This window comes from Oncorhynchus masou, chromosome 27, assembly GCF_036934945.1.
Source record: "Oncorhynchus masou masou isolate Uvic2021 chromosome 27, UVic_Omas_1.1, whole genome shotgun sequence".
Classification (NCBI taxonomy): domain Eukaryota; kingdom Metazoa; phylum Chordata; class Actinopteri; order Salmoniformes; family Salmonidae; genus Oncorhynchus; species Oncorhynchus masou.
In genome coordinates, this window is record NC_088238.1 from 35,899,987 (window position 1) to 36,137,946 (window position 237,960).

General features: G+C 42.2%; 1 protein-coding gene across 1 annotated transcript; it reads left to right on the top strand.

The window, feature by feature from the left end:
* The first annotated feature begins 29,956 nt into the window (after nt 1–29,956).
* On the top strand, nt 29,957–196,692 carry LOC135516071 (ankyrin repeat and BTB/POZ domain-containing protein 3-A-like). Its single transcript, XM_064940076.1, has 16 exons — nt 29,957–31,049; nt 115,241–115,390; nt 120,602–120,806; nt 140,163–140,315; nt 147,513–147,678; nt 149,668–149,757; nt 153,920–154,013; nt 159,879–160,014; nt 178,208–178,434; nt 178,516–178,694; nt 180,645–180,747; nt 181,736–181,838; nt 182,247–182,328; nt 182,570–182,638; nt 183,795–183,908; nt 195,135–196,692. The coding sequence occupies exons 1-16, from the start codon at nt 30,185–30,187 to the stop codon at nt 195,363–195,365; spliced, it is 2,967 nt and encodes a 988-aa protein (XP_064796148.1). The 5' UTR covers nt 29,957–30,184; the 3' UTR covers nt 195,366–196,692.
* Nucleotides 196,693–237,960: the final 41,268 nt, after the last annotated feature.

Consider the following 237,960-nt stretch of genomic DNA (forward strand, 5'->3'; position numbering starts at 1 on the left):
TTCAATGAAATCGTTAAAACGACAACTTTCCAAAATACAGCTGCACGTAAAAAGCCTTACAGCAACTGCTCTGATCGTCAAGGCGAAAATGGAGTTCCCTGCGCGTGCGATTACAACCAAGGAATTGTGGTCCTACCCCAAACCATTACATACTGGCGTTTACCTCAGCTCATTGGCTATCTACCCAGCTAGATTTCAAGATGATCAGTGGTAATTGGGCAGAACTATAGTCAATCAATGAAGCTTCGCTAAAATTATTGGTGTGTCAGGTAGTCATTTATCGTTGTCTTCAAATCAGCTCACTTCGGTCAATTCTCCCCGCAAAAAAAACGTTGTTTGACTGTGTTGCAAACATCCATAGAAATGCACTGACACCCACCATGACTATGTAAACGATTGTTTACAGGGGCGAATCACGCCAAATGCTCCGTAAAAAAGTGATAGCGATGGAATTCACTGCACAAATAGTTTACAAAATGTTTAGATTTTGGCATTAAAAATGGATTTTATCAAAGAAAACGGCACTTTAATTGATCAATGGGATACTCAGGAAGAGAAATAAAAGCAAGATATCAGAATGTAAGTCATAATTTTACCTTCAGATGTAAATGTGTAAAAACTGTCATGGCAGAAAATGTTTCTGTTCTTGATTACTCTTCTCAAACAAAAAGCATGGGATTTGTTCTCTGTAATAGCTATTTTAAATTGGAAAACGTAGTTTGATTACCAAGATTCTAATCTTTTGAAGGGTGTAAGACACTTGCATTTTCAAGAATGTTTAATGTTACTAAATTGTATTTTTAGTTGTCACTCTGAAATTTCCCCTGATGTTGATCCCTGTACAGGGACAGCAGCCATAACAGGTTTTAACAATATGTTTATCTTTCATTTGCTGTATTGGACTTGTTAATGTGTGAAAGTTACATATTTCTAAAAAATATTTTTGAATTTCGCGCGCTGCCTTTTCAGCGGAATGTTGTTGAGGTGTTCCACATCAGATGGAGTGTAACCGATGTGAAATGGATAGCTAGTTAGCGGTGGTGCGCGCTAACAGCGTTTCAATCGGTGACTTCACTTGCTCTGAGACTTTGAAGTTGTTGTTCCCCCTGCTCTGCAAGGGCTGCGGCTTTTGTGGCACGATGGGTATCGATGCTTCGAGGGTGGCTGTTGTTGTTGTGTGCAAGCGGGTCCCTGGTTTGGGGCGATGAGAGGGACGGAAGCTATAATGTTGCAAACCTCACCTTTGTGTGTGTGAGAGAGAAAAGGAAACACCTACATCTAACAGAACATAACTGTCTCATTTCAACCACAAGACAAATGTCACAATCAGCAGCACACTCTAAAAGTTTAAATTGAAAAATAAGTTAAAACAAGGAGAAAACCAACCATTGACTTTGCATAACATTTGAAATAAAAACCTCTATCTATTGTATAAATAGGGATTATAGAATAACATATCTTTCTGATACCTTTGAAATGTTTTGTTGAGATGATAAATTGCATAAAGAAATGGCAACCCCACCCCCAACCCATGTCCAAAAACCATAACCATTGCAGTGCAATCAGTAGCTAGGGAAAACACTCTTACTACAGCTCGGTCAACATGGCTATCTCCTGTGAGCATTAACCATCCATTCCCTGGACAACCACACATTCAGCTCAATTATCAGTCAGCTCTAGACACCACGGCCTTTGGTCTACATTCAAACCTATGTCTGCGTCCCAAATGACACCCTCTTTCCTATTTACAGTAGTGCACTACTTTGACCAGGGCCCATAGAGCACTATATAAGGAATAGGGTGCCGTTTGGGATGCACACCATGGGTCAGTTTTATGACCCATCATAAGGCATGCCACATACGATAAGAGGTTGTAGTTGATGATTAAACGCAATGTTATGATGTGATAACAGAATGATGTGATAACAGAATGACAAAGAGGACCCTAAGCGCTACACACAAAACAAGTTGATTTATGGAAAGGAGATATAGCTAGAGGTTGTTTTCAGAACTGAGTAGCAATAAATAGACAGATTCCAGAGGATTCAATTAGTTCTAGACTGCAGAGTCATCTTTTCTTTTGAAGATCGGCATACCAAGTCAGTCAAATCCGAAGCAAGACTTTTTCAATTAAGCTAGTAAGGTTTTAGGGAGAGTAAGATGATCCTACGTCTGTGCGTACAGTATGTGAGCAACTTTAAACTGAAAATCAGAACTCTAGTTTGCAAGCCTTGTGCCTCTCTCTGTTGCTGATCCTTTCATTCACATTGCCCTCTATTGGAGCCCAAAGGAGAGTGTGGTATAACATAATACCACAATTATCCAAATACCACACAACACATGAATGATATATCATTATTACATAAATGAGTTATGAGGGCTTTCTTTGGTATAAATACCTTATCAGTGGACTGGGCTCCTGATGGGGCATAATTATGATAGGTTTGAGATTGTATACTCATATCATCATCCCATTCATATGGCTTCACTGTTGAATTCACTGTGCGAACAAGGGTGGTGGTTTCGGCTGTACTGGGATAGGGAGATGACTGGCTAAATAGAAAGGAGAAGATACAGTGCATTCAGAAAGTATTCAGACCCCTTCCCTTTATCTACATTTTGTTACATTACAGCCGTATTCTAAAATGGATTAAATAAAAACATTTCATTATCAATCTTCATGCAATACCCCAAACATTTTTTAAACATTTTTGCAAATGTATATATATATGTATATATAAAAACAGAAATACCTTATTTACATAAGTATTTGCCTTTGCTATGAGACTTGGAATTGAGATCAGGTGCATCCTGTTTCCATTGTCATCCTTGAGATGTTTCTACAGCTTGACTGGAGTACACCTGTGGTAAATTAATTTGATTGAATATGATTTGGTAAGGCACACACCTGTCTATATAAGGTCCCACAGTTGACAGTGAATGTCAGACCAAAAACCAAGCCATTAGGTCGAAAGAATTGTCCGTAGAGCCCCGAGAAAGGATTTTGTCAAGTCACAGATCTGGGGAATGGTACCCCTAAATTTCTGCAGCATTGAAGGTCCCCAAGAACACAGTGGCCTCCATTATTCTTAAATGGAAGAAGGATGGAACCACCAAGACTCTTCCTAGAGCTGGCCACCCATCCAAACTGAGCAATCAGGGGAGAAGGGCCTTGGTCAGCGAGGTGACCAAGAACCCGATGGTCACTCTGACAGAGCTCCAGAGTTCCTCTGTGGAGATGGGAGAACCTTTCAGAAGGACAACCATCCCTGCAGCACTCCACCAATCAAGCCTTTTGGCCAGATGGAAGACACTCCTCAGTAAGACCATGAGAAACTAGATTATCTGGTCTGATGAAACCAAGATTGAACTCTTTGGCCTGAATGCCAAGTGTCACGTCGGGAGGAAACCTGGCACCATCCCTACAGTGAAGCATGGTGGTGGCAGCATCATACTGTGGGGATGTTTTTCAGTGGCAGGTCAGAGACTAGTCAGAATTGAGGGAAAGATGAATGGAGAACAGAGAGAACAGAGAGAACCTTGATGAAAACCTGCTCCATAGCGCTCAGTACCTCAAACTGGGGTGAAGGTTTAAGGTTTAACTTCCATCAGGACAACAACCCTAAGCACACAGCCACAACGCAGGTGTGGCTTCTGAATGTCCTTGAGTGGCCCAGCTAGAGCCCAGACTTGAACCTGATCGAACATCTCTGGAGAGACCTGAAAATAGCTGTGGAGTGACACTCCGCATCCAACCTAACAGAGCTTGAGAGGATCTGCGTAAAAGAAGGGGAGAAAGTCCCCAAATACAGGTGTGCCAAGCATGTAGCATCATACCCAAGAAGACTCAAGGCTGCAAATGCTGCCAATGGTGCTTCAACAAAGTACTGAGTAAAGGGTCTGAATGCTTATGTAAATGTGATATTTAAGTTTTTTATTTTTAACACATTTGCAAAAATGTCTGTTTTTTCTTCGTCATTATTCATTGTAGATAGATTAGGGGGGAAAATAACATTTATTCCATTTTAGAATAAGGCTGTAACGTAACAAAATGTGGAAACAGTCAAGGGGTCTGAATACTTCTCTGAATGCTCTGTATGTGTCTGTTTTTCTCTCTGTCTTTCTCTCTCTCTCCACTCCCCCCATCGCGCAAAGATGAATGGTTTTGACCACGCTCCACTGCTTTGATTGGTGCAGATAGAAATCACAAGTGTCTATCCTATAATGAAAAGGCACCCACAAAAGAAAATTCCACAAACTCGTTTATCAATTTTGTGCTGCTGTTTCATTTGTATTGGAGTTTAGTTTCGTGTTTGATACGCTCAGGGTGTTGTTACATATCATTTGCAGTGTGCATCATGAACAAAGTCATTGTAGCCTATAATTTCACATTCCCTTGCTGTGAGAACCATGGTATAAGCATGGGTTGACTTGGCATTGTTGTAGCACAGCTAAATATGGCCTGCCAGCAGCCTACCAAAAGTTGCACTCTGTCCATTATACAATGCAGAAAAATTTGTCGTTAGACAAAACCATTAAAAAGTTAGGCTATCCATATTACCGGAGCTTCATCTTACTCTTTCTATTTCAATGGCGGAATTCTAGGGCTGTGATGATACCAGTATTGCGATATTCTTTCCATGGCAAAACTGAAAACACAAAGCAGTCCAAAACTCTTTGGTCCTTTAAAAATCTGGTGTATGTAAAATATTGTGTGCTATAGCTAGGAAAATGTATAAATGTGACTCTGGATGACAACATAATCATAACACTCGTGTCCCTTGTATATATCCTTTTTTACATATTCTTCGTCGCATATCTTTCAAAATATTTTGCTAAACCTCAACATCTAAATAATCTCCCGCCTCACCCAATGTAGCGTGGATCTGCTTTTTTTCTAAAGTATTTATATTTACTTCTGATCTGGAACCCCTCAACTGAAGCTAGCCAGCTAACTACCAGCTATCAGTCAGCAAACCATTGCTAGCGGTCATCAGCTAACCTTTAGCTCGGAAAGCTCTCGCTAGTTCGAACAACGAGAGTCTAACCAGAGCATAACGGACCTATTATTTTTATCCCCGGATTCCCACCGCAAACGGAACATTTTCATCTGGATCTTCACAACTAGCTAACCGCAACCCCGGATGACTACTCCTGGCTAGAGTTTCCATCCACTTAGCTTGAAGCTAGCCCGGCCAGGGCTCCTGTGCTACCAGCGATGCATACTCCTGGGCTACAATATCCGGACCCACGACCGGTCTATCGATGTCACCGCATGAAGAGGCATAAGCAGACTTAACCCCATCACGACGTCCCCCAAAGGCTAACTTTCTAGCCCTTGCTATCTGCTTGCTTGCTAATTCGGCCTGCTAACTACTAACTGCTAGCTTGTTTAGCCCCGGTCTGCTAACTGCTAGCTTGTTTAGCCCCGGCGTACTAACTGTTAGCTTGTTAGCACAGGCCTGCTAACTGTCTGAATCGCCGTGTCCCTAGCCAGCCCAACCACTCACTGGACCCATATTTATATTCAATCTCTTTTAGATTTTTAATTAGATTATACCTTCCGGTAACCTGCCTAACCCAATGTGATACGGAATTGATATTATTTTTAATTTTTAGAACACATTCAAGAACCTCCAGAAGCTAACCAGCTAACTAGCTACAAGCTATTTAGTCATTGTAAGCCACTGCTAGCGGCTTTTACCTTCTGCATAGCCAGCCAGTTTTTATAGCCTGGATAATACTCGCCAGTCTACCAGTGTCGAAATGTCTCTCCACAACAACGCTGGATTCCTGCCGTAATCCCTGGACCACTACTTCTGATCTTCACAGCTAGCTTGATCGCACTACCGAAGCTATCCCTGAGTCCCACTTCCCGGCCTACTCAGCTGCTCACCCGAACCACACTCATACACAGCGAGAGCCCAATACTCCACCGGATCCTTGCTGTAGACTCTGGACCTTGGCTAACGCCAAGCCACGAAGCTAGCACCAGTTAACCGTGAGCTAGGCACATCTCCCTGCTAGCAGGCACATCTCCCTGCCAACCCCCCTACCATCCCGGGCTATTAACTTTAAACGCTGTGTCACTAGCGTAGTGGCGGCTTCCCTGTCCCATCTACCGCTGCCCCTGGACACTGTGATCACTTGGCTACATAGCTAATGCCTGCTGGACACTGATCACTTGGCTACAAAGCTGATGCCTGCTGGACTGTCCATTAATCACCGTACTCCATTCTGTTTGTTTATGTTTTTATCTGTCGGCCCCAGCCGCACTCAGGCTCTGTGTGTAGTTAATCCGACCCTCTCTGCCTAGTCAACGCCATTTTACCTGCTGTTGTTGTCTCACCTACTGTTTTAGCTAGCTCTCCCAATCAACACCTGCGTTTACTATATGCCTCGCTGTATGTCTCTCTCAAATGTCAATATGCCTTGTATACTGTTGTTCAGGTTAGTTATCATTGTTTTAGTTTACAATGGAGCCAGAAATAAGTCTCTCACTGTTGCCGCCTGCTACCGACCCCCCTCAGCTCCCAGCTGTGCCCTGGACACCATTTGTGAATTGATCGCCCCCCCATCTAGCTTCAGAGTTTGTTCTGTTAGGTGACCTAAACTGGGATATGCTTAACACCCCGGCATTCCTACAATCTAAGCTAGATTCCCTCAATCTCACACAAATCATCAAGGAACCCACCAGGTACAACCCTAAATCTGTAAACAAGGGCACCCTCATAGACGTCATCCTGACCAACTGGCCCTTCAAATACACCTCTGCTGTCTTCAACCAGGATCTGAGCGATCACTGCCTCATTGCCTGTATCCGCTATGGATCCGAAGTCAAACGACCACCCCTCATCACTGTCAAACGCTCCCTAAATTCTGCAAGCAGGCCTTTCTCATCGACCTGGCCCGGGTATCCTGGAAGGATATTGACCTCATCCCGTCAGTTGAGGATGCCTGGTCATTCTTTAAAAGTAACTTCCTCACCATAAGCATGCTCCGTTCAGAAAATGCAGAACTAAGAACAGATATAGCCCTTGGTTTACTGCAGACCTGACAGCTCTCGACCAGCACAAAAACATCCTGTGGCGGACTGCAATAGCATCGAATAGTCCCCGCGATATGCAACTGTTCAGGGAAGTCAGGAACCAATACACGCAGTCAGTCAGGAAAGCAAAGGCCAGCTTCTTCAGGCAGAAATTTGCATCCTGTTATTCTTACTCCAAAAGTTCTGGGACACTGTAAAGTCCATGGAGAACAAGAGCACCTCCTCCCATCTGCCCGCTGCACTGAGGCTAGGTAACACGGTCACCACAGATAAATCCATGATTATCGAAAACTTCAACAAGCATTTCTCAATGGCTGGCCATGCCTTTCTCCTGGCTACTCCAACCTCGGCCAACAGCTCCGCCCCCCCGCAGCTACTCGCCCAAGCCTCTCCAGGTTCTCCTTTTCCCAAATCCAGATAGCAGATGTTCTGAAAGAGCTGCAAAACCTGGACCCGTACAAATCAGCTGGGCTTGACAATCTGGACTCTCTATTTCTGAAACTATCCGCCGCCATTGTCGCAACCCCTATTACCAGCCTGTTCAACCTCTCTTTCATATCGTCTGAGATCCCCAATGATTGGAAAGCTGCCGCAGTCATCCCCCTCTTCAAAGGGGGAGACACCCTGAACCCAAACTGTTACAGACCTATATCCATCCTGCCCTGCCTATCTAAGGTCTTCGAAAGCCAAGTCAACAAACAGGTCACTGACCATCTCGAATCCCACTGTACCTTCTCCACTGTGCAATCTGGTTTCCGAGCCAGTCACGGGTGCACGTCAGCTATGCTCAAGGTACTAAACGATATCATAACCGCCATCGATAAAAGACAGTACCGTGCAGTTGTCTTCATCGACCTGTCCAAGGCTTTCGACTCTGTCAAACACCATATTCTTATTGGCAGACTCAGTAGCCTCGGTTTTTCAAATGACTGCCTTGCCTGGTTCACCAACTACTTTGCAGACAGAGTTCAGTGTGTCAAATCGGAGGGCATGCTGTCCGGGCCTCTGGCAGTCTCTATGGGGGTGCCACAGGGTTCAATTCTCGGGCCGACTCTTTTCTCTGTATATGTCAATGATGTTGCTCTTGCTGCGGGCAATTCCCTGATCCACCTCTACGCAGACGACACCATTCTGTATACATCCGGCCCGTCTGGCCTCCAACTGCTCTTAAACGCTAGTAAAGCCAAATGCATGCTTTTCAACCGTTCGCTGCCTGCACCCGCACGCCCGACTAGCATCACCACCCTGGATGGTTCCGACCTAGAAAATGTGGACATCTATAAGTACCTAGGTGTCTGGCTAGACTGTAAACTCTCCTTCCAGACTCATATCAAACATCTCCAATCGAAAATCAAATCAAATTTAGAGTCGGCTTTCTATTCCGCAACAAAGCCTCCTTCACTCACGCCGCCAAACTTACCCTAGTAAAACTGACTATTCTACCGATCCTCGACTTTGGCGATGTCATCTACAAAATACCTTCCAATACTCTACTCAGCAAACTGGATGCAATTTATCACAGTGCCATCCGTTTTGTTACTAAAGCACCTTATACCACCCACCACTGCGACCTGTATACTCTAGTCGGCTGGCCCTCGCTACATATTTGTCGCCAGACCCACTGGCTCCAGGTCATCTACAAGCCATGCTAGGTAAAGCTCCACCTTATCTCAGTTCACTGGTCACGATGGCAACACCCACCCATAGCACGCGCTCCAGCAGGTGTATCTCACTGATCATCCCTAACACCTCATTTGGCCACCTTTCGTTCCAGTTCTCTGCTGCCTGTGACTGGAACGAATTGCAAAAATCGCTGAAGTTGGAGACTTTTATCTCCCTCACCAACTTCAAACATCTGCTATCTGAGCAGCTATCCGATCGCTGCAGCTGTACATAGTCTATCGGTAAATAGCCCACCCAATTTGACCTACCTCATCCCCATACTGTTTATTACTGCAAAATTGTAATTATTCGCTTACCTCCTCATGCCTTTTGCATACGATGTATATTGACTCTCTTTTTTTTCTACTGTGTTATTGACTTGTTAATTGTTTATTGTGTAACTCTGTGTTGTCTGTTCACACTGCTATGCTTTATCTTGGCCAGTTCGCAGTTGCAAATGAGAACTTGTTCTCAACTGACCTCCCTCGTTAAATAAAGGTGAAATTAAAATAAAATAAAAAATAATAATGTTTGTTTCCAACATTAAGGTGGTTGATGAAATAATTTAAATGTGCTGCGTATTTTGTTTCCTTGCCATGGCACGAACGAGTATTGCGATACTGGTATCGTCCAGAACCTAGTGGATTCACAGCCACAATTTATGGAACATAACAAAACTTTAGATGGCAAAGTCAAAGATACGTGTTCCCCCTACCATCTGTGTCGAGGTTTCCCTGAATGCATATGACAAATCCAGCTCCAAAACAAGCCATAGCCTAGCTAGATAAGGTTAGCATGCTAGATAGCTACACTGACAGTGCCCTACTTACATTTACATTTAAGTCATTAAGCAGACGCTCTTATCCAGAGCGACTTACAAATTGGTGAATTCACCTTCTGACATCCAGTGGAGCAGCCACTTTACAATAGTGCATCTAAATCATTTAAGGGGGGGGGGTGAGAAGGATTACTTTATCCTATCCTAGGTATTCCTTGAAGAGGTGGGGTTTCAGGTGTCTCCGGAAGGTGGTGATTGACTCCGCTGTCCTGGCGTTGTGAGGGAGTTTGTTCCACCATTGGGGGGCCAGAGCAGCGAACAGTTTTGACTGGGCTGAGTGGGAACTGTACTTCCTCAGTGGTAGGGAGGCGAGCAGGCCAGAGGTGGATGAACGCAGTGCCCTTGTTTGGGTGTAGGGCCTGATCAGAGCCTGGAGGTACTGGGGTGCCGTTCCCCTCACAGCTCCGTAGGCAAGAACCATGGTCTTGTAGCGGATGCGAGCTTCAACTGGAAGCCAGTGGAGAGAGCGGAGGAGCGGGGTGACGTGAGAGAACTTGGGAAGGTTGAACACCAGATGGGCTGCGGCGTTCTGGATGAGTTGTAGGGGTTTAATGGCACAGGCAGGGATCCCAGCCAACAGCGAGTTGCAGTAATCCAGACGGGAGATGACAAGTGCCTGGATTGGGACCTGCGCCACTTCCTGTGTGAGGCAGGGTTGTACTCTGCGGATGTTGTAGAGCATGAACCTACAGGAACGGGCCACCGCCTTGATGTTAGTTGAGAACGACAGGGTGTTGTCCAGGATCACGCCAAGGTTCTTAGCGCTCTGGGAGGAGGACACAATGGAGTTGTCAACCGTGATGGCGAGATCATGGAACGGGCAGTCCTTCCCCGGGAGGAGGAGCAGCTCCGTCTTGTCGAGGTTCAGCTTGAGGTGGTGATCCGTCATCCACACTGATATGTCTGCCAGACATGCAGAGATGCGATTCGCCACCTGGTCATCAGAAGGGGGAAAGGAGAAGATTAATTGTGTGTCGTCTGCATAGCAATGATAGGAGAGACCATGTGAGGTGATGACAGAGCCAAGTGACTTGGTGTATAGCGAGAATAGGAGAGGGCCTAGAACAGAGCCCTGGGGGACCCCAGTGGTGAGCGCGTGGCGAGGAGACAGATTCTCGCCACGCCACCTGGTAGGAGCGACCTGTCAGGTAGGATGCAATCCAAGCGTGGGCCGCGCCGGAGATGCCCAACTCGGAGAGGGTGGAGAGGAGGATCTGATGGTTCACAGTATCGAAGGCAGCCGATAGGTCTAGAAGGATGAGAGCAGAGGAGAGAGAGTTAGCTTTAGCAGTGCGGAGCGCCTCCGTGATACAGAGAAGAGCAGTCTCAGTTGAATGACTAGTCTTGAAACCTGACTGATTTGGATCAAGAAGGTCATTCTGAGAGAGATAGCGGGAGAGCTGGCCAAGGACGGCACGTTCAAGAGTTTTGGAGAGAAAAGAAAGAAGGGATACTGGTCTGTAGTTGTTGACATCGGAGGGATCGAGTGTAGGTTTTTTCAGAAGGGGTGCAACTCTCGCTCTCTTGAAGACGGAAGGGACGTAGCCAGCGGTCAGGGATGAGTTGATGAGCGAGGTGAGGTAAGGGAGAAGGTCTCCGGAAATGGTCTGGAGAAGAGAGGAGGGGATAGGGTCAAGCGGTAGAAAGTGGCTTTAGCAGCAGAGACAGAGGAGGAAAATGTAGAGAGGAGGGAGTGAAAGGATGCCAGGTCCGCAGGGAGGCGAGTTTTCCTCCATTTCCGCTCGGCTGCCCGGAGCACTGTTCTGTGAGCTCGCAATGAGTCGTCGAGCCACGGAGCGGGAGGGGAGGACCGAGCCGGCCTGGAGGATAGGGGACATAGAGAGTCAAAGGATGCAGAAAGGGAAGAGAGGAGGGTTGAGGAGGCAGAATCAGGAGATAGGTTGGAGAAGGTATGAGCAGAGGGAAGAGATGATAGGATGGAAGAGGAGAGAGTAGCGGGGGAAAGAGAGCGAAGGTTGGGACGGCGCGATACCATCCGAGTAGGGGCAGTGTGGGAAGTGTTGGATGAGAGCGAGAGGGAAAAGGATACAAGGTAGTGGTCGGAGACTTGGAGGGGAGTTGCAATGAGGTTAGTGGAAGAACAGCATCTAGTAAAGATGAGGTCGAGCGTATTGCCTGCCTTGTGAGTAGGGGGGGAAGGTGAGAGGGTGAGGTCAAAAGAGGAGAGGAGTGGAAAGAAGGAGGCAGAGAGGAATGAGTCAAAGATAGACGAGGGGAGGTTAAAGTCGCCCAGGACTGTGAGAGGTGAGCCGTCCTCAGGAAAGGAGCTTATCAAGGCATCAAGCTCATTGATGAACTCTCCGAGGGAACCTGGAGGGCGATAAATAATAAGGATGTTAAGCTTGAAAGGGCTGGTAACTGTGACAGCATGGAATTCAAAGGAGGCGATAGACAGATGGGTAAGGGGAGAAAGAGAGAATGACCACTTGGGAGAGATGAGGATCCCGGTGCCACCACCCCGCTGACCAGAAGCTCTCGGGGTGTGCGAGAACACGTGGGCGGACGAAGAGAGAGCAGTAGGAGTAGCAGTGTTATCTGTGGTGATCCATGTTTCCGTCAGTGCCAAGAAGTCGAGGGACTGGAGGGAGGCATAGGCTGAGATGAAGTCTGCCTTTTTGGCCGCAGATCGGCAGTTCCAGAGGCTACCGGAGACCTGGAACTCCACGTGGGTCGTGCGCGCTGGGACCACCAGATTAGGGTGGCCGCGGCCACGCGGTGTGGAGCGTTTGTATGGTCTGTGCAGAGAGGAGAGAACAGGGATAGATAGACACATAGTTGACAGGCTACAGAAGAGGCTACGCTAATGCAAAGGAGATTGGAATGACAAGTGGACTACACGTCTCGAATGTTCAGAAAGTTAAGCTTACGTAGCAAGAATCTATTGACTAAAATGATTGAAATGATACAGTACTGCTGGAGTAGGCTAGCTGGCAGTGGCTGCGTTGTTGACTTTGTAGGCTAGCTGGCAGTGGCTGCGTTGTTGACACTACACTAATCAAGTCGTTCCGTCGAGTGTAATAGTTTCTACAGTGCTGCTATTCGGGGGCTAGCTGGCTAGCTGGCTAGCTGGCTAGCTAGCAGTGTTGATTACGTTACGTTACGTTAACTTGTTGTTATTTCGCCACTCCATGTGGAAATCACCACAATGTTCCCACCCCCAATTTGTGAATATGTATTAGCAGCCTGTGTCACTCTTCGGAGGTGGAACCTAAATGATAATATTCGCTGTGCAGAACAGGAATTACATCAAAATTGGAGCGACATTGCCCTCTGGTCTCTTGCATCAAACACAACATTTTCAGTCACCTCCTTGCCTTTAAAGCTAAATTCCAACAATTCTACGCATTTTGCCATGTGAATATGATGTCTGATTGAGAATGACTAATATCATTAATGGGGGGGGGGGGGGGCTGTTTAGATAACTGGCTAGACTAACTATCAATCTAAACATTGACATGGCTATTTGTCAACTAATTGAGTGACTTACATAAGAGAAAAACTGCTGATGCACAACCAAATTTTGAAATTGCACCTGTTGTACTTTACTATTCTTACTCTCAAAAGTAAGTCAAGACCCTGACTGAGTTCCAAAAAATAAAATGTTGGGGCCAGGGGCCCTAACCAAAAGCTTCTGTCACTTACGTCTAGAGCTGGCCCTTCTTAAAGGGGGTAGAAACACTTGTCACTGTAGCGATAACCAATAAGGTACATCCTTTGAACATTCAGTTATAGGTACGTAAATGGACTGTAGTTAATACCTCATATAATGATTTTACCACAGATACAAAAATATGCCTTCAAAAAAAGGTATATTTTATGTTTTTGGGTATCACCACTGTGACAGAGTCATAAGGGTACCTCTACTATAGGCCACTTAAACTGGTAAAACAAGCTGTTGCTTGTTTTCCCCAGTGAATTTATTCCTGTGTTTCCTGTCTCTCTGTGCCAGTTTGTCTTGTATGTTTCCAAGTCAACCAGAGTTTTTCCCGTTCTCCTACTTTTTGCATTCTCCTTTTTCTAGTCCTCCCAGTTTTGACCCTTGCTGGACTTTGTACCCGCCTGCCTGACCATTATACCTGCCTTGACCACGAGCCTGTCTGCCACTCTGTACCTCCTGGACTTGATCTGGTTTTGACCTTTTTGCCTGTCCATAACCATTCTCTTGCCTACCCCTTTGGATTAATACACATTGTGAAACTCCAACCATCTGCCTCCTGTGTCTGCATTTGGGTCTCACATTGTACTTTGTTAGTATGGTTGTTGAATTTGTTAATTTTCTGTTCTTCATCAAATGAGTTCTTATCATTAGTTTATGACAATACATTACATATCTCCTAAGGCCTAGTTTACACGAATACAGTGACCTTAAACTCATGGTTTTATGGGCCACATTAGGCCTGAAAGCAGGGTTGCAAAATTCCAGCAAATGTTCAGATTTCCTGCTAATTCCATCCCATTTCCAGGAATCTTCCATCCAGGATTTCTGGAAAACCTGGGAATTTTGGGAAAGTTACCAGAATTTTGCAACCCTACCTAAAAGTCACATTATGCTGGCTTGCAATGTGATGTGTAGTTCCTATTTGAATTCATTCAGAGTTAGGATATCCAACAGGAATTTTCATTCACCTACAACCAATGTTCCGTCAAAAGGTCTGCTTAGCGAAAACTAGGTTGTGACAATTCTGTGCAACTTCCGGCGCTCATTTACTGCCTACCATCAAAAACCATGGAGAAAAACGCATCCCATAAATACCTGTTCTATCATTAAGCCTACAGTTGCTGGCAATGTGCGGTGTTCAATGTACGCCAACATTTCGTGAGACTTGCTGGGCTTGACATTTTTTTTAAACATGCAGGGCTTGACATTAACCTATTCATCCACTTGTCCTTCAGACAAGGAGGTGACTGAAGATGTGCAAGAAACCACTTTATAAAATAAATGTCATTATTATTCCCATACAATTATTACAGAGAATCAGACAAATTATGGTACGCTCTGACTATTGGCTACTGAGCTTATTCAAGACCATCTCAAAATCTTTACCTGACTCGCTTTTCAAAGATGGCTTGAAATGCACACATTTTGTGCTCTTGTTGTAGGAAGCAACCACTCCCCCAACTGGGATAATAACTCACTAAAATAAAATAAAATAGGTCACATACACATGGTCAGCAGATGTTATTGTGGGTGTAGCGAAATGCTTGTGCTTCTAGTTCTGACAGTGCAGCAATATCTAACATGAAATCTAAAAATTCCACAACAACACACAAATCTAAGTAAAGGAATTGAAATAAGAATATAGACATACACATATATGGATGAGCAATGACAGAGCTGCAAGATAAAATAGATGGTATAAAATACAGTATTTACAGTGGGGGAAAAAAGTATTTAGTCAGCCACCAATTGTGCAAGTTCTCCCACTTAAAAAGATGAGAGGCCTGTTATTTTCATCATAGGTACACTTCAACTATGACAGACAAAATGAGAAAGAAAAATCCAGAAAATCACATTGCAGGATTTTTAATGATTTTATTTGCAAATTATGGATTATGGATTATTTGAACCGAAAAGGATTGAACCCCTATGATAAGGACCAAAAATACACAAACCTCTTTCAAAGGTATTTGGCCTTGATAAGGTACAAAATCTGTCGTTCTGCCCCTGAACCGGCAGTTAACCCACTGTTCCTAGGCCGTCATTGAAAATAAGAATTTGTTCTTAACGGACTTGCCTAGTAAAATAAAGGTAAAAAAAAATAATAATAAAAAAAAATAATAATAATAATAATAATAAAACAAGGTGAGAGAGAGACCAACCATTTAACGCTTTCCCTACCGGACTCTTTAAAAGGTTACGCGCCTAGCGATCTTTCCGGCACGTAACAGGAAAAATGTTGGATACATTATGAACGAGATAAAAGACTCAAAGGGTACTGCTACTTGGAATGACAAAGGAGAGTTTATCCGTCAGGGCGCTGTTGTTAAGGGTTCACATATGCTTGACCTGTTTAAAAGTACCACTGCAGCCCACATGGTTGCTAATGACAGAAGACCTCCCGGGTGGCGTCAGTTTCTTAAGGCCCTGGCAATCCTCAACATTCCCCTCTCGGGGGTACCCAACTATAAGCTTCGTCAACAGATTCAAGCTTTAAGACAAAAACCTTCAACAAGCTACAGCACCCCTAAAGATGCACCAACAACCCCTCCCCCCTATGGAAGGGATGATGATCACTCATTTACTCTCTGGACTTTTTCCTAATCCCGATCTCTCAGGGTGGTTCGACTTTTGAATGACTATGATTAAATTCAATACATTTTATTTGAAAAATTAAGCAATTTAACATTTGTGGCATTCTTGAAACATTTGACGTGAGCTTACGCCTTGATTACAGGGTCTTAAAGGACACATATTTGAACACTTTTGATATTTTCTAACAAAAGCTACAACGTCATCATTACTTCTTAAATCATCATTATAAAGAGACATAACATCTTCAAAAGAAACTCCCCGGGCTCTTTGGCATAGGTAGATTACACAGTGTTGACCATATGTAGTGGAAAGGTTAACTTGCACTTGTTTGATGCTGTTGTATATCTTTGATCTGTTTTTGGTCAAAAATGATTTAATAGATTGGGGAAATGTGAAAACCGGGGGGGATAGCCCTAGGAATCAAAAAACGTTGAGATTTTTCTTCCTCCTTCGTCTTCTAATGTCACAGCTAGCCAATGTTCACCCGGCATGTGTTTAGGATGGGTATTGACAAACATGGCTCGCCGCTCCGGCCATTTCTCAATAGGTAATTCATCACAAGCCCAACCTCCACAAAATTGTTTTCCAATCAAGCTGGTCATGAGCCCTTCCAACTCTTGTGGATTCACGCCTTTGCTCAACGATCCTTAATAATAATCCACTAAGACCTGTCTTCAGGCATTCACTTCCAAGATTGAATCAGAGCATGCATAAACAATATTGCTAACTGTACAGGCTAAAGGTGTACGGAAACGCATTTCCAGTCTGAGGTTACCTTGGGACACCACCGACAGATTTCCTGAGGTGTCATCATCAGGTGTTAAATTGAAAGCATACAAAAATAATTTATGTCAATAGGTAAAGAGAGATCTTTTAGATGCCTCCCTGTAGCCAGGAATAGATTGTAAAATTCTCGCACAGATATGTTGTTATTAAATTGCGGTTAGATAGCCTTAGCAGGGACCTGGGGCGGCAGGGTAGCCTAGTGGTTAGAGCATTGGACTAGTAACCGAAAGGTTGCAAGTTCAAATCCCCGAGCTGACAAGGTACAAAATCTGCCATTCTGCCCTTGAACTGGCAGGTAACCCACTGTTCCTAGGCTGTCTGAGGTTACCTTGGGACACCACCGACAGATTTCCTGAGGTGTCATCATCAGGTGATAAATTGAAAGCATGCAAAATAATTTATGTCAATAGGTAAAGAGAGATCTTTTAGATGCCTCCCTGTAGCCAGGAATAGATTGTAAAATTCTCGCACAGATATGTTGTTATTAAATTGCGGTTAGATAGCCTTAGCAGGGACCTGGGGCGGCAGGGTAGCCTAGTGGTTAGAGCATTGGACTAGTAACCGAAAGGTTGCAAGTTCAAATCCCCGAGCTGACAAGGTACAAAATCTGCCATTCTGCCCTTGAACTGGCAGGTAACCCACTGTTCCTAGGCTGTCATTGAAAATAAGAATTTGTTCTTAACTGTCTTGCCTAGTAAAATTAAATAAAAACTGACATCAGTCCTGACAGAGAGCTACATACTCTGTGTTGTAAATTAAATGGGTTTTTATCTAAGCTGCCCGTATTAGAGGCGTGATCAACCAAACCTATAACCATGTAGCATGGGTAAAGGGTCTAGAAAAAGGTTTTCTTGACTGCAGATTCTACTGCCCACAGGTATGCTAAAGCTTTTCATGGTAATTCTTTGGAGAGGGTAAAGTGCATTTCCTTTCATCAAAGCCAGTGACCCAGACGAACTGCCGGAGATACAGACACTTTTTTAATAAAAAGCGTTGCCCCCAACACTTTTAAACTAAAGTCACCGTCCTGGGCAGACATCAGACAAAACTCATCCTTGGCCCTGGTTAATTTTTGTCTTAAATCAACCGAATATAATAGTAAACGTTCTTGAAAAAAATGTCAGTGTGTATAGGCCCTAGCAGATGAAACTCTCAAGATTCGACACAGTAGCGAGCGTGTGCCTCCAGTCCTTTGTTTGCACTGGTGGAAGGGTCTATCGATTCCATAGAGGTATCCTTGCTAAACAGCCAGGTGCTGAATTGTGTCTTCGGAGTAGTTGAGTAAACACTCCATGATGGCCCTATAAGGGTATGTGGCACTGCTTTGACAGATTAGGCATTCACCCAAAGTCACATCCACTTCGGAGAAGATGGTGGCCACTGGGTAATTAATGAGACTCACTTTGGCATCGTGACTCACTTTGGCATCTCTTTTGGTCACTTTCAGATGTAAATGCAGCAAGGTGTTGTTGAGGTCCAGATAGTTGTCACCGTGGCCTGGTATGAAAAATTCTATAGGACCGTTGTCTGTAATGGCAGAGAGTGGGGCTATCTCCACATAACTGGACCTCTCTATTGAATGTTGGGTTAAGGGGGCAGTGAAAAGATCGAGCTCTGTCTTTATAGCTTCAGAGGACACACGGTGTAAAAGAACCATGTTGCTTGTTCTTCTAGAAAATACTTCCGAGTATTATTTTTGTCGTTTTTGGTCCAGACCTCCTCACTTTACCACGTTTTTGACTCACTGAGTTTCTTTTAACAGGTTAGGGGTGAGATAGAAATCTGGGTTGTTTTCCTGGTAAGCTACAACTGGGGGCGTGGCAAACTTTATGTGGGTACTGTCACTGAAAAATCCTACATTGAAAACATTTCTCAATCTATAGATATTCTCCAGTTCAGCAACCAGCAGTGTCAGTAGAAATCCCACTTCATTACGATCAACCTCAATGTGTACTGGGATGGCCGACCCCAATACACAATATACACATTTCTGACAAACGGTTTTCAAGGACAGAGGTAGTGGGCATCTTTGGTTAGAGAACACATTAACTGCTTAAGGTATAGGGGGCAGCATGTTCACTTTTGGATAAATAGCGTGCCCAATTTCAACCTCCTTCTACTCCTGCCAAGAATATAAGATATGCATATTATTAGTAGATTTGGATAGAAAACACTGAAGTTTCTAAAACTGTTTGAATAATGTCTGTGAGTATAACAGAACTTATGTAGCAGGCAAAACCCCGAGGACTAACCGTTCAGAATTCTTTTTTTTTTAGATCTCTGTCTGTTCATTGAGGTCTCATTGGGAAATGATATTTCTTAGGAACTTGTTTTCAGTTCCTACTGCTTCTACTGGATGTCACCAGTCTTTGGAATTTGGTTAAGGTTATTCATTTGTGCAATGAAGAGGAACGGCCATCTAGGAACTGCGTAAAAGTGTTGAGAGTTGCGCAAGACTTGAAAAGTAGCTTGGTTTGTTGTCTTCCTGCATTGAACACAGATAGACCAGTCTTCAATTTGATCGATTATTAACCTTTAAAAATACCTATATTTGTATTACAAAAGTCATTTGAAATGTTTTGGCAACTTTTTAAATATTTTGTAGTGACGTAACGCAATTTGGAAGCTGCTTTTTTTCTTGATCAAACGCGCCAAATAAATGGACATTTTGGATATATATGGACGGAATTAATCGAACAAAAGGACCAATTGTGATGTTTACGGGACATATTGGAGTGCCATCAAAAGAAGCTCGTCAAAGGTAAGGCATGTTTTATATTTTATTTCTGTGTTTTGTGTAGCGCCTGCCGGGTTGAAATATGCTACCCACTTTGTTTACTGTTGTGTTATCATCAGATAATACCTTCTTATGCTTTCGCCGAAAAGCCTTTTTAAAATCTGACATGTTGGCTGGATTCACTTTTTCAGCTTTAATTTAGTATCTTACATGATTTAATGAAAGTTTGATTTTTATGCCATTTTATTTGAATTTGCTGCGCTGCATTTTCCCTGGCTTTTGGCCAAGTGGGATGCAAGTGTCCCCTATACCATAAAGGGGTTAAAGGTTAGGGGTGAGAGAAATCTGGGTTGTTTTCCTGGTAAGCTACAACTGGGGGGCGTGGCAATCTTTACATGGGTACTGTCACGCAAAAATCCTAATTTTTTTTGTTTGTTCAGGAGAGTAGCGTGTGTTGACCACCAGAATAGTGTCCTGGAGAGAAGGCCTGTGCCTTCATCTGCTGCTGGATAAGTGGCATCTCTTCAGTAATCTCCATAACATTCCTCTTGACTGTGGCTAGACTGACTGCTTTGACGGCAGTAGTACCTAGGGAAAATAGTGACCCTACAGCTGACCCTATCGATAGTAGCGCCCCGACGAATCGTTTCTCTCGCCTGGGCTCGGCTAGTTCTGACTGGGTTACTGTGAACTTTTGGAGTTGAGCCAACATATGGGCAGTGTCTAGCTGGGCGTGCTTAATTGCATGGCTGGTCCAGTCACCCCCGGCCCAACTCAAATTCACCAGAGGTGGAATGTGTTGGCGCTACACATTCTCTGCATCTAGGCGGACATACACCCTCTGCGTGTGTACTCTACAGTTAGAAATGAGGAGTCCTGGATCGTTGCAGAGAATGATTCCCTTAGGGGGTCCGTTCGTGATTACTGCTGTCTGCTGTGTTGGTTTTGACCAGGGCGCAGAGTGTCAGGATCAGTCAAAGGAACTCCATCCTACAGCAATGCATAATCAGAGACTGTTGGAATATTTAAGTTATTTGTTTTTGTAAGCAAAAATGTTTCGACAATTATTTTTCTGATTTCTTATTTTGTAGCAGTACAGCGCAGGACGATATCAATAGTGACCACAGATGTATATCTGGATGTTAGGTGCAATGTACTTATCTCCTGTAAGGGATCAGCTGAGGGTACTTAAGAATTTCCTTAGTACCTCTGACTTTGCTAGGTTTTTATCTATTCGGTGCTGGTTAGCACCCCTTGGGCAGCAGGGTAGTCTAGTGGTTAGAGCTTACAAGGTACAAATCTGTCGTTCTGCCCCTGAACAGGCAGTTAACCCACTGTTCTTAGGCCGTCATTGAAAATAAGAATTTGTTCTGAACTGACTTGCCTAGTTAAATAAAGGTAAATACATGTTATTCCCATGGGGGGAGTGTACAACTTGATTTGGTTCTGGTGGACCCTCTTTAATGTGGCGTTTTGTCGACCTTTGCTGATTCTGATCTGGTAAGCTACAGGTGATAGCTTCACCACAATCTCGTGTGGCCCCGTTTAGTGGGGCAGGAACTTTGTTGCAACCCCCGCGGGTATGGTGTATATGTAGTACCACACCTTATCCTCGACCTCGAACACCTGGTGTGAGGCCTTTTTGTCATAATAGGTCTTGTCATCTTCTGCACTTCTTTCCAACTGTCCTTGAGCATAAGCAAAGGTAGTCTGGAGATGGTTCTGCAGGTCTGTCACGTATTGAGCCGTGTAGGCGGTGGCTGAGGCGACATCTCCCGGTTGGTGCAGGAGATGCAGTGGAAGCATAATTTGCCGGCCCGTCATCATCTCAAAGGGTGTTATTCCTGTAGACCTGTTGCGTGTGGCTCTAATCGCCATCAGTACCAATGGGAGTTTGGGGTCCCATTCATTGTGGTTGGCTTACACATATTTCCTCAAGATTCTGACGATTGTTTGGTTGCCCCTTTCTACCCTGTCCGAGCTCCTAGGGTGGTATGCGATGTGGAGTTTAGCTTTGACTCCCAGAAGCCTCCACAATTCGGTCATTACATTACAGCTGCTGAAAAGTGGGTTCCTCTGTCGCTGTCCACGGTTTTTCCTGGCAGGCCGAAACGACTGAAAACGTGGTTTAGCAAAAGAACGACAGTGGTTTCCGCTTTGTCATTGGTCGCAGGCAGGCACTCCACCCACTTTGTGAATGCGCAAGTCACTGTGAGGAGCTACTTGTTGCCTCAGGCTGACCTGGCAACCAGTCGATCTGGATCGAGCTCCGGGGGTAAGACACACCCTTGCGTTGCAGGGTGCTCTTTGAAGTGGCTTGGAGGGTTGAAACTGGCAGCAAACTAGACACCCCCTCACGTATTGTGCCACGTCTTGTTCCATGTGAGGCCAGTATTCCACCTGTCGCAATGTTTCACATGTAGCCTTGACCCCCCTATGGCCTCCACATGGCTCGTCGTGGGCCTGGGTTATCATTATCCCCCTCTGTGTATTAGGAACCACCCACCTTCGAGCGGTGTCGGTTTCTGAAACATACATCAGTAGGTCATCTACAAGTGTGAGGTGCTATTTAGTTGTGTACAGCGAATGCATGTTGTGTGAACCTGCCAAAGCCAGTTCGGACACTGGGTGTTTGACAGGATCCGACAGGAACGCCATCAAAGTGGTGAGGGACTCATCTTCGTGTTGCATTGCTACCAGGTCGCCATTCAGGAATTAATGCGTTAGCAACACATTATGTTCGTGTGAAGACGTTTTCTGTGGTGCTACAATGGCTATGCGTTACCGCAGACACCATAGCTTCCTCAGTGTTTTTTTAATATCGAACATCAAACATCCAAGGGGTGCCGTGAATCACACCGGATTTCGCCATGCTGTCGGCATGGTCGTTGCCAAGGTCGTTGCCAAGTTTGTCTCGACCAGGTGATTTTGAGTGTCCTTTGACTTTCTTCCAATACACCTGATTGTCGTGTTTGGTGATGAGGTCATCACAAGCTAGGATGAACTATTTGTTTTTCACCTCTTTACCGCTTTTTTTCCAAAATGGCAAGTAGCATAAGAAGGTGAATCTTGCGTAGTTTGAGTCGGTGCAGATCGCCAGTTCTGACAATTCGTGTTTCACCGCCGTTTGCACGGTTATCAGCACGCCATCCACTTCTGTAAACTGGCTGGTCTTGTTGCCAAGCTGAAATTGAAGTGGTTTGCACGAAATGTCATTGTGCCATACCAATCCCACCCCAGTTTGCAAGTGGTCTAGATGGAGGTAAGAACAGCCATCTACAAATGCCATCGGCATTTCAAGACACACGTTCTCTTCGAAGTAGTGATAGTTTGAAGGCATTGGCGGAGAGATGTCATGCGGGGGTGGCGTGGAGTCGGTTTCATCGTCACCACAGAGTTGACACACCGCCAAAGCACTGCCCAAAGGCAGGTTTTTCACTTTTGCGTAGTTGATTACTACAGCATGGCTCTGCAGCGTCATAAGCCATGCCGCTATCCTGCTGTTGTGTACAGCACCCTCACGGATTCGTTGGCTTTTCAGAAAAGTCACAGGCTGGTGACATGTTTCCAAGATCACCTTTTGTCTGCTGACATAACTGGTGAAGTGTTTGATTGCCCAGACTGTCGACAGCATCGCTTCTTCGCAGTCTGAGTATTTGTGTTCAGCACGGTTGAGTGTTTTGCTCGCGTAAGCAACCACACGTTTGTCTTGGTCGTATTTTTGGTACAACCCAGCAGGTACAAGGCAGTGCTCAGAGAAACCGACTTCCAAGAAGAATGCCATTATTGGGGTATACCAGGCAAAGCTGGTTTTTCAAGGAAGCCACAGCTTCGTTGTGAGTGACATCCCAAACGAATGGGGTGTCTTTCTGAAGAAGACGAGTCAACGGTTTTGAAAAATTGGCGTAGTTTTCGATGAATTGACAGGAGTAATTACATACTCCCAAGAAGCTGCGCACCTCGTGAAGGTTCGTAGGTGTTCTGATGTTGCGGACTGTTTGGATTCTGTTAGACTGTGGCAGGATGCCCTTGGCACCCACCATGAGCCCAACGTAGTTTACCTTTGTCCTGCACCATTGTCATCTCATGAAGGCCAACTTAACCACTGCAGTCCCGAGTTGGGTGAGAATGTGGTCCATTTCATTGAGGTGATGTGACCAAGTCTCACTTCTCATGAGAACATCATCCACATAGATTATCTTCCCCCTAGAGGCTTCATCTGGCATTGCCTTGTGCAGGAAAATGTTGAACTCTGAAGGGGAGTTCGCATACCCGAATGGGCAACGATTGAACGTGAAGAGCTTGTTAGAGAAAGAGAAAGCCAACTTGTGTTGGTCACGAGGGTTGACCCAATTAGCCACGTCGACGGTGGAGAAGTACTTGGCGTTTGCCACCTTTGGCAACTCTTGGTCTCGCTGTGTCATTGGCCAACGAGACAACGGAACCAGTTTGTTGAGTTCTCTATAGTCAATGGTAAGACACCATTTACGCATTGGTTTTTGAACAGGCCACACGGGAGCGCTGTACATACTGTTACATTCCCTGATTATCCGTTTAGCTAATAAGGAATCGATAATCTCTTGTACCTCTGCATATGCTGCGAGCGGGATTTTGTATTGTCTAACAAACGTAGGAGTTGCTCCGGGTGGAGTAGGAATACGCACCACATGGATACCCGTAACCCCACAATCCAGTGAGTCTGTTGACCAGATCTCACTGTGTTTGTTAAAAAATTCTCTCAACAGTGAGGTCCATTACCTTTAGTCAATGTATTTCTGTTAATGCTTGTCTATTCATCTATCCTGCTCCATACTCAACTTTTTGATAGTAAGTGATAGTAAACACTAAGGATTGGTTTCACATACACTGATTAAAACTAGTCCTGGACAAAAAGCACTTTAAATGGAGATTGCACTAAAAAGCATTTTTGATTGATTGATTTTATTTGCCAGTTTAAAAAAAATCATATCCACACACAGCACATACATTTTAAAAACTTTACAAGGATAACACAAAGTCAGTGACTTATTTCCATTGTGTTCCCTAATCTGCATTGAATGTGCTTTTTAGTCCAGGACTGTGCCTAATCTGTGTGTCTAGGGTTATAACAGCATTGGAAGCCCTTTCTATGAACAACCTGTATTTACATTAAGTGTATTTTAAATGAATGATTAATGAATTTTAGGCTTTTTAAAAGTGTCATGACCGCGTTATGAATGTTTCTAACAAATGTTAGAAACGGCGCCGACAGAGATGGCCGCCTCGCTTCACATTCCTAGGAAACTATGCAATATTTTGTTTTTTTACGTGTTATTTCTTATATTAGTACCCCAGGTCATCTTAGGTTTCATTACATACAGTCGAGAAGAACTACTGTATATAAGATAAGCGTCAACTCACCATCAGTACAACCAAGAATATGTTTTTCGCGACGCGGATCCTGTGTTCTGCCTTACAAACAGGACATCGGAATGGATCGCATGCAGCGACCCAAAAAAACTACTCCGAAAAAGAGAAAAACGTGGCGGTCTTCTGGTCAGACTACGGAGACGGGCACATCGTGCCCCACTTCCTAGCATTCTTCTTGCCAATGTCCAGTCTCTTGACAACAAGGTTGATGAAATCCGAGCAAGGGTAGCATTCCAGAGGGACATCAGAGACTGTAACGTTCTGTGCTTCACAGAAACATGGCTCACTGGAGAGACGCTATCCGAAGCGGTGCAGCCAACGGGTTTCTCCACGCATCGCGCCGACAGAAACAAACACCTTTCTGGTAAGAAGAGGGGTGGGGGTGTATGCCTTATGGCTAACGAGGCATGGTGCGATGAAAGAAACATACAGGAACTCAAATCCTTCTGTTCACCTGATTTAGAATTCCTCACAATCAAATGTAGACCGCATTATCTACCAAGAGAATTCTCTTCGATTATAATCACAGCCGTATATATCCCCCCCCCCAAGCAGACACATCGATGGCTCTGAACGAACTTTATTTAACTCTTTGCAAACTGGAAACCATTTATCCGGAGGCTGCATTCATTGTTGTTGGGGATTTTAACAAGGCTAATCTGAAAACAAGACTCCCTAAATTTTATCAGCATATCGATTGCGCAACCAGGGGCGGAAAACCTTGGATCACTGTTACTCTAACTTCCGCGACGCATATAAGGCCCTGCCCCGCCCCCCTTTCAGAAAAGCTGACCACGACTCCATTTTGCTGATACCTGCCTACAGACAAAAGCTAAAAAAAGAAGTTACCACGCTGAGGTCTGTCCAACGCTGGTCCGACCAAGCTGACTCCACACTCCAAGACTGCTTCCATCACGTGGACTGGGACATGTTTCGTATTGCGTCAGATAACAACATTGACGAATACACTGATTCGGTGTGCGAGTTCATTAGAACGTGCGTTGAAGATGTCGTTCCCATAGCAACGATTAAAACATTCCCTAACCAGAAACCTTGGATTGATGGCAGCATTCGCGTGAAACTGAAAGCGCGAACCACTGCTTTCAATCAGGGCAAGGTGTCTGTTAACATGACTGAATACAAACAATGCAGCTATTCCCTCCGTAAGGCTATCAAATAAGCTAAGCGTCAGTACAGAGACAAAGTAGAATCCCAATTCAACGGCTCAGACACAAGAGGCATGTGGCAGGGTCTACAGTCAATCACGGACTACAGGAAGAAATCCAGCCCAGTCACGGACCAGGATGTCTTGCTCCCAGGCAGACTAAATAACTTTTTTGCCCGCTTTGAGGACAATACAGTGCCACTGACACTGCCTGCAACGGAAAAATGCGGTCTCTCCTTCACTGCAGCCGAGGTGAGTAAAACATTTAAACGTGTTAACCCTCGCAAGGCTGCAGGCCCAGACGGCATCCCCAGCCGCGCCCTCAGAGCATGCGCAGACCAGCTGGCTGGTGTGTTTACGGACATATTCAATCAATCCCTATACCAGTCTGCTGTTCCCACATGCTTCAAGAGGGCCACCATTGTTCCTGTTCCCAAGAAAGCTAAGGTAACTGAGCTAAACGACTACCGCCCCGTAGCACTCACTTCCGTCATCATGAAGTGCTTTGAGAGACTAGTCAAGGACCATATCACCTCCACCCTACCTGACACCCTAGACCCACTCTAATTTGCTTACCGCTCAAATAGGTCCACAGACGATGCAATCTCAACCACACTGCACACTGCCCTAACCCATCTGGACCAGAGGAATACCTATGTTAGAATGCTGTTCATCGACTACAGCTCGGCATTCAACACCATAGTACCCTCCAAGCTCGTCATCAAGCTCGAGACCCTGGGTCTCGACCCCGCCCTGTGCGACTGGGTACTGGACTTTCTGACGGGCCGCCCCCAGGTGGTGAGGGTAGGTAACAACATCTCCTCCCCGCTGATCCTCCACGCTGGGGCCCCACAAGGGTGCGTTCTGAGCCCTCTCCTGTACTCCCTGTTCACCCACGACTGCGTGGCCACGCACGCCTCCAACTCAATCATCAAGTTCGCGGACGACACAAAAGTGGTAGGCTTGATTACCAACAACGACGAGACGGCCTACAGGGAGGAGGTGATGGCCCTCGGAGTGTGGTGTCAGGAAAATAACCTCACACTCAACGTCAACAAAACTAAGGAGATGATTGTGGACTTCAGGAAACAGCAGAGGGAACACCCCCCTATCCACATCGATGGAACAGTAGTGGAGAGAGTAGCAAGTTTTAAGTTCCTCGGCATACACATCACAGACAAACTGAATTGGTCCACTCACACAGACAGCATCGTGAAGAAGGCGCAGCAGCGCCTCTTCAACCTCAGGAGGCTGAAAAAATTCGGCTTGTCACCAAAAGCACTCACAAACTTCTACAGATGCACAATCGAGAGCATCCTGGCGGGCTGTATCACCGCCTGGTACGGCAACTGCTCCGCCCTCAACCGTAAGGCTCTCCAGAGGGTAGTGAGGTCTGCACAACGCATCACCGGGGGCAAACTACCTGCCCTCCAGGACACCTACACCACCCGATGTTACAGGAAGGCCATAAAGATCATCAAGGACATCAACCATCCGAGCCACTACCTGTTCACCCCGCTATCATCCAGAAGGCGAGGTCAGTACAGGTGCATCAAACTGTGACCGAGAGACTGAAAAACAGCTTCTATCTCAAGGCCATCAGACTGTTAAACAGCCACCACTAACATTGAGTGGCTGCTGCCAACACACTGACACTGACTCAACTCCAGCCACTTTAATAATGGGAATTGATGGGAAATTATGTAAATATATCACTAGCCACTTTAAACAATGCTACCTTATATAATGTTACTTACCCTACATTATTCATCTCATATGCATACGTATATACTGTACTCTATATCATCGACTGCATCCTTATGTAATACATGTATCACTAGCCACTTTAACTATGCCACTTTGTTTACATACTCATCTCATATGTATATACTGTACTCGATACCATCTACTGTATCTTGCCTATGCTGCTCTGTACCATCACTCATTCATATATCCTTATGTACATATTCTTTATCCCCTTACACTGTGTATAAGACAGTAGTTTAGGAATTGTTAGTTAGATTACTTGTTGGTTATTACTGCATTGTCGGAACTAGAAGCACAAGCATTTCGCTACACTCGCATTAACATCTGCTAACCATGTGTATGTGACAAATAAAATTTGATTTGATTTGATTTAATAGACATATGAACATTTACAAGCCTCATATGCATTACATTGCATTTATAACAAATTAATTTAGCATAAAAATGCTAAAAGCATTTATGAGCTCTTCATGAGGCAAATTTTGCTGGGTGAGTTGTTATGAATGTTGATAGCATATTGTGCAATATGCAATGGATGTGATAAAGGGCACTACGCATATGAGTAAAACTAATGTAGAATAATGTGTGTAATGCTATAAATCAAAATCCTGAATGAAAAGCAAGGGAACTAATAAGTACCAGGACCGTGTGTTTTATGGCACTCAAATGAGGAAATATAAAAAATCAATTAATCAATCAGGATTGTGCAAACTACATAGATAGTTAAAATGTTCATATAGCCTTTAGCCCACTGCCATTTCTTGATTGTTCCTTTATATCCTTTTGGCATTTGATGATGTTTCCATAAGATTATCTGCAGTAGGACTGCAAGGGTATGTTCAGTGATGTGAGCCATTCAGAAGGTTGCAGGAAGAAATGTAGCATTGAGCTGAGCGGACATAATTAATTATTTTCAGCCTACCTACCTGACCGAAAACCATATCTGTATATAGTCCCAACATTCAGTAACGTTGCACCTCTGTGAAGATAGGACCTTCACCCCAAAGACACTAATGTTTTTTATCCTTTCCATCAATATTGTGACTGTTTATCTATGTGTATTTCAGGATCCTGTATTCATTCCATTTTCATATCATTGCCATAGTCAAATTCTTTTTAATAATTTTTCCCAAGCAGTCTATTGGGGTGGCAGTGTAGCCTAGTGGTTAGAGCGTTGGACTAGTAACCGAAAGGATGCAAGTTCGAATCCTGAGCTGACAAGGTACAAATCTGTCGTTCTGCCCCTGAACAGGCAGTTAACCCACTGTTCCTAGGCCATCATTGAAAATAAGAATTTGTTCTTAACTGACTTGCCTAGTAAAATAAAGGTAAAAAAAAAATTGATTTGTAGCTTATATCAGTGAGTATGTTTACATGCATCACTATTAAACTGGTTATAGCAGTAGGCAGATCATGCAATAGTCATGTAAACACCTTTGTGCAATCAAAAGATTGCTTTGCCTATCTTAAATCAGTGTAAGGCCAAATTCGAAGTAAGCATACTCTGGTTTAACACAAGGTTTTCTGAGCAATCTTTCGAATTATTAGGATATTTAAACACCCCAATCGGCATCTCAGCTGTATATTTGATCTGCACATGTGCAAGCACCAGCCGAGCAAGTTTTTAACATGAACTAAGTGAGTTTGAAACAACTGAATGTATGCGTCTTAGAAGTAATTTTCACATAAACTTCATATGTTCAAAAAATAGCATGGTCGCAGTGGTTGAATGTTTATTTAGATTGCCGATTTTATGCATTCATCAGAGTGCCATCAGGTAGCCTGATTTCAGATGTGTCCATGTAAACAAGATAATCATTCTTCTTCCAAAGCATGTAAACATTTTAATCAACTATCATATTAATCTGACAATCCACAACAATCACATTATAATGTGCATGTAATGTACGGAGTGTGTTTTCATATGTGTAGACAGACATTGTTAATGTGCTAAATGCAACACCCTCCCAGCCATTCGGCCTGATCAATAGCTGGTGGATAAATGTGTGGGAGAGTGTCATTCTTAATCTGCCTGTTTTAAGTCTGTTGTATTTATTATGATATAAGACTCAGATTTTTGAGTAAATCCTTTTCCAGTCATATTTGAAACATGTTTAATGTGCTCATCAACAGCTCATATCATAATACATCCCAGTTGACAAATTGAATATGTCAGTCAAGAGTAATAAAGGCATCAGATTGGCCTTTAGCAGCCAACCATGTGCCTAGCCCCTCCTCTCCACGCACGAGTCCGTGCTGCGCCTGATGCAGTGGCTTGTGGATTCGATCTCTCTCAGGTTACGCAGGAGTTAGAGAAAAACCAGTTTAATGGAATATTTTCAGTAAACGCAAGAAAGCGAAAACTAGGTAAAACATTCACTTCATTTACAGAGATTGCATGTAGCCGAATATAACTCTTGGAGCCGTGGAATAGCTGCGACAGAGACAGGTTTTGTGGCATTTATTGAAAAAGCAGACCTTTAGTATGCAATGCAGCCATGACAGGCAAGAGTAAGACAGCTGTGAGGACGCTGGAGGATTTAACGCTCGATTCCGGTTATGGTGGAGCCGCTGACTCCTTCAGGTCTTCCAGTGTGTCGCTGTGTTGCTCGGACACGAATCTGTCATATGCGCATGGGGGAAACTGCTGGCATCTGACCGAATCTATGCACAGCCGACACAACAGCTTGGACACGGTCAACACCGTCCTGGCGGAGGACACGGATATATTGGAGTTCTCCAGCCAATGCGCCAAGCTTCCCGAGCTGGAGGACGTGCCATGGAGCCTCAGCGAGGTGGAGTGTGCACTCAGGAAGAAAGAGGAGCTATGTGTTGGGAGCCTGTCACAAGAGGTCCTGGCCAAGCTCTCAGCACTGGTCAGTCGGGCGTTGGTGAGGGTCGCCCGGGAGGCTCAGCGCCTCAGTCTGCGCTATGCCAAGTGCACCAAGCACGAGATCCAAAGCGCCATCAAGATGGTTCTCTCCTGGACCATTTCTGTCAACTGCATCACCGCAGCACTCGGTGCACTTTCGCTCTATAATATGAGCACTAGGGATAAATTCTACCGGGGCAAGTCAGCGCGGTGCGGGCTCGTCTTTTCTGTAGGACATTTTTTCAAGTGGATGGTTGAGAATCGAGTGGCACTCCGGGTCCATGAGCACGCGGCTATATACTTCACTGCCTGTGTGGAAAGCCTGTTCCTTGAGGTATTCAGCCGGGTGCAGAGGAGCGCGCTCATCGAGAATGACAACGGTACCTCCACATTTATGCTCGAGTCCCTAGAGCAGGCCATCAACAATGACTCAGAGATCTGGGGTCTGCTGCAGCCCAACCAGCACCTCATATGTGGGAAGAATGCAACTGGTAAGAAAAACAAAATGCATGTTGCTCGTTTTCTGTTGACAGAAATATGTCCTGAGTGTAATCGGATGTAATATATGTTGTGGGTTTTTCATTGGAAACTCAGGTCGTTTCAAGCAGAATGTACTTTGTTGACCACATCGTTGGCACAGATCCTTTGTTTTTGCTTCTATTATTTGGCTGGCAGATCTGCCAGTGCATTAGGGGATACAGGGATGTGTTAATAGGCGTATGTTTGTATCATTGGCCCTCGCCAATGTTGTGAATGACGGTCACCTCACGTTGAGTTGAGGGACTGTTTATAGAGGTGGCTACTTAATTCAAGCTTATTTTAATGGGTCTTTCATAATTGAGTTATTTTGATAGAGGAACAAAATTTACATAATCACCCACATATTATTGGTTCATAATCTGCATTTTTAAGCAACATTTTGTCATAGGTTAAGATTATTATAAACATTTTTTTTACCTATTTGCCAAAGTTAGGGTAATAGGGGGTAACTAGCTTCCTCGGGCAACTTCCCCCCTCCCTTTAATTTGCATTAAGACCCAAAAATGTTACAATTAACACTCTCCGTGTTGTAGATATATTCCAATGAAGTTAGATCTAGAATTGTTTTCTTAAATATACAAGAAGGAAAGCCTTAAGATAAATAATCCACGTGTTTAGAGAGAAAAATGTAGATAATTTGAGTAAAGTAGTAATATGTTGGATGAGTGTGTTGGGGCTACACCCCCTCCCCCTCTTACTAGGGGGTAATTGGCCCCTAGTATGTGTTTCCACCTGAAATTTAGACAATGACTACCCCAGTTAGCGCTAGTTTATGCTAATTTGCTCTCTAGTTACTTCACCAGCAGTAAATACTAGCCAGCGAGCTAGTTAGAATAAGCTGCTAGGAGTGCAAGCTAGCAACCTTACTAGTTGTAAATGTTTCCACTAGTGACTGATAGTTTTACAGTTATTGTTACTTTTTAGCCTTTTAGGTTTTTCACCAAGCATTTTATGTAGATACTATAACTAGCTCCATTTTTAAGAGAGCTTTTCAATTGGCATCTTTCCCCCTGTTTTCAGTCACAGGTGGGGTCTGGATTAGGTGTGAGCGGTGCAGGAGGTGGGCTCATGAGTTGTGCTCCAATTTTACTGGGGATAGCTTTATTTGTGACCTACAGTGCCTTGCGAAAGTATTCGGCCCCCTTGAACTTTGCAACCTTTTGCCACATTTCAGGCTTCAAACATAAAGATATAAAACTGTATTTTTTTGTGAAGAATCAACAACAAGTGGGACACAATCATGAAGTGGAACGACATTTATTGGATATTTCAAACTTTTTTAACAAATCAAAAACTGAAAAATTGTGCGTGCAAAATTATTCAGCCCCCTTAAGTTAATACTTTGTAGCGCCACCTTTTGCTGCGATTACAGCTGTAAGTCGCTTGGGGTATGTCTCTATCAGTTTTGCACATCGAGAGACTGAAATTTTTTCCCATTCCTCCTTGCAAAACAGCTTGAGCTCAGTGAGGTTGGATGGAGAGCATTTGTGAACAGCAGTTTTCAGTTCTTTCCACAGATTCTCGATTGGATGGACTTTGACTTGGCCATTCTAACACCTGGATATGTTTATTTCTGAACCATTCCATTGTAGATTTTGCTTTATGTTTTGGATCATTGTCTTGTTGGAAGACAAATCTCCGTCCCAGTCTTAGGTCTTTTGCAGACTCCATCAGGTTTTCTTCCAGAATGGTCCTGTATTTGGCTCCATTCATCTTCCCATCAATTTTAACCATCTTCCCTGTCCCTGCTGAAGAAAAGTAGGCCCAAACCATGATGCTGCCACCACCATGTTTGACTGTGGGGATGGTGTGGTCAGGGTGATATGCTGTGTTGCTTTTACGCCAAACATAACATTTTACATTGTTGCCAAAAAGTTCAATTTTGGTTTCATCTGACCAGAGCACCTTCTTCCACATGTTTGGTGTGTCTCCCAGGTGGCTTGTGGCAAACTTTAAACAACACTTTTTATGGATATCTTTAAGAAATGGCTTTCTTCTTGCCACTCTTCCTTAAAGGCCAGATTTGTGCAATATACGACTGATTGTTGTCCTATGGACAGAGTCTCCCACCTCAGCTGTAGATCTCTGCAGTTCATCCAGAGTGATCATGGGCCTCTTGGCTGCATCTCTGATCAGTCTTCTCCTTGTATGAGCTGAAAGTTTAGAAGGACGGCCAGGTCTTGGTAGATTTGCAGTGGTCTGATACTCCTTCCATTTCAATATTATCGCTTGCACAGTGCTCCTTGGGATGTTTAAAGCTTGGGAAATCTTTTTGTATCCAAATCCGGCTTTAAACTTCTTCACAACAGTATCTCGGACCTGCCTGGTGTGGTCCTTGTTCTTCATGATGCTCTCTGCGCTTTTAACGGACCTCTGAGACTATCACAGTGCAGGTGCATTTATACAGAGACTTGATTACACACAGGTGGATTGTATTTATCATCATTAGTCATTTAGGTCAACATTGGATCATTCAGAGATCCTCACTGAACTTCTGGAGAGAGTTTGCTGCACTGAAAGCTGAAAGCAAAGGGGCTGAATAATTTTGCACGCCCAATTTTTTAGTTTTTGATTTGTTAAAAAAGTTTGAAATATCCAATAAATGTCGTTCCACTTCATGATTGTGTCCCACTTGTTGTTGATTCTTCACAAAAAAATACAGATTTATATCTTTATGTTTGAAGCCTGAAATGTGGCAAAAGGTCGCAAAGTTCAAGGGGGCCGAATACTTTCGCAAGGCACTGTATCTACATATTAGAATTGTGCAATAGCAAAGCATAACAGTTGCCATGTCAATGTTACACTGAATTAGTTAGTTAAGTTATTGTTATTAAATATTATTAGTTATATTCCAATTAATATATATATTTATTTAATTAAAAACAACTGTTAAACCTTTTGCTCTGGAATGTATTAAAGACTGCTGGGATTTAAAATCGGGCATTATTCAAATCATATTTAGTGCAATTGTACATAATGGATTGTATGGATAAGGAATAACAAAGAAGGAACAAATAAAATGGATCTGAAGGTGACCTCTTATGGCTGCGATCCCCGTACAGGGATCAACATCAGGGGAAATTTCAGAGTGACAGCTAAAAATATAATGTCGTAACAAACATTCTTGAAAATGCAAGTGTCTTACATCCTTCAAAAGATTAGAATCTTGGTAACAAACTACGTTTTCCAATTTAAAATAGCTATTACAGAAAACAAATACCATGCTTTTGTTTGTGAAGAGCGATCAACAACAAAAAACATTTTCCGCCATGAAGGTTTTGACACATTCACATCTGAAGGTAAAATTATGACTTACATTCTGATATCTTGCTCTTATTTATCTTCCTGAGGGTCCCAGTGATCAAATGAAATGCCATTTTCTTTGATAAAATCAATTTTAATAGCCTAAAACGAAACATTTTGTAAACTGTTTTTGTCGTGAATTCCATCTCTATCAACTTTTTACGGAGAATTAGATGTAATTACACTTACTAAACAATCGTTTATCTAGTCGTAGTTGGTTTCAGTGCAATCCTCTGGATGTTTGCAACACAGCCAAACTTGATTTGTTTTTTTTTGCGGGATGTATTGACCGAAGTGAACTGATTTGAAGACGATGAGCAATGACTTCATTGCGCACCAATAATATCTGCGAAGCTTCGTTGATTGACTGTATTTCTGCCCAATGACCGCTGATCTTCTTGAAATCTAGCTGGGTAGATAGCCAATGAGCTGAGGTAAATGCCAGTATGTGATGTTTATGAAATGGACCACCACCCCTTGTTTGTAAATGCATGCGTAACGAACTTCATTCTCGCCTTGACCATCAGAGTAGTTGCAGTCACGCTTGTTACGCACAGCAGTGTTTTGGAAAGTAGTATTTTGGAAAGTGTTTTTCCAACGATTTCATTGAAGACATCATGGCAAATAAATCAGGAAAGGCAAAGTCCAAGTCTAAGTATACAGATTTGCACCAGATTATAGAAGAGATTGATCGGGAAAGTGAGACAGATTTTTTGTTTGAGGAATCTTTGAGTGTTATGATTCAAACATTGAGTAGCTGTTTCTGCAAGGACAGGGCGTACTTCTGGACGGGTAAGTGCTGATGCCGTAGTGCAGCTCATCCAGGATGGCACATCAATACGAGCTGTGGCAAGAAGGTTTGCTGTGTCTGTCAGCGTAGTGTCCAGAGCATGGAGGCACTACCAGAAGACAGGCCAGTACATCAGGAGACGTGGAGGAGGCCGTAGGAGGGAAACAACCCAGCAGCAGGACTGCTACCTCCGCCTTTGTGCAAGCAGGAGCAGGAGGAGCACTGCCAGAGCCCTGCAAAATGATCTCCAGCAGGCCACAAATGTGCATGTGTCTGCTCAAACGGTCAGAAACAGACTCCATGAGGGTGGTATGAGTGCCCGACGTCCACAGGTGGGGGTTGTGCTTACAGCCCAACACCGTGCAGGACGTTTGGCATTTGCCAGAGAACACCAAGATTGGCAAATTCGCCACTGGCGCCCTGTGCTCTTCACAGATGAAAGCAGGTTCACACTAAGCACGTGACAGAGTCTGGAGACGCCGTGGAGAACGTTCTGCTGCCTGCAACATCCTCCAGCATGACCGGTGGTTTGGAGGTAGGTCAGTCATGGTGTGGGGTGGCATTTCTTTGGGGGGCCGCACAGTCCTCCATGTGCTCGCCAGAGGTAGCCTGACTGCCATTAGGTACCGAGATGAGATCCTCAGACCCCTTGTGAGACCATATGCTGGTGTGATTGGCCCTGGGTTCCTCCTAATGCAAGACAATTCTAGACCTCAATGTGGCTGTAGTGTGTCAGCAGTTCCTGCAAGAGGAAGTCATTGATGCTATGGACTGGCCCGCCCGTTCCCCAGACCTGAATCCAATTGAGCACATCTGGGATATCATGTCTCGCTCCATCCACCAATGCCACGTTGCACCACAGACTGTCCAGGTGTTGGCGGATGCTTTAGTCCAGGTCTGGCAGGAGATCCCTCAGGAGACCATCGGCCACCTCATTAGGAGCGTGCCCAGGCATTGTAGGGAGGTCATACAGGCACGTGGAGGCCACACACACTACTGAGCCTCATTTTGACTTTAAGGACATTACATCAAAGTTGGATCAGCCTGTAGTGTGGTTTTCCACTTTAATTTTGAGTATGACTCCAAATCCAGACGTCCATGGGCTGATAAATTTGATTTCCATTGATAATTTTTGTGTGACTTTGTTGTCAGCACATTCAACTATGTAAAGAAAAAAGTATTTAATAAGAATATTTAATTCATTCAGATCTAGTGTGTGTTACTGATTGTAGGCTTTGTTACTTTGGTCCCAGCTCTCTGCAGGTCATTCACTAGGTCCCACCGTGTGGTTCTGTAATTTTTTCTCACCGTTCTTGTGATAATTTTGACCCCACAGGGTGAGTTCTTGCGTGGAGCCCCAGATCGAGGGAGATTATCAGTGGTCTTGTATGTCTTCCATTTCCTAATAATTGCTCCCACAGTTGATTTCTTCAAACCAAGCTGCTTACCTATTGCAGAATTAGTCTTCCCAGCCTGGTGCAGGTCTACCATTTTGTTTCTGGTGACCTTTGACAGCTCTTTGGTCTTGGCCATAGTGGAGTTTGGAGTGTGACTGTTTGAGGTTGTGGACAGGTGTATTTTATACTGATAACAAGTTCAAACAGGTGCCATTAAGACATGTAACGAGTGGAGGACAGAGGAGCCTCTTAAAATAAGTTACAGGCCAGTGAGAGCCAGAAATCTTGCTTGTTTGTAGGTGACCAAATAATTATTTTCCACCATAATTTGCAAATAAAGTAATTAAAAATCCTACAATGTGATTTTCTGGATTTTTTCTCTCTCTCATTTTGTCTGTCATAGCTGAAGTGTACCTATGATGAAAATAACAGGCCTCTCATCTTTTTAAGTGAGAGAACTTGCACAATTGGTGGCTGACTAAATACGTTTTTCCCCCACTGTATTTTAACACCAATAAATCCATCTGTTTAACGTCTAGCTTCGAGCAATCCCGTATCCGCGAGCGTAATCATGGCCTCAAGCTCATTAGCTTAACTATTCATGAAAATCGCAAATGAAATGAAATATATATATTGGCTCACAAGCTTAGCCTTTTGTTAACAACACTGTCATCTCAGATTTTCAAAATATGCTTTTCAACCATAGCTACACAAGCATTTGTGTAAGAGTATTGATAGCTAGCATAGCATTAAGCTTAGCATTCAGCAGGCAACATTTTCACAAAAACAAGAAAAGCATTTAAGTAAAATCATTTACCTTTGAAGAACTTCGGATGTTTTCAATGAGGAGACTCTCAGTTAGATAGCAAATGTTCAGTTTTTCCAAAAATATTATTTGTGTAGGAGAAATTGCTCCGAAATGGTTACTTGCATAGTTGAGTCTTTGTTTAGACATCTAGCTAGCTAGCTAAACAATAAACCATAATCCCAACTCATAACGTTAGCAGCCTGTATGAATCTATAGCTAAAGCTAACCAACTAGGTTCAATGTTAGCTAGCTAACATTGGGTTATAACTAGCAATGCAAATGGCTAGGAGATATGAATAAAATTACTATACAGATAATACACGTAACATTTGCTAGCTAGCCAACAAGATAACATTAGCTAGCTAGCTAACAGAACAGATTAACTTGTAATTAAAATTACATTGACACTATTAGAAACGTAAAATATCATAAAATGTAACTAGCTAGACTCTCTTACTCATATTTATGGATGAACGCTTCTCCCTCTCTGTCACGGATGCCATTGTTGCCCTCAGTTAGAAGATGTTATCTTGAGACAGGTGTTTTATAAACAGCCTTTTGTGTGCTATCTTTATGACTCCCTTTGCATATTTGCAATCAAACACCAGAATTTTCATCATCACCTTAGCTATCACAAAGTTTCAGTGATCATTCAACTGATTTCAAAACTCGGTCCTCCAGAAAGTGGAGAGCATTTAGCAACACTTTTGCAGTTCTTCGTTATATCTTTCAAAAAAGCTGCTTTACACAGGATTACCTACATATTCTGAGCAGTTCATGTTATAGGCAGAAGCGCGCTACATGGCAGACCAATCTGATCTCATCTCTCGGCATGTCCAACCCAACCATTATCTCAGCCAATCATGGCTAGCAGGAAGGTTCCTCCCTTTTTCCGTGGCTAAACCATTTTTAAAATTATTATTCATATGTACAGATGGCATACGCATTTGTTATTAAGGCACATGTTCCAGGAGGCTTTTTTGGGGGCAAAAAACGCATTTTGATAAAAATAAATATTTACATTCAAATGCCGCTGAAAGGTGAATTTTTCTTCTGGTGTCTGTTGGATAGCAGGCAGAACCATGTTTTCCTCTAGGTCTTGCCTGTTTTTAGCTCTATTCCATTTATTTGTATGAAAAAACTTTCATATTCCTTGCCGAAAAGCATACCCATAACATGATGCAGCCACCACCTGTAACGGGTTTCTTCTACCTCCTCCTCTGACGAAGAGGTGGAACAAGGATCGGACCAAAATGCAGCGTGGTTCGTTAGATACATCTTTAATGATGAAGAAAACACGAACAATACAAACAACAAACGTCGAAAACCGAAACAGCCCTGACTGGTGCAACAAACACAGAGACAGGAACAATCACCCACAAACACACAGTGAAACCCAGGCTACCTAAATATGGTTCCCAATCAGAGACAACGATAATCACCTGACTGATTGAGAACCGCCTCAGGCAGCCATAGACTAATCTATACACCCCACACAACCCCAAGACGAAACACACTACAAATAAACCCATGTCACACCCTGGCCTGACCCAATAAATGAAGATAACATAATAAATATAGACCAGGGCGTGACACCACCATGCTTAGAAATACTGTATGAAGTGGTTCTCAGCAATGAATCTGCTCCAAACATACAATTTTGTATTCAGGGAATAAAGTTAAATTCTTTACCACATTATTATCTGTTTTACTTTAGTACCTAATTGCAAACAGGATGCATGTTTTTGAATGTTTGTATTATGTACAAGCTTCCTTCTTTTCACTCTGTCATTTAGGTTATTATAGTGGAGTAACTATAATGTTGTTGATCCATCCTCAGGTTTCTCTATCACAGCCATTAAACTGTAACTGTTTTAAAGTCGCTATTGGCATCACTGAGTTAGGAAGTGCGCTGAATGGGTATATTGATGATACACCATGCTAAAAGGGATATTCAATGTCAGATGTTTTTTAATATCAATCTACCAATAAGTTACCTTCTTTGCGAACTATTGGAAAACCTCCCTGGTCATTGCGGTTGAATCTCTGTTTGAAAATCACTGCTCAACTGAGAGACTGTACAGATAATTGTATGTGTGGGGTACAGAAGAAAATAATGTTAAACACTATTATTGCACACTGAGTGCTCCTGAACTTATTTAGGCTCGCCATAACAAAGGATTTTAATACTTATTGACTCAAGATATTCAGCTTTTCATTTTTTATTAATTTGTTCAAAATTATTAAAACATAATTTCACTTTGACATTATGAGGTATTGTTTGTAGGCTAGTGACACAAAATCTCAATTTAATCAATTTTAAATTCTGGCTGTAACAAAACAAAAGTCAAGGGGGGTGTTTACCTTCTGAAGGCACTGTATATACCATGAGCCAGAGCTGTTTAGCCAGCGAGGCAAGCAGTAGTTGGCATAGTAGAAGGGTGACAGTGCCGAGAGCATAACCACTGCGCTGAGGGCAGAACCTAACAGGCCATATCCTTAATTGTGTGTTGTTACATAACTGTAGTGTTGACAAATTTGCACTTTTTGAGGTCTGTTAGGTTCCGCCCTCAAATAAAACAATGAATAAAAGTCCCATGATGGTAGTGGCTGCCCATTACTGCTTATCACCTAAATGTTTTATTTTTTTATTTTTTGGGGGGGTGGATCAGCTTTAATGTTGCGGATAGATTATCGCTTCCATCAATGTAATTGTCTGAATCATTTCCAATCCCCCATATATTTTTTGGGTAAATGTTTATATACACTGCTCAAAAAAATGAAGGGAACAATAAAATAACACATCCTAGATCTGAATGAATGAAATATTCTTATTAAATACTTTTTCTTTACATAGTTGAATGTCGCACAAAAATTGTCAATGGAAATAAAATTTAACAACCCATGGAGGTCTGGATTTGGAGTCACACTCAAAATTAAAGTGGAAAACCACACTACAGGCTGATCCAACTTTGATGCAATGTCCTTAAAACAAGTCAAAATGAGGCTCAGTAGTGTGTGTGGCCTCCACGTGCCTGTATGACCTCCCTACAACGCCCGGGCATGCTCCTGATGAGGTGGCGGATGGTCTCCTGAGGGATCTCCTTCCAGTCCTGGACTAAAGCATCCACCAACTCCTGGACAGTCTGTGGTGAGACAGTCTGTTGTTGGATGGAGCGAGACATGATGTCCCAGATGTGCTCAACTGGATTCAGGTCTGGGGAACGGGCGGGCCAGTTCATAGTATCAATGCCTTCCTCTTGCAGGAACTTCTGACACACTCCAGCCACATGAGGTCTAGTATTGTCTTGCATTAGAAGGAACCCAGGGCCAACCGCAACAGCATATGGTCTCACAAGGGGTCTGAGGATCTCATCTCGGTACCTAATGGCAGTCAGGCTACCTCTGTCGAGCACATGGAGGGCTGTGCGGCCCCCCAATGAAATGCCACCCCACACCATGACTGACCCACCGCCAAACCGGTCATGCTGGAGGATGTTGCAGGCAGCAGACTCTGTCATGACTGTCACGTACTCAGTGTGAACCTGCTTTCATTTGTGAAGAGCACAGGGCGCCTCTTCCATTTTCTAATAATTGTGCCAACAGTTGTTGCCTTCTCACCAAGCTGCTTGCCTATTGTCCTGTAGCCCATCCCAGCCTTGTGCAGGTCTACAATTTTATCTCTGATGTCCTTACACAGCTCTCTGGTCTTGGCCATTGTGGAGAGGTTTGATTGAGTGTGTGGACAGGTGTCTTTTATACAGGTAACGAGTTCAAACATGTGCAGTTAATACAGGTAAATGAGTGGAGAACAGGAGGGATTCTTAAAGAAAAACTAAGAGCTCGGTGAGAGCCGGAATTCTTACTGGTTGGTAGGTGATCAAATACTTATGTCATGCAATAAAATGCAAATTAATAACTTAAAAATCATACAATGTGATTTTCTGGATTTTTGTTTTTGATAGTAAAACCTGCAAAATCGGCAGTGTATCAAATACTTGTTCTCCCCACTGTGTGTGCATATATATATATATATATATATATATATATATATATATATATATATATATATATATATATATATATATATATATATATATTTTCCTTTTTTGGGGGGTGAAGGTAGCCAAGTGGGTCGAGCTTGCTGGATCTAATCCCTGTTCTGCCCTTGAGCAAGGCAATTAACCCACTGTTCACCCGTAGACCGTCATTGTATATAAGAATTTGTTCTTAACTAACTTGCCTAGTTAAATAAATATATATTATTCCCCTCAAACCCTACCACACCTCCCCTAATTGGAGTAAAACAACAACACATAGGTTTCTACTTCCAGCTTATACATACTATATCTATTTTACAATAGTTATATTTTAGTTTTCTATTTGCCATACATTTGTAACTGTGCTATTTCACAAAAGTTCTGAACATACCCTGTATGTTTTATGTCAGCGATTGGGTGCAGAGTGAAAGCGGAGTCAGGCGCAGAACACAGGTATGGAGTAATCCAACTGAGTTTACTCAGAGAATAAAGCAAAATTCCAAAAATGGAACACACAACAAAACTATAAAACATACACAACCACTAACGACATAAACAATCACGGACAGAACAGAAATGTATGTTAGATGGTTAAATAGTGAATGTAATGAGGGAATGTAAAATGTCATCAGACAAAACAAAAAGAAACAGAAAAATGGATCGGTAGTGACTAGAAAGCCGGTGACGTCGACCGCCGAACACCACCCGAACAAGGAGAAGGGTCGACTTCGGCGGAAGTCGTGACAGTACCCCCCTTGACGCTCGGCTCCAGCAGTGCGCCGACACCGGCCTCAGGGACGACCAGGAGGACGGGACGCAGGGTGATCCGGGTGTGGAGACGGTGAAACTCCTGTAGTAATGAGGGATCTAGGATGTCCTCCACCGGTACCCGGCATCTCTCCTCCGGGCGTACCCCTCCCACTCCACCAGGTACTGAAGGCCCCTCGTCCGACGCCTTGAGTTAATGATGGCTCGTACGGTATACGCCGGGACCCCCTCGATGTCCAGAGGGGGTGGAGGAACCTCCCACCCCTCAGACTGCTGGAGTGGACCAGCCACCACCGGCCTGAGGAGAGACACATGGAACAAGGGGTTAATGTGATAATCAGGGGGGAGTTGTAACCTATAACAAACCTTGTTCAATCTCCTCAGGACTTTAAATGGCCCCACAAACCGCGGCCCCAGCTTCCGGCAGGGCAGGTGAAGGGGCAGGTTTCGAATCGAGAGCCGGTGCCTCACTGCAGTAGCGGTCAGCACTCGCCTTTTGCCTCCTTTACGGCCCATTGTAGCCGCACATAGGCAGCTTTCCATGTCTCCTCTGAGTGCCAAAACCATTCATCCACCACAGGAGCCTCGATCTGGCTCTGATGCCATGGTGCCAGGACCGGCTGATAACCCAGCACACATTGAAATGGTGATAGGTTGGTAGAGGAGTAAACGTACCATTAAACAGTACCATCATGATTGAGTGTCTATATAGCTGTCAATATAGTCTATATTGTAGTCTATATGATATTTGCATTGCTACTAAGTAAACCTCCAATTGGCCCCCACTATTCCACCTGCTAAAACCCCTCCTCATCCCGAGTTGGGATGTCATCTCAGTGACCAGCAGATCACCCCCGACCCCCCCCCCCCCCGGATCCCATGGCCTCTCAGAGACTGGGACCCAATCCTTTGAAAAGTTGTGTATGTTAAAACAAATGTTACCTGATGACTTTATTATTTCATTCCAAGTCATCATCTCTATAGGGCTGCTGCATTTGCTGTCACTATTTTGTTGTTCTTCAAAGTAAATAAGCCGTACTTTTATGACTGCCGAATACCAACTATCAATCAATTAGATCATGTATTTACAGGTACAGTAGAGATACTTTGCAAAGCAACAGCTGCTCCCTATATCCCCTCACGATCGAGCATGCTTCTGACACTTCCGTAGCGGGCCTAAAACAACGCAGACCGGACAAGTAGATGCACAATGGATTATGGTCATTGTTTTCGGCACTCAATTAGGTAGAATATTGGCCTATTGGAAACTACAACTCCCTACTACATTGCACAGTTCAGGCTGGAATTGATTTAACTCTAGAGAAACATTTCAATGTGTGAATTGATCTCAAAGAAAGAAAACTGACAAAATTCAAAACGAAAAATAACCAATGTTGGTTATCCGCTCAGCAATACATAACTGACAGCCTTCTGTCCATAGCCAGAGAGAGACAGAGAGAGGTGGGAAACATTTTTAAAAAGAGAGTAAGCAAAAGTAAATTAAGTGGGAGGTGAGGTGTGCATGATGGTAAAAGTCAATCTACTTTTTGGTAGAGATTCTCAAAAGCAAAGTGGATTTCTGGAAAAAGTCAGGTCATCTGGTGTATAATGCAGTGTTTAATATGCTTTTTTTTTGCACGTTGAGTGTGTAAAACGTATCTGACATACATAAATCTCCTATTTGTTGGGAAATTGATCTAAAAAGCCTACTACCCATGGGCAGTAGTGCCGAGCAACATGTATGGATTATATAACACTCACTCATAAGTTCACTGTTAACTGCATGAGATATGTTTTATCAGTTAGAACAGCCTCTACTGTGAGTGTCTGCTTCCCCAGCATTTGGCATAATGTAGGTAAATTGAATAGCCACATTTTCTGCAACCTGGAAAGACAATACACAGTCTTTGAAAAATAAGGTTTAGATTTGTTCCTAAAGGGGTACAATTGCTTGTTACTGGGGTGGAATCCTGTAAGGTACATCCCTTATACCTTTAGTTACATCTACTTAATTGTACCCCAGTTCATATCTCTAGTTCATACCTCAGTTAGCACAATTCAAATATATACAGTACCAGTACAAAGTTTTGTCACACCTAATCAAGGTTTTTCTTTATTTTACTATTTTCTACATTGTAGAATAATAGTGAAGACATCAAAACTATGAAATAACACATATGGAATCATGTATTAACGGAAAAAAAGTGTCAAACAAATCTGAAATATATATTTTATATTTGAGATTCTAAAAAGTTGACATCCGTCGAAGTCGGCTCCTCTCCTTGTTCGGTTGGCATTCGGCAGTTGACATCACCGGGGTTTCTAGCCATCGCCGCTTCATTAATCCAGTTGTTTTGTTTTGTTGCCTGCACATCTGGTTCTCCAATCGCACTGCATGCATTTATTCCTCTGTTCCCACTCACGTCTTTGTGTGGAATTGTTTGTCTTACGTGTTAATTGTTGACGCCCCACACTAGTTTGCTTATACCGTGTTGTTCACGACGATGTTTATTGTTAAACATATATTATTGTGACTGTTTTGCGCGTTTTGCACTTTTGCCTATTGACTGGAGATTTTGACGCAATTGCGTCCATCTGTTGGTTTCTCCTGCATCAAGAAAGTGTGCGCCTGTTCACAACTCTCTGCTCTCCTGCACCTTACTTCGCTACCAGTAACGCACACACCTGACAAAAGTAGCCACCTTGATGACAGCTTTGCACACGCTTGACATTTTCTCAACCAGCTTCACCTGGAATGCTTTTCAAACAGTCCTGAAAGAATGCCAAGAGTGTGCGAAGATGTCATCAAGGCAAAGTGTGGCTACTTTGAAGAATCCAAAATATATTTTGATTTGTTTAAAACTGTTTTGGTTACTACATGATTCCATATGTTTTATTTCATAGTTTTGAGATCTTCACTATTATTCTACAATGTAGAAAATAGTAAAAAATAATGAAAAACCCTTGAATGAGTGAATGTGTCCAAACGTTTGACTGTTACTATATATTATTACTCCACAGGTACAAAAGTGGGCTCTTAGAAAAGGTAGATTTTGTCTTCATAGGAAACAACCACAGTGACAAGTCAATGTACTCCTCATAAATGGCATAAATGTACCTGTACCATAGACCATTTAAACTGGTACACTTCCACTAATGGGTAGCCAATAATAACAATCTCAACCCCAAGGTACAACTAAGCCATGCCTCAAATATAATTTACCAGTGTGCCTTACCTTTTCAAGTGAATTGTATTTAACACCCATGAGTGTATTTATAAGTGACAGAGATAGCATGTAAAATTACTTTGGAAAACACTTTAAAAATGTAAATACAATACATTACATATCTTATAAGTTCTTTATTTTGAGACGTCATTTTACCTGAATATAGGGGCTTGAATATCATGGTTTACAGGGCACATCAGGCTTGCAGGTAGTGTTACAGATCTCCAGTAATTTTCCCAGAAAACTTTTTGAAGGATTTTGCATTTCCTGCTTATTCCCTCTAACTTCCAGAAATCTTCCAATTGGCATTTCTGGAAAACCTGTGAATGTTATCAGCATTTTGTAACCTTACCTGCTGGTTTGCATTGTGCTGTGTAATTCCTATCAGAATCCATCCAGAGTTAGAATTGTTTTATTTACCTGCAACCTGCATTCAGAATGACAGCCAGGGTTCAGATTTTTTTTTAGGAGACTGCCTCAGCCATTTGAACTGGAACAACCATTTATGTAACAGGTGCAAAATAAATGTACTTGTTGATTTGGATTCGTTTTAGAATGTTTTTATTTATTTTTGTGCAGCATTAAATGAATCAATCAATGAATATACTGAAGAAAAATAGAAATGCAACATGCAACATTATCAATGATTTTAATGTGTAACAGCTCATATAAGGAAATCATTCAATTGAAATAAATTAATTAGGCCCTAATCTATGGATTTCACATGACTGGACAGGAGCGCAGCCAATCAGAATTAGTTTTTGCCCACACAATTCTGTACCCTTATTTCTACAAGTGTAAAGACTGGAAGTTTGACATTCAGTGCTGTTCTGAAAGGTTGCTATAGCTCTAGACTAGCTTCAGGATCAATTTAAGCTATAGATTTCCCACCGCAAAGGGATCTCACTCTTAAACCCAAGTGAGCCACTAACAGTTTTGTACTGGCATCAATACGGCTTTTAAATACATTTAATTTTTGTGATTTGTGTATAGTATCTCATGTTGCTGGTATGTGTTTACTATACAGTATGTCTATCTTATCTGACTTGCCACAATTGAAGTTCTCACTGGGATATTTTTCTTCTATTCTATTCAATGCAGACAGCATGGAGCTCCTGCGTCTGATGGACTGTGACGATTGTCCTTATGTCCTCTGTCAGCTAATCTAAAGACAAGCCTTACTATGAATAACCAGACAATGAGAACATAAACCATTTATGACAATCACATTTATTTATTGTAATGTGTGGTCCTGATATGTGGATTGTTGAACATCTGTAAAAAAAAAGAAGTGAAACTTGAATGAGATGTGCTACGTTTGGAGCATCTACAATTGGTTTGGGACCGAGACCTGTTGTTGTGCGTCTCCTAATTATTGTATTCTTTCTGTCATGTATGTAGCAATGAAACTTTTAGATAAAGCTGTAGAAATGTTAAGGCTTACCTTGTATTTCCTTATTTATTGAATGTTTCCTGATCGGATTTTGACAGGCAAACAGTGGCTGCTTTTGAGCGCCTGGTTTATGAAGGTTACGAGGTATAGCTGAAGCACCTTTTTCGCAGGGGACGTACATGCAGAGATGGGCAGTATTTCTGTTACATCTATTTGAAATATGTATTTAAATTATTTCTGATTCTTTTGTAATTTTAATTACATAACTTATATGTTTAAAATACAAAATACTTTTTTTATAACTTGCAATTCACATTTTGTGGCTCCCTTCCACCCTGCATTGGTATTAGAAGTCTGATGTCACTATGGGTGTGTTAAGTGTTTCTGCTAAATTAACTGAATAAAAAAGTATGTATAAAAATGACAAATTGCAAAATGTGTTATTCGAATGAGCTCCATCCTGAAACAAGGACAGCAGTAAAAAAACACATTTAATAAAATGTAGTAAAAAAAATCACAAAGCACATTTCAGTGTGCTTTGCAGTTCATTCAGGTAAGTTAATTTTCACATCTACATTTACTGTACATTATGGTTATATAGCAGACACTATTTTCCAGAATGACATAGTCAGTGCATTCAACTAAGATGGATAAATAGCAGCATATCACATAGTGATAGCAAGTAAAAGGTTTATGTAAACTGTTATTGAGAATTTTGTTGCGGTTTGGCCGGCTACCTGCAAATGTATTTTTGTATTTTAAAATACATGTAATAAATATTTTCTAGTTTATGTTGATACATTGATCTTTATGGTATTTTATCATTTTGATTTGTTCGATAATGTGTGTGGCTTGTGATGTTAGGTTTGATACCGGAGCTCTGAGGCAAGCGTAGACATCGCTAAGTAGCTAACTGATCATTTGATCACGTGCATTTTCAAACCATGTGCTGCAAAATGCAAGATGCCACTGATTTTGCCATGGTTCCAGTGCTTTCTTAGATTCCAAGCTGCTTTCAAACACCATTCAGACTGGAAACCGTACTTACAAATATATTTAGCATATTGTACAAAAAGTTTACCTGGCCGGTAGCTTAGCAAGGAACTATGGAACATTCAGGGACTCAGAGGCATGAGGTTGAATCCTGTTGAAGACACATTATTGAGAAATAATTTTACGTGAAACCACACTTTCTGCACTATTAGTACAGTATAAGCTTCTGCGTTAAGCATCCTAAATAATGCCGTAAATTTAGTTTTTGAAAAATAGTGAACTTGAAGCATAATGTAACATTTAAACCTGGTATTCCAAATGGAAAAAGAGCCAACAATTTAGTGCTGCACCACAGTTTTGATTATAACATTTTCTATTTGACAATCACATGCTGCTATTCATTGCCGACCAGCAGATGTCTCAGATAATGAAGCTCAAAGTAATGAACAGTTTTTTTTTGCACAATTTGGTAAAAGCGCCTTCAGAAAGCCTGCTTCCAATCAATAATTGTAACGCTTGCCTCGTGATGTTAATTGAACATGTGAAATTTAAGTTCCTACTTTGTCTGTCAACACCCCTAGGATAATGTACATTTGATGCAGCATTATGACGACTCATTGTCACAATGGTAGAGATTAACTGAGCTGGTCTTGGGTCATTGTGAATACTTATGTAAATTAGGTATCCTTGTTTCATTTTCAATAAATTAGCTAAAATTTCTAAACATGTTTTCACTTTGTCACTATGGGGTACTGTGTGTGAGTGAGAAAAATATTTCATGCATTTTGAATTCAAGCTGTAACACAACAAAATGTGGAATAGGTCAAGGGGTATGAATACTTTCTGAAGGCAATGTAGGATAAGCCTTGACTAGAATAGAGTATATACATATGAAGTTTGTAAAACATGATGTAAACATTAGAGTGACCAGTGTTCAATGACTATGTACATAGGGCAGCAGTCTCTAAGATGCAGGGTAGAGTACCGGGTGGTAGCCGGCTAGTAACAGTGACTAAGTTAAGAGCATTGTACTGGGTGGAGACCGGCTAGAGGTTAATATTTAAGTCTGTTTGTCAGCCCCTCGGTCCCAGCTTTGATGCACCTGTACTGTCTCCACCTTCTGGAAGCAGGGTGAACAGGTTGTGGCTGAGGTACTTGATGATTTTCTTGGCCTTCCTGTGACACTGAGGGCTTTAAATGTCCTGAATGGCAGGCAGTGTGGCCCGTGGATGAGTTGGGATAACCAAACCACCCTCTGTAGAGCCCTGCGGTTGCGGACGGTGCAGTTGCCATACCAGGCAGTGATTACAGCCCGACAGGATGAGCTCAATGGTGCGTCTGTAGAAGCTGATGAACAGCATTCTTTACATTGGTATTCCTCTTATCCAGATGGGATGGAGAATTGTGCATTGGATCTGACACTGTCGTAGTCCATGTGGGGTCAAACGACATCAGGATTGCTAGCTCGGAACATTTGTAAATTAATTTTAAACTGATTTTAGCTTTAAAAGACTCCAAAAAATGGCCAATAATTTCAGGTCCAGTGCCATCGTTGGGCCACTGGTGTGAAAGATTCAGCAGACTGCTGACATTACACATCTGACTAAAAGACTACTGTAGCTCTGCTGGAGTCACTTTTATTCTACAGAAATGACTGGGTCTCTCCAAATCATCTTGGCTCCTGGACTCTGTCCATGCATTTCAAGGCTGCATTGAAACAATGACTGGGAAATGATTCAGGACCAGTTCAGTTAATCCCTACCATTGTGACAATGAGTCGTCATAATGCTGCATTAAATGTACATGATCCTTAGGGGCATTGGAAAACACAATGTAAGTAATTTAATTTATGTACCCCTAATTGCACTGAATACATCTGTTTATCCTACGGCCACTGTAAGCTGTAATCATGTGCCTATAAACCAGAGTTACAGTGTTAGCACTGAGGCAGTGTGCAATTGGAAGACCACTTTATGCAACTCACCCTGCACCATCAGCTCCAATATCAATCACATGAATAAATCTACCTCTCTTTTTAATGCATTACTGGGAAGCTTATCAATCAAGCAACCAGAAAAGTGCTAAAAATATCCCATATTAACAAATGTAGCCTAAGAAACAAAGTCCATGAAGTCAATAACTTGCTTGAAACCGATGACATTTGTATTCTGACTTTCTCTGAAACTCACTTAGATAATACCTTTGATACAGTGGTAGCAAAACATGGTTATAACATCTACCGAAAAGACAAAATGCCAAGGGAGGCGGTGTTGCTGTCTATATTCAGAACTATATTCCAGTAAAGCTTAGAGACGATATAATGTTAAATACTGTTGAAGTAATATGGCTACAGGTTCATCTGCCTCACCTAAAGCCCATTTTTGTGGGAAGCTGCTATAGACCACCAAGTGTGGGTGTTTGAAGGATGTACATTGCATTGAGCACAGCCATTACATTTGTAATTTCCATCCAGTAGGGGCTCAAATAGACGTTGTTCAGAAATATCTTGGGGTGGTAAATCAGAGTGTACCAATTGGTCTCTGAGATTTCTGCCCCGCGAGAATACGACGAAGGGAAGGTCCGAAAACACATTACAGAGACGATCATCGATTCCCTTAATTTGTTCACAGCACTTTGAATAGCAGGTAGTTAGAACACAAGAATGCGTCTTTTTGCGAGACTGACCTTGAAAAAGGTCATGTCTCGTTTTGTTTTGAATTTTCTCAATGGCAATATTAATCTGATCATTCTTGTGGCCCCTCTCCTTGAACTTTCTTCGCGTCTCAGCCATATTTCTTTTGAAATCTGATTTTGTTTTTTGCAAATTCTTTTGATTTGACATAATTGCCTGAAGGGCAAACTATTTTTCAAGGGAAGTGGGTGACAACTATCAGCCCTCAACAAACTGTTACGATCAGTAGGTTTCCTGTAAAGATCAGTGTATACGATCTTCACACAAGATCAGAAGATCAAGAAAACTGATTTGACGTGTGCATAGTAAATCTCAGATATTCAGAACAGGAGTTAAGAAAAGCATGGAATGCCTGGAGTTGTTTTGCATCACCCCTCCATAGAACAAAAATATAATCAATATACCATTTCCAAATAATGATGTGAGGCAAGAAAACATTTTTCAGAGGATTGAAAATAGACTGTTTCTCCATGTAACCCACATACAAATTAGCAGGAGCCATGGGGAGCCATGGGGGATCCATGGGAGCCATGGGGGATCCCATAGCAGTACCTTTCATCTGAATAAAGAAATCATTTAGAAACATGAACTAGTTATGTGGGAGTACTATTTCAGCCAATGTTATAATGCAGGCACTGGAAGGTAGTTCATTAGGGTCACGTTGCAGAGGAAAATGTTCCATAGCTTCAATACTGCCCTTGTGTGGAATGTTTGTGTATAACGACTCAACATCAAAAGTAACTAACAAGGTATTCTCAGGGAGAGGATCAAGAGATTCAATGATAGAGATCATACTGCTGGTGTCCTTCACAAAGGAGGGGAGCTGTTCTGCGAATGGTCTAATAAAAAAGTCAACAAGAGTAGATAGAGGGGCCATTACTGCATCAATGCCCACTACAATAGGGCGCCCTGGAGGTTGTGTAACATTCTTGGGTAATTTCGGCAAAGTGTAGAAAATGGCAATTTTAGGGTGTTGAATAGCCAAAAAATCGTGTTCTTTTTTGGTTATCTGACCAGAACTTAAATACCCATCTAGGACAGTAAAGATAGTGTTCAAAAATTGGGAAGTGGGGTCACTTTGGAGTTTCTTGTAAAAGGTGTTGTCAAGCAGCTGTCTATGACACTCATATACATAAACTGTCCTATCCATGAGTACAACTGACCCACCCTTATCAGCAGGACGAATAAGGACTGACGTATCGGATTGTAAATCAAGCAAAGCTTGTTTTTCATCCTTAGGTAAATTATTGAAAGATTTGGACCCCTGTTTATTCTTAAGGAGATTTCCAACATAATTTTCCACAAGTCTGCAATATGTCTCGATAGAGTGACTGGCTGGAGGTATAAAATATGAGTATGTGCAGGAGAGCAACCTACTGGTTCAATAGAAGTGTCAGAATTAGTGGAGCTAAAGTATTCCCTTAAACGGATATTTCTAAAAAACTTAAACATGTCTACCTTAACATCAAAATCATTGCACTGGTTTGTAGGCACAAAAGATAACCCTTTATTAAGCAAAGAGATATGGGCATGGCTCAAAATCTTGCTTGATAAATTAAAGACACTCAGTCCCGTGAGTTCTGGTACCGTGTGAACGGACACCCGTGCATACCCCACAAGACATGCCAGCAGAGGTCTCTTCACAGTCCCCAAGTCCAGAACAGACTATGGGAAGCACACAGTGCTACATAGAGCCATGACTACATGGAACTCTATTCCACATCAAGTAACTGACGCAAGCAGTAACATTTGGTTTGAAAAAACAGATGAAAAAACACCTTAGCGGGGACTGAAGTAACATAAACATTGGCACAGACACATGCATATACACACACACTCACACAATATCATACGCACTATAAATACACATGGATTTAGTACTGTAGATACGTGTTAGTGGTGGAGTAGGGGCCTGAGGGCACACAGTGTGTTGTGAAATTTGGGTATATATTGTAATTTAAAAATGTTTGTGTTAACTGCCTTAAATTTGGTAGCTGTGCTAAGGAAATGTTTTACAATGGCAATGGCGCCAACTGTTCACTGAATCCCCCTAAATCAAGTAGGCACATTCCTTCATATGATGTGGGAGTGCCCTGCAGCTTCTGAGGCAAAGTTACTAAATTAATTTTGAAGTGTATGAATTTCAATATTCAATGCTTTGCATCTATTTTACTTAACAATGATAGCCCCTTGAATCTCTGTCAGAGAAGATTACTGCTGGCAGTCATGGAAAATGTAACATTTTTTAGCTCTAAGACGGCAACCACCTCTCTCCCATTGGATACAGTTACTATTAGAAGTTATAACATTAGAATTATCGACAGCAAAACTGATTGGTAGTAGATAACAGAGGTGGGACCAAGTCATTGTTTTACAAGTCACAAGTAAGTCTCAAGTCTCAGCACTCAAGTCACAAGTCAAGACCTACAAGTATCAAGTCAAGTTCTAAACTTTGAGTTTCGAGTCCTAAACAAGTCATAATGTGCTCTTCACCAAATGTAATACCATTTCATATTTTTAACAAGAGTAATAGTTAGTATATTACATTTACGCAAATCAGGAATGCTTTTAAAAATACATTTATTACTTTCCAAATTAACTTTATATTTCCATGGAAATACATAGGTAGCCATAAGACCCCCCCCCCCCAATAGCGATCGACTATCGAGGAACGCTATGGGGTGCAATCGGGCGATGTAGGATTGTACACAATCGCCCAACCTTAACACACACACAAACACATACACCGTACATATGTTGGGAGAAATGATTTTTTATAAAATAAGGCACAGCTCTCAGCCTTCAAGTAAAACAATACTTTATTTATAACTGTTTTCATAGCAAAATAATAGGTTCAAACATTAATTAACTTTACTTTACATTTCGGCTGCAACTCAACTACAGGTAGGCTTTGACCACTGTCTTTCCGTACGGATGAAGAAGTAACAGAAAAGGCGTCCCATTTTCTTTGGTTATCATACCAAGTACAGAGTATTTTATGGTCAGTTTGTATCCAGTCGGCAAGGTATGAAGTCTATGGACTAAATCACTGGTCCTTTTGCCCAGAGTATTCCGTAAAAGAAAGCATGAAGGTAACTCTGCCAACAGAGCCCAGAACTATACTGAACAAAAATATAAACGCAACATGTAAAGTGTTGGTCCCATGTTTCATGAGCTAAAATAAGACAAATCCCAGAAATGTTCCATGTGCTTATGAGTATTTATGTCAGTAATAAAGACTTTTGTGGGGAAAAACTAATTCTGATTGGCTGGGCCTGGCTGCCAAGTGGGTAGGCCTATGCCCTCTAAGGCTTGCCCAGTCATGTGAAATCCATATATTAGGGCCTAATGAATGTATTTCAATTAACTGATTTCCTTATATGAACTAACTCAGTAAAATATTTGAAATTGTTGCATTTCTATTACAAAATCTACCACTCTTTAAAAAAAAAAATGTTAACAGCCAAAATATTTTTTTTCCACATTAATTACAACAAAATGTACAAAACAGATGAGCATGGTTAGTAATGTTTCTTAAACAAGGAATGTATTACTCGTAATATGTTTCTTGTTAATAATGCAATATTTTGTGATCTGAGTCTTTTAACCAAAATATCACAAATGAGACTAAAGTTCAGCTGCCCATTTTAAGGTTACCGTGGTAACGGCCCACTCAGGTCCTCACATGTGCCTGGGATCTTTTAACTAGAGGCAGTTGATGCTTGAAAACCCACAAATGTTGCTGCGTTACAGCAGTTTCCTTTGAAAGAGTGGTTCAAAATGCCTCCACAACGACATGAGAGATCAATAACTACAAGAAGCATTTGGTTAGAGACATTGCAGCTAAATGTGGCACAACCAGTTATTGCATGTAAGGGAGCAATTACTTGTTCTTAACAGGGACATTGGGTGTTGCATAACTTTGTTTATGAAATAAATGAAATGGGTATAATTGTGTTATTTGTTCACTCAGGTTCCCTTTATCTAATATTAGGTTTTGGTTGAAGATCTGATTACATTCAATATAAAAAAATATGCAAAAGTTGAGAATTAGAAAGGGGGCAAATACTTTTTCACGGCACGATCTCTTCGTTAGTGGACTCAAACATAGTTTTGTTCACAAGTTAGGTTGTTTTTAATGTAAATATTCAAGAAACTGAAGGAAGTCTCACTATAGTAGATAGAAGCAATGAGCACAGGTATAGAAGTTGGTCTAAAACGGACTCTTTTCAGCTTCACTCAGTGCGCATAGTCCCCCAGGCAGGAGGTGTTGCTGTGCGAGGTGGGATATAACGCTAGGATTCGTATGTCTTTGTGCATTACCAGATATGAAACAAAATGGCAGAAATACTTAAACAGTTACTGCAGCAATTTTTTTGCTATAAATCACAACTTCCACATGGGCCTTGACTTGACTTTTGCTTACCCTGTAGAGCCCTGAGTGTGACCACCCACCAACGTGGCTGGTTAATTAGTCATTCTTACCCACCAATGCCAAAATCTACCGCATTTGGCGGGTGTTCATTTTTGGCACTGTCTGCCAAGATTAGTTCTTAGAGCTCTTCTCTTGGAAGAACTCTGCTTTGCAAAATAGGCCATTTGATTTCCATGCACAGTGAATTATTTTCAACTCAGGGCAGAGTTGACCATAATAAGGAAGTATGTTTTTATTAAAATAAGTTAACGTTGATGGATGGTGTAAAAGACAATTTGACAACAGATGAAAAGTAAGCAGTTCCTACAGCTTTGCTTGTACATTTCAGTATTCCAGTCTTTGTTCGGCAACAGCGACACACGTTGCGTCAGAAATCATGCGGCACCATTGATATCCAACACCCATTGATATGGTAGATGGCAGGAGATATTTCTTAATTGTCTACATGGCATGGCTATTGTTAAAACGTGTGACTCATCAGTGCATGGGAAGACGATATGAGGGAGTAATGGTGACAACACTGCAGCATTCTGGGTTTGCACCCCACGGAGTGCGCTGCATTATACATATGTCTAGGAGTTTAGCCATATGATGCGTCATCGGGGTTGTCATATAAGATGTAATCTAAGACAATATGATCCAGGAATGGAGATGTATTAGCATTCCAAACAGAAAGTCTAATTGAGTTGATGTCACATCATTTCAAATCCATGTCGCTGCACCATGCTTGGCAAGAGTGACTCCTTTTATGCATAGTAAGCTAGATTTGGTTCACTCCCCTGACTTTGACTTGAGGTTTCCTTGCTGTACACAGCACAATCACCTGCCGAGCTGAGTCACACTAAATAAAACGGTGCTTTTGAGAGCCACATCACCTGCCTCAGTGTGAAGGGGTGAGAACCTGTGTAAGCTGCCCACATCCTCTTTCCCTCATATCACTCTGTGGAGGTGGTGAAGTGGTCCCAACAATGCCGCATTTCTGCAGTAGCCAGGCAACAGCCCTGGTGTGTCATTGGAGGTGTGTTTACCAGAGTGCTGAGGACAAAGAAGGATCTCCTCAGAGGCTTCTGCTATACAGCCTTGGCTTCGCCAGCAGAATGAATTTCAGCTTGTGATTTCATTTCTAAAGCAATTTCAGCTATTTCACAGCTTGCTGTTTCTATGATGCCCTCCACTCCCACCTCTCCAGGATTTAGGCTGTCATGAAAATGACTGGGTTGGGAGTTGGACTCTTGCATTCTTCTGTATTCAGTCAGTATCTGTATCTTGTATTTCAGACTTAAAAATAATATAACATGTTTATCCCTACCCAAGTGGATAATGTGTACATGAATAAGAGTCAAGTCTTTACACAAGCTAAAGACCAGAGGATCTCTCCATGACAGCGCTTCACTCCATGCCTGTGGTTAAGGTGGTACCAACTGGATGTGTAAAAAGGCATATCAATGATCTGTGATGCTGTGTTCAGGAATAGGCAGACTCATGCTCTAAACGTGGAACAAATGACGACAAATTCAACAATTTAGCCGTGGTGCAACAATTTAAGTTTTTCTTTCCCAATTAGAGATCCCATGCCTGGCTGAGGACGCACCTGGTGTTAAGAAACATTCTCAAATTTCAAAGCTGTAATTGTCTAATTTTACAATGCACCCAATTTTCTTATCCACAGTAGTCAAATCATATCCAATTTTATTGGTCACATACACGTGTTTAACAGATGTTATTGCGGGTGTAGTGAAATGCTTGTGCTTCTAGTTCCGACAGTGCAGCAATATCTAACAAGTAATATCTAACATTTGCAACAAATACATAATACACACATTTAATTAAATTAATGGAATTAAGAATATATAAATATATGGATGAGCAATGTCAGAGTGGCATAGACTAAGATACAGTAGAATAGTACAGAATACAGTATATACATGTCACATTTTATTAGTCACATACACCAGGTGTAGACCTTACAGTGAAATGCTTACTTACGAGCCCCTAACCAACAATGCAGTTAAAAAAAAAAATATATATATATATATATATATATTGTATTTCTTATTCTTATCCGTAACAAGTAATTAAAGAGCAGCAGTACAATAACAATAGTGAAATAGTGAGACTATATACAGGGGGGGGGGGGGGTACCGGTACAGATTCAACGTGCAGGGGCACCGGTTAGTTGAAGTAATATGTACATGAAGGTAGAGTTATTAAAGTGACTATGCATAGATGTTAACAGAGAGTATCAGCGGCGTAAAAGAGGGGGCAATGCAAATAATCTTTGTAGCCATTTGATTAGGTGTTCAAGAGTCGTATGGCATGGGGGTAGAAGCTGTTTAGAAGTCTCTTGGACCTAAACTTGACGCTCCGGTACCACTTGCCGTGTGGTAGCAGAAAGCAGTCTATTACTAGGGTCTTTAACAATTTTTAGGGCCTTCCTCTGACACCACCTGGTATAGAGTTCCTGGATGGCAGGAAGCTTGGCCCCAGTGATATACTGGGCCGTTCGCACTACCCTCTGTAGTGCCTTGCGGTTGGAGGCCGAGCAGTTGCCATACCAGGCAGTGATGCAACCAGCTCTTGATGATGCAGCTACAGAAGCTTTTGAGGATCTGAGGTCCCATGCCAAATATTTTCAGTCTCCTGAGGGGGAATAGGTTTTGTCATGCCAGCTTCATGACTGTCTTGGTGTGCTTGGACTATGTTAGTTGCTGGTGATGTGGACACCAAGGAACTTGAAGCTCTCAACCAGCTCCACTACAGCCATGTCGATGAGGATGGGGGTGTACTCGATCCTCTTTTTCCTGTAGTCCACAATCATCTCCTTTGTCTTGATGAGTAAATGCAAGACATGTAAACATTATTAAAGTGGAAAATTATTTCAAATCTGCATACACAGTTGAAGTCGGAAGTTTACAAACACCTTTGCCAATTACATTTAAACTTAAATTCCCTTTCTTAGGTCAATTGGGATCACCACTTTATTTTAAGAATGTGAAATTTCAGAATAATAGTGGAGAATATTACTTATTTCTTTCATCACATTCCCAGTTGAGTCAGAAGTTTACACTCAATTGGGGTGGCAGGGTAGCCTAGTGGTTAGAGCGTTGGACTATAGTAACCAGAAGGTTGCAAGTTCAAACCCTGAGCTGACAAGCTGGCTGTTGTTCTGCCCCTGAAAAGGCAGTTAACCCACTGTTCCTAGGCCGCCATATTTTGTTCTTAACTGACTTGCCTAGTTGAATAAAGGTAAAAAAAAAAAAAAAAGTATTTGGTAGCTTGGTCATCAAAACAAAATGCCTTTATTAGTATGGCATGTTCAATAGAAACAAAGTTTTTTTTAAACCGATGCATTTCGGCTGCATGGCCTTCATCAGGGGGTACAAGAAAAAGGAATACAATGTCCTCTTTTGAACAGCTTTTCCAATTAGCCCTAATTGGAAGAGGGAGCGGTTACAAAATTGATTGGACACACCTAGTAAGCAATACTATTGTGACGGATCTCGTCCTCCTCTTCTGAGGAGGAGTAGGACCAATTTGCAGCGTGGTAAGTGTTCATGATGTAATATTTAATGAATCAAAACTGAACACTGAAATACAAAAAACAATAAAGTGAACGAACGAAAACCGAAACAGTCCTGTCTGCTGACATACACAAAGACAGAAAATAAATACCCACGAAACACAGGTGGAAAAAGGCTACCTAAGTATGATTCTCAATTAGAGACAACTAACGACACCTGCCTCTGATTGAGAACCATACTAGGCCGAACACAGAAACCAACATAGAAAAACAAACAGACTGCCCACCCCAACTCACGCCCTGACCATACTAAAATAAAGACAAAACAAAGGAACGAAGGTCAGAACGTGACAACTATACACATTAATAGGTGAAATACTGTAGCTATGTTATCATAAAAATACAACTCCAAGCTAGACATATCAGAACACTAAAAGGTAGTTCTAACCTTAAATATGACTGGGAGAAGTGTCAAGAATAAGAAAATTATATATTCCATAGTACACTAGAACACAGCAAAACATGAACAACAACAGTCTAAACTTAGCTGAGGGCAATTGAGCAAAAAAAATTAACCAGGTAGGCTAGTTGAGAACAAGTTCTCATTTGCAACTGCGACCTGGCCAAGATAAAGCATAGCAGTGTGAACAGACAACACGGAGTTACACATGGAGTAAACAATAAACAAGTCAATAACACAGTAGAAAAAAGAGAGTCTATATACATTGTGTGCAAAAGGGATGAGGAGGTAGGCAAATAATTACAATTTTGCAGATTAACACTGGAGTGATAAATGATCAGATGGTCATGTACAGGTAGAGATGTTGGTGTGCAAAAGAGCAGAAAAGTAAATAAATAAAAACAGTATGGGGATGAGGTAGGTAAAATTGGGTGGGCTATTTACCGATAGACTATGTACAGCTGCAACGATCGGTTCGCTGCTCAGATAGCAGATGTTTGAAGTTGGTGAGGGAGATAAGTCTCCAACTTCAGCGATTTTTGCAATTCGTTCCAGTCACAGGCAGCAGAGAACTGGAACGACAGGCGGCCAAATGAGGTGTTGGCTTTAGGTATGATAAGTGAGATACACCTGCTGGAGCGCGTGCTACAGGTGGGTGTTGCCATCGTGACCAGTGAACTGAGATAAGGCAGAGCTTTACCTGGCATGGACTTGTAGATGACCTGGAACCAATGGGTCTGGCGACGAATATGTAGCGAGGGCCAGCCGACTAGAGCATACAGGTCGCAGTGGTGGGTGAGTATAAGGTGCTTTAGTAACAAAACGGATGGCACTGTGATAAACTGCATCCAGTTTGCTGAGTAGAGTGTTGGAATTTTGTAGATGACGTCGCCGAAGTCGAGGATCGGTAGGATAGTCAGTTTTACTAGGGTAAGTTTGGCGGCGTGAGTGAAGGAGGCTTTGTTGCGGAATTGAAAGCAGACTCTAGATTTGATTTCGATTGGAGATGTTTGATATGAGTCTGGAAGGAGAGTTTACAGTCTAGCCAGACACCTAGGTACTCACATATTCAAGGTCGGAACCATCCAGCGTGGTGATACTAGTCAGGCGTGCGGGTGCAGGCAATGTCCACTAGATGGCAGAAAACGGATCCATCACGGAAGGGTGAGAATTCCATATCTTCATTTAAACCAGGGTATTTAGTGGCCTTTAGTTTGTAAATCCCAAAACCTTCCCTTTGGTTTAACTGTTTAAGACGGTCCCCTTTTCTAATAGAGGCCGGAATATGATCAATACCCGTAGCTTGTAGGGAGGCAGGGTTGCCATGTTGTAGGGACTTGTAGTGCCTTGCCATGGGGTAGTCTTCATTGCCTACCCATATGGGGTACTTGTGTTCCGCTAAGCGGTCTTGAAGGCATCTCTTTGTCCATCCAATGTAGAACACCTTGCACTGTGGACATTCCAATCTATAGATGACATGAGTGGTTTTACAGAACTTCTTATGGCTGGGGGGCAGTACTGAGTAGCTTGCATGAATAAGTTGCCCAAAGTAAACGGCCTGCTCCTCAGTCTCAGTTGCTAATATATGCATATTATTAGTATTGGATAGAAGACACTCTAAAGTTTCTAAAGCTGTTTGAATGATGTCTGTGAGTATAACATAACTCATGTGGCAGGCAAAATCCTGAGGAGAAATCGAAACAGGAAGTGAGATCTGAGCTTGGTATGTATTCACCACAGTTCCCAATGAAATCCTCTTGAGATATTAATGATGTTGCACTTCCTAGGGCTTCCACTAGATGTCAAACGTCTATAGAAATTTGAATGAGACTTCTACTGTGTTGTAGGACTGAATGAGAGCAGAATCTATCAGGTGACTGACAGTCAGCCATTTTCTGATCATGTGCATTCCTCATGGTATCCACTTGCGTTCCATTGCTCAAGACACAAAAGAATACTCAGTTTGGAGCTTTATTGCAGCTATACATTCAAAACATCCTAATGATTGATTCTGTACGTAGTTTGAAATGTTTCTTCGACCTGTAATATAACTTTTTGAAGTTTTTCTCCGACGTAACGCTGACCAGAATGAGCGTTTGGATATGTATAACAAACGCGCTAAGAAAAGGAGTTATTTGGTCATAAATAACGGACATTATCGAACAAAACATACATTTATTGTGGACCTGGGATTCCTGGAGTGCTTTCTGATGAAGATCATCAAAGGTAAGGAATAATTATCATGTAATTTATTGTTCATGTTCAAGCCAACATGGCGGGTTTTGTGACTATTTTTCTGAGCGCCGTCTCAGATTAATGCATGGTTTGCTTATTCCGTAAAGTTTTTTTGAAATCAGACACAGCGGTTGCATTAAGGAAAGGTATATCTATAATTCCATGTTTATAACTTATCATCTACATTTATGATGAGTATTTCTGTTGAATGATGTGGCTATGCAAAATCACTGGATGTTTTTGGAACTAGTGAATGTAACGTGCCAATGCAAACTCATATTTTGATAAATAAGAACTTTATCAAACAAAACATACGTGTATTTTGTAACATGTAGTCCAATGAGTGTCATCTGATGAAGATCATCAAAGGTTAGTGATTAATTTTATTTATTTGTGCTTTTTGTGACTGCTATCTTTGGCTGGGAAAAATGGCTGTGTTTATTGTCGTTTGGTGGTGACCTAACAATCGTTTGTGGTGCTTTTGCTGTAAAGCATATTTGAAATCGGACACTGTGGTGGGATTAACAACAAGATAACCTTTAAAGTGGTATAAAATACATGTATGTTTGAGGAATTTTAATTATGAAAGTTTGGATGTTTTGAATTTGGCGCCCTGCACTTTCACTGGCTGTTGTCATATCGTGTCACGTTCTCACCTTTATTTCCTTTGTTTTGTCTTTATTTAGTATGGTCAGGGCGTGAGTTGGGGTGGGCAGTCTGTGTGTGTTTTTCTATGTTGGGGTTTTGAGTTCAGCCTAGTATGGTTCTCAATCAAAGGCAGGTGTCGTTAGTTATCTCTGATTGAGAATCATACTTAGGTAGCCTGGGTTTCACTTTTGAGTTGTGGGTGTTTGTTTCCATATGAGTGTTTGTTGCCACACGGTACTGTTTCATTTACATTACATTTACGTCATTTAGCAGACGCTCTTATCCAGAGCGACTTACAAATTGGTGAATTCACCTTCTGACATCCAGTGGAACAGCCACTTTACATTTGTTTTTCAACAGGACAATGACCCAACACACCTCCAGGCTGTGTAAGGGCTATTTGACCAAGAAGGAGAGTGATGTGGAGTGCTGCATCAGATGACCTGGGGCCTCATTTATAAAACTGTGTGGAGGATTCACGTGGTGTACGGACGAAACACAGAAGTGGTAACACAAATATTCTGATAACAGTGTGCATGCACGTCCCACGCTGGTTTCCTTTTATAAATCATAATCAACTCAAAATATGGAGCACGTGAGCGAGCATCTTCTCCCACCCTTTTAATGCTCATAGTTGCCAGTAAATAGTCAGTAAAATGCCCCTAATTAATATTCAATCATACTGACTGCATGACGACAATGACGGCAAATCCCAACAAAGGCTAAACAAATACATTTCCCCCAGTATGAAATGGAAGGTTGCAGCAAGAAAAATTATTGTTTAGTTGACACAGTGTGGGCATTACAAATACCCAAAAGGTGTTAGTGGCAGCATGTGGCGGACTCTGTGAATGCTGCTGGCTCAGGTCGGACCCTCTCAGATATAAAAAAGACGTGGTCCGACATAAGTGAATGCCAAAACGCGTATAGCCTTACATAGTGTTTGTGCCACGGGCTGGGGAAAGGGGACACTGGAGCTCAACCCCCTTGATGAGCGACTTGCCGGTATTATAAGGGAATCCCTCCTGAGTGGAGTAGTGACGGAGGTGGAGTGGGACACGGACATGCAAGACACAGGATGATCCAGGTATGTAATTAGTATTCCCTCATTTGAAAAGTGTAAACCAAATGCATTGAACTCGGGTTTAAACATTTATTTGCACTAACAATTGTGACATTTTTCTATTTTTAGTCACTGCGTATTCCAGCGGGGTCGGTGCTGCAGCTGAGCAGGAGCTGATTGCACCCAGCCCCGGCATCTCCACTGTACCTCGTGCGTCACAACTCTCCAGCGGCCGTGTCCTCACAGGTGCAGTCCTGCAAACGCAAAGAGACGCCATTGATGCTATTAACGAGGTTGCCAAGGAGTTGAAGTGGGACAGGCACAGCTTGGTTTCTGCAAGTACATCTCTGTAAAGCTGGGCCCACTACAGTACAGAGATCCAAGGGAACAGCTATGGTAATCAAACCGGCTCATAAGCCACTTATCATTGGCCAGTAAATCTTGCTGGTCTGTGAAAATTTGCTCTCTCCGAATTCTTCCACTCGCAAAATCTTCCAACAGTGCCAAAACAGCCATTGTGCGTAATTACTCATTGCAATTGCATGCCTTTTTATACCCACCTATTTGATTGTCAAAGCTTCCCAATTGTGTAAAACCTCGAGGTGTGGTAATTACCCTGATTAGAACTAACAATGACAGGTACATTATCACATGAATAGTTCTGCGCAATGAACATGTGATAACAATATATGAAACTGTGTACTCGTATCTACTGTTCTCCTTGCTATTTATTATAATTCATGTCATAACATGCAAGTATTGTTTAATAATTACAGATCCAATTAAATATAATTCTCAATTAAACTGTACAACATTTTTGAGGGGTTCTTTTGCAAAACATATATTTCCATTTGCATTTATTATCCTGAATCGTGTTTTTTTTGTGCACTCCAGGGAAATCTTCATATATAATATGTGAGAGGTAATATTTCAATTTATTTTACACAGTGGTATCAATTTCAAAGTGTTTCTCGATTTTCATCCTTCTGCCATCTGCTTCGCAGTTTCTCATTTCTCCAGTTTATGTGCGTACGTATGGGTCAAAGTGTCCGTTCAGCCTGCCACTGAACCTGACATAATTTTCACTAAATAATCCCCCAGTTATATTTACCACTAGCGAGAACCTATTTCCCCTTACTATTGTAATATTGCTGGCGGCTGCATGTTCTGTCTGTTGTGAGCGCTGCTCGGCTGATTTAACAGGAGGCAGACCTGTCAAACGATGCCTCTCCTCTGGAATAATTTAACAGCCAGAGGTCGACCTCCATGGTGGTGGGCACTCTTTGTGGCGCAAGTTGTCGACCACTGAAGGCATTGCGATTCTACAACTAGAAACGGCAGGTTCGTTGGTACCAGGTCTGTACAAGAGAAGGAATGGCCTCCTACTGTGCTTAGTACGGCAGTCAGATTTCTTGGCGTGTCTGTACCATTACACACTCCAAGTGACTGAAGGTGCCTGCCTTTCTGTCAACTAACTTCCTCAAATATACTGTATCGTCTGTGAAATATATATATATATATTGTGCTTTATCTATTGAGGGATCTGTTGTACCCAGTGGCGGTGTAACGGGATTATTCTGTTGAAGGAGAGGCGGACCAAAACGCAGCGTGGTTATTGTGATACATCTTTAATAAAGATGAAAATAGAACAATATACAAAAAACAAGAAACCGTGAAAAAAACGAAAACAACCCTATCTGGTGTAACTAACACAAAGACAGGAACAATCACCCACAAACCCAACACCAAACAGGCTACCTAAATATGGTTTCCAATCAGAGACAATGACTAACACCTGCCTCTGATTGAGAACCATATCAGGCCAAACACAGAAACAGACAAACTGGACACACAACATAGAATGCCCACTCAGATCACACCCTGACCAAACAAAACATACAAACATGCAAAGCAAACTATGGTCAGGGTGTGACAGGCGGTCAGTGCCGTTTCAGATGAGTGAGGCTAATTCATTTTTTCATGAGCATGGCCTTCTATTGCAGCATATTGGACGACTCATTCATATTCAATTCACCCAGGTAAATATAACAGCGACAGGTTTAGGCTACTACATGATACTCAAATGTTCCCTATACCCATCATGAGGTTGCTACAACCTAGCTGATAGTGGGTGTAATCATTAGTCGAACAGTTGTAAACAAGAGTTTCTATTGGACAAATTCGGGTATGTTTATCCCCGTTTTTTGTTCTGTTTGATTTTGTTCATGTAAAGTTTTTCAACAGAATCGGCAGAATGAATACACCCCTGACCATGCGTAAACACAGTTCACAGTTTCATAGTAGCCACGTTGTATTCCTTCTCGCATCTACGTTATTCGCTCCTCCTTTCACCTCTTCCCTTCACTTGTGGACTTCAATGCACAACACATCAGCTGTATGTGACCAGGCGAAAAAAACATTCAAGCCAAACCGCTACACACAGCCTACATCATTGTCACCAGAGAACTAATGCGTTAGTAAACTTTGTACAATCATGTCGTAAGGTTAGTGTACAGTCAGTAAGCAGTTACAGCAGGCGGGCCCCGGTGGCAATAAATATATTGTGGATAAAGAGTTACCTGTCGAACAGAACAGAGGGTGTTCTTTAATGCAAGCCTCTCCAATATAATCCAGGAAGAATCAGGAATTCCACAGGGTAGCTGTTTATGCCCCTTTATTCAATCTTTACTAATGACATGCCACTGTGTATGTATGCGGATGACTCCACACTATACCTGTCAACTACTACAGTGACTGAAATGACTGCAACATTTAACAGTGAGTTGCAGTTTCAGAGTGGGTGGCAAGGAATACTTTGTCCTAAACATTTCTAAAACTAAAAGCATTGTATTTGGGAAAAAACATTCACTAAACTCTAAATTGTAATAAATAATGTGGAAATTGAGCAAGTTGAGGTCAAAACAGGCATGGTTGACACAACAGTAGCTAAGATGGAGAGAAGTCTGTCTATAAAAAGCAGTGCTCTGCCTTAATGCTATCAACAAGGCAGGTCCTACTGGCCCTAGTTTTGTCGCACTTGGACTGCTGTTCAGTTGTGTGGTCAGGTGCCACAAAGTAACTCAGGAAAATTGCAATTGGCTCAGAACAGGGTAGCATGTCCTGTGGTATTGGTGGAGTAGGGACCGGAGGGCAGTGTGTTGTGAAATCTGTGAATGTAATGTTTTTAAAATGGTATAAACTGACTTATTTTTGCTAGACCCCAGGATGGGGATCCATAACAATTACAAATGTCCCTTTCTTAGTTGTTACATATTAACAAGCCTCTGACCTTGAGGATTTTACTCAACTCAGAGATGATGCTCCATCTGAGTTGAGCTTACAGGATATATCAAACAACCAAACAACATTTTTCTCACATCCTCTGAAAAACATGCTTTAAGTTACTCTAGTAATTACTTTGTTCGTACTAGCGTACGGTTGAAATTAAGTTGAATACTCAACATGAATTGTGATTGCTGGACACTCCCACTAAAGGCATTGGGGGTGCATGAGTAAACAAATAATGGCACACCATCTTGTGCATTCTCCCCTGTCTCCAGTCGTGTGTTCCTGGCTCTCTGTCCATGTTTTGTCAACATATGGCGGCCATCTGGGCCAGCACAGGGATATAGGAACACTGATTGGCAATAGTCAGGGGGGCGCAGGTTGTGTTAACCCTTTTTAAAATCTTACAGACGCGGAGAGGGACACCAGACTGGACTGTTAATCTAGGCTAATGCCAGGCTTGGAAAGCCTGTTTGAAAATATCCCAGGCTGGGAACACACACACACACACACACATACACACACACACACACACACTTACTTTGTAATTGTCAACATTGGTCAAGGTCCAACGCATGGAGTCTTACGGTTCTGGAAAGCTTATTGTGCATGAAGACAAATGTTCATTTTTTGTTGGTGTTTTTGTTGAAAAACAGGTCTCCCTCGGGGGCTCCCAAGTGTACTAAATCTCAGCACTGGAGACCCTAGTTCGATTCCAGGCTGTATCACAACCGGACGTGATTGGGAGTTCCATAGGTTTGCTCACAATTGTCCCAGCGTCGTCCAGGTTAGGGTTTGGCCGAGGTAGGCCGTCACTGTAAATAAGAATTTGTTCTTAACTGACTTGCCTAGTTAAATAAATGTAATAAAAATACTAAGTAGAGACAAACATCCTATTCTCCTAACTAGGGCTACTCAACAGTTTTTATTTCTTTCTGGGAAAGAGGGCTGGACCCTGGAAGAGTATTCAAATATATAGCCAAGGGGAAAACAGGGAGGGAGGGAGGGGGAGGGAGACTCATACCCTCTCTCTCCTCATTTCTCTCTCACCTCCCCCTGTTTTTAGCTCACTTCATCATTCCTCTATCTCTAAAATAGACTGAGCACAGGTAGTGCTATGGGGAGGTTAGATATTCCGGACTTGCCCTGGGCAACAGTCAGAGCAGTGAACTCAGCCACTACCCAACTGCCCAATTACCCCTGAGTGTTAGAGACCTGTGACCGTGCTATGCATTGAAATCACCAAGCTCCCGATTCAACCGGTAACCACAATCACCACAGCTTTTGTCCAAGTCAAGCTTCTTCATTGTAGGAGTAGGTTGTTTGAGGACTTACCTCTGGAAGTTTTGGCTGTGCATGCTTCATTGAACACTTTTCCAGAAACAAACTTTGGAGTGAGTGGATTCTTGACAAGGCCATTGTAACTTCATATGAATATCATCCAAGGGCATCAGTTATTTTATTATAATTCCTAATACATTATACTGTAGTTGCACAAACTTGGACACCATCCATATGGACTTGATCAATCCTCTATGGACTTTATACGCTGCAAAATGTACTGCCTGCATAATGTATGGCTTGACCTTGCTCTCACCTTCTCTGTGAATATCTAGAAGTGTTTGTGCGTGTATCAGAACTGTAAACAGACAAAGCCCACGGCTGTGTATTCATGAGATCTGTGCCTGATGCAGCAAGTCAATATGTTTTTTTTGTATTTTTTTTTACAGTGTTAAGTGACTAAACAGTCACTGTAAAAAAAAATACAAAAAAACATGTCAATTCAATTGTAAGGCAACCAGGTGCAATAGCATTGAAGTTGATTCAACATACAATTGTAAAGCAACCAAATGTAATAGGATTGTGAGTTTCCTCAACTTTTAGATTGAGTGAACAGACAACTTGAGAATTTACTCAACCTTATTTTGTCAAGGTTTTCCTGTGGTGAAGTAGAGGACCAAAACGCAGCGTGGTTATATTGATTCATGTTTAATAAAAACAGATAAACATGAACACTACAAAACAATAAACGTGGCAAACCAAAAACAGCCCTATCTGGTGCAAACCACAGAGACAGGAACAATCACCCACAAACACACAGTGAAACCCAAGCTACCTAAGTATGATTCTCAATCAGAGACAACTAATGACACCTGCCTCTGATTGAGAACCATACTAGGCCGAAACATAGAAATACCCCAAAACATAGAAAAACAAACATAGACTGCCCACCCAACTCACGTCCTGACCATACTAAATAAATACAAAACAGGAAACATACTGGTTGTGTGCCTTGAATTCTAAATAAATCAGAGACAGTGTCACCAGCAAAGCACCTCCTCCATGCTTCACGGTGGGAACAACACATGTGGAGATCATCCGTTCACCTACCCTACGTCTCACAAGGACACGGCAGTTGGAAACAAAAATGTCAAATTTGGACTCATCAGACCAAAGGACAGATTTCCACCGGTCTAATGCCCATTGCTCATGTTTTTTGGCCCAAGCAAGTCTCTTCTTATAGGTGTCTTTTAGCAGTGGTTTCTTTGCAGCAATTTGACCAAGACGGTATGGTTCATGCAGTGTCCGCTGAACAGTTGATGTTGAGATGTGTCTTACTTGAACTCTGTAGCATTTATTTGGGCTGCAATCTCTGTGGCTGGAAACTCTAATGAACTTATCCTCTGCACAAGAGGTAACACTGGGTCTTCCTTTCCAGTGGCAGTCCTCATGAGAGCCAGTTTCATCATAACGCTTGATGGTTTTTGCGACTGCACTTGAAGAAACTTCAACGTTCTTAATTTTCCAAATTGACTCTTAAAGTAATGATGGACTGTCATTTCTATGCTTATTTGAGCTGTTCTTGCCATAATATGGACTTGGTCTTTTACCAAATAAGGCTTCTATGTACCAGCCTCACTCTACGGTCCAACTGGTCCTAAACCATCTCAATTGGACTGCCGTTTCTCTTTTCTTATATGAGATGTTCTTGTTATAATATGGACCTGGTCTTTTACCAAATAGGGCTATTTTCTGTATACCACCCTAACTTGTCACAACACAACTGATTGTGTTAAGAAGGTAAGACATTTCATAAATTAACATTTAACAAGGCACACCTGTTAATTGAAATGCATTCCAGATAACTACCTCATGAAGCTGGTTGAGAGAAAGCTTTGCACACTGTTGGCAGTCATCAAGGCAAAGGGTGGCTACTTTGAAGGATATAAAATATATTTTGATTTAACACATTTTTGGTTACTACATTATTCCAATGCCTTGCATCCGCAAGGCTCTTCAGAGGGCGGTGCATCACCGGGGGCAAACTACCTGCCCTCCAGGACATCTACAGCACCCGATGTCACAGGAAGGCCAAAAAGATTATCAAGGACAAAAGTTTGGACACCTACTCATTTCAGGGTTTTCTCTTCTTTTTAAAAAACTATTTTCTACATTGTATAATAATAGTGAAGACATCAACTATGAAATAACATATGGAATCATGTAGTAACGAAAAGTCTTAAACAAATGACAATCTATTTTGAGATTCTTCAAAGTAGCCACTCTTTACCTTGCTGACAGCTTTGCACACGCTTGGCATTCTCTCAACCAGCTTCGTGAGGTAGTCCCCTGGAAAGTATTTCAATTAACAGGTGTGTCTTGCTAAAACTTGATCTGCCTTGCAGACTTGTTTGCGTGTTGCTGTGTGTTTTGTTGCCAACCTATTTTGCTACCTGACAACTTTACGGTTTTTACTTTTTAATTACCGTTTATATTTTTGTTTTTTCCCCTCAACTTTTTCACTCCGGACGGTTTATCTAGACATGGTTCGTCAGGACCTCCAACAGCCGAAGCTAAGTAGTAACATTAACATGATCCCTTCTAATTGCAGTCGCTGTACTCATAATATACAGGAGAACGATCTATGCAGCCTACTCAATCACTTTTTATAGCTACTGTTACAGGCCTCCTGGGCCATATACAGCGTTCCTCATTGAGTTCCCTGAATTCCTATCGGACCTTGTAGTCATAGCAGATAATATTCTAATCTTTGGTGACTTTAATATTCACATGGAAAAGTCCACAGACCCATTCCAAAAGGCTTTCGGAGCCATCATCAACTCAGTGGGTTTTGTCCAACATGCCTCTGGACCCACTCACTGTCACAGTCATACTCTGGACCTAGTTTTGTCACATGGAATAAATGTTGTGGATCTTAATGCTTTTCCTCATAATCCTGGACTATCGGACCACCGTTTTATTACATTTGCAATTGCAACAAATAATCTGCTCAGACCCCAACCAAGGAACATCAAAAGTCGTGCTATAAATTCACAGACAACACTGGAAGTCTTCCGACTAGCTTGGAAAGACAGTACCGTGCATTACCGAAGAGCCCTTACTGCTGCTCGATCATCCTATTTTTCTACTTAATTGAGGAAAATAAGAACAATCCGAAATTCCTTTTTGAAACTGTAAAGCTAACTAAAAAGCAGCATTCACCAAGAGAGGATGGTTTTCACTTTAGCAGTGATACATTCATGAACTTCTTTGAGGAAAAGATCATGATTATTAGAAAGCAAATTACGGACTCCTCTTTAAATCTGTGTATTTCTTCAAAGCTCAGTTGTCCTGAGTCTGCACAACTCTGCCAGGACCTAGGATCAAGAGAGACGCTCAAGTGTTTTAGTACTATATCTCTTGACACAATGATGAAAATAATCATGGCCTCTAAACCTTCAAGCTGCATACTATTCCAACTAAACTACTGAAAGAGCTGCTTCCTATGCTTGGCCCTCCTATGTTGAACATAATAAACGGCTCTCTATCCACCGGATGTGTACCAAACTCACTAAAAGTGGCAGTAATAAAGCCTCTCTTGAAAAAGCCAAACCTTGACCCAGAAAATATAAAAAGCGGCCTATATCGAATCTTCCATTCCTCTCAAATTTTTTAGAAAAGGCTGTTGCGCAGCAATTCACTGCCTTCCTGAAGACAAACAAGGTATACGAAATGCTTCAGTCTGGTTTTAGACCCCATCATAGCACTGAGACTGCACTTGTGAAGGTGGTAAATGACCTTTTAATGACATCAGACCGAGGCTCTGCATCTGTCCTCGTGCTCCTAGACCTTAGTGCTGCTTTTGATACCATCGATCACCACATTCTTTTGGAGAGATTGGAAACCCAAATTGGTCTACACGGACAAGTTCTGGCCTGGTTTAGATCTTATCTGTTGGAAAGATATCAGTTTGTCTCTGTGAATGGTTTGTCCTCTGACAAATCAACTGTAAATGTCGGTGTTCCTCAAGGTTCCATTTTAGGACCACTATTGTTTTCACTATATATTTTACCTCTTGGGGATGTCATTTGAAAACATAATGTTAACTTTCACTGCTATGCGGATGACACACAGCTGTACATTTCAATGAAACATGGTGAAGCCCCAAAATTGCCCTCGCTAGAAGCATGTGTTTCAGACATAAGGAAGTGGATGGCTGCAAACTTTCTACTTTTAAACTCGGACAAAACAGAGATGCTTGTTCTAGGTCCAAAGAAACCGAAGATCTTCTGTTGAATCTGACAATTAATCTTAATGGTTGTACAGTCGTCTCAAATAAAACGGTGAAGAACCTCGGCGTTACTCTGGACCCTGATCTCTCTTTTGAAGAACATATCAAGACCATTTCAAGGGCAGCTTTTTTCCCATCTACGTAACATTGCAAAAATCAGAAACTTTATGTCCAAAAAATTATGCAGAAAAATTAATCCATGCTTTTGTCACTTCTAGGTTAGACTACTGCAATGCTCTACTTTCCGGCTACCCGGATAAAGCACTAAATAAACTTCAGTTAGTGCTAAATACGGCTGCTAGAATTCTGACTAGAAACAAAAAAAATTATCATATTACTCCAGTGCTAGCCTCCCTACACTGGCTTCCTGTCAAGGCAAGGGCTGATTTCAAGGTTTTACTGCTAACCTACAAAGCATTACATGGGCTTGCTCCTACCTATCTCTCTGATTTGGTCCTGCCGTGCATACCTACACGTACGCTACGGTCACAAGACGCAGTCCTCCTAATTGTCCCTATAATTTCTAAGCAAACAGCTGGAGGAAAGGCTTTCTCCTATAGAGCTCCATTTTTATGGAATGGTCTGCCTACCCATGTAAGAGACGCAAACTCGATCTCAACCTTTAAGTCTTTACTGAAGACTCATCTCTTCAGTGGGTCAGATGATTGAGTGTAGTCTGGCCCAGGAGTGGGAAGGTGTATGGAAAGGCTCTGGAGCAACGAATCGCCCTTGCTGTCTCTGCCTGGCCTGTTCCCCTCTTTCCACTGGGATTCTCTGCCTCTAACCCTATTACAGGGGCTGAATCACTGTATTACTGGGGCTCTTTCATACTGTCCCTGGGAGGGGTGCGTCACTTGAGTGGGCTGAGTCACTGATGTGATCTTCCTGTCTGGGTTGGTGCCCCCCCTTGGGTTGTGCCGTGGCGGAGATCTTTGTGGGCTATATTCAGCCTTGTCTCAGGATGGTAAGTTGGTGGTTGAAGATATCCCTCTAGTGGTGTGGGGGCTGTGCTTTTGCAAAGTGGGTGGGGTTATATCCTTCCTGTTTGGCCCTGTCAGGGGGTGTCCTCAGATGGGGCCACAGTGTCTCCTGACCCCTCCTGTCTCAGTCTCCAGTATTTATGCTGCAATAGTTTATGTGTCGGGGGGCTAGGGTCAGTTTGTTATATCTGGAGTACCTCTCCTGTCCTATTCGGTGTCCTGTGTGAATTTAAGTTTGCTCTCTCTAATTCTCTCTTTCTTTCTCTCTCTCTGAGGACCTGAGCCCTGGGACCATGCCCCAGGACTACCTGACATGATGACTCCTTGCTGTCCCCAGTCCACCTGGCCATGCTGCTGCTCCAGTTTCAACTGTTCTGCCTTATTATTATTTGACCATGCTGGTCATTTCTGAACATTTGAACATCTTGGCCATGTTCTGTTATAATCTCCATCCGGCACAGCCAGAAGAGGACTGGCCACCCCACATAGCCTGGTTCCTCTCTAGGTTTATTCCTAGGTTTTGGCCTTGCTAGGGAGTTTTTCCTAGCCACTGTGCTTCTACACCTGCATTGCTTGCTGTTTGGGGTTTTAGGCTGGGTTTCTGTACAGCACTTTGAGATATCAGCTGATGTACGAAGGGCTATATAAATACATTTGATTTGATTTGATTTAAAAGATAATTGTGGAATTTCTTGTTAAATTACGAGCCGAGTTGGTTTAGCCATGGAAAAAGCGGAACCTTCCCACTAGCCATGATTGGCTGAGATGAGTTTGGATTGGTCTGCCATGTATCAGACTTCTGTCTATAACGTGCTGCTCAGTATGTGTAGGTAATTATTTTCTAATGCTGCTTTTTTTAAACGTACCACGAAGAACTGCAAAAGTGTTGCTAATGCTCTCCACTTTCTGGATGACTCTGAAAATGAATGAATCAGACGATAAGGGAATTCCTTAGTTAGGTTATAAAAAATTATTGAACCAGATATGATAGTCTTCTGAAACGGTGACAAACAGTGTTGTCCCAAGAATTGGACCTCGTATTTAAATAAGTGGAATGCCCGGTGGAAGCACAGTATGATAGATAAGGAGATGGAGACAATTCGGGCATTTGATGCAAATTTGCAGAGGGAGTTAAAACGAGAACACACAAGGCAGTTGTATAAAACACCTGTCTCCGGATTACATCTTCAAACGAAGGTCAACCATGGCATCTGTGACAGAGGGAGAAGCATTCATCCATGTATGTAAGAGTAGCTTGCTACATTTTCAAATTTCGTGATCCGTTTTCATTACAAGTTAAAGCATACTGTTAGCTCGCTAATGTTAGCTGACTGGCTCGCTAGCTAACATTACGTGTATGATCTGTATAGTAATATTTTTTATATCTCAGAAGGCAATTTAAATTGCTAGTTATAGCCTAATGTTAGCTAGCTAACATTGAACCTAGTTGGTTAGCTTTAGCTTTGTGCAGATTTCTGAATAGTAGTAACATGAGTCTTGATGATGGTTAATTGTTCTTCTTGACGCTACGCATCCCTTAAGTGGGATAATTGTCATCAACTACCGCTGAATAGCATAGCGCCTCAGTCAAATAATATTACAAAAAATATTCATATTCATGAAATCACAAGTGCAACATTGCAAAACACAGTTTAGCCTTTTGTTAATCCACCTGTCGTCTCAGATGTTGAAATTATGCTTTACAGCGAAAGCAATCCAAGCGTGTATATTTATCGATCGCACGACAAAACATTAAGTACGCTTAGCATCAGGTAGCTTGGTCACGAAAATCAGAAAAGCAATCAAATTAATCGTTTAGCTTTGATGATCTTCGGATGTTTTCACTCACGAGACTCCCAGTTACACAGCAAATGTTCCTTTTGTTCCATAAAGATTATTTTTATATCCAAAATTCCTCCGTTTGTTTGTTGCGTTATGTTCAGAAATCTACAGGAAAGAGCGGTCATGACAACGCAGATGAAAATTCCAAATAGTTTCCATAATGTCCACAGAAACATGTCAAACGCTTTTTATAATCAATCTTCAGGTTGTTTTTGAAATATATAATCAATAATATATCAACCGCAAATGTCTTTCACAGTAGGAGAAGGAAAAACAATAGCTGTCCAAATTCTGTTGCGCTAGCAAAACTCATGTGACCACTTGACATGATGTTATTGTTCTGGCTCATTTTTCAAAATAAAAGCCTGAAACTATGTCTGAAGACTGTTGACACCTTGAGGAAGCGATGGGAAAATGAATCTGGTTGATATCCCTTTAAATGGAGCAATGGGAGGCTGTGGAACATGGAGTTTTCAAAATAGAGGCTCGGAAAGCTCTCACCAGTTTGTAGAAAGCGACTCAAACCAGAGCATACAGGACTTATTTTCTCTCCATATCCCCGGGTTCCTACCGCAAGCTCTGAACCTTTCACCGGATCATCAGCTAGCTGCAACTCGAGTGACTACTCCTGGCTAACGTCTTTCCCGCAGCAAGCACCAATTAGCCTGGAGCAAGCCCATGCTAGGCCAATTCTCCCGGCTAGCTGAAGAGGCCATCAGCCACTCCTAGGCTACAATACCCGGACCCCTTCTACTCCCGGTACAGGGCACGGAACCCTGCCGATCCTTCATGACTGGACTACTGATGTAACATGCTCGAGGGGGTATTCAACTGGCCCCTATGCCGTGACATCACCTGAATGCCCATCTGCTAGCCTACTAGCCGTGGAGTGTTAACTGCATATTGGACTGTCAGCTGAATAGATCCATCGGCCAATTTCTTGTGCCCCTATACCTATTTTGCCAATTGGATATGGACCCCTCTGCTACTCGGAACCCTACTAATCCATCACAACTGGTCTACCGACGTCAACGCACGCGGAGGCTAAAACAGTCTATCTGATGTTGCGACCTCCTTCTAAGGCCCTTCTGCTAGCTTGCTAGCCCCTGCCTGCTAGCTGTCTGAATCGCCATGTCTCCAGCCAGCCCAACCACTCTCAGATTTTGAACTTATGCTTTACAGTGAAAGCAATCCAAGCGTTTGTGTAAGTTTATCGATAGCCTAGCATAGCATTATGTACACTTAGCATCAGGAAGCTCGGTCACGAAAATCAGAAAAGCAATCATATTAGCTGTTTACCTTTGATGATCTTTGAATGTTTTCACGAGACTCCCAGTTACACAGCAAATGTTCCTTTTGTCCCTTAAAGATTATTTTTATACCCAAAATACCGACGTTTGTTTGTCACGTTCAGAAATCCACAGGAAATAGTGGTCATGACAACGCAGACAGAAATTCCAAATAGTCTTCATAATGTCCACAGAACCATGTCATACGTTTTTTATAATCATTCTTCAGGTAGTTTTTAAAATATATATTTGATAATATATCAACCGAGTTGTGTAGTTTTTCCATAACAGCGGGAGGAACAATGGCGGCTTTACTCAATTGCGCACAAACTCACTCTGAGAGCCCCCACCTCTCCACTTACGCAATGTGATCCTTCAAGCTCATTTTTCAAAATAAAAGCCTGAAACTATGTCTAAAGACTGTTGACAACTGTCACGCACTGGTCGAAGTATATTGTGTTTGTCTGCATTTATTTGGTCAGGCCAGGGTGTGACATGGGTTTTTTGTGGTGTGTTTTGTCTTGGGGGTGTATAGCATAGTCTATGGCTGCCTGAGGCGGTTCTCAATCAGAGTCAGGTGATTATCGTTGTCTCTGATTGGGAACCATATTTAGGCAGCCATATTCTTTGAGTATTTCGTGGGTGACTGTTCCTGTCTCTGTGTTTGTTGTCACCAGGTAGGCTGTATAGGTTTTCACGTTCCATTTGTTGTTTTTGTATTGTTCGTGTTTTTTCGTCGTCATTAAACATGTATCAAAAATAACAGGCAACAGCAACAGCAGGAGCAACAAAGAGAGGAATGGACATGGGAGGACGAATTGGACGGAGAAGGACCCTTGGCTCAGCCTGGAGAATATCGCCGCCCCAAAGAAGAACTGGAGGCGACGAAAGCGGAGAGGCGCCGGTATGAGGAGGCAGCACGGCGACACGGTTGGAAGCCCGAGAGTCAGCCTCCAAAAATTTCTTGGGGGGGGGGGGGTCAGGGAAAGTGTGGCAGAGTCAGCAGTCAGACCTGAGCCAACTCTACCTGTTTATCGTGAGGAGACCAGAACCAGAGCCGGTGTTGGAGGTGAGCGAAGCAGAGACTGTGAAGGAATTAATGGGAAAATTGGAGAGAGAAATGAGGGAGTTGCTGTGTTGGTGCTTTTTGCATGGAATTCGCCCGACGGAGCGTGTCGGGGATTTGATGGCACCTGGGTCAGCGCTCCATACTCGTCCTGAGGTGCGTGGTGGTCGGCTGGTGAAGTTTTTGCCAGCCTCACGCACCATGCCTCCTGTGCACATCCCTAGCCTTGCACGTCCTGTGCCAGCCCTGCTTTCAAGATCTCCAGTACGTCTTCACGGTCTAGCCCATCCTGTGCCACCTCCACACACCAGCCCTCCGGTGGCAGCTCACCGCAACAGGCTTCCTGTGCGTGTTCTCGGCCCAGTACCACCAGTGCCAGCACCACGCATCACGCCTACAGTGCGCCTCGCCTCTCCAGCGCTGCCTAAGCCTTCCTCCTCTCCTGCGCTGCTGGAGTCTCCCGCCTGTTCAGCGCTGCCCGAGCCTTCCTCCTCTCCTGCGCTGCCGGAGTCACCCGCATGTTCAGCGCTGCCGTTGCCTTTCTCTTCTCCTGCGCTGCCGGAGTCTCTCGCCTGTTCAGCGCAGCCAGAGCCTTCCTCCTCTCCTGCGCTGCTGGAGTCTCCCGCCTGTTTAGGGCTGCCAGAGCCTTCCGCCTCTACAGCGCTGCCGGAGTCTCCTGCCTGTTTAGCGCAGCCAGAACTGCCAGCCTGCATGGAGCAGCCAGAGCTGTCAGTCTGCCAGGATCCGCCAGTCAGCCAGACTCTTCCAGATCCGCCAGTCAGCCAGACTCTTCCAGATCCGCCAGTCAGCCAGACTCTTCCAGATCCGCCAGTCAGCCAGACTCTTCCAGATCCGCCAGTCAGCCAGACTCTTCCAGATCCGCCAGTCAGCCAGACTCTTCCAGATCCGCCAGTCAGCCAGACTCTTCCAGATCCGCCAGTCAGCCAGACTCTTCCAGATCCGCCAGTCAGCCAGACTCTTCCAGATCCGCCAGTCAGCCAGACTCTTCCAGATCTGCCAGTCAACCAGACTCTTCCAGATCTGCCAGTCAACCAGACTCTTCCAGATCCGCCAGTCAGCCAGGATCTGCCAGAACCGCCAGCCAGCCAGGATCTGCCGGATCCAACTACCTGCCTGATCTTCCTCTCAGTGCTGGGCTTCCTCTCAGTGCTGAGCTTCCCCTCAGTCCCGAGCTTCCCCTCAGTCCCGAGCCTCCCCTCAGTCCCGAGCCTCCCCTCAGTCCCGAACCTCCCCTCAGTCCCGAGCCACCCCTCAGTCCCGAGCCGCCCGTCAGTCCCGAGCTGCCCCTCAGTCCAGTGGGGTTCTGGGTGAGGACTACTAGGCCATGGTCGGCGGCGAGGGTGGACTATCTTAGGACGCGAGGAGGAGGGACTAAGACATTGATAGAGTGGGGTCCACGTCCCGCGCCGGAGCCGCCACCATGGACAGACGCCCACCCGGACCCTTCCCTATTGTTTTGATGTGCGTCCGGGAGTCCGCATGTTCCCGTCTCTTGTGTTTGTTGTCACCAGATAGGCTGTATTGGTTTTCACGTTCCGTTTGTTGTTTTTGTATTGTTCATGTTTTTTCGTCATCATTAAACATGTATCAAAAATACCACGCTGCATTTTGGTCCGCTTCTCCTTCACCAGACGAGAACCGTTACAACAACTTAGGGAAGCCACAGAAAAATGAATCTGGTTGATATCCCTTTAAAGGGAGCAATGGGAGGCTATGGAACGTGGAGTTTTCAAAATAGAAGCCACATCCTGGTTTGATTCTCCTCAGGGTTTTGCATGCAATAACAGTTCTGTTATACTCACAGACAATATTTTGAATGTTTGCCATCCTAATCCATCAATTATTTGCATATTCTAGAATCTGGTCCTGAGAAATAGGCTGTTTACTTTGGGAACGTTATTTTTCCAAACATAAAAATAGTGCCCCCAAGCTTCAAGAGGTTAACAAAAGGCTAAACTGTGTTTTGCAATATTGCACCTGTGATTTCATGAATATAAATATTTTTAGTAATATTATTTGAATGTGGCACTATGCAATTCAGCGGTTTTTGATGACAATTATCCCGCTACAGGAATGGGTAGCGTCAAGAAGTTAACTTGTTAATCCAGCCACTTTGTCAGATTTCAAAAAGGCTTTACGGCGAAAGCATATCATGCAATTTTCTGAGGACAGCGCCCCAGCCCAAAATACTATTTCAACCAGCACAGGTGTTACAAAATCAAAAATACCTTTGAAGATCTTCCTCTGGTTGCAATCACAAGTGTCCCAGCCACACAATGAATGGTTGTTTTGATCAATAAGGTCCTTCTTTATATCCCCAAAATGTCTGTTTATTTGTCGCCAATGAACTCAGTAATCAAGTCCTTCAAGATGCATACAAACAAATCCAAAAATGTACCAGAAAAGTTCGTCCAAACGAGTCAAACTATACGAGTCAAACAAAGAGACTATTTTTGCTGGACTGCTCCTCTTGGATAAACAACTATTACTTGTTGGTTTATCAAGAAACTAGCCTGAAACGATGTATAAAGACTGTTGACATCTAGTGGATGCCATAGGAGTAGCTTCACATTTGAAGTAGATGGTAGCTCAACAACAAAAAATGACGGATGTTTTCCTCGGGTTTTCGCCTGCCATATCAGTTCTGTTATACACACAGACGTTACTGTAACAGTCTATCTCTTCCTAAGTTGTATAGTCCAGATACTGCTCCAATAATCCTGACATCGCTGCTCCTCCTGCCGCTGCCTGTCACTACGCTGCTTGGTCCTGTTTTGGTGGGTGATTCTGTCAAGGTTTTCCTCCTCTTCGTCTGAAGAGGTGAAACAAGGATCGGACCAATATGCAGCGTAGTAGGTGTCCATGTTTTTTTAATAAGAAAAAACTCAACACGACCACAAATACAAAAAACAATAAACGTGAACTAACCGAAACAGTCCCGTGTGGCACAAACACTGACACAGGAAACAATCACCCACAAAATACCAGAATATAGCTGCCTAAATATGGTTCCCAATCAAAGACAACGATAGACAGCTGCAATAGATATACAATTACCTAGAAAGGTTACAGCCCCATAAACTTACAAAACCCCTAGACAAGACAAACACCCTAGATGAGACAAAACCATACATCACCCATGTCACACCGTGGCCTAACCAAAATAATGAAGAAAACAAAGATAACTAAGGCCAGGGCGTGACAGGATATAGATAATTTTGTACCTGTTTCCTCCAGCGTCTTCACAACATCCTATGCTGTTGCTCTGGGATTGATTTGCACTTTTCGTAACCAAAGTACATTCATCTCGAGGAGACAGAACACGACTCCTTCCTAAGCGGTATGGTGTTTATACTTGGGTACTATTGTTTGTACAGATGAACATGGTACCTTCAGGTGTTTGGAAATTGCTCCCAAGGATGAACCAGACTTGTGGAGGTCCCCAAAAAAAGGGGAGGTCTTGGCTGATTTCTTTTGATTTTCCCATGATGTCAAGCAAAGAGGCACTGAGTTTGAAGGTAGGCCTTGAAATACATCCACAGGTACACCTGAAATTGACTAAAATATTGTCAATTAGCCTATCAGAATCTTCTAAAATAAGGACATTATTTTCTGGACTTTTCCAAGCTGTTTAAAGGCACAGTCAACTTAGTGTATGTAAACTTCTAACCCACTGGAATTGTGATACAGTGACTTATAAGTTTAATTTTCTGTCTGTAAACAATTGTTGGAAAAATTACTTGTGTTATTCACAAAGTATATGTCCTAACTGACAAACTATAGTTTGTTATGAATTTGTAAGTCGCTCTGGATAAGAGCGTCTGCTAAATGACTTAAATGTAAATGTAAATGTAAGAAGTTGGAAAACAAGTTTTAATGACTCCAACCTGTGTATGTAAACTTCTGACTCAACTGTATGTGATAGTGGAGTTGTCGCCTGAGTGAGCACACTAAATGTATTGGGTAAAGTGTTATAAGTTATTTTAAATTATTTATAACCACCTTCAAGTTGCTGCATGCCAGGAATAAATGCCAATGCTTGGGGGTATAGTTAGAGCACGGAAAAGCAGTGGAAAGTACCAAAATTCTTTGATATTGTGGAAGTGCAAGCAAGCAGATGAGGACATTTTTTCTAGGATAGACAAAGTACATAGTAAAACCTGCAAAAGGGCAAATGTAAACCAGAGGTAATAAAACCCTACTTCCCATGTGCACCAAAAAAGCACACTACCTTACCCAAAGTTTGACACCCACCCCTTTTTTGGACAGGGCCTTACTAACCAGGGAGACATGCCTTTTTCAGTTGGCAGATGGCATTAAACTTGGCTGCAAACATTCCAACTTCTCCAAAAAAAGTTATCATCTAACTTGACAACACATGACCCAATTCACTTTGATGTAAACTGTCAGTCTCATTATTGAAAGTAGCTGTGTCAGAGTTGGTAGAGCAAGCTATTTCTCACACAGGAAGATAATAGCATAGCTTCTCTGTGTATTCAAATGTGGTATTCGAAGTAGAAAGGCTAAGAGGAATATTTTTTTCTGTATTTTCATGGAAGTGAAATGACTTGCTTGCATTTGCTTTACATTGACAGATACATGCATTGATGGTTTATTTATGAGGACTGTCTCTTGTTGGACATCATTGCAGGGTGATGGTTAGTTCTTGGAATGATGGTACAAGGATGTGCAAGAACATCAACTTTATTTAAGCTGTTGAATGGGTCACTTTTGAATGTCTTTCATATACTGTATAGTGAGATTTTTTTTAAAGTGAGGGTTTTTAGTAGGTGTCATTGTAATACTGTAGTTGTCCTGGTTTTGATCTTCAATTAACTAATCCTATATATGAAGTACTTAAGAAATTATTGTTTACCTAATGTGTAAAGTGATAGATCATGTGCATGTCTGTGATTTGGTTGGCCCACTTGGTACTAATGCTAATTTGAATAACTAAAGCAATGTCTGGAATATTGTCATCATTCTCATATTCAACCTTGTAATGATTCAGTTAATCAAAGAATTACAAACGAATTTTAAAAAATGCTGATCTTCCATGATCCTTTTATTAATTTTTTAGCAATTCTATTGCCGTAACTCTCCTTTGGTGTCATTACATTATGGAGGGGCAGCAGGGCCACCACCTAATAGTTCAACCGTCGCACAGTCTGGACCCTCTGTAGTGTCAGTGGCTAAGCTCTCTAATATTCTAATGTTCTAATGCTCTCTAAAGTCCTCCTTGTGCAGGCTTCCCGAGTTGCACAGTGGTCTAATGCACTGCATCGTAGTGTTGCGGCGTCACTACACCCTGGGGTTCAATCCTATGGGACCGGGAGTCCCATAGGGTGGCCCACAATTGGACCAGTGCTGTCCGGGTTAGGGAAGGGTTTGGCAGGGGGTGCTTTACTTGGCTCATAGCACTCTAGCGACTCCCTGTGGCAGGCTGGGTGTCTGCAGGCTGCCTCAGGTTCAGCTGGCTTCCGGGTTAAGCTGGCAGGTGGTAAGAAGCGTGGCTTGGCGGGTCATGTTTTGGAGGACGCATGACTCGACCTTCACCTTTCCCGAACCCATTGGTGTGTTGCAGCGATGAGACAAGAACGTAATCTCGAAATTGGGGAGAATTTTATTTTATTTATTTTATTTTTATTTCACCTTTATTTAACCAGGTAGGCTAGTTGAGAACAAGTTCTCATTTACAACTGCGACCTGGCCAAGATAAAGCATAGCAGTGTGAACAGACAACACAGAGTTACACATGGAGTAAACAATTAACAAGTCAATAACACAGTAGAAAAAAGGGGAGTCTATATACAATGTGTGCAAAAGGCATGAGGAGGTAGGTGAATAATTACAATATTGCAGATTAACACTGGAGTGATACATGATCAGATGATCATGTACAGGTAGAGATATTGGTGTGCAAAAGAGCAGAAAAGTAAATAAATAAAAACTGTGGGGATGAGGTAGGTGAAAATGGGTTGGCTATTTACCAATAGATTATGTACAGCTGCAGCGATCGGTTAGCTGCTCAGATAGCTGATGTTTGAAGTTGGTGAGGGAGATAAAGGTCTCCAACTTCAGTGATTTTTGCAATTCGTTCCAGTCACAGGCAACAGAGTACTGGAACGAAAGGCGGTTGAATGAGGTGTTGGCTTTAGGGATGATCAGTGAGATACACCTGCTGGAGCGCGTGCTACGGATGGGTGTTGCCATCGTGACCAGTGAACTGAGATAAGGCGGAGCTTTACCTAGCATGGCCTTGTAGATGACCTGGAGCCAGTGGGTCTTGCGACGAATATGTAGCGAGGGCCAGCCGACTAGAGCATACAAGTCGCAGTGGTGGGTAGTATAAGGTGCTTTAGTGACAAAACGGATGCCACTGTGATAAACTGCATCCAGTTTGCTGAGAAGAGTGTTGGAAGCAATTTTGTAGATGACATCGCCGAAGTCGAGGATCGGTAGGATAGTCAGTTTTATTAGGGTAAGCTTGGCAGCGTGAGTGAAGGAGGCTTTGTTACGGAATAGAAAGCCGACTCTTGATTTGATTTTCGATTGGAGATGTTTGATATGGGTCTGGAAGGAGAGTTTGCAGTCTAGCCAGACACCTAGGTACTTATAGGTGTCCACATATTCAAGGTCGGAACCATCCAGTGTGGTGATGCTAGTCGGGCATGCGGGTGCAGGCAGCGATCGGTTGAAAAGCATGCATTTGGTTTTACTAGCATTTAAGAGCAGTTGGAGGCCACGGAAGGAGTGTTGTATGGCATTGAAGCTCGTTTGGAGGTTAGATAGCACAGTGTCCAATGACGGGCCGAAAGTATATAGAATGGTGTCGTCTGCGTAGAGGTGGATCAGGGAATCGCCCGCAGCAAGAGCAACATCATTGATATATACAGAGAAAAGAGTCGGCCCGAGAATTGAACCCTGTGGCACCCCCATAGAGACTGCCAGAGGACCGGACAGCATGCCCTCCGATTTGACACACTGAACTCTGTCTGCAAAGTAATTGGTGAACCAGGCAAGGCAGTCATCCGAAAAACCGAGGCTACTGAGTCTGCCGATAAGAATATGGTGATTGACAGAGTCGAAAGCCTTGGCAAGGTCGATGAAGACGGCTGCACAGTCCTGTCATTTATCGATGGCGGTTATGATGTCGTTTAGTACCTTGAGTGTGGCTGAGGTGCACCCGTGACCGGCTCGGAAACCAGATTGCATAGCGGAGAAGGTACGGTGGGATTCGAGATGGTCAGTGACCTGTTTGTTGACTTGGCTTTCGAAGACCTTAGATAGGCAAGGCAGAATGGATATAGGTCTGTAACAGTTTGGGTCCAGGGTGTCTCCCCCTTTGAAGAGTGGGATGACTGCGGCAGCTTTCCAATCCTTGGGGATCTCAGACGATATGAAAGAGAGGTTGAACAGGCTGGTAATAGGGGTTGCGACAATGGCGGCGGATAGTTTCAGAAATAGAGGGTCCAGATTGTCAAGCCCAGCTGATTTATACGGGTCCAGGTTTTGCAGCTCTTTCAGAACATCTGCTATCTGGATTTGGGTAAAGGAGAACCCGGAGAGGCTTGGGCGAGGAGCTGCGGGGGGGCCGGAGCTGTTGGCCGAGGTTGGAGTAGCCAGGCGGAAGGCATGGCCAGCCGTTGAGAAATGCTTGTTGAAGTTTTCAATAATCATGGATTTGTCGGTGGTGACCGTGTTCCCTAGCCTCAGTGCAGTGGACAGCTGGGAGGAGGTGCTCTTGTTCTCCATGGACTTCACAGTGTCCCAGAACTTTTTGGAGTTGGAGCTACAGGATGCAAACGTCCGCCTGAATAAGCTGGCCTTAGCTTTCCTGACTGACTGCGTGTATTGGTTCCTGACTTCCCTGAACAGTTGCATATCGCTTGGACTGTTCGATGCTATTGCAGTCCGCGACAGGATGTTTTTGTGCTGGTCGAGGGCAGTCAGGTCTGGAGTGAACCAAGGGCTGTATCTGTTCTTAGTTCTGCATTTTTTGAAAGGAGCATGCTTATCTAAAATGGTGAGGAAGTTACTCTTAAAGAATGACCAGGCATCCTCAACTGACGGGATGAGGTCAATGTCCTTCCAGGGTACCCGGGCCAGGTCGATTAGAAAGGCCTGCTCACAGAAGTGTTTTAGGGAGCGTTTGATAGTGATGAGGGGTGGTCGTTTGACTGCGGCACCGTAGCGGATACAGGCAATGAGGCAGTGGTCGCTGAGATCCTGATTGAAGACAGCGGAGGTGTATTTGGAGGGCCAGTTGGTCAGGATGACGTCTATGAGGGTGCCCTTGCTTACAGAGTTAGGGTTGTACTTGGTGGGTTCCTTGATGATTTGTGTGAGATTGAGGGCATCTAGCTTAGATTGTAGGACTGCCGGGGTGTTAAGCATATCCCAGTTTAGGTCACCTAACAGAACAAACTCTGAAGCTAGATGGGGGCAATCAATTCACAAATGGTGTCCAGGGCACAGCTGGGAGCTGAGGGGGGTCGGTAGCAGGCGGCAACAGTGAGCGACTTATTTCTGGAGAGAGTAATTTTCAGAATTAGTAGTTCGAACTGTTTGGGTATGGACCTGGAAAGTATGACATTACTTTGCAGGCTATCTCTGCAGTAGACTGCAACTCCTCCCCCTTTGGCAGTTCTATCTTGACGGAAGATGCAATAGTTGGGTATGGAAATCTCTGAATTTTTGGTGGCCTTCCTGAGCCAGGATTCAGACACGGCAAGGACATCAGGGTTAGCAGAGTGTGCTAAAGCAGTGAGTAAAACAAACTTAGGGAGAAGGCTTCTGATGTTGACATGCATGAAACCAAGGCTTTTTCGATCACAGAAGTCAACAAATGAGGGTGCCTGGGGACATGCAGGGCCTGGGTTTACCTCCACATCACCCGCGGAACAGAGAAGGAGTAGTATGAGGGTGCGGCTAAAGGCTATCAAAACTGGTCGCCTAGAGAGTTGGGGACAGAGAATAAGAGGAGCAGGTATCTGGGCATGGTAGAATATATTCAGGGCATAATGCGCAGACAGGGGTATGGTGGGGTGCGGGTACGGCAGAGGTTCGCCCAGGCACTGGGTGATGATGAGAGAGGTTTTATCTCTGGACATGATGGTTGTAATGGGTGAGGTCACCGCATATGTGGGAGGTGGGACAAAGGTGGTATCAGGGGTATGAGGAGTGGGACAAGGGGCTCCATTGTGAACTAAAACAATGATAACTAACCTGAGCAACAGTATACAAGGCATATTGACAATTGAGAGAGACATACAGCGAGGCATACAGTAATCACAGGTGTTGAACTGGGAAAGCTAGCTAAATAGTGGGTGAGACAACAGCTAATCAGCTAGCATAACAACAGCAGGTAAAATGGCATTGACTAGGCAACGGGGCCGACAGATAAAACAAACAAGCAGAATGGAGTACCTTGATTAATGGACAGTCCAGCGTGCATCAGCTATGTAGCCAAGTGATCAGAGTCCAGGGGGCAGGGGGGCTGGACTGGCGAGTGTTATCCAGGTTAAAAAAACTAACAATGACTAAATAGCTTGTAGCTAGTTAGCTGGTTAGCTTCTGGAGGTTCTTGAGTGTGTTCTAAAAATGAAAAATAATAGCGATTCCGTATCACATTGGGTGAGACAGGTTTCCGGAAGGTATAAACAAATTTTAAAAAATCCGTGAAGAGATAGAAAGTACATATGGGCCACTGCGTGTTTGGGACGTGGCGATGCAGACGGTTAGCAGGCCTGTGCTAACAAGCTAACACATTAGCAGGCCTGTGCTAACAAGCTAACAGATTAGCAGGCCGGGGTAAACAAGATAGTAGTTAGCGGACCTGGGCTAAACAAGCTAGCAGTTAGCATGCCGAATTAGCAAGCAAGGAGATAGCGAGGGCTAGAGAGTTAGCCTTTGGAGGACATCGCGATGGGGTGAGTCTGTTTATTCCTCTTCATGCAGTGACATCGATAGACCGGTCATGGGTCTGGGTATTGTAGCCCAGACCCATTAGCATAACGCAAGGTTAACTATTCATGAAAATCGCAAATGAAATGAAATAAATATATTGGCTCACAAGCTTAGCCTTTTGTTAACAACACTGTCATCTCAGATTTTCAAAATATGCTTTTCAACCATAGCTACACAAGCATTTGTGTAAGAGTATTGATAGCTAGCATAGCATTAAGCCTAGCATTCAGCAGGCAACATTTTCACAAAAACAAGAAAAGCATTAAAAAATTTTTTTTTACCTTTGAAGAACTTCGGATGTTTTCAATGAGGAGACTCTCAGTTAGATAGCAAATGTTCAGTTTTTCCAAAAAGATGATTTGTGTAGGAGAAATCACTCCGTTTTGTTCATCAAGTTTGGCTAAGAAAAAAACTAACATTCAGTCATTACAACGCCAAACTTTTTTCAAAATTAACTCCATAATATCGACAGAAACATGGCAAACGTTGTTTAGAATCAATCCTCAAGGTCTTTTTCACATATCTATTCAATGATAAATCATTCGTGGCAGTTGCCTTTCTCCTCTGAACCTAATGGAAAAGTGGACTCAGCTGGAGATTGCGCAATAATTTCGACGGAGGACCCCAAGCGGACACCTGGTAAATGTAGTCTCTTATGGTCAATCTTCCAATGATATGCCTACAAATACGTCACAATGATGCAGACACCTTGGGGAAACGACAGAAAGTGTAGGCTCATTCCTGGCGCATTCACAGCCATATAAGGAGACATTGGAACACAGCGCATTCAAAATCTGGGGCATTTCCTGTATGAAATTTCATCTTGGTTTCGCCTGTAGCATTAGTTCTGGGGCACTCACAGACAATATCTTTGCAGTTTTGGAAACGTCAGAGTGTTTTCTTTCCAAAGCTGTCAATTATATGCATAGTTGTGACAAAATATCTTGTTTAAAACGGGAACGTTTTTTTATCCAAAAATTAAAAGAGCGCCTCCTATATCGAAGAAGTTAATCAAGATCTATTAATTCATTATTGATGAGCGAATGAATTACTTTGTCCATTCATTCTCACTGTTACCTGTTGAAACATGCTTCTGTAAAAGGCCCCTTCCATCAAAGGATAATTGTCTATCATAGGATATGAGGCCAATGCGAAATGCAATAAATACATGATTCCATGGTGTGGCTTCCACTATAACAGGTGGAAATCCTGTACACTCACCATCACTTGTGTGGTTACAGTAAAAGTGGTGCTTTTCCCTGCTCAACCAATCACACAGCTGCTGCGTAGCTCTCATTTATTGCCATGGTAACCACATGTTAATATTCTGGGAGCATTTCTCTCTGACAAGAGACTGCTACTCGCTACAGAAGAGAAATCCATTGGATGTTTACACCAACGAATAAGGAACTCTGCAGCAGAGCAGAAGTTAGAGAGTGGGACTTCCATGACCTTGGAAAATGGTAACCTTGACTGAAAGTTATGGAGCAGTATGTTTGGTAAAGCAATTAGTCCAATGTGTCTTCATGATACACTGCCATTGATCCTTTAGGCATCTGTGAAAGGATCATATAATTCCTCTGATAAGGAGGCAATGATTTTTCTCTCATACTTTGGACTGAGAGAAGCTCAGAAACAATAGGCATTTATCTGGCATTGAGGTGGGGGGACAATGATTACTGATTCCAGCCTGATCTTCGACTCACCACACAATCCAATCCAATTCCCCCTCTCCCGTCAATAGGCAATTTTGTGAATTTAAAAGGGGTCCACGGACAAAGACTGATAGACAGAAACATGATAGTTAATGAGGAGAATCCCTGAAACACATACCACACACTGTAACAAATTGCTAGAAAGTTACAGGAAATAATCTAGTTAGCTACTGTAATTGTATATTGCAGTACTGTAAAGGGCAATGCATTATTCGGTCTCAGTGGCATTCCGATACACTGCCGTAAAATTGCTGTAATTGTACAACACAATTTTAAAGTATTAGCTGTTTCTGCTGTATATTTACAGCAGCATACTGTGAATGATGGTGCATTGTGGAAAAATATGGGCATGGAAAGAATCTCTTGCTCTTTAACATATTTTGAGGCCTACCTTGTAAGAGGATATATTTGTTGCACCCTTTAGTGAGAATGGTGAACCCCACAGAATACAGTACCATACAGTGTTTTTGGAATCTAAAAGCATTTTCCTGTGCTGTCAGTAATTTACAGTAATTCAGTACCACCCCACAGTACAGTACCATTCTCAAAAACCTTTTGAACACTAGTGGGTGCATGGTATTGTTTCTAGCTTATTAACATATTTTGAGGCTATATTTGTTGCACCCTTTGGTGAGAGTGCTGTACCAATTTAACTGAAATGTGGTAGTAGTTCCCAAACAATTGAATATATGTAGAAGACGGATCAGTGGCAGCAAATCTCAAATCTTAATGATTTGAGTGTAGGCATCTGTGAAAGGATCATATAATTCCACTGATAAGGAGGCAATGATTTTTCTCTCATACTTTGGACTGAGAGAAGCTCAGAAACAATAGGCATTTATCTGGCATTGAGGTGGGGGGACAATGATGTTATTTTGATGCATTTTGTCTACAAGTGCAAGTGATATAAATCAAAAATATATGATTTGGTAAAATGTAATGTATAATTACATAATTGCTGTAATTTTATTACAATACAATTTCATAATAAATTACTATTTTGCTGTATATTTACTGCAGCGTTCTGCAAAGTATGATGCATTGTGCCGACTTTGTCAGGGGAAAGTGAGTCCATGCAATGTATTATGTGACTTATTAAGGATCGGACCCTTTTTTTCAATTTTCGCATAAAATGACATACCCAAATCTAACTGCCTCTAGCTCAGGACCTGAAGCAAGGACATGCATATTCTTCATACCATTTGAAAATAAACACTTTGAAGTTTGTGGAAATGTGAAATGAATGTAAGAGAATATAACACATTAGATCTGGTAAAAGATAATACTAACAAAAAACATGCGTTTTATTTTTGTATTTGTTTTCATCTTTGAAGGCCATAATATAAAACATTGCAGTTTAGGCGTGTGTGTGCAAACTTTCATATTGATCCAGTGAAGCATTGCAATACTGGACAATATGTTGTATCAAGTCTGCCCAAATGTGCAGAATCGGTAAATTGATACATTTTAAGTACATAACTATAGAGAATATACACAAATTATATGATAATACAACATTTAAGTTTACACACTTCCAGAAATGTCATACATGATGGATCATTAGCTTATACACTAACTTTCACACATCTACATGGCTGGGCGGTAGAACCCAGTTCCTATATTTAAATATAAAGATTGATTTTATTAAACAAAACTATGCTACAGTTTATCTCTGGGACCCTCAGGCTGACAAATCAGAGCAAGATTACTGAATGTAAATTCATTATTTACCTTCAGAGTTGAATGTATCAAACCAGTTACCGTAATAAGTGAGTGCACAACAACAAAACAAATAGCATGGCATTTTTTCACTGTAATAGCTACTGTAAATTGGACAGTGCAGTTAGCGTAACAAGAATTTAATATTTTTGACCTATGTTATTATTATTATTATACCTTTATTTCAACAAGGAAGACAGACTGATACCAAGGTTTATTTTACAGCTGGGCCCTGCATATACATGTTTACACATACAGTTTAGGTACAATGATTAAGAATACACAAGACAAACAAAACGATCATAGATAACACAAAAGAATACAGCAGCAGATTGTTACATTTACACATACAGTGCCTTTGCGTAAGTATTCAGCCCCCTTGAACTTTGCGACCTTTTGCCACATTTCAGGCTTCAAACATAAAGATATAAAACTGTATTTTTTTGTGAAGAATCAACAACAAGTGGGACACAATCATGAAGTGGAACGACATTTATTGGATATTTCAAACTTTTTTAACAAATCAAAAACTGAAAAATTGGGCGTGCAAAATTATTCAGCCCCCTTAAGTTAATACTTGGTAGCGCCACCTTTTGCTGCGATTACAGCTGTAAGTCGCTTGGGGTATGTCTCTATCAGTTTTGCACATCGAGATGGGAAGATGGATGGAGCCAAATACAGGACCATTCTGGAAGAAAACCTGATGGAGTCTGCAAAAGACCTAAGACTGGGACGGAGATTTGTCTTCCAACAAGACAATGATCCAAAACATAAAGCAAAATCTACAATGGAATGGTTCAAAAATAAACATATCCAGGTGTTAGAATGGCCAAGTCAAAGTCCAGACCTGAATCCAATCGAGAATCTGTGGAAAGAACTGAAAACTGCTGTTCACAAATGCTCTCCATCCAACCTCACTGAGCTCGAGCTGTTTTGCAAGGAGGAATGGGAAACAATTTCAGTCTCTCGATGTGCAAAACTGATAGAGACATACCCCAAGCGACTTACAGCTGTAATCGCAGTAAAAGGTGGCGCTACAAAGTATTAACTTAAGGGGGCTGAATAATTTTGCACGCCCAATTTTTAAGTTTTTGATTTGTTAAAAAAGTTTGAAATATCCAATGTCGTTCCACTTCATGATTGTGTCCCACTTGTTGTTGATTCTTCACAAAAAAATACAGTTTTATATCTTTATGTTTGAAGCCTGAAATGTGGCAAAAGGTCGCAAAGTTCAAGGGGGCCCAATACTTTCGCAAGGCACTGTATATTGGTGTAACGGCTTTCGTCTGTTGAAGGAGAAGCGGACCAAAATGCAGCGTGGTGGTTACTCATGTTCTTTAACTTCTTGCGTCGAGCAATTCCGGATCCGGGATCCTATTTATAGCCTCAAGCTATAACGCAACGTTAACTATTCATGAAAATCACAAATGAAATGAAATAAATATATTTGCTCTCAAGCTTAGTCTTTTGTTAACAACACTGTCATCTCAGATTTTCAAAATATGCTTTTCAACCATAGCTAAACAAGCATTTGTGTACGAGTATTGATAGCTAGCATAGCTATAAGCCTCGAAATCAGCCAGCAACATTTTCACAAAAACAAGAAAAGCATTCAAATAAAATCATTTACCTTTGAAGAACTTCGGATGTTTTCAATGAGGAGACTCTCAGTTACATAGCAAATGTTCAGTTTTTCCTGAAAGCTTCTTTGTGTAGGAGAAATCGCTCCGTTTTGTACATCACGTTTGGGTACATTTACATTTACATTTAAGTCATTTAGCAGACGCTCTTATCCAGAGCGACTTACAAATTGGTGAATTCACCTTCTGACATCCAGTGGAACAGCCACTTTACAATAGTGCATCTAAATCATTTAAGGGGGGTGAGAAGGATTACTTTATCTTATCCTAGGTATTCCTTGAAGAGGTGGGGTTTCAGGTGTCTCCGGAAGGTGGTGATTGACTCCGCTGTCCTGGCGTCGTGAGGGAGTTTGTTCCACCATTGGGGGGCCAGAGCAGCGAACAGTTTTGACTGGGCTGAGTGGGAACTGTACTTCCTCAGTGGTAGGGAGGCGAGCAGGCCAGAGGTGGATGAACGCAGTGCCCTTGTTTGGGTGTAGGGCCTGATCAGAGCCTGGAGGTACTGCGGTGCCGTTCCCCTCACAGCTCCGTAGGCAAGCACCATGGTCTTGTAGCGGATGCGAGCTTCAACTGGAAGCCAGTGGAGAGAGCGGAGGAGCGGGGTGACGTGAGAGAACTTGGGAAGGTTTAACACCAGACGGGCTGCGGCGTTCTGGATGAGTTGTAGGGGTTTAATGGCACAGGCAGGGAGCCCAGCCAACAGCGAGTTGCAGTAATCCAGACGTGAGATGACAAGTGCCTGGATTAGGACCTGCGCCGCTTCCTGTGTGAGGCAGGGTCGTACTCTGCGGATGTTGTAGAGCATGAACCTACAGGAACGGGCCACCGCCATGATGTTAGTTGAGAACGACAGGGTGTTGTCCAGGATCACGCCAAGGTTCTTAGCGCTCTGGGAGGAGGACACAATGGAGTTGTCAACCGTGATGGCGAGATCATGGAACGGGCAGTCCTTCCCCGGGAGGAACAGCAGCTCCGTCTTGCCGAGGTTCAGCTTGAGGTGGTGATCCGTCATCCACACTGATATGTCTGCCAGACATGCAGAGATGCGATTCGCCACCTGGTCATCAGAAGGGGGAAAGGAGAAGATTAATTGTGTGTCGTCTGCATAGCAATGATAGGAGAGACCATGTGAGGTTATGACAGAGCCAAGTGACTTGGTGTATAGCGAGAATATGAGAGGGCCTAGAACAGAGCCCTGGGGGACACCAGTGGTGAGAGCGCGTGGCGAGGAGACAGATTCTCGCCACGCCACCTGGTAGGAGCGACCTGTCAGGTAGGACGCAATCCAAGTGTGGGCCGCGCCGGAGATGCCCAACTCGGAGAGGGTGGAGAGGAGGATCTGATGGTTCACAGTATCGAAGGCAGCCGATAGGTCTAGAAGGATGAGAGCAGAGGAGAGAGAGTTAGCTTTAGCAGTGCGGAGCGCCTCCGTGATACAGAGAAGAGCAGTCTCAGTTGAATGACTAGTCTTGAAACCTGACTGATTTAGATCAAGAAGGTCATTCTGAGAGAGATAGCGTGAGAGCTGGCCAAGGACGGCACGTTCAAGAGTTTTGGAGAGAAAAGAAAGAAGGGATACTGGTCTGTAGTTGTTGACATCGGAGGGGTCGAGTGTAGGTTTTTTCAGAAGGGGTGCAACTCTCGCTCTCTTGAAGACGGAAGGGACGTAGCCAGCGGTCAGGGATGAGTTGATGAGCGAGGTGAGGTAAGGGAGAAGGTCTCCGGAAATGGTCTGGAGAAGAGAGGAGGGGATAGGGTCAAGCGGGCAGGTTGTTGGGCGGCCGGCCGTCACAAGAAGCGAGATTTCATCTGGAGAAAGAGGGGAGAAAGAGGTCAGAGCACAGGGTAGGGCAGTGTGAGCAGAACCAGCGGTGTCGTTGGACTTAGCAAACGAGGATCGGATGTCGTCGACCAAAAAAAAATGAAAATTCAGTCATCAAAACGGCAAACTTTTTTCCAAATTAACTCCATAATATCGACTGAAACACGGCAAACGAAGAATAGAATCAGAATTAGAATTAATAAGAATTAGAATCAATCCTCAAGGTGTTTTTCACATATCTCTTCATTGATATATCGTTCGTGGAAGTCTACTTTCTCCTCTGAATCCCATGGAAAAATACTTGCAGCTGAAGATGACGCACCAGACGGAGGACACCGGGCGGACACCTGGCAAATGTAGTCTCTTATGGTTAATCTTCCAATGATATGCCTACAAATACGTCACAATGCTGCAGACACCTTGGGGAAACAGCAGAAATTGTGGGCTCATTCCTGTCGCATTCACAGCCATATAAGGAGACATTGGAAAACAGAGCTTCAAAAATTTTGCTCATTTCCTGTTTGAAGTTTCATCTTGGTTTCGCCTGTAGCATCAGTTCTGGGGCACTCACAGATAATATCTTTGCAGTTTTGGAAACGTCAGAGTGTTTTCTTTCTAAAGCTGTCAATTATATGCATAGTCAAGCATCTTTTTGTGACAAAATATTGCGCTTAAAACGGGCACGTTTTTTTATCCAATAATGACATAGCGCCCCTATAGATTCAAGAGGTTTTAACCTGAAGGGGCTGCAGGTTCCCAACTGGGAACACCCCCCCCCCCTTCAGCCCAAACGGTGGCGCAGGGAAAGCAAAAATATTCTTACAAATATTTAACCTCCACACATTAACAAGTCCAATAGCTTAAATGAAAGATAAACAGCTTGTTCATCTACCCAGCATGTCAGAATTTTAAAGCGAAAACATAGCACATATTTATGTTAAACCACCACTAGGAAAGCATACAATATGTAGCCACATTGCTATGCAAAATAGCACAATCACAAACGCAGGATTAAAAGAAAAATAGTTCACTAACCTTTTGAAAATCTTCATCAGATGACAGTAATAGCACATGTTACACAGTACATTTATGTTTTTTTCAATAATATGCAATTTATATCCATAAATCTCCGTTTACATTGAGCCATGTTCAAAAAATGCAGCAGAAATGAGAAATTATAAATAGCTCCGGCAGCTAACGCCAGATAACAGCAATAAACATCATAAACTTTGACTAAATATACATGTTCTACATATATTTAGAAAGATACACTTCTTCTTAATGCAAACGCGGTGTTACATTTATTTTTAACGTTACAGAATTCGTTCACTATTCAATAATCTGAGACGGCGCTCAGGCATTAGCATTATTTCTCTACAATGTTGGATTCGACAAAAATACAATTTTATAACATAAATATTCCCTTACCTTTGATGGTCTTTGACAAGAATGTCGTGGAAGGAGTTATACTTACCTAATATAACGTTTGGTTGCTGTTGGTGTGTCTTTGTATTAGCAAACGCTAACATCTTCAGGTGAATTACCCCAAAAAGGACTTCTGATCACGAAAATTGCGTATCAAAACTTCAAATTTACATATTATATGTCGACTAAACTGGTCAGAATCAAGCTTTAGGATGTTTTTAACGTACAAAACAATTGGCGATTAAATCAAACATAACGAACTCTCCTCAAGCAAGCTGGAAAAAAAGACCCTTTTCACAGAGCGCGCACCTGAAAACTCGTGACACCTCAGTATTTTGCCCGCCAAGCAGTCAAAGCTTGTGCTATTTTCTCCGTTCCACGTCTCATTGAAAGACGAGAGCGCGCTGAAGAAATAGAAAATGTTCCCAGATCCGTAGCTGGTTGGGAAGGGTGGGGGCGATGACATCAAAGTTGGAGCAACTTTCTTAGGAGAGAGAGAGTTTGGGAGAATGGCTGCCCTGTGAGTTCTGCTTTACATACAGACATAATTTGAACGGTTTTAGAAGCTTTAGAGTGTTTTCTATTCAATAATAATGTTTATATGCATATATTAGCAATTTTTGAAAGATTTTTTTTCTGTTTAATATGGGCACGCAATTACTCCAAAGGGGGCAGCAGACAGCCCTATCTTTTTAACCTCTCTAGGGTATGTGGGACGCTGGCCAACATCCAGTGAGATTGCAGAGCGCCAAATTCAAATACATAAATACTCATTATAAAAATTCAGAAAAGATACAACTATTTTACATAGGTCTAAAGGTTAACTTCTTGTGAATCCAACCGCGGTGTCAGATTTTTAAAATGCTTTACGGAGAAAGCATACCTTATAATTATTTGAGAACATAGCCCAGCAGACAAATCATTACAAACAGTTACCAGCCAGGTAGAAGAGTTACACAAGTCAGAAATAAAGATGAAATTAATCACTTACCTTTGATGATCTTCATATGGTTGCACTCAGAAGACATTCATTTATTCAATAAATGTTCCTTTTGTTCGATAAAGTCTCTTTTTATATCCAAACACCTCCGTTTTGTTTGCGTTTTCTTCAGTAATCCATAGGCTCAAACGCAGTCACAACAGGCAGACAAAAAAATCTAAATTGTATCTGTAAAGTTCATAGAAAGATGTCAAACGTAGTTTATATTTAATCCTCAGGTTGTTTTTAGCCAAAATAATCGATATTATTTCACCCGGATAATAACGTTGTCAATATAAAAGGTAAACAAGAAAGGCACTCTCTCAGTCGTTCGCATGAAAAAGCTCTGTAACACAGGAGGGTCCACTCATTCAGACTGGTCTTTCTCCCTCATTTATCAGAATACCTGCCTGAAACTTCTTGAAATTTCTAATGACTGTTGACATCTAGTGGAAGGCATAAGAACTGCACTTTAAGACCTAAGTCAATGGATACTGTAATGGCATTAAATAGTAAAATTTAAAAAAACAAATCCTACTTCCTGAATGGATTTTTCTCAGGTTTTTGCCTGCCAAATCAGTTATGTTATACTCACAGACATTATTTTAACAGTTTTGGAAACTTTAGAGTGGTTTCTATCCAAATCTACTATATTATATGCATATCCTATCTTCTGGACCTGAGTAGAAGGCAGTTTAATTTGGGCACGCTTTTCATCCAAAATTCCAAATGCTGCCCCCCACCCTAGAGAAGTTAAAGTTAATGTTTCCATTATAACGTCTGTCTGATCATTTTAATGACATCACAAAATAGACATACAATTTCCATATTGCATTTCTCATCATTCCCAACATTCGGATGTTTATATACAGTGTGGAGAAAAAGTATTTGATACACTGACGATTTTGCAGGTTTTCCTACTTACAAAGCATGTAAAGGTCTATAATTTTTATCATAGGTATATTTCAACTGTGAGAGACGGAATCTAAAACAAAAATCCATAAAATCACATTGTATGATTTTTAAGTAATGAATTTGCATTTATTGCATGATGTATGTATTTGATACATCAGACAAGCAGAACTTAATATTTGGTTCAGAAACCTTTGTTTGCAATAGTTCTTGACCAGGTTTGCACACACTGCAGCAAAGATTTTGGCCTACTCCTCCATACAGACCTTCTCTAGATCCTTCAGGTTTCGGGGCTGTTGCTGGGCAATACAGACTTTCAGCGCCCTCCAAAGATTTTCTATTGGGTTCAGGTCTGGAGACTGGCTAGGCCGCTCCAGGACCTTGAGATGCTTTACGGAGCCTCTCCTTAATTGCCCTGGCTGTGTGTTTCGGGTCGTTGTCATGCTGGAAGACCCAGCCACGACCCATCTTCAATGGGGGAAGGAGGTTGTTGGCCAAGATCTCGCGATACATGGCCCCATCCATCCTCCCCTCAATACGGTGCAGTCGTCCTGTCCCCTTTGCAGAAAAGCATCCCCAAAGAATGATGTTTCCACCTCCATGTTTCACGGTTTGGATGGTGTTGTTGGGGTTGTACTCACGCGTCTTTTTTCTCCAAACACGGTCGAGTGGAGTTTAGACCAAAAAGCTCTATTTTTGTCTCATCAGACCACATGACCTTCTCCCATTCCTCATCTGGATCATCCAGATGGTCATTGGCAAACGTCAGACGGGCCTTGACATGCGCTGGCTTGAGCAGGGGGACCTTGCGTGCGCTGCAGGATTTGAATCCATGATGGCGTAATGTGTTACTAATGATTTACTTTGAGACTGTGGTCCCAGCTCTCTTCAGGTCATTGACCAGGTCCTGCCGTGTAGTTCTGGGCTGATCCCTCACCTTCCTCATGATCATTGATGCCCTACGAGGTGAGATCTTGCATGGAGCCTCAGACCGAGGGTGATTGACTGTCTGTTACAGGAATTTAATTCCGCTGTTCTAATACCCAATTAAAATTAAACACTGTCAATTCATAAGAATTTGGAAGACCCTTATTTTATAGAAATGGACAGAGCCCGGTCCTAAAGTCTTTATTCACGAGAGTACTGAACACGATACAGGTTACCACAGGTTATAAACTGAAAATGACGTCATTAGTTCCAGTACCAACCCGTGCCATCTCCGTTCCAGTACAAAGGATGTATCTCAAGCCTTCCCACATCCGTCTCCCTACCAATTTAATATAATTTACGAGACAAGGCCTTCTCGTGTAGATAAGCATTCTAGCCAGTCAGAAGATATCGTTCATTCATTCCTACCAAGGAACAGACAGTCATCTTGACAACATTCACAGACATTATAGTCAGTACTGGGATCAAGAAAGAAAACTCATACATATACAGAATAGTATTCTGATTAGTACATATACAGTAACATAATAGTATTCAGATTAGTATATATACAGTAACATAATACTATTCTGATTAGTCATTCCTGATTGAAATGTATACATAATTAGTCATCATTGAAAAAATTCCCTTAACCTCTCTGGGCCACCCAACACGCTAGCGTCCCACCTTGCCAACAATAAATGCAAATGCGCTACGCCAAATGCTAATAGCACTTGTTAGGGTAGCCTAGTGGTTAGAGCGTTGGGCTAGTAACGGAAAAGTTGCAAGTTTGAATCCCCAAGCTGACAAGGTACAAATCTGTCGTTCTGCCACTGAACAGGCAGTTAACCCACTGTTCCTAGGCCGTCATTGAAAATAAGAATTTGTTCTTAACTGACTTGCCTAGTAAAATAAAGGTAAAATAAAAAATTAAAATAAAAAAAAAACACAAACATTCATTAAAACACACATGCATGGTACTCAATTGAAGCTACACTCGTTGTGAATCTAGCCAACAAGTCAGATTTTTAAAATGCTTTTCAGTGAAACATGAGAAGCTATTATCTGATAGCATGCAACAACCCGAAATACCTGAAGGGGATGTAAAACAAAAGAATTAGCATAGCCGGCGCTACACAAAACGCAGAAATAAAATATAAAACATTCATTACCTTTGACTAGCTTCTTTGTTGGCACTCCTATATGTCCCATAAACATCACAATTGGGTCTTTTTTTCCCGATTAAATCGGTCCTTATATACCCAAAATGTCCATTTATGAAGACTGTGTGATCCAGGAAAAAACACTGTTTCTAAACGCAACGTTATTTTTTTAAATTAAAAAAGTTGCCTATAAACTTTGACAAAACACTTCAAACTACTTTTGTAATCCAACTTTAGGTATTAGTAAACGTTAATAAACGATCAAATTGATCACGGAGCGATCAGAATTCAATAGCAGCAAGAATGGAAATCTTCGTACATTTTCCCCCTTTCATAACTTCCTCTGGGAGACTCCACAACAGGATGTGCCTATTACTCATCTGACCAAGGATTTAACTCAATACAATTCACAACACTGGCGACATCGAACTGTAAGCCGGTCGCTATCTATTATACCTTGCAATAGACAATACAGAGACTGGCGGATTGATTTTTTCTTCGTCGATTTTGTGATCAGGTTTCCTTGGGATTGTGACTCCGACACACGTTCTGTTATAGTCACAGACATCATTTAACCAGTTTTAGAAAATCCAGAGTGTTTTCTATCCACACATACTAATCATATGCATATACTATATTCCTGGCATGAGGTTGAAATGTTGCGCGATTTTTAACAGAATGAGGTTCACCGTCATCTTGAACTTCTTCCATTTTCTAATATTTTTTTAATTTTGTATTTTTTTTTTTTTAAATTTTACCTTTATTTAACCTTTATTTTCAATGACGGCCAGTTAACAGTGGGTTAACTGCCTGTTCAGGGGCAGAACGACAGATTTGTACCTTGTCAGCTCGGGGGTTTGAACTCACAACCTTCCGGTTACTAGTCCAACGCTCTAACCACTAGGCTACCCTGCCGCCCCAATAATTGTGCCAACAGTTGTTGCCTTCTCACCAAGCTGCTTGCCTGTTGTACTGTAGCCCATCCCAGCCTTGGTCTTGGCCATTGTGGAGAGGTTTGATTGCGTGTGTGGACAGGTGTCTTTTATACAGGTAACGAGTTCAAACATGTGCAGTTAATACAGGTAATGTTTGGAGAACAGGAGGGATTCTTAAAGAAAAACTAAGAACTCGGTGAGAGCCGGAATTCTTAATGGTTGGTAGGTGATCAAATACTTATGTCATGCAATAAAATGCAAATTAATTACTTAAAAATCATACAATGTGATTATCTGGATTTTTGTTTTAGATTCCATCTCTCACAGTTGAAGTGTACCTAAAATTACAGACCTCTACATGCTTTCTAAGTAGGAAAACCTGCAAAATCAGCAGTGTTTCAAATACTTGTTCTCCCCACTGTATATTGTCCCAGTGTCCAATATTTGATTACGTTTTGGGCAGCACGAGTCTCTCGGTAACAAAGGAATTTTTACCTTCTCTAGTACTGCAGGGCAAGAGAGAGAAAGTTTACAACTGGCTGTCATCTAACCATGCCAACTCCCCCCTATCTCCTCTCTGGCACCTTTGATCCTCACCAAGGAGAGAGAGAGTCGTGACAGAGGCCACTGTGTTCTTAGGGATCTTCAATGCTGCAGAAATATTTTGGTACACTTCACCAGATCTGTGCCGACACAATCCTGTCTCGGAGCTCTATGGACAATTACTTTGACCTCATGGCTTGGTTTTTGCTCTGACATGCACTGTCAACTGTGGGACCTTTATGTAGACAGATATGCCTTTCCAAATCATGTCCAATCATTTGAATTTACGACAGGTTGAATCCATTCAAGTTTTATAAACATCTCAAGAATGATCAATGGAAACAAGATGCAGCCAAGTGTAACGGTTCTCGTCTGGTGAAGGAGAAGCGGAACAAAATGCAGCGTGGTATTTTTGAGACATGTTTAATGACGATGAAAAAAACACAAACAATACAAAAACAACAAACAGAACGTGAAAACCTATACAGCCTATCTGGTGACAACAAACACAGAGACAGGAACAATCACCCACGAAATACTCAAAGAATATGGCTGCCTAAATATGGTTCCCAATCAGAGACAACGATAATCACCTGACTCTGATTGAGAACCGCCTCAGGCAGCCATAGACTATGCTATACACCCCCAAGACAAAACACACCACAAAAAACCCATGTCACACCCTGGCCTGACCAAATAAATGCAGACAAACACAATATACTTCGACCAGGGTGTGACAGAACCCCCGCTAAGGTGCGGACTCCCGGACGCACATCAAAACAATAGGGAAGGGTCCGGGTGGGCGTCTGTCCATGGTGGCAGGCTCCGACGCGGGACGTGGACCCCACTCTATCAATGTCTTAGTCCCTCCTCCTCGTGTCCTAAGATAGTCCACCCTCGCCACCGACCGTGGCCTAGTAGTCCTCACCCAGAACCCCACTGGACTGAGGGGCAGCTCGGAACTGAGGGGCAGCTCGGGACTGAGGGGTAGCTCGGGACTGAGGGTAAGCTCAGCACTGTGGGGAAGCCCAGCACTGAGAGGAAGCTCAGGCAGGAAGTTGGATCCGGCAGATCCTGGCTGGCTGGCGGTTCTTGCAGATACTGGCTGACTGGCGGATCTGGAAGAGTCTGGTTGACTGGCAGATCTGGAAGAGTCTGGCTGACTGGCGGATCTGGAAGAGTCTGGCTGACTGGCAGATCTGGAAGAGTCTGGTTGACTGGCGGATCTGGAAGAGTCTGGTTGACTGGCGGATCTGGAAGAGTCTGGTTGACTGGCAGATCTGGAAGAGTCTGGCTGACTGGCAGATCTGGAAGAGTCTGGCTGACTGGCGGATCCTGGCAGACTGGCAGCTCCTTGCAGACTGGCAGCTCTTTGCAGACTGGCAGCTCCTTGCAGACTGGCAGCTCCTTGCAGACTGGCAGCTCCTTGCAGACTGGCAGCTCCTTGCAGACTGGCTGCGCCATGCAGACTGGCAGCTCCGGCTGCTCCATGCAGACTGACAGCTCTGGTTGCTCCATGCAGACTGACAGCTCTGGCTGCTCCATGCAGACTGACAGCTCTGGCTGCTCCATGCAGAATGACAGCTATGGCTGCTCCATGCAGGCTGGCAGCTCTGGCTGCGCTGAACAGGCAGGAGACTCCAGCTGCGCTGTAGAGGAGGAAGGCTCTGGCAGCGCTGAACAGGCGGGAGACTCCGGCAGCGCAGGAGAGGAGGAAGGCTCGGGCAGCGCTGAACAGGCGGGAGACTCCGACAGCGCAGGAGAGGAGAAAGGCTCCGGCAGCGCTGAACAGGCGGGAGACTCCAGCAGCGCAGGAGAAGAGGAAGGCTCCGGCAGTGCTGGAGAGGCGAGGCGCACTGTAGGTCTGATGCGTGGTGCTGGCACTGGTGGTACTGGGCCGAGGACACACACAGGAAGCCTGGTGCGGGGAGCTGCCACCGGAGGGCTGGTGTGTGGAGGTGGCACAGGATGGGCTAGACCGTGAAGGCGTACTGGAGATCTTGAGAGTAGTGCTGGCACAGGACGTGCAAGGCTCGGAAGGTGCACAGGAGGGTGCGTGAGGCTGGCACCATCTTCACCAGCCGACTAACACACACCTCAGGACGAGTATGGAGCACTGACACAGGTGCCATCAAATCCCCGACACGCTCCGTCGGGCGAATTCCATGCTTAAAGTACCAACACAGCAACTCCCTCATTACTCTCTCCTCCAATTTCCCCATTAACTCCTTCACAGTCTCTGCTTCGCTCACCTCCAACACCGGCTCTGGTTCTGGTCTCCTCCTTGGCTCCTCACGATAAACAGGGAGAGTTGGCTCAGGTCTTACTCCTGACTCTGCCACACTCTCCCTGAGCACCCCCCAAGAAATATTTGGGGCTGACTCTCGGGCTTCCATCCGCGACACCGTGCTCATACCGGCGCCTCTCCGCTTTCTTCGCCTCCAGTTCTTCTTTGGGGCGGCGATATTCTCCAGGCTGATCCCAAGGTCCATCTCCGTACAATTCGTCCTCCCATGTCCATTCCTCTCTTTGTTGCTCCTGCTGTTGCTGTTGCCTGTTACCACGCCGCTTGGTCCCGTTGTGGTGGGTGATTCTGTAACGGTTCTCGTCTGGTGAAGGAAAAGCGGACCAAAATGCAGCGTGGTATTTTTTAGACATGTTTAATGACGATGAAAAAACACGAACAATACAAAAACAACAAACGGAACGTGAAAACCAAACAGCCTATCTGGTGACAACAAACACAGAGACAGGAACAATCACCCACGAAATACTCAAAGAATATGGCTGCCTAAATATGGTTCCCAATCAGAGACAACGATAATCACCTGACTCTGATTGAGAACCGCCTCAGGCAGCCATAGAATATGCTAGACACCCCAAGACAAAACACACCACAAAAACCCATGTCACATCCTGGCCTGACCAAATAAATGCAGACAAACACAATATACTTCGACCAGGGCGTGACACCAAGCTCAATTTCGAGTCTCATAGCAAAGAATCGGAATACTTATCTAAATAAGGTATCTGATATATACAATTTTTAATACATTTGCAAACATTTCTAAAAACCTGTTTTTACTTTGTCATTATGCGATATTGTCTGAATAGTTTTTTTCCTCATCAATTTTAGAACAAGGCTCTAATGTAACAATGTGAATGAAGTCAACGGGTCTGAATATTTTCCGAATGCACTGTACATTCCCCCTGGGACATTCTGTATAGGTGGGGGTAATGTACAGGCGCCGCTCATAGGAATATTTTGGGGCATGGTCCAAAGTGTGTTGTATATGTGCCAACCACTAGTGGAAGTGAAGAACAGTCAAAGCGTTTTTATCATTATGTTGTTGAAGGTTGAGCATCTAATTAGTCCAATTTTTGTTGTACAATAATTTGTAATTACTTGTGACAATCAAAGCTGCACTGTTAAATCTTAGAGCTACCCCCCTACTTTTTTCAATTTCCGCCTGAAGACATACCCAAATCTAACTGCCTTGTAGCTCAGGCACAGAACCAAGGATATGCATATTCTTGGTACCATTTGAAAGAAAACACGCTGAAGTGTGTGTAAATGTGAATTGAATGTAGGAGAATATAACACAATAGATCTGGTTTAGATAATACAATGAAAAAAACATGTTTGTTTTTTATTGTTGGTTCATGATCTTTAAAATGAACAAGATAAAACAAACATTCAGATAGGATGATGGGGACTATTTCAGTGAAAGGCATGAGGGCAACAGTAGTTGTGCAAAGTTTCAGAATGATAACTTTCAAAATGAGTGTGCTTCATGACTTTGGGGTGGCAGGGTAGCCTAGTCGTTCGAGCGTTGAATTAGTAACGGAAGGTTGCAAGTTCAAACCCCCGGACGACAAGGTACAAGTCTCTTGTTCTGCCCCTGAACAGGCAGTTAACCCACTGTTCCTAGGCCGTTATTGAACATAAGAATTTGTTCTTAACTGACTTGCCTGGTCAAATAAAGGTAAAATAAAAATTAAAAAAAAGTCACCCAGGTGTCCCACACAAGTAGCTCAAATGTACCCAAGTGGGTACATTTGGGCTACTGAATGGAATAACTATATACAAAATACCAAAATGGTATTCTAACACACCCCCCCATAAAATGGAGAAAAAACATGAAAAAAAATATTTACAAAATAACACTTTCAATATTTGGAAGACACTCAGTCCTCTACACAATATTGTGCTGCTGATGCCAGGTGCCATAGCACTTCCATGCCTGCAGAAATACATTTGGGGAGATGAACACCACTTGTGGCAGGAGCTGGATGATCCAGCTTCAGTGGGGGATGGACACCTTGGCACTGGGGGCTCCCATTCGGAGTCAGTGTCACTGTGAAAGAAAATGTTCAGTTAGAATAGTTTCACACATGAGCCCTGTATCAACAGGTACAATAAATATATATATATATAGACAGGGAACATAAGGTTGAATATATTATTATAGACCTGCTAGATCTACTGTCTCATTTATATTATGACATTTCAGCTAGATCTACTCTCTCTATTATATTATGACAGACCATCTGTATCTACTGCCTCCATTTCACTTTGGCCATTGTTGTGGTCCTGCCCTCCCCCTTAACTGCCTCAAAAAGGCTATTTCATTTGTCAAATAATATTTTATATTATTAATTTCAAACAACGGCATTAGCATGAGAAGAACTTACCAGTCCAAAACGATGTCTTCTCCATTCAAAAAATATTCATCCATTTGGGAATCGCTAAATTAATCGTCCTCAATAAATTTCTTCTAAAATTGTGTGTACATCTGTATATCTAGACTTAGATTTAGCTTTCCCTGACTTAGTCGCCATACTGATTGATATATATATATATACAGCTGAATATGCGCTTTACCAAAACAATGCTGTGCACAACATGCGTGGCTCCTTCCAGCATGAATCGTCAATGGCTAATGAACCTCTTTACGCCGGAGTTTACTACATGGGTTGGTCTTCCAACACATAAACATTACATATTGCCGTTTACCTCAGCTTATTGGCTATCTACCCAGCTAGATTTCAAGACGATCAGTGGTCATTGGGTTAAAATACAGTCAATCAACGAAACAGCGGGCAAATCATTGGTGCACAATGATGTCATTATTTGTTGTCTTCAAAACGGTTTCTTTCAGTCAAAATGTCCCGCGAAATGACCCATCAGGTTTGGTTGTGTTACAAACAAACCACTGGATTGCAATGAAACCAAACATGGCTGGAAAGGTCACATTCTGTTTGTGTATTTACCTCGAATGTGTTGTCGAAAATGGAATGAGATGGAATTTACAACACAAGCGGTTCACAAAATGCTTCGTGTTAGGCTATAAAAATGGATTTTATCAAACAAAACAGCATTCATTGTGTAACAATGAGCATTGGGATTGCAAACAGAGGAAGATCGTCAAAGGTAAACAATTTATTTTATTGCAGTTTGTGATTTTGTTACGCCTGTGCTGGTTGAAATAGTTATTTTTTTATGGGGCTCTATCCTCAGATAATCGCATCGTATTCTTTCGCAGTAAATCCTTTTTTAAATCTGACAACGCAGTTGTATTAGCAAGATTCTAGGCTTTCAAAACATGTGAGACACTTGTATTTTCATGAATGTTTAATATGACTATTGATTCGGTGCGCAGAGTGGTTGAGGTTCCTTTGCATTTTCCAGTAGTTCAAATCAAACTTCATTTGTCACATGCGCCGAATGCAACAGGTTTAGATCTTACCGTGAAATGTTTACTTACAAGCCCTTGTTTTAAACCTTTATTTAACTAGGGAAGTCAGTTAAAGAACAAATTCTTATTTACAATGACGGCGTACCCCGGCCAAACCCAGACGACACTGGTCCAGTTCTGCACTGCCCTATGGGACTCCCAATCACGGTTGGATGTGATACAGCCTGGATTCGAACAGGGGACTGTAGTGACGCCTCCTTTTTATTTCACCTTTATTTAAGGTCTAATTTCAACTGCGACCTGGCCAAGATAAAGCAAAGCAGTGTGACAAAAACAGAGTTACACATGGGATAAACAAGCCTACAGTCAATAACACAATAGAAAAATATGTATACAGTGTGTGCAAATGAAGTAAGGAGGTAAGGCAATGAATAGGCCATAGTGGCAAAGTAATTGCAATTTCACAATTAACACTTGAGTGATAGATGCACTGAGATGCGGTGCTAGACCACTGTGCCACTCAGGAGCCCTTAACCTGTTGAAACTCTGGGGGCGCTATATCATTTTTGGATAAAAAGACGTGCCCGTTTTAAGCGCAATATTTTGTCACAAAAAGATGCTCGACTATGCATATAATTGATAGCTTTGGAAAGAAAACACTCTGACGTTTCCAGAACTGCAAAGATATTCTCTGTGCGTGCCCTAGAACGTGAGTTACAGGCAAAACCAAGATGAAACGGCATCCAGGAAATCAGCAGGATTTTTGAGGCTCCGTTTTCCATATATGGCTGTGAATGCGAGAGGAATGAGCCTGCCCTTTCTGCCGTTTCCCCAAGGTGTCTGCAGCAGTGTGACGTATTTGTAGGCACACTGCCTTCCCCTAAATATCTTTGCATGTGTGACTCCTTACAATGAGTATGGTAAATTACATTTACATTTACATTTAAGTCATTTGGCAGACGCTCTTATCCAGAGCGACTTACAAATTGGTGAATTCACCTTATGACATCCAGTGGAACAGCCACTTTACAATAGTGCATCTAAATCATTTAAGGGGGGGTGAGAAGGATTACTTTATCCTATCCTAGGTATTCCTTGAAGAGGTGGGGTTTCAGGTGTCTCCGGAAGGTGGTGATTGACTCCGCTGTCCTGGCGTCGTGAGGGAGTTTGTTCCACCATTGGGGGGCCAGAGCAGCGAACAGTTTTGACTGGGCTGAGCGGGAACTGTACTTCCTCAGTGGTAGGGAGGCGAGCAGGCCAGAGGTGGATGAACGCAGTGCCCTTGTTTGGGTGTAGGGCCTGATCAGAGCCTGGAGGTACTGCGGTGCCGTTCCCCTCACAGCTCCGTAGGCAAGCACCATGGTCTTGTAGCGGATGCGAGCTTCAACTGGAAGCCAGTGGAGAGAGCGGAGGAGCGGGGTGACGTGAGAGAACTTGGGAAGGTTGAACACCAGACGGGCTGCGGCGTTCTTGGGAAGGTTGAACACCAGACGGGTTCTGGATGAGTTGTAGGGGTTTAATGGCACAGGCAGGGAGCCCAGCCAACAGCGAGTTGCAGTAATCCAGACGGGAGATGACAAGTGCCTGGATTAGGACCTGTGCCGCTTCCTGTGTGAGGCAGGGTCGTACTCTGCGGATGTTGTAGAGCATGAACCTACAGGAACGGGCCACCGCCTTGATGTTAGTTGAGAACGACAGGGTGTTGTCCAGGATCACGCCAAGGTTCTTAGCGCTCTGGGAGGAGGACACAATGGAGTTGTCAACCGTGATGGCGAGATCATGGAACGGGCAGTCCTTCCCCGGGAGGAGGAGCAGCTCCGTCTTGTCGAGGTTCAGCTTGAGGTGGTGATCCGTCATCCACACTGATATGTCTGCCAGACACGCAGAGATGCGATTTGCCACCTGGTCATCAGAAGGGGGAAAGGAGAAGATTAATTGTGTGTCGTCTGCATAGCAATGATAGGAGAGACCATGTGAGGTTATGACAGAGCCAAGTGACTTGGTGTATAGCGAGAATAGGAGAGGTCCTAGAACAGAGCCCTGGGGGACCCCAGTGGTGAGAGCGCGTGGCGAGGAGACAGATTCTCGCCACGCCACCTGGTAGGAGCGACCTGTCAGGTAGGACGCAATCCAAGCGTGGGCCTCGCCGGAGATGCCCAACACGGAGAGGGTGGAGAGGAGGATCTGATGGTTCACAGTATCGAAGGCAGCCGATAGGTCTAGAAGGATGAGAGCAGAGGAGAGAGAGTTAGCTTTAGCAGTGCGGAGCGCCTCCGTGATACAGAGAAGAGCAGTCTCAGTTGAATGACTAGTCTTGAAACCTGACTGATTTGGATCAAGAAGGTCATTCTGAGAGAGATAGCGGGAGAGCTGGCCAAGGACGGCACGTTCAAGAGTTTTGGAGAGAAAAGAAAGAAGGGATACTGGTCTGTATTTGTTGACATCGGAGGGATCGAGTGTAGGTTTTTTCAGAAGGGGTGCAACTCTCGCTCTCTTGAAGACGGAAGGGACGTAGCCAGCGGTCAGGGATGAGTTGATGAGCGAGGTGAGGTAAGGGAGAAGGTCTCCGGAAATGGTCTGGAGAAGAGAGGAGGGGATAGGGTCAAGCGGGCAGGTTGTTGGGCGGCCGGCCGTCACAAGAAGCAAGATTTCATCTGGAGAGAGAGGGGAGAAAGAGGTCAGAGCACAGGGTAGGGCAGTGTGAGCAGAACCAGCGGTGTCGTTTGACTTAGCAAACGAGGATCGGATGTCGTCGACCTTCTTTTCAAAATGGTTGACGAAGTCATCTGCAGAGAGGGAGGAGGGGGGAGGGGAGGAGGATTCAGGAGGGAGGAGGGAGGAGAAGGTGGCAAAGAGCTTCCTAGGGTTAGAGGCAGATGCTTGGAATTTAGAGTGGAAGAAAGTGGCTTTAGCAGCAGATACAGAGGAGGAAAATGTAGAGAGGAGGGAGTGAAAGGATGCCAGGTCCGCAGGGAGGCGAGTTTTCCTCCATTTCCGCTCGGCTGCCCGGAGCACTGTTCTGTGAGCTCGCAATGAGTCGTCGATCCACGGAGCGGGAGGGGAGGACCGAGCCGGCCTGGAGGATAGGGGACATAGAGAGTCAAAGGATGCAGAAAGGGAAGAGAGGAGGGTTGAGGAGGCAGAATCAGGAGATAGGTTGGAGAAGGTATGAGCAGAGGGAAGAGATTATAGGATGGAAGAGGAGAGAGTAGCGGGGAGAGAGAGCGAAGGTTGGGACGGCGCGATACCATCCGAGTAGGGGCAGTGTGGGAAGTGTTGGATGAGAGCGAGAGGGAAAAGGATACAAGGTAGTGGTCGGAGACTTGGAGGGGAGTTGCAATGAGGTTAGTGGAAGAACAGCATCTAGTAAAGATGAGGTCGAGCGTATTGCCTGCCTTGTGAGTAGGGGGGAAGGTGAGAGGGTGAGGTCAAAAGAGGAGAGGAGTGGAAAGAAGGAGGCAGAGAGGAATGAGTCAAAGGTAGACGTGGGGAGGTTAAAGTCGCCCAGGACTGTGAGAGGTGAGCCGTCCTCAGGAAAGGAGCTTATCAAGGCATCAGGCTCATTGATGAACTCTCCGAGGGAACCTGGAGGGCGATAAATGATAAGGATGTTAAGCTTGAAAGGGCTGGTAACTGTGACAGCATGGAATTCAAAGGAGGCGATAGACAGATGGGTAAGGGGAGAAAGAGAGAATGACCACTTGGGAGAGATGAGGATCCCGGTGCCACCACCCCGCTGACCAGAAGCTCTCTGGGTGTGCGAGAACACGTGGGCGGACGAAGAGAGAGCAGTAGGAGTAGCAGTGTTATCTGTGGTGATCCATGTTTCCGTCAGTGCCAAGAAGTCGAGGGACTGGAGGGAGGCATAGGCTGAGATGAAGTCTGCCTTGTTGGCTGCAGATCGGCAGTTCCAGAGGCTACCGGAGACCTGGAACTCCACGTGGGTCGTGCGCACTGGGACCACCAGATTAGGGTGGCCGCGGCCACGCGGTGTGGAGCGTTTGTATGGTCTGTGCAGAGAGGAGAGAACAGGGATAGATAGACACATAGTTGACAGGCTACAGAAGAGGCTACGCTAATGCAAAGGAGATTGGAATGACAAGAGGACTACACGTCTCGAATATTCAGAAAGTTAAGCTTACGTAGCAAGAATCTTATTGACTAAAACGATTGAAATGATACAGTACTGCTGGAGTAGGCTAGCTGGCAGTGGCTGCGTTGTTGACTTTGTAGGCTAGCTGGCAGTGGCTGCGTTGTTGACACTACACTAATCAAGTCGTTCCGTCGAGTGTAATAGTTTCTACAGTGCTGCTATTCGGGGGCTAGCTGGCTAGCTGGCTAGCTAGCGGTGTTGATTACGTTACGTTAAAAGAACGACAATAGCTGGCTAGCTAACCTAGAAAATCGCTCTAGACTACACAATTGTCTTAGATACAAAGACGGCTATGTAGCTAGCTAGCTACGATCAAACAAATCAAACCGTTGCACTGTAATGACGTGAAAATGTGATACTACCTGTGGAGCGAAGCGGAATGTTGACCGGGTTGTTGAAGTTCTATTCAGTAGACGTTGGCTAGCTGTTGGCTAGCTAGCTAGCAGTATCTCCTACGTTAAGGACAACAAATAGCTGGCTAGCTAACCTCGGTAAATTAAGATAATCACTCTAAGTCTACACACTCTAAACTACACAATTATCTTGGATACGAAGACAGCAAAGACAGCTATGTAGCTAGCTAACACTACACTAATCGAGTCGTTCAGTTGAGTGTAATAGTTTCTACAGTGCTGGTATTCGTTAGCTAGCTGCTGGGCAGATAGCAGTGTAGACTACGTTAGGACGACGAAATACAATAATTACGCAATTATCTTTGATACAAAGACGGCTATGTAGCTAGCTAAGAAGAAATTGCTAAGATTAGACAAATCAAACCGTTGTACTATAATGAAATGTAATGAAAATGAAAATGTAATGAAAAGTTATACTACCTGCGGACCGAAGTGTAGATGCGACCGCTCGCTCCAACCCGGAACGTTTTGTTCTACCTCATGATGCCATATATTTTGTGAAGTGCACCCAATCCCAACCTGCAGCCAAGCACCCCCACAATGTGATGCTGCCAGTTGGGATGTTGTTCTTCAGCTTGCAAGCGTCCCCCTTTTTACTCCAAACACGGTTCTATTTTTGTTTCATCAGACCAGAGGACACTTCTCCAAAAAGTACGATCTTTGTCCAAGTTGCAAACCATAGACTGGCTTTTTTTATGGCGGTTTTGGAGCAGTGGCTTCTTCCTTGCTGAGTGGCTTTTGAAGTTATAGGACTCGTTTTACTGTGGATATAGATACTTTTGTACCTGTTTCCTCCAGCATCTTCACAAGGACCTTTGCTGTTGTTCTGGGATTGATTTGCACTTTTTGCACCAAAGTATGTTCATCTCTAGGAGACAGAACACAACTCCTTCCTGAGTGGTATGACAGCTGTGTGGTCCCATGGTGTTTTTACTTGCGTACTATTGTTTGTACAGATGAACGTGGTACCTTCAGGCGTTTGGAAATTGCTCCCAATGATGAACCAGACTTGTGGAGGTCTACAATGTTTCTCTGAGGTCTTGGATGATTTCTTTTGATTTTCCCATGATGTCAAGCAAAGAGGCACTGAATTTGAAGGTAGGCCTTGAAATACATCCACAGGTACACCTCCAAATGACTCAAATTATGCAAATTAGTCTATCAGAAGCTTCTAAAGCCATGACATAATTTTCTGGAATTTTCAAAGCTGTTTAAAGGCACAGTCAATTTAGTGTGTGTGAACTTCTGACCCACTGGAATTTTGATACAGTGAATTCATTATAAGTGAAATAATCTGTCTGTACACAATTGTTGGAAAAATGTCTTGTGTCATGCACAAAGTAGATGTCCTAACTGACTTGCCAGAACTATAGTTTGTTAACAATAAATTTGTGGAGTGGTTGAAAAACGCATTTTAATGACTCCAACCTAAGTGTATGTAAACTTCTGACTTCAACTGTATGTGTTGTGTCCCTCCCCCAATTTGCACCTGGCTGGGGTAGAGTGTGGGAAAATATAACTTTTTACAATGTATGGAAATAATATATTGTAATAACATTGTGCAGGTTCCCGCAAGACATTGTGTAGTTTCAAACACTACAAAGGATGCGGGACACAGACAGGTTCTTGGTGCTATGTTGAATCAGCATTCCCAGGGGGGAGGAAAACGGAGTGAAGACACAGTAAACCTTTTTGTTTAATTTTTACTTGTTTTCACACACAATATATATGTTTAGGGTGGTGCAAAGTGTGAACTCAATGCAAATGTGTTCTTTTACATGTTCTTCACAGAAAATGAGCCTCGGCCAATGAGTCTCACGTTGAAAAAAGTATTAATTGTATAATTTTAAAACATTGAAAACATTGAAAATGGGTCCCACAGACCCGGAAATTACACAAGGATTAAACTGCTAGCACACAGCTCGGACACCCATACATACCCCACAAGACATGCCACCAGAGGTCTCTTCACAATCCCCCAAGTCCAGAACAGACAATGGGAGGCGCACAGCACTACATAGTGCCATGACAACATGGAACTATATTCCACATCAGGTAACTGATGCAAGCAATGGAAATACATAAAAAAATACTGGCAGAAATACACCATATGGAGCAAATGGGACTGTGAAGAGACATACACAAGGTGCAGACACACGCATATGCACACGCACTCTACACACACGTACATTGTAATATTGTTGTGTAGTGGTATCATACATTTTGTTTTGTGTAATTTATTATTTATTATATTTATTTCACCTTTATTTAACGAGGTAGGCAAGTTGACAACAAGTTCTCATTTACAATTGTGACCTGGCCAAGATAAAGCAAAGCAGTTCGACACATACAGCGACACAAAGTTACACATGGAGTAAAACAAACATACAGTCAATAATACAGTATAAACAAGTCTATATACGATGTGAGCAAATGAGGTGAGATAAGGGAGGCAAAGGCAAAAAAAGGCCATGGTGGCAAAGTAAATACAATATAGCAAGTAAAATAATGGAATGGTAGATTTGCAATGGAAGAATGTGCAAAGTGCAAATAAAAATAATGGGGTGCAAAGGAGCAAAATAAATAAATAACAAAATACAGTAGGGAAAGAGGTAGTTGTTTGGGCTAAATTATAGGTGCAGTAATCTGTGAGCTGCTCTGACAGTTGGTGCTTAAAGCTAGTGAGGGAGATAAGTGTTTCCAGTTTCAGAGATTTTTGTAGTTCGTTCCAGTCATTGGCAGCAGAGAACTGGAAGGAGAGGCGGCCAAAGAAAGAATTGGTTTTGGGGGTGACTAGAGAGATAAACCTGCTGGAGCGTGTGCTACAGGTGGGAGATGCTATGGTGACCAGCGAGCTGAGATAAGGGGGGACTTTACCTAGCAGGGTCTTGTAGATGACATGGAGCCAGTGGGTTTGGCGACGAGTATGAAGCGAGGGCCAGCCAACGAGAGCGTACAGGTCGCAATGGTGGGTAGTATATGGGGCTTTGGTGACAAAACGGATTGCACTGTGTTAGACTGCATCCAATTTGTTGAGTAGGGTATTGGAGGCTATTTTGTAAATGACATCGCCAAAGTCGAGGATTGGTTGGATGGTCAGTTTTACAAGGGTATGTTTGGCAGCATGAGTGAAGGATGCTTTGTTGCGAAATAGGAAGCCAATTCTAGATTTAACTTTGGATTGGAGATGTTTGATATGGTTCTGGAAGGAGAGTTTACAGTCTAACCAGACACCTAAGTATTTGTAGTTGTCCACGTATTCCAAGTCAGAGCCGTCCAGAGTAGCGATGCTGGACAGTTTTACTTGTATTTATTTAAGAGCAATTGGAGGCCACGGAGGGAGAGTTGTATGGCATTGAAGCTTGCCTGGAGGGTTGCTAACTCAGTGTCCAAAGAAGGGCTACATATTTTCACGAGTCCTGTAAAACATTGCTAATGGCATCAAAAAAGTATTTTCTTGTGTTGTATACTTTGAAGCTGCCCCGGTCATTGCTAGAATTTCACGTATTTAGCATTTAGGCTAACCCTAAACCCTTGAGGAGGAAGGAGTGGGGATTTGGGTGAGATTGTCAGTATAATTGCATACTGGAACTATATTTGATTTGTATGTGAACTTTATGTCCGATAACATAAACCTGTGTTCAGTAATCATCTCACTTTTTAGCTGGCAGGGAACTATGTGGCCATTGAGGACAGCAGTGTCGATCAGATGGAAAAATATCTTCTTTTACGACTTGGTGGTTTCCCGAGTGCATGGCTGCCTTATCCACTACCACCATATTGTGATTTATAGTTAATCACACAGTCTGGTTTGATCTGTCTCCCTCCCATCATGTGATCCAACCTTTCCTGTGGCTCTTTCTTCTCCTGTAGCTACAAGGCATAGCAATTGGTCTTCTCGCCCAGTGCAGCTCTTCCAGTGCAGCTCTCTACAAATGCACATGCTCTTACAAAGATTGTCGAACTCCGTGTTCAAAGAGCTGCAGAACCTTTGACAACATAACCATCTACCACTTAAACTGGTGCAATATTTTGACTGATGGTTGGCACAAATACTCAAAATTCTGGAACTTGTTGTTTACCATATTTTCACTGCAACCAGTAGCCTGTAGTGTACTGTAAAATTACAGCAACTTTTTAACAGTGTAGCATTTCATGTCATGGTGGAGATAGGGTTAGCAGTATGTTTCTGCACAACCATCACAGCAGAAAAGAACTGTCACCCCTGACAAAGAACAATTCAATACCATTTTTTGCGTACTCACCCCTGACCTCTAACCTCTATCATGTGCCCTCACCAGGTGTGCTGAGCTTGCCGGACAATCTGACCCTGCACCGGAACCAGCAGGGCTCTGGGAAGGGTGGCAAGGGCAATGCCAACAATCAGGCCGAACTCCACAACCTGGAACAGTCCCTACTAGCTACCCATGTGGGAAGCATCGCAGAGCTCAGTAAGTGTGATTTTACTACCATTGCAGTAGACTACCATTAATCAAGACCTTTGTCGTTCCTCTCCCTCTCTCTAATGGGAGGGATCCATAACTCCACAACATACCCTTTCCGGGAACTAATTTATTACAGCTGTTCCAACACCTGTTTATGAGTCGTATAGTGGCCGTTTAATGCAAGGGTCACAGGCTTGACGGTGTTTACCGTTGACTTGAAAGGCTGAACCCCACCTCTAACCTCTGACCCTTTGTCTTCTCTCTGTCGTATTTCAAATAGATATATTCTGAAGAAAAATATAAATGCAACATGTAAAGTGTTGGTCCAATGTTTCATAGGCTGAAATAAAAGATGCAGAAATTTTCCATACGCACAAAAAGCTTATTTCTCTCAAATGTTGTGCCGAAATTTGTTTACATAACTGTTAGTTAGCATTTCTCCTTTGCCAAGACAATTCATCCACCTGACAGTTGTGGCATACTAAGAAGTTGATTGAACAGCATGCTCATTACACAGGTGCACCTAGTGCTGGGGACAATAAAAAGCCACCACAAAAATTCTGCCACATATCTCAAGTTGAGGGAGCGTGCAATTGGCATGGTGACTGTCCACCAGAGCTGTTGCCAGAGAATTGAAAGTTCATTTCATGCCGCCTCCAACGTCATTTTAGAAAAGTTGGTAGTACATCCAACCGGACTCACAACTGCAGACCGACCACGTGTAACCACGCCAGCCCAGGACCTCCACATCCGGCATCTTAACCTGCGCCATCGTCTGAGACCAGTCACCCAGACAGCTGATGAAACTGAGGAGTATTTATGTCTATAATAATGCCCTTTTATGGGGAAAAACTCATTCTGACTTGCAGGTCACGGCTCCCCAGTGGGTGGGCCTGGCTCGCCAGTGGGTGAGCCTATGCCCTCATAGGCCCATCCATGGCTGCGCCCCTGCCCAGTCATGTGAAATTGATAGATTCGGGCCTATTTCATTTATTTCAATTGACTTTTTTCCTTATATGAACTAACTCAATACATTTGTGGAAATTGTTGCATGCTGCATTTATATTTTTGTTCAGTATTGTTAACTATTGACAATTGGGGTATGTTTTGGACATGTTTATGTGTATAGGGACATGTTTTGGGCATATTTATAGTGTATAGAAGAATACTATGTTCATTGTTGAGAACGAAAATGTATAATTTCGCTTTTCAACCCAACTCTCCAAGGCTATACACATACAGGGTCAGCCGTAGGGTCAGCAGCAGTGCAGCACCCCCGGAGCAGTTAAGTGCCTTGCTCAAAGCAATTTTGGATACTGATCCCAGAAACTAGTCAGATTTCTCACATCAGATCTGTGTGTGTTGGGGGTCAAAGATTATCCAATAAAAGTAGAGTGCCTAAAATGATCTGTAGTTAATAATGTCGACATTGAAAGTCTTATTGAAAGTCATTGAAAGTCATGGGTTCTATAATTAAACAAGTCCAACATGTAAGACCCATAACGAATGAACAGGAAGGAAGGAGAATTTTTACACTAAATTATGTCTGAATATGTCACAGTTACTATTTAAATGGTTTAAATGCATTTAAATAATGTGGCTTATTACCATTCTGAGTAGCCAATCCTAATTAACATGTTGAGTCCTACAGTACATTGCTAGATCAAATCCCAGAGCTGACAAGGTAAAAATCTGTTGTTCTGTCCCCGAACAAGGCAGTTAACCTACTGTTCCTAGGCCGTTATTGTAAATAAGAATTTGTTCTTAACTGGCTTGCCTAGTTAAATAGAGGTAAAACAGTGGCTGATACATACATCTTCTGCACTCCTAAAAGATAACAGAAACAGAAAGTGAAAACAAACTCCACTAAGGGCACTGAAAATGTTAGAGGGAATGAATAGCAACTCTTTTGTACTGAAGTATACAGACTAATTATTCTAAAATGCATCACCAATGACCTCCTCAATATGCTTTACACCTTTGTGAAGTTTCAATATGTTGGTAGAAATACTTACTGCTCTACATTTTTTGGATGTCTGGAAGTATATTTCCATTAGGTACTGTACATTCATGAAATGTATTTGAGGGTTTGAATTTCACAGTTTCTGTATGTGTTAGCATGATTAGAAGTACAAAACTCATATTTCTTTATCCTATTCCTGGAGGATTTACAGTCCAAGTTCACTGCAGTATTGGAGTATAAGCAATTAAAATGACTAGCGTTGTTTTGAGCCAGCATTTCACCAGATGTCAGGAGTTCTGTGGGTGTGTGAATTAGCAATGTTATTGTGAGTAGGTGTGTGACTGAGAAAGCACTTGAATGAGGGAGTGTGTGAAGGCTTTAGCAAGGAGTGTGTGAGCATTTTTGTATTATAAGGGAATCACGTGCCATAGAAAATGATAGTATCTTATTGTGTTGTAGAGTGAATGTGATGTTAGGAGTCAAGCAATAGGTGGACCAGACAATATTTTATATATACAGTAGTAACTCTTGACAGATTAACGTATGTCAGCCCTGCTGTTGAATCTGAGTGGATCAATGTAAATTATTATTTTGATATATCATGATTTCGTGGAAGGGATAATTGAAGTGGGTCAGGGAAAGTTCTCTAGTGGTGCATATTAAATGTTGCCAACTTGCAAAATAGTTACATTGAAAACATTGTCAGAAAACTCCATATTTTCATTCAGTGTATTGCATGCATTTTGGCTTTGAGAGGGGTGGTAGTTGTCTGCTGATTTTGTTCACTACATATTACACCTCGACCCCCAGAAAGCGAATTGAGTAGCTGACCAGAGCACACAAGATTTGATTTGGGTTCTGAGATTAACCAGGGAAAATGCAGCGTGGCAAATTCAAATAAATTGATATAAAAATCACATTTTCATTAAACGTTAATAATCAATCAAATTGAAGACGGGTCTATCTGTTTTCAATAGAGGACGAGAGGAAACTAACACTACTTTTCAAGTCTTTGCGAACTCTCAACAGTGTTACCCAGTTCCTAGTTGGTCCTACTTCTTCAATGCACAAATGAATAACCTCAACCAAATTCCAAAGACTGGTGACATCCAGTGGAAGCGGTAAGAACTGCAAACAAGTTCCTAAGAAATATTGTTTGCCAATGAGAAGACAGTGAACAGATGTATATACTGTAGTATAGACTACAGTATATACATATGATATGCAAGATATGTAAACATTATTAAAGTGACTAGTGTTGCATTTATTAAAGTGGCCAATGATTTCAAGTCTGTATGTAAGCAGCAGCCTCTCTGTGCTAGTGATGGCTATTTAACATGGTCTTGAAACAGAAGCTGTTTTTCAGTCTCTCGGTCACAGCTTTGATGCAACTGTACTGACCTAACCTTCTGGATGATAGCAGGGTGAACAGGCAGTGGCTCGGCTGGTTGTTGTCCTTGATGATCTTTTTGGCCTTCCTGTGAAGGATTTAAAGCTTATAACCGGTGTGAATACACTATACATAACTTTTTGTTTGTCCTCAAGGTAAACAATTGTACAGTACCACACCTACTCATTCAAGGGTTTTTCTTTATTTGTACTATTTCTACATTCTAGAATAATAGTAAAGACATCACAAATATGAAATAACACATGGAATCATGTAATAACCAAAAAGTGTTAAATAAATCCAAATATAATTTTATATTTGAGATTCTTCAAAGTAGCCACCCTGTGCCTTGATGACAGCATTGCACAATATTGGCATTCTCTCCTTTGCACACTCTTGGCATTCTCTCATCCAGCTTCACCTGGAATGCTTTTCCAACAGTCTTGAAGGAGTTCCCAACTATGCAGAGCACTTGTTAGCTACTTTTCCTTCATTCTGCGGCCCAACTCATCACAGAACATCTCAATTGGGTTGAGGTCGGGTGATTGTGCAGGCCAGGTCATCTGATGCAGCACTCCATCACCCTTCTTCTTGGTCAAATAGCCCTTTCCAGCCTGGAGATGTTGGGTCGTTGTCCTGTTGAAAAACAAATGATAGTCCCACTAAGTGCAAACCAGATGGGATGGCATATCACTGCAGAATGATGTGGTAGCCATGCTGGATTAGTCTGCCTTGAATTAAAAATAAATCACAGACAGTGTCACCAGAAAAGCATCCCCACACACTTTACGATGGGAACCACACATCCAGAGATCATCCGTTCACCTACACTGCGTCTCACAAAGACACGGCGGTTGGTACCAAAAACAAACCTCATATTTGGACTCTTCAGACCAAAGGATATATTTTCACAAGTCTAATGTCCATTGCTCATGTGTCTTGGCCCAAACAGGTCTCTTCTTCTTATTGGTGTCCTTTAGTAGTGGTTTCTTTGCAGCAATTTGACCATGAAGGCCTGATTTCACGCAGTCGCCTCTGAACATGTCAGAGGCTTTTATTATTTTATTAATAGGCTTTTATTCTCTATTTTGGTTAGGCCAGCATGTGACTAGGGTGGGCATTCTAGTTTCTTTATTTCCATGTTTTGTATTTCTTTGTGTTTTGCCGGGTGTGGTTCTCAATCAGAGGCAGATGTCTATCGTTATCTCTGATTGGAAATCATACTTAGCCAGCCTTTTTTCCTTTTGCATTTGTGGGTACATGACTTTGTTAGTGGCATGATTGCCCAAGTTAAGCTTCACGGTCGTTTCATTGTTTTGTTGGCGACATTCATTTCAAATGAAGAGAAATGTATGCTCATCACGCTGCGCTTTGGTCCAGTCATTTCCAGGAGGAGCTGTTCTAGACATAATATGGACTTGGTCTTTTACCAAATTGGGCTATCTTCTGTATACCACCCCTACCTTGTCACAACAAATCTGATTGGCTCAAACACATTAATTAAGTAGAAATGAAATCCCACAAATTAAATTTTGACAAGGCACACCTGTTAGTTGAAATGCATCCAAGGTGACTACTTCATGAAGCTGGTTTAGAGAATGCCAAGAGTGTGAAAAACAGTCATAAAGGCATGGCTAAGGGTGGCTATTTGAAGAATCTCAAATATAAAATATATTTCGATTTGTTTAACACTTTTTTTGGTTACTACATTAATCCATATGTGTTATTTCATAGTTTGATGGTCTTCTCTATTATTCTACAATGTAGAAAACAGTGAAAATTAAGAAAAACCCTTGAATGAGTAGGTGTCCAAACTTTTGACTGCTACTGTACAAACCAAAAATCCCTTTTTTCCCCCTTGTAGGTGATTTGGTGTCACGGGCCATGCACCATCTCCAACCATTGCGCATTAAGAACCCTAGCAACGGCATGCCGGTTCACCAGAAGAGCGGCACGGTGCACTGGGAGCCTGAGGCACTCTACACTCTCTGCTACTTCATGCAATGTCCCCAGATAGAGTGGGAGAATCCCAACTTGGAGCCCTCCAAAGTCACCCTGCAGATCGAGAGGTGAGTCCAACCTTGCTCTAAAACATCAAAGAAGTGGCATTTTGTCATGCATAGGTGTAATAGGTGGCAGGGAAGTCAGGCGCAGGAGAGTCAAACTGAGTGTAAAATGTAGTCTTTTAATAAAGTTCCAAGAGTATGCTCCATAACAATAACTGTACAAACAAACCAAACATGGGTACAAGGACCCGACGCGCACCTATACAACAATCACACTATACTGACAATAAAACAATCTCTGACAAAGACATGAGGGGAAACAGAGCGTTAAATACACAACAGGTAATGAATGGGATTGAAAACAGGTGTGTGGGAAGACAAGACAAAACCAATGGAAAATGAAAAAAGGATCAATGATGGCTAGAAGACCGGTGACGTCGAACGCCGAGCACCGCCCGAACAAGGAGAGGCAACGACTTCGGTAGAAGTCGTGACACATTTATTTGAGGTGGCTAGTCATTTACTTACATACATACATTCGTGCTTGTTAAATATGGAGCAAAAGTGTGTAGCACTAGCAATGGAAAACAATGTAAATCTCACTTATTGGCTCCTTGGTTGCTCAGTTGGTAAGAACGTGGCACTACCCATAATACACTCTTAGATGTAAAGTTGCCTGGAAGAACTATTTGAGTTGCTACACCGGCGGAACCTTTCCAGTTGAAAAAGTTTCCTTGAGGACATCTGGTGTAAAGGTTCAAACCTGAACCTTTTTATGATGGTAGGGTTTCAATTTTGAACTTTCTAATAATATATTGTAGCTGTCAGATGTTGTTATTTTTGGTCACCCATCAGCAAAAATGTATTTCCTTTTTATCATGGTATGTTTGTACACTGCTAATTAAAATGTTCCTTGAGTATTGATGCATATTGCATATTCTAATACTAATATCATTGATTACATAGTTACAAATGGGTAACTATTCCAATATTTCTATAGGTTCAAGAGAAACTCATACACCTCTGTTAACCTCATTAAGTCTACAAAGCTGTCAATGTTTAAGATTTGATGACAACAGAACAAATGAACAGGAATGACATTTATGCCAACGGGTGGCCCCCCAAAAGTTATCTTAAAGCCACGCCTGACGAAGCTTCACCTCCACTCCAGGAACCCGTTGCTACATTAAAACATTAGAGGTTCCTCCAAGAACCCGTCAACTAACCAAAGGTTTAAATATGAACCATTGACGACATAGCATATTAGCCAGTATTACCTAGTGTTGCATTTTCAGTGTAACATTTCTAGTGTTAAGTGTAAAAGAACCCCAATATTGGTGTTTAATAATACGTGTTAAACAAAACCACCTCCATCAGTATCATATTTCCAAGCATGCTATATTGTAGGTAGATTTTTTTTCAAATTGTTTCAAAATCTTTCTTTTTGTTTTTCATTGATTCATTGATCTTAGGCTACTCAAATATAAATAACACAACTTTTCCTAACTAATCCAATCTGTTACTTGGACTTATTGCACCCGTTATTGAAATGGTTTAGGTAGAATCCTTTATAATGAGTCTCGACAGTCATTTTCAATTCAGGTTGTGTGTGAGTACACATTCCAACTGTTGGATATGAACTTTGGCCGAATTCCAATAGAAATTGCACATCACTTTGCAAGCCATCATAAAAGGACTTGCAGACTTGAAAACCTTGAGTTTCATGGTAAAACTAGTCCCTCAAAAAAGTATTGATGGGTCGTTCGCAAAATTGGGAGCCAGCTTGTTGAACGTTGGGAGCCAGCTCGCATATCAGAAGAGCTGAATCTATTTATATAGTTAGAAAAAAATAAGTTATGAATAATCAAAAGATTTAAAGAATATAGAATATAATTAACTAATTAAAATAATGAAAAAATGTAATAATATAGGCCTAAATGCTCAAGCCCACAGATATTCGTTATTAATCTCTGCTCAGACGAACAGCCTCACCTGTTGTTCCTGTCAATCAGACACACAGTGTCAACCAATGAAACAAAGATGAGTGAGGGAAGGCCGAGCCAACTCACTCAGTCACACACTTTACAGCCGAGGAGAGAGAGGAAGGACAGCTGTGAAATGAGTTGGAAGTACAGTAGCATTTGGATGCATTTTTAATGTAGACAATGTTAGAGCACAGTGTAGAATTTACCAAAACAAAATCTCATATAAAGCCTGTTCTATGCACAACCTACAACGGCATATGCGAACTGTGCACCCAACTGTGATGCTGGCTGTAGCCGCGCTTCGAGAAACTAGCAGGCCTGCTAGTGATAGTGGTGGAGACAGCACCTCCACACGTGGAGAAGTATCCACTCAGTCAAGTAGGGCTACTCCACAGTCTTCTATGGACCTGTGTATGCCAAAGTCTAGGTCTGTAGAAAAACAAGGACAAATTGATATTGTATTGGCTAAAATGATTGCAACCGATTTCCAGCCATTTTTGATTATGGAGGACAGAGGTTTTAGAAATCATAGCAATAGCCTAAATCCAAATATACACAATTCCAAGCAGGAAAACCCTTTCAAAATATCATATTCCACAACTGTACGAGATCACACAGGCTTCAGTGTGGAAAAGAGTTCAAAAAGCTACTGCAGTTTGCCTTACCACTGACTGCTGGACATCAAGGGTAACCACTTCTTACATGTCAGTTACAAGTCACTTCATTGAAGATTTTTCAATGTCTAGCTGTCTTCTGGACTGCTTTGAGTCCAGCGACAGACACACCTCAGAGAACTTGGCAGAGGAAGTGTTGAGAGTGGCCAGAGAGTGACAAGTAGATGGAAAAGTGGTCTGTTGTGTCAGCGACAATACAGCTAACATAACCAAAGCCATGAACATTTTAAAATGGATGCATCATCCATGTCTTGCCCACACAATCAAGCTGATTGTAAGAGATGCTCTGAAGGTGGTGAAGCCCACTGTGGACATAATCCTTCCACAGGAGCACAGCAGGTGCTGAAAAATTTAAGTCTACACAACGCCAGATCGGGATGCATTATTTTTCATAACAAACCAATGCATTTTTTATTTATTTTCTTTTTAAAGAAACAACCCAACTATAGTGGTTGCTCAACTAAAAGTTTTGCGATTATGCTGTGGGATTTAGAGGTAATTTGTGGTTTAGTACGGTACCCCGCGTGACTACTTCATGCTCCAGACCAGCGCAAGGGGGAGTTCGAGCATGATTATGCTTTTAATTCCCAAGGCACTACTGTGTCTCCAGAAACACACTTACTTGTTACTACTCATCAGTATTACTTACTAAAACTGTTGTTACACTAATGTTTTTATTCTAAGAGAAACTTAGACTACAATTAGTGTGGAAATGTTATGATTATTTTGCTCTTACTGTAGTACTGTAGTCGTGTTGTACAGCGCCTGAGTGGTGCAGTGGTCTAAGTCATCGCAGTGCAAACTACGTTGCTCCAGATGCTGGTTCAATACCCGTGCCCGGAGACCTATAGCATGTGTTTATTAGGCTATTGTGCAGTCTGACAAGTAAACATAGCCTACAGTACATACTATGGTAAAGTGCCTAATTCCTTACATAACAGAGAGCAGGCCATGTCCAGACTTTCTCGTTGACCTCAAGTACTCATTACCTCTGTCTTTAATGCTTTTTGGGTTGCATCAGTCATGGACAGAAACTTTTGAGACACAGTATTAATGATGAACACCCGGAGGTTCACTGGTAAGCCACATTTGCCTCAGGATCGATCCCAGTTGGTATTCTGTGTCCACTCATGGTATCTCTCTTCAGTTTAACATCCTTGGAATAGCAGAACAGCATAATGGTCTGGACGCCCCTCGCTGTGCTTGGTGAGCAATTGGTCAAATTCTGTTGTCAGAAGAGGAATGGAAATGTCAGGGTGAATCGACGACCTGACGAACCCGCCAGGTATGTTGACTCTGCCTGCCGGAGGTGGAGTTCCAGAGCTCACAGGTGTGCCTGGCATGTGTTGTGACTCCATCTCATTCCTTTCCCTCTTCAACGCGTCATTCTCTACCTGACTCTCCGCCAATGCCGTGTGACTCTCCGACAATGACGAGTGACTCTGCCAATACCGCCTGGCTCTGGACCAATGCATCAGCTGTCGCCCTTTCTGCTGGTCTGCCTTCAATGATTCGAACTCGGTCTTCAAAGTTGGAATCTGATCCATGTGCACCTTCATCAGATAAGCAGAATGATACCGCCCTGAGTCCCCATCGATTACAGTGGCCTATGATAGAAACGGTAGATCAATTAAGAATTAAAAGTGACTCCAACACACAAATGCTGCATACACATTTTAAGAATCTAGCAAAACGAACCACTTTCTTGGCAAGAATGCATTTGTTTCGGTGCAGCCCTTTGTCCACTCATCTCCATGGATGGTTGTCTGCGAGGTTGTTATGCTCTGCAAAAACACATTCTCATTTTTAGTACACAATTATTTATTTTTATTTAACCTTTTATTTAATTATCAATTTTTATTACACAGTATACCTACACAATTATTTTTAAGAAAATGCGTTGAAACAAAAATACCTTTTAGTTTTTGTGATCCTCTCAGCTCCAGCTCATTTTCAGGTCCTATGATGGTTACGGTCTTTACACTGGAACGGGTAGCTCCATAGAAATAAACTTACTTGATGAAAACAATGTCCATTTCGTCTGTTCTCCTTGGTCACATGGTCATTTTTTTTTGATAAACAGTTCATTTTTGAATGGTAACTGTGTTAAGGGTGGAGTTTGGGGTGGGGTGAGGAGAACTGGAAAAGTGTGACTTTCAGCTTAAGTATACAGCAGATCGCCGATTGTCCTCACTTTGATTACGCTGTAACAACATACTGTAGCCTCATTACCAGGATCCCTATTCATTTAAGTGAGCAGATTAGGACTTTCAGGAGGAAAGGAAAATCTAGTACAGCCAATACATTTTTTTAATCAATTAGTATATTTGAGTTTAACTACAATATTTGTTCTGTCTTTTCTGGTGAATTAAACTGAAATTTCAACCAACTTTCTATGGCTTGTTTAAAAAATAATGAGATTTGGAGATTTTGTTTTCAAATAACCTAAAGCGAGCGAGGAAAATGCCATTCCTGAACATGGTGCGAAACATTCTTACTAATTTGTAAATAGGCCAGTTTAGTATTTAGAATTATTTCTTTCTGTTTTTAGAGGGAGAGGAACCAAACACCGTTGCTTCATGGGTCTCCCGGTTGCAGCCGACACAGGTATCGAACCAGCATCTGTAGCAAGGGAATTTGCACTGTGATGCAGTATCTTAGACCGTTACACCACTCGGGAGGCCTCATCTGTAAAGTTTAACTCTTTTGGGATAGGGGGCAGCAGTTTCACTTTTGGATGAACAGCGTACCCAGAGTGAACTGCCTCCTACTCTATCCCCGATGCTAATATATATTATTATTAGTATTGGATAGAAAACACTCTAAAGTTTATAAAACTGTTTGAATGATATCTGTGAGTATAATAGAACTCATATGGCACGCGGAAACCTGAGAAAAATCCAACCAGGAGGTGGGAAATTTGAGGTATGTAGTTTTTCAAAGCTTGGCCTACCGAAAACACAGTGTCTATGGAGTAAAGTTGCACTTCCTACGGCTTCCACTAGATGTCAACCGTCTTTAGAAACTTGTTTCAGGCTTCTGCTATAAAGGAGGGGCTCATGAGACCTGTTTGAGTCAGTGGTCTGGCAGAGTGTCTCGGGCTCGTGACGCGCGCTCATGACAGAGTTAGCTCCCGTTCCAGTGCTTTTCTTCAGACATAGGAATTCTTCAGTTGGAACATTATTGATGTTTTATGTTAACATCCTAACGATTGATTCCATACATCGTTTGACTTGTTTCTACGACCTGTAACGGAACTTTTCAAGTTTTTGTCTGGACGAAGTGCTCGCGCCTCATGAAGATGGATTACTGGGCTGAACACGCTAACAACAACTGGCTATTTGGACATAAACTATGTACTTTATGGAACAAATCAGTTATTTATTGTCGAACTGTGATTCCTGGGAGTGCCTTCTGATGAAGATCATTAAAGGTAAGTGAATATTTATAGTGTTATTTCTCATTTCTGTTGACTCCAAAATGGCGGATATTTCTCTGGATGGATTGCGCTCTGAGCGCCGTTCTCAGATTATGCTTTTTCCGAAATGTTTTTTTGAAATCTGACACAGCGGTTGCATTAAATTCTTAAAGTATAGGGGGCAGCATTTTCACTTTTGGATTAATAGCGTGCCCAATTTCAACTTCCTGCTACTCATGCCAAGAGGATAAGATATGCATATTATTAGTAGATTTGGATGGAAAACACTCTGAAGTTTCTAAAACGGTTTGAATCATGTCTGTGAGTATAACATACGTTATGTAGCAGGCAAAACCCAGAGGACTAACCATTCAGATTTTTTTTTTTTAGGTCTCTGTCTGTTCAATGAATTCTCATGGGGAAACAATATTTTTAGGCACTTGTTTGGAGTTCCTACTGCTTCCACTGGATATCACCAGTCTTTGGAATTTGGTTGAGGTTATTACTTTGTGCAATGAAGAAGTACGGCCATCCTGGAAAAGGGTAACACTGTTGAGAGTTGGCCAAGACTTGAAAAGTAGTGTTAGGTTCCTCTCATCCTCTATTGATTAACGTTAAAAAATACCTAAAGTTGTATTACAAAAGTATTTTGAAATGTTTTGGCAAAGTTTTAGGCAACTTTTTATTTTTATTTTTTAGTGACTTTGCGCAAATTGGAAGCTGTTTTTTTTCTGGATCAAACGCGCCAAATACATTTTGGATATATATGGACGGAATTAATCGAACAAAAGGACCATTTGTGATGTTTATGGGACATTTTGGAATGCCAACAAAAGAAGCTCGTCAAAGGTAAGGCATGTTTTATATTTTATTTCTCCGTTTTGTGTAGCGCCTGAACACCTAGCATCAAAGTAGCTTGGTCACGAAGATCAGAAAAGCAAATAAAAAAAAAAAAGCAAATAAAATGAATCACTTACCTTTGATGATCTTCGGATGTTTTCACTCACAAATGTTCCTTTTGTTCCATAAAGATTATTTTTATATCCAAAATACCTCCATTTGTTTGGCGCGTTATGTTCAGAAATCCATAGGCTCGAACCGTCACGACATTGCAGACGAAAATTCCAAATAGTATCCGTAATGTCCACAGAAACATGTCAAATGTTTTTAGAATCAATCCTCAGGTTGTTTTAAAATATATAATCGATAATATATCAACCGGGACAAACGCTTTTTCAATCGGAGAGGGAGAGACAATGGCTGCACTACTCTGTTGCGCAAGCAAAACTCATGCGAATACCCAGCTATCCACTGACACAATGTTTTCTTTCTTGCTCATTATTCAAAATAAAAGCCTGAAACTATGTCTAAAGACTGTTGACACCTTGAGGAAGTGATAGGAAAATGAATCTGGTTGATATCCCTTTAAATGGAGCGAAGGAAGGCAATGGAACATGGAGCTTTCAAAATAGAAGCCACTTCCTGGTTTGATTTTCCTCAGCTTTTGCCTGCAATATCTGTTCTGTTATACTTACAGGCAAAATTTTAACAGTTTTGGAAACTTTGGAGTTTTCTATCCTAATCTGACAATTATATGCATATTCTAGTTTCTGGGCCTGAGAATTAGGCAGTTTCAGATGGGTACGTTTTTCATCCCAAAAAAATCTAAATACTGCCCCCTACACTAAACAAATTAATGCAACCGCTGTGTCAGATTTCAAAAAACTTTTACGGAAAAAGCATAATCTGAGAACTGCGCTCCGAACCCAAAACAGCCAGAGGAATAGCCGCCATTTTGGAATCAACAAAGTTAGAAACAACACCATAAATATTCACTCACCTTTGATGATCTTCATCAGAAGGCACTCCCAGGAATCTCAGTTCGACAAAAAAAGACTAATTTGTTCCATAAAGTTCCATCATTTACAGTGTGGCAATAAAGTATGTAGTCAGTCAGCAATTGTGCATGTTCTCCCACTTAAAAAGATGAGAGAGGCCTGTAATTTTCATCATAGGTACACTTCAACTATGACAGACAAAATGAGAAAAAAAATCCAGAAAATCACATTGTGGGATTTTTTATGAATTTATTTGCAAATTATGGTGGAAAATAAGTATTTGGTCACCTACAAACAAGCAAGATTTCCAAAGAAGGGCCAGAAGTATCTCCGGATCTGGGAGAATTGTCATCAACCACGCTAATTAGCATAGCGCAACGGTCAAAAAATATTACTAGAAAATATTCACATTCATGAAATCACAAGTGAAATATAGTGAAACACAGCTTAGCCTTTTGTTAATCACCCTGTCATCTCAGATTTTGAAATGTTGCTTTACAGCCAAAGCAAGACAAGCATTTGTGTAAGTTTATCGATAGCCTAGTATAGCATTATGTACAGCTAGCAGCAGGAAGCTTGGTCACGAAAATCAGAAAAGCAATCAAATTGACCGTTTACCGTTTGGATGTTTTCACTCACGAGACTCCCAGTTAGATGGCAAATGTTCCTTTTGTTCCATAAAGATAATTTTTATACCCAAAATACCTCAGTTTGTTGGTTACGTTATGTTGAGAAATCCGATCACGACAACGGTGAAAACATTCCAAATTAGCTCCATAATATTGACAGAAACATGGAAAACGTTTTTTATAATCAATCCTCAAGGTGTTTCAAATATCTATTCGATAATATATCAACCGGGACAATTGGCTTTTCAGTAGGAGCGAGAGGAAAAATGACTACCTCTGTCTTCTACGCAAGAATCACTCTGAGAGCCCTCAGCTGGCCAGTTACGGAATGTAGTCGTTTACGCTCATTCTTCAAAATAAAGGCGTGAAACTACGTCAGAATGCTGTCGACACCTTGGGGAATACGTAGAAAAAGGAATCTGGTTGATATGCCTTTCATTGGCCAATAGGGGTGCATAGGAACACAACGGTTTCAAAACATTAGTCACTTCCTGATTGGATTTTTCTTAGGCTTTTGCCTGCAATATCAGTTCTGTTATACTCAGACAACATTTTGACAGTTTTGGAAACTTTAGAGTCTTTTCTATCCTAAGCTGTCAATTATATGCATATTCTAGCATCTGGTCCTGAGAAATAGGCGGTTTACTTTGGGAACGTTATTTTTCCAAAAATAAAAATAGTGCCCCCTAGTTTCAAGAGCTTAAATAAAGAATAATTATTATGTGTGTGACGTAAGGATGAAACCTGTATAAAAGTGTCTGCCAAGGCTGGAAAGTCAGTTGCTTCATGAACCAGCTCGGCTTATATTATTTTGTATTAAAGTCTATTTGAGCTCACAGACTCCGGTATTTGGGAAAAATTATTAACTGAATATTACCACGAGAGCCTCTCGGTGTATGCATGCAGTGTACCCAAGTGGCGTCGATAACAACTGCTTGCACGTGCCTTAACACTACACTATGTCTCCCTGTTATGGCTTTTGCGCAATCAGTACACATCTTGACCATGCATTTGATGTCACAAAGCTGTCCAGTACTTTAAAAATATCCTCTCCTGTTTTCCAGTGGTTTGCAGAAGAGGATGTCTTTTCTTAATTGACCCGCCATAAACATAACGGTCATCTACCAGGAGCTGTGCCATGTCCGCAAAGCTTGCTGTCTTGATCATAATATATGCTCAGAGTATCATTGTCATTTGATCACTCTGATCACAAATCAAATCAGTTATTTTATCAAGACCAGTTTCAAGGTTTACACAGACTCCAATTTTTCAAGAATTGACGGAATATGCCATTTCCGCACAGAAATGGCTCCTCTATGCTGTTAAAGGTTACTTCAATCACAATCTGCCAAGAAACCTCCCATTTGATATATTCATATTTCACAATTTCTGAGACGTATCTGTTAAATACACCCATCTGTTGCTTCATATCTCTCTCTCTCTCTCTCTCTCTCTTTCTCCTCAGTTCCAATATGTGATCCTCTATGGTCACATTTTGTGGGTGCTGATGAAATCCTCTCATTACGTTTGCTGTTGTATGTTAAAGATAAACAACATTTATTTCTAAACTGTGGAGGGTGATGTTTATCCAAAAGGTATATGTGTTATACTACGCGGCAACTTTTCCAGTGTTGTATCAACACTAAACAGTGTTCAATTTAACACTAGTGCATTATCTATAGGAGTCCACACTTTTCAGTGTTAAAGTAACATTGTGCTTAGTGCTGATGCTGTTAAACTTTATCAGTGTTAGGTAATGTACACTTTAAGTGTTACACCATTTTGTTACGTAACAGCCTTATTCAGACAAAAACGGAAAAGTGATGCGTGCATCTGTATTCACCCCCTTTCCTATGAAGTCACATAATTAGTTAGGTAGACTTTAAGTGTCACATGATCTCAGTATATATACACCTGTTCTGAAAGGCCCCAGAGTCTGCAACACCACTATGCAAGGGACACCACCAAGCAAGCGGCAGCATGAAGACCAAGGAGCTCTCCAAACAGGTCAGGGACAAAGTCGTGGAGAAGTACAGTGTCACGCCCTGGTCGAAGTATATTGTGTTTGTCTGCATTTATTTGGTCAGGCCAGGGTGTGACATGGGTTTTTTGTGATGTGTTTTGTCTTGGGGGTGTATAGCATAGTCTATGGCTGCCTGAGGCGGTTCTCAATCAGAGTCAGGTGATTATCGTTGTCTCTGATTGGGAACCATATTTAGGCAGCCATATTCTTTGTGTGTTTCGTGGGTGATTGTCCTTAGTGTCCTTGTTCCTGTCTCTGTGTTAGTTTACACAAGCATAGGCTGTTTCGGTTTTCGTTACGTTCATTACGTTCTTTGTTTTGTAGTATTTGTATTTGATTCGTGTTTACGTTTGTTCATTAAACATGGATCGCAATCTACACGCTGCATTTTGGTCCGACTCTCTTTCACCGCATGAAGACCGTTACAGAATCACCCACCACAAACGGACCAAGCAGCGTGTCAACAGGCAGGAGCCACAGGAGAAGCAACAAAGGCAGCAACAGCGGCGCAATGAGGATTGGACATGGGACGATATATTGGATGGCAAGGGTTGCTACACATGGGAGGAGATCCTGGCGGGAAGGGATCGCCTCCCATGGGAACAGGTGGAGGCACTTAGAGGAGCTGAGGCAGCCGGAGAGAGGAGCCGGCATTATGAGGGAACACGGTTGGCAAAGGAAGCCCGAGAGTCAACCACAAAAATGTCTTGGGGGAAGGCTCACAGGGAGTATGGATACGCCAGGTAGGAGACCTGCGCAAACTTTCTGTGCTTACTGGGGGGCTAAAGAGACCGGGCAGGCACCGTGTTATGCTGTGGAGCGCACGGTGTCTCCAGTGCGGGTGCATAGCCCGGTGTGGTATATACCAGCTCCTCGTATTGGCCGGGCGAGAGTGGGCATCGAGCCAGGTAAAGTTGGGCAGGCTCGGTGCTCAAGAGCTCCAGTGCGCCTGCACGGTCCGGTCTACCCAGTACTACCTCCACACCCCAGCCCTCCGGTGGCAGCTCCCCGCACCAGGCTTCCTGTGCGTGTCCTCGGCCCAGTACCACCAGTGCCAGCACCACGCATCAGACCTACTGTGCGCCTCGACTCTCCAGCGCTGCCGGAGTCTCCCGTCTGTTTAGCGCAGCCAGAGCCTTCCTCCTCTCCTGCGCTGCCGGAGCCTGCCGCCTGTTCAGCGCTACCGGAGCCTTTCTCCTCTCCAGCGCTGCCGGAGTCTCCCGCCTGTTTAGCGCAGCCAGAGCCTTCCTCCTCTCCTGCGCTGCTGGACTCTCCCGCCTGTTTAGCGCAGCCCGAGCTGTCAGTCTGCATGGAGCAGCCAGAGCTGTCAGTCTGCATGGAGCAGCCAGAGCTGTCAGTCTACATGGAGCAGCCAGAGCTGTCAGTCTACATGGAGCAGCCCGGGCTGTCAGTATACATGGAGCAGCCAGAGCAGTCAGTCTACAAGGAGCAGCCAGAGCTGTCAGTCTGCATGGAGCAGCCGGAGCTGCCAGTCTGCATGGAGCTGTCAGTCTGCAAGGAGCTGCCAGTCTACAAGGAGCTGTCAGTCTGCAAGGAGGTGCCAGTCTGCATGAAGCAGCCAGAGCTGCCAGTCTGCAAGAGCTGCCAGTCTGCAAGGAGCTGCCAGTCTGCAAGGAGCTGCCAGTCTGCAAGGAGCTGCCAGTCTGCACGGAGCCGCCAGAGCTGCCAGTTTGTAAGAAGTCGCCAGAGCTGTCAGCCTACATGGAGCAGCCAGAGCCGCCAGTCAGTGTGGAACAGCCAGAGCCGCCAGTCAGCATGGAGCAGCCAGATCCGTCAGTCTGCCAGGATCCGTCAGTCAGTCAGACTCTTCCAGATCCGCCAGTCAGCCAGACTCTTCCAGATCCGCCAGTCAGCCAGACTCTTCCAGATCCGCCAGTCAGCCAGAGTCTTCCAGATCCGCCAGTCAGCCAGACACTTCCAGACCCGCCAGTCAGCCAGACTCTTCCAGATCCGCCAGTCAGCCAGAGTCTTCCAGATCTGCCAGTCAGCCAGACTCTTCCAGATCTGCCAGTCAGCCAGACTCTTCCAGATCTGCTAGTCAACCAGACTCTTCCAGATATGCCAGTCAACCAGACTCTTCCAGATCCGCCAGTCAACCAGACTCTTCCAGATCCGCCAGCCAGCCAGGATCTGCCGGCGCCAACTACCTGCCTGAGCTTCCTCTCAGTGCTGAGCTTCCTCTCAGTGCTGGGCTTCCTCTCAGTGCTGGGCTTCCTCTCAGTGCTGGGCTTCCTCTCAGTCCCGAGCTTCCCCTCAGTGCTGAGCTGCCCCAGTCAGTCCCGAGCTGCCCCTCAGTCCCGAGCTGCCCCTGCCCCAGTCCCGAGCTCAGTCCCCTGCCCCTCTGTCCCGAGCTGCCCCTCTGTCCCGAGCTGCCCCTCTGTCCCGAGCTGCCCCTCTGTCCCGAGTTGCCCCTCTGTCCCGAGCTGCCCCTCTGTCCCGAGCTGCCCCTCAGTCCCGAGCTGACCCTCAGTCCAGTGGGGTTCTGGGTGAGGACTACTAGGCCATGGTCGGCGGCGAAGGTGGACTATCCTAGGACGCGAGGAGGGGGGACTAAGACATTTATAAAGTGGGTTCCACGTCCCGTGCCGGAGCCGGGGCCGCCACCATGGACAGACGCCCACCCGGACCCTCCCCATTGTTTTGATGTGCGTCCGGGAGTCCGCACCTTAGGGGGGGGGATTCTGTCACGCCCTGGTCGAAATATATTATGCTTATTCTTCATTTATTCGGTCAGGCCAGGGTGTGACATGGGTTATTGTGGTGTGTTTTTGTCTTGGGGTTTTGTGGGATGTCTAGCGTTAGTCTATGGCTGCCTGAGGCGGTTCTCAATCAGAGTCAGGTGATTATCGCTGTCTCTGATTGGGAACCATATTTAGGCAGCCATATTCTTTGTGTGTTTCGTGGGTGATTGTCCTTAGTGTCCTTGTTCCTGTCTCTGTGTTAGTTTACACAAGTATAGGCTGTTTCGGTTTCGTTACGTTCATTACGTTCTTTGTTTTGTAGTATTTGTATTTGATTCGTGTTTACGTTTGTTCATTAAACATGGATCGCAATCTACACGCTGCATTTTGGTCCGACTCTCTTTCCCCGCATGAAGACCGTTACAGTAACAGAATGTATTCTCGGAGCGCGCTGCCACGTTACCTTGAGCAACAGTTTAAATACAATAACATGACGTCATTTCATTACTCCTAAAATGAATCTCCTCCTCCAGACCGGGTCAAAGGGAACTTTATAGGTTCATTCTGAGTTCATTCTGACCCCCTAGCACATACACAGGACACTCAACACAACTGAATTAACTTTTGACCCCTCAACATTATCGATCACCACTTAGCTGACAGTTCTAATTAACAGAACCTAGGAATGCACTCACTGTCTTATCAAAAACACCCCAGAGCTAAGTTTCATCGGTTCGACCATAGGTTAACTACCTTATCTGTTTACTTAATCCACTATCCATTTCTTTCTTCCTAGTTGGAATGGTGTTCATTAACTTTAAATACTCCTTGTTCGCTGCCTCTTAACTGCTTGAGAAACTGCTTTGACGGTCTGCCGCAGAGCCTGTCCATGGATTCCAAGTTCTTTCAGCAACCTGATGGTGGAAGAAGCCATGAATCCTCTGCATCCCACTTCAACTGGCCAGACTTTTGCATTCCAGCCACGCTGAGTTGCATCTGTTTCCAACTCTGTGTAACGCAGTTTCTTACGCTCGTAGGCCTCTTCAACAGAGTTTTCCCACGGGACTGTGAGCTCTATGATGTACGCAGCCTTTCGTGAAGGGGACCAGAGTACCATGTCTGGCCTAAGGTTGGTAGAAGCAATCTCAGGTGGAAAAATTAGTTGCTGGCCAATATCGACAAGCATCTTCCAGTCCCGGGCCATGGCTAGGTGTCCAGATTCTGGCTTCGTAGGAGGATACTTGGGCCTTTTCTGTCCCTCCCGGATGAATGTTGTTTTAACGGGATTGCTTGTTTTTGGAGGTAATGAATTGGTTGCACTCCTCTTGGTCTCAAGTGCTGGCTGCAGCCAGGCCTTGTGAGAGGCTGGTCTTGCAACCTGTCATTATATGCCTGAGAGTCGCTGGAGCTGGGCAGAGGGGGCAGGTCGAGTCCTCGCCATACCATTGATGTAGATTTTTTGGTGATGGAAACACATCATAAACAGCTCTTATGATGAAGCTGATGTTGCTTGCTACCATTTGCCAAAGCTCACTCCAGTTGATCTTTCTCCTCTCCAGGCCTTCCCACCGCGTCCATTGCCCTTGTTTAGCAAGAGAGACAGCCTTTGCACTTCTTGCAGTCTCCTCCTGTCTACGTACCTCCTCGACCACCAGCTTCCTGCGTTCAGATGTTGTTGCCTTATGGAACGCTAGTTCTTGGTGTCTCAGGGCTGATGTTGCTTGCTGCACAGCCTTGGATGATGTCCATTTCCGTCCAGTTTGTAGGGGAGGTGCAACCTTGCTAATGGTCTGGACTTTGGAGTCCTTCAATGTCATCTGAAGTCTTACTTTAGAGCACTTGTACTCCTCAGACAGGAGGAGACTGCAAGAAGTGCAAAGGCTGTCTCTGGTAGCCTTTCTCTATCTATACTTTCTCTATCACTTACAAACAGTCATTGGTGGTAACTACAATTCACGCGAAAAGGCAAGGCACACTGGAAAATTCAATTGGAGGCGTGGCTTGGAGGCGTGGCATTTTTCCTATTTTGTTGCCTTACAACCTGGAATTAAAATAGATTTTTTTTGGGGGGGGGGGGTTGTATTATTTGATTTACACAACAGGCCTACCACTTTGAAGATGCAAAATATTTTTTTATTGTTCAACAAATGAGAAAGAAGACCAAACAAATTGAAAACTTGAGTGTGCATAACTTGTCACACCCCCTTTATAAAGCCACCTTTTGCTGCAATTACAGCTGCAAGTCTCCTGGGGTATGTCTCTATAAGCTTGGCACATCAAGCCACTGCTATTTTTGTCCATTCTTCAAGGTGAAACTGCTCCAGCTCCTTTACGTTGGATGGGTTCTGCTGGTGTACAGCAATCTTTAAGTCATACCACAGATTCTCAATTGGATTGAGGTCTGGGCTTTGACTAGGCCATTCCAAGACATTTAAATGTTTCCCCTTAAAACCTTTTAAGGATATTGTGCAGCATTTCCACTTTTGGATAAATTGTGTGCACAATTTCAACTTCATGCTACTCATGCCAGAAATATGTTATATGCATATGTTAGTAGGTGTGGATAGAAAACACTGAAATTTCTAAAACTGGTTCAATCATGTTTGTGACTATAACAGAACTTATGTAGCAGGCAAAATCGTGAGGAAAAACTGTTCCGAATTATTATTTTTTTTTTCCTCTGTCTGTTCCCTCAGTTGTCTTTGCCAAGGGAAATTAGATAGCGCCCATTTTACAGTTCCTACGACTTCCACAGGATGTCACCAGTCTTTGGAATTGGGTTGAAGTTAATCATTGGTGAAACGAAGAAGAGGCACATCCTGGAACAACGTTACACTTTTGATAGTTACGCAACAGGGAAAATGGTGCACGTTTTGTTTACTTGCTGTATCGAATACAGATTCCCCCGTCTACAATTTGATCGATTATTAACGTTTAAAAATACCTAAAGTTGTATTACAAAAGTAGTTTGAAATATTTTGGCAAAGTTTATAGGCAACTTTTGAAATGTTTCGTAATGATGTTGTGTTTTGGAAAGCTGTTTTTTCCGGATCAAACCTTAATAAATGAAAATTTGGAGTATAAATGGACGGAATTAATGGAAATAAAGGACCAATTGTGATGTTTATGGGACATATTGGAGTGCCAACAAAGAAGCTCGTCAAAGGTAATGCATTTTTTATATTTTATTTCAGCGTTTTGTGTAGCTCCGGCTACGCTAATTATTTTGTTTACAATTCATTCAGGTGATTCAGGGGGGGTGCATGCTATCAGATAATAGCTTCTCATGCTTTCGCCGAAAAGCATTTTTAAAATCTGACATGTTGGCTGGATTCACAACGAGTGTAGCTTTAATTGAGCACCCTGCATGTGTGATTTAATGAAAGTTTGAGTTTTATAGCGTTTTATTTGTATTTGGCGCTCTGCTTTTCCCGAGGCTATTGGGCACTTGAGACGCTAGCATCTCTCTATCCACTCGAGTGTTGCTTTGCAGTATGCTTAGGGTCATTGTCCTGCTGGAAGGCGAACCTCTGTCCTAGTCTCAAATCTCTGGAAGACGGAAACAGGTTTTCCTCAAGAATTTCCCTGTATTTAGCACCATCCATCATTCCTTCAATTCTGACTAGTTTCCCAGTCCCTGCCGATGAAAACATCCTCACAGCATGATGCTGCCACCACCATTCTTCACTGTGGGAATGGTGTTCTCGGGGTGATGAGAGGTGTTGGGTTTGCGCCAAAAAGCAATTTTTTTGTCTCATCTGACCAGAATAACTTCTTCCATATGTTTGTGGAGTCTCCCACATGCCGTTTGGCGAACACCAAATGTGTTTGCTTATTTTTTTTAAGGCTTTTTTCTGGCCACTCTTCTGTAAAGACCAGGTCTGTGGAGTACACGGCTTAGTGGTCCTATGGACAGATACTCCAATCTCCGCTGTGGAGCTTTGCAGCTCCTTCAGGGTTATCTTTAGTCTCTTTGTTGCCTCTCTGATTGAAGCCTTCCTTGCCTGTTCTGTGAGTTTTGGTTGGCAGCCAGCTCTTGGCAGGTTTTGTTGTCGTGTCATATTCTTAACATTTTTTAATAATGGATTTTTTGCTCCATGGAATGTTGAAAGTTTTGGATGTTTTTTTATAACTCAACCCTGATCTGTCTGTAACGGCTTTCGTCTGGTGGAAGAGAAGCGGACCAAAATGCAGCGTGGTATTTTTGAGACATGTTTAATGATGAAGAAAAAAAACGAACAATACAAAAACAACAAACGGAACGTGAAAACCTATACAGCCTATCTGGTGACAACAAACACAGAGACAGGAACAAGGACACTAAGGACAATCACCCACGAAATACTCAAAGAATATGGCTGCCTAAATATGGTTCCCAATCAGAGACAACGATAATCACCTGACTCTGATTGAGAACCGCCTCAGGCAGCCATAGACTATGCTATACACCCCCAAGACAAAACACATCACAAAAAACCCATGTCACACCCTTGCCTGACCAAATAAATGCAGACAAACACAATATACTTCGACCAGGGCGTGACACTGTACTTCTCCACGACTTTGTCCCTGACCTGTTTGGAGAGCTCCTTGGTCTTCATGCTGCCGCTTGCTTGGTGGTGTCCCTTGCATAGTGGTGTTGCAGACTCTGGGGCCTTTCAGAACAGGTGTATATATACTGAGATCATGTGACACTTAAAGTCTACCTAACTAATTATGTGACTTCATAGGAAAGGGGTGAATACAGATGCACGCATCACTTTTCCGTTTTTGTCTGAATAAGGCTGTTACGTAACAAAATGGTGTAACACTTAAAGTGTACATTACCTAACACTGATAAAGTTTAACAGCATCAGCACTAAGCACAATGTTACTTTAACACTGAAAAGTGTGGACTCCTATAGATAATGCACTAGTGTTAAATTGAACACTGTTTAGTGTTGATACAACACTGGAAAAGTTGCCGCGTAGTATAACACGTATACCTTTTGGATAAACATCACCCTCCACAGTTTAGAAATAAATGTTGTTTATCTTTAACATACAACAGCAAACGTAATGAGAGGATTTCATCAGCACCCACAAAATGTGACCATAGAGGATCACATATTGGAACTGAGGAGAAAAGAGAGAGAGAGAGAGAGAGAGAGAGAGAGAGAGAGAGAGATGAAGCAACAGATGGGTGTATTTAACAGATACGTCTCAGAAATTGTGAAATATGAACATGTCAAATGGGAGGTTTCTTGGCAGATTGTGATTGAAGTAACCTTTAACAGCATAGAGGAGCCATTTCTGTGCGGAAATGGCATATTCCGTCAATTCTTGAAAAATTGGAGTCTGTGTAAACCTTGAAACTGGTCTTGATAAAATAACTGATTTGATTTGTGATCAGAGTGATCAAATGACAATGATACTCTGAGCATATATTATGATCAAGACAGTATACACCATGATTTAACTTTTGTCAGCATGGTTTTGCAATGTCAATGCAGGGTCCACAGTGGTGCACAAGCCAAAGTAAATCTCAGTTGTCCATGCTGAACAGTAGCACTGTGGTTATGAACAGCCAAGTGAGTAGTCTCGGAAATCCCAGACCTAGGGCAACAACACTAGGTCTGGGGAACAATGGGGGGTTTCCTTGGCAACTTCGAAGCAGGAAAATAAAATATTCCTGGGAGGGTCCTCTTCATACAGACAATTCTCCCAACAAATTACAAATTTGGGTAGGCAGGGCTTAAAATGTGGGCAGGAACTGTGCTCTTTGAAAAATAACAGAGACGGACCCAGTAACAGACGTGGACCCGATGCGGACGCAAATAGCTAGGCTATTTATAGCCACAGCCAGTCAGTGGTAGAATGTTAGCTGTCATGGTGCAAGCAAACTACTCACTTGCGAAATAGAAACTCATTGAAAATATCCATCTGGCTATCTTTCAATTTTGTGTTTGGTGGGGATGTTTATCCCATGGCACAAATGGATAAGGCTCTGGTCGGACTTCCTATGTGTCCATTTCTGACCTGTTTCCTACTATACCAAATGGATGTTTGTATCTGTGCAGACGTGTATGCTGGAACATTATTAATGTGGGAGACAACCAGTCTGCCAAGGGAGTCTACCTAGTGAGAGCTAATGGTGTGTCCCCCTTTCAGGCCCTTCCTTTTACTGCCACCGCTGATGGAGTGGATTCGGGTGGCGGTGGCACACACAGAACACAGGCGCAGCTTCTCTGTGGACAGCGATGACGTGAGACAAGCTGCCAGGTTGCTCCTGCCAGGGGTGGACTGTGAGCCACGGCAGCTAAAGTAAGACATGACATGGATGAACATACACAAGTACACACACACATAAAAATCTCTCTCAGACAGGCACACATAATTACTGAACACAGGATTGTGCATTTATTCAGACATACAGTGGCAAGAAAAAGTATGTGAACCCTTTGGAATTCTGGTTTTCTGTATAAATTGGTCATACAATTTGATCTTCTCTTCATCTAAGTCACAACAGACAAACACAGTCTGCTTAAATTAATAACACACAAATGATTGTATTTTTCTAGTCTATATTGAATACGTAATTTAAACACTCAGTGTAGGTTGGAAAAACTATGTGAACCCCTTGGTTAATGACATCTCCAAAAGCTAATTGGAGTCAGGTGTCAGCTAACCTGGAGTACAATCAATGAGATGAGATTGGAGATGTTGGCGAGAGCTGCCCTGCCCTATAAAAAACACTCACAAAATGTGAGTTTGCTATTCCCAAGAAGCATTGCCCGATGTGAACCATTCCCCGAACAAAAGAGATCTCAGAAAACCCAAGATTAAGAATAGTTGACTTACATAAAGCTGGAAAGGGTTACAAAAGTATGTCTAAAGGACTTGATGTTCATCAGTAAGACATTTTCTTTTATAAATGGAGAAAGTTAAGCACTGTTGCTACTCTCCCTTTGAGTGGCCATCCTGCAAAGATGACTGCGACTGCACAGTGTAGAATGCTCAATGAGGTTAAGAAGAATCTTAGTGTCAGCTAAAGACTTACAGAAATCCCTGGAACATGCCAACATCTCTGTTGACAAGTCTATGATACGTAAAACACTAAACAAGAATGATGTTCATGGGAGTCCTCCACAGAAGAAGCCACTGCTGTCCAAAAAAACATTGCTGCACGTCTGAAGTTCGTAGAAGACCATCTGGATGTTCCACAGTGCTACTGGCAAAATACTCTGTGGACAGATTAAACTAAAGTTGAGTTGTTTGGAGGGAACACAACACTATGTGTAGAGTAAAAAGGCACTGCACACCAACATCAAAACCTCATCCCAACTGTAAAGGATGTTGAAGGGAGTATCATGGTTTGGAGCTGCTTTCCTGCCTCAGGGCCTGGACAACTTGCTGTCATTGATGGAAAACATGACTTCCCATGTCTATCAAGACATTTTTCGGGAGATTGTAAGGCTATCTGTCCACCAATTGAAGCTCAACAGAAGTTGGGTGATGTAAAAGCACAACCCAAAACACAGAGGTAAATCAACAACAGAATATCTTCAACAGAAGAAAATACACCTTCTGGAGTGGCCCAGTCACTGAGTCCTGTCCTCAACCAGATTGAGATGCTGTGGCATGACCTCAAGTGAGCGGTTCACACCAAACATCCCAAGAATATTGCTGAACTGAAACAGTTTTATAAAGAAGAATGGTCCAAATTCCTCCTGACCGTTGTGCAGGACTGATCCACAACTACAAAAAAAGTTTGGTTGAGGTTATTTCTGCCAAAGTAGGGTCAACCAGTTATTTAAACCAAGGGTTTACATACTTTTTCCACCCTGCACTGTAAATGTTTACACGATGTATGCAATAAAGACATGAAAACAAATAATTGCTTCTGTAGTTTAGTTTAACCTGTCTAGGACACAGGTTCTTCTAACGGAACCCCTCCCCCCAACATTCCGCTGAAAATGCAGTGCAGGAAATTCAAAAAATTTTTTTTTTAATATTTCACTTTCACACATAAACCTCTTGAAAGCTAGGGGGCACTATTTTTACGTTTGAAAGAATTACGTTCCCAGAATAAATGGGAACGTCTCAGGACAAGATGCTAGAATATGCATATATTTGAAAAATGAGCGTGAAAGACTACATTGTGTAAGTGGATAGGTGGGGGCTCTCAGAGTGAGTTTTTGCGCTACAGAGTAAAGCCGCCATTTTTCCTCCCGCTGTTATTGACAAACCTACACACTCGGTTGATATATTATCGAATATATATTTTAAAAACTACCTGAGGAATGATTATAAAAAACGTTTGACATGTTTCTGTGGACATTATGAAGACTATTTGGAATTTCCGTCTGCGTTGTCTTGACCGCTCTTTCCTGTGGATTTCTGAACATAACACGACAAACAAATGTCGGTATTTTGGATATAAAATAATCTTTATGGAACAAAAGGAACTGTGTTTTTATTTAATAATATTATTTGACTGTTGCGCTATGCTATTCAGCGGTTGCTGACGAAAATGATCCCGCGACAGGGATGGGTAGCGCCAAGAAGTTTTAACAAGTCCAATACAGCAAATGAAAGATAAACATCTTGTTAACCTCTCTGGGCAACCCGACACGCAAGCATCCCACCTTGCCAACAATGAATGCAAATGCGCTACGCCAAATGCTAATAGCACTCGTTAAAACTCAAACGTTCATTAAAACTCACATTCAGGGTACTCAATTGAAGCTACACTCGTTGTGAATCTAGCCAACAAGTCAGATTTTTAAAATGCTTTTCGGCAAAAGCATGAGACGCTATTATCTGATAGCATGCAACACCCCGAAATACCAGAAGGGGACGTAAACAAAAGAATTAGCGTAGCCGCCGCTACACAAAACGCAGAAATAAAATATAAAACATTCATTACCTTTGACGAGCTTCTTTGTTGGCACTCCTATATGTCCCATAAACATCACAATTGGGTCTTTTTTTCGATTAAATCGGTCCTTGTATACCCAAAATGTCCATTTATGAAGACCGTCAGATCCAGGAAAAACACCGTTTTTAAACGCAACGTCATTTTTGTAAATGAAAAAAGTTGCCTATAAACTTTGACAAAACACTTCAAACTACTTCTGTAATCCAACTTTAGGTATTAGTAAACGTTAATAAATGATCAAATTGATCACGGAGCGATCTGTATTCAATAGCAACAAGTTTGGAAAACGTACTCCACTTTCTCCCTTCCATTTTTTCCTGCTGTGTACCCGACGAAAGGAAGTGCCTATTACTCAGATGACCAAGGATTTAGCTGCATAGATTTCACAACACTGGCGACATCGTGTGGAAACTGTAGGAACTGTAAGCCCATCCCTATCTATTATGCCTTGCAATAGACAATTCAGAGACCGGTGGATTGATTTTGTGATCAGGTTTCCTTTTGATTTTGACCACGAAACACGTTCTGTTATAGTCACAGACATCATTGAACCAGATTTAGAAACTTCAGAGTGTTTTCTATGCACATATACTAATCATATGCATATACTATATTCCTGGCATGATTAGCAGGACGTTGAAATGTTGCGCGATTTTTAACAGAATGTTGAAAAAAGTAGCCCGATCTCTAACAGGTTTTAATCTACGTGTCCGATTTTTAAAATGTTTTACAGCGAAAACACAACATATATCTATGTTAGATCACCACCAAATCCAAAAAAATACACAGCCATTTTTCCCAACCAAAGATAGTCACAAAAGCAGAATTAGAGATAAAATGAATCACTAACCTTTGATAATCTTCATTAGATGACACTCATATGACATCATGTTACACAATACATTTATGTTTTGTTCGATAATATGCATATTTATATCCACAAATCTCGGTTTAAACAAATCTCGCCATGTTCAGAAATGCCTCCAAAATATCCGGAGTAATTACATGAGTATTTCAGATAACAGAAATACTCATTATAAACTTTGACAAAAGATACATGTTTTACATATAATTAAAAGATACACTTGTTCTTAATGCAACCGCTGTGTCAGATTTTTTTTTAAACGTTACGAAAAAAGCATACCATGCAATAATCTGAGACGGCGCTCAGAAGTAAATATATTTCTCCGCCATGTTGGAGTCAACAGAAATACGAAATTACATCATAAATATTCCTTTACCTTTGATGATCTTTCATCAGAATGCAGTGCAAGGAATCCTAGTTCCGCAATAAATAGTTGTTTTGTTCTATAATGTCCATTACTAGTGCCCAATTAGCTACTATTGCTAGCAAGTTTAGTTCACATGTCCAAAAGCTGCTGCTGGTCCAGGCGAACTCGGACGAAGACTTCAAAAAATTATATTCCAGGTCGAATAAACTGGTCAAACTAAGTAGAGAAACAATCTTCAGGATGTTATTATCATATATATCCAATAACGTTCCAACCGGAGCATTCGTTTTGTCTACAGAGTAATGGAACGCAAGGCATATAATGACTCCTGGGCGTAACCAGGAACTGGCATTCTGCCAGACCAGTGACTCAAATAGCTGCCATCCAGTCCCACATCACACTAGAGGCTTCATTCCACGTTCTACTGACTCTTGACATCTAGTGGATGGCTTAGGAAGTGCGAACAGATCCATATCTTATTTGGATGTGAATAGGCGATGAGTTGAAAATCAACCAGCCCCAGAATTTCCACTTCCTGTTTGGAAGTTTGCCTGCCCTATGAGTTCTGTTATACTCACAGACATAATTCAAACAGTTTTAGAAACGTCAGAGTGTTTTCTATCCAATAGTAATAATAATATGCATATATTAGCATCTAGGACAGAGTAGGAGGCAGTTCACTATGGGCACGCAATTCATTCAAAGTGAAAATGCTGCTCCCTATCCCTGTTGACGCCATGGGTTCCCAAGCGGGAACTACACCCCCCCCCCCTTTCATCTGAAACGGTGGCGCATGGAATGCAAAAATATTCTTAGAAATATTTAACCTCCACACATTAACTTCTTGCGTCGAGCAATCCCGTATCCGGGAGCGTAATCATAGCCTCATGCTCATAGCCTCCATAACGCAACGTTAACTATTAATGAAAATCGCAAATGAAATGAAAGAAATATATTCACTCACAAGCTTAGCCTTCTGTTAACAACACTGTCATCTCAGATTTTCAAAATATGCTTTTCAACCATAGCTACACAAGCATTTGTGTAAGAGTATTGATAGCTAGCATAGCATTAGCCTAGCATTCAGCAGGCAACATTTTCACAAAAACAAGAAAAGCATTCAAATAAAATAATTTACCTTTGAAGAACTTCGGATGTTTTCAATGAGGAGACTCTCAGTTAGATAGCAAATGTTCAGTTTTTCCAAAAATATTATTTGTGTAGGAGAAATCGCACCGTTTTGTTCATCACTTTTGGCTAAGAAAAAAAAAAAATTCAGTCATTACAACGCCAAACTTTTTTCCAAATTAACTCCATAATATCGACAGAAACATGGCAAACGTTGTTTAGAATGAATCCTCAAGGTGTTTTTCACATATCTATTCGATGATAAATCATTTGTGGCAGTTGGCTTTCTCCTCTGAAGCAAATGGTAAAATGCACGCAGCTGGAGATTACGCAATAATTTCGACGGAGGACACCAAGCGGCTTGTTTAAAATGGGAACGTTTTTTTTTTAACAAGTCCAATACCTCAAATGAAAGATAAACACCTTGTTCATCTACCCAGCGTGTCAGATTTTTAAATGTTTTACGGCGAAAACATAGCACATATTTATGTTAGACCACCACCGAAACAAAGACAAGAGGCAGCCATTTTGTCCCAGAAAATATAAAATGATAAAATGACATGTTACACAGTACATTTATGTTTTGTTCGATAATATGCATTTTATATCCGTAATCTCGGTTTACATTGACGCCATGTTCATAAACTTATCAAAAATGTCTTTTTTTAACGTTACAGAATTAGCCTACCAAGCAATAATCTGAGACGGCGCTCAGACGTAACAATATTTCTCCGCTTTGTTTGAGTCAACAGAAATACAAAATTACAATGTAAATATTCCCTTACCTTTGATGGTCTTCGATCAGAATGTAGTGGAAGGGATCCTACTTCAAGAATGAATCGTTTTGTTTCATAATGTTCAATTCTAGTGTCCATGTAGCTGCATTTGCTGCCACTTTCAGCTCAAATGCCCAAAAAATGACTTCTGGTCCAGCATCAAAACTTCCAAAGTACATATTACAGGTCGACCAAACTGGTCAAACTCAGTGCAGAATCAATCTTTAGGATGTTATAATCACACAGATCGAATATCATTCCAACCGAGACATCCGTGTTCGTCTGAGGCTGATTGGAACAAACAAACCACTCTTCACCAAGCTCGCGTTTCACGCACATGAAGATCCTCGAGACACTTACAGTTTTTCACCCCATTAGGTCAAAGTTCACAGCACATGCTGCATTCCACGTTCTACTGAATGAGGACATCTAGTGGAAGACATAGGAAGTGTTTCCAGATCCATAACTGTTTGGGAAGGGATGACGTTCAAGTTGCCCCAACTTTCAGGATCCCAAAACTAGTTCGGAAGAATGCGTGGCCTGTGAGTTCTGTTATACTCACAGACATAATTCAAACGGTTTTAGAAGCTTCAGAGTGTTTTCTATCCAATAATAATAATAATATGCATATATTAGCAATTTAGGACAGATTTTTATGCAGTTTACTATGGACATGCAATTCATCCAAAGGGGAAATACCGCCCCCTATCCTGAACAAGTTGGCAATGCTTACAAATAATAATTGAATATGTAAACTTCTAACCCACTAGGTATGTGTTGAAAGAAATAAAAGCTGAAAAAAAAATATTCTCTATTATTCTGACATTTCGCATTCTTAAAATATAGTGGTGATCCTCACTGACCGAAGATAGGAATTTTTAATAGGATTGAATGTCTTGAATTGTGAAAACTGAGTTTAAATGTAGTTGGCTAAGGTGTATTTAAACTTCCGACTTCAACTGTGACATATTTTCATTTTAACACTTTCTTGGTTACTACATGATTCCATGTGTTATTTCATAGTTTTAAGTCTTCACTATTATTCTCAATGTTGAAAATAGTAACAATAAAGAAAAACCCTTGAATGAGTAGGTGTCCAAACTTTTGACTGGTACTGGATATGCACTAATCATTATTGTTTGGGTTGTTTTAATGTAAAGCATGGCTATTTAAAACACAGCTTGAATGGATACAAAAAAATATTGAATATCTATTACTGTCATGTGTTAAAACTGCCTTGGGAAATGCACAAAGCAAGTGTAGCGTTATATACCAGATCACCACATGAGATCTTTAGAATCCATCATAATTTGTGGCAGATTCCCTCTTTTGATGATTCCCTCAATTTGATATTTATGGTAGCATTCAACATGCTATATGGATGTGTAAAATGTCAATTTGTTGAAGGAATCATGAGTATTAATCATCCTTATCCCTCCCTCAGGGCAGACGATTGCATCTTTGCCAACCGGAAGCTTGATGCTGCGTCCACAGAGGCTAAGTTTCTGCAGGACCTGGGTTTCCGCATGCTCAACTGTGGCCGGACAGACCTCATGAAACAGGCGGCCAACCTACTAGGGCCTGATGGTATCAACAGCATGAGCGAGCAGGTCCGAGAGATACACACTTACACATATTAGACACACAAGCTCGACATGCACTTCCAGTACAGTACATACTGTAAAAACCTTGACACACGTGAGCTTAAAACTTCTTTAGGAAAGGGGACGGACGTGTCCCACTTGGGCAAAAAGCAGGGAAAATGCAGCGCGGCAAATTAAAACAAATTATATAAAAATCTAACTTTCATTAAATCACACATGTAAGATACTCAATTAAAGCAACACTCGTTGTGAATCCAGGCAACATGTCAGATTTTAAAAAGGCTTTTTGGCGAAACCATAAGAAGCTATTATCTTATTATAGCACAATAGTAAATAAAGAGGGTAGCATATTTCAACCCTGCAGGCGCTACACAAAATGCAAAAATAAAATATAAAACATGCATTACCTTTGACGAGCTTCTTTTGATTGGCACTCCAATATGTCCCATAAAAATCACAATTGGTCCTTTTGTTTGATTAATTCCGTCCATATATATCCAAACGTCCATTTATTTGACCCATTTGATCCAGAAAAAAACAGCTACCAAAAAACGCAACGTCACTACAAAATATTTCAAGTTGCCTATAAACTTTGCCAAAACTACTTTTGTAACACAACTTAAGATATTTTTAAACGTTAATAATCAATCAAATTGTAGACGGATCTATCTGTTTTCAATACAGGAAGACAGCAAATGATGCTACTTTTCACGTCTTGCGCACTCTCAACAGTGTTACCCAGTTCCTAGATGGCCTACTTCTTCATTGCACAAATGAATAACCTCGACCAAATTCCAAAGACTGGTGACATCCAGTGGAAGCAGTAGGAACTGAAAACAGGTTCCTAAGAAATATCATCTGCCAATGAGGACTCAGTGAACGGTTAGTCCTCTGGGTTTTGCCTGCTACATAAGTTCTGTTATACTCACAGACATGATTCAAACAGTTTTAGAAACTTCAGAGTGTATTCTGTCCAAATCTATGACTAATATGCATAACTTATATTCTTGGCATGAGTAACAGGAAGTTGAAATTGGGCACACTATTTATCCAAAAGTGAAAATTCTGCCATATTGCTTTAAGAGGTTAAATAGCACCTGGGCCAGCATAGGTGAAACACTTTCCCACTAACGACATAGAAATCAGCACAGGTATAACACATACTGACTGAGGTGACACCAATTGGTGTGCCCTACGTGCTAACGAACTATATTTGCTAAAGTTCAACCTCAAAACATAATTTAAAAAAAACAAACGAGTAAAAACTGAAGGCCATTTTATCTAAATTGGTAGTGATAGAAGGAATATTGAGTTAGCCATTCCTGTGAGCCTGTAAGGTATACAGTATCATAGGTTACTAGCAATGAGGTAATACGGGAGTTTTTGTGTAAGAGCTTTGAAAAATCAATAGGATACTATGTTTAGATTTTTTACTATGTTTTGATTTCTGCAAGAGGTGTCACTGCAGTACCTGGTTCAAATCCAGGCTGCATCACAGTACATGTTTACTGACCTCACGGAATTGTGAATTGATAGTCAGCAACAATACATCTGCCCATAGGGTAATTTCTGTTTGCTGTCATGTCCAACCGAGACAGTCTGTTCAATAACAATAAGTGCCTTTGACAGGTCAATAAACAAGGCAAAACAATGCTGCTTTTTATCTAGCGAGCATACAATATTATTGACGTCAATGAATGCAGCTGAGTTGGTACTTTGACCTTGTCAAAATCCTTGTTAATATGTATTTAGGATACATTTGCTGGTTAATTAAGAAGGAGCGAAGTTGAGAGTTTATCAATGATTCGAAAAGCTTTAATATATGGCAGTAGTTATTTAGGTCGCTAGGGTTTCCGACCTTGTGATGAAGAAGTACAGTGTCCACACTTTAGGAATACTGAATCCCTGAAATTGGGACCATATGGTCCTGTAAGACTCACCTCTGCAAGTGACTGTGAATCTGTCACCCCTTTTCTCTCCATCTCTCCCCTCTAGGGGATGACACCACTCATGTATGCCTGTGTGCGGGGAGACGAGGCCATGGTTAAGATGCTGCTGGACACTGGGGCCGACATCAACAGTGAGGTCAGTGCTTCCAAACAATATGTCCCCCGGGAACACAGTGATAAATAAATAGGTGGGATATTGTTGGGATGGTGTGGAGAGAAGCAGACAACCCCTGTCTTGTGTTGTAACATGTTCCTTTTTCTTGCATTCTTTTACCTGCGTTTGAAATGCGTGTGTAGTATTGGTAGCATTTTACATTAAGTGCATACATCCTGCAAAGAAACCTGTTTGTGTTATCGTACAATTGCCAACTCCTTGTCTCTCATTGTCATGCCAAATATCTTTGGCTTTACAGTCAGAGATGAGCAAAGTACTATCTTGTTAAAATCACCAAATACTCTAAAGACCAATGTATCAAAATAAAATACTAAATACTTTAGCAAAGAATTGTTTTAATCCAAATAGTTATTGTATGAATTTTGTATTTTCAAAATACATAATCAACTTGCAAGTACACACTTTCCCTACAACAACATACTCGGTAATGGTAACACATTTTTGGTTTCACTTGCTACGACTGTGAAATGTGTTTGCTTATCTGCCATAGTTGATTGAATCGACTGTAAATAAATCATATCAAGTGTTAACTGTATGCTCCGGTCAACTGTAAGTGCATTTATTGTGAAGTGGAAATGTCTAGGAGCTATAATGGCTCAGCCGTGAAGCGATACAAGAGCAGCTAGAGCGCGTAGCGCGTAAAATTGAAAGCAATGTCACGAGTTTCATGAAATTGTTTTCCATGGCCGAGCAGTTGCACACAAGCCTAAGATCACCATGTGCAATGCCAAGCATTGGCTGTAGTGGTGTAAAAAAATATTCTGTAGCATTGAAGGTCCCCAAGAACACAATGGCCTCCATCACTTAAATGTAAGAAGTTTGGAACAACCAAGACTCTTCCTAGAGCTGGCCATGCAGCCAAACTGAGCAATCAGGGGAGAAGGGCCTTGGTCAGGGAGGTGACCAAGAACTCGATGGTAACTCTGACAGAGCTCCAGAGTTCCTCAGTGGAGATGGGATAACCTTCCAAAAGGACAACCATCTCCGCAGCACTCCACCAATCGGGCCTTTATGGTAGAGTGGCCAGACAGAAGCCACTCTTCAGTAAAAGGCACATGACAGAAGAAGCCACTCTTCACATGACAGACAAAGCCACTTTTCACATGACAGACAGAGGCCACTCTAAGGTAAAAGGAACATGACAACTCTTTTCTCTCTATATATCAATGCTGTCGCCTTTGTTGTTGGTGATTCTCTGATCCACCTCTATGCAGACGACACCATTCTGTATACTTCTTGCCCTTCTTTAGACACAAACCTACAAATGAGCTTCAATGCCATACAACATTCCTTCCGAGGCCTCCTACTGTTTTTAAATGCAAGTAAAACTAGTTGCATGTTCTACAACCGATAGCTGCCCGCACACTCCCGCCCAACTAGCATCACTCCTCTGGACTGTTCTGACTTAGACTATGTGGACAACTACAAATACCTAGGTGTCTGGTTAGACTGTAACTCTTCTTCCAGACTCAAATTAACCTCACTAGTGTAGGGGCACTATTTTCACCTCCGGATGAAAAGCGGGCCCAAAGTAAACTGACTGTTACTCAGGCTAAGAAGCTAGGATATGCATATAATTGGTAGATTTGGATAGACAACACTCTAACGTTTCCAAAACTGTTCAAATAACGTGAGTATAACAGAACTGATATGGCAGGCGAAAACCTGAGAAATATCCATCCAGGAAGTGGGATGTTTTTATGTCTGTAATTTTCTATTGAATGCCATTACAGTATCCATTGACTTAGGACTCAAATTACACTTCCTGTGGCTTCCACTAGATGTCAACAGTCTTTAGAAATGGTTTCAGGTTTGTATTCTGAAAAATGAGGGAGTAAGAGCACCCTAAGTGGATAGTGGAAAGTCCCCAGACCTGTTTGCTGCTGGCGGCCGAGAGCGTGCCTTTCTTGTTTTTCTTGTATATTGACGAAGCTATTGTCCGGGTGAAATATTATTTATTTTTTGGACCACAAACAACATGAGGATTGATTATGAACATCGTTTGACATGTTTCTACGAACTTTACGGATACTATTTGGATTTTTCGTCTGCCTGTTGTGACTGACTTTGAGCCATTGGATTACTGAACGAAACGCGCCAACAGAACGGAGGTTTTTGGATATAAAGAGGGACTTTATTGAAAAAAAAAACATTTATTGTGTGACTAGGAGTCTTGTGAGTGCATCCATACGAAGATCATCAAAGGTAACTGATTAATTTTATTGCTGTTTCTGACTTTTGTGACTCGTCTACTTGGCTGGTAACTGTATGTAATGATTTGTCTGCTGAGCGCTGTCCTCAGATAATCGCAAGGTATGCTTTCGCCATAAAGCCTTTTTGAAATCTGACACGGCGGCTGGATTAACAAGAAGTTAAGCTTTATTTTGATGGATAACACATATTTTCAAGTTAAATATTTGAATTGCGTATTTTTGTATTTTGCGCACTGCAATTTCACTGGATGTTGGCCAGGTGGAACGCTACCATCCCAGGTACCCATAAGAATGAAGCATCTACAATCCAAAATTACATCTAGAATTGGCTTCCTATTTTGTAAAACAAAGGCTTCTTCATGCTTCCAAACATACCCTCGTAAACTGACTTTCCTACCGATCCTTGACTTCGGCAATGTCATTTACAAACTAACCTCCAACACTCTACTCAGCAAACTGGATGTAGTCTATCACAGTGCCATCTGTTATGTCACCAAAGCCCCATATACTACCCACCACCGCAACCTGTATGCTCTTGTTGGCTAGACCTCACTACATATTTGTCTGCAAACCCACTGGCTCCAGGTCATCTATAAGTCTTTGCTAGGTAAAGCCCCGCCTTATCTCAGCTCACTGGTTACCATAGCAACACCTGCCCATAGCTCACGCTCCAGCAGGTATATTGCACTGGTCATCCCCAAAGCCAACTCTTCCTTTGGCCGCCTTTCTTTCCAGTTCTCTGCTATCAATGACAGGAACGAATTCCAAAAATCAATGAAGCTGGAGTTTTAGATCTCCCTCTCTAACTTTAAGCATCAGCTGTCAGAGCAGCTTACCGATCACTGTACCTGTACACAGCCATCTGTATAAAGCACACCCAACTACCTCATCCCTATATTATCTCTACTTGCACATCATCATCTGCACATCTATCACTCGAGTGTTAATGCTAAGTTATTATTATTATTTCGCCGCTATGGCCTATTTATTGCCTACCTCCCTACTCTTCTACATTTGCACACACTGTACATAGATTTTTATATTTTTTCTGTTGTGTTATTGACTGTACGTTTATTTATGTGTAACCCTGTTGATTTTTCCGCACTGCTTTGCTTCATCTTGGCCAGGTCGCAGTTGTAAATTATAACTTGTTCTCAACTGGCCTACCTGGTTAAATAAAGGTGAAATATATATACAGTGGGGCAAAAAAGTATTTAGTCAGCCACCAATTGTGCAAGTTCTCCCACTTAAAAAGATGAGAGAGGCCTGAAATTTTCATCATAGGTACACTTCACCTATGCTCTATTGGTGGCAAATCTGATGGCCGAATGGTAAAGAACATCTAGCTGCTCGAGAGCACCCTTACCTGCCGATCTATATATTACGTCTCCGTAAACTAGCATGGGTAGGATGGTCATCTGAATCAGGGTTATTTTGGCAGCTGGTGTGAAAGAGGAGTGATTACGATAGAGGAAACCAAGTCTTAACCTTAGCCTGCAGCTTCGTTTTCTGCTGAGAGAAGGACAGTATACTGCCTAACCATGCTCCCAAGTACTTGTATGACATGACTACCTCAAGTTCTAAACCATCAGAGGTTGTAATCACACTTACTAAATCACATGACCTTTGTTTTGGAGGTGTTCTGGCAAAAAGCCAGTTCTTGTTTGTAGAATCCCAGAGGAAATGTTTACTCAAATCAGGCATCTAGACAACAAACTAAATCTCAACTGAAAAACCACAACTCAAAAGTGATAGCTTGAATAAAATTATGGCTAGAATCGTGGGTATTATAATTCTGATGAATACCAGCGTGAGAGGCATTTAGGCATGTGCCTTGCTGAACTTGTCAGTAACGTGTTTCTTTCATTCACTCCCCTCTCCCGTCTTCCTGTTATCCCTTCCTCTCACAGTTGCTCCTGGATAGTCGAGACAGCATGGAGGGGGCCCTGCCAGATGGAGCAGATAACTACACTGAGACCCCACTTCAGCTGGCCTCTGCTGCAGGTACTTGTTGACAAAACAAGAATACGCCATTGACAATGTGTGTAGATTTATTTTTAATTGAACCTTTATTTTGACAGTGACGTTATACTTTAAAAAATGTGTATATATATATATATATATCATACAATTTTTCTAGAAACCTATTTTTGCTTTGTCATTATGGGGGTATTGTGTGTAGAGGGGAAAAAAACAATTTAATCAATTTTAGAATTAGGCTGTAAAGTAACAAAATGTTGAAAAAGTCAAGGGGACCGAATACTTCTGTGTGTATATACAGTGGGGCAAAAAAGTATTTAGTCCGCCACCAATTGTTCTCCCACATAAAAAGATGAGAGAGGCCTGTAATTTTCATCATAGGTACACTTCAACTATGACAGACAAAATGAGATTTTTTTCTCTCCAGAAAATCACATTGTAGGATTTTTAATGAACTTATTTGCAATGACAGAGGTCAAACGTTTTTCTGTAAGTCTTCAAAAGGTTTTCAGACACTGTTGCTGATATTTTGGCCCATTCCTCCATGCAGATCTCCTCTAGAGCAGTGATGTTTTGGGGCTGTTGCTGGGCAACATGGACTTTCAACTCCCTCCAAAGATTTTCTATGGGGTTGAGATCTGGAGACTGGCTAGGCCACTACAGGACCTTGAAATGCGTTCTTACGAAGCCACTCCTTCGTTGCCCGGGTGGTGTGTTTAGGATCATTGTCTTGCTGAAAGACCCAGCCACGTTTCATCTTCAATGCCCTTGCTGATGGAAGGAGGTTTTCACTCAAAATCTCACGATACATGGCCCCATTAATTCTTTCCTTTACACGGATCAGTCGTCCTGGTCCCTTTGCAGAAAAACAGCCCCAAAGCATGATGTTTCCACCCCCATGCTTCACAGTAGGTATGGTGTTCTTTGGATGCAACTCAGCATTCTTTGTCCTCCAAACACGAAAAGTTCTATTTTGTTTCATCTGACCATATGACATTCTCCCGATCTTCTTCTGGATCATCCAAATGCTCTCTAGCAAACTTCAGATGGGCCTGGACATGTACTGGCTTAAGAAGGGGGACACGTCTGGCACTGCAGGATTTGAGTCCCTGGCGTCGTAGTGTGTTACTGATGGTAGGCTTTCTTACTTTGGTCCCAGCTTTCTGCAGGTTATTCACTAGGTCCCCCGTGTGGTTCTGGGATTTTTGCTCACCGTTCTTGTGATCATTTTGACCCCACAGGGTGAGATCATGCGTGGAGCCCCAGATCGAGGGAGATTATCAGTGGTCTTGTATGTCTTCCATTTCCTAATAATTGCTCCCACAGTTGATTTATTCAAACCAAGCTGCTTACCTATTGTAGATTCAGTCTTCCCAGCCTGGTGCAGGTCTACAATTTTGTTTCTGGTGTCCTTTGACAGCTCTTTGGTCTTGGCCATAGTCTCGTTTGGAGTGTGACTGTTTGAGGTTGTGGACAGGTGTCTTTTATACTGATAACAAGTTCAAACAGGTGCCATTAATACAGGTAACGAGTGGAGGACAGAGGAGCCTTTGAAGAATCTCAAATATAAAACATATTTTGAATTATTATATTTAGCACTTTCTTGGTTACTACATGATTCCAAGCGCTATTTCATACTTTTCATGTCTTCACAATCATTTTACAATGTAGAAAATAGTAAAAAATAAAGAAAAACCCTTGATACTGTATATACAGTGCGTTCAGGAAGTATTCAGAAAGATTGACGTTACTCACATTGTTACCTTTACAGCATTTTTCTAAAATGGATGAAAGCGTTTTGTTTCCTCATCATTCTAGACACTAAACCACGTAATGAGAAAACAAAAACAGGTTTTTAGAAATGTTTGCAAATGTATTTAAAATAAAAAACCGAAACATCACTTTTGACTGGCACTGTACGTAAATATATATAGTTGTCGGACGTTTATTTACACTTAGGTTGGAGTCATCAAAACTTGTTTTTCAACCATTCAACACGTTTTTTGTTAACAACCTATGGTTTTGGCAAGTCGGTTCGGACATCTACATGTGCATGACATGAGTATTTTTTCCAACAATTGTTTACAGACAGATTATTTAATTTCTAACTCACTGTATCACAATTCCGGTGGGTCAGAAGTCTACAATACACTAAGTCGACTGTGCCTTTAAACAGCTTGGAAAATTCCAGGAAATTATATCATGGCTTTAGAAGCTTCTTATAGGCTAATTGAAATCATTTAAGTCAAATGGAGGTGTACCTGTCGAAGTATTTCAAGGCCTTCAAACTCAGTGCCTCTTTGCTTGGCATCATGGGGAAATCAAAAGGAATCAGCCAAGACCTCAGACCTCACAAGTCTGGTTCATCCTCGGGAGCAATTTCCAAACGCCTGAGGTTTGAACCACGTTCATCTGTACAAACAATAGTATGCAAGAATAAACACCATGGGACCATGCAGCCGTCATTACCGCTCAGGAAGGAGGCGCGTTCTGTCTCCTAGAGATGAACGTACTTCGGTTACGAAAAGTTCAAATCAACCCCAGAACAACAGTAAAGGACTTTGTGAAGATGACGGAGAAAACAGGTACAAAAGTATTTATATCCACAATAAAATTAGTCCTATATCGCCATAACGTGAAAAGCCGCTCTGCAAGGAAGAAGCCACGGCTCCAAAACCGCCATAAAAAAGCCTGACTACAGTTTGCAACTGTACATGGGGACAAAGATCGTACTTTTTGGATAAATGTCCTCTGGTCTGATGAAACAAAACTAGAACTCTTTGGCCATAATGACCATCATTTTGTTTGGAGGGAAAAGGGGAGGCTTGCAAGTCAAAGACACCATCCCAACCTTGAAGCACAGGGGTGGCAGCATCATTTTGTGGGGATACTTTGCTGCGGGAGGGACTGGTGCACATCGCAAAATAGATGGCATCATGAGGTAAGAAAAATATGTGGATATATTGAAGCAACATCTCAAGACATCAGTCAGGAAGGTAAAGCTTGTGGGTCTTCCAAATGGACAATGACCCCAAGCATACTTCAAAAGTTGCGGCAAAATGGAACCTTTTGTGACAAGGGGGCAGTATTTTCATTTTTGGAAAAATAACGTTCCCGTAGTAAATGGGATATTTTGTCAGGATAAGATACTAGAATATGCATATAATTGACAGGTTAGGATAGAAAACACTTCAAAGTCTCCAAAACTGTAAAAATATTGTCTGTGAGTATAACAGAACTGATATTGCAGGCGAAAGCCTGGGAAAAATCCAATCCAGAAGTGACTCATCTTTTGAAAGCTCTGCATTCCAATGCGTCCCTATTGAGCAGTGGGCTATCAACCAGATAACCTTTTCTCTGTATTCCCCAAGGTGTCTACAGCATTGTGATGTAGTTTTACACATTTATGTTGAAGAATCACCGTAAGCGGCTACATGGTCACCTGATGGCTCCCAGATTGATTCTTGCGTAAAATACAGAGGTAGACATTATTCCAATCGGTCCTAATGAAAAACCAATTGTCCCGGTGGATATATTATCGAATAGATATTTGAAAAACACATTGAGGATTGATTATAAACAACGTTTGCCATGTTTCTGTCGATATTATAGAGCTAATTTGGAATATTTTTTGGCGTTTTCGTGACTGCAATTTCCGGTCGATTTCTCAGACAAACGTGAAGAACAAACAGAGCTATTTCGCCTACAAAAATAATGTTTTTGGAAAAAAGGAACATTGGCTATCTAACTGGGAGTCTCGTGAGTGAAAACATCCGTAGCTCATCAAATGTAAATGATTTAATTTGATTTTTTTCTGATTTCCGTGACCAAGTTACCTGCTGCTAGCTGGACAAAATGCTATGCTAGGCTATCAATAAACTTACACAAATGCTTGTCTAGCTTTGGCTGTAAAGCATATTTTGAAAATCTGAGATGACAGGGTGATTAAACCTCTTCAAACTCCCCATCCCGGATCCGGGATCGTGATTAAAGCCTCAGGCTCATTAGCATAACGCAACGTTAACGATTTCTGAAAATCGCAAATCAAATGAAAATAATGCGCCTACTCTCAAGCTTAGCCTTTTCTTAACAACACTGTCATCTCAGATTTTCAAAATATGCTTTTGAACCATAGCAATTCACTAATTTGTGTAAGAGTATGCTAAGCTAGCTTAGCATTTTGAGTAGCATTTAGCACGCAACATTTTCACAAAAACAGATAACCAAATAAATAAAATAATTTACCTTTGAAGAGCTTCGGATGTTTTCAATGAGGAGACTCAGTTACATAGCAAATGTGCAGTTTTTCCTGAAAGCGTCTTTGTGTAGGAGAAATCGCTCCGTTTTGTACATCACATTTGGCTACCAAAACGAACCGAAAATTCAGTCACCTACAACGTCAAACTTTTTCCGAATTAACTCCATAATATCGACCGAAACATGGCAAACGTTGTTTGGAATCAATCCTCAAGGTGTTTTTTCACATATCTCTTCATTGATATATCGTTCGTGGAAACCTGCATTCTTCTCTGAATTCTGTGGAAAAATACTTGCAGCTGACTTTTGCGCACCAATTTTGGCGCAGGACACCGGGCGGACACCTGGTAAATGTGGTCTCTTATGGTCAATCTTCCAATGATATGCCTACAAATACGTCACAATGCTGCAGACACCTTGGGGAAACGACAGAAAGGGCTGACTCACTCCTCTCGCATTCACAGCCATATAAGGAGACAATGGAAAACTGAGCCTCAAAAATCCTGCTCATTTCCTGGATGCCGTTTCATCTTGGTTTTGCCTGTAGCTCACGTTCTAGGGCACGCACAGAAAATATCTTTGCAGTTCTGGAAACGTCAGAGCGTTTTCTTTCCAAAGCTACCAATTATATGCATAGTCGAGCATCTTTTTGTGACAAAATATTGCGCTTAAAACGGGCACGTCTTTTTATCCAAAATGGATATAGCGCCCCCAGAGTTTCAACAGGTTAACAAAAGGCTAAGCTGTGTCTCAATATATTTTACTTGTGATTTTCATGAATAGGAATATTTTCTAGGAATATTTATGTCCGTTGCGTTATGCTAATTAGTGTCAGTCGATGATTACGCTCCCGCACTTGGGATGGGTAGTCACTAGAGGTGAACAACAAAGTCAAGGTATCAGAGTGGCCATCACAAAGCCCTGACCTCAATCCTATAGAACATTTGTGGTCAGAACTGAAAAAGCGTGTGTGTAGAAGGAGGCCTACAAACCTGACTCAGTTACAGAATTAACCTAACGTATAGTGGGAAGCTTGTGGTAGGCTACCCGAAACGTTTGATGCAAGTATTAAACAATTTAAAGGCAATGCTACCAAATACCAATTGAGTGTATTTAATCTTCTGACCCACTGGGAATGTGATGAAAGAAATAAAAGCTGAAATAAATCATTGTCTCTACTATTATTCTGACACTTCACATTCTTAAAATAAAGTGATGATCCTAACTGGCCTAAGACAGGGAATTTTTACTAGGATTAAACGTCAGGAATTGTAAAAAAAAACACAAAAAAAACTGAGTTTAAATGTATTTGGCTAAGATGTATGTAGACTACCGACTTCAACTGTATACATGCACATCACATACATACATGCAGGCCGGACTCCAACTTTGCTCATCGTAATATTTCTTATTTCCATTCTTTTACTTTTATATGTGTGTGTATTGTTAGATATTACTGCACTGTTAGCTAGGAACACAAGTATTTCACTACACCCACAATAAGATCTGCTAAATATTTGTAAGTGACCATTGCAGATGGCTAAAAATGTTGGTAAGCTCAAACACATAATCATTCTTTGTTTTAACATGAATTTGTTCATTTGAGTTCATAACGTTGCTTTTCCTCCTCAGGGAACTTTGAGCTGGTCAGTCTATTGTTGGAGAGAGGGGCAGATCCCATGACTGGGACCATGAACAGAAATGGCATCTCATCTGCCCAACTAGGGGACATGAACTCATATAGCCTGGCAGCATCACATGGGCACAGGTAACACACACTCACGCCAGTGGAGTTTCCTCAGAGAAGGAAGGGGAGAATCATCCTACCCAGTGAATTTCATTTTTTTTAAATATTGAATTATTTTTTTATGTTAGAATTTTTTGATAAAACTAAATATATTAACGTCACCAAATAACTGATTGAAACATTTGTTTTTGCAATGGAGGTCTACAGTAACCTCAACAGCATCCTCTAAGGTAGCACCATGGAGGACAGATATTTTCTGCCCTCCTCTGGGTACATTAACTTCATTATAAAATCTAGGAGGCTCATGGTTCTCACTCCCTTTTATAGACTTACACAGTAATTATGAGTTCCGGAGGACTTCCTCCAACCTATCAGAGCTCTTACAGTATGAACTAACATCTTGTCCATCCAATCAAAGGATCAGAGAATGAATCTAGTAGTGAACGCATAAGCTACAGCTAGCTAACACTACAGTGCATGAAGTGTTGTCAGTATTTTACTCAAAGGGAGAAAGACAATAATTTCTTCAAAAATGAAAGAGAAGCAGCATGTATATTTAGTCATTTGTTTCTTGTTAATGTACCTTTCACTTAGCTAATGCAGCCAATTTGTGACCCAACTCGGGTCCAACTAGGCGTATGTCACAAGTCACGACGTCACAGGAGAGCCGTTTGAACTGAATTTTTTTAAATCAAAATAATTTTTGGGGCAGAAATGTCTTCTCGAACATGTCAACTTTCATGTCCCTTAATAACAAATGTGTATGCTATCCGGGCTACCTGCCACCCTGATGCTACACTACAGGACTGTTTTGCTTGTCGTGTTTGTGAGAGACTCTTTTGATGATGGGGTCATATGAGTTGCTAGCTCAAACAGTTTGGATATTTTCAAGAATATTTCTTGTCCGGATCTTCTCATTTATTAAAAACACCACTGTCACAAGTACTATGTTATGGAATATGGGCGGAAGAGGGGATTGATCTGCAGCCACTGCAATGAACGGTAACTCTCTAGCTTAAACAAACACTGAGTTATTCCGCATTCAAAATGACACCACGTGTGACACACAAGCGTGTCAATCAACTCTAGGTTCTAGGTTGTAGCAACCTCATGATGGGTATAGGGCAAAGTCGAGTATTATTTTAGTAACCTAAACCGATCGATGTTGCATTGAGCTGGGTGAATGGACTATGAATGACATTCATCAAATATGTTGTAATATTTTATTTACCTTTATTTTACCAGGCAAGTCAGTTAAGAACAAATTCTTATTTTCAATGACGGCCTAGGAACAGGTGGTTAACTGCCTGTTCAGGGGCAGAACGACAGATTTTGTACCTTGTCAGCTCGGGGATTTGAACTTGCAACCTTTCAGGTTACTAGTCCAATGCTCTAACCACTAGGCTGACCCAGAAATAAGGCCATGTTTAAAACATATTCCCGTCCTCGCTAATCTCCCTAATCTTGAACAGCAGTAACCGCCACACACACACACACACACACACCTTAAAGATTTACGTCACATTTATAGATCACAAACAGCAACAGCAATGGGATAATAATAATGACAGAACCCTGTGAGTTTCTTTAGAATTTCGTGGTCACATTGAGATTTGTGGTTGCAAGTATGACTTGCAAATGTGTAATTTAATTTCGCAAGCTTGTGTCATGGTGTGACATTTTTCATAACAGTCACAAACGTGTAACTTGACATCAATAAGGTTTGCAAGTATAATTTATTTTCCAAATTATCAATTTAAGTCCATTTACAACTATGAATATTCTGCTGGCAATCAAAAACACGCTTTCATATTTTTTTTTATCTACGCATGGTCTGAATTGTGTCACTATTGTCATGTTACCAAGAGATTTGTAAGCTTGTAGAAAGTTATGCAAATTTGTAGAAAGAGATTATGACTTTATTCAAATATCAATTCACACTGTTAGCAGTTGATGTTAATCTTCAATAACACAGAACCCAAAGCAAATCAGGGGGAGAAAAATAGGTTTATTCAAAGAGAACAAATCATAGTTGTTAGGCTGGGAAGTAGATGGCCGATGTTCATTCTTCCCTGTCCTCAATGATTCTCCACAGAACAAAGGGACAGGATGTAATTTATAACCCGCAACCCTAGCCTTCGGTTGACCAATTAGAATTCCTTGCAGTAAAATTGGCCAGTGGCCAGGTAACAAGTATCCCATTTCAGGCTCAATGTATAGACCATTCGAACCAATGAGAACTTACCACGTCTAGATTTGAGTCCAGGAATGAAACCCCTATACAGATTCTAAACAGATGTTGACCAATTCCGCCACCTGTGGTGATGTTCCTGCAGGTAACGTGCCTGTCACTATCACATTGTCCATTCTAGAATCTGCCAAGCATGCTTTCCTCACACCCCCCTCCACAATGCTTGAACCATCTGTGTATAAGATAAACTCAGGGTTTTCCAATGGATGACTTTTAGTTAACCCATCAGAAAGCTGATCAAAAACCAACTCACAACATTCATGATCAAGAAATGTGGTATCTGGAGGAAGCATCAGAGTAACTGGATTACATGGTGTTCCACATTTTATGACGATGTTAGGAGCCTCCAGCACAGTTGACCACCAGATCCAACGAGCAGCTGTTACCTGTGCAGCTCAATTCATTGTCAAAAGAGTATGAACAATATGTCGGCAGAATGTGTCTTTTCAACTATACCCATGTCCCATAGATCTTTATTCACTACTTTAGTAGCAGCGAAAGCTTCCTTGCTAATGGGATATTGTTTTGTGCAAGGTGGGGCAACACCTGTCAAGCACACTGGTTGTCACACGGGACTAGGTGTGTGTGCAGGAATCAGACGCAGAGAGAGAGTAACGGAGTAAAGTGCTTTACTATTGCATACCAAACTGATAAGCCCAATACAATACAGGGCGGAGGACACTATACCAGACAACCCAAAACCACAGGGTGTCCAGTATAGAAAATAAAATACACCACGACCTAATATGTACACACGTAACAAAAGACAATCCCGCACAAAACAAGGGCGGGTCAAACTACTACATATAGGGAAGCTAATTAAACCAAAATACACACAGATGAAACTAATAAGACAAAACCAACAGAAAACGAAAAAGGGATCGGTAGCGGCCGAGCACTGCCCGAACAGGCAGGGGAGCCAATTTCGGCGGAAGTCGTGACACTGGTTCCATATCCATATCTCATTTTTATTCGTAGTCCAAATAGGATGGTTCTGAACTGTAGATCGCTTCAGTTGTTTAATTTGCCATGTCACCTTTCCTTCAGAGATTAGTCAAGTTGCATAATAACATCAAGGCCTAAAATAGGTTGTTCAAATGAGCCTATTCACACCCCTGCATCAATCTTCATTGGACCAATAGAAATTGATAATGTTTTGGTCTGTTTCGTATCTGCTGATCAACTGATGTGTGATTGCCCCATTTTTGTAGAATTGAGTGCATCTTCCATGTCGGGTAACCCACTGTGTCTAACATTGTTATTTTTTTTTACACATTATGATACAAGCTTGCAAAATGTTATTACACATTTGCCAATTGTAATTCTAAATATAAACTCACAGGGTTCTGTCATCATTATTATCCCATACATCAAATGCAGATCCAATGTGAACCCGTTGTCCTGCCTTTCACAAAATAATGTCATCAAACCACTAACCACTCACAAATCACAAGCAGGAACATAACTACATAACGTAATTTTGTGTAATGAAAAATATATATACGGTATATATTTCACAATAAAGAAAATCTAATACGGGTCATCATCTAAGCATTGCTCCCAGCATTAATCAAAGCTCAGAATGCTTATATTCTTGATCTGACTGAATTCTAGCAGCATATTCACCACTGCCTCAAATGGCAAAGTCCGCTCTCTCGCGGCACATGCGAGACGTGAGACGTGAAACAAACTATCCCAGCTCGGAGACGGCTCAAGTAGGCAAGTAGTTACTCTTCTGACAGTGTGATTGCAAGAAACATTGCAACAACTGGTAAATAGTCGCTTATGGATAGGATGTCAGTCAGCTGTTGAAAGGCTCTGGCTAGTATTAGCCAGCTAGAAGGATGATATAAGAAGCTAACATTAAACGGAGCCTACCTTAGGAGGAGCAAAAAAAGAGGCTACTAAGTTCTCATAATAACTTTGCTTTACAGAGGGTAGGCTTCTGAGACAGACAGTGATGTGGCACTCAGTGGTGAGGCTGAGGCAACCTACAATGCGTGCAGGAGGAAGCAGAGGAGATAGAGAGGTTAGTACAGTGGTTCCAAAACTTGGGGTCGGGCCTGTCATGCCAAATATTGTCCCGCAGGCCAAAGTGTCCCCCCCTCTGCATCACAATGGGATTCGATAAACTCTTAGCGTCTATTGCTATATTAACAGTGTGATGACCTAATGATTCAAACTTTGCAGATCATTATAGCCTAAATTACTTTTTTTCATCATCGCTATGCAAACAAGGCTGATCAAAAAAGCTTTGTTTAGCTAAAATGAAAACATTACTTCGATCTACTTTGTTAACCAGGGATGCAAACTGGTGAAGGCCCCCCCCAAAAAAACATCCCTGCTTGGGGGAAATGCAGGTTTTAACTAATTACACAGCAAAGAATATGATCTAATGTACATGAGTAGTCTCTGTGTGTAAAATAAAAAGTGGTTAATGTGAAACTAACTCAAAGCTAAAAAATAGACAAAGAAAGCAGTCCAATGTTATTTGTTGCCTAGACTTTACTGCAAATGACACTCAAGTCTTGAGACAACAATATTGCAGTTAGTCATGAAAGCCTTTATAATAGAATGCTTGTAACCACACACATCTAAATATTCCACCTGGGAAAAACATCTTAAAGTAGAAATAGAATAAAACAAACAGCAATTCTATTTTTTGCTCGATTCAAGTATAGTGGCCACTATAGTAGACATTGATCAAGTGCAAAAGGCTACATGTGTGCAAATTTTTTTTAATAATGTAATAATCCCCCCTCACACACACACCAGTGTTACTGTCAAGTTCAACACAACAAAGGCAATATCTTTGGGCTACACTACATATTGTTACATTGTATAATTTCTGCCTGTGGACATCTGTTCTACAATGTACCAACCGAGCATGATACCCTTTGTTGGAGATACTTGATCTCTTTTCTGGCAGAGAGCACACCTGGCATACCCCTTTTTATCCACTATATTGAAAAGGTGAGAAAGGGGGGAAAGTGCGTGGTGTTCCTTTCACCATAGTGGTATCCAAGCTTAAGCCAGGCACAGCTCCAGCTACACTTGATCCCTGAATCCACTTGTTTAACAAGCAACGCCTCATTTACACCTAATTCTCTCATTCTGAAAACTAACCACATACTGTAGAGGGAAAACATTAGTTCACAGATAGTAGTTAGTTAGTTAACGTTTCACACAGATTGCCAGGAGCCATCCCTGGTTAACATTACAACATGAAATCCATGTCTCGGAAATGGTAAAGAAATTGTGTAATCTGCTTGACACAAAGTTATTTACCTTACAGATCACGAAGTTAACTCGTTTCCACTCCATTCATATGTAAATCCATTTGATTCATACACTGGCTTGTCTGGCTGTTATGTTTTTATTTTAACCAGCCCTTTCCTTATCTACACTGAAATAATATAACTTCAGTAGTCCTCTAATATGATTCCGTCTTTTCTATCTCGTATAGCTCATGAGTATACGCTTGTGGTGTACTCATGAGTACACAAATGCTCTGCAACAAAGCTTTGTTAGGATCCAACAAGCCTTCTATGCCCTTAACCTTGTTCTGAACACCCCGAAAACAAAGGTCATGTGGTTTGGTAAGAAGAATGCCCCTCTCCCCACAGGTGTGATTGCTACCTCTGCGGGTTAAGAGCTTGGAAGTATGGTTAGACGGTACACTGTCCTTCTCTCAGCATAAATCAAAGCTGCAGGCTAAAGTTAAATCTAGCCTTGGTTTCCTCTATCGTAGTTGCTCCTCTTTCACCCCAGCTGCAAAACTAACACTAATTCAGATGACCATCCTACCCATGATAGATTACGGAGATGCAATTTATAGATCGGCAGGTAAGGGGGTTCTAAATGTTCTTTACCATTCGGTCATCAGATTTGCCACCAATGCTCCTTATAGGACACCACTGCTCTCTGTACTCCTCTGTAAATTGGTCATCTCTGTTTACCTGACGAAAGACCCACTGGTTGATGCTTATTTATAAAACCTTGTTAGGCCTCACTCCGCCCTATCTGAGATATCTACTGCAACCCTCATCCTCCACATACAACACCCGTTCTGCCAGTCACATTCTGTTAAAGGTCCCCAAAGCACACACATCCCTGGGTCGCTCCTCTTTTTGGTTTGCTGCAGCTAGCGACTGGAACGAGCTGCAACAAACACTCAAACTGGACAGTTTTATCTCAATCTCCTCATTCAAAGACTCAATTATGGACACTTTACTGACAGTTGTGGCTGCTGTGGCTGTGTGTATTGTCTCTACCTTCTTGCCCTTTGTACTGTTGTCTGTGCCCAAAAATGTTTGTACCCTGTTTTGTGCTGCTGCCATGTTTTGTTGCTACCATGTTGTTGTCATGTTGTGTTGCTACCATGCTATGTTGTCATGTGTTGCTGCCATGCTATGTTGTTGTCTAAGTTCTCTCTTCATGTAGAGTTGTGTTGTCTCTCCTTTTGTGATGTGTACTTTGTCCCATATTTTTATAACATTTTTTTTTCTATCCCAGTCCTCGTCCCCGCAGGAAGCCTTTTGCCTTTTGGTAGGCTGACTTACTGGTTAACTAAAGGTTAAATAAAAAGGAAATAAAAAACTACATTCGCTACCAGTCCAATTTTTTTGAATACCTACTCATTCAAGGGTTTTTCTTTATTTTTACTATTTTCTACATTGTTGAATAATAGTGAAGACGTCAACCTATGAAATAACACATATGGAATCATGCAGTAACCAAAAAAGTGTTAAACAAATCAAAGTATATTGTATATTTGAGATTCATCAAATAGCCACCCTGTCACGACTTCCGCCGAAGTCGGTTCCTCTCCTTGTTCGGGCGGTGCTCGGCAGTCGACGTCGCCGGTCTTCTAGCCATTGCAGATCCACTTTTCATTTTCCATTGGTTTTGTCTTTGTTTCCCACACACCTGGTTTTCATTTCCCAATTACTGGTCATGTATTTAACCCTCTGTTTCCCCCATGTCTTTGTGTGTGATTGTTTATTGTTAAGGTCGGTATGTTTCCGGCTGTTTTTCCAGGTGCTGTTTCACTCGTGTTTTGTGGCAACCGTTATTGTTCGCACATTGGTATTGTTACTTGTGCTGTTTTCTCAAGTAAAGTGCGTTGTTCACTCATATCTGCTTTCCTGCGCCTGACGTCATGCACCAGCTACACCCACCCACCACCTGAAATAATCACAAACAGAAGGAGCGCATCCAGCAGCAAGCGGCGATGCGCCATCATCTCGGCGCCACCATGGATCTCGTCCTACAGACTATGGATCGGGAGAGAAAGGGAGGTCCTCCAGCTCCTCCGCCAGCGCAACCAAGGTCTCCACTACTTGCCCCTCTTTCCCCCAGTCCCAGTGGGATTAGTCTGGCACTCCCTAGGGATTATGTAAGGGCGGCTGCACAATGTCAGGGTTTCCTATCACAACTGGAGCTCTACCTAGCAACCGTTCACCCGGCGCCTTTGGACCGAGAGAGGGTGTCCGCCCTCGTCTCATCATGCCTCTCAGGGAGAGCCCTGGAGTGGGCCAACATCGTGTGGGGAGAAAGAGATGCGGAGCTAGACCACTTCCAAGATTTGAACTTCTCGTACATCTGAGGCAGGGGCCGAGGAGCGCCCAGGAGTTCGCTCTGGACTGCCTGGCCGCTGGCGCAGGATGGAACGACAGGGCCATGATCGACCACAATCATTGCAGTTTGCGCGAGGATGTCCGTTGGGAGTTGGCCTGCAGGGACACCACCCTCACTTTCGATCAGCTGGTGGACCTCTCCATTCGGTTGGATAACCTGCTGGCTACCTGCGGACGTCCAGATCGGGGTCTGTCTGTTCCATCCCCCAGCACCACCGCTCTGACGCCCATGGAGCTGGGAGGTGCTGCGTTTAGGGACCCCGGAGGAGGTTCCGTTTCATGCATCATCTGTGGCCGCAGAGGGCATACTGCCGGTCGGTGCAGGGGGCATTCCTCTTGGGAGTCGAGGCAGCAGGCAGGGCACTCTCGCATCACCCCAGGTGAGCCGGCACCATACTCACCCAGAGCTCTCTGTTGCCCACATGTCTTTGAACGTTACTTTTCCTGAGGTTTCCCAGCATAAGGCGCTGATCGATTCAGGCGAAGCTGGGAATTTCATTGACAGATCATTTGCCAATAGATTAGGGATCCCCATTGTTACAGTGTATATGCCCTTCCCAGTTCACGCCCTAGACAGTCGACCATTAGGGTTCGGGTTGATTAGGGAGGTCACTGCGCCACTGGGCATGGTGACGCAGGAGGGTCATAAGGAGGGAATCAATCTCTTCCTTATAGATTCTCATGCGTTTCCCATAGTGCTAGGCCTACCCTGGTTAGTCTGTCATGATCCCACTGTTTCATGGCAACATAGGGCTCTCAGGGGGTGGTCACAAGAGTGCTCGGGGAGGTGTTTAGAGGTTTCCATTGGTGCTACTACGCTGGAAAGTCCAGACCACGTCTCCACCGTGCGCATTCTCCCTGTATATGCCGATTTGGATCTCGCCTTCTGTAAGAAGACTCAATTACCACCCCATCGACAGGGGAATTGTGCGATAAATCTCCTGGTCGACGCCGCACTTCCCAGGAGTCACGTATATCCCCTGTCACATGCAGAGACGGCGGCTATGGAGACATATGTCTCTGAATCCCTGCTTCAGGGGTACATTCGGTCTTCCACTTCACCCGCCTCCTCAAGTTTCTTTTTTGTGAAGGAGGGAGGTCTGCGCCCGTGTATTGACTTTCGAGGTCTTAATCAAATCATGGTGAGGTACAGTTACCCGCTACCTCTCATCGCCACGGCGATTGAGTCAATGCACGGGGCGCGCTTCTTCACAAAACTAGATCTCAGGAGCACGTACAACCTGGTGCATATCCGGGAGGGAGACGAGTGGAAGACTGCGTTCAGTACCACCTCAGGGAATTATGAGTACCTCGTCATGCCATGCGGGTTGATGATGAGGGGGCTAATCACCCATTTTTCATCTGGACTGACCACCATAATCTGGAGTACATTCTTTCTTTCTTTTTATTTCACCTTTATTTAACCAGGTAGGCAAGTTGAGAACAAGTTCTCATTTACAATTGCGACCTTGCTAAGATAAAGCAAAGCAGTTCGACACATACAACGACACAGAGTTACACATGGAGTAAAACAAACATACAGTCAATAATACAGTATAAAACAGTCTATTTACGATGTGAGCAAATGAGGTGAGATAAGGGAGGTAAAGGCAAAAAAATGGTGGCAAAGTAAATACAATATAGCAAGTAAAACACTGGAATGGTAGATTTGCAGTGGAAGAATGTGCAAAGTAGAAATAATAATGGGGTGCAAAGGAGCAAAATAAATAAATAAATAAATAAAATACAGTAGGGAAAGAGGTAGTTGTTTGGGCTAAATTATAGGTGGGCTATGTACAGGTGCAGTAATCTGTGAGCTGCTCTGACAGTTGGTTCTTAAAGCTAGTGTGGGAGAAGTGTTTCCAATTTCAGAGATTTTTGTAGTTCGTTCCAGTCATTTGGCAGCAGAGAACTGGAAGGAGAGGCGGCCAAAGAAAGAATTGGTTTTGGGGGTGACTAGAGAGATATACCTGCTGGAGCGTGTGCTACAGGTGGGAGATGCTATGGTGACCAGCGAGCTGGGATAAGGGGGGACTTTACCTAGCAGGGTCTTGTATATGACATGGAGCCAGTGGGCTTGGCGACGAGTATGAAGCGAGGGCCAGCCAACGAGAGCGTACAGGTCGCAATGGTGGGTAGTATATAGGGCTTTGGTGACAAAACAGATTGCACTGTGATAGACTGCATCCAATTTGTTGAGTAGGGTATCGGAGGCTATTTTGTAAATTACATCGCCGAAGTCAAGGATTGGTATGATGGTCAGTTTTACAAGGGTATGTTTGGCAGCATGAGTGAAGGATGCTTTGTTGCGACATAGGAAGCCAATTCTAGATTTAACTTTGGATTGGAGATGTTTGATATGGGTCTGGAAGAAGAGTTTACAGTCTAACCAGACACCTAAGTATTTGTAGTTGTCCACGTATTCTATGTCACAGCCGTCCAGAGTAGTGATGTTGGACAGGTACAGGTAGCGATCGGTTGAAGAGCATGCATTTAGTTCTACTTGTATTTAAGAGCAATTGGCGGCCACGGAAGGAGATTTGTATGGCATTGAAGCTTGCCTGGAGGGTTGTTAACACAGTGTCCAAAGAAGGGCCAGAAGTTTACAGAATGGTGTCGTCTGCGTAGAGGTGGATCAGAGACTCACCAGCAGCAAGAGCGACATCATTGATGAATACAGAGAAGAGAGTCGGTCCAAGAATTGAACCCTGTGGCACCCCCATAGACATTGCCTGTGGCGACCCCAGAGGTCCGGACAGCAGACCCTCCGATTTGACACACTGAACTCTATCAGAGAAGTAGTTGGTGAACCAGGCGAGGCAATCATTTGAGAAACCAAGGCTGTCGAGTCTGCCGATGAGGATGTGGTGATTGACAGAGACAAAAGCCTTGGCCAGATCAATGAATACGGCTGCACAGTAATGTTTCTTATCGATGGCGGTTAAGATATCGTTTAGGACCTTGAGTGTGGCTGAGGTGCACCCATGAACAGCTCTGAAACCAGATTGCATAACAGAGAAGGTATGGTGAGATTCGAAATCGTCGGTCATCTGTTTGTTGACTTGGCTTGGTAGGATAGATATAGGTCTGTAGCAGGTTGGGTCAAGAGTGTGTCCCCCTTTGAAGAGGGGGTTGACCGCAGCTGCTTTCCAATCTTTGGGAATCTCAGAGAGGTTGAACAGGCTAGTGACAGGGGTGGAAACAATTTCGGCAGATCATTTTAGAAAGAAAGGGTCCAGATTGTCCGGCTGATTTGTAGGGGTCCAGATTTTGCAGCTCTTTCAGAACATCAGCTGACTGGATTTGGGAGAAGGAGAGATGGGGAAGGCTTGGGCGAGTTGCTGTGGGGGGTGCAGTGCTGTTGACCGGGGTAGGAGTAGCCAGGTGGAAAGCATGGCCAGCCGTAGAAAAATGCTTATTGAAATTCTCAATTATGGTGGATATATCAGTGGTGACAGTGTTTCCTATCGTCAGTGCAGTGGGCAGCTGGGAGGAGGTGTTCTTATTCTCCATTTACAGTGTCCCAGAACTTTTTAGAGTTAGTGTTGCAGGAAGCATCCGAGCAGCGAGGAGACTGCACCCTCGGGAGGCAAGATGTGCCATGTTTTTGACCCATTTTGTGTTTACCCTTTCCTACAGACCAGGCTACCAGAATGTGAAGTCAGACGCATTGTCCCGACTGTATGACATAGAGGAGTGCCCCATGGAGCCCACTCCCATACTCCCCTCCTTATGCCTGGTGGCGCCGGTAGTGTGGGAGCTGGACACGGACATTGAGCTGGCGTTACGTGCAGAGCCCGCTCCCCTCCAGTGTCCCGCTGGGCATCTGTACGTCCCGTCTGCTGTTCGTGACCGGTTTATCTATTGGGCCCACACATCACCCTTCTTTGATCATCCTGGGATCGGTCGGACAGTGCGCTGTTTGTGCGGGAGGTACTGGTGACCTACCTTGGCTAATGACGTGAGGGTTTATGTGTCCTCCTGTTCGGTGTACGCCCATTGTAGTAAGGCTCCTAGGCACCTGCTCAGAGGTAAGCTTACCCATTCCACAGCGGCCTTGGTCGCACCTGTCAGTGAATTTTCTGACTGATCTTCCACCTTCACAGGATAACACCGCGATCCTAGTCGTTGTGGATAATTTCTCTAAGTCCTGTCGTCTCCTCCCTCTGCCCGGTCTCCCTACGGCCCTAGAGACTGCGTAGGCTTTGTTTAGGCACGTCTTCCGGCACTACGGGGTGCCTGAGGATATAGTGTCTGATCGAGGTTCCCAGTTCACGTCTCGGGTCTGGAAGGCGTTCAAGGAACGTCTGGGGGTCTCGGTCAGCCTTACTTCAGGGTTTCACCCCGAGAGTAATGGGCAGGTGGAGAGAGTAAAACCAGGATGTGGGCAGGTTTCTGTTGTCCTATTGTCAGGACCAGCCGGGGGAGTGGGCAGCGTTCGTGGCCTCGGCCAAGATGGCACAGAACTCGCATAGCCACTCCTCCACTAACCTCTCTCCCTTCCAGTGCATACTGGGGTACCAGCCGGTTCTGGCGCCTTGGCATCAGAGTCAGACCGAGGCTCCTGTGGTGGACGACTGGTTCAGACGCATAGAGGAGACATGGAAGCTGTCCATGTCTGTGTTCACCATGTCAAAAAGAGAATGCAGACCGCCACCGCAGTGTGGTGTTCACACCGGGGGACCGGGTCTGGCTCTCGACCCGAAACCTGCCCCTCCGCCTGCCCTGACGGAAGATGGGTCTGCGGTTTGTGGGGCCATTTATAGTCCTGAGGAGAGTGAACGAGGTTTGTTATATGTTACAGCTTCCCCCCGATTACCACATTAACACCACAGGTCCAGGAATGGCTGAAGAATTGCAACATTTGCCTAGAACTAACACTACAGATAGCAATACTGGGTGATTTGAAAAGCCATAGTCAATCAACAATATAATAATTATTTTAGCAAAATGTTTTATTTTTCATTTACAATCTGTAGAAGCTATGAGAATAGGAAGTTTCAAAATCTTTTGTGAAGCATCACCGCACAGTTGAAAAATATATGGAAAGTAGAAATCCGAAATGGATGATGTTGAGAGACAGCTGGGAGGGGTTGAATGGAGCTGAAGGATGGGCTTATAACAAGATAAACAATTTTAAGCATACGGGATCTGTAAATTGTACATGGGTTCGGAACTTTTGTGAAATAGCATAGTTACAAATAGAAATCAAACTGGATGGACATCAGAAATAGAGGAAGGACTAAGAACAAACAAGAGAGAACTTTTGTAAAGTAGACCGTATCTGTAGAATGTGTATAAGATGTATGAATTGAAGGTAGAAGCAGAAGTGTTTATTAGTTTACTTCAATTGGGGGATCGGCGGTAGGGTTTGCAGGGAATAATAATAAAGGTATATTCTTTAAGTATGTAAAGTATGTATGTCTATATAGGTATGTGTATATATGTGTGTATATATATGCATGCGTGTATGGATATATATTTTTACCACAAAAATATGGGGGATTAGAAATGATGCAACATTCTTTCCGCAAATTAAGCTGATCCACCCTCTAGGAAAAAAACAAAAACAATAGCTAGCTAGCTAACAGCAAGCTTTAATTTGCAATTTCAACAACTTTCTGACAAAATTGGAAATATAATATATGAAACTGTAGCTAGACTCTTACCCGTATGCGTGGATGAATGCTTAAAAAACAGCGTTAGACAGGATTACCAACATACTGACCAGTTCAAATAGACAGAAGCGTGCAGACCAATCCAAACTCATCTCTCGGCATGGCCAGCCCACCCATCACAGCCAATAATGGCTAGCGGGAAGGTTGGCTTATTAACCAACTAGGCTTGTAATTTTAAAATTGTATTCGTATTTACAGATGGCATACAAGTTTAGACACATTAAATTTCACATGTTCGAGATTTTAGCCAAAAAACACATTTATATTATTTTTAAAGTTTATGTTCAAGCAGCTGTCCTGTGTTCATTGACTACACCTCAGTGGTCAACACTATTGTGCCCACAAAGCTCATCACTAAGCTAAGGACCTTGGGACTAAACACCTCCCTTTGCAACTGGATCATTGACTTCCTGATGGGCAGCCCCCAGGGGGTAAGGGTAAGAAACAACACATCTGCCACGCTGATCCTCAACACAGGTGCCCCTCAGGGGTGCGTGCTTAGTCCCTTCCTGTTCTCCATGTACATACATGACTGCATGGCCAGGCAAGACTCCAACACCATCATTAAGATTGCTGACGACACAACAGTAGTAGGTCTGATCACCGACAACTCCTATAGGGAGGAGGTCAAAGACTTGGCAGTGTGGTGCCAGAACAACAACCTCTCCCTCAATGTGAGCAAGACAAAGGAGCTGATTGTGGACTACAGGGAAAGGAGGGCCGAACAGGCCCCCATTGTCATCGACGGGGATGTATTTGAGCGGGTCAAGATTTTCGAGATCCTTGGTGTCTACATCACCAACAAACTGTCATGGTCCAAACACACCAACACAGTCGTGAAGAGGGCACACAAACACCGTTCACCCCCCAGGAGACTGAAAAGATTTGTCATGGGTCCCCAGATCCTCAAAAAGTCATACAGCTGCACTATTGAGAGCATACTGACCGGTTGCATCACCGCCTGGTTTGGCAACTGCTCGGCATCTGCCATAAGGTGCTACAGAGGGTAGTGCATATGGCCCAGTACATCACTGTTGCCAAGCTTCCTATACCATCCATGACCTATAGACTAGGCGGTGTCAGAGGAAGAACCAAAAAATTGTCAGACTCCAGTCACCCAAGTCATAGACTGTTCTCTCTGCTACCACATGGCAAGCGTTACAGCAGCATCAAGTCTAGGACCAAAAGGACTGCTGAATTATTCAAATGGCCAACTGGACTATTTGAATTGACACACACCCCCCTCCCTTTGTTTTTACACTGCTGCTAATTTATGTTTATTATCTATGCATAGATACTTTACCACAACCAACATATAAAAAATAACTTGACTAACCTGTACATTGACTTGGTACCAGTACCCCCTGTATATAGCCTCATTATTGTTATTTTTATTGTTATTTATTTTACTATTTTTACTTTTACGATCTTTGTCCCCATGTGCAGTTGCAAACCGTAGTCTGTCTTTTTTATGGTGGTTTTGGAGCAGTGGGCTTCTTCCTTGCTGAGCGGCCTTTCAGGTTATGTCGATATAGGACTCGTTTTACTGTGGATATTGATAAGTTTGTACCTGTTTCCTCCAGCATCTTCACAAGGTCCTTTGCTGTTGTTCTGGGATTGATTTGCACTTTTCACACCAAAGTAAATTAATCTCTAGGAGACAGAACGCGTCTACTTCCTGAGCGGTGTGACTGCTGCGTGGTCCCATGGTGTTTATACTTGTGTACTATTTTTTGTACAGATGAACATGGTACCTTCAGGCATTTGGAAATTGCTCCCAAGGATGAACCAGACTTGTGGAAGTCCACAATTTCTTTCTGAGGTCTTGGCGGATTTCTTTTGATTTTCCCATGATGTCAAGCAAAGAGGCACCGAGTTTGAAGGTAGGCCTTGAAATACATCCCCAGGCACACCTCCAATTTACTCAAATGATGTCAATTAGCCCATCAGAATCTTCTAAAGCCATGACATTATTTTCTGGAATTTTCCAAGCTGTTTGACTTAGTGTATGTAAACTTCTAACGCACTGGAATTGGGATACAGTGAATTTTAAGTGAAATAATCTGTCTGTAAACAATTGTTGGAAAAATTACTTGTCATGCACAACCGACTTGCCAAAACTATAGTTTGTTAATTAAATGAAAAACAGATGTTTGTGTTGTGGGATTTAAAATACAGCTTCATGTCTACAGTCCTGTGTGGTGACCAAGGCCTACCTTCAGGAATTCTTCCTTCATGACCCGATGGAGGGCTTCACAGGTCTCCATAAAAATCTTGGACACAGTGCACACAATCCTATACTGGAATCTGTGGGTTTCTTCATGAAAAAGACAAACATTTAGAAAACAAAACAATCATGTAAAATTGTTATGATATAGGTCTACCCACCCATTGCCAAAAAATGGTCTCATCTTGGAGTCCTGCATTCTGATGAGTCTCACCATCCCCAGCAGGAAATCAAATGTGTCTGAGGTCATCCGCTGCAGCTCCCTGAACCCTGTCCTATCATGCATCTATTATCAGGGGTGGAGCCTATAGGTGAAGGCAGAGCACAATGTAGCCCTATTAGAGCTAAATATCCTGAATCAGATCATTCTATTTCCATGCAACAATAATTCTTATGAATTTGTATTGGTGCTACAGCCATAACAACAACAAAACAATAACAACCCTTCATTGGTTATGTAAGTGATATTAGGACATACTACATGCACTGTATAAAAAACATCAGCATTAGTACGCTAGCTAGCTGTGTTGATTGGGCATTACTTTCCTCCAACTCTCTCTGCAGAACATACAACCCAAACTGTCCTCGTCTCACCAACCATGGCCTCACCCAAATGTCTTCTTTTTCTGGACAGCTGCTCTTCACTGTCAAACTCCATATTTGTTTTGCCACTGTCTGGCTCGTGACACTCCTGTTTTGTTTTTGTGCTATAGCATGGTATCGAGAATCCTCAGGACCAAGTGAAGAATCTTGTAGTATGTGACACCCAGTCTGTGACAGATTGTTTAGTGTGCGCACCATTATGTTGGCAAGACAAAAAATTACAGGAAAGACTAAGAGAGGCTCAGTGTTATTTTGTGTAGTGTTCACCCGGCTTTAGAAGGGTTCTATGCCTTACAAAGAATCCCTTTTTTCTAAGAGGAACCCTTTTTTCTAAGAGTGTACAAGCCATACATACCGGCCATACCTTTAAAACAGGATTGTAACTAATTGTAGGGTGTTTTTCCAATGTTGTTGATCATAGCGGTACAAATTCTCATTAAGTCTACAGTATATCATTTGTGACCCAATATGAAGAGAATGTTGAAATTTCCACGTCCCAGGTAGCTGGCTTATACTGTAATGATCACTTGACCTGTGTTTGCATTATGTTTGAGTTTGACAGCTAACACATGCAGAATGTGATTGTTGTTTAGCTCTGGTGTTCTGGAGGGTGAGACAGGGGCGGGACATGGGCGGAACGGGAGGTTAGATATCGTCACGCATCCTCGGCCTAGAAATGAAACTCCAACACACTGGAGTGTTCCTGATGAAGTTATATTGGGACTGAAACATTGGAGAAAAGATCCATTAAATCTGTGGAGCATTAAAACCTGTTACGGCTTGCGGAACATTTTGACAACATCCAGTGAAATTGCAGAGCGCAAAATTCATTTTTTTTAAATACGAAATATTAAACTTTCATACAATCACACATGCAATACATCAAATTAAAGCTACACTTGTTGTTAATCCAGGCAACGTGTCAGATTTCAGAAAGGCTTTATGGCGAAAGCAAACCATGCGATTATCTGAGGATAGCACCCCACAAAACAAACACATGACATTCATAAACATCACCAACGGTCCTTTTGTTCGAGAAATTCTATTGTTATATTCCCAAAATGTCAATGTATTTGGTGCGCTTGATTCAGAAAAACACCAGTTCCAACTCGACCAACATGACTACAAATAATCTAATACATACCTGTAAACTTATTTCAAAAACGTTTCTATTCCAACTTTAGGTATTTTTAAAAGTAAATAATTATTCAAATTTAAGACGGAATAAACTGTGTTCAATTTCCGCTAAAATGAATGTGTAGCGAGCTTCAGGTCGCGCGCACCAAACAAAAAAGGACACCAGGCTAGACCCTTGTTCTGAACAACTGTACTTCTTCTTTTCTCTAAAGAAAAACATCAACCAATTTCTAAAGACGGTTGACATCTAGTGGAAGCAATAGGAACTACAACCAATTGCCACAGAAATCTAGGTTCCCATAGAAAACGTATGGAAACCACAGTTACCTAAAATGTTTTTATCCTGGATGGATTTTTCTCAGGTTTTCGCCTGCCATATAAGTTGTGTTATACTCACAGACATTATTTTAACAGTTTTACAAACTTTAGTGTTTTCTATCTAAATCTAATTACATGCATATCCTAGCTTCTGGGCCTGAGTAGCAGGCAGTTTACTTTGGGCATGCTTTTCATCTGAATGTGAAAATACTGCCCCCTAGCCTGAAGAGGTTTTAAAGATCACCCGTGTGTTGGGGTTTCTTTTCTACTCAGCGTACCATTTTTTTCTCCTTGCATCTGGTAGAATGATAGGTGTGTGAGTTGTAATATAAATCCAACATTACAAACCTCCCCCTTTTAGAAATGTGTTCCGGAAGCTTCTGTCTCATGGAGAGAAAGAAAAGGATGACGTCCTCTCCCTGGAGGAGATCCTGGCAAAGAGCTCGGTGCCCGGGGAGAAGAAACCTCCCCAGGCCGTCGGGACCCTCCAACGAACAGGAAAGGCCAAACTGAGGGCCCTGAGAGAGGCCATGTACCATAGCACTGAGCACGGCCATGTGGACATCACCATAGACATCCGCAGTTTAGGTCAGAGTTAACATGCACTCACCCTGCGCAGCTACATTATTTACTTTTTTGTTATTTATTGATTGCTGCTGGTCTTCCCAGGTGTCCCCTGGACCCTGCATACTTGGCTGGAGTCTCTGCGCACCTGTTTCCTGCAGCACCGGCGCCCACTGATCCAGGGTCTGCTCAAGGACTTCAGCTGCATCCAGGAGGAAGAGTACACTGCGGAGCTCATCACCCATGGCCTGCCACTTATGTTCCAGATCCTCCATGCCAGCAAGGTGATGTGATTGTGTGTCCTCCCCAATTTAAGGCTCTGGAATTCCCTGTCCACCGTGGTCATGTTCATTAGGGACCAAACAGAAGAAAACAGACTGAAACAGGGAAGGACTACGTGGACTTTTCCAATAAGAAACGTTCCTTTTCATTTTTAGTTTCCAAAATGTTTTATAAAATGTTTTCCCATTTTGTGTTCATGTGACCAGGAAAAATTCCAGTCACTAGTTCTGTGCAGTCTGACTTTTTCCTGTAGGTCACGTGGCCAGGAAAAACTTAGGGTCCTACCTCCTTTCATGGCACATGTTTCTATTAACATTTCTTGTTTTTCTTACACATCACTTGCTTTTTTACAGTACAAATTCCAATATTGTCCTGTTGCAAGTCTGTCTCAATCATTTACTCTCTGACTTTTCTTAATTTGCATCTTCGTATGATCTACTTTTTACATATATTTTTTCCCAATGTACATTACCAGTCAAAGGTTTGGACACACCAACTCATTCAAGGGTTTTTCTTTCTTTTTACTATTTTCTACATTGTAAGAATACCAAGTCCATATTTTGTCAAGAACTGCTCAAATAAGCAAAATGAAACGACAGTCCAATTGAGATGGTTTGGGATGAGTTGGACCGTAGAGTGAAGGAAAAGCAGTCAACAAGTGCTTAGCATATGTGGGAACTCCTTCAAGACTGTTGGAAAAGCAAGCTGGTTGAGAGAATGCCAAGAGTGTGCAATGCTGTCATCAATGCAAAGGTTAGCTACTTTGAAGAATGTCAAATATAAAATATGTTTTGATTTGTTTAGCACTTTTTTGGTTACTACATGATTCCATGTGTGTTATTTCATAATTTTGATATCTTCACTATTATTCTACAATGTCGAATATAGTAAAAATAAAGAAAAACCCTTGAGTAAATATTCCTATTCATGAAAATCACAAATGAAATATATTGAGACACAGCTTAGCCTTTTGTTAATCACCCTGTCATCTCAGATTTTCAAAATATGCTTTACAACCAAAGCTAGACAAGCATTTGTGTAAGTTTATCGACAGCCTAGCATAGCATTATGCCTTGCTAGCAGCAGGTAACCTTGTCACGAAAATCAGAAAAGCAATCAAATTAAATTGTTTACCTTTGAAGAACTTCAGATGTTTTCATTCACGAGACTCCCAGGTAGACAGCCAAAGTATTTTTGTAGGCGAAATAGCTCCGTTTGTTCTTCACGTTTGGTTGAGAAATCGACCGGAAATTGCAGTCACGAAAACTGCGATTTTTTTCTCTCCAAATTAGCTCCATAATATCGACAGAAACATGGCAAACGTTGTTTATAATCAATCCTCAAGGTGTGTTTCTAATATCTATTCGATAATATATCCGTCGGGACAATTAGTTTTTCAGTAGGACCGATTACAGTAATGGCTACCTCTGTATTTTACGCAAGAATCTCTCTCGGAGCCACCATGTGACCACTTACGCAATGTGGCCGCCTACGGCTATTCTTCAACAGAAATGCGTAAAACTACGTCACAATGCTGTAGACACCTTGGGGAATACGTAAAAAGCGTAAGCTGGTTGATGGCATATTTACAGCTGAATAGGGACTCATTGGAACGCAGCGCTTTCAAAACCTGGGGCACTTCCGGATTGGATTTTCTCAGGCTTTTGCCTGCAACATCAGTTCTGTTATACTCACAGACAATATCTTTACAGTTTTGGAAACGTTAGAGTGTTTTCTATCCAAAGCTGTCAATTATATGCATATTCTAGCATCTTGTCCTGACAAAATATCCCGTTTAAAACAGGAACGTTTTTTTCCAAAAATGAAAATACTGCCCCTAGAGTTGCAACAGGTTTTAATAACTCTTTTACAGCAGTACATAACTGCCCTTTTTCCTAACAATTCCCATGTCCATTTATGTGTTCTCATCTCCCTCTTTGCCTGGCCTGCAGAATGAGGTGATCAGCCAGCTGTCTGTGATTTTCTCCCAGTGCTATGGGCCCTTCCCTATCCCCAAACTCACTGAGATCAGGAGGAAGCAGACCTCGAGACTTGGTGAGCAAAGGAAGATGTTGCTCCTGAGTGGAAACGGTTTGCACCCATGCCATGCATGTTCAGAAAGGCAGCAGAAGCAGCCGTTACTTGCCTCCCTCTTTGTGTTTGTGGTGCCTCTAAAATGTGCTTAAATGTGATAGGATGGGAGTGGCCCTATAGAAATTGCAATAATTTATCTTCATTCATCACTAATAGTGTAGAATGAAATGGAAGCTTGAAAACTAGAGCTTGAAAATGATTGTTCTGCTATACTGTACGTTGGCAGTTCAAGTTGTATTCCACACATTTGTGTTTGTGTCTCTAGCACCATTGAGAGTGCATATAGATTTTGAATTATTGATGGGCTGGTGTTGATGTGTTCTAGTTACTTGACCTTGATCTAATATGTTCAGCGTCGTTAATAAAAGTCAGCATTTGCTATAATGTAATTTTGTAATTACACTTATGAAGGTCTTGAGGGTGTCATCAATAAATGAAAGCTTGCTTTGAGGATGAAGAATTAAGATGCTCTTTGGAACAGCAATGAGATGAGCGTAATTATTCCATTTGAAAAACAGTTTGCTAAATAGCTTCATTAGGTTGCTCCCAAAGCTATATGCTGTAGCTGAGTAGCTCAGTAGCTGATATTACCATACCATCTGTTAGATTCATATGAATACAGGAGGCTTCAATCCAGTAAAGCTTTTTGGTCATAGATATGCTTAGTTAGCAATGTTTACATTTAGAATACTCTCTACGTGAGATTATGTGGGATGCCGTTTAAGTATCCTGCTAGCATATCTCTGCAGCCTATGCCATTCTGAGTAATTTGTAAAAGGTCACATGCAGGTCAAATTGGACAAGTAGTCAAGATGGATGAATACACAAGTCAAACTTATTTCACAAATGTCTCTACATTTTCTTTATTAAAAACTGAGTAACAATAGAGATAAATATAACACAGTGTTAAAATTGGACAAATATTGTAATTATCCTTCACTTCTTTCAGACCCCCACTTCCTCAACAACAAGGAGATGTCTGATGTAACGTTTCTGGTGGAGGAAAAACCCTTCTATGCACATAAAGTCCTGTTATTTACTGCTTCAGCCAGGTGATGAAAAATGCTTGAACATGATAATCTGTGAAATACGTGTATGTTGGAATTGAACAATAAAACATTTTTATTTAAAAAATAGAGAAAAATTATGCTTGAACAATTAGAATGGCCCCAATCTATTTTTTATAAATAAATTATTTCACATATTTTATATGTTCATAAGAGTGACAAAGACATGTCATATGCAAAAATCGGTGGGTAAACGCTTATCGTTGTTGGAGGTGAATAAAGTAACGCTCCCTCTACTTTCAATGCATTTTTCTGCAAAAGATGCTCATGCAAAATAGAAGAAGGTGTTTACCATTACAGCACTGGTCACATGTCACTAATGCAGACTACGACATGCTCCTTTTGTTTTCTGACAACTTGTCTTCCCCACCTTTCTTTAATTATTTCATACAGGTTTAAATCCCTGCTCCAAAACAGACCAGCAGCAGAGAACACCTACATTGAGATCAGTCATGTCAAGTACAACATATTCCAGGTAGCCTACTGTATGTACTACTGTAACTAGGTTGCAGTAAATGGTTTCATAGTAATGTGTTCATAGTTCAACTGGGATTCGCACCACAGCAGAAACTAATTTAAAACTCCGGAGCTTTCTATATTTTTGAAATGCTATAGGGTGACATACTATATATATAAGTATTACCCTACCAGTACCAGTAATTCAGTTAGGCTGTTCCTAATGTGTTGAGATTCATAACAACATTCCTCTTTTACAGTTGGTCATGCAGTACCTGTATTGTGGAAGCACTGAGTCCTTGCACATCATGAATACTGAGATTATGGAGGTAAGAATTACTTTTTTTAATATATATTTTATTTCAATGACAATGCAGCCGTACTTGTCACACAATAATTCTCAAACAATTACACTGACAGAGCAGGTTTGCAAATCATACATACTGTACATACTGTGCCATGATTATTATCTATGCGTGGAAATTGTAAAATTGCATTTTGTTTTGTGTTTTGTATTACCGATTTTGTGAAAGACACTTAAATAAAATACACTATATATACAAAAGTATGTGGACACCCGATCAAATTAGTGGATTCAGCTATTTCAGCCACACTAGTTGCTGACAGGTGTATAAAATCGAGCACACAGTCATTCATTCTCCATAGACAAACATTAACAGTAAAATGGCCTTACTGAAGAGCTCTGTGACTTTCAATGTGGCACCGTCATAGGATGCACCTTTCCAACAAGTATTTTTGTAAAATGTCTGCCCTGCTAGAGCTGCACCGGTCAACTGTATGTGCGGTTATTTTAAAGTGGAAACGTCTAGGAGCAACAATGGCTCAGCCGCATAGTAGTAGGCCACACAAGCTCACAGAACGAGACTGAAGTGTGTAGTGTGTAAAAATCATCTGTCCTCGGTTGCAACACTCATTACAGATTTCCAAACTATCTCTGGACGCAACTGTTAGTCGGGAGCTTCATGAAATGGGTTTCCATGGGCGAGCAGCCACACACAAGCCTAAGATCATCATGCACAATGCCAAGCGTCGGCTGGAGTGGTGTAAATTTGGATTTGCCGGATGCAAGGAGAACGCTACCTGCCCTAATGCATAGTGCCAACTGTAAAGTTTGGTGGAGGAGGAATAATAGCATGGGATGGTTTTTCATTGTTCTGGCTAGGCCCCATAGTTCCAGTGAAGGGAAATACAATGGCATTCTATATGATTCTGTCCTTCCAACATTGTAACAACAGTTTGGGGAAGGCCCTTCCCTTTTCAGCATGGCAATGCCCTGTGCACAAAGCGAGGTTCATTACAAAAATGTTTTTTGAGATCGGTGTGGAAGAACTGGCCTGACTGTTCTGACTGGCCTGCACAGAACTCTGACCTCAACCCCATCAAACATTTTTTTATGTCATTACCCAGAAAGTCCAACCCACTTCTCACTGTGTGTTTCTGCTCTCTTTTCCCTCTCTTCCACAGCTCCTGTCTGCAGCAAAATTCTTTCAACTAGAGGCCCTTCAACGACACTGTGAGATTATCTGCTCCAAGAACATTGCTGTGGAAACCTGTGTGGACATCTACAAACATGCTAAGGTGAGAGGAAATGGGAACAAGCCAACGTATACCGTTCAAAATGTTTTCTAAAATGAGTTGAAAACATTTGGTGTTCACAGGTGTATTAGTTTGTTTTAAAACTGCACAGGACCAAGGGAAACATTTTTTTATTTAAATTGAGTCATAATTCATTAAAGTCATAAATGTCCAAATTAATGTGGTTGGAGGCAAGTGATTCTTTAATCTCACCTGTGATAAGTGGCAGGTGCCTACAGGATAAAAATTGCCATTCAACCAGTTTCAAAAGGAGAAGACATTGCACATTTTAAAATTGTACATTTGTAACACATGAAGCTGTGGAAGAATAAAAGGTGCTAAGTTGAACCAAAAGGGTTCTTCGGTTTGTCCCCTTAGGGGAACCCTTTTTGGTGCAATGTAAAACCCTTTGCAGAGGGTTCTACCTTAAACCTTGTACATCCAAGTACTTCTCTGCAGCTGCCACTACAAAGTACACTGCTCAAAAAATAAAGGGAACACTAAAATAACACATCCTAGATGTGAATGAATGAAATATTCTTATTAAATACTTTTCTTTACATACCTTAAGGGAACATTTCGACATTTGTTGTATGGTTAGTGAGAAAGTCCATATTGCAAATGTAAGGTCCCTTACTAGATGTCCGAAAACATTTGTAAAATTCGGGGACGGCGTCGGGCCGAGCGGCAGGGCCAGACCTACCGGGAAGTCATCAAATGAACTTTGTCGGACATTCGGTTTTCGTTTGATAAAATAATCAAATTTTGGTCATTTTTCCGCTATCCCGGAAAATCCCACAAGAGGGCATAAGCAATCATATTGCAATTTGACAAAACATCACGAATCACGACGGGGCCTTATCTCGAAAACTGAAAATATTTCGAAGCCGAAACTTGGTGAGCATAGGTTTGGCATAATGGGCAGTTGGCCCGAACAAGATGGCGTCTAGGCCTCAACGGTTTTTGAGTTATGGCCATTTTTCTGGGATTAAAGGTCCAAAATGAAAATAGAGAAATTATTTTTTCACTTCACGACAAAGTCAAGGAGCCTCCGGTGTCAATAAAAAAAAAATCAGCCATTTATCTATCGTCAGTTAAGAGAAATCGTACAATGACAGATTGGTGATGGTCAAATATAGGTGTTTTTTTTTCAACAGTTACAGATCCAGTTGCTGTTGTTGTTCATACAAATATTTTTAAAGTGTGCTGCGGAGCTCTGCGAGATTTCTGTGATTTTCTATGATTTTCTGAAATAACACACACTCACTAAACCCTCCGTAAATAACTCAGTTCTTAACGTAAAGACTTAAAACTCAGGATTCTGTAAAGGCATACCCCAATAAGGACATGGATTTATTTATAGCTTCCTGTGCCAACAGGAAGTGCCTTAAATGGTGTCATAGTGGCTGTTTCCAAGGGTTAAAAAGGTCAGATCTTTTCAAAACTTCATATGTGTGATTAGGCAACCCTCCTGAACTGTAAAATCAGTAATTTCTCCCAACAGATGTCAAAGAAAAGCTCTCACACACACACACACAGCAAGGATGGAGTGACAAAGCGCGGTGCTTAAAGACACAGAGAGCAGGCAATGGCATAAACATAATCTCAAGGCCGTGCCGAGTTCAACGAGATATCCCGCTTGACCGTAGCCCGCTCGGTCAGCGACCATTAGAAAAGTAGGCCCAAAATGAAGCCTGCACCACAATGTCATTTGCTTTTGGGTTACAGTGAGAGAACCGTTAAGGTGAGAAACACAATTCGACCTCAGGTACGTTCCTAAGGTCCCCCCGATCCGTGCAAGCCTAACCTTGACCGTGTGGCATTAACCCTTAACAGTAAATCAGGGTTTTTTGTTCTCATATAATACAATGATATCTCTCCCCATAGGAATCCATTGCCTGCTCCCCTAAATTCAACCTGGAGCCTATATGGGTTATGAATTCCGTATGAACCTGTCTTCGGTACCAGTCCATCAGGCCACTATGAGGTCTACCTGTGTCGATTCTAAGCTTCCTGGACCAACCGGAAGTGGTTAAAATCGCCCTAAAAGTGTATATCCATAACCTGCCTGCAGTTTGATAGACATAGTGCATTCAACCCTGTGTAAATCAGTCAGTTTTTATGGTAAAGACTTAAAACTCAGGATTCTGTAATAGAATACCCCAATGAGGATGTGTGTTGAGTTATAGCTTCCTGTGCCAACCGGAAGTGCCATAATTGGTGTCTCATGGGCTGTTTCGAGGGGTTAAAAAAATCAGATCTTTCCAAAACTTCATATATGTGATTAGGCAACCCCCATGAACTGTAAATAAGTCATTTTTCCCATAAAATTTCAAAGGAAAACTAAATCACACACACACACAGCTTGGAAGGAGGGACCCATTGGGGTGGGTAGAGACATACAGTCCCTGCATTAGTTAACCTTGTTGGAACTTTTAAAGAACCGTCAGACCTAGAGTTCCGAAACTTTAGAATCCTGTTCTAGACCTCAGGTCGATAGTGCGTGGTGAGTTACGTTGCTCTAGAAGGTTCTCGGACCGAGAAACAGCCTCGTACATTTGCAATGACTTCAATTCATTTTTGCATCACAAAAATGTCGACATTTAGAAATGTCTCAGAGTCACAGGACTAGGTGCATTGTGACCGTCTCGGCCCATAGAGAGCCATATTGCAAATGCACAGTGACTTTGCAAAAGTGAGAAAACATCACCAAATGGACATGATGAAATCAACACCACGAGTGATGGAAAGGAACAACAATCACTGCCCGGCCATCCCAAGTTCATCAGACCAGTCAATTTTGCATTTCTGCAGGATTTTTGAGCATGTCAAATTTCTTTGACATTTGGTCCCCCACAAAACATATGCCTTATGCACAAGTAAACAGTGAGGTACCATCACCAAAAAAAAAAAAAGATTATGATAATAAAATATGACTGCCCAAAGTATGTTGATACAGTTCTTATATGTGTGTAATTGACATAAAATTCAAATGAATTTTGCAAAAACGGTCCAGAAAGCACATGATTTTAAGGGTGTGTGAAAGAACAACAATCACTGCCCGGCCATTTTATAAAATTTTGCTATTTTTAACTTTTGACTTCCTATGAAATCATATTCCAAATGGAGAAAACATATGCCTAATGCACAAGTAAAAAAAAAAATAAAAAATATGATAATAAAATACGACTAAAGTATGTTGATACAGTTCTTATATGTGTGTAATTGACACAAAATTCGAAAGAATTTCGAAAAACGGTCCAGAAAGCACTTTTTTAGGGGTGTGTGAAGTTTTTTATGAAATTTTGCAATTTTTGACTTTTGACTTCCTATGAAATCATATTGCAAATGGACAAAACATATGCCTTATGCGCAAGTAATTAAAAAAAATGATAATAAAATTGGACAAAAGTATATTCATACAGTTCTTACACGTGTAATTGACAAAAAAGCGAAAGAATTTCGAAAAACGGTCCAGAAAGCACTTTTTTAAGGGGTGATAAGTTTTTGACAAAAAAAATCATTTTTTCAAAATTTGGCTTTTGGATGTTGACTTGGGGTCCATTTCCTATATGAAAAACCACGGTGGAGCGCACACGCCGCCTGTTGGATTTTTGAAGTGTTACAACTGGCAATAGCCATATGGCATTTGAAAAACATTTTGCATGAATCAACGCCGAATTGGGTGGTATTGGCCATCGTGTACATGGTTTGCCCTATGCCAATGTTTTCCCATTCATTTTTGTCCATTTCAGGGGGGCGTATTCCCTTACATAGTTAAAAACTGTTAGAGATCGGGCTACTTTTTTCAACATTCTGTTAAAAATCACGCAACATTTCAACGTCCTGCTACTCATGCCAGGAATATGGTATATGCATATGATTAGTATGTTTGCATAGAAAACACTCTGAAGTTTCTAAAACTGGTTCAATGATGTCTGTGACTATAACAGAACGTATTCCGTGGTCAAAATCGCAAGGAAACCTGATCACAAAATCGACAAAGAAAAAATCAATCCGCCAGTCTCTGTATTGTCTATTGCAAGGAATAATAGTTAAGGATGGGATTACAGTTCCTACAGCTTCCACACGATATCGCCGGTGTTGTGATTTCGATGCAACTAAATCCTTGGTCAGATGAGTAAATAGGCACATCCGGTCTTCAGGTACACAGCTCGAAAATATGGAAGCGGAAAAGTGGACTACGTTTTCCAAACTTGTTGCTATTGAATACAGATCGCTCCGTGATCAATTTGATCGTTTATTAACATCTACTAATACCTAAAGTTGGATTACAGAAGTAGTTTGAAGTGTTTTGTCAAAGTTTATAGGAAACTTTTTTAATAAAAAAAAAATAACGTTGCGTTTAAAAACAGGGTTTTCCTGGATCTGACGGTCTTCATAAATGGACATTTTGGGTATACAAGGACCGATTTAATCGAAAAAAAGACCCAATTGTAATGTTTATGGGACATATAGGAGTGCCAACAAAGAAGCTCATCAAAGGTAATGAATGTTTTATATTTTATTTCTGCGTTTTGTAGCTTGACAAGTGTAGCTTGTGACAAGTGTAGCTTGAATTGAGTACCCTACATGTGAGTTTTAATGAACGTTTGAGTTTTAACATGTGCTGTTAGCATTTGGCGTAGCGCATTTGCATTTATTGTTGGCAAGGTGGGACGCTTGCGTGTCGGGTTGCCCAGAGAGGTTAAAGGTGCTGACAACAAAATCACGCAAAAAATATCAATGGAAACAAATTTACCAACCCATGGAAGTCTGGATTTGGAGTCACACTCAAAATTAAAGTGGAAAACCACACTACAGACTGATCCAACTTTGATGTAATGTCCTTAAAACAAGTAAAAATTAGGCTCAGTAGTGTGTGTGGCCTCCACGTGCCTGTATGACCTCCTTACAACGCCTGGGCATGCTCCTGATGAGGTGGCGGATGGTCTCCTGAGGGATCTCCTCCCAGACCTGGACTAAAGCATCCACCAACTCCTGGACATTCTGTGGTGCAACGTGGCGTTGGTGGATGGAGCGAGACATGATGTCCCAGATGTGCTCAATTGGATTCAGGTCTAGGGAACGGGCAGGCCAGTCCATAGCATCAATGCCTTCCTATTGCAGGAACTGCTGACACACTCCAGCCACATGAGGTCTCAGCATCAGCATATGGTCTCACAAGAGGTCGGAGGATCTCATCTCGGTACCTAATGGCAGTCAGGCTACCTCTGGCGAGCACATGAAATGCCATCCCACACCATGACTGACCCACCGCCAAACCGGTCATGCTGGAGGATGTTGCAGGCAGCAGAACGTTCTCCACGGCATCTCCAGACTCTGTCACGTCTGTCACATGTACTCAGTGAGAACCTGCTTTCATCTGTGAAGAGCACAGGGCGCCAGTGGCGAATTTGACAATCTTGGTGTTCTCTGGCAAATGCCAAACGTCCTGCTCGGTGTTGGGCTGTAAGCCCAACCCCCACCTGTGGACGACGGGCCCTCATACCACCCTCATGGAGTCTGTTTCTGACCGTTTGAGCAGACACATGCACATTTGTGGCCTGCTGGAGGTCATTTTGCAGGGCTCTGGCAGTGCTCCTCCTTGCACAAAGGCGGAGGTAGCGGTCCTGCTGCTGGGTTGTTGCCCTCCTACGTCCTCCTCCACGTCTCCTGATGTACTGGCCTGTCTCCTGGTAGCGCCTCCATGCTCTGGACACTACGCTGACAGACACAGCAAACCTTCTTGCCACAGCTCGCATTGATGTGCCATCCTGGATGAGCTGCATTACCTGAGCCACTTGTGTGGGTTGTAGACTCCGTCTCATGCTACCACTAGAGTGAAAGCACCGCCAGCATTCAAAAGTGACCAAAACATCAGCCAGGAAGCATAGGAACTGAGAAGTGGTCTGTGGTCACCACCTGCAGAACCACTCCTTTTTTGGGAGGTATCTAGCTAAATGCCTATAATTTCCACCTGTTGTCTATTCCATTTGCACAACAGCATGTGAAATTTATTGTCAATCAGTGTTGCTCCCTATAAGTGGACAGTTTGATTTCACAGAAGTGTGATCGTCTTGGAGTTACATTGTGTTGTTTAAGTGTTCCCTTTATTTTTTGAGCAGTGTATATTTTCTGTAATTTTACATTCCATTTCTGCATTACAGTTGATAACCATGGCAATGAATGCTAAGAAGCCAACATTACTGAAACACAAATTCGACACTTCTGAGCCCCAGCAACATGGACACCCCCACAATTGAGACACAGTTTTTCCACCAATGCTACACATTCCTTTGTCCCATGCCCTCCTGCACACTTGACACATCTCTGCATTTCCCACCTACACACTGCTGCAACAAATATATACACATTGTGAAAGCCCTTCAAGGTACAAAAAAGCGTCTGCTAAATGGGATATATATATATATATATATGTCTTCATTTAACTTTTAGTGACATCACAAAATAGACATTAATCTTTCACATTCCATCTCTCATCATTACCAACATTCGGAGGATGAAAAATATTGTCCCGGTGTCCATTGTTTGATGTTGAAGTTCTTGGACCTCTTTATAAGGCACATAGACATGCTGATCACCCAAACTAGGCCCCAAAGTGAGTCGTCTGCTGCCTATGGTTTACGATCGAGTGAGGTGTCATTAAACCCCCACATCCATCCCTCTTCCCCTCTGCTGGAGAGAGAGAGAGCGCTGTAGAGCTGATATATTGTAACCTGATCCTTTGGATCCTCACAGGATAGTCATGACAACCAGCACGGGTTATTTTACACCACTGGCCCTCTCCATTTTGTGAACTGCTTGTGTCGTGAATTCCGTCTCATTCCATTTTCGACGACACATTCCAGGTAAATAACCCACACAGAACGTGACTTTTCCAGTCATGTTTGGTTTCACTGCAATCAACTGGTTTGTTAGTAACACAATCAAACCTGATGGGCCATTTCGCGGGACGTATTGACTGAACGAAACCGATTTGAAGACAACAAGTCATTACATCATTGTCCACCAATGATTTGCCCGCTGTTTCGTTGATTGACTGTCTTTTAACCCAATGACCACTGATCGTCTTGAAATCTAGTTGGGTAGATAGCCAATGAGCTGAGCTAAACGGCAATAGGCCATGTTTTTGTGTTGCAAGACGAACTCATGTAGTAAGCTCCAGCGTAAAGTGAGTCATTCACTATTGAAGTTTCATACCGGAAGGAGAAACACATATTACGCATTGCATTGTTTAGTAAATGCGATTCAGCTGTTTATATATCAATCATTATGGCGACTAAGTCAGGGAAAGCTAAATCTAAGTCTAGATATACAGATGTACACACAATTTTAGAATAAATTGATTGGGAAGATGAGGCAGAGATTGTTGTAGGACAATTCATTTAGCGATTGTGGAGGAATATTTTTTGAACGGGAGAGGACATCGTTTTGGACTGGTAAGTTCTTATCATGCTAATGCCCTTGTTTGAGATTAATAATATAAGATATTATTTGTGATTTTTTTGTAAATTTTAGAAGCAATATATAAACATGTAATGTCATGACATGTGAGATGCGTGTGTCTGCCGCCCCACCCCAACCCACAGGAAATAGCCTATTTGAGGCTGTTGAGGGGATGGCAGGCCCACACAACAATGGCCAAAGTGAAATGGAGACAGTAGATACAGCTGGTCTGTTGTAATATAATAAAGATAGTAGATCTAGCTGGTCTGTCATAATATAATAGAGACAGTAGATCGAGCAGGTCATAATAATGTATTCAACCTTATGTTCCCTGTACTCTCTCTATATATACAGTGCCTTGCGAAAGTATTCGGCCCCCTTGAACTTTGCGACCTTTTGCCTCTCTTTCTCTCTCTCGGAGGACCTGAGCTCTAGGACCATGCGTCGGGACTACCTGGCATGATGACTACTTGCTGTCCCCAGTCCACCTGGCCTTGCCGCTGTTCCAGTTTCAACTGTTCTGCCTGCGGCTTTGGAGCCCTAAACTGTTCATTTTTACTCTTGAGGTGCTGTCCTGTTGCACCCTCTACAACCACTGTGATCTCCACCCGGCACAGCCAGAAGAGGACTGGCCACCCCTCATAGCCTGGTTCCTCTCTAGGTTTCTTCCTAGGTTTTAGCCTTTCTAGGGAGTTTTTCCTAGCCACCGTGCTTCTACACCTGCATTACTTGCTGTTTGTGGTTTTAGGCTGGGGCAAAATAAATAGATTTGATTTGATAGAGGACTGAGGGTCTTCCAAATATTGAACGTGTGTAAATAGTTACCCATGTTATTTTGTAAATGTATATATTTATATATTTTATTTAATCAATCATTTTTTTTCTCCCATTTATTTATTTTTTTGTTTATTTTTCTAAAAAGTTTTTTTGGGGGGGGTTGTTAGAATACCATTTTGGTATTTTGTATATAGTTATTTGTTTCAAAATGTATACCTTCAACAATTTGGCCACTTGGGGAACATTTGGGCTACTTGTGTGGGACACCTGGGTGACTTCATGATAAATGTCATGTAGCACACTCATTTTGGAAGTTATCATTCTGAAACTTTGCACAAGTACTGTTGCCCTCTTATATTTTTCACTGAAATTGTCCGCATCATCCTATCTGAATGTTTGTTTTATCTTGTTCATTTTAAAGATGATGATACAAAAATAAAAAATAAAAACATGTTTTTTTCATTGTTTTATCTAAACCAGATCTATTGTGTTATATTCTTCTACATTCAATTCACATTTCCACAAACTTCAGAGTATTTTCTTTCAAATGGTACCAAGAATATGCATATCCTTGGTTCTGTGCCTGAGCTGCAAGCTGTTAGATTTGGGTATGTCTTCAAGCGGAAATTGCACAAAGAAGGGGGGGAGCTCTAAGAGGTTTTAAACCGATGTATAACACTTCTATTTTTATGAATATTTAATTGGACTATTTCTGTATTTTGAATGTGGCGCTCTGCAATTTCCCCGTACGGTCGTGTCCCACCTGCCCATAAGAAGTTAAAACATGCTCACATAGAGTGCCTTGTGAAAGTATTCGTCCCCCTTGAACTTTGCGACCTTTTGCCACAATCCAGGCTGGCCTTTATGGAAGTGGCAAGAAGAAAGCCATTTCTTAAAGATATCCATAAAAAGTGCCATTTAAAGTTTGCCACAAGCCACCTGGGAGACACACCAAACATGTGGAAGAAGGTGCTCTGGTCAGATGAAACCAAAATTGAACTTTTTGGCAAAACGTTATGTTTGGCGTAAAAGCAACACAGCTCATCCATCACAATGAACACACCATCCCCACTGTCAAACATGGTGGTGGCAGCATCATGGTTTGGGCCTGCTTTTCTTCAGCAGGGACAGGGAAGATGGTTAAAATTGATGGGAAGATGGATGGAGCCAAATACAGGACCATTCTGGAAGAAAACATGATGGAGTCTGCAAAAGACCTGAGACTGGGACGGAGATTTGTCTTCCAACAAGACAATGATCCAAAACATAAAGCAAAATCTACAATGGAATGGTTCAAAAATAAACATATCCACGTGTTAGAATGGCCAAGTCAAAGTCCAGACCTGAATCCAATCGAGAATCTGTGGAAAGAACTGAAAACTGCTGTTCAACAATGCTCTCCATCCAACCTCACTGAGCTTGAGCTGTTTTGCAAGGAGGAATGGGAAAAATGTCAGTCTCTCGATGTGCAAAACTGATAGAGACATACCCCAAGCGACTTACAGCTGTAATCGCAGCAAAAGGTGGCGCTACAAAGTATTAACTTAAGGGGGCTGAATAATTTTGCACGCCCAATTTTTCAGTTTTTGATTTGTTAAAAAAGTTTGAAATATCCAATAAATGTCGTTCCACTTCATGATTGTGTCCCACTTGTTGATTCTTCACAAAAAATACAGTTTTATATCTTTATGTTTGAAGTCTGAAATGTGGCAAAATGTCGCAAAGTTCAAGGGGGCCGAATACTTTCGCAAGGCACTGTATATTTTTAAATTCATCAGAATACGTTAACACTCCTGATGTTAAAGTTTAACCTTTAGCGACGAGCAATCCCGTATCCGGGAGCCTAATCATAGCCTCAAAAGCACATTATCATAACACAATGTTTCCTATTCATGAAAATCGCAAATGAAATGAAATAAATATATTCAAACACAAGCTTAGCCTTTTGTTAACAACACTGTCATCTCAGATTTTCAAAATATGCGTTACAGCCAACGCTAGACAAGCATTAGTGTAAGTTTAGCATGGCATAAGGCTATGCTAGGCTGTGCTGTGCTGGCAGCAGGCCACATTTTCACAAAAATAAGAAAAGCAACCAAATTAAATCATTTACCTTTGAAGAACTTCAGATGCTTTCACTCAGGAGACTCCCAGTTAGATCGCAAATGTTCCTTTTTTCCAAAAATAATATTTTTGTAGGTGAAAAACGTCACGTTTGTTCATCCTGCTTGGCTGAGAAATCGACAGAAAAATACTTCAACTATAATGCATTAGCATAACGCAACTTTTTCTATTCATGAAAATCGCAAATGAAATTAAATAAATATATTGAAACACAAGCTTAGCCTTTTGTTAACAACACTGTCATCTCAGATTTTCAAAACATGCTTTTCAACCAAAGCTACACAAGCATTTGTGTAAGAGTATTGATAGCCTAGCATAGCATTAAGCCTAGCATTCAGCAGGCAACATTTTCACAAAAACAAGAAAAGCATTCAAATAAAATAATTTACCTTTGAAGAACTTCGGATGTTTTCAATGAGGAGATTCAGTTAGATAGCAAATGTTCATTTTTTCCAAAAATATTATTTGTGTAGGAGAAATGGAGTTCTAGGTAGAACCCTTCTTTCCTTTCAAATAATCCTTCTTGCCTTCCAATAATCATCAAATAACCTTTTCTTCCAAAAAATGTTCTTCAGATGAAAAAGATTCTATGTAGAACTCTTTGCCTTACATAGAATCATTGTCCTCCAAATATGATTCTTCTGATAAACGGTTCTTGGTAGAACCCTATCCCTCTGCAAAGATTTTGTAACCCTTTTTTTCTAAGAGTGTACAGTAAAAGAGTATAAAATATAAGAAGGCAAGATAACCATGCATGATACAATGTGTATATATCAGACATAAAAAAACATAAGTCATAGAGAGGGCATTGTGACAGAGTGATTAAAGGTTCTGACTGTATCCTTATGCCCTGTTTAGTTCCTCTGTGCCAATGAGCTGGCGGTCTTCATCGAAGGCTACTTCCTGAAGAACATGGTGCTGCTGATTGAGGTGGAGGCTTTCAAACAACTACTGTACGAGATGCCTGTTACTGTGAGCCCCGGACCCTGCCTGAGCCCCATCTCCGATGTCCTCCATGACCTGGAGAAAACTCTAGCCACCCGCATCCAGTCAATTCACCTCTCCTCCTCCAAGGGCTCCATTGTGTGACCTCTCTGGGTTCTTTAAACACACTTACAATGAACCAAGTAATGCTACTGCAACATCCACTACCCCAGTTCATTCACCTGTCCCCTGATGTTAACATTTTCATAACATCCCTTTAATGTTACTGCTATTTCAAACCCTGTCCATCTACCTGTCCGCACTAGGGAGTGCTGTTGGTTTATGTGACAGGTCTGGGTGCTTATGCTTTCACAACATTGCTGCAGAGTTACACTGCAGCGTCCAGCCATCTGACAGCTCCATTGTCTTCTCTTTGTTACAGGTTTGAACATTGTTGTAATACTCCTCTAACGTCAATGCACCATCGAATACACAAAGGAAATATTAAAAAAATGTAGGACTTGTTACAGGCATATAATATGCCCATGATAATAAAATGTACAATTGTATTTCATATGAGATGCATACGTAGAATAGGTCCCTTTTGCTGAAAGAGTGTAATAACTTGTAGAATAAAAACTCTACTTTGAAAAATGAATTCATTCAGTGGTTAGTATCTGGTATGAGAGTTTACTTGGCTTTGTAATATTTTCATTTGTATAATTGGGATGCAAATCTGTTTGGTGACAGAGCAGGTGACTAAAGTAAAGGAAAAATTGTCAAACTTTAACTTTAACTAAACCAACCACAAAAAGTTCACTGTAAAAAAAATCTGGTTGTTTTTATGGTAACTTAGTGGCAGCCAGTTACTGTAAAAAAAGACACAGGATGTTACTGTAAATTCCAAAGAAACTTTGGTTTAACAGTATATTACTTTACATTTCAATAATGTACTGTTAAATCATTTTTTTTACATTAACGGAAAGTTACCATAAGTTATTTTTAAGTTACAATAAAAACAACATTATTTTTTTTTACAGTGTATGCTTTGGAAGTGCATTGTAGCAATGATTTCAGAGTGATTTGAGAATGTAAACACATGTGCCAACTCATTATCTTCATGTGTGGTACAGCATCTCACTCAGTCGTCGATAAAGTATGCGCTGATGGAACATTTACACAACTGACCAATACTTCAGTGCTCCTTGAACTGTACTCCCAACAATCATTATCCATGTATGTTTGAAACATGGATGTTCAACTTAGACCAAACTTATGATATATTTATGAACAATGTCAATAATTTGCATGACACTTCTCAACTGTACTACCCTACTGTTGCGTTTCAGCAGAGCCAACCTCATAGACTACTTTGGAGGGAAATGAAGAGTTTTCTAGCTATGACGAGTCAGACTCATACTGGCACTCTCGAGAAGGAAGGGTCTTCATGCTGTAATTGTGGGAAACAAGGTAAATATGTAATGAAAGTCAATTCTGTTGGTCGTTCTTTCTACAAACTAATGTACAGTATATTTAATTCACCTACAGTTGCTTGGATAGCAGCATTGCTCTTGTTGGATGTGTTACCTGCCCAAACATTGTTCTTAAATGTTCAATTCTGGTAATGCAACGTTGCATGTTAAATGTACAGTATGAATCTTTAGATTTTTCTGTTTAAGACTTTTTTTCGAAATGTGTGTGTCATGCAGATTGATATAAGTGAGTAAGGTATTAGTCTCTGATATATGTAGGATTTCAAGCATGGGATGTTTTCCTTCTACACTGTGCAACTACTGATGCATTCCAAATAATCAAGGTTAAAAGGTGACACGGTAGTTCTTAGGTGATCCCCAAAATAGTTGATTGCCATGATAAGACATTGTCAAATCACGTGTAGATATTGAGATATACTGTATGTATAATATGCATAAGGTATTATGGTGCATGAAGTGGTAACACTTTTTTTGGGTAGTCCATCTGTAGATGCAAACTATCTGTTGATAAGCAACTCCTTGCTAAGGTTACGGTTAGGGTAAGGTTTAGAGTTAGGGTTAGTAGATAGTAATTTGAAACGTTGCTGATAGTCTGTAGATAGTCAGTCTGTAGAGCATCTACAGATGATCAAAATAAAGTGTTACTCATGGCTGCGGTCCCTTTACAGGACCGCAGCCATGAAAATTCCAGAGCGCCAACTAATAGTACTCAATAGAACTCAAACTTTCATTAAAACACACATGCAGGGTACTCAATTAAAGCTACACTCGTTGTGAATCTAGCCAACATGTCAGATTTTTAAAATGCTTTTCGGTGAAATCATGAGAAGCTATTATCTGATAGCATGCAACCCCCAGAAATACACAAAGGGGACGTAAACAAAATAATTAGCGTAGCCGGCGCTACACAAAACGCAGAAATAAAATATAAAACATTCATTATCTTTGACGAGCTTCTTTGTTGGCACTCCTATATGTCCCATAAACATCACAATTGGGTCTTTTTTTTCGATTAAATCGGTCCATGTATACCCAAAATGTCCATTTATGAACACGGTCAGATCCAGGAAAAAACTCTGTTTCAAAACGCAATGTCATTTTTTTAAATTAAAAAAGTTGCCTATAAACTTTGACAAAACACTTCAAACTACTTTTGTAATCCAACTTTAGGTATTAGTAAACGTTAATAAATGATCAAATTGATCACGGACGATCTGTATTCAATAGCAGCAAGTCTTGAAATCATCGTCCATATTCTACCTTTCATAACTTCCTCCGGTATACTGGACGACAGGAAGTGCCTATTACTCATTTGACCAAGGATTAACTTCAATACAATTCCCAACACTGGCGACATCGTGTGGAAGCTGTAGGAACTGGTCGCTATCTATTTTCCCTTGCCATAGACAATACAGAGACTGGCGGATTGATATTTTTTTAGTGTTTTTTGTGAACAGTTTTCCTTGGGATTTTGCCTCCTACACACGTTCTGTTATAGTCACAGACATCATGTAACCAGTTTTATAAACTTCAGAGTGTTTTCTATCCACACATACTAATCATATGCATGTACTATGTTCCTGGCATGACTAGCAGGACGTTGAAATTTTGCGCGATTTTTAACAAAAAGCTGCGAAAATTCGCAGCCTCCTTAACAGGTTTTAAGCAACATCCATCTATTAGATATCTATTTGCAATATAATTCCAGGGACATAGATTAATAAAATAGTTGCTGTGCAAGCAATGTCATAGAACACCATTTCAGATTGCTTTAAAGCCATATGTTTCAGCTTATTCTAAATCAACATGACCAGAGAGAATAGAGGGAGGAATTAGCCATTAAAATAAGATTTCTCCTTTTGCCTATTAAAAAGAACTGGGTGATATTTAATTTAGGTTATTGTTAACTCATACCATTTTAGCTGGAGCCTAAGGATTGAATAGTGATTAAGTATGAATATTTGAGGACATTTAAAATGTGTAAATAATAAAAAAATGAATTATAATATATATTTTTTCTACCCCATAAACAGCACTGTTTTATTTCATGATTGTCCACTGTTACTTTGTTAAACAAAGTGAAAAATATTATAAAAATATCTAAGGTCTTAAGATTTAGCTAATATTTTATATAGGGCAGTATTACGTCCCTGCAAAAATAGAGCTATTATTTAAAAAGGTCTTCTGTGACAAATGTTGGCATTTTTAGTGCACAAGCAAACCCCATCTGCAGGGCCGTAAACCTGAGTAGCTTTGATGTATCTCATACTAAACAACTCAAAGTAACACTCTGGGAAGGGTTTGTGACTTTTATGCTATGTTTATAACATCTGACATTCTGTTTCAAAGGATTTCCACATTCCCTAACACACCTGTACGTTCCAACTGACACAATGTTTTATGTAGAATTGCCATTGCATTTTCAAACATATTCAAAACTAAGCTTTTTTCAACCATTTTATTTCAAAACAATTACAGTAAGGTACTTAATTGTTACCCAGAAATGATTTGATATTGAAATAAAAATGGCTGTATTTGATCTTTAATCAATTTGCCGTGCACTGTGTGTGCAATTGTTATGACTAGATGGGCTCCTCACATGCTCATACTCAAAGACTTTGGGTTGGATTCAATCCGTATCGCGGAATATCTACATTATAGCTTGATTTAATTTAAAAGGCAGTGTAAATTTTAACGCAGATCTCCCGCGATACGGATTAAATTCAGACCTTGGTATGTGAGAAAAAGCAATTCGGATTGAATAGAGCCCCAAGTATTTGAGTCAAGGATGAGCATGTGAGGAGCCCATCTAGTCATAAAAATTACACACACAGTGTGTGTGTGTGTGCAATACATACAGTTGAAGTCAGAAGTTTACATACACTTAGGTTGGAGTCATTAAAACTTGTTTTTTAACCACTCCACACATTTTTTGTTAACAAACTATAATTTTGGCAAGTCGGTTATCTACTTTGTGCATGACACAAGTAATTTTTCCAACAAATATTGTTTGCAGACCGATTATTTCACTTATTAAATTCACTGTATCACAATTCCAGTGGGTCAGAAGAAGAAGTTTTAACACTTTTTCTTGTTACTACATAATTCCATATGCATTATTTCATAGTTTTGATGTCTTCACTATTATTCTACAATTTAGAAAATAGTACAAATAAAGAAAAACCCTGGAATGAGTAAATGTGTGCAAACCTTTGACTGTTACTGTATGTGACTCGTTTCTTGAAACGAGGCATATGTTGCACATCATTAGTTTAAAGGAGAGGCATTTGAAGGTAAACATTTTTTAATCAAAATATTTTTGTCGGCAGAAATGCCTTCTGGAACATGTGAACTTTAAATGTGCCTTAATTAACAAACGTGTATTCCATCTGTAAATGCGATTAACATTTTTAAATTACGAGCCTAGTTGGTTTAACCACAGAAAAAGTATTTGTGACACTGAACATTAGTCTAGGTGCGACAAAACTAGGGCCTGAAGGACTTGCCTTGTTGATAGTGTTGTTAATAAGGCAGAGTATTTTAATGGACAGACTTATCCCCAGCTTAGCTACCGTTGTATCAATATGTTTCGACCATGACAGTTTACAATCCAGGGTTACTCCAAGCAGTTTAGTCACTTCAATTTGCTCAATTTTCACAGTATTCATTACGATATGTAGTTTAGGTTTAGGGTTTAGTGAATGATTTGTCCCAAATACAATGCTTTTAGTTTTGGAAACATTTAGAACTAACTTATTCATTTACATTACATTACATTTAAGTCATTTGGCAGACGCTCTTATCCAGAGCGACTTACAAATTGGTGAATTCACCTTATGACATCCAGTGGAACAGCCACTTTACAATAGTGCATCTAAATCATTTAAGGGGGGGTGAGAAGGATTACTTTATCCTATCCTAGGTATTCCTTAAAGAGGTGGGGTTTCAGGTGTCTCCGGAAGGTGGTGATTGACTCCGCTGTCCTGGCGTCGTGAGGGAGTTTGTTCCACCATTGGGGGGCCAGAGCAGCGAACAGTTTTGACTGGGCTGAGCAGGAACTGTACTTCCTCAGTAGTAGGGAGGCGAGCAGACCAGAGGTGGATGAATGCAGTGCCCTTGTTTGGGTGTAGGGCCTGATCAGAGCCTGGAGGTACTGCGGTGCCGTTCCCCTCACAGCTCCGTAGGCAAGCACCATGGTCTTGTAGCGGATGCGAGCTTCAACTGGAAGCCAGTGGAGAGAGCGGAGGAGCGGGGTGACGTGAGAGAACTTGGGAAGGTTGAACACCAGACGGGCTGCGGCGTTCTGGATGAGTTGTAGGGGTTTAATGGCACAGGCAGGGAGCCCAGCCAACAGCGAGTTGCAGTAATCCAGACGGGAGATGACAAGTGCCTGGATTAGGACCTGCGCCGCTTCCTGTGTGAGGCAGGGTCGTACTCTGCGGATGTTGTAGAGCATGAACCTACAGGAACGGGCCACCACCTTGATGTTAGTTGAGAAGGACAGGGTGTTGTCCAGGATCACGCCAAGGTTCTTAGCGCTCTGGGAGGAGGACACAATGGAGTTGTCAACCGTGATGGCGAGATCATGGAACGGGCAGTCCTTCCCCTGGAGGAAGAGCAGCTCCGTCTTGCCGAGGTTCAGCTTGAGGTGGTGATCCGTCATCCACACTGATATGTCTGCCAGACATGCAGAGATGCGATTCGCCACCTGGTCATCAGAAGGGGGAAAGGAGAAGATTAATTGTGTGTCGTCTGCATAGCAATGATAGGAGAGACCATGTGAGGTTATGACAGAGCCAAGTGACTTGGTGTATAGCGAGAATAGGAGAGGGCCTAGAACAGAGCCCTGGGGGACACCAGTGGTGAGAGCGCTTGGCGAGGAGACAGATTCTCGCCACGCCACCTGGTAGGAGCGACCTGTCAGGTAGGACGCAATCCAAGCGTGGGCCGCGCCGGAGATGCCCAACTCGGAGAGGGTGGAGAGGAGGATCTGATGGTTCACAGTATCGAAGGCAGCCGATAGGTCTAGAAGGATGAGAGCAGAGGAGAGAGAGTTAGCTTTAGCAGTGCGGACCGCCTCCGTGATACAGAGAAGAGCAGTCTCAGTTGAATGACTAGTCTTGAAACCTGACTGATTTGGATCAAGAAGGTCATTCTGAGAGAGATAGCGGGAGAGCTGGCCAAGGACGGCACGTTCAAGAGTTTTGGAGAGAAAAGAAAGAAGGGGTATCATACTGGTCTGTAGTTGTTGACATCGGAGGGATCGAGTGTAGGTTTTTTCAGAAGGGGTGCAACTCTCGCTCTCTTGAAGACGGAAGGGACGTAGCCAGCGGTCAGGGATGAGTTGATGAGCGAGGTGAGGTAAGGGAGAAGGTCTCCGGAAATGGTCTGGATAAGAGAGGAGGGGATAGGGTCAAGCGGGCAGGTTGTTGGGCGGGCGGCCGTCACAAGAGGCGAGATTTCATCTGGAGAGAGAGGGGAGAAAGAGGTCAGAGCACAGGGTAGGGCAGTGTGAGCAGAACCAGCGGTGTCGTTTGACTTAGCAAACGAGGATCGGATGTCGTCGACCTTCTTTTCAAAATGGTTGACGAAGTCATCTGCAGAGAGGGAGGAGGGGGAGGGGGATGAGGATTCAGGAGGGAGGAGAAGGTGGCAAAGAGCTTCCTAGGGTTAGAGGCAGATGCTTGGAATTTAGAGTGGTAGAAAGTGGCTTTAGCAGCAGAGACAGAGGAGGAAAATGTAGAGAGGAGGGAGTGAAAGGATGCCAGGTCCGCAGGGAGGCGAGTTTTCCTCCATTTCCGCTCGGCTGCCCGGAGCCCTGTTCTGTGAGCTCGCAATGAGTCGTCGAGCCACGGAGCGTGAGGGGAGGACCGAGCCGGCCTGGAGGATAGGGGACATAGAGAGTCAAAGGATGCAGAAAGGGAAGAGAGGAGGGTTGAGGAGGCAGAATCAGGAGATAGGTTGGAGAAGGTTTGAGCAGAGGGAAGAGATGATAGGATGGAAGAGGAGAGAGTAGCGGGGGAGAGAGAGCGAAGGTTGGGACGGGCGATACCATCCAGTAGGGGCAGTGTGGGAAGTGTTGGATGAGAGCGAGAGGGAAAAGGATACAAGGTAGTGGTCGGAGACTTGGAGGGGAGTTGCAATGAGGTTAGTGGAAGAACAGCATCTAGTAAAGATGAGGTCGAGCGTATTGCCTGCCTTGTGAGTAGGGGGAAGGTGAGAGGGTGAGGTCAAAAGAGGAGAGGAGTGGAAAGAAGGAGGCAGAGAGGAATGAGTCAAAGGTAGACGTGGGGAGGTTAAAGTCGCCCAGGACTGTGAGAGGTGAGCCGTCCTCAGGAAAGGAGCTTATCAAGGCATCAAGCTCATTGATGAACTCTCCGAGGGAACCTGGAGGGCGATAAATGATAAGGATGTTAAGCTTGAAAGGGCTGGTAACTGTGACAACATGGAATTCAAAGGAGGCGATAGACAGATGGATAAGGGGAGAAAGAGAGAATGACCACTTGGGAGAGATGAGGATCCCGGTGCCACCACCCCGCTGACCAGAAGCTCTCTGGGTGTGCGAGAACACGTGGGCGGACGAAGAGAGAGCAGTAGGAGTAGCAGTGTTATCTGTGGTGATCCATGTTTCTGCCAGTGCCAAGAAGTCGAGGGACTGGAGGGAGGCATAGGCTGAGATGAACTCTGCCTTGTTGGCCGCAGATCGGCAGTTCCAGAGGCTACCGGAGACCTGGAACTCCACGTGGGTCGTGCGCGCTGGGACCACCAGATTAGGGTGGCCGCGGCCACGCGGTGTGGAGCGTTTGTATGGTCTGTGCAGAGAGGAGAGAACAGGGATTGATAGACACATAGTTGACAGGCTACAGAAGAGGCTACTCTAATGCAAAGGAGATTGGAATGACAAGTGGACTACACGTCTCGAATGTTCAGAAAGTTAAGCTTACGTAGCAAGAATCTTATTGACTAAAATGATTGAAATGATACAGTACTGCTGGAGTAGGCTAGCTGGCAGTGGCTACGTTGTTGACTTTGTAGGCTAGCTGGCAGTGGCTGCGTTGTTGACACTACACTAATCAAGTCGTTCCGTCGAGTGTAATAGTTTCTACAGTGCTGCTATTCGGGGGCTAGCTGGCTAGCTAGCAATGTTGATTACGTTACGTTACGTTAAAAGAACGACAATAGCTGGCTAGCTAACCTAGAAAATCGCTCTAGACTACACAATTGTCTTAGATACAAAGACGGCTATGTAGCTAGCTAGCTACGATCAAACAAATCAAACCGTTGTACTGTAATGTCAGAAGGTGAATTCACCAATTTGTAAGTCGCTCTGGATAAGAGCGTCTGCTAAATGACTTAAATGTAAATGTAAATGTGATACTACCTGTGGAGCGAAGCGTAATGTTGACCGGGTTGTTGAAGTTCTATTCGGTAGACGTTGGCTAGCTGTTGGCTAGCTAGCTAGCAGTATCTCCTACGTTAAGGACGACAAATAGCTGGCTAGCTAACCTCGGTAAATTAAGATAATCACTCTAAGTCTACACACTCTAAACTACACAATTATCTTGGATACGAAGACAGCAAAGACAACTTTGTAGCTAGCTAACACTACACTAATCGAGTCGTTCAGTTGAGTGTAATAGTTTCTACAGTGCTGGTAGACGGTGGACGTTAGCTAGCTGCTGGGCAGATAGCAGTGTAGACTACGTTAGGACGACGAAATACGATAATTACGCAATTATCTTTGATACAAAGACGGCTATGTAGCTAGCTAAGAAGAAATTGCTAAGATTAGACCAATCAAACCGTTGTACTATAATGAAATGTAATGAAAATGTAATGAAAAGTTATACTACCTGCGGACCGAAGTGTAGATGCGACCGCTCGCTCCAACCCGGAACCGGAAGAACCTATTCCTTGCTACCCATTCCAAAACTAACTGCAGCTCTTTTTTATCTGTTGCAGCCATTTCAGTTGATGTAGTAAATGACGTGTATAGTGTTGAGTGATCTGCATCAGAGTTGTGGACTCGCATCACATGACTTGGACTCGAGTCAGACTCGAGTCACAAATATGATGACTTGCAACTCAACTTTGACTTTAACACTAATGACCCGTGACTTGACTTGAACTTGAGCAATATGACTTGACCTGAATTGATACCCTCCCCAAGCCCAACTATTAAAAATTATGTTTTTTAAAAAATTGTGCAGTTCATCAACTCTTCATTTAACTTCTTGGTGACAGGGGGGCAGTATTGAGTAGCTTGGATGAATAAGGTGAGTGCCTGCTACTCTGTCCCAGATGCTAATATATGCATATTATTAGTAGTATTGTATAGAAAACACTCTGAAGTTTCTAAAACTGTTTGAATGATGGCTGTGAGTATAACAGAACTCATATGGCAGGTGAAAACCTGAGACAAATCCAACCAGGAAGTGGGAAATCTGAGGTTTGTAGTTTCTTTTAAAGCATACTGTTAGCTAGCTAGTTAACATTAGCTGTCTAGCTCTCTAGCTAATGTTACGTGAATTATATCGTCAATCAGATTTTTGAACATAATCCCTAGCTGTGTATTGTCACTTTCCATGTTGTCTGTTGTCTGTAGCTTGTGAGGGTGTGGAAACACTTTGTTGCTTTTATTTATTTTGTCTTGTTGCTTTTTGTTCTATGTTGCTCTGTCTGTATGCTAGATCTTGCTTGTCCTATGTTGCTCTGTGTGTGCTCACTGCTCAATGATTGTCTGTGTTGTAATTGTTTTTAATAACCTGCCCAGGGACTGCTGTTGAAAATTAGCCGTATGGCTAAAACCTCCACTTTTACTGAAACATTGACTAAACACAATATTTATTCCATCCTAATGAGCCATTTACTTTATGTTTGTAATGTTATCTTTTTTTTTCGTATTGTTGTTGCATTGTGGAGAAAGAACCTGCAAGTACTCCCATCCTCTTGCTCTTTTGCACCCCAGCATCTCTACTTGCACATCATCATCTATCACTCCAGTGTTAACGCTAAATTGTAATTATTTGGCCTCCATGGCCTATTTATTGCCTTACCTCCCTACTCTTCTACATTTGCATACACTGTACATAGATTTTTCTACTGTGTTATTGACTGTACGTTTGTTTATGTATAACTCTGTGTTGTTGTTTTTGTCACACTGCTTTGCTTTATCTTGGCTAGGTCACAGTTGTACATGTGAACTTGTTTTCAACTGGCCTACCTGGTTAAATAAAGGTGAAATAAAAAAAATTGTTGGACGGTGTATACCATGTGTATCCCATATGACTCAAATTTGAAACTTGCTTCTTGCAAGATGTATCTATCTTCATCCTCAGAATCTTCACATCTTATCAAATATAATATACTCTTAACCCTTTCACACGTACCATCACACGGGTGTGATCGTTCTACAGTGGTCCCTGAAGTGTATGATCACACCCGTGTGATTAGAACACTCATTTAGAATGCTCTTTAGAACGGCAGTTTCGAAAGACGCAACAATTAGGGTTTGAGCTGGCCACACTTTTTTCAGAAACTATTTACACAAACACAGTCCTTACAAAGTTATGTCCAGAATGTCAGCAGTTTCATTTTTGGATGTCATGTTCAGATATTCACAGAAGTAAATATAGCGTAACACAATCATCCTAACTGGAAAAATGTAGGCTACATTTGTCCTAGCGCTGAGGAAAGATTGACCCAACACAGGCAGTCATATTTTCTAACTCTCGGCTGACATAAACTACAATATGAATTAGCTAATAGCAATTACTATATATAATTAATCACATCACGGGTGAGCTCACCATTGATCTAAATAACTAGGTAAAACACTTTATAGAAATCGAAAGTAATCCGATGATTACTTTCAGTGCGCAGCCATGCATTTTTTTCCTCACAGAAACCGAAGATAATAAGAGAGGACGAGATGAGTTTGGTCTGTTTATGTTGAAGGGGTGTGTCATCTACCGTCGTTCACATCCCACCATTAATTTCCGGAAGTCCTCAGAGAATTAGTGAACTCTTACTCACCTCATTTTGTTATAACATCTTTGGTCAAACAGACGTGAAACCCAGAATGCATTGTATGTCAACAAACATGGCTACACAGCTGGAATTAGCTTAGTTCATCATAATCAGTACAACCTTCAAAAAAGTATTTTACATACATAATATGTGCCCATTACAATCTGTGCAAGAATCGGAATGCATGATTTGTCACCTATAATTGAAAACATGTGAATAAAACTGTAAATACACAAATAATTGCCACACAAAACATTTTCTGATAGTGATTTATTGATACAAGTGGTGCGTGCTGGCAGTCAACCATGTAACCTCCCACTCTGCGCCATTCAGTGTTGTTGTTTATGTATGTAGCTAGTGAGCTAAGCTGTAGCATTAACAATGTCTTTCAAAAGGAGACAACTCACAAATGTGGAAATTCTGGAGATTTTTTACAATTCTGACGATGAGTCTGAGTATGAAAGTCAGGAATCAGATTCTGACAGTGACAGTGAGGAGCTGCCCCCCAACCTTGTAGCCATTGAGAACCCTGAATCTGAATTTCCCTTGTCCACTGACGAAGTACCAGGTCCCTTTGAAGATGCTGGTGGTGATGGAGGCAGACCGACAGTGGATGATGTACAGGAGTGCTGTGGTAGCTGGAAGGCCACCAGTCATTTCACCCCTCCTGGCCCTGCTGTTTGCTTTGACGAGTCCCAGTCTGGAGTGCAACGCCCCTTGCCATTTCCAACTGAGGCAGAGTGCTTCAAGTTGTTTCTGACAGAGTAGCTGGTGGAAGACATAGTTGAGGAGAAAGAGTAATCTGGTTGATAGCCCATTCACTGCTCAATAGAGACGCATAGGAAGCAGCGCTTTCAAAACATGAGGCACTTCCGGATTGGATTTTTCTCAGGCTTTCGCCTGCAACATCAGTTCTGTTATACTCACAGACAATGTTTTTACAGTTTTGGAAACTTTGGAGTGTTTTCTATCCTAAGCTGTCAATTATATGCATATTCTAGCATCTTTTCCTGACAAGATATCCCGTTTACTAGTCACAACAGGATAAGAAGATATTTTTCCATCTGATCGACACTGCTGTGCTCAACGGCAGCATAGTTCACCGTCAACTAACAGGTGAGATGATTACTGAACAAGGTATTTTTGTAATTGGATGTACAGTTCACATACAAATCCATTATGCAATTATAGTGACAATATCTCACCCACCTACCAACTGCCTCATCATCCTCTAACTTTCCTCATCCTCCCCACTCCCTCATAGGTAAAGTAATTACCTACCAAAAATACAGAAAGAACCTCATGAGAGAGCTGCTGGAGGAGCACCACACCCCTCGGCGCCCATCCACTGGGGGTCGTCCTGCTGTAGACAATCCCCTACGCCTCACTGCACGGCATTTTCCCTGCAAAGTCCCTCAAACTGCTTCTCAAGGTAGTCACACACATGGAGGCATTGCAAAGTCTGCCTGTCTGGCGCCGGGAGAAGTAAGCAGAGGAAGATGACAAAATACATGTGTTTAGCTTATGATACACCTCTATGTATTTCACCATGCTTTGAGGAGTATCACATGCTCAAACATTATTGAGCACATCTGCAGCAATAAGTGACTGACTGACCTGACAGGTGACTTGACAGGTGACCAGCCATGATACAATGCTTTTAGAGATGGGGGTGGAAATGCAGTTGTTATTCAGTCACTGCATGGATATTAAATATGGGTCATGCATATTCAGTTTTTTGTGCTCTAGTAAAACAAGTTGTTGAACCAATTACCAATACTGCAATAAAATAGATGAGTATTACATATTGGCATATGTGTTTTCTTGCTGTGTTTTCATCCAGTAAAACTGTCAAGGAGTGTACGTTAGCATACAAAAGCTGTCCTCATTCTTCAGCTCCAAAGATGTCCAGTTCCAGTTATGATATTGGCATATAATGTTTGTGGTTTCTGAAAGTACAGAATAAAGAGGAATTATTCATTAGAATACAATATAAGGATATAGCAATAAAACAATACTACAAAGAAGTAAGATAATAAACACTGCTTTAAAAAATAGTTTATTGCATTGACATAATCACAGATTATAACAGTTATAACACTAAGAAACTAACTTTTGAGCTCCACAAGGGGGCAAGGCAGGGCAGAACAGAGCGATAAACCAAATAAACAAACCATGGTCATATTTTTTATTTATTTAACTAGGCAAGTAATTTAGAACAAATTATTATTTACAATGATGGCCTACACCGGCCAAACTCAGACAATGCTAGGCCAATTGTTCACCGCACTACGGGACTCCCAATCACAGCCAGTTGTGATACAGCCTGGATTTGAACCAGGGTGTCTGTAGTGACGCCTCTAGCACTGAGATGTACTGCCATTGACCGCTGCGCCACTTGGGAGTCATAAGGCCAGGGTAGTTTCAAAATACAACACAAGCTAAGAGTTCCTGACGCAACTAGCATTGTTTTACAGAGCTAATAGAATAATGTAGCTACGTAAGCATGATTGACTATAGCACCATGAAGGTTATAAAATGTGTAACATTACCTCACGTGTCCGCAGTTACAAGGAATATATTATGATCCATACATACAGTGAGCTACAGCAGAAACGGCATACGGAAACTATTATAACGTAATAAGGCACTTACTTTGATAGAAAGGCAGTCTGGATTTGAACCAGGGAGTCTGTAGTGACGCATCTAGCGCTGACATGCTGTGCCTTTGACCGCTGCAAAACTTGGGAGTCATAAGGCCATGTAGCTTCAAAATACAACACAAGATAATACTTCTCTGATGCAATTAGCATTGTTTTACAGAGCTAATAGAAGAATGTGGCTACATAAGCACGATTGACTATAACACCATAAGGGTTATAAAATGAGTAACGTTACCTCACGTGTCCGCGGTGATAAAGAAAATACACAAATATATTATGCTCCATACATACAGTACGCTACAATAGAAATGTGGAATGGAAAATGTGAACACATGTGCAGATCCTGTTCTGACGGGAGATGAGCAAATGTCTGTAGACGTGAACTGCACAAACAATTGGGAAGTGCTTGGGGAATTTTGTCCGTGTCAGAAATGTCCCCAAAATGTAATTGTCCGCAAAAGTAAAAATGAATATTTTTATGTGAATGAATGAGGAGGCGGAACACACCTACATTCAAACTGTTTTTAGAAAATAAAAACTAGTTAGAAAATCATTTGAAAGTGAAGTTGAAACAACCTATAAATATAAACAGGCTGCATGCTGTAGTTTGAGGGCAGCGTGGATAAAATGTACTGTTATGTATCAATCACATTCTGGAATGGAGAGAACATTCCAACATCACACGCATAAAAAAACTCACGCTGGGGCGACCGTTAGAGATATTTGGAACTCACGCATGAAAGGGTTAAACCCTAAAATACAATTTCTATCCCTTTTTCAATCAAAAGCCTAAATTGCATCATGCATCTTAGGTTTCCTTGGCAGCTGGGTGCTGTTTGATCCAGAGCACTCTGGGAGGTTGGGCTGAGGTATGTCTGAATCCGAAAGGCTACAGGCTTTATCCGATTAGCAACCACCGGATCTGGGCTGCATCGAAAATGCCAGCCCTTTCCCTATATAGTGTACTACTTTTGACTAAGCCTCACAGGGCCCTGGTCAAAAGGAGTGCGCTATATAATTGAGCAGCCATGCCTGCCTGGTATTAAAAGCCCTGCTTTGAGTGAAATGCACATATTCCTTATTGCTTCATCTCCTCATCCTGCAGCTTACTTTTTCTCTCTTTCTTCTCTCCTATTGGTTCATCAGGAGGCCACTATTGGGGATCATCCCCTCAAGGCATTCCACTGCACTTCATCCACTTCAACAGGAATTCCTTGGAGCCCTTCGTAAATAAATGTCTTTGCTTTGGTCTTTCTGATGCGGTAGCTTATTGTCAGATGGGGTCTGATTTGTTGTGGCATAGTTGGCCTGCATGTGCAGTCTGCATGCTAAATGGCACCTTATCACCTACAGTACCAGTCAAAAGTTTGCACACACATTCAAGGGTTTTTCAATATTTTTTTGCTATTTTCTACAATGAAAAATAATAGTTAAGACCTCACAACTATGAAATAACACATATGGAATCATGTAGTATCCCAAAATTTGTTAACAAATCAAAATATATATATTTTTTTGATTCTTCAAAGTAGCCACCCTTCCGTTGATGACAGCGTTGCACACTCTTGGCATTATCTCAACCAGCTTCACCTGGAATGCTTTTCAACAGTCTTGAAGGAGCTCCCACATATGCTGAGAACTTCTTGGCTGCTTTTGCTTCACTCCGCAGTCCAACTCACCCCAAACCATCTCAATTGGGTTGAGGTCAGGTGATTGTGGAGGCCAAGTCATTTGATGCAGCACTCCATCACTCTCTTTTTGGTCAAATAGTCACACTAAGCGCAAACCTCTATGCTTCACGGTGCGACCAACACTTGCAGAGATCATTGGTTCACCTATTCTGCGTCTCACGAAGACACTGCGGATTTAACCAAACATCTCAAATTTGTACTCATCAGACCAAAGGACAGATATCCGCCGGTCTAATATCCATTGCTCGTGTTTCTTGGCCCAAGCAAATCTCTTCTTCTGCTGTTTCTGTTAACTGAACTCTGTGAAGCATGTATTTGGGCTGCAATCTGGTGCAGTTAACTCTAATGAATTTATCCTCTGCACCAGAGATAACTCTGGGTCTTCTTTTCCTGTAGCGGTCCACATGAGAGCCAGTTTCATCATAGCATTTGATGGTTTTTGGAACTGCACTTGTAGAAACTTTCAAAGTTCTTGAAATATTCCGGATTCACTGACCTACATGTCTTAAAGTAATGATGGACTGTCGTTTCCCTTTGCTTATTTCAGCTGTTCTTGCCATATTATGGACTTGGTCTTTACCAAATAGAGCTATCTTCTGTATACCACCCCTACCATGTCACACAACTGATTGGCTCAAACGCATAAAAAAGGAATGAAATTCCACAAATTCACTTTTAACAGGGCACACCTGTTAATTGAAATGTCTTCCAGGTGACTATCTCATGAAGCTGGTTGAGAGAATTCCAAGCGTGTGCAATGCTTGTCATCAATGCAGCTACTTTGTTTAACACTTGTTTGATTACTACATGATTCCATATGTGTTATTTCATAGTTTTGATGTTTTCACTATTATTCTACAATGTAGAAAATAGTAAAAATAAAGAAAAACCCTTGAATGAGTAGGTGTGTCCAAATGTTTGACTGGTACTGTATACATTGCATTAATTTTGATCAGAGCCAACAAATGTAGGATCTTAATTTTATCACTATTTTCTTGCTGAGAATTTATCTGCACAGCAGGAAATGCAAACGTATAATGTATTTGAGTTTTAAAAATGCAAAGTTGTAAAGTTTGTAATATCCACTTTGAACATTCAGACCTGATTTGCCCAAATGAAAAATGTATCAACCACTACAAAAATGTAAATTAAAGGGAAATTTCACAAACGTTCTACTAAATATTCATAATCTCCAGCACCACCCCAGCATCAGCATATGTGAAAATTGTGCATTTCTATGTTTTGTAGTAAAAGATAGAGGGAGATAGGTGTTTCCAATGACATCATTAGTGTGCATCGTGTGATTTTAACATTCTTTTTTTACCCTCTATCTTTTACTACAAAACATAGTAACATGGCATTTTCACATATGTTGATGTAGGGGATGATGAATATTAAAAGTTGTGTACTACTAAGGTGCAATTTTGGATACTGCCCCAGTCTCTCAGGCTGTTATGGCTGCAGATTGATGCGTGATGATGTCAGGGCACCTGTTTGTTAGAACATCTGTCTCACAGCTGTTAGAGGAACAATAGGGTTCTGGAAGAAAGATTGCAGCAGGTTGCCTGTCGGAAAGTATAGTTGCTACTACCACATTTAAATTCACTGAATGTTTGGGGATGGGAGGATGGCATGTTAGGCTGTTGGCCAAATCTCATTTGTGTGCATACAAGTAAAACTTTGTTATGGGTGGTTTGTTACATATCAACCACTGGAAAAGTGAATAATGTTTTTTATTTGAAAACTTGTTTGTCACAACAGGTCTTTTCCAAACTCAGTTTTAGGTGTGTAAAACGTTGTTTCTCTTCAGCCAAGAAGAGTGGACCAAGGTGCAGCGTTGTGAGCGTACATATTCCTTTTATTAGAATGTCGCCAACAAAAAAAATAAACAATACAAAACGACCATGAAGCTTAACAGGGCTATGATCCCTCTAACAATGTTAACTTCCACAATCACAACAGGGATAAAGGCTGCCTAAGTATGATTACCAATCAGAGACAACGATAGACAGCTGTCCCTGATTGAGAACCATACCTGGCCGAAATATAGAAATATACAAACCTAGAAAAAAGAACATAGAATGCCCACCCAAATCATACACTGACCATTCCAAATAGAGACATAAAAAGGCTCTCTAAGTTCAGGGCATAACAGTACACACCCCCAAAGGTGCGGACTCCGGCCGCAAAACCTGAACCTATAGGGGAGGTTCCGGGTGGGCATGTATCCGCGGTGGTGGCTCTGGTGCGGGACGTAGACCCCGCTCCACCTCCGCTCCACCTCTCACCACCCCCCTTTAGGGGCGCCTCTGGTGCGGGGACCCTCATCGCAGACCCCGGACTGGGGACCCTTTCTGCGGGCCCCGGACTGGGGATCTTCGTTGCGGGCCCCGGACTGGGGACCCTCGCTGGGGTTTCCGGACTGGAGACCATCGTTGGAAGCTTCATGCCATGACTCATCACTGGAGGCTTCGTGCCATGGATAATCACTGGAGGTTTCGTGCCATGGATCATCATTGGAGGCATCTTGCCATGGATCATCACTGGAGGCTTCTTGCCATGGATCATCACTGGAGGCTTCGTGCCTTGGATCATCACTGGAGGCTTCTTCCCATGGATCATCACTGGAGTGAGGAGACGTATGGGCAGCCTGGTGTGTGGAGCTGCCACAGAGCCCACCAGGCTGGGGAGACATACAGGAGGCTTGGTTCTGGGCGCAGGCACAGGACTCACCAGGCTGGGGAGACATACTGGAGGCTTAGTTCTGGGCGCAGGCACAGGACTCACCAGGCTGGGGAGACATACTAGAGGCTTTGTTCTTAGCGGAGGAACCGGATACACTGGGACGTGGAGGCAGACTGGAGGTCTTGAGCGTAGAGCCTACACAACCCGTCCTGGTTGGATGGTTATCTTCGCCCTGCAAATGTGGGGCACTGGTACAGGACGCACTGGGCTGTGCAGACACACCTGAGACACAGTGTGCAGAGCCGGCGCAGGATATCCTGGGCTGAAGAGACGCATTGGAGACCAGGCACACTGAGCCAGCACCATCCGTCCTGGCTGGATGCTCACCCTAGCCCTGCAGATGCGGCAAGCTGGGATTTTGCTCACCAGGCTGTGAATGCGCACTGGAGACACCATGTGCTCCACCGCATAACACAGTGCCTGACCAGTACCATGCTTCTCCCCACAGTAAGCATGAGGAGTTGGCTCAGGTCTCCAACCTGACTCAGCCAATCTCCTCGTGTGCCTCCGCCAAAACATTTTTTGGTGCTGCCTCTCGTGCCTGCTTTGATGCCGTGACTCCTGGTATCATTGTCGTTCCTCCCTTGCTACTTCCGCCTGTTTCCATGGCAGGGTCTTGTCCCCTGCCATAACCTCCTCCCACATCCAAGATGTCCTCCATTCTCTCTTGTCCCAGGCCCAGGATCCCTGCACCTTCCCTCCACACTGCTTGGTCCTTCGGTGGTGGGAAGTTATTTTATTCCCTTTTATTAGAATGTTGCCAACAAAATCAATAAACAATACCAACGACCGTGAAGCTTAACAGGGCTTGGATGCCTCTAACAAAGTTAACTTCCCACAATCACAACAGGGAAAAAGGCTGCCTAAGTATGATTCCCAATCAGAGACAATGATAGACAGCTGTCCCTGATTGAGAACCATACCCGGCCAAAACATAGAAATACACAAACCTAGAAAACAGAACACAGAATGCCCACCCAAATAACTCCCAGACTAAACCAAATAGAGACATAAAAAGGCTCTCTAAGGTCAGGGCGTGACAATAAGTCTACTGGCCTGACATACCTATGAAAGTCATAATCTGTGCATTGACAGGTAATCATTGAGGAAAGCGAAATGATCTGATTCATTTTATCTGCTGCTGCTTAGCTAACATCAAGGACCCAGTTCATAATAAATGAGACGAGCAGCCATGTAGCCTTGTGCTCCATTTACCCTCCCTTCGTCTCCTGGCTCTTTCAATAAAAGTGGGTTCTCTATTCAGCTACCATGGCCACCTCTCTCTTTCTTTCAGTCCCTTCTTTCTCACTCTGTCCATGCTCTCTCAAGTACTCAGGTAAAAAAACTTTAAAGTACTACTTAAGTAGTTTTTGGGGGGTATCTGTACTTTACTCTACTATTCATATTTTTTGCAATTTTTACTTCACTACATTCCAAATGCAAATTATGTATGTTTACTCCATACATTTTCCCTGACACCCAAAAGAACTTGACGGGACCAGCGAGACTGCTGTGGAGAATGTGAAAAGCTTCAAGTTTCCTGGCATATACATCACTGACAATCTGAAATGGTCCACCCACACAGACAGTGTGGTTAAGAAGGCTTAACGGCGCCTCTTCAACCTCAGGAGGCTGAAGAAATTCAGCTGAAGCACAATTGAGAGCATCCTGTCGCGCTGTATCACCGCCTGTTATGGCAACTGCACCGCCCGCGACCGCAGGGCTCTCCAGAGGGTGTTGCAGTCTGCCCAACACATCACCGGGGACGCACTGCCTGCCCCAAGGACACCTATAGCACCTTATGTCACAGGCAGGCTAAAAAGATAATCAAGCACATTAGCCACGGCCTGTTCACACTGATATCATCCAGAAGGCAAGGCCAGTACAGGTGCATCAAAGCTGGGACCGAGAGACTGAAAAACAGCTTCTATCTCAAAGCCATCAGAATGCCAACACTAGCCGTCTACCACCCGGTTACTCAACCCTGCACCTTAGAATCACTGGCCACTTTAATAATGGAACACTAGTCACTTTAACAATGTTAACATACTGTTTTATTCATTTCATATGCATATACTGTATTCTACTCGATTCTAGTCAATGTCCCTCTGACTTTGCTCATCCTAATATTTATATTTCTTTATTGCATTCTTTTACTTTATGATTTGTTAGATACTAATACACTGTTTAACTTCTTCGATATAGGGGGCGCTCTTTTAATATTTGGATAAAAAAACGTTCCCGTTTTAAACAAGATATTTTGTCACGAAAAGATGCTCGACTATGCATATAATTGACAGCTTTGGAAAGAAAACACTCTGACGGTTCCAAAACTGCAAAGATATTGTCTGTGAGTGCCACAGAACTAATGCTACAGGCGAAACCAATATGAAATTTCATACAGGAAGTGCCCCAGATTTTGAATGCGCTGTGTTCAAATGTCTCCTTATATGGCTGTGAATGCGCCAGGAATGAGCCTACACTTTCTATCGTTTCCCCAAGGTGTCTGCAGCATTGTGACGTATTTGTAGGCATATCATTGGAAGATTGACCATAAGAGACTACATCTACCAGGTGTCCGCTTGTCCGCTCCGTCGAAATTATTGCGCAATCTCCAGCTGCGTGCATTTTTCCATTTGGTTCAGAGGAGAAAGGCAACTGCCACGAATGATTTATCCTCGAATAGATATGTGAAAAACACTTTGAGGATTGATTCTAAACAACGTTTGCCATGTTTCTGTCGATATTATGGAGTTAATTTGGAAAAAAGTTTGGCGTTGTAATGACTGAATTTTCGGGGTTTTTTCTTAATCAAACGTGATGAACAAAATGGAGTGATTTCTCCTACACAAATCATCTTTTTGGAAAAACTGAACATTTGCTATCTAACTGAAAGTCTCCTCATTGAAAACATCCGAAGTTCTTCAAAGGTAAATTATTTTATTTGAATGCTTTTCTTGTTTTTGTGAAAATGCTGCCTGCTGAATGCTAGGCTTAATGCTATGCTAGCTATCAATACTCTTACACAAATGCTTGTGTAGCTATGGTTGAAAAGCATATTTTGAAAATCTGAGATGACAGTGTTGTTAACAAAAGGCGAAGCTTGTGAGCCAATATATTTATTTCATTTCATTTGCGATTTTCATGAATAGTTAAAGTTGCGTTATGCTAATGAGCTTGAGGCTATGATTACGCTCCCGGATACGGGATTGCTCGACGCAAGAAGTTAAGCTAGGAACACAAGCATTTTGCTACACCAACAAAAACATCTGCTAATGTGTGTGACCAATAAAATTTGATTTGACTCCTTCCATTTTTTATGCTTAATATGGATACGTGGGATGGTAGCGTCCCTCTTGGCCAACATCCAGTGAAATTGCAGAGTGCGAAATTCAAATATTTTACATTCTTGAAAATGTGTTATTCATCAAAATAAAGCTTGACTTCCTGTTAATCCAGCCAAGGTGTCAGATTTCAAAAAGGCTTTACGGTGAAAGCAAACCATGTGATTATCTGAGGACAACGCCCAGCACACAAATGCATAACAAATAATTTTCAACCAGGGAGTTGCGACACGAAAGTCAGAAATTGCGATATAATATATTCCTTACATTTGAAGATCTTCTGTTGGCACTCCAAAAGGTCCCAGTTACATTAAAAAGTGTCCTTTTGTTCACTAAATTCCTTCTTTATATCCATAAAAACTCAGTTTAGCTGGCGAGCTTCAGTCAATAATCCACTCCTTCAAAATGCATACAAAATGAATCCCAAACATTACCAATAAACTTATCCAAACAAGTCAATCAACGTTTATAATCAAACATTAGGGAACACTAATACGCAAAAAAAATTTAAGACGGAGAATTGTTATTGTCTTTACGGGAGATAAACAAAAAGAACGCGCTCTCTCGGCCATGCGCTTGGAAACACTTGGAAACACTACAGCCAAAATGGGAGCCACTTTGAAAAACTACAACTTCTGCCTCATTTTTCCATAAACCAAACTCTTTCTAAAGACTGTTGACATCTAGTGGAAACCCTAGGAACTGCAATTGGGGACGATTCCAACCTATTATAAAAGTGCCAGCCATTGAAATCAGTGATATGCTGAATTTTTCTGGGGGGGGATGGTTTGTCCTCTGGGTTTCGCCTGCCATTTCAGTTCTGTTATACAGACATTATTTTAACAGTTTTAGAAACTTTAGAGTGTTTCCTATCGAAATCTACAAATTGTTTGCATATCCCAGCTTCTGGGCCAGAGTAGCAGGCAGTTTACTTTGGGCATGCTTTTCATCTGGAAGTCAAAATACTGCCCCCTATCCCAAAGATGTTTTAACAGGACAGGAAAAGGGTCTAATTCACGTACTAATAAAAATAACATCCATGATCATCCCTACTGGAGTGTGGAGTGTGCCCCTGGCTATCCTTAAATTAAAAAGATTTGCCTAACGATTTTTACTTTTACTTTTGATACTCGAGTAATATTTAAAACCAAATTCTTTTAGACTTTTACTCAAGTAGTATTTTACTGGGTGACTTTCACTTTTACTTGAATCATTTTCTCTTTCAATCCCTTTCTCTTTTCACTCTCTCTCTAGCCCTGATTATACCTGTCGCTAGCATGGGTCCTTTGTCCTGATCTTGTCTACATTCAATTGTGCCCACATTTCCAGAAATATATCAACACATTATATTAAAATGTGTCTCTTATCTGTCCGCTCTCAGATTTCCTGGTCCCATTCTTTTATATAAATTATTTCACAGCTATTCTTTCAAAATCATATGTATTTATTGTGAGACACATGTTGATATATTCAGTTAATGGTTCTACCTAACAAAGACTTTAGAGTTTCGAATTATAATGATTTCAATGGTTTCTCTGTCAAGATCTGCTTGTAAGATATCCAGACACAATGGCTGAGGTTCAAACTCATGGAAGACACACCCTCGTACACTTACCCTCACCTTATGCCCTTGGGGGATCCCCGTCACCATCCTGGCGGGCAGTCCAAATGATTAGCCAAGCAAGGGAAGTTTGCAACGTAAGCCCTCAGCCCTCATTTTTAGTTGAGTTTGCGAGTGTACAATTATGTTCAAACTCCCCAGAATTCAATTTGCGACGATTGCACATCCGCTAAGAAAAGTCTGCCAAAAATTAAAACCTCAACGTCAATATGCAGTCAACATACAAGTGTAAGTAAAAACAAATTTAAATCAGTTAGAAATTGTGCAACTAATGTACATGACGGCACAAACACAAAAGTAATGATATTTTTCATTAGTTAGCTTTTGGAAATTATAGAAATAAATAATTTTCCTTCTTTAGAAGTTCCAGCTAGGCATGCTAACTTTATTTAGTTAGTTCATTTTCGAGCTATCATACAGTAGGCATATATTAATAACTATATATTTAATGTAAGTAGACATGCAATCGTAATCGACTGTAGTGCATATAATGCACCCACTGAAAACACAATCATAGCGGGATGAATGAGTGACAAATTTCCGGTCAAGGGCGGTCCATTTAAAAATAATTCCATCCTGCCTCGCCCCTTGCCCTGACGGACAGGGGCGGCACAGTCAGACGTCATGATACATAATCAGAAGTGTCCACTTAATTTGAGGGTTGAGGGGATAGGGTGTGTCTTTTAAATGTTTGGACTACGGCCAACATGTGTCTGACTATCTCCCGAGGTGTGCAAAATGATCTGATCGCAATGTGCCTTTTGATTGTGCCCACATTTTTAGACAGGTGTAGGCAATCAGAATGTGGACAAGATCAGGAGCAAGGTGACAAGTTATAACCAGGTATAAACTGGGTTTCTCAAACTCCACTCTCTGTCCTAACGAAATCACCATTCACAGCTGCTTTCTCTTCCACAGAAACTCCAGCTGAGATGAATAATTGATTTAATAACTCATCAAAGAGTTATCCTGGGGTTCACACATGGGAACAGTTAAGCTGTCTGCTCCGTCATAATTAAAAGTATCAGTGTCCTCACTCTGGGACCAGTATGCCTTGTTCCTCCTCCCCCGCACTCGCCCTGAGGTGCGTGTCACCAGCCCGGTACCACCAGTGCCGACACCACGCACCAGGCCTCCAGTGCGCCTCCAGGGTCCAGTACGCCCTGTTCCGGCTCCTCGCACTCGCCCTGAGGTGCATGTCCCCAGCCCGGCACTAGCAGTGCCGGCACCATGCAACAGGCCTACTGTGCACCTCGGCAGTCCAGAGCGTCCGGCGACAGTACCCAGTCCAGAGCGTCAGGCGACAGTTCACAGACTGGAACATCCAAAGAAGGGCCACAGTCCGGAACCTCCAACGACGGGCCACAGTCCGGAGCCTCCAACAATGGTCCCCAGTCCAGGGACTCCAGCGACGGTCTCCAGTACGGGGTCTCCAGCGATGGTCCCCAGTCCGGGGTCTCCAACGACGGTCCCTAGTGGTTCCCAGCAATGGTTCCCAGTCCAGGACATCCGGCGATGATCCACGCAGCGAGGGTCCCCAGCCCGGAGCCTACGGTGAGGATCTGCAGTCCAGAGCCTCCGACGATGATCCACGGGTCTGTGCTACAATAGCGGACTCGGTGTAAAGAAGAGGGGCGGCGTCCAGAACCAGAGCCGCCACCGAGGTTAGATGCCCACCCAGACCCTCCCATATATAGGTTTAGGTTTGCGGCCGCGAGTCTGCACATTTGGGGGGGTACTGTCACGCCCTGACCTTAGTTAACTTTGTTTTCTTTATTATTTTGGTTAGGTCAGGGTGTGACGAGGGTGGTATGTGTGTTTTTGTTCTGTCTAGGTTTTTTTGTATATCTATGGGGTTTTGGGATTGTCTAGGTAAATGTAGGTCTATGGTGGCCTGGATTGGTTCCCAATCAAAGACGGCTGTTTATCGTTGTTGTCATGCCCTGGTCGTAGTATATTGTGTATGTCTTTATTTATTTGGTCAGGCCGGGGTGTGACATGGGTTTATTGTGGTGTGTTTTGTCTTGGGGTGTTGTTAGGTGTTGGGTGTGTGGCTTAGTGGGGTTATCTAGCATAGTCTATGGCTGTCTGGAGTGGTTCTCAATCAGAGGCAGGTGTTTATCGTTGTCTCTGATTGGGAACCATATTTAGGCAGCCATATTCTTTGAGTATTTTGTGGGTGATTGTTCCTGTCTCTGTGTTTGTGTTCACCAGATCACCGTTCGCTCTTTGTTTTGTTCGTTATTTCATGTCGAGTTCATTTATTAAAGAACATGAATAACCACCACGCTGCATTTTGGTCCGTTTCTCCTTCGACAGACGAGAACCGTTACAGAATCACCCACCACAACGGGACCAAGTGGTGTGGTAACAGGCAACAGCAACAGCAGGAGCAACAAAGAGAGTGGATGGACATGGGAGGACGAATTGTACGGAGAAGGACCTTGGGATCAGCCTGGAGAATATCGCCACCCCAAAGAAGAACTGGAGGCGGTGAAAGCGGAGAGGTGCCGGTATGAGGAGGCAGCACGGCGACGTGGATGGAAGCCCGAGAGTCAGCCCCAAAAATTTCTTGAGGGGGGCTCAGGGAGAGTGTGGCAGAGTCAGGAGTCAGACCTGAGCCAACTCTCCCTGTTTATCGTGAGGATCCAAGGAGGAGACCAGAACCAGAGCCGGTGTTGGAGGTGAGCGAAGCAGAGACTGTGAAGGAGTTAATGGGGAAATTGGATGAGAGAGAAATGAGGGAGTTGCTGTGTTGGTGTTTTAAGCATGGAATTCGCCCGACGGAGCGTGTCGGGGATTTGATGGCACCTGGGTCAGCGCTCCATACTCGTCCTGAGGTGCGTGTTAGTCGGCTGGTGAAGATGGTGCCAGCCTCACGCACCAGGCCTCCTGTGCACCTCCCTAGCCTTGCACGTCCTGTGCCAGCACTGCTCTCAAGATCTCCAGTACGCCTTCACGGTCTAGCCCATCCTGTGCCACCTCCACACACCAGCCCTCCGGTGGCAGCTCCCCGCACCAGGCTTCCTGTGCGTGTCCTCGGCCCAGTACCACCAGTGCCAGCACCACACATCAGGCCTACAGTGCGCATCGCCTCTCCAGCGCTGCCGGAGCCTTCCTCCTCTCCTGCGCTGCCGGAGTCTCCCGCCTGTTCAGCGCTGCCCGAGCCTTCCTCCTCTCCTGTGCTCCCGGAGTCTCCCGCCTGTTTTTTTTTATCTAACTTGTTGACGTATTGGTCAAAATGGACACTGTTTGCCAAAATGTTACAGAAAATGATCTTGGTGCTGTTACTTAAACCGCTATAACCTTTGATGTGAATATCATTTTTTTCTCCAAACTCCAGATTTCAGTAGCAGAGAAGTAGACGAAGCTGGAGAACTTGAAATATTTTGTCTAAGTGTTTGCAAAGTGGAGTTATTAGCTGATTTGTGTCAAAGGTAGCTTGATTTCACTTACAGAGAATGTCAGTTGGAAGTGATGATGTCACAATGGGGCACTTTAGTATCTTGAGAAATCCAATGAAAGCGGATGGAGGACAAAAAGAGGACAAGAAAGTGAATAACGGAACAAGTATAACAGATATCAAAAATTCTATACAAACAACTCGATCGCGACAGTTGCGGAATTGTTGATATTGGAACGGCATTTCTAGCTTAAACGGTGAAGGAGGAGTGTCTCTTCATGATTTTGGCCCTGCAGCGTCTGCGAGTATCCTAGCCAACGGTATCGTTTTGGAATATCAGTATTGACACAGAGAGCTGTTTGTGAAGAGCAGGTAAGGGGTTAATTAAATCGCTCTCCCACGAGAACGGTAGACACGATTTAAAAAGCGTTTCCGCCTTTGAGAAGCAGAGAAGTGGAGGAAGATTTTAAGCCAAACTATTTCAATGTTGCAACCTGCTGAAAAAACTCCACCGTGTTCCTGTCATCTAGTTAAAAACAGAAAATATATATTTTTTTACATCCTGAGTGCATCAAACATGATTTAGACCTTATTTATGGAAAAGTGGTTATTTATGTATTTCAATGCTGCAACTTGCTGAAAATTGTCCACAGTGTTCCTATCATCTAGTTTAAACAGAAGATAATTTTTTACATCCTGAGTTCATCAAACATAATTTAGACCTTGTTTATGGAAAAGTGGTCATTTCTGAATTTCAATGTTGCAAATTCTAGAAAATTGTCCACAGTGTTCCTATTATCTAGTTTAAAGAGAACATTTTTTTTAACTTCCTGAGTTCATCAAACATGATTTAGACCTTGTTTATGGAAAAGTGGTTATTTCTGTATTTCAATGCTGCAACTTGCTGAAAATTGTCCACAGTGTTCCTATCATCTAGTTTAAACAGAACATTTTTTTTACATCCTGAGTGCATCAAACATGATTTAGACCTTGTTTATGGAAAGTGGTTATTTCTGAATTTCTATGTTGCAACATCTAGAAAATTGTCCACAGTGTTCCTATCATCTAGTTTGAACAGAACAATTTTTTATTTACATCCTGAGTGCATCAAACATGATTTAGACCTTGTTTATGGAAAAGTGGTTCTTTCTGAATTTCTATGTTGCAACTTCTAGAAAATTGTCCACATTGTTCCTATCATCTAGTTTAAACAGAAGATATTTTTTTACATCCTGAGTTCATCAAACATGATTTAGACCTTGTTTCTGGAAAAGTGGTTTATTTCGGTATTTCAATGTTGCAACCTGCTGAAAAAAAGTCCACAGTGTTCCTATCATCTAGTTTAAAACAAAACTTTTTTTTTTTACATCATGAGTGCATCATACATGATTTAGACATTGTTTATGGAAAAGTGGTCATTTCTGAATTTCTATGTTGCAACTTGCTGAAAATTGTCCACAGTGTTCCTATCATCTAGTTTAAACAGATTTTTTTATTTATCCTGAGTTCATCAAACATGATTTAGACCTTGTTTGTAGAAAAGTGGTTATTTCTGAATTTCAATGCTGCAAATTGCTGAGAATTGTCCACAGTTTTCCGATCATCTACTTTAAACAGAAAATGTTTTTTTACATCCGCAGTTTATCAAACATGATTTTGTCCTTCTTTGGGGAAAAGTGGTTATTTCTGAATTTCAATGCTGCAACTTGCTGAGAATTGTCCACAGTTTTCCGATCATCTACTTTAAATAGAAAATGTTTTTTACATCCGCAGTTTATCAAACATGATTTAGACCTTGTTTAAGGAAAAGTGGTTATTTCTGAATTTCAATGTTGCAACTTGCCGAAAATTGTCCACAGTGTTCCTGTCATCTCGTTTAAACAGAACAATTTGTGTTTACATCCTGAGTGCATCAAACATGACTTAGACCTTGTTTATGGAAAAGTGTTTTATTTCAGAATTTCTATGTTGCAACTTCTGGAAAATTGTCCACAGTGTTGCTTTCATCGAGTTTGATCAGAACAATTTTTTATTGACATCCTGAGTTTATCAAACATGATTTAGACCTTGTTTGTGGAAAAGCGATTATTTCTGAATTTCAATGTGGCTACTTGCTGAAAATTGTCCACAGTGGTCCGATCATCTCGTTTATTAAACAGAACTATTTTTTTTACATCCTCAGGGCATCAAACATGATTTTGACCTTGTTTATGGAAAAGTTGTTTTTTTCTGAATTTCTATGTTGCAACTTCTAGAAAATTGTCCACAGTGTTCCTATCATCCAGTTTGAACAGAACCATTGTTTTATTTACATCCTGAGTGTATCCAACATAATTTAGACCTTGCTTATGGAAAAGTGGTTGTTTCTGAATTTCACTGCTGCAACTTGCTGAAAATTGTCCACAGCTTTCCGATCATCTAGTTTAACTTCTTGAAACTCCCCATCCCGGATCCGGGTTTGTGACTAAAGCCTCAGGCTCATTAGCATAACGCAACGTTAACGATTTCTGAAAATCGCAAATAAAATGAAAATAATGTGTCTGCTCTCAAGCTTAGCCTTTTCTTAACAACACTGTCATCTCAGATTTTCAAAATATGCTTTTGAACCATAGAAATTGACTAATTTGTGTAAGAGTATGCAAAGCTAGCATAGCATTTTGAGTAGCATTTAGCACGCAACATTTTCACAAAAACCAGATAACCAAATAAATAAAATCATTTACCTTTGAAGAGCTTCTGATGTTTTCAATGAGGAGACTCTCAGTTACATACCAAATGCGCAGTTTTTCCTGAAAGCGTCTGTGTGTAGGAGAAATCGTTCCGTTTTCTACATTGCGTCTGGCTACCGAAACGAACCGAAAATTCAGTCACCTACAACGTAAAACTTTTTCCGGATTAACTACATAATATCGACCGAAACATGGCAAACGTTGTTTGGAATCAATCCTCAAGGTGTTTTTCACATATCTCTTCATTGATATGCAGTTCGTGGAATCTTGCTTTCCTCTCTGTATCGCATGGAAAAATACTGGCAGGTGACTTTTGCGCACCAATTTCGGTGCAGGACACCGGGCGGACACCTGGTAAATGTGGTCTCTTATGGTCAATCTTCCAATGATCTGCCCACAAATACGTCACAATGCTGCAGACACCTTGGGGAAACGACAGAAAGGGTTGACTCACTCCTCTCGCATTCACAGCCATATAAGGAGACAATGGAAAACAGAGCCTCAAAAATCCTTGTCATTTCCTGGATGCCATCTCATCTTGGTTTTGCCTGAAGCTCACGTTCTAGGGCATGCACAGAGAATATCTTGGTATTTCTGGACACGTCAGAGTGTTTTCTTTCGAATGGTATCAATTGTATGCATAGTCGAGCATCTTTTTGTGACAAAATATCTTGTTTAAAAAGGGAACGTTTTTCATCCAAAAATGAAATAGCGCCCCCATAGATGTAAGAGGTTAAACAGAACAAAAAATGTTTTTACATCCTGAGTGCATCAAACATGATTTAGACCTTGTTTATGGAAAAGTGGTCATTTCTGAATTTCAATGTTGCAACTTCTAGAAAATTGTCCACAGTGTTCAATTTATGTAGTTTAAACAGAACATTTTTTAAACTTCCTGAGTTCATCAAACATCACTTAGACCTTGTTTATGGAAAAGTGGTTATTTCGGAATTTCAGTGTTGCAACTTGATGAAAATTGTCCACAGTGTTCCTATCATCTTGTTTAAACAGAACTTTTTTTAATATCCTGAGTGCATCACACATGATTTAGACCTTGTTTATGGAAAAGTGGTTATTTCGGTATTTCAATGTTGCAACTTCTAGAAAATTGTCCACAGTGTTCCTATTATCTAGTTCAAAGGGAACATTTCTTTTTACATCCTGAGTGCATCAAACATGATTTAGACCTTGTTTATGGAAAAGTGGTTATTTCTGAATTTCAATGTGGCTACTTGCTGAAAATTGTCCACAGTGGTCCGATCATCTCGTTTATTAAACAGAACTATTTTTTTTACATCCTCAGGGCATCAAACATGATTTTGACCTTGTTTATGGAAGTTGTTTTTTTCTGAATTTCTATGTTGCAACTTCTAGAAAATTGTCCACAGTGTTCCTATCATCCAGTTTGAACAGAAGCATTGTTTTATTTACATCCTGAGTTTATCAAACATGATTTAAACCTTGTTTAAGGAAAAGTGGTTATTTCTGAATTTCAATGTTGCAACTTGCTGAAAATTGTCCGCAATGTTCCTATCATCTAGTTTAAACAGAACACATTTTTTTTACATCCTGAGTGTATCCAACATAATTTAGACCTTGTTTATGGAAAAGTGGTTGTTTCTGAATTTCACTGCTGCAACTTGCTGAAAATTGTCCACAGCTTTCCGATCATCTAGTTTAAACAGAACAAAAAATGTTTTTACATCCTGAGTGCATCAAACATGATTTAGACCTTGTTTATGGAAAAGTGGTCATTTCTGAATTTCAATGTTGCAAATTCTAGAAAATTGTCCACAGTGTTCCTATTATCTAGTTTAAAGAGAACATTTTTTTTAACTTCCTGAGTTCATCAAACATGATTTAGACCTTGTTTATGGAAAAGTGGTTATTTCTGTATTTCAATGCTGCAACTTGCTGAAAATTGTCCACAGTGTTCCTATCATCTAGTTTAAACAGAACATTTTTTTACATCCTGAGTGCATCAAACATGATTTAGACCTTGTTTATGGAAAGTGGTTATTTCTGAATTTCTATGTTGCAACATCTAGAAAATTGTCCACAGTGTTCCTATCATCTAGTTTGAACAGAACAATTTTTTATTTACATCCTGAGTGCATCAAACATGATTTAGACCTTGTTTATGGAAAAGTGGTTCTTTCTGAATTTCTATGTTGCAACTTCTAGAAAATTGTCCACATTGTTCCTATCATCTAGTTTAAACAGAAGATATTTTTTTACATCCTGAGTTCATCAAACATGATTTAGACCTTGTTTCTGGAAAAGTGGTTTATTTCGGTATTTCAATGTTGCAACCTGCTGAAAAAAAGTCCACAGTGTTCCTATCATCTAGTTTAAAACAAAACTTTTTTTTTTTACATCATGAGTGCATCATACATGATTTAGACATTGTTTATGGAAAAGTGGTCATTTCTGAATTTCTATGTTGCAACTTGCTGAAAATTGTCCACAGTGTTCCTATCATCTAGTTTAAACAGATTTTTTTATTTATCCTGAGTTCATCAAACATGATTTAGACCTTGTTTGTAGAAAAGTGGTTATTTCTGAATTTCAATGCTGCAATTTGCTGAGAATTGTCCACAGTTTTCCGATCATCTACTTTAAACAGAAAATGTTTTTTTACATCCGCAGTTTATCAAACATGATTTTGTCCTTCTTTGGGGAAAAGTGGTTATTTCTGAATTTCAATGCTGCAACTTGCTGAGAATTGTCCACAGTTTTCCGATCATCTACTTTAAATAGAAAATGTTTTTTACATCCGCAGTTTATCAAACATGATTTAGACCTTGTTTAAGGAAAAGTGGTTATTTCTGAATTTCAATGTTGCAACTTGCCGAAAATTGTCCACAGTGTTCCTGTCATCTCGTTTAAACAGAACAATTTGTGTTTACATCCTGAGTGCATCAAACATGACTTAGACCTTGTTTATGGAAAAGTGTTTTATTTCAGAATTTCTATGTTGCAACTTCTGGAAAATTGTCCACAGTGTTGCTTTCATCGAGTTTGATCAGAACAATTTTTTATTGACATCCTGAGTTTATCAAACATGATTTAGACCTTGTTTGTGGAAAAGCGATTATTTCTGAATTTCAATGTGGCTACTTGCTGAAAATTGTCCACAGTGGTCCGATCATCTCGTTTATTAAACAGAACTATTTTTTTTACATCCTCAGGGCATCAAACATGATTTTGACCTTGTTTATGGAAAAGTTGTTTTTTTCTGAATTTCTATGTTGCAACTTCTAGAAAATTGTCCACAGTGTTCCTATCATCCAGTTTGAACAGAACCATTGTTTTATTTACATCCTGAGTGTATCCAACATAATTTAGACCTTGCTTATGGAAAAGTGGTTGTTTCTGAATTTCACTGCTGCAACTTGCTGAAAATTGTCCACAGCTTTCCGATCATCTAGTTTAACTTCTTGAAACTCCCCATCCCGGATCCGGGTTTGTGACTAAAGCCTCAGGCTCATTAGCATAACGCAACGTTAACGATTTCTGAAAATCGCAAATAAAATGAAAATAATGCGTCTGCTCTCAAGCTTAGCCTTTTCTTAACAACACTGTCATCTCAGATTTTCAAAATATGCTTTTGAACCATAGAAATTGACTAATTTGTGTAAGAGTATGCAAAGCTAGCATAGCATTTTGAGTAGCATTTAGCACGCAACATTTTCACAAAAACCAGATAACCAAATAAATAAAATCATTTACCTTTGAAGAGCTTCTGATGTTTTCAATGAGGAGACTCTCAGTTACATACCAAATGCGCAGTTTTTCCTGAAAGCGTCTGTGTGTAGGAGAAATCGTTCCGTTTTCTACATTGCGTCTGGCTACCGAAACGAACCGAAAATTCAGTCACCTACAACGTAAAACTTTTCCGGATTAACTACATAATATCGACCGAAACATGGCAAACGTTGTTTGGAATCAATCCTCAAGGTGTTTTTCACATATCTCTTCATTGATATGCAGTTCGTGGAATCTTGCTTTCCTCTCTGTATCGCATGGAAAAATACTGGCAGGTGACTTTTGCGCACCAATTTCGGTGCAGGACACCGGGCGGACACCTGGTAAATGTGGTCTCTTATGGTCAATCTTCCAATGATCTGCCCACAAATACGTCACAATGCTGCAGACACCTTGGGGAAACGACAGAAAGGGTTGACTCACTCCTCTCGCATTCACAGCCATATAAGGAGACAATGGAAAACAGAGCCTCAAAAATCCTTGTCATTTCCTGGATGCCATCTCATCTTGGTTTTGCCTGAAGCTCACGTTCTAGGGCATGCACAGAGAATATCTTGGTATTTCTGGACACGTCAGAGTGTTTTCTTTCGAATGGTATCAATTGTATGCATAGTCGAGCATCTTTTTGTGACAAAATATCTTGTTTAAAAAGGGAACGTTTTTCATCCAAAAATGAAATAGCGCCCCCATAGATGTAAGAGGTTAAACAGAACAAAAAATGTTTTTACATCCTGAGTGCATCAAACATGATTTAGACCTTGTTTATGGAAAAGTGGTCATTTCTGAATTTCAATGTTGCAACTTCTAGAAAATTGTCCACAGTGTTCAATTTATGTAGTTTAAACAGAACATTTTTTAAACTTCCTGAGTTCATCAAACATCACTTAGACCTTGTTTATGGAAAAGTGGTTATTTCGGAATTTCAGTGTTGCAACTTGATGAAAATTGTCCACAGTGTTCCTATCATCTTGTTTAAACAGAACTTTTTTAATATCCTGAGTGCATCACACATGATTTAGACCTTGTTTATGGAAAAGTGGTTATTTCGGTATTTCAATGTTGCAACTTCTAGAAAATTGTCCACAGTGTTCCTATTATCTAGTTCAAAGGGAACATTTCTTTTTACATCCTGAGTGCATCAAACATGATTTAGACCTTGTTTATGGAAAAGTGGTTATTTCTGAATTTCAATGTGGCTACTTGCTGAAAATTGTCCACAGTGGTCCGATCATCTCGTTTATTAAACAGAACTATTTTTTTACATCCTCAGGGCATCAAACATGATTTTGACCTTGTTTATGGAAGTTGTTTTTTTCTGAATTTCTATGTTGCAACTTCTAGAAAATTGTCCACAGTGTTCCTATCATCCAGTTTGAACAGAAGCATTGTTTTATTTACATCCTGAGTTTATCAAACATGATTTAAACCTTGTTTAAGGAAAAGTGGTTATTTCTGAATTTCAATGTTGCAACTTGCTGAAAATTGTCCGCAATGTTCCTATCATCTAGTTTAAACAGAACACATTTTTTTTACATCCTGAGTGTATCCAACATAATTTAGACCTTGTTTATGGAAAAGTGGTTGTTTCTGAATTTCACTGCTGCAACTTGCTGAAAATTGTCCACAGCTTTCCGATCATCTAGTTTAAACAGAACAAAAAATGTTTTTACATCCTGAGTGCATCAAACATGATTTAGACCTTGTTTATGGAAAAGTGATCATTTCTGAATTTGAATGTTGCAACTTCTAGAAAATTGTCCACAGTGTTCCTATTATCTAGTTTAAAGAGAAATTATTTTTTAACTTCCTGAGTTCATCAAACATGATTTAGACCTTGTTTATGGAAAAGTGGTTATTTCGGTATTTCAGTGTTGCAACTTAATGAAAATTGTCCACAGTGTTCCTATCATCTAGTTAAAATTGAACCATTTTTTTAACATCCTGAGTGCATCACACATGATTTAGACCTTGTTTATGGAAAGTGGTTATTTCTGAATTTCTATTTTGCAACTTCTAGAAAATTGTCCACAGTGTTCCTATCATCTAGTTTAAACAGAACATGTTTTTTAACATCCTGAGTGCATCAAACATGATTTAGACCTTGTTCATGGAAAAGTGTTGATTTCGATATTTCAATGTTGCAACTTGCTGAAAATTGTCCACAGTGTTCCGATCCTTTAGTTGAAACAAAACAAAAAAAATACATCCTGAGTTCATCAAACATGACTGAGACCTTTTTTATGGAAAAGTGGTTAATTCGGTATTTCAATGTTGCAACTTGCTGAAAATTGTCCACAGTGTTCCTATGATCTAGTTTCAACAGAACAAAAAAAATACATCTTGAGTGCATCAAACATGATTTAGACCTTGTTTATGGAAAAGTGGTTATTTCTGAATTTCAATGTTGCAACTTGCTGAAAATTGTCCACAGTGTTCCTATGATCTAGTTTCTACAGAACAAAAAAAATACATCTTGAGTGCATCAAACATGATTTAGACCTTGTTTATGGAAAAGTGGTTATTTCTGAATTTCAATGTTGCAACTTGCTGACAATTGTCCACAGTGTTCCTATCATCTAGTTAAAACAGTACAACAAGAAGTCTACATCCAGAGTGCATCAAACATGATTTAGACCTTGTTTGTGGAAAAGTGGTTCTTTCTGAATTTCAATGCTGCAACTTGCTGAGAATTGTCCACAGTTTTCCGATCATCTAGTTTAAACAGAACATTTTTTTTTACATCCGTAGTGCATCAAACATGATTTAGACCTTGTTTGTGGAAATGTCACACCCTGACCATAGTTTATTTGTATGTTTCTATGTTTTGGTTGGTCGGGGTGTGATCTGAGTGGGCATTCTATGTTGGATGTCTTGTTTGTCTATTTCTATGTCTGGCCTGATATGGTTCTCAATCAGAGGCAGGTGTTGGTCATTGTCTCTGATTGGGAACCATATTTAGGTAGCCTGGGTTTCACTGTGTGTTTGTGGGTGATTGTTCCTGTCTCTGTGTTTTGCACCAGATAGGGCTGTTTTTGGTTTTCGTACGTTTGTTATTTTTTTAGTTTATTGTGTTTTGTTTCCTTATTAAATAAAATGAATCACAACTACACTGCATTTTGGTCCGCTCCTCCTTCCCACAACGAAAGCCGTGACAGAATTACCCACCACAACAGGACCAAGCGGCGTGGTAACAGGCAAAAGCAACAACAGGAGCAACAAAAGAAGGAATGGACATGGGAGGACGAATTAGACGGAGAAGGACCCTGGGCTCAGCCTGGAGAATATCGCCGCCCCAAGGAAGAACTGGAGGCGAAGAAAGCGGAGAGGCGCCGGTATGAGGAGGCAGCACGGCGAAGCGGATGGAAGCCCGAGAGTCAGCCCCAAAATTTCTTGGGGGGGTGTCAGGAGAGTGTGGCAGAGTCAGGAGTCAGACCTGAGCCCACTCTCCCTGTTTATCGTGAGGAGCCAAGGAGGAGACCAGAGCCGGTGTTGGAGGTGAGCAAAACAGAGACTGTGAAGGAGTTAATGGGGAAATTGGAGGAGAGAGTTGCTGTGTTGGTGCTTTAAATATGGAATTCGCCCGACGGAGCGTGTCGGGGATTTGATGGCACCTGGGTCAGCGCTCCATACTCGTCCTGAGGTGCGTGTTAGTAGGCTGGTGAAGTTGGTGCCAGCCTCACGCACCAGGTCTCCTGTGCACTTCCCTAGCCTTGCATGTCCTGTGCCAGCACTGCTCTCAAGATCTCCAGTATGCCTTCACGGTCTATTCCATCCTGTGCCACCTCCACACACCAGCCCTCCGATGGCAGCTGCTCCCCGCACCAGGCTTCCTGTGCGTGTCCTCGGCCCAGTACCACCAGTGCCAGCACCACTCCTCAGGCCTACAGTGCGCCTCGCCTCTCCAGCGCTGCCGGAGCCTTCCTCCTCTCCTGCGCTGCTGGAGTCTCCCGCCTGATTAGCGTTGCCAGAGACTTCCGCCTCTACAGCGTTGCCAGAGTCTCCTGCCTGTTTAGCGCAGCCAGACCTGCCAGTCTGCATGGAGCAGCCAGACCTGCCAGTCTGCATGGAGCAGCCAGGGCTGCCAGTCTGCATGGAGCAGCCAGGGCTGCCAGTCTGCATGGAGCAGCCAGGGCTGCCAGTCTGCATGGAGCAGCCAGAGCTGTCAGTCTTCATAGACTTTTCCAGATCTTCCTCTGTCCCGTGTTATTTAGTAGGGTTGCCGTGGCTAGGAGGTCACAGAAGAGGACAAGGTGGGGGAGGACTACGGTGAAGTGGGGGCCACGTCCAGCACCGCAGCCGCCACCGCGGACAGATGCCCACCCAGACCCTCCCCGATAGGTTCAGGTTTTGCGGCCAGAGTCCGCACCTTGGGGGGGGTGGTACTGTCACACCCTGACCATAGTTTATTTGTATGTTTCTATGTTTTGATTGGTCGGGGTGTGATCTGAGTGGGCATTCTATGTTGGATGTCTTGTTTGTCTATTTCTATGTCTGGCCTGATATGATTCTCAGAGGCAGGTGTTGGTCATTGTCTCTGATTGGGAACCATATTTCGGTAGCCTGGGTTTCACTGTGTGTTTGTGGGTGATTGTTCCTGTCTCTGTGTTTTGCACCAGATAGGGCTGTTTTCGTACGTTTGGTATTTTGTTAGTTTATCGTGTTTAGTTTCCTTATTAAATAAAATGAATCACAACTACGCTGCATTTTGGTCCGCTCCTCCTTCCCACAACGAAAGCCGTGACAGGAAAAGTGGTTATTTCTGAATTTCTATGTTGCAACTTGCTGAAAATTGTCCACAGTGTTCCTATCATCTAGTTAAAACAGTACAACAAGAACTCTACATCCTGAGTGCATCATTCTTGATTTAGACCTTGTTTATGGAAAAGTTGTTATTTCTGAAATTCAATGTTGCAACTTGCTGAAAATTGTCCACAGTGTTCCTATCATCGAGTTTAAACAGAACACATGTTTTACATCCTGAGTGCATCGAACATAATTTATACCTTGTTTATGGAAAAGTGGTAATTTCTGAATTTCAATGTTGCAAATTCTAGAAAATTGTCCACAGTGTTCCTATTATCTAGTTTAAAGAGAATTTTTTTTTTTAACTTCCTGAGTTCATCAAACATGATTTAGACCTTGTTTATGGAAAAGTGGTTATTTCGGTATTTCAGTGTTGCAACTTAATGAAAATTGTCCACAGTGTTCCTATCATCTTGTTTAAACAGAACATTTTTTTAACATCCTGAGTGCATCAAACATGATTTAGACCTTATTTATGGAAAAGTGGTTATTTCTGAATTTCAATGTGGCTACTTGCTGAAAATTGTCCACAGTGGTCCGATCATCTCGTTTATTAAACAGAACTATTTTTTTTACATCCTCAGGGCATCAAACATGATTTTGACCTTGTTTATGGAAAAGTGGTTGTTTCTGAATTTCAATGTGGCTACTTGCTGAAAATTGTCCACAGTGGTCCGATCATCTCGTTTATTAAACAGAACTATTTTTTTTACATCCTCAGGGCATCAAACATGATTTTGACCTTGTTAATGGAAGTTGTTTTTTTCTGAATTTCTATGTTGCAACTTCTAGAAAATTGTCCACAGTGTTCCTATCATCCAGTTTGAACAGAAGCATTGTTTTATTTACATCCTGAGTTTATCAAACATGATTTAAACCTTGTTTAAGGAAAAGTGGTTATTTCTGAATTTCAATGTTGCAACTTGCTGAAAATTGTCCGCAATGTTCCTATCATCTAGTTTAAACAGAACACATTTTTTTTTACATCCTGAGTGTATCCAACATAATTTAGACCTTGTTTATGGAAAAGTGGTTGTTTCTGAATTTCACTGCTGCAACTTGCTGAAAATTGTCCACAGCTTTCCGATCATCTAGTTTAAACAGAACAAAAAATGTTTTTACATCCTGAGTGCATCAAACATGATTTAGACCTTGTTTATGGAAAAGTGGTCATTTCTGAATTTCAATGTTGCAACTTCTAGAAAATTGTCCACAGTGTTCCTATTATCTAGTTTAAAGAGAAATTATTTTTTAACTTCCTGAGTTCATCAAACATGATTTAGACCTTGTTTATGGAAAAGTGGTCATTTCTGAATTTCAATGTTGCAACTTCTAGAAAATTGTCCACAGTGTTCCTATCATCTAGTTAAAATTGAACCATTTTTTTAACATCCTGAGTGCATCAAACATGATTTAGACCTTGTTCATGGAAAAGTGTTGATTTCGATATTTCAATGTTGCAACTTGCTGAAAATTGTCCACAGTGTTCCGATCCTCTAGTTGAAACAGAACATGTTTTTTTACATCCTGAGTGCATCAAACATGATTTAGACCTTGTTCATGGAAAAGTGTTGATTTCGATATTTCAATGTTGCAACTTGCTGAAAATTGTCCACAGTGTTCCGATCCTCTAGTTGAAACAAAACAAAAAAAATACATCCTGAGTTTATCAAACATGACTGAGACCTTGTTTATGGAAAAGTGGTTAATTCGGTATTTCAATGTTGCAACTTGCTGAAAATTGTCCACAGTGTTCCTATGATCTAGTTTCTACAGAACAAAAAAAATACATCTTGAGTGCATCAAACATGATTTAGACCTTGTTTATGGAAAAGTGGTTATTTCTGAATTTCAATGTTGCAACTTGCTGACAATTGTCCACAGTGTTCCTATCATCTAGTTAAAACAGTACAACAAGAAGTCTACATCCAGAGTGCATAAAACATGATTTAGAACTTGTTTGTGGAAAAGTGGTTATTTCTGAATTTCAATGCTGCAACTTGCTGAGAATTGTCCACAGTTTTCCGATCATCTAGTTTAAACAGAACATTTTTTTTACATCCGTAGTGCATCAAACATGATTTAGACCTTGTTTGTGGAAATGTCACACCCTGACCATAGTTTATTTGTATGTTTCTATGTTTTGGTTGGTCGGGGTGTGATCTGAGTGGGCATTCTATGTTGGATGTCTTGTTTGTCTATTTCTATGTCTGGCCTGATATGGTTCTCAATCAGAGGCAGGTGTTGGTCATTGTCTCTGATTGGGAACCATATTTAGGTAGCCTGGGTTTCACTGTGTGTTTGTGGGTGATTGTTCCTGTCTCTGTGTTTTGCACCAGATAGGGCTGTTTTTGGTTTTCGTACGTTTGTTATTTTTTTAGTTTATTGTGTTTTGTTTCCTTATTAAATAAAATGAATCACAACTACACTGCATTTTGGTCCGCTCCTCCTTCCCACAACGAAAGCCGTGACAGAATTACCCACCACAACAGGACCAAGCGGCGTGGTAACAGGCAAAAGCAACAACAGGAGCAACAAAAGAAGGAATGGACATGGGAGGACGAATTAGACGGAGAAGGACCCTGGGCTCAGCCTGGAGAATATCGCCGCCCCAAGGAAGAACTGGAGGCGAAGAAAGCGGAGAGGCGCCGGTATGAGGAGGCAGCACGGCGAAGCGGATGGAAGCCCGAGAGTCAGCCCCAAAAATTTCTTGGGGGGGGGTCTCAGGGAGAGTGTGGCAGAGTCAGGAGTCAGACCTGAGCCCACTCTCCCTGTTTATCGTGAGGAGCCAAGGAGGAGACCAGAGCCGGTGTTGGAGGTGAGCGAAACAGAGACTGTGAAGGAGTTAATGGGGAAATTGGAGGAGAGAGTTGCTGTGTTGGTGCTTTAAATATGGAATTCGCCCGACGGAGCGTGTCGGGGATTTGATGGCACCTGGGTCAGCGCTCCATACTCGTCCTGAGGTGCGTGTTAGTAGGCTGGTGAAGTTGGTGCCAGCCTCACGCACCAGGTCTCCTGTGCACCTCCCTAGCCTTGCATGTCCTGTGCCAGCACTGCTCTCAAGATCTCCAGTACGCCTTCACGGTCTATTCCATCCTGTGCCACCTCCACACACCAGCCCTCCGATGGCAGCTGCTCCCCGCACAAGGCTTCCTGTGCGTGTCCTCGGCCCAGTACCACCAGTGCCAGCACCACTCCTCAGGCCTACAGTGCGCCTCGCCTCTCCAGCGCTGCCGGAGCCTTCCTCCTCTCCTGCGCTGCTGGAGTCTCCCGCCTGATTAGCGTTGCCAGAGACTTCCGCCTCTACAGCGTTGCCAGAGTCTCCTGCCTGTTTAGCGCAGCCAGACCTGCCAGTCTGCATGGAGCAGCCAGACCTGCCAGTCTGCATGGAGCAGCCAGGGCTGCCAGTCTGCATGGAGCAGCCAGGGCTGCCAGTCTGCATGGAGCAGCCAGGGCTGCCAGTCTGCATGGAGCAGCCAGAGCTGTCAGTCTTCATAGACTTTTCCAGATCTTCCTCTGTCCCGTGTTATTTAGTAGGGTTGCCGTGGCTAGGAGGTCACAGAAGAGGACAAGGTGGGGGAGGACTACGGCGAAGTGGGGGCCACGTCCAGCACCGCAGCCGCCACCGCGGACAGATGCCCACCCAGACCCTCCCGATAGGTTCAGGTTTTGCGGCCAGAGTCCGCACCTTGGGGGTGGTACTGTCACACCCTGACCATAGTTTATTTGTATGTTTCTATGTTTTGATTGGTCGGGGTGTGATCTGAGTGGGCATTCTATGTTGGATGTCTTGTTTGTCTATTTCTATGTCTGGCCTGATATGATTCTCAGAGGCAGGTGTTGGTCATTGTCTCTGATTGGGAACCATATTTCGGTAGCCTGGGTTTCACTGTGTGTTTGTGGGTGATTGTTCCTGTCTCTGTGTTTTGCACCAGATAGGGCTGTTTTCGTACGTTTGGTATTTTGTTAGTTTATCGTGTTTAGTTTCCTTATTAAATAAAATGAATCACAACTACGCTGCATTTTGGTCCGCTCCTCCTTCCCACAACGAAAGCCGTGACAGGAAAAGTGGTTATTTCTGAATTTCTATGTTGCAACTTGCTGAAAATTGTCCACAGTGTTCCTATCATCTAGTTAAAACAGTACAACAAGAACTCTACATCCTGAGTGCATCATTCTTGATTTAGACCTTGTTTATGGAAAAGTGTTTACTTCTGTATTTTAATGTTGCAACTTACTGAAAATTGTCCAGTGTTCCTATCATCTAGATCTAAAACCATTACAGAAAAACCACATGAATTTCACGTGTACACGTGATTTATGTGACGTTAATGTGATAACATGCAATAATATCAAACTACAGGTGGGCACGTGAGTAAATGATCTCAGTGTGAAATAAATGTGAGAACTTGGGATGCAAAATTTCAACATGTGATTCCATGACACTACATATGTGACAACATTTGCACAT

Bases quoted from the DNA above. Each gene is read 5' to 3' on its own strand.
- LOC135516071 (XM_064940076.1), top strand. From the start codon at position 30,185: ATGACAGGCAAGAGTAAGACAGCTGTGAGGACGCTGGAGGATTTAACG. The intron at 160,015-178,207 runs GTAACACACACT...TCCCCCTTTTAG, and splicing joins GCAGCATCACATGGGCACAG to AAATGTGTTCCGGAAGCTTC. The intron at 182,329-182,569 runs GTAGCCTACTGT...CCTCTTTTACAG, and splicing joins TCAAGTACAACATATTCCAG to TTGGTCATGCAGTACCTGTA.